Here is a 277,993-nt window from a genome sequence, read left to right as displayed (position 1 = left end):
GATAAAGTTGGCCTCATGTCCAAACCTCGATAATTCGTCGAGGTATCGAGATTCAAACTCCAGGAAATCTGACTCAAAACTGCACCCAAAACTGGGGCTTCTCTTTCTAGGTAGAACAGCGAAATGGAAAAGAACTTCAAAAATTAGACAAGATCTAGGATTGAACCCATGACCTTTAACACGTAAGGCCAACGCTCTACCATTCAGACAATTGACGCTTTATCACCGTTCTCTAGAACATGACTAAATTATTGTATTAAGTATAGTTTGAAGTCTTCCGGAACTTTTGATTTGATTCTAGTCGACTTTTCCATACACATTTTAAATTTATACACCAAGAACAGTGCTCATATGAAAAAGTACGCTAAAATATCAAGCAGCTGATGCTTCTATCTGAAATGACTTCGAAGCTTATCAGAACTTCAACTCAATGTATAGATTTGTTCTGAACATCATTTTTCAGCATTGAAAAATTAATCCTCTGCAAAAGTTACTTTAATCTTTAAATTATGCTACCATCCATTACATTTTATTTCCCATCACTCAGGAAAATTAAGAAAACATCAAACCAACCGGTTAGCAACCGCCGAAAATTCCCAAAACAAAAAAACTCACAATTATGCCATAAAAAATTGCTAAATAGTAAAAAGTTAAGTGTACCTACACTTAAGCTACCTATTCGCTACCTTTTACTCTATCTATCGCCTTCGGAAATGATTGGAATTCCTTCAAACAAAATACTAATTTATGCTCATGCCTTCATTTTTCATTCTTGTCTGTTTTTGGGCTCTGATGAGTTCTGAGAATTTTGATATTGATACTGATAAAGACATTACTTACACTTTTCAACAATTCTGACTGTAAAGAATTCCATTAATGCAATTTGTTAGTTTTTTTTCTCCATAATTGTGTACATAATCATTGGTATAGAATAGAAAAGAAGAAGCAGAGGAAAGATAGAAAAAAAAATTCTATGCAATAAATTTTGTTAGATATTCAAAAAAATAAATGTTGGAAGTACTAGTGGTTGATTGAGGGTGTTGAGCGCATTTATTGGGTAGAAATCAGGAATTGATCAACAAATGAATGGAAATCAATTAGGAAATTTAGAAGAATTTAGAAGAAATAATGCATTAAAAAATTAAATGAGGAATAACGGTCGGTGCGGACAGAGAATTTGTACAAACTAGTAGACAGAGTCAAAAACCTAACCTAGGCTCCAGTAAGTAAGTAACGGTAAATTTGATTTTAAAAAATAACGGTCGAAAAAATTTCGAATTTTCAGAGGGAAATTTCACGTGTTTTTTGTCAAATTTTTCATATTTAGGAAAAAAATCATTAAATTAAGCACTTTAACTTGATTATAAGTTACTGAATCAATTTTTAAGTCTGTAACTCGATGGCACAGAGCTAATCCTTTACATCTGAGCTCTCTCCGACATCTGATTGTTGAGATTTCAAGGCTCAGCCAGCAACCAAACTATGAAGTTAAAAAACTGTCATTTAAGCAATTTATCATGGTTTTAGGGTAATAAATCAGTTAAAGAGTGAGGAATTCAGTGGAACAGATCTAATGCTTCAAATCTGAGTTTTTTGCGATATCTGATTGCTCAGATCACACGATTTAGTCAGTCACCCAACCAGTCAGTAAAAGATCATTAATTAAAGTATTTTGTAAAGGTTTTAATACTAATAAGTCAGTAACTCGTAACAAAGAGCTCCTGCTTCAAACTCTAGCTTTCTACGACATCTTACTGACAAGATCTTGCGTCTTAGCCAGCTATTGATTGAAAATAATTGATTGAAGCACTTTTCCATGGTTTTAAAGTACAAGATCAATCAATAAGTCAATAACTAGATGGCACAAAGCTAATGCTTTGAATTTGAGCAATCTACGTTATTGGGTTACTGAGATTTCACACCTCAGTCAGTAATCCTGACAGGAACCGGTTTTCCAATATGCACCTATCCTTACACCTACACTTAGTGCATATCTTAGGGTATGTTTCAAAGACAAGAGTAAGTGTATAGTGTTAAAAGTAGATGAATACCGATATGTAGGAAGAGTGGTGTAGAAACCGGCTGATTACCCATCTGATCAAAATGAAATAACAAACGCATCTACTTTCAAAACTGCTGTTTAAAAAAAACTTAAAGCAACAAGATCGAGTGTTATCGATTGGGGGAGAATTAAAAAAAAATTTCCTCAATTTTTGGTAAATTTCAATCATCATTTTCTCTCCCAAAATTTACAAATCTACATTTTTTTTTCATTTCTTTCTTCTTTTTTTTCCATTCCTTCAAAGCCGCGACTAATAACAACAAGAATGAACGTAAATGCTCAGCCGTTTTTTTTTATTTCTTCTCTTTTTTTTTCATTTCTTTATTCCCAAACGGCTTCTTTTTCGGTGAACGCTCATGATGTGTACATGAACATGAAGTGACTATAAATAGGTTCAAGAAATGCAGACAGCTTTTTCGGTTCTTTCATTTCACTTCACATTGCGCGAGACTTTTTCACTTTTTTTTTTTACTACTATCTCTCTTTCCTACTACTTATTATTATGAGGTAATTTTTCACTTGCATTTTCCTGCATTGCAAAAAAAAAGAAAGAAAAATAAACGAAATGCTCAATTACTGTCTCGTATTCCTGGATGATGAAAATTGTATACAAATTTGTGTTTAATTATAGAAATCACTCTCGGTATCTGATTCATCGATATACATGATGATAAATCTTTAAATAATTCCACGATCAGTTTTTTATGCTGATATTGTCGTTTTCATCGCGCATCTCGCATACACAAAAAAATAATGAATAGTAGGAGGTAGGAACAAAAAAAAAATTTTCAGTGACGCGATATCAGCCGAGACTAAAACTCATCAACAATGTCTATTTTAAATAAGTCAAAAGACAGAAATATATACACAGAATTAACAATAATAATGTGGCGTTTATTTTGGTTTCATGTATGAAGTAAAATATAATAAAGAAGCAGAAATGTGTAATCATGAATTTTTTTTTTGACGATGCTGATGATAATATGAGTGCTGAGTGTGTAAAGTGTACTGAGCACATAGCGCACATGTTGGTATGATAATCGGATTAGGGGTGCTGAGGTGGTTCTTTTTGAAGTGCTGACATTGTTCTTTTCTCGGTATTGCGATGATGTTTGGTTGAAACAGTTTCTGATTTAGGAAGTACATAGTCAAGAACTAGTTACTTGTGTATACTATAGCAATTGCTCCTAGGACGTTGAAGGTATCCTCGGAAAAAGTAGTTCAGAGTCAAGAATCGGTTATTTGTGAAACTTTCATCTACTGTCTAGTTGAAAGGAAGTCTCGAGGAAGCAAAACTTGTGAATGGATTATAATGTCGGCCAATCGATCCAAACAATCCGACTTCGATCCGAGGAATGATCAAGTAGACTTTTTTGTGGTTATTTGCTGTTCAAGTCATGCAAATTCGGCTTATACGGCTTATGGTTTGCTAGTGCTACTTGGTCGGTTCGTAAAGAAGCAGCTCAGCGGGGCATACTACTTAATGTTCTTGCAGAGTAATTAAATAGTAATTGTGTTAGATTCAAAAGTTTCGAAAACGTCCCTAACTGCAAAAGGACATCATCATCGCAATTATTGTACAAGTTGAGTCATCTCGGAGATAAGTTGTAAAATTTTCCATTTCTATCCTGATCGTCAGATCTGAGAACAAGATATATCACGGTAAGGTATGCACTTGGCATTTGGTCAGCTTTAAAGTCAGATCACGGCTTTTCCAATCACCTATCATCGTATTACATTGGCATGTACACTGGGTAATGTAATTTTGCAGAATTGGGAATCCTTCGTGTGCAAAAATTAAGGTTTAAGCATCTCTTTGGTCATGAATAATTCCAATACTCCTGTGCTTACATATTTACTAATCAAAATTGAGTTTCAAGTCAAAACCCACCTGAAATCGAGACTTCCGACACATGACTATGTCGATCTTCAAGCCCAACTTAACGATCACATCAGATTATCACTAATCTCTAGAATCCCTAATTCAGACATTAAAATATTTTTATCATCTTTTCTTCTTACGTTCTTGTCATTCTTATTGTTGTTCCTTTTTTTTGTTTCATTTTTACAGTACATAAAAAATTTTTTTTTTCGGCATTTGATGACACATTTTGTGCATACAAAATTAGATGGAAATTCTCTTACGTTCTAAACAGCCCGAGTGCCTTCAACTCTTTTCTCTTTATACATGTTCACTTACATTGCTTATTTTATTCCATAGACATATATATCACGTTCCTTTCAACACACATTTAACAATTGTTGCGACGATAATGATGATCATGATGATGTGACGGCAACGATGGCAAAAGAGAATATAAAGGTTTTTAATGTGTAAAGTGTGTAATCGTCACATGCACATCACTTCTTTTCTTCTCATGTTACTCACTTTAACTCAGCTGTTGACTGTTTGAAAATTGATTGATTAGATCTTTTTAAGATGAGCAATCTGTCTCGTCTTTTTTTTGTAGAGCAATTTATCGTCGACTATTTTGTGAGGTGTTGAATATGCTTTTTGGAATTGCCTACTGTATGTGATCCAATATTTCAGCTCCAGTTTGACATTACAGTCCATCTGCGAATATTTTCATGATTTTTTTGTTTATATCAGAAGTGGAATATTCCGTACATTAAAGATGATTGTGTTGAATGATGGTGCTGCCATGCATACTGCCAAAAAAACACCATCGAGTGATAATTTTAAAATAAAATTTTGAAATTAAAACGACTGAAAATGTGGAATCAAAGAAATTTACATTAAAATTTGATATTTCAATTTTTCTGCAATTTCTCTTTTTTTTGTATTTTCAAAAATCAGCGGGGGATGTCATATGATAAATAATACTACGTAAATCATCTCTTTTTATTTGACTGACGATGAATTTCGGTCAATTTTGTTATTATTAAAGATTATTATGCAACCTATAAGTAATTGAAACTCTAGAGATCAAATGTAGTGCAAATAAAAAAAAAACGTACGTAATCTGTCCATCTGTTTGATTAAAACGCCAACGCGATTGATGATTTAGAGGTGTGACCGTGATAGTAATTTCTGGGATTTTATGAGATTATCGGACTGTAAATTGATGAATATTTACAATTATGATCATCTAATTTCATACTTATACATTGAAAGTCCTTAAATAGTTTGTCACAATTGAAGCCTCATCAGTTTTAGTTGCTTATTCAAAATAAGATTTGAACCTTTCAATTCTGTATTCCGGTCCTTCTTCCAATTCCAAGAGGCTATCAAATATTGCAATACTTATATTAACAGCAGTTAAATGACTTGGTGGTGGAATAGGTAAGGTAATTGTCTCAAATTTGACACGGTAACTGAAAGGTCATCGGTTCGAATCCCACCCATTTCTAAACTAGTACTTTTTCGGAATTTTAGATGCGTAGAGTGATTACTATGCGAGATCAAATCTAAAATGCAGCTCTGTCCAACATTGGATCAAGGAAATAGTTAGAATCTTGAAGTTTAGCGAGAGACAAATAGGCGAGACCTCCTTGATGAGATGGGCTGATTATAAATATAAACGCCCACAGGATTTCCCAGTATTTAAGTCGACAGTATCAGACCTTGTGGATGATATGAAATCTCGAGGAAGACCAAAGAATTCATGAATTGGATGTGTTGAAAAGGACGCTAAAGACCTTAACAATCCGAACTGGCAGAAGTTTTCAAATAAGAGAACCAATTTTAGATGTTCTTTGCCCTCTCCATCCTCTATGGCCTCCCTTAAGAGACGCTTGAAGTTAAGTCTTTCGTTGGCTATTACTTGATAATAACTGCTTGAGAAGCAATGGCCTTCCTTATAAAAACAGAGAATTCTTCATAAACTTGAACCTTTAAAATTGACAGTTGATAAAGTATAGCACTAATATTGGCATAAACTGTGAAAATTGCCATTAAGTAACATAAAAATCCTTCAAATCACAGCCACTTCCATTCTCAAACTTCAAAATATCAATACTGAAATACTGACGTAAATCACAGCCCAGAAAAATTCCAATCAAAGTTTCTTTTGCTTACACTAAAGTCATTACATTTTCTAAGAAGAATCCCATTCATTCATTAACAAAAATATACTATGAGCTTGCATAATTTTAGCATGACGAACTCTATCTTGTTTTACAAACTAAATTTCAAAAGTCATACGATGACACAAAAAAAATTCGATCATCTCATTAATGATTTTATTTTGTAGAAACTAAAATAAACCCAAAATTCTCGTTATCCACTTTACATGACATCATTTCGTCTTTACAAAACAAAAAAAAATACAAATTCCGTCATACAAACAAGTTGAAGCCCACGTCATTTGAAGCGAAATATATAGCACGATGCAGTCAGCAACTTTCTTCATAAAAAAAAGCAATCGTTTCTCATCTAAATGAATCAATCATACTGTAACTGATGATGCTAATGGCTGAGTGGTAGAAAGTTCTTTAGAAATGATTCTTGTTTTCATCGGAACTGAAATGCTTGAGCAGTTATGAATGAATGAGACGCATTATTACGTGTGAATTGACTGTCGAACATCCTCGCTGATGGATAGATTGGAATACTAATTAAAAATGCTAAATTGTTGGATTAGCAAACGGACGAACTGATAGATTAGCAAACATTCGAATTGGCAGACTGATGAAAGGACTGATCGACAGACTGGCTGAATTATGGATTAGCAAGCAAACGGATTGACTGAAGAATTAGCAAATTATCGGATTAGGAAGCAGATGGATTGACAGACTGATGGTCGGAATGACTCACTGAATGACTGATAGACTATCAGATTATCGGAATGATGAACTATCCGATTATCGGACTGACGGACTATCCGATTATCGAACTGATGGACTATCCGACTATCGGACTGGCGGACTATCCGAGTATTGGAGTGACGGACTATCCGATTATTGAATCAACGGACTATCCGATTGTCGGACTGGCGGACTATCCGGTTGTCGGACTGACGGACTATCCGATTATCAGACTGACGGACTGTCCGATTATCGGACTGACGGACTATCCAATTGTCGGACTGACGGACTATCCGATTATCGGACTGACGGACTATCCGATTATCGGACTGACGGACTATCCGATTATCGGACTGGCGGATTATCGGTTTATCAGACTGACAGACTATCTGATCATCGGACAGATCAATTATCGGACTGACCGATTATCCGATTATCAGACTGACGAACAGATAGACTGTCGGACATAAAACAAACAGTACCTTCATGACAACCCGGAAAAGTAGCTAAAAAAATGGAATGAAAAATCTCATCTTAAAAAAAAATTGAGATGAGAATGTAGAAAAATAAATAGATCACTTTGCGATGTAAACTATATATGTGCAACTCTACATGTATATCAGCTTTCTGTGGAAGTGTAAACAAAAAAAAAATGTGAGAAAATTCCTTCCAATTGATCATCATTAGACGCGCACAATTTTTCGTGAACAGTAAAAGTAAAGTAATCATCCATCACGCTCTTTGAGTTTCTCATTTCAAAAATTTTGCAAATAATAAAAAAAAATTTGTTACTACTCGGCCGTAACAGTATCAGCAGTAAAAAATTGTAATAGCAAAAAATATCCAAAAATATCCACTAATAAGATAGTGGCGCCTTTTATTGTTTATATAAAATAATTCGAAATGAGATGAGCAAAAAAAAAATAAGAAAGAAAGAAGTTTCAAGTTTTTCTTCTCCTTTTTATACTTCATGCGAAAAATTTCAAATCTTTTTTTTTTTTTGCTGCTTCTTTCTGCCGACACTAATATAAATTGTGCTATGCGATGATCAAAAAACGATAGATCGATTTTCCAGATAGTTAAACAAAATCCCATCCAACAGATTTCTTTCAATATTTTCATAAATATGGCAAATACAATGTTGTTGATCTGATTGTTGATTGATATTTTTCTGAAATATCTTCAACTTTTAGTTTTGCAATCAGGGTTGGTGGATGTGTATGTGACAGATGAATGATAAGATCAGCAGTTTTATTGGAATTTGTTTATAGAAATCAAGCATTGACTTGCAGTTGAAAGGACTATGATGTTTAGAGTGAACTATCAAGGATGGATAAACACTTGGAAGGCACTTCTGGTTATTCCACCATGTCAGTGTATGTTGTGCTAGGTCAGTGTATATTTTTCTTGATAATTAAATTCAGACATTTTTGATTACAAAAAAATAAACTTCATTAGGTACCTCAATAGAAGTGGATTTGTATCCTGATATAGAGCATGATTAGCAAAATCGTAATCAATTCTATTTATTTGTCGACTTGATATGGTTTCATGGCGGTGCACTAGTCAACGGTTTATGCTGTTCGATCAAATTCGTGCAGTAAGCTAACTAATAGACCTATTGGTGCAACAATTGATATTGGCAAAACGCGAAACCTTTCCAATTCCTTTTCTATGTGCAACATATTGTCACCTCTTGCTTGAGCATGTTTCTGATTTGTTTCCTCAAAACCTGTTCTTGTTGTCACCCTTCTTAATGTCTTGGCAATCATAGGCTGATCAAGTTATCGTAGAATTGTCAGTGCAAAATTGCTTTCCCAACGACGAAACGTGACGTTGTGCTGAATCGGGATTGTTGGGTCATAATGAATAACAGATCCTTTTCTCACTATTCCATTAAATCCATACTCTGCATCAGATCAAAGGTTCATAGATATTTGTCATTATTGTCAAGAATCACAAAAGTTCCTGACAATTTCTAACTACCAACCCACAAAATTTCCATACAAACCAATTCCAACTCTGTCCCACAAAACGAATGGAATGCATTAAAAGACGGATCTGATAAATGTAATTCGCAATTGTCATATAGATGTATGATATTTCCTGATCAATGGAATGTGAAAATTTATAGGAAACTGTGAAGGCAAATTTCATACATTTTTCTCCCTTTCCATCATCAATTCAGGACAATATATATGTATATGGATAGTTGATGTGAGAAAAATAATGGAAATATGCTGATGATGATTATTATTGAATTTGTTTGGATATTGCTTCTGAATGATATTTTTTTCATATTTCTCATGCTTATTCATGTCGAGAAGCTTTCAATAAAAAAAAATTGAAAAATAAATGCCAAAAAGTCTCAATTTATTCTTTTATTTCATTTCTTATATTCAAATGCGATGACACAAGAAGAATTCTTTCATTTCTCTATATATATACATTGTGTTATTTTTACTGTGCGTTCACATATTTTTTTCGAAAGAATCTCTTGGATCTCTTGGTCTCAACCAGTGTTGTTGTTACTGCTATGGTGTGTGAGAGAGTGTAAGCACATTCGTTGTGTATTGTGCAGTGCTACCTAATACGAAAAAGTTGTCGCTACCAAATAAAGTTTTTCTAATGTGCCATAGAAGGAAGGATTGCTGGACCATTGTGAGTTCAGCGAAAGAAGACTTTTTTTTCTTTTCTTTTCATTTATTTTTTTATTTCTTTCTCCTTCTCCGGTCTCACTCTTTTATTTTTCTAAATTTATATATGTTCTTTTGGAAACTCGCAGATTCTGGTTCATCGTGCGATATACATCGCTATAAAATACACAATATTTCATCCAATCTTTCTGGAATAATGGATAATTTTTCGTGATAGAATTTGAATTTTTGCGCTGATTTTATGGATGTTTGAGGAAAAATATGGAATTTCATTTGATTTGACTAGAGTTTGATGAGAATGATGCAATCAAAAAGAGTTTGATTGTTTCACTTAATTTTGAGTTGAAATTGTGTTGATTATGAGTATAATGAACATAAAACCTCAAATTGAGTATTAATATCTATTGTCAAACTACTTGAAGATATGTAAAACGAATTTGTTGTCCCAAATTGTCACAATGTGTGATTAAAATTGATTATGGTTTATTACCTTATTGCAAATTTACTTACCTAGTAAAATAAAGATAAATAATCAATTCGTTGTTGTTACTATCTTAAACTATCGACAGCTTCCTTCAATTTGTTAATTATTTTAGAAAAATAACCAAGAAAACTTACCAAAAAATGTAAACAAATAGAATTGCACAGAAAAATTACCAAAATTTGCTATAATAATTAAAACATAACTTAAGCCTTTTACTATAGCTGCAAATATCATTGAATCTGGTTTAACTATTACTAATGCTGTTAATTCATCTAATTCCAGCAATACATTCATGAAATTCTCATCAGTTATTCAAATTTTAATCTCAATCTACTACATCACAGACTTCGGATTGTCCAAAACTTCATTTAAAATTCAAAATTTTCATCCAACAGCAAAAAGTAATAAAAAACTATCAAAACAAGAAGAAAACTTTATAGCCACATTTTCCACACCCAAAAAAAGCTTCCAAAAAGATACAAAAAAACTTTATAGATAAGAATTATAATTTATAACTTAATATGCGATCAATCTGTTTCGATTATGACTTTATGCTTTCCCATAACCAAGTGTAAGAAAGCAAGGCAATATGCAATGAAAAATATGAAAAATTTATGATTATGTGATTTTCATGACGAAAAATTAATGACTCAAAAATTATGATCCATTTTCATTTCCGAGACTCAGCAAATGTGTCGAAGGATTGCAACATGAAAATGTAATGTAATTTTTATGAGATGTGCTCTTAAGAATTATGATTCTTTTGCTTCCTCTTGTCTCCTTCGTTTCTTTATTTTTTTTACTTTTTATTCAATTTATATGGGAGAAATAAGATGCAGACAGACTATGAGACGTCAAAATTGGCACGAAATAAAAATAAAAATAAAAAGAATAATCTTATCTGAGCTACGGAATGAGAAAAGCTATACAGGGATGACAATCGGCTGTCTTTGGCTAGTTTTTGTCTTCTGATAATTCGATCGAAAACCGATGACATCTACCATCGGGAGCCGATCGGAAACCGATGACATCGACCATCGGGAGCCGATCGGAAACCGATGACATCGGCCATCGGGAGCCGATCGGAAACCGATGACATCTACCATCGGGAGCCGATCGGAAGCCGATGACATCTACCATCGGGAGCCGATCGAAAGCCGAAGACATCTACCACCGGGAGCCAATCGGAAGCCGATGACATCTACCATCGGGAACCGATCAAAACTCGATGACATCTACCATCGAGAGCCGATCGGAAGCAGATGACATCTACCATGGGGAGCCGGTCGGAAGCCGATTCAGGAGCCGATCGGAAGCCGATGACATCTACCATCGGGAGCCAACCGGCCACCGTTGACTACCATTGTAATTGCCATCAGTCAATTACCAACTCTGAAACAATATAAGATTGGCATAGAATAGAAAATTTTTTTATGGACGTCAAGATCGTAATATATTCTAGTAATATATGTAAAATTCTTACACACACATTTCGGAAAGCACTTACAAGTTCTTGGATGATTTCTTGAGTTTTAATGCGAAAACATGCAATCAAAATTTATATTATCCGTCATTTGGTAATCTTCTTGTTGAAAAGCAATGTTTGGCTCGTGGAAAACTAATTTTCCCAGACGACAAATTGCTGATTGAGATTAGTTTGTGATTTAATTTGAGATATTTGAGTGGAATTGGATATTTGATTTGTTTTTGAAATGTTGGATTGATGAGTTTAGTTCTTCATGTTGATCATTTTGTCATTAAAAGATGATTTTCATTAGTAAACTACTAATAGTAAATGTTAATTTGAATCGAATGAACTAAAAAGTGATATGTCCATACATCACAGGTGTTTCATCTATTTTGGAAGCGGTATTGTCAACTTTAGTTATCTTTGAAATTATTGAGAATTTTGACCGCTTATGAGAATTGAATCCACATACTCAAAGAATAAAGGACTGGAGATTTCTATCCTATTGCCTAGCTACTTTAGTATAGATGGCCTGAACCTCACAGCGAGTTCGCTTTGGTACCACTACCATATTAACGGCAAGACACGACGTTTCCCTGACTACATCCTGAGGACTGTGCAGTTCGGAGACGTTTCTCAAATTCTGGAAGATCAATCTAGATATTGTTCATTCCTCCCGAATTATTGTCAGCAAATGACAATAAATTCAGCAAATGGTTGTTCTAAGGTGGCCAAAGCATACTATCAGCTAATCGATCGCTGTCAATTGGGTTAAAATCAGCTATCATGGTGTTATCAGATCAGCCTTACGGTTTCTTGGTGTGTTTACATTAATATTAGGATCTTCTCTAAAGGGTCGTTCACTTAAACGAGTCCTAAGCTATTATAGTAAGAATTCTTGATGGACTGGTCGGTTGCTTCCTATTTTATTGTATTTTCATAAAATATAAAATATTCCGCCTCATTCTTAAGGACAACAAACATAATTTCCACGTGCTTGTTATCCGATCAAACCAGTCTCATCGTCAAAACCAGTTTAAAGACAGTTGTCCTTTAAGAATTCCCATAAAAATATTTTTATTCCTTAATTTTTCTGCATTCTGCCTTCAAAATTTTGATATTAAGCAATTTATTAAGATGACTTTTATATTCGATTCCAATCCAACAAATTTTATGTATTCAGTCTCAAAAGTCAAAATATTTCTTATAATAAAAATTTATTCTTTTCAGACTATAGAATTATGTATAAAATGACATCAAAAAAAAACTTGACTATCTAGCATATGACGATGGTCGACATTGACGAGAAAAAAAAAAAACGGTAAATAGAAGGGAATTAGTGAAAAGGAGGATACGAAGAGGAATGAATGAAGACATTTGAACACAAGATAAAAGTGCCCACCGAATACACATATAGGAATATTTTCTGATGATAAATACAATATGTTGAAAATGTTCTTAATTCACTTTATTTTGTTATGTATATTAAAGGTGGTCCTTTTTTTCAATATTTTTGTTTCTTATTCTTGTTGCTTAAATTGCTATGCACTATATTAAATGAACATGATGAATGCGATGAATGTCAATTGGGGTAGGATAATGCGCTGTTTTGTCAACTTCATAATTAAGCATTGAAATCCATTAAATTTAGAATTTCGACAAATCATTAGTTTTGAAATTTTGAAAACCGTTACATTTTGAATTTTTGAAAAACGTTGAATTTTGAATTTTTAAAAACCGTTGAATTTTGAATTTTTGAGAGTTGTTGAATTTTGAATTATTGAAAATCTTTGAAATTTGAGTTCTAAAAACTGTACAATTTTGAATTTTTGAAAACAGATGAATTTTGAATTATTGCAATTTTGAAAACCATTAATTTTTGAATTTTTGAAAATCGTTAAGTTTTGAATTTTTGAAAACCATTAATTTTTGAATTTTTGAAAATCGTTAAATTTTGAATTTTTGAAAACCGAGAATTTTGAATTTTTCAAAACCGATGAATTCTGAATTTTTGAAAACCGTTGAACTATGAAATTTCGAAAACCATTAAATTTTGAATTTTTGATATCGTCGAATTTTGAATTTTTGAAAACCAATAAATTTTGAATTTTTGAAAATCGTTAAGTTTTGAATTTTGGAAAACTGTTGAATTTTGAATTTTAAATTTTGAAATTTCAAATTTTTTTGAATTTTTGAAATCTTTGAATTTTGAATTTTTGAAAACCGTTGAATTTTGAATTTTTGAAAACCGTTAAATTTTGAATTTTTGAAAACCGTTAATATTTAAATTTTTCTAAACATTCAATTTATCAATCAACCCAAAATGCACTAATTCCACCAACTCCTTAATATCCCACAATAAACAACAGAAGTAAAGTCTGAGACACACTCTTTAGACGAGACCAGAAGCAGGCCTGAATTTTATCTAATTGGAATATCTTTGAATAAAAAATAAATTTATAATATTCGAATAAATTTTAACCAAAAAAAAAAAAAAGACATGAAGAAAAGGCAGAAGAGTCACAGCAACGACATGAAGAAATGCAAATAAAGAATGATTAAAGTTTAAAAGAGCAGCAATAAGTTGCTTGTTTTTGATGCTACACAAGCTCATGTGAATTTCTTTTTACACCCGAAATACATAAAGCTGAAACCTACAGGGTAGAATTACATTCCACATTACACGTTCCAACGAGTGCATTCAAGGTCAACAGAATATAAAAAAAAAATTATCAATTTCTTCCTATCATTACAGATTTCCATTTAAAGAGTCGTCGTTGAGTTGAAGAGACAAGTTTATACACATATAATGTCGTGTTCGAGACGAGGCAACGTGTTCAATTTGATAATTCTTATTTTTTTTTCTCTTCAATTTTGCACCTGTCGATTGTGGTGCGTGTGTTCTAATAACCATGATGTTCATCTTTTCTCGTTCCTTATTCATTTGTTCACGATGAAGGCAAATGTTATGCTTAGAAAAATGCTACTATAAAGTTTGAAATGAAACATGCTTAAACCTTTTCTTACACTTGATGAGTTTACAATATGTTGCTTTATGAGTTATGGGTGGTTTTGATCAGTATTTTGAGTTGTATAGGCTTTGTCTTAATTGTGATTTGAATTGATAATGTCCATGTAGCTCTTCTTACTATGTGAGTTGAAGTGGCTCGGTGGCGGAATGGTTTAGCTTCGGTACATAATTATTGCCACCGATCCAGCGATCATGGGTTCGAGACTCGACAGGAGAAATTTTTCAATTGTCCTTTTTCGAATCATATGTATTGGAAACGCGGCTCCCAGCCTCACATTGAAGTTTACAGGCAGTAATATCAGCAATAGTTCGGATCCCACTTAAAACTTTGGAATTCTCGTAATGAGAATCAAACCATACAGATAGTAGCTAGTATATACACAGTAAACTAGCCCTAGATCACTAAGATACCACTTGCTGTCGGATACTCGCCTCTTACTTCCTTACTTCATTGGTAATACAGATCAATTATGATTCATGACCTCCCTTAGATGGCGACTAAACCTGGCTATAATGTTACTTTTCAAAGGCCAATCTGCAATTCCAAGTGCACTACTGTCTCTAACTACAGCTTAACTCCAAAGTTCTTTGATCGTCCACGTGATCTTTTGCAATTTACAAAGTCTAATTTCCCAATAATTTAACAATATTTAATACTCATACAACTGATCACAATGCAACTCTTACAATCCTATACTATCCTACCGCATTGTATGTCTCTTACCACATACACACTATACCTTTCAGGAAGAAAGGACATGAACACAGAAACGTGATGATTAATAATAAGTAAAGGCTTTTTTGAAAGCGGAATGAATGAATTCTTTTCGACTGATACCATCACGTCTTTAAATTCTTTGAAAAATTTCTCTTTTTTTTCTGTTGCTATACACTGCCCCAACTCAAGGCAAAGAACATTGACAGCTGAAGCAAATAAAGATTAAGAATGTCCAAGTTTCTTTTGTTGATAATTGAAATAAATATTCAATTAATTAGTTAATTAATTTGATATTTACATAGAAAGATGAGATAATTAATAGCCATAGATGGACACAAAAGATGGCCATAACTTAGCATTTAAGAAAAAGGATATAAAAATAGAAGAATGGATAGTCATTGTTTAATGACATTCGATACGAGATTATTAATGAATTTCGGATATAAAGTTCTTTATTTTTAGATTTGTGACGCATTTGCTGTAATCTTCTCATCATTATCGTTATTATTATTGCCATCATTTATCCATAAACTGTTCATTGGCCTTTTATTTCCAAGAATATTTTGTTTTATCGACTCCATTTTCGAGCCAAAAAATGAATAAGAAAAGAAATTTTTACATTAAGCCAAATATTTGTTGAACATCAATTTATTTATGGAATTGGGTATGCTGATGGTGTCTTGAGGATGAATATCTATGAGACTAAGTGATTTATAAGAGATTCGTATGAATTTTTGTAAATATCAAAAAATTAAAATATTTGAAATTTTAATTTTCATTTTCGAATTTTAAAAATCATGCACTTTATTAAATTTTTCGAAATTAATTTTGAATTTTTCGAAATTTTTCTTCAATTTTTGAATTTTCGCTTCTCAATGTTCAAAATTCGAAATATCGAAAAATTGGTATTCGTGCTCGTTAATGTTCGAATTTTTTTTTGAAATTTTCGAATGTATTCGAAATTTTTCGAAATGTTCGAATTTTGTATACAAGAGTTGTAAAAGATCAAAAAATAACCATTTTTTGAAATTTTCACTATGTTAGAAATTTTGAACAGATTTGTTTTTCTTAATGATCTAATTTTTCTGAAATTTATTCAAATGAATGAAGCTTAGTATAAATGATTTTCGATAATTTTCGAACTGTATTTCACTTTTTTTCGCAGGATGCTTGAACGTTCGAAATTGTTGCTCAAAATGTTCGAAATTTCCAAATAACTTTTTTGATCTTAATATTCGAATTTTTGGACAATTGATTGCTTGTTCTCGAAAAATTCGATAATTTTTCAATTTCCAATTTTTTTTTTGCTATTCAGTATTCGAAATGAATTCTCGTCAATTTTCGATTTTTTCGAAATCGTTGCTCAAAATTTTCGAACTCTCAAACAGTTATCTCTTTAAATTGCAGAAGAAATAAATTAAGTTTCACCAATTAATCAAAAGAAAGCACAAAAAAGGATCATCAAGCTGCACAATTCCTAAACAAAAAACCAATTTCTCCATATTCCAAATCTACCTCAACATCATCCTGTAAATCATCCATAAAATTTGTCAACCCACCCAAGGAGTCAATAATAATTCAGTAAATTTATAGCAATAAATCTCCATGCCCATCACGCATCTCTGTTCACAAATCATTTGAGATAAAAACAACACAAGAAAAAAATATCCTTTTTTTCATCACACAGTCTATCCACACAGTGGTGTACTTTTTTTGGGATCTCACTCATTTTCATGATCAAATATTTATTTAAACTGCATTGTAGGCGTAAATTAGCAACCATAAAATGTGACAAAACAAGCGTAGAAAATACGAAAAAAAGAAGTTAATTGCTTCATAAATAACAACTTCTTTTTTCTGCTTTATTTGCTTAATTCCTATTCAATGGACAATATCTTATATGTAGTTAATGTCTAAGTAATTCATCTGTGCTTACCTCTTCGAAAATATAAGAATCCTTGACGTTGTCTGTGTGCACACAACTCATCTTAGGTTACAGTATCACATTTCACACACATATAAAGTGATAAAACTTCCGTAAACTCCTTAACATCTGGCAAAAAAAAGAGACGAAGTTGAAAGAGCAAAAAAAAAATAAAAATTTGTCATAAGGTAAATTGCCATGTGTATGAACACGATCCATTCGTGGATGCAAGAGAAAACTATTATTCCATAATTTTCGGTCTTTTTTTTGCTAAATACCTTATTAATAAATTGAGAGAATATTGTATACATCAATAATAAAAGGTACACCATGTGGAACAGTAATTTTATGCCTCGTTTTCGGTGCGGCACTTGGTAATAAATGCCAACAATGGTGCCACACACAATAAACATCTCTCTCTTTATGATTTTTTTGTACTGTAAATATATATGAGACGAGTATTAAAAGAGGGATGGGGAATTCCCATTGGGGATATTGATGGAGTTATGGAGGCAATTAGGAGGGTAACTAAGAGAGGTATGTTATGCTTATAACCTTATAACTTATGACTTTCTATTTTACTTACTAAAATCTAATAGTCGAAGTGTTTCGATGCCTGTATTTAATTATTGAGCCATTATCATAGGTTCGAAACTCGATGGCTCGTTGCTAATGAATCTGATGGCTCATGATCCATGAAAAAAGATGGATTGAAAAATTTTTTGAACCCAAAATTTCTGTTTACCATCTAACGGAAGTAGGTTAATTCCAAATTATTGGTAACGTAAGATCTAATTGAGCATGGCTCATATGACAGCGGTCGGTTGTGCAACTAACGTCCGTTTACTTCCGATCGAGATACTTCTACCTCTGAGCAATCGGGGAATAAATTCGACTTCGAAAGGAACACTGGCAAAGTGCGTCTTATAAAGTCAACTTGCCAATGGATATTCACATGCTTGAAAGATTGCCACAGTTTTTACTATTCCATCTACAGTAGCGCTCAAAATTTCTGAATTTCTAACACCTTACGAGCATATGCTCAATTAGTAAATCTGTTTTTACATGAACTTTTAAAAAAAATAACTTTTGTATATAATTAAGTCAAATGAACCGTTAAGAAATTGAGAGTAGCGACCAGATAAGCATCCACATAGGTTTGGTATTGTAAGAGGCTTAATTGAGCATATATCGTGTTGTTAAATTCAAATGGCTCAGTGGTCTAGTGGATATTTTAGCACTCTAAGCTAGTGATATCACACATGAGATTGTTATCAAAAAAGTGGTAATTAGTACAAATTCTTGTAAAAATATTTTTTCTATGACGATTTTTTCTCTATATAAATGTTCTTTAATTTACATTTTGCAGCATGATTGGCAGTAAAAAACAAACGAGATTTCAAACTAAGATAAAATTTGCTCTTATGTAAAAAGTTCTATGCTTTAGTATTAATAAACTTAAACATTCTTTTAGAAACCAGAAAGCTAAAATTTTATTTTTTCTTTGATTAATAGAACTTTATGGTACGGATAAATTGTACAAAGTCAAAGATATCGAAAGGAACACGGAGTAGAAATGTAACAATCCAAAGAATCCTTCTATAAACATTTAGTAAAGACTGTAATTAAGTGCATCAGATATTTGTTAAAAAATGCTTGAATTTGGAGGATCACATGTTTTGGACCATTTCTACATATTTTATGCATGTAAAGTTGTGCTTCACTTTTGAGCGCTAGAAGAACGTTCAAGATACTTAATTATAGTACAAAAGTTCATGTAAAAACCACAGTTTTTACTACTATATTATCACTATCTAAATTAGACGAGTGTGGGATCTTCAAAAAGTCCTGATTACAAAATCATGTCCTCTATCTCTATCTTAGTAAATAAACAGATAAACCATAACAATCTATTCCAGCCAGACAGCAAACAAATCAATCTCGTCATCAAATTTACCATGTTATAAAGTCGTTCCCAAAGTTTTTATTTTTTCGGCACATCACATGCATGCATCCAATATATATATGTGGGATTTCTTCACCTTAATAAATATCCTTAACTTCCATCCGATCCGTTCTTCTTAGGTATTACTCATTATTGTTATTGTATTTGTTTAAAATCCCATGAGCATTAAATTTTCTTTATAATTTTTTCTTATTTCTTCTTTCTTTTCCTTCTTTTTTTTTACTCTCCTCTGTGCCTCTCACATTTCTTGATCTTTTATTCATACACATAATATTATTCGTGTGAAACTGTGAAGGATATAAAGGAAATTAAATAAAAATATAAATTCTTCGAACGGCACTTTTTTTGGGAGGCGATCATGAGAAAATACATAATATTTTGTATAAAATTATGATTTCATCATGATTATGATATATTTAACATACAGTCTATATCAAATACTGACTTTATTGCTTTATGACTTGTTAAATAATAATTAATTATGATGTGTGATCGTTAAGACACAATATCCTTATTAATTCTGAATTCGGATGATTAAAATTGTTTTTGGATCTTCCTTGTTAGAAATAGCACCCGTTTTACTACTGGATAGTTACTGATGAACACCAATTTAGTCAGGATTAAAAAGGATTTGAATAAAAATATTAAGAAATTTACATCTGCCGATCAGTCATCAATGGAATTAAAAAGGAAGTTAAGGAAGTTCCGACAAACATCAAATAAGAGTTAAATGAGGTCAATCACTTGTGCAATCAAGAACAAATCCTCATGCGCTTTCCTTTGATGAGCAGCGGATATTAAAATAAGATGAAAATAAGCTGTTCGATTCTCAAGGAATTAACTTTTTGTAATATTTGAGGTGTATAATTACCATTTTATGTTCCAGGATAAAAATGCTAAAGTAAGAGTTATGTAATGTCCGAGTAGAACAGAAAACAATTAGTCAACCATAAACCTCGAAGTCGACTTGAATTTTGGATGGAGTCGAGTCGCCTTTTCCTTGCAAAATCCGAGTCCGACTCGCTCAAATTGTAAAATTGTTAAAGCAAAACCTAGAGTACAGATCATTTGCTATCCTTGACCTAACTAAGATGTTTCCTAGACTTTACGCTATCGCAGGATTTCTGGCTGTTAATTGCCGATGCAAATATGATACGATCTTTATTGACAGTGTGAATTCTTGGATCTAAAGCATCCATCTCATCAAAACTGAGCTCCTTACTAAAAGATATCACCTTACTAAAAGGTATCTTACCAACTTTTTAAATTTAGTTTGACCGTTATAAAAATCAATGTAAAATTCCTTAAATTGTCACATCTTTGGCTATGACAGAAGATCACATTGACAGTCTTCCTGTTTGTCAAAACCAGTCCATATTCATAATGTTAATTGTCCAATTTTCACAAACTAATCAGTTGGCATGCACAGTTTTTCCATTAATTAACAGGTAAACATTTAAATCTCAAAGTTTTTATAAAAACAAAACAGTAAATCATCGAATTCACTGCAGTGTGTTAATACCTTTGAATCTTTGCCTTTGCACCATTTTAGCTCTAAAACTCTAAATTTTAGGATGAGTGCCAATGTTTATATATCGAAAGTTACGGCTTAATAATGGCTAAATTATCAAAATAACTTACTATTCATGACAGTATACTATGATCAATATAGAAGCAAAAACTGATTCACTGAAATATCACCTCTAATTTACCTTTAAATAATCACAATTTCTGCAAAATTGTGTAATTCACAAAGCACTCTATGAATCAACAAATTATTTTCTATCACATGATCTTATTCCAGAAAGTAGGTTAAACAAATCTTTTTAAAAGTATCCACAGATTTCTCAGAATTTCCACCTCATGCTTAATAATAAACTTTTCATCAAACACTTGCAATTTAAGAGCTCTCAACTGATTGCTGCGATCAGTGATGTTTTGGATTCTAATTCCAAGAAATTAATATTTTTGGTACACAATCCACAAGTTATTCATGTAGATTTTCCAGTTAAATGTTTTTCTCTCAAATCATCCCATAAATATTTATTTGAATCCTATAAATCCATATTTCTATAGAAATTTTTATAATTTCAGTGTCTCCAGTGCATCCAGCCATTATGTAAATTCCAACTAAATTTATCAACTCTATTGTGCAGCCGTGAAAAGGTTTGAAGGGAATTAAGTCCTCTTATTTATTATTATTGATCCTTCTAATTGGTTATCATGATAATTTATTACATCAAACATGTTAACTTCTATTGAAACAGGACCTCGATGCCACGCATATGAAAGTTAGTTCTTTTCAATAATTTATTAGCTTTTTCTGTCGATTTGAGGATCAAGGAAAGAAGAAATAATAATTCCAATTCCAATTTTATTCCTCCTTTTCGGTGATGCTTCAACACATTTTCTCTCTCTTTTTTGTTGTTATTTTATTTTATGTATTTTTGTTACCTATCGATTTCTCTCCATCTCCTGATGGCTGCCGCCGCCACAAAAAAAACAGTTTCAGGCCAAATTCAGTTGACACTGTTAACAAGCCAGAATGAAAATGAAATAAAGTGTGCAGTCAGACCACCCATTTTAATTTATTTAGATGATGATTAATTTGGTGAGAAATTCAGGTGACAATAAATGAAATTGGAATTGGTTTCGAGGATGAATGTGGCGCTTTTTGAAATTTTTGTTTTTAACGAACTTTTGAAATTTGAATTTTCTATTTGAACTGAAATGAAATGAACTGTTTTGAATTACTGAATGAACTTTTCAGTTTTTTGAAATATTTCACATTATTATCCTCAATTAAATTAATTAAACTACGTAATAGCCAGCAAAAATACACCACAATCATCAAGCAATAAGAATAAACACGATTTACGTCCTAGATAAACAAATTTAGCGTCAACAACTTCCAGTTAATTAATCACAATAAAACTAAATATCAACAAAACATCCAGTAAGTCATTGACACCAAAAGTGAGTATAATAACACATTAATTCAGCAGAAAAGGCTCTAAAAAGGCATTCACAGTGTTATAATGCTCACGACACGGACGTCAGAGAAATTCTTGGAAATGCTTCTTTATTTCTTTCAATTTTAATCATCCATCCATTTCGGTTCTATTTTCTCTCTTATTCCTTCTATATTTATATATTATATGTGCGTTCTTTTACGATTATTGAATTTATAAATTCATAAAAAAACTGTTGTGTGTAGTTTAAAAATTAGATCATCATATTTTATATTTCTATTACGGCTGTCGAAAGCCATGAAAAGTTGTTTGAGTAAAAGAAGAAGAGAATTCGAGTGAAGAAAAGAAGCAAAAGTCATATCATGCAAATGAAAGAGCGCTGTCCTGTGTGCTGAAAATGTTTATGCTGAAAAGTTTGTGGCAAACGAATAAAAAAAAAGAGAAGCAAAAAGAAAAATTCTTTGCACAACATCATCTCGCACATACATAGATTTTTCATGGAAATGTACGGAAAGAAAAAAATCGCTTGGCAACTTCCAGCAAAGGAGAAACAACCAGAGTGAGATGGATAGAAAGAGTGAAAAATTTTTGTATCGAGGAGGAGTAGAGGAAAAATATTTTTTTTTGTCGCCGTCTAGCCGTAACGAATTTGGCGCCTATCGTTCTGATTAGATTCTTTATTCTCTCATGTTCTGTTTCTCCTTTCGAGTTAACAGTATTTTGCTTTTTTTGCAACCATATCATATCATAAGGCACGGTGATGGCACTTTATAGCCTCTTTATCTTTGTGATCCCTTTTTATGCCATTTTTCTTACATTTCCGTCCATCAATTTGTGACATTGTCGACATGATTATCATAATAAAAATATACAATGTCTTTCGTCCTTACTCACTAGACTTATTTGATATATGTGCTTGTGATTTTTATTTGTTGCTAACTTTTAGTTCCATTTCCCCATACATCATTCAAATTTGATCATATATATTGTAAGTTATGCTTAATATGTACACTGTGTTGTGTATGCTCAAGGAAGAGAATATACAAAAGAATGAGGAAAATGAACATTCAGAAGTGTAGATAGGCTCACAAAATTTTATGTTGTGGAAGAGGAAACTGTTGAATCTTTGAATGTTAAATTCTTTTATTCTTTCGTTGGAATTATTAACATGCGATGAGCATAGTTTGTATGTAGACATAACGATGATGATATATATCTATGATGAATGGTGAACGCACATTCGAATAATATTTTTATTATTATCCCGGTCAGTGTATTGTGTCTTTGTTTTTGAGAATTTTGGTGACTATTGATACAGTTTTATGAATTCTGGACTTTTGACTCGCGAATGCTAGTTTGACCGCCATCCTTCCTAGCAACTAACCACCGTTTTTTAAGAAGACATAAGGCTTTGTGTATAGATCTTTATCTTCTTTAATCACTGTGCACAAGACGGATTGAGATCTAGGGTTAAAAGCAATAAAATAAACTTTAGCTATTCAGATCTGAAAGATCCTGAGCTTTGGGTTATAAGCGTCTCAAGGCTAATTACACTGTAACAAGTTGTAATTTGGCAATTTATTACACTCAATACTAAACCTACAATTCATAGAAGGATCCGAACCATTCAATTGACGACATTACTGCCTAAAGCCTACAAAGAGGCAGTGAGCCTCGCTTTCAGAGCAAACTATTCGAAAAAGGATACGTAAAAGTTTCCCATTTCAAGCCTCGAATCCATCGCTGAGTTGGTATGCAATGTTAAGTCTCGAAAAACACTATCGAGTCATTTTGACTCACGAAATCTAGGAACATCAAGTCATATATTGATGACACTACTAATGTGAAATAAGTTTTCCAAGAACTCATGACTAAGCAGCACCTTGGCAGCACCTTGAAAATCATCTGCACTCTTTTCTATTCCTGAGTGGACAAATTTCAATTTAACTAATTATTGTCTTGTTTTAAGGAAAACTAAATATCGTCTAGACTCTTGATGCGATTGTCATGCTCTAAAAAAGAGCTACAACTAGTCTAATAAGAACTGATAAGAACCAATCTGAATGATATGTATTTTCCACTAGCTTCATCAATTTGGATCTCATAAGTGATCGATGTCAAACCAGAGTGGACAAAAATACTTACGAATCTGAAATTGACTGCACTTTAGCTTACCATCAACTTGTTAAAACATATTACATTCAGGACACTGGGAAAGCCAATCCTGAATGAAAGACGTTAGAAACAGTCATCAATTGGACTGCACTTGCCATCGTATTTTTGTCCACTCCGGGAAGATTAGCAGTGAAAAATCCAAATCCAACAGAAGCCATCACATCCAAGACAGCACTGAGCTAAAGATTTTAAAAATATTCAAAAGTCTCACAATAGTAACAAGCACATTCAAAGAGATTCAAACATGTGCCAGCTGAGCAATTAAGCCTATTATCCACTAAACCCGTCTCTAAGTCAATCAAACAACCTTCAACACTCCATGTGCATATCGGGCCATGTTATTCACCCAAAAGGGTAATGAATGAATTACCTCATATAATAAAGAATTATTCAAATAAAATTTGAGGGAATACAAAAGAAAATGGGAAGTTTTTGGAAATAAAAAGAAAAATTAAATCATATAAAATTATATCTTTTATGTCCATTTTTAATGAAAATAGATAGAATTAATATATTTTAATTATTAATGTATGTAGCGAAAAACGCTTTAATGCATTTAAAATGGTCATGGTTTCTTTAGTTTAGTTTTTTTAATCCTTCCTTTAAAGAAATATAAAATAGACACTGAAGAAGTTACTTACTCTTTTGTAATGCCTAACAAAAACTAATTAATATTGCTTAATTTACATAAAATTTCAATAATTCAAAATGTATGTAATTAAGTCATAAAATATCTAAAAGGTTTTGCTTGAGAGGAACATATTAATTTGATGGCATGTATAAAGTTTCTCTCTAAGGTGGCGATAACCATCATCAAGTTCATTTATTTTTTTTTTTGATGAATTTTATGGCCACAGTGAGAGAAAAAAATAACTTTTTTTTGTAGTTTTGCACGCGCGCCTTGTAATTGTCATGAAAATAGCGAATGGCAGTGGTAGAATTAACCTTTTTTTTTGTGCTATTCTGTGCTGAATATTTTGGCGATTCATTTCGCAATAGTGATGAGAAACTTTATTTTTTATGGTACCAGAAATGGCTAGCAAATTTCGGTTGTTTCATGAATGGAGAATGAGAGGAAGTTATAAAAAATTGTACAATAATCAGCACAAAAATAAGAAGATGGTATTGTGTGTGAAAAAAGATTGCAATCTATATATTTCTCTTCCCTTGCTATAAATATTCCAACTCTCGTGAGTCTCATTAAAATTCATTGTAATTTATTTCATGCGAAATTCAACTTTTGCGTAACGGTTTTTAGAAATTTGAAGATATTTTTTGATGATTTTAGAGAGGTTTGAGTTTTAGATAAGTTGCAGTGTACGTAGATTATTCAAATTGATTCGAACAGATTTTGATGTTTTGAATAATATGAGTGATCTCCCTATGAAGAAAGGCAGTAAATGAGATAGATTTTTGTCATTGATTGGAAATGTCTACATAATAACATTTAGGTAAAAAATACATATATTTAACAATTTTCAGCAATTTTAAAGTAATTTTAAAGCTACTCCGAGAGACACGACAAAAGAATGCTCCATTAAAGCTCTTTTATCACCACTCAATGTAACGGCTTCAATTGATAACAATAAAAGAGCTTTGTGAGAAGCCTTTAGCAATTTATTCCTTATTTCTTCAAAAGCATTTCATGCCAGTTCGAGATCAATAATTCATGGCGGCCAAGTGGTGTTTGAGCAGAGTGGAATCTAGGGAATCGAGCCATATATAAGAAAATTTGCCAATGTGAGAGTAAGGTCTCTGTTGTCGAGTGGCTAGGCAACAGAACTGATATCTGTATCAATCTTTTGTGAGTACTTAGGTTCGAATGTCACCCGAGATCGATCTATCAATCGTTATACAAAGTGCTGTCAATATGACAAGGATTCGCACAATTCTCGCGATATTACTCAAAATGTCAATTTTAGGCATCCTTTAGACATTGCAACCCTTTAGCTAAATTACCACTTGAATGCGATGTGACCAACATTTGCTACTGTGTGCCACCAATGTGACCAGCTGTCATGGAAAATCGTGTTGTGTAGATCCAGGATGTTCTATGCACTCGTTAATCTAGTATTGTTTTATCAAGTGGTAGCAACATGGAAATCAGAATTTACCAATTGACTTAATTGTACAATCCCACATAGTCTAGGAATGTTTATATCAAACATTACTTTGATTTTCATGACAAAAATAAATGCATTTTTGAAACTTTTTGTAGATGCAAAGTTTCAAATATCAGATTTGCTAGAGTAAGCATTTTTGTTCCCAACATCACAAACTTTTAACAGCTCATCACATACACAACTTGAAAAAAGTTGTTTTCTACATCAAATACAAATTTCTTACATAAACATCCAACAACGTTCGAACCCTGCCAGCCAAAAAGTCAAATATTTGTTTTCATCAACAACAGTGCAAATTTTAAGTTTTAAAATTCTCAATTTATAAATTAATCTTCCATTCAACAGCACAAATTTAACATGATTAATGCAATTGTTGTTTTTAATAATTACGGAAAGCCAAGACTAACAAAATTTTATCAGTATTTCGTAAGTAAATCGTAATTTTTTTCGAAAGTAGAGCAAAGAAGAAACTTTAATCATCAAAAAAAAAATTAATTATTCCAGACGAATGAGGAACAGCAACAAATCATCAATGAGACCTTTCACCTTGTAGCCAAACGTGACGATCAAACATGTAATTTTCTAGAACTTCCATCGACATCTTTGCTGTGCACAAAAACGACTGAAAATTGCAAGCTCATATATAGACATTATGCCACATTATATTTTGTATTTTGCGTTGATGCTGCTGAAAGTGAATTAGGAATATTAGACTTAATACAAGTTTTTGTCGAATCATTAGATCGCTCATTTTCAAATGTCTGTGAATTAGACTTAATATTTAATAGTGATAGCATTCACTGGCTGTTAGATGAAATTGTTCAGAGTGGTATGGTCCTTGAGACAAACATCAATAATATTATAATGAAATTCGAGGAACAGAATAAGATTGCTAAAGTTGAGACATCGCCAGCAAGTGCGAAAGCCAATTCAGCCGTTTCGGCTATTAAGAACATCAATCTACCTCAGCTGAAGGAGAAAGTCAGAGATTTGCCTAATTCATTTAAAGACTTGAAATTTTGATTGTGTCAAATTTTATTAATATAATAATGATTGATGAGCTCTATATTATTCATGTTGCATGTTGCATTTATTGAATTTTTAATGTTAAAAATATTCTTATTTTCTAAAACAAATCAAACAATTGTCATGTGATTCATATTAAAAACGATTATTCGCTTCTACTCGCCTCATTGAATCTGAATTTTTAATGTGTTTTTCTTAAATTTATTAGTTTCTTAATAGTAAATGCCCGAGTTGATAACTTGGCATAATATCCTGTTAATAACTAGACTCTGGTCTGTTTAGTAATCCAGTCGACTATGATCGAGATAACTAGTTGTCCATTTGATAATTAGGTCGACCAATGACATTTTATTCGGTGTGTTCCATGAAGTTTGTCATTAGTTGACCTTAGGTCTGGTTATTAATTAGATATTATGTCAAGTTGTCCTTTCGGGAAGAGGTCAATGCCAAATTAAGTTCACCACAGTTCGCTAAGAGCCGATTAAAAGTTGTATGAAATGTTATACTTCACAAGCGTCTGCAGAAAGAAATTCTACGCAAATTTCAATCGGTTTTTAGCTAACTGGATCGAACTCAAGTCGACTTCGGCCTCTGAAGAAAAGTTCGTTTTCAGGTAATGAAGAATAAAAGAATGCTCCCGATCGGCACAAATTATTCATGGCAGCTAATTGGTTCAACTGAGACTTCCAAGTAGTAATTTTCATGTTAACTGTCATAAAAATTTCAACTTGGATTTGGCTGTAATGAACAATTTTGGTCGATCGAGCCACACGGTGATAAAACTTTAGTTTTTGGTATTTAGTAATTCTAGAAAATTGAAATAGACTATGATCTAGTAGCAATCCCGAGCGAAACAAATGAAGAAGGGTCCGGCATGGAGCTTTATAGAGCGTCTATATGACTGACAATACATGACTGGATTCTATTTGTTGTTAATTAGAAAGGTTAAGCGGAACCTTGTTGATTTGTGTCGCTCGCGAATCAAATTAATGCAGAGGAATTTTCATCATTAACTCTACACTTCGAAGTCGAATTGAATTTTGAATAATTCAACTTAATTTGAATTATTATAAATCCTTCCATCCAAACTCTACCTTAAATCTATATCAAGCTATGCTCAATTTAATTAAAAATAATATGTTTCAATAATTAATCGTCGAGATAAAACATAAAATCCATCAAAGTAGTCGCAAGATTAGCGTCTTAGTTTATTGACATATTGATCTACAGCTCTACTTAAAGCCGCATCCATCATTGCCATTTTATATCCAATCTTTGCAGTTACTTCTATGGAGTTCATTTCCCATCTCGACAATAAACATCAGTTCCAATTCATTTGTTCATCCCAAAAGATTTTATCTCCTGGAAGTTCAAATCGAACTACTGATGGATAGTCCTTAAATGTTATTGTCAATGGCTTGTTAGATACCAAAATTTCATCAAAAGCTCTCATGATTGACAAGAAGTTGTTATTAGAGACATCAATTGTCAGGTATTTAAGATTTTCACATTTACTTATGGTACTGACTGTCAATTGAGTTATATCGTCAGCATTTCCAATTGTTAATTTCTCTATGCTTTTTGAATGACGAGTAACAAAATTATGAAATCCAGGACTATTCTGAGAAAAAGTTTGAACAGAGAATTTCTTGAGCATTGGAAATAGAACATCCGTAGCTGCATTGTCAAAATTGAATATTTTTAATGATTGCAAGTTTCGCTTTAAAGTTGCATATTCAAGAATTCCAATAGATTTACATAGACATGATTTGATGCACAAATGCTTCATATTCGGAAACATGTCAACAATATGCTTATTATCATCTAAAGATTGAAAAATGTCACTAAAGCTAAATATTTCAATTGAATTTGAATGACTTGATGGAAGGATTTCAATTCGTCTTGAAGTGCGTCTAAAGACTGTGTCTATTTCCAATTCCTTCAAATTTGAAACATGTTTCTTGACATATTTCAAAATTTCTTTAATTTCTCTTATTGTTTGATTAAATCCATACATTTGAATCTTTAAACAATTCAGTGAATGCTTATTTGGTTCCAACAACTTAATGAATGCTTTATGAGAGCTAAAATGAGCATTTGTAAAGTATATAAAGCTTTTTAATTTGAATTCATATTTCAACTTATGAAAATATCTAAAAAAGTCAAATGAATCACATACGGTCAAAGACAGATCTTCCAGTTCCTTTTGCTTACTTAGAAATTCACAGACATTAATCTTACTTTTATCAGTAGAATCATATTTCCATATCATATTTAGAGCTTTTAATGTTGAGCACTCAAATATTGGAATTAGATCTGAATTGCAATGCAGTTCATTGAGACTTAATTGAACAGGCTTAAACTCCAATTTATCCGAAATGTTAATATCTTCTATAAACTCGATGTCACCAATATGCAAAAGCTTCAGATTTGGCGCAAAATGTAAGAGTTCCACAAAATCGGACAGATTTAAGTCAACTTCACATCGACTTAAGTCAATTTTAAGCGAATGAAGATTTGAAAAATGACAAAAAACTTCCGAAGACATTCGATGATCGTCCAAAATTACAACATGTTTAGGTTTTCTCCGCATTTTCGCGATACTGTTGCCTTCACAAGGTCTCATCACCACTTGATTGATTTCTAAGAATCTTTTGTTTGTGCTGATTAATTCATCCCATCTGAAATGATTTTGAAGATGAAATTTAGATGAAAATTCAATGAAAACTTGATCAATTTACCTTTTGCAGACTAATCTACAATTCTTCAGCATCCGAAGACCTAGAAATTCAAATACTTTAACCAAAATCTCGTCTAAGGTTAGGACGTTCATGCTCGGTTCTATCAAAGCTTGGCTTTCCATTTTCAAATATTGCACTTTTGAAGAAATTTCAGAATTTTCTCAAGATTTTCTTAAAGTTTAAATGATTAGATGCTCACTTTAGAGAGTTTATCCTTAAACTGAGGTGAAAACAGTTTATGAGTCCTATTGTATGTTACCTGAAAGCAATTAAAGTTTCTGAAACATTAAAATCCTACCTGTAACTTTATTTACATCTGTAAGAAAGATAGGAAAGTATTCTTGCTGAAATATGAATATTCTGGAAAATTGGAATTCCCCAAGGATTCCCCAAATTCATAGCTGAAAATCAAATCAAATGTTTTATTGAATCGAGTCAAATTCTATCAAATTTTTCGAATTTTCATGGAAATTCCGACTCGACTCCATATTGAATTTGAGTCGACTTTGACCTCTACCTAAGTTTAAACAATTTAAAGCTTCGCCATTTCTTTTTTTTCTACAACTTTATTTACAAATTTAAAATTAAACAATAAATCATAATTATCAATTTTCAAGATATTTGCTTGATTGATCCATTTTAAAGATCTGCACTAATTTTATCCACAACCTCAAATTTCCTCATTCAATTCAATTCAATCCATTTCTATTTGTTCATCCCAGAAAATCTTATCTTCCGGTAGCTTAAATATCACTGTTGATGGATAGCATTTAAATATAACTGTCAATGGCTTGTCATATAGCACAATCTCGTACATGGTTTGCATGATTAATGACAGATTGTTACCATAAACATCAACTGTAAGAGTTTTGAGGTTCTCACATTTATTAATTGCATTGACAGCGTGCAGACATATGTTAGTGGCATCTCCAATAGTTATTCTCTCAAGAGTTTTTGAATTACGAGAAATGAAGGAACAAAAAGCTTGAATGCTTTGGGAAAATGTGTGTACGGAAAATTCTTTGAGATTTGCAAATTTTACAGCCGAGACAACGCAGTCAAAATTAAAAACTTTAAGTGATTCCAACTTTGGATTAAATGCTGCATAATCAAGAAGTTCTACAAGTTTACAGATGCATGATTTGATAGACAAATGCTTCATATTTGGCAACATGTCAATAAGTTGCTTAGTATCATCCACAGCATAAAAAATGTCATTAAATCCAAATCTTTCGATAGATTTTCCAGCAAAAGTCGATAACTGCAGTGGAAGAACTTCGATTTTTCTTTTAATTCCTTTAAATACTGTGTCTATTTCAAATTCCTTTAGATTTGATAAATTTCTCATGACATATTTAAGAATTTCTTCAATTTGAGTTTTGGATTGCTCGAATGAAAAAATTTGAACCTTTAAAGACTCTAGTGAATGCTTATGTGGTTCCAAGAACTTATTGAATGCTATATGATCCTTAAAATTGACATTTGAAAAGAATGTAAAGCTTTTTAACTTTTGTTTAGTTTTCAATTTTTTAAAATGTTCAAAAAAGTCATTTGGTTGATTTAAAGTAAGATCTTCCAATTCATTTTGTTTACTTATGAATTTACAGACATTTTTCTTCTTCTGCTTGGACAAACTGTAATGCCATCTTACATTCAAAATTTTCAACGTTGTGCAATCGAAAATATCAACTAGTTCCGAATTACATTGCAGTTCAGTAAGATTTATCTTTACTTTCTGGAAGTTCTTAATGTTTTGAATCTCTTCATTAAAAATGATGTCACTAACATGCAAAATCTTCAAATGTGGAACAGAATGAATGATTTTTGCGAAATATGGTGGATCTAAGTATGCTTTGCATGGTCTTAAGTCGATTTTTAGTGAATGTATATCATGAAGATATTCGTAGATCTCCAGACGAAATCCTTGATCATCCAACATGACAACATCTTTAGGCATATTCCGGATTACTGAAAATTTATGAAAATCTTTTTTTGATCTAAAGACAATTTGATGATTTTTCCATAAGTTCTTGTTGTTGACAATTAGCTGGTCCCATCTGTAATGTAAATATGAATATTAATACAATGAAAATAGGAACTTTTAATAAATTTTTGAGTATGTTCAATCATATTGATTTGAGAAAGAAATGAGCATTTTTAGACTCGGATTCAAATCCTTCATATTCTCTACATTATGTGCCTTCCAAGCCAATATTTTAAGAATTCTAAGAATAATTTCCTTACCTTTTGCAGACCAATCTACTGCTCTTAAGCATTTGTGGACTCAGATGTCTAAATACTTCAATTAAAATCTCGTCGAAGAAATATTCCATATTTAATTGTGAAGAACCAAAGCTTTTCATGTTTGAATCCTTAATGATATCCTTGCTTTCTTTTTAAATTTAACCTTATGATGCTAACTCTGGAATAGCTGAATATTGAATATTGAGAATATTGTCTTTTGTACTAATTTTTGTATAAGAGTTGAATATTTGATATTGAGAATTTTGTCTTTCAAATAAGAAACTTTGGTGTCTTCCACTACCTTACAGGTAAGAGATCTTCACAAACTATTTATACTATTAATAACAAATAGAATCTTAAATTTTGTTGAACTCTTGCTTCTTTCCAGTCCGATTCTCTCATTAGATCTCTTAGCTTGAATTTAAGGGAGATGGCTTGCTTGGTCAACACACTCTGTATTAATCAGTACCTGGTTCAACTACCTGGTTCGACCGGAGTTTAGCTAAACAAAAAAACAATAAACTCCACTGTAAGAGAAACAATCGTTGATTCTAATTCGACTCAAATTTTATGTAAAATCATATCTTTTAAGGAAAGATTGAGTCGTTCTCAAATTCCAATGAAAAACAAATTGTTTATGTTCAAAAAAATGAAATTTTAATTGTTTAATTGCACGAAAACATATTTTTTGTTCTTAATTTTTAAAACAATATTACTTTAATTTATGCTACCCAGCCCACATAACATTTCTTTACAACTTAGAACAAATCCTAAATTACATAAATTCCAATTCATCTGAATCAGATGTTGATTTGACTCATAGTTTATAAGTATATTGTATGCAGATATAAATGGTTATTAAAGGATTAAGTGCACCATATCTACCAGCTGATATAGCTTAGAATAGAGCTCAGAGTCGAGTTGGATATTGTATGGACCCTAACAGGCAAAAAGCATGCTTTCTTGGTACTTTACCAAAAAGTGATCTCTTTGCCTGTTAGGAAGATAATGTCGATTCTAGTGTACCTCCATATCCAATTCGAGCTCCAATTTCGAGTAAACTTAAAGTAGCGGTGCGTTATGTCCAAATATAACAAAAATCTCCATATTTCAGTCCATCATTCATCCATTTATATCCTCAGTTCATATATTTAAAATATGTCAGAATATAAGCTATAAAGTCTTGTATTTATAGCTATCTTCCATGTCATATTCAGTATAATTGTTTATAATTAGAGTCCATTTTTCACATTTCACCCAGCGAAAAAAATATATAAAATGACAACATAAATTATTCAAATTAACTACGTTTTCCAACACCATGTGTCAATCTCCTCTGTTGCATCGATCGGAATACAATTGCAACTACAACAGGCCATAAAAGAGTAAATGCAAAAAATGACGGCGACACGTCCTTAAAAGGCCACCATGATGGATATTTTCGTCGTCGTTGTTGTTCTTTGTCAGCCAGGATCTAAAAGAATTTAAGGATTTTGGAAATGTTTTGATGTTTATTGTTGTTGCTTTTTTTAAATTGTAAATTTTATTTTTGTAAAAAGTGTAAAATATAAATTGAAACTGGTGCAGGAATGATTATTAATGGTATATAAAATTTAGATCTGGCTTCTTTCTGTTGAACACAATCAAGTGGATTAAAATGAGCTTTTAAAATGAGTATTAATGGTTAATTTTAATATTTTTTGAGAGGTTATGATTGATAAATTAAGGAAATGATTTGAATCACATTCGATTTTAAGTTTTTCTGAGTCATTTGATAAGAATTCATAGCCAAATTTGCCTCTATTTATTATCATTTCCTTCTATCAACCTCTAAAACAGCGGTGAGCAACCTTTCATTATTCGCAGCACACCTAGATGGATAGCCAACGGACGGCATACGGATCAAGGAATTTCCATAAAATTTTGGACGTCCACTAGTGTGTCGCGTCACCCAGTCTGCCCACCACTGCTTTCAAACCTCTTAATAACTAACTGAACACAAGATTTTCATCAAAAATTTAGCCAGAAAGGAGCCAGAGTAACTAACAAACAGGTATTTTGTTCATAACGTGCTATAAACACTTAAATATAATACATTCTCAATGATACAAGTAAATATGTGCAAATTGTGTGCAAAAAATATGTAAAAATGTCTTAAAAGTATAAAAAAATGACAATTGGAAATGAATTAAAGCTCAATGGACATGTGTAAAGGTTCGAAGAAAACAATACAAAAAAAATTATAATTTATTTATAGCCAGAAAGCATAACCACGGAAAAAGGATAATATCGAGCATGTTTTAAGAACGAATTTTCTGCGAATAGAGAAAAAAAAAGATAAAGAAAAAAATAAATAAATTAAGAAACAGAAATTATGTAAAATTATAAGGATCAAAAAGTGAGTTAAACTTTAAAAGTGTCAAAAATAATAAAAAGGATAGTTTTTAGACAGGAAGTGGATTATTAACTTTGAAGAAGTAAGGAATGAAAATTAATCAATTCTGTCAAAATTAAATTGATTGTTTGGGTGACAATTTAGTTAAATTAAGCGTTGTTGATTCCGTTTAATCGAGTTTTATCAACGCTTAAGGTTTATCAAGTTACCCACTTCCATTATTTTGTATTATTTTCCATTATTTATTCTAAAAATTGTTATTTTTTGCTTTCAAATCAGTAAAAGTATGAAAGTTTTCTTCATCCTGTCATTCCCGAGGCCGAAACCAAAACCTAAGGGTTTCCCAATGCCGAAACCGAGACCGAGATTTCGGGAAACCTTTTTCTATATCTCGGAAAGCACAAGACAAAGAAATGACAAAAAAACAAACCAAAGGCTGACTTGACTCTGATTTGAGACCGGATTTCCTTGAATCTGACTAAAGATCAGAGTCACACTGGTCTGGAATCGGGTTTTTGTCCGTTTCTAAGCCGTGTGCCTTCTGAATACATTTTTTCCTATTTCATTTCCCTAGTACAGATAATATTAAACACAATTCAAAGTCGATTCGAATTTTGTATGGAGTAAGATGACTCGACATCACACAAAATCCGAGTCGACTTCGAGCTTTCGTATTGAAAACTAGAGCTTTAAACTCAAATCAACCTACAAATCAATCAAATTTCCATAAAAACTCTCCTCAACATCCAAGAAGTAAAATAATCAGTCTATGAAAATCAGCTCACAATCAATAAGCTGTAAATTGACACAAATTTAACGCTAACTAACACAAAACATACAAGACACCGTAAACAGAAGTAGATGATACATATTAGACGTGATTAAAATGTTTGTGCAAAGAAAAACAAAGGAAAAAACAGAAGTGAATGAGAATAATGATTTTTTGCATGACATGAACACCTTATTTGTCAACATACGTGTGTTCATCACTAATTGTTACTTATTGTACTCTTCATTGAACAATTTAAAAAACAATTACATAATCATAATAATAAGCATAAACAAAACACCTGTTAGTTGTTTTTTTTTGGGAACTTTTAAGAATCTATAATTAAGTAAAAGTTTATTTACCTTTTGCTCAAGTACATTCAACCGTGTATTGACTTGTTGCAAATCTGCTTTCATATTATCCGTTATACTATGAACGAGGTGTGTCACTATCGATGGATCAATATTAAGCTTATTTGTCACTTCTGTCATTGGCTGAAAAATAAGGAAGTTTGTAACTATTTGATTCCTTGCCAATTTCTTGTCTTTAAATTACCTTTTTATGAGCTATTCCACCATTATGATGCGTATAGTTTAGTGCTGGGCGGGATTCTGCTATGACTATTTCATCCTGTTGAAGAAATTCAAATGACCTTTGTTAATTAGATGATCAACAAATCAATAGTTTATGCCATAAACAGCCTTCTCTATTGTGCATTGCTGTTGATTCAACTAAATGTAGTAACTTGGGCGGAAATCATATTAAAAATTCATATTGGAAGTTGTATGTTAACCCGAGCATCAAAAGAAAATGTAATTTCAACAAAACATAAGGCATTAACACATCTACATAGTAGCTGTTAATGGCTGAATATTTCAAAATGTGCATTTATGTTTTCATAAAACGATTTCAACATAAAATGTTGAATCATAAAGTTCATTTGGTCATCTTATAATGAAGGGAAGTTCGGAAATTACGTATCGTAGGCAGAGACAGCTTTTGGGTACCGTAGTGGTATGGCAATGTCTAGAAGGCATGCTCTTTGCCTGTTAGAGTAAGAGATTATGAGGGGGTGGGCGATGAAGTTGGAATCATGTTATGGAGTCTATACGAGATGGTATTTTAAGCTATTCGTAATTTACAAACGTTCCCTAATCCAATTTGTGGATTTCCTGTACACAACCTTACAACTGAATGTCAAATCAACAGCAACAAGGTAAATCAAACTCTATACAGCAACTACATTAAGTAATAACAAACCAAAATTACCTCAACTGTATCAATATATTCCTCATCATCGTCTGTCGATGTCTCCGACGGACTACTACTATATGTCCTAGCATTTTGTCGTCCATTGCTGGCTGCAGTATAAGTTTCATTTGGAATGTCATTAATATCACGTATTGTTTCAACTATACGTTCACGTAACGGTGAATTTGACTGTGATTTACTTCTCATAAATTCAGGTGCAACAAGTTCTAAATCCTCAACACTAATTTTATCTAACTCACTTAATGATTCGTAAAAATCAGCAACATTTGCTGTGAATGACATTGTTTCAACAATTTTCTTAAGTTCATCAACATATGATTCCATAGCTTTTTCTTTTGGCATATCGCCTAATCTCTTCCATGCATCATATTTTGCTTTACCGACAATATCCCAAAATGCCGGACGACGTGATTTACAAGGTCCTTCCGTTGCTTGTTTGAAATATGAGTAGAAACGTAACATCATGTCATAGCTGGGTTGGTAAGACCCTAAAAAAGCAAAATTTAAATAAAAAATGGAAATGACAAAAATGCATACGTGATGAATTTATTGCAACAGAAATGGTAGGGCAGCATAAAGTCGTCATTTGAAAATTTCAAAGGTATAAAATGTATTTCCACGTTTCTTATTAACCTACATAATTTTTGATCAGCAATACATCTTCTCATGCATTCACGTGTTATCTGTGTACAACCGTATTCATGGTCAAGAGAAACTCATTTATTATTGCATAATGCATGGCAAAATGTAATTTATTGTTGATTCAGTCTGTCAAGTGTTAAAAAATTTTCTTGCAATTAGCAGGTCATGAAAGATAGTCAACTCAATATTATGTGTCGTACGATTCATTCAGGTTTGCAGGAAATTTTATACAAACAAAAAAATATAAGCAATAAAATGGAATAAGGCATAATAAGGAACAGGTGATAATAATAAAATCAAACCAGACAATAACATGAAATCGAAAGTTTTGTCTTTGATACACATCATGTCATAGCTTTCTATCTCATCAAAATTATTCAAAAGTTTTATAATTCGAAAGTGACGTCAATTTTACTTATTAGCATATAGCATAAAAATGCAAATTCCCGGTGTGAATTTGAGTCCGGTTTTGTGTATAAATCAAGCGTCAGCATGCTAGGTTATTCACATCTGTTCCTTTCGAGATTACATTTTGGATCCTTCTATCCATCTCTGATTCTACCCTTCTACTCTATATTCCATCCCAAAGACATATTCAGTTCCATACCCTCTCCGTACCCAAACATTGAACATCACAACCCAACAACCACACACAATTATTCAATTAATGACGCAGCCTGACACAGCAGTTGATAAAAGTATTTCTTGCGAATCGTCATTAGTCCAGCTATCATAATCTCACGAGATTTATAGCCAAAAAGCTGCAGATAAATGTCAAAGTAAATTAAAAAGCGCTTGCAGGCAAAAAAAAAAAAATGTCAACTCAATTTTTGTTTTCATTCAATACCTTAAAAATCCATAACCAATTGCTTTGACCTTTACACACTTTTAAGTCCATACAGAAAATTCATTTGAAATGTTAATTACAGCGTTTTAATTTTATAGTCGATAGATTTTTCATTGCTTTTTTTCAAAAAGCTTGCAAAACTTCACAAATAATAGTTTTTTTTGTAGATTGTCGCTCACAGCAGTAATTGAGCAATAAGCAGGGTGGAAATATGAAACAGCAGCATAAAATGTCTTTAATCGATTAACATGCTTATGTGTGTCAAGACTAGTTGTTGATGATTGTTATTACAGAAACTTTATATTTTAGATGAAAAGGTTTGTTGAACTTTATGTTGATGGTAAGTTGAGAAGTATCTCAATTTCATGCTGATTCCGAGCAGCACAACGTGACTTCGATACATAGCAGTGTCATGTTGTTACGATACGGCTGATTTCGCTCTATTTTTCCCCAAACAGAACAGTGTGTTCGCTAGGACACCATACGACTATTGAAGGTAAGACGCTAAGTTGCTTTGAGTGCACCGTGAAGGCCTATATTCAAACCAATTTTAAGGCGAAAAATGTGATTCTCCGCATTCTGCTGCTCGAGTTTATCTTTTAAATTGTCACATTATGGAAATGGATGCATTTTTTGTCAAGTTTGTTTGGAAATATCAAGATGAATGTTTGGTATTTTCTGGGTATTTTTGTTTTTGTTGATGGTCAATGAAAGTGATGTCATTCTTGAAGACAAGGCATTCAACTTCAGTTCCTCAAATGAATGATTTTTTTTTGGGGTAATTCCCCGAAGTTTTCGCAAGATAAATTCATCTAATTAATACGTTAGACCAATTCTTCGTTTTCCTTGAGTTTTTTGAATGTATGGAACGGAATTACCACTAGCACGTACGTTTTACAGTCTACATAGCATTTGCTAATTTAATATGTAGTCTTAGTCTAGGAGGAAGATATAAACTTTATGATACTTAAAGTGACAACTTTAGTAAGTTGAATTCTCAACAGAAGATAATTTTAAGTTAAAGAATATAAAACTTCCGCGTAGGATCTTTAGACCTTTTAGATGCGTGGACAAGGAAGTCATCCCAAGATTCTAGCAAGGATAAAACAACACTAAATATGAAGGATAAACTAAAACGATCAAGAAGATTTCTCTAAAGATCACAAGATTCTCATCATCACGTCTTCATAGCAAAATACTCAAAATAGCTCTAAATTACAAATCATCCATTTAAACAGCCTAGTTACTCCGAAAGCATTAAATAATTAACACTCAAATCATAATTAGAATCCACACACACTGCACACGATATTGCTGACCGATTCAATAACATATGCCAATTACAGCTCAATTATGTTGTTTATTAAATTGAAAATTAATCATTAAGCTGCAGCACTTGACATAGAGTAAATTTTCGATCAAGAACAAATGTTATTAAAAGTTCAAGAACGGTTAAAATAGCAGCAACCACACCGCCACAATTCTACAAATATGCAATGTCATGAAAAGTTCAGGTTTTTATGCAGAACGTGTATACATGATTTCAATTTTAATTGCAAAGTATTTTTGTATGACATTTTAATAGAAGAATAGACCATAAATCAATTGAGACAAGTTTACATTTACAATACTAGATTTGTCTTCATTGTAATGTCCAATGCACTAAGTGCGAAACAACAAGCCACAAGAGATCTAATTAAATAATTACCGTTGTGATGAATTATGTGAACTAATCATAGTACCGACTAGATTTATGATACGTGTGGGGCATTAAATAGTTTATCTAGCTATGAACAATTTCTCGAGATCATAATTACTTGAGATTATAAGATCTGTAAATGGTACGTGGCTACTCGTTGAACAATTTTAAAATGCACTAAATTCAAAAACGCAATAATTATGCAAATGTTATGGTTATTTGATTGAGTAGGATAATTTTTATACTTTGTAAGTAATTAGGTCATCAAATAAGCAGCACTTAATGCACTTTTATTAACGCAAACTGTTTGCAATAATAATGCATGAAGCTTTCTAGAATCAATAAAAATGAAAACAAAGCATGGGAAAATTAACAATTCATCATTTGTTTTCAGTTGTCATGAAAAAGCTTTTTGATGTACATAGAGTTGTTGGAAATTGACTGTGTTCTGGAGAATGAATGAATGGTTAGATTGGATGCTTTGAAGAATAGTATTGGAAACTAGTCCGGACAGACAATGAGCATACTCTGCTAAATGAGATCTATATGATTCAATCACTAAACTTTAGTGTCTGTTCGGGTAAACTAGACTTGACACTAAATATGATCTCTTAAAAGTAATTTCCAAATATAATCCGAGATCTTGCAATGGTTATCATATGCAATTAGTCCAAAAGATCAAAGAAACCGAAAAAGTCAATCCGATAATTAACACAAAATCACCTCTGAATCTTGAACTTTAGAGTTAATCCCAAATTTATCTAAAATTACCTCCAAAAATGCTCTTTCATGACAATAAGCTGCTCGATTATGATCACAGTTGTAAACTCTATTATGCTTAAAGCAATTGTATGCTTAATTTATTTGTAAGACTAAGTAGACCCTACATACATCTTATTACATCTATTGACACGTGATATCTAATTTTACACCAAAAATTTTAAGGTCACTGCCGTCAAACTTCCTTGTTTGATTTAATCTTCAGGAAATTCTTTGTTGACATTTTAACCCAAACACATGTCCAGGAAAGAGATCTTAATTTAACTTCCATTCTCTTCAATTTAATGGACAGTTTTATATTCATCTCACATGTGACAAGTCGCACGATCAATCAATTTAAAGTAGTTTTTGCGAATGAATAGTTTGAGTAATTAGAATATTCGCGAAAACAAACATTCAAGGTCTTAAGTCATGCGTGGAGAATTCCGAGTTCTTTTTCACTACAATTCTCAGTTTCTCTTGTTGCTTTTTCAATGAATTTCATAATATTGATAAGAGAATAAAGAGATGTGGAACTGTTTGCAAATATTGAATGCATCTTTTCTCTTTGTTCATCACACGTCTGGTATGAGAATAATGAACAATCCAGTTCAATATTCTTCTCATGTGCTTGAAATAATAATGACTGTATGATTCGATACATGAAAATATTCAGTTCTTTTACAGTAATGGAAATTAACCATATCCTTCAACTTTAGTGTTGTAATTACAGAGTTGTTGTGTTGGAAGTGGGGAATTCTAGAAAACTTCGATGTCCGATTGCTTCTTGGAGACCCATTAATGCTAATTTATGAGAATACGTCACTAATTTGTCGGAACAATCCGTGAGCTCTAAGCTTACGTACCATCCCTGAATCTAATCAACCATAATTCGAATTGCTTCAATGAAAACATTTTCCTATTATTATTAGAAACTGGAGATTAAAGATCACAAGTACGAGTATACAGGTTTGTGCAATTCGAATAATAGTCGATGAATTATCTTAGATATTTGAAATGGTCATGTCTTAACAAACCATATGTAAGAGATTTACCCTTGAAAATAAGTAAAGTTATGAGAGATGATGATTTTTTTTTTTGTGGTACACGACGTAAGATTGTAGTGAAATGAAATGGTATGTATTTTGGAAAGTCGGAGTTTCGTAAACATTGTATATGCATTGCATGGATTATTTAATAATTGACCTTCATTTTTTTTCTCACTTGAGAAAAGAAAGAAAGAAAAAAGTATTTCGTGTACTCAAAAAAAAAGTTACAGATTAAAAAAATTTACGTTGACCGATATACAGTCTATCGTAAAATGTGTAAAGGGTCGTTAATTGTATTGGAGCTATGAATAGCAAATTTATGTCATAACTCGTTTGAAATTATAGGGAAAATAGATAGTTTTTTGAATATTACGTCGCTAAGCAACAAATTAATTTAAATGTAGGTAAGTGTTGGGCACCTTTCTCTTAATACGTATTTACAAATCGAAAAAAATGACATAACTTGATGCAGATTGCGGATGGTCATTTTATGAGATGAAATTTTAACATGAAAGAAATTTGAATATTTGATTACACCGAAAAAGATTTCCATCAATCTTTAATAACCTTATGCATTCATGCTGCATATCTTGATATTGCTTTATATAGACAGACACAAGATCGGATGACTAGCAAACGACATAATTAATTTTTGTCATGTAAATGTCAAGAGTCTGTTCATGTTGACCCGGTTTGTTCTTCTTTTCATTCTCGTCTGATTACTTTATGCTTGCCTTTACTAATCGATTGCCATTTCTTCTTTGTCTTCTTATCAATAATAGATTTTTAGGTACCTTTGGGTGGTAATCCTTTAATTACATTCACTGCTGCTTTAAATCTCTCCTCCATCGACATCTTTAGCACTTTTTTTTATTTACTAGTGACCTTTGATTGCACAAAAATATCTTACTAAGTATTCTTGATAAGCTTAATTTATTATTATCCCGAATCTTATCAGAAAAAAAATTCCTTTTGATTTCTTTCTTTTTTTCTTTTCGTTAAAATCTATTAAAATACACTATTTAAACTAGATACAGTGAAGGAGCTTTTTGAGTTGCGTTGTTATCCATTAAATGCTCAACACTAACTAACTATTTAAGCTTTATTCAATGGATAATTTTTGAAAAACTTGTTTTTACTCAAATATTATTTTTTCAGACTTTGGACATTGTGAAAAAAATCGTTGAAAATATTTTTGAATTTGTTCGGAAAATTTTGAATTATTTATGGTCGTTACAACGAGTTTGTCAATTTTATGATTTTTCAACTATTCTATTAATTAATCTTACAAGATATGCCTTTGCAATCTTTAATTGTTAAACAATTTATTTAGAAAAAGCAGTTCGGATAACTGTAGATGGTGTTTTCGAGATTATTCGAATAATCCACGTCCTTTATATCATTTTCCCATGTAACGGACAAGGAAACTTTTAAAAGATTTCAAAAATATTGTAAACAAAAACTGCTCAACCCTCGCAAAACATGTGAAAAAATTACACCAAGCTTTTTATTAAGAATTTTTAATATAAATAGTGTAATTAATTAAATTAAGGAAAAATGAGTTTCGGCAAGAAGATTTTAGAGAAATATGGATACAAAGAAGGCGAAGGTAAGCGATTAAACTTGACATTACTTTAGAAAATTAATAAAAATTAATGATATTTTAGGTCTCGGAAAGAATCAGAATGGAATAATTGAGCCGATCAAGGCAAACTTCAAATTTGATAACACAGGACTCGGCGACAAAGGTCCAGTAAAGGAGGATCACTGGTGGGAACGGATTTATCAAGAAGCAAGCACTAATATCAATGTTAATAAATCTGAAAAAGGCGAAATTGGCATCGACTTGACAGACAAAGAAGGAGTTGAAATCACAAATAAAAGCTATTCATTAAAGAAACTCAAAAATGCCAATTCCAAACTACATTACGGCAATTTCCTTAAATCAGCGACACTTCTTGCGAATAAAGGCGTAGAAAAGGAAATTGAAGGGCATTTAAAGACCGAGGATATAGAGATTAAGCCATTTGAAGTGATGTCAGACGAAGCTTTACTTAAAGCATGCGAGTTTCGAACAGCACACAAAGGTAAACAATCATTTTCAGTCACGATAATCGTGAAATTTAATTACGTTTATTTCAATATCTTTATAGGCGCACGTCATGGCTTAAAATTGAGTGGAAAACTGCAAAGAATAGCTGAACAGGAAAAAGCTCTTCTGGAAAAAATGAAAACCAATCGAAGTGAAGTATTTAAGCTACCATTAGAAAGCAACACAGGCACCAGGAAAGCAAAGAAAAGATCATTAGAATTGGATACCTCAAAAGACAGCAGTGATGATGATGAGAAGTTACCTATAAATTTAGATAACAACAATAGAGTCGTATCTAAAACAAAGAAAAAGAAGGAAAAAAAGCAAGTTAATGATTTAGCAGAACAAATATTGTCATTTGGATTAGACAAAAGTGAGTCACAAGAAAGCGTTCTGCCTAGCACACAACAAAATTCGATTGTCCATCAAGACACTCCAATTAAGAAAAAGAAGAAGGATAAATCCAGTAAACGAGAATCTGATGAATTAAACAAAATTGTTGAGGAAATAGAGCAGATAGATGAGGCACGACTTAAAAGGAAGAAGAAAAAGTCTAAAAAAGAGAAAACTAATATCCTTGATGATGATGAGACCATGTCTGATGCCGCAACAAAAAAACCAGAACCTGTCATCAAACCAAAACGTGTAAAAATTGATGATGACTCAGCCGCGGAAGCAAGCGTCAGTTCAGATGAGGATATTGATAAAATTAATGAAATACATCACATAAATTTGAGTAATAGTAAAGTCGCAGCCGGTGAATTGAGAGATAAAAATTACGAAAGCAGCAGCAGGAAGAAGAAAAAGAAGAAGGTCAAAACTAAGGCATCATTAATTAGTGACGATAGCTGGAAAATCACACATAAAAAGATGGATAAATATGAGGCCAAAAAACTGAAACTTAAAAGCAAGTTAGATAAGTTACCGAAGGAGGAACCTAAGCTATCCAAAAAGGCAAAAAAGAAGCAACGGAAGGAAGCCAAAAAGGAGTTTGCGATGCTGACCGACACTGTTATTTCAGAAATGAGCTCTGTTCTATGAACTAGATTTTAATAACTGGATTTTTATTGAATTTCATCTTTTGAACTTTTACATGAATAAAGAATTGGTTTATTTTGTTAATTCTGTGCCTTAAATTAATAATTGTACTGTTTCATTGTTACTAACTGTTTAACGGAAAAAATATATTCGAATTTTCCCGAATTTCTTTCGTTAAGTTTTGAATTGAAGAAAGTCGTTAAATTTCAAATTTTTAAAAACCGTTAAATTTCAAAGACGTCAAGTCTCTCATTTCATATTTCAGTCATTAATCTCGACAAAATTTGTGAATTTGATAAATGTAGCATGTAAATCTCTTGCGATGGAAATCTAGATGAATAAAAACTGTCAATATACTTCTGATTAGCCCTGAGTAAATTCTTCAAGTCCTTTTTATTCATTTTTGACATGTTTTCCACCTGATTCTTAGCATTATCCAGCACATGCTGTTGATAAATTTTCATACCGTTAAATAAAGGATATTGTTTCGTACATGCCGCACATTTGCAATCATATTCGTAGCATTTTTTGGCTGTAAGTTTCCGAATGTCATACGATGATTCCTCAAAATTGAAAATGTGATTATAATACAGCACATCACCTTTCTTTAATGGATATTTTGTGAAATAGTGAAGCTTTCCGTCAAGTAAGATTGAGAATATGTTGCTGGCACATGAATGATCCATTAGATTGTACATAAAATTTACACTCAATGCTGTTGGTACATCTAATTGACGATCATAATGAACAATAAAGTCGAGTGTGCTTTGCATGATTAGGAAGTCAATCAGGAACTCCATGTGACTCTCTGTTGCAAATAATTCAATAATCTTTGGGTAAATAGGTAAAACTTTCTTAATTGTCTGAGTTAATTCATCTAAGCAATCATTTGTAGAAAAATGTTTTAAGGAAATCATCACAGCCTGCTTTTCAATATTCGTTGGTTTCGATGCATCAATATCAAATATGGTTTTGGTCTGCTTCTTACAGTTTTGTACAAATTCAATCATATCCTCAACAGATCCATTAAAGTGACTTAAAATCTCAAAGCATGATCGCAGACCGACTTGTATGCCACCAAAGTTAAATGGTACTTTTGCAATTTGAGTAGCTTCACATTCGTACTCGTGATGAAATTTGGCACTATCGTGACAGTCTTTGGAACAGAACATGGCTAAAATAAATCAGATAAGATAAATATCTATGGAATTTTATGGAATATTCTATGTTTACCTAATTGACACTTGATACATGGAATCAAATTCATGTTGTTACTTTTTAAGCAGTTCTTACAACGTCTATACAAGGCATTTTCGGACACAACTCCACAAAATGGATCTTCTGATGCGATTAATGTTGCTGACTTGATTGGCTTTATTGTGACTAATTTATTATCATTAGATATCCCAAGTGAGTTCAATACGTTTGGAACTTGTGGATGTGAATTTTTCCTTAGCTTCTTTTTGATGTTTTCTGATGAATGCTTCCTTTTCAAAAGTGGTACAAGTTCCTGTGATTCCTGCATTATTTCTTGTATCCATTCCTCATTTTCACTGCATTGCCTAAAATATTTTAAGTCAGCATAGATCTTTACACGTTTTTTGAAGACATCCAGTATGATTGATTGTGATTTTGCATTGGAAAGTGCTGTATTGTAATAAACTAATTTTTGTTCAATAGAATCATCACTTTCTGCTTTCAGCATGTAGAATTTCGCTGTTAGATCACATTTTCTGTTAAACATCACTTCACTCACGGCACTAGTGACTACAATAGGCATCTTATTACCAATTATTACTTTTTAAGGGATTTTGCAAAAACAATGTGATATTCCAAACGGAAAAATGAAATTTGAATCTCGACTGAGCGTTATGCAAGTTGAAAATTTATTCATTAACAGCGCATTCATTATATATTGTATGAATACATTATGTAGGTCTTTATGGCTGAAAAATGAGCTAATTGTAATATCCAAGTGCTGTATCTTATCCACAGAAAGGACATTTTTAATGTTTTCCATGATTTTCTTTAGATTTGGACAATCAGACAAAAAATCAACGACGAACATTTTTCATAAAATTCAAGCTAACCACGTGTAGGTCAGAAGAACGTAAACAAAAAAGTAACAAAATTAAATTTTATCAATAATTTTCGCATTTAACACATTAATTTACTTTCAGAATGAAGCCAAAACTCAATAAATACAGGAAACAAAAGCCTAAGCAGAAGACACGCAAGGAATTAAGGAAGGAAAAGCGTCAACAGAAAAAGTTAAATCGTTTTAGTTATCACAACACGAAAAAGGGCAAAACAGGCAATGGCAAGAATGAACATCCATCCAAAAAGAAGAATAAGGATGAATATGATAGCGAGGAAGAGTTTATGAATAGTGACAATGAGAATTTTGATGAAATGGACGAAGAAATTCCATCCAGTGAAGACGAAGTTGAGCAACCGGCAAAGTCTAAGAATGACCCCAATCAAAATCAAATGCAAAAGTTCTTGGACCGTCAAAAGAAAGAGCACGATGAATATTTCAGTGAAATCAAGTCGTCTCGAATAGATCAGCTCAAACAAGCCAATGAAGATGAAGACAAAATCATTGGAAAATATGAAAAATTATTAAAACTCAACAAAAAGAAGCGCAAAGACGGTGGCATATCCAAATTCAATGATGGGCTAGATTACCTCCTAGAATTGTGCACAGATGACAGCATCCAGAAAATGTATAAAGCAGCAAAAGAAGCTGCCGATTTTGAAGATCCAGATGAGTCACTTCCTAAAAAGCCTCCAAAAAAGAAGAGAAAAAAGGATGTCCAAGAATCTGATGATGAACCAGACCCTGAAGAGACAAAGGAACTGACTAGAAAGGCTGAAAAACTCAAGAAATTCGAGGAAAAATATTTCGGCGACGACGAAGATTTCTTTAAGAATAATCCAGAAATAGACAGTTGCGATGGAAGTGATTCAGAGTTAGAAGGAGATGATGATATTGAAGATCAAGACAGCGATGATGCTGGTTCTGGAAGTGATGAAGAAGATGCTGATGATTTAGGAAGTGACGAAGAAGATGCTGATGATTTAGGAAGTGACGAAGAAGATGGTGCTGATTTTGGAAGCGATGGAGAAGATGCTGCTGATTTTGGAAACGATGGAGATGATGCTGCTGATTCTGGAAGCGAAATTGGCGGCAACGATGATTTTGGTAGCGAAAATGAGCAATCAGGAAGTGATGAGTCAGAAGAGGAAGTAAAAGAAGACATTTATGGACGAAAAATTGACAAAAAAGGCAATTTAATCCAAGAAGATAAATCAAAGTACGTCCCACCGCATTTAAGGAAGTCACTAAAGTCAGTAGATGCTGAAAGTGATCCAAAAAGACGAGAAAAACTGCAAAATCTCAAACGACAAATTAACGGATTTATCAATCGTCTTGCGGAAGCAAATCTTCATAGAATATCCATCGATATTGAGAATATGTACAGCTCAAATGCACGAAATGACATGAATACAGTCCTTACAGAAGTCATTCAAAATTCACTAGTTTCAAATGTTCTAGCTAGAGATCGAGCAGTTTTGGAAAATACTTTATTGATTGCTGTTCTTCATGCCAATATTGGAAGTGAAATTGGCGCCTTTTTCCTTCAAATTCTTGTTGAAAGATTTGATAAACTTTTTAAGAATATCGACGCGACAGATGTTGGAAATAAGGAACTTGACAATGTCATCTTCGTGATTTGCCATTTATACACTTACAAGCTATTCAAGCATAACATAATTTATGAGATATTGGAAAAGCTGTGCTCAAAACTGACAGAAAAGAGAATTGAATGCATCCTGTTGGTATTAAAGTCAATTGGCTTTATTTTGAGGAAAGACGATCCAGTTGCATTAAAGGAATTCATCCTGAAAGCTCAAAAAATGTTAAATTCAAAGGAAGTTGAAAGCAACACAAGAATCACATACATGCTGGATGTTTTAATGGCTATAAAGAATAATAATGTCACTAAAATTCCTCAATATGATGCATCAATTGTCGATCACTTCCGTAAGCTTCTCAAACAGTTTGTAAGACCTGGAAAGTATGTAACAACATTGGCACTGACTTTAGATGACTTACTGAATGCTGAAGAGAGAGGAAAATGGTGGCTTGTTGGATCTGCATGGGCTGGCAATGATCCACAAGATAGGAACAAGAAAAGTGATTTCCAGGAAGAAACAACGAATGATGAGCAAAGGAATAAAATCATGGCACTTGCTAAAAAGCAGCGAATGAATACTGACGCAAAACGTAATGTCTTTTATGTCCTTATGACAGCTGAGGATTATGTTGATGCATTCGAAAAGATTTTATCATCCACAAATGACGAACGGACAATTATATCCGTTATCCTTCATTGTTGTCTATCTGAAAAGGAATATAATGAATATTATAGCGTGTTGGCACAAAAGTTCTGTGAACATAATCGAAAATACTTGTTAGCTATTCAATTTGCCGTGTGGGATAAAATCAAGGAACTAGACAATTTAAATCCAAAGCAAATCAATAATTTATCAAGGTTTTTGATATTTTTAATAGAAAATGACAATTTGCCATTGTCGGTGCTGAAAGTTGTTGAATTTGCACAAATTGAAAAGTCATCATTAAGATTGGTACGTCAAGTCATGCTCGGACTTTTGCTGGCAAAGGAAGAAAATTTTGAACGAATTTTTGAGAGAATTTCGCCAAGCATGAAGCTTAATGCATTTAAGGATCAACTTCGATTGTTCTTGAAAGTCTTCCTGCTTAAGGACAACACGTTGAAAATTAATGAGGAACAGATGCAGAAATTGGAATCAAGAATTGAAATGGCTGAAAAGTTCCTGTCATTAAGTCACATGTAAAATTCTTTTGTGAATTATTCAAGATTTATTATTAATTATTTTAATCACATTCTGAATTATAAGAAAATAAATTTTATTATTAATTAGTTTAATTAATTACGAATAGATATCTACTTATTACATTTAAATTGTCGTCAGGTTTGGATCTCAGTTGCCGGATTAAATTGCTAAATCCATAGGATTAAATTTTAAATCCATCAGATTAATTTTGTGGTGAAAAAAAATTGAGCGTTATTTTTAAAAAGATACTGACCGTTATATTTCAAATTTGTTTTGACCGTTATTTTTCAAATACTTTTTGACTGTTATTAATGTGCGGAAAATACTATACTAACTTAATCTATTTGATTTAAATTTCAATCCGCTAGACTGATGTCTACAAAAATTTAAGTTCCAGACTAAATCTCAAGAATAAACCCCAAACCTGACAATTTTTCTTCATTTTTTGACATGGAAGATTCACGATTCAATATTTTGGATATTGTTCTTAACATTAAAGGAAACAGTTGGTACACTTTGATAAAGTTTCATTGGAATTATATACGATTGAATATCTCTCATACCACCCTCATCACCTTCCTTAAAGCTACCTACATCCATTAATGTATATAAAGCAGTTCCAGCTAAAATCAATCCCGTACCAACTTTTGTAGGTGACGACGAATCAAACGAGAATGGATATTTCATAATACCAATTATCATGACTGCTAAGCTTAATGCAATCATACGGAACATGGAATCAGCAACTTTAATTACAAACAATTCCATCATATTACATGCAACAATAAAAATGATAAAGAACCACGCAATAATATTAAAATTATCAAAAAATCCATCACGCATTTCCATTCCATTAATATAATAATTACCAAAACATATAAACAATGACATAGGCACTACAAATAAGTTCAATTGTATTCCACGTATCCATAATGAGACATCAGATGACTTTAAATTCTTTTCTAATATAGCATAACTTAATCCATAACAGCATATGGCAGCAACAATAGAAATATAAGCATATAGCTCTTGGTCTTTAAATAAATTTGGTAATAATGTTGACATGATTTGATTCTCATGTGGAAAATATGTAAGTCCCATAGAAATAAATAGTATGGCTAATATTTGTGTCAACATGAACTTCCTCTTAATCAATAATAAGCAAAAGATTGCAACGCCTACGATATAAAAAGAATTTGCTGACTTTGACTCATTTGGTAGCATTTCGTTAGCGATGCCAATAAATTCTGTTGATAAAATTAGAAATACAGGCGGTAGTGCCATTTTGAATGTACTTTTGTAATCACTAAGAATATGTTTTGTTAGGCTGCTAAATAAATTCGATAAACTGCCTTCTTCCATTAGTAGAAATATTAGGAACAAAATTATTTGTAGCAGTCCGGCAAAGATGTTGACTGTAATGGAAAATATGTAAATAAATAATTAGTATGAATAACGAGCTTGTCAATCTTGTAATGTCGTGAGCATTGAGTGTGAATCTTCTCTTTTAATATTGAACAGCACTATGTTATGTATTGGTCAGGGCATGACGTCATGACGTTGAGTTGATGGAAAAACACTAAAGAGACATTGGGGACACTGACAGCGTAGTCAAGGTTATCAAACGGGAGGTAGTGTGCTGGTTTGGCTTATCGTGTTGAACAGCACTAAGTGCTCTAGGGGGTCCTTGCTTTGAATTATTATTGACAGGGGGTCTTGAAAATTAATTGCTACATTATGGATTGTAGGAATTGGCTTCTTTGATTATGTTTCAGTCAAAGGTATGCTATTAAGGCAGAAATACATTAGAACGATAAATAGTCTGAAACCGGGATTTGCATCTAAGACATCCAGTCATATCTACATATAATGACCTCTTCATTCGTTAAAGTTAAGACCGGTTAACTGAATTAATCACCAAAAGGTTGAAGATACAAGTCACTAGATACAAGAGGCCATATTCAGATCATTGCATGTTTTTATCAATAATCTCTTGAAATAGAGTTCAAGGAGTCGCTAAGTTGAATAATTTATCTATACTGGTGAAATCTAGACCACAAAGTATTATTAGCTACAAATTGACATCACGATGTAATCTACATCTGTTTGATGTTTTGTCGTCAACACGACTTCGTAGCACTTCTCTGAAGAAAGTGTTGAACTCCTTAGGTGAAGCCTTCAGTTCGAAATAATGATTTTCTATGTGACTAGTGACGTAGGTTTGTGAATCAAGCTCATGATCTTAAACAATGAACCTTAACATCATTTGCATATAACTATGTTATTGTCCATTTCATAGCCAAATTTCTAAGAAGAATGACTCATGGCTATCTATCTGGGACCTAGGAACACTGAGGACTGTGCAACACTTCAGAGCTTTTTCATTACAGAATTTAAATTTGAAATTTCCGTTAAATTTCCTTTACAATTTTGAATCGTTGACCACCCTCTTAATATCGAATAGAAGCATGATATCTCAGTCTATAGTTTCACCATCCGACAACTATCTTGCACTATCAGATTCGCCTACACATTGCTCAATACTCAAGATTCCACTCTAAATGCACTACATCAATCAATATTAATACTCACTCTTTGGCAACAAAAATTGTGAACTTATGTCCACTGAAAAGGCTTGTACTTGTAAATACAGGAACGTAAGTATGACAAAGCTAAAATATCGCAAAAGTGTTCCATATTTTTGCAATTTTCCTTGAATCCGGAGGAACTCTAAAAAAATATAGAAAATATAATCAATAATTCATGTACATGCAGACCTAATCTATATTATAAATTACTTTCACGATCCATTATCGCTTCTTGAAATAAATTAATTTTTATAATACGTCAGGATTAGCGTTTATTTTTCTATGACGAAATTTAATTCTTGGAATCTGAAGAAAGAGACAAAAAAAAGACGGTGTTGCGTTTTATGCTAGAAAGTCCATTGATTTCAACTATACAGCACTACATTTACACTAATTGTAGCTATTTTACTTCCATTAATCTTATAAAAATTAATTAATTTATCATTTTCTATTGAAAATGAAGATTTCTTTTAAAAAACTAATGTTAGCTGTGTGCGAACTAAAGTGATTTTTATAAATATAAGAACTGCATAATAAGTTGGGCAAACACTGCCGTTTAGCAGATGTACTAGATTCTTATGCTGTCTATTTCCATGTTTCTTATGGATGAAATTTTTAAGTTTGCATAAAAATTTCGGTTTGTTGTTTTTCATTACTGAACCGTACAAATGTAATTGTTTATGCTCCAAAACCATACAATTGTTATTGGCATGGACATAAAACCTTACAAATGTTTTTAAATGTCTCTAAAACTCGTCAAATTCAAAATTTAAACCATATAAAAGATTATAATTTTGATCAAAACCATACAAATGTTTTAAAAATTTAAATTTCATTTGACCGTTAATTTTTTAAAATTATAAAATTCAAAATTCAACCGGTTGCACAAAATTTATTTTCATCATACTAAATTATCCGCTCGACTAGTCCATTCCCTCACATCCCAAGTCGCCTAGAATCGATTTTCAAACAAACATAAGAACATTTAACGAGAACATAGTTTTTAGAACACATTAAACTTTTTTGTTTCGCATATGTTACAAGCTACTTCGGAGTGATTTAAAAAAGAAAATAATTTTTATGCAATTATTTAAAGGAATTAAGTGAGATAGGATGATGAAATAGAGTATATAAGAGTGTAAAGCATAAGAATTTAACATAGTGATAAGCATAAAATAGTTAACAATGAGCCATTATTCTAGAAAATTGGAGCAGCAAGTAAAGAACTTTTTAAAATAAAAACTTTTTTTGTTATTTTTTTCCTCATACCTTTTTGTATGTTTTTTTTTTTTTTATTTGAGTAGAGTACATACTCAATATGATTTTTGAGGGACGAAATGAAACATTTTTTTTTTTTTTATTCGTGGTTTTTCCATAGTGAAACAGAACACACAAAACTATAATAATAAGGAGAAAATACATAAAATATATAAAAAAAAAAAATCGAAATTGAAAACGACCTTTTGTCGCGGCGGTGTTGCTGAATAATTTATTATTACTTCCAAAATAGAAACCCGATGTGTGATACGAGATTATGGAACCATGGAAGCAATTATTGACAAATGTTTCACTTAACAATTTTTGAATACAATATTGTTTCTTAGTTATTAACTTCTTGTTCTTTTTTTCACTTTTCTTTTTAATCAACTGGATCTGATTATGTCCAATAATATCAAACATGTAAAACAGAGGTCAATTTTGGAGCAACAAATTAAAACAAAAAGACTTCAAGCGCCTCATATAAGAGCATCAGATTTACAAATTATGCGTAGTGATGGAAATAAAGACGGAGTTCTGGCATATAATGGTAATGCTATTCAATTATTCATTGGTAACCCACTCGGTTTTTTCCTTTTGAGGATTATAGAGTGGTGGTGCTCATACTTATAATGTATATTATTGTGTATCATCGTCGTGTTTTATTCCTCATTTTTTTTATATTATTTTTTTGTGGAAATTTTTATACAAAAAAGTACATTTGTTTCATGACTTTGAGTTGTTTTTATTTTGTTTATAGACATGCATATACATAACTTTTATGTATGCATACAAATATAATATGATGATTTTCGATTGTTTTCCTTTGAGTTTTAGCGCATTTTTGCAAAAGACATGCTCACTTATGCACGGCTGACTAGAATGCTTGATCCTTGGATCAAAATTTAAATACCTTAATTTACTTTTTGCATTTGATTCTTGAGTATTTTGTAGATTTGGCTTTAATTTTCTTGTTATTCGATGTCTAACTATTATTAAATTGTCATTTTGATTCATAAATTGCTATAAATTACTGTAGTATCATGCAAGGATCATGCTTTGTTCTTAAAAGCCGTTATTTTTTTTGAAAAACTGTTAATTTCATGAATTTAAATTTTACAAAATCGTTGCATTTTGAATTTTAAAAAAACAATCCCTTTTGAATTTTACAAAACCGATTCATTTCAAATTTTACAAAACCGTTACATTTTGAATTTTACAAAACCGTTATATTTTGAATTTTACAAAACCGATTCATTTCGAATTTTACAAAACCGTTACATTTTGAATTTTACAAAACCGATTCCTTTTGAATTTTACAAAACCGTTATAATTTGAATGTTCAAAAACCGTTAAATATTACTTAGTCATAGTTAAAGATGTCTACAGAACAATCAAGCTAATCAGCAAAAATGCGCCATAATTCATCGACCTCCCCCTGAAGAGTTTTGTTTTTTTGAATTTTGTTTGTATATACAATATTTTTTGGACTTATTTCAGGACCTATGAATTTTTTTAATAGTGATCCCGACCATATAGAAGTATTGGAATCAAAAACCACATCGAATAGTACAACAGAGGTGTATTCATTTAATGGTAAAATTTTCATTATTATATTCATGTCAAGATTTTTGCATGACACGATCAATTAACAGTAATAGTCTACAATATATCATAATTCATAATTGTATTACACCATTGGCTGGCTTTTATAGTAAATGTTTACACTTAGAGGTTTATGATGACTGGTTTTCTATTCTGTATTAATGCATATCTATCCTATAATTATTCTAATTATAACAATATATTTTTTTATCTATTTTTCCCGTTTCCATTAAACATGCACACACAATAGATAATAACATTTCCTTAAATCATTCCGCACATACGCGACGTGATAGTGAAGACGAAGAAAGTTCACCCATCATACCAGAACATGGAGTTTTGCAAGCGGATTATGCGTCAATTGATAATCGCACGGAATCAACGAGCAGTACTAGTCGTAATAATTCAGCATTTAGTGGAACTGAAGTTGAAGGTGATATAACTGGAAATGTTGAGCATTGGGTTTTATCGCCTGGCAAGCAAGGTGTTCTCTATAAATGTCGCATTACGAGAGATCGTAAAGGAATGGATAAAGGCCTATTTCCCATCTATTATTTACATTTAGAACGTGATACTGGCAAAAAAGTGTTTCTACTCGCTGGTGAGTCTAAAGCGACTAATAAAGTCTTTTTATATCCTGTCCAAATTCCAAAACACGCATTTTCCAAATAACGGTTAAAAAATATTTGAAAAATAACGGTCAAAAAATATTTGAAAATTTTAACGAAGGATTTTTAAATCCTTAACGAAAATCCTTGAATGTCGTTTTGTTGACAACAAAGACTACTACGAAACATCTAATTTGTCATTCTGGCCTTCAATGCCTGTGGGAAAATGTGCTAGAAAGGAAAATTGGAAATAAGAAATTTTGTTTGCTTCATTATTTTTTTAAATCCGTTCCATATTATTGTTAATCACTGACTAATTCTTTTTTTTTTTCTTTTATTCATTTGTTCTACATTTCTTTAGGGCGAAAGAGGAAAAAGAGTAAAACCTCAAACTACGTCATCAGCTGCGATCCGACTGACTTGAGTCGACAAACGGATGGCTATGTTGGAAAATTACGCTCAAATGTCCTTGGGACAACTTTCTTTATGTACGATAATGGCTCAAAAAATAATAAGGGTGAAGCATCTCCTCGATTGGATCTTGGAATTGTTATTTATGTATGTAGTCACGTACTTACTTTCTATTGTTTCTTATTTATTTTTTGTGTGCTGAACTAGCGATGGTCTTCGTTAGTTATGGTCATGTTTGTGAGAATTGTTGGAACTGGATTTTGGAATTGTAGAATTAGATTTATTTTTAATCCGCCGGATTTATTTTAAATCCTCCATTTCTTTAATCCAACAATCACATCCAATAGACCATTAGCCAAGCAAACAACGTAAACTATAACAATATCCTTATTCTCCTCTCACAGGACACAAATATATTGGGATTCAAAGGTCCTCGCAGTATGACTGGTAAGTCGATTGACTTCATTTGAATAATTTATGGAAAAATATTCATGCCAACTCACGTTTCTGTTTGTAGTTTTGATACCTGGCCTGGATGACAGCGACGAACGTGTCAAGATTCTTTCATCGGACGATTCACAGCAAGGTATTTTGGATAGTTGGAAAACAAAGGTAAGTAGATTAACAAATTTAAAAAATTTGAAATTTCATTTTTCATCAACGGTTTTTCAGAATTTGAAAATTACTCACTAATTAATGATAACAACATTGAAAACGATAGATCTCAGAATGGCGTGCAAACAAAACAACCAAAAACTTCAAATTTTAAAACAAAAATTTTGAAAATTTTATCGTTATTTTGAAAGACACTTCAATTGAATTTTTAATCACTCTTTTTAGAACATGGACAGTCTTGTTGAGTTGAGAAATAAAACACCTGTATGGAGTAGCGATACTCAAAGTTACGTGCTCAACTTTCATGGACGTGTGACAAAGGCATCAGTTAAAAATTTTCAACTTATTCACGAAAGTGATCCCGAATACATCGTTATGCAATTTGGACGAACAGCTGATGACGTTTTTACAATGGATTTTAGATATCCGTTATGTGCACTGCAGGCATTTCAAATAGCTCTCAGCAGCTTCGACGGAAAACTTGCGTGTGAATAATTCAGATCAATTTAAAAGAAATTTCATTTAATTTTCTTCACATTGTCACTTTTTTCTCAGTATTTATTAAACATAATTAGTTCCATTCTCATATATCCATCATCACATCTTGAGCGAGAGAGATTTTATGTAAATGTATTTATTAATTTGTAGATCCAAAGTGAATTCTCATCATACGTATTAGTTTAGCTTTGATTATTATTAGATTAGTTATTTAAGTAGCAAACCGAAGTATTGAGATTCTATTACTATCATTTTTTTTATTATTTTCATTCGATTCTCATGTTAATTATGATACAACGATTTTACATTAATTTTCATCATTAGACTGTGTGAAAAAAAGACAAGAAACTTATTAATTACAATTTGATGATAATGATAATAACGAGAAAGCAATACAATAAAGATGATTGCATTGTGCACACATATAATTTAATTATGTTTTGGAGTTTTCCGTTAATTTTTTGTATTTCAGGTTTGAATTTGAATTTTGTCAGTTTCAGAACCTTACAACAGCAACATTTGATTGGATTTCGAAATTAATTTGCAACGTTCTGAAACACATTTGAATTTTACCAATTTAAAAACCTTACAACAGTAACATTTGATTGGTTTTCAAGAAAAGTAACACATTTGAATTTAAAATCACAGTTATATTTTTAAAAATTGCAAAAAAATTCAAAACATCAACAACAAGTAGGAGAGATTATGTTACAGAGCTGTTCGCCAACCCTGATGAAAATTCCCTGATTCACAATTGTAAACAAAATCATATGATTGTGATACATTCAGCATAAAATGATGTCACATGATAATATTATAGACTTAAAATTATATTTTTTTACACTTCAAAAATTTCTTCACTGTATTAGTTCCAACATGAAAACAATAGATAAGGGATGTTTGGGTAGCAAATAATGTATATGTTGTTGTTTTGAGTACAACTTGTGTGACGTTATTCACGAAAATTCCATGATTTTTAAAAAATCGATAATTTTTTTTGTGTGTGAAAAAATAGAATTTCATCAATATTTTGAGTATTTAAGCAGTTTAAAAGGACTTTGAATATTTGAAATAAATTAAAGAAGCTGTTAATCTTGTTAATTACTTGATGAAATGTAAGTTAATAAGCTAGTCACGACATTTATGATTTATCTGACGAAAAAAAAATTTATATTTTTAGAAGTTTATAGAAATTGCAAGGAAAAAATATGTTGGCTACAAATTTAGTTGTTCCTGTCGTATTATGGGGTCCGAATACGCCAACACACTGTGTTTCGAGTGTTTTCTTATCAAGAGATCAGCGAACATTAGCTACTGGATGTTATGATGGACAAATTTGTTTGTGGCAAATCGATTCAGACTCAAATAAAAGCTTTGATATGACGCCTCGGTGCTTATTGCGTAAGAAAAAATTAATATACGTCGTTAATGCATGTATTAATATTAAAATTAATAATTTCAGTTGGTCATACAGCTCCCGTTCTATGCTTATCGAGAGCCTCAATAATTCAAGACAATAATTTCCTCGTCAGTTCATCGGAGAATGGCGAGATGTGTACATGGGATTTGATAGACGGAAAATGTCGAGAAAGTGTTAAGCTACCACAAGTTCATACATATATTCAAGCTTATCACATGTCAAATTGTGATGATATCAGACTGTTCTGTATTGGCTATTATGCTGAAATTATGGTCATGGATCCATTCAGTTTAGAAGTATTATTTTGTTTATCATCAAAAGTCAATCCTGATTGGATATCGGCAATGCATGTTTTACGTCCAGCAAAGCGAAAAGATGATGTCGTCTTGGCAATTACAACAACTGGAACAGTTAAAGTCTGGACATTACTTGGCAACGAAAATAAGTATTCTGAACCGATTTATGAAAACGAGTCGAAGCAAATTCGATGCTTAAATGCAATCACAATGGCATGTTGTGCTCAAAACCAGCGTACTGTGCTTATTGTCTGCGCAAAATACTGGCAAATTTATGATGCTGGTGATTTTACCGTTCTTTGCTCAGTTATCTCTCCACGCGGTGAGCGCTGGCTTGGTGGCGATTTCTTACTTTCGAGTGATCGTGTCATTCTCTGGTCAGATGAAGGAAAAGGATATATGTATCGTCTGCCTGCTAAGTAAGTCACAGCTACATTCTAAAATTATTCAAAATTATTAATAAATTTACTTTTTTTTAGTTCCATTCCTGACAACAAAGAATTTCACGGTCCTTCAGTTGGTAAAGATTCGCCATTCCTATATTGCATATTGACTAATAAGGAAGAGAAGCCACTATCATGTCCACCATCAATGAAATTAGTCCAAACGACTCGTGGTGGCAAAACCCAAAAGTATTTATTGAGAGGTGATTCTGAAGGATTCATTACTATGTGGGCTGTGCCTGATTTCTCATTAGAAGAAATTAAGTTGCTCCAAACATCCAATGCAACTGCTAAAAGTGAGTACCTGTTTTTTAAATTTGAGTCCGTTCAGTAAAGCAAACTTTAGTTTCGTTCAGTTCAGTTTAAATTTGAAATGATCGCTAAAATTTTGAAATTTAAAAATCCGTTAAATTAATTTTCAATATTTTTTGTAGTCGTTCAGAATACAATATCGACAAGTCTTGAAGAAGCATGGAGTAAAATGGACCCTCCACCTGTTGGCATTTTGGATCAATTGAATCATCCAAATGAACAGATAATAAAATTGACAGCAAGCATATATTTGCCACTTCAGAGTCGTTTAGTCGTTGGTAGAGAAGATGGAACGATTATTATTGTTCCTGCAACGCAGACTGTCATGTTGCAACTGTTGCATGGAAAGCATCAACAATATAATGATTGGCCACCACATCAAATACTTAGTGGACATAATGGACGTGTAAATTGCTTGCTTTATCCATATTTAGTACATACAAGATATGACAAGTCTCATTTATTATCTGGTGGTGTCGATTTTGCTGTATGCTTATGGGACTTGTATAGTGGCACATTACTTCATCGTTTCTGTGTTCATGCCGGCGAAGTCACTCAATTATTAGTTCCACCCGAGAACTGTAGTCCTCGTATCCAAAAATGTATTTGTTCAGTTGCATCTGATCATTCTGTGACATTGTTAAGCTTACAAGAAAGGAAGTGTGTAACATTAGCAAGTCGTCACTTATTTCCTGTTGTGACAATCAAATGGCGTCCACTTGATGATTTTCTCATTGTTGGATGTTCCGATGGAACTGTTTATGTATGGCAAATGGAAACAGGACATTTGGATCGTGTTCTTCACGGCATGATTGCAGAAGAAGTGTTGAGTGCATGTGATGAGAATATTGGTGAGAATGGTGAAGTTAGTACATCATCAGAAATTGGAATGTCAAATCCAGCCGTTCATTTCTTCCGTGGTTTAAGACATCGAAATTTAAATGCTATTCGACACGCAACACAAAGAGGAATTCATCAATTACAGCAATTAAATGCCCATAATAACAATGATAATAACTTTTTGATGAAGAACCGGAACAGTCCTTTGGTCATCCAGAGTTTAAGGACAAATCCGAAAGGTAAGTGCCATGAAATTTAATTAAAATAATACATTCCATGAATTGTAAAGTATTACTTAAAAATGGTAAAAGTCGTAACGGTTTTTTAAAGATTTAAAAATTTGGTCGAATGTCGAACATAAAAAAAAGTTTATGAAATGCGACACGAGCGACCTCCAGTGTTTTTCGACAAGTCCGCGGCATAAATTTCTTTCTTTGCCAATTTTCGATTAATATTTTTGTAAAAAACTGTGATTTGTAGTGTTAAAACGAATTAAAAAAGTACGAATAAGGTCTTTTTGCGGCCTTTTTTATCACAATACACAAGTAGAAAGCGAGAAAAGCTTGAAAAATTGCTGAAAAAAGAAAAACTTTCTATTCGCGGGCAGACATTTATGAGAATCGAAGGAAAAATAAGGAGGGTCGTGAAATAAAGAAGTGGAAAAATCGCAGCCTGCAAGATCTTGCAGCAGCTTCCTCACACACGATAAAAGGTGTTAAAATTAAAAGCAATAAATAAGTACCGAGTGTTGTATTGTAGAATTGAAAGAAAAAGATGGAAACGACTGGAAATACTACACTGTATGTTGGCAATTTGGATCATTCTGTAACAGAGGAACTAATTTGCGCTTTGTTTTCTCAAATGGGTCCCGTTAAAAGTTGCAAAGTTATTCGCGATTCAGGTAGTGATCCCTACGCATTTGTCGAATATCATCATCATTCAGCCGCTGCGACAGCATTATCCGCTATGAATAAACGAGTCTTCTTAGAACGAGAAATGAAGGTTAATTGGGCGACAAGTAGTGCCGGAAATCAGCCAAAAACTGATACGAGTCAACATCATCACATATTTGTTGGAGATCTTAGTCCTGAAATTGAGACAGACACGTTAAGAGAAGCATTCGCACCGTTTGGTGAAATATCCAATTGTCGCATTGTTCGTGATCCTCAAACATTAAAATCGAAAGGATATGCTTTTGTGTCTTTTGTGAAGAAGTCCGATGCTGAAAGTGCCATTCAGGCTATGAACGGTCAATGGCTTGGGTCAAGGGCAATTCGTACAAATTGGTCGACACGAAAGCCACCAGCGCCAACTGGGAAAAACGTAAAAACAGCTGATTATGAAGAGATTTATAATAAGACAAGTCCAACTAATACGACTGTTTATTGTGGTGGATTCTCAGCTAATGTTCTCACTGATGATATTATCTATAAGCACTTTGGTCAATTTGGACAGATACATGACATACGAGTGTTTAAAGATAAGGGCTATGCTTTTATTAAGTTTACAACAAAGGAAGCAGCCGCTCGAGCTATTGAAGGTACAAACAATTCTGACGTTTACGGACATACGGTAAAATGTTTCTGGGGTAAGGAGAATGGTAATGGTGTTGATCAATCACAAGCAACTGCTATGATGCAAGGACAAAGTATAATTGCTGCTCCACCACCTAATAATCCATCTCAGCAACAACAACAGCAGATTTATTATCAACAAATGGGTTATTGGTACCCAACTGCTGCTACCGGATATCCTCAAATGACAGCACAAGCCGCACAATATATGCAGCAAGGATATGCTGCAGCTGCTGGTTATCCATTTGCATACGCCGCTAGTCCACAAAATCCTGCCGCAGCTGCAGGATATACGCGATTAATTCCACCAACAGCACTTCCAGCAAATGTTGCAGCCGCATGGGGAGTTCCACAATCGGCCGCAACATCAGGAATGGCAAATGGCAGTAGTAATAGCACTCCACAACCTCAACCGACTATGCTGTATACAATGCCACAATTCCAAACTCAATAAATTTGATTTGATCGTCGTCATGCAACAAAATCCAGATCATGAGCAACAACAACATTAAAAAAAACATAAGTAATATAAAAAAAATGAGAAGAAAAAAAAACAGTGTTAAAGATGCACTCGAGAGGAAAATAATTGACGATTTAGTTAGGATTTTTTAGAAATTTAAGGATGAACTGAACTTTTAAGAAGATGAAAAGATGAAGAGAAAAAAAAAATTAAAAAAATAATAATTTAAAATGCTAAAAAATTCTCAAAAAGCAACGCTATAAAGAGTGGTAAGTTATCAAATCAATATATTGGATTCCCGTATATTGTGTCTTTTTGGGATCGTTCACTAATGATGTCTAGAATTATGTTCAAAATTAAGTATTTTGCAGGCAATTTGAGGTTTCTTTTGATCTTACAATCCCCTGACATATTAGGGGATAGTCAACATATTTAAATTTTGAAATAGAATGACAAAAAAATTTGCATTAATTAATTCCTTACAAAGTATAAAAATAGTTGTAATCCATAGCTTAAAGCCGTATGTAGGAGCTTCTTGATTACGTAAATTGATTGTATGGGCAACTCTTTGGGATTGAAGAATTTTTATGAAAACTGAATTCTTTCTGGTCATGAATGAAAATGAAAGTTAAATTCAGCTAATGCTATTACTATAAATTCATAAATTGGTCCAGATTTGTTAAAACATGCTCTGGTTTTAACAGAATATGTTGCACTTTAGAATCTTTAAAGATCATATTCTATGTGTGCATATAGCTCTAACAATTCTAAATAGAACAATGGAGATTTTTGACAGTTTTAGTGAGATTATTCATGAGCTAAACATCCAGATTGGAGGATCCAAAGGGAAAACCGATAATTTTTTGAAGATGGGATTATGAAGTTTAGCAAAGGTTTGACATTTATGGAGTAAATATTGAAGAAGAATATTGAAAAATCTTTCATTAAGAGGCTAGGACAAGGTTATGTCTTACTATGCACCAATATCTAAATTAAATGAGCATTCAGATGATCCAGATATCACCCAAAACTTTTAAAATTCAAAAGTTTAATTTGGGTTTGATTTCAAATATCAAAGTATTTGACATTTGTAATACAATCTGCAAATTGAATTGAATCTCTTGAATTCTTAAAGATTGACATTTTAAATTAAAACAAAAACTCGAAAATTTAAAGTTATTGAATATTTAAAATCACGAAAAATTGAATTTAAAACTTTCAAGGCTTTGAAAATCTCAAGAAAAATTCAATATTGACATTTAAAAATCTTCGAAAAGTTCTGATCCAGATTTGATTCTGGACTAGAAGAGGAGCAAGCCAATTATATAGATTTAAATAGTATATTCTAAGCACACTCACTGTCTGCTAGGGCTGATTAGAACATAATTCAAGATTTCAAGAAAGGTTCGGGCTAATAGAGCTCTCTAGCTAACACTCTCTAGGAGGAGTACGTGGGATATAACATCAAAAAACTCTCTGGGATGAGTACAAGAGATATAACATCTCCAAAAACTAGACAAAAAAAGACATCAAATGTGAACGACCCCTTTACGTTTTGTATCCATTATCTTTTTTTCATTCATTTCCTCTTTCTTCTTCTTCTTGTGTCATTTTAGGAAAGAGAGAAATAAAAAATAATAATACAAAAAAAAAAGTTTAAAAAAATTTAATAATTATGAACCCACGATGAAAAAGAAAAAAAATGGAAAAGTCTCAATTACTTGCAAATGTGGATAATAAAAAATTTAAGGAACTACACAGAAAAGTTGATGAAAAAACGATGATTTTTAGATGATGAAGGAGGAGGAATACGATGAAAAATCAGTTTTAACTTTTTTTGACATTTATATAAAGTATATATTAACGAAACACAAAAAAATGATGAATGAAACTTATGCTCTTCCTTTTTTTTTGTCTGTTAAATTGACATATATAGACAACAACAAAAACAAATTTGTAAAACCATTTTCGAGCGATTGAGACTTAAATAAACATCAAATAAAAAAAAATAATAAAATAAAATATGAGAAAAAAAAGATAATATATTGACAACGAAAGGAGATCTTCTAAAAATGACAGTTAGAAACTTTTTTTTTTAATAGAGATTGATTTGATAAACCAGGGCTGATGACATGCGTCTGTTAGTGAGATATTTTGAAATTTCAATGACAGATCGCAAATAAAAAAAAAAAAGGTTTAGTTTTAGATGATAATGATAAATTATTATTATTATGTTAAACAATAAAAATGAAACAAAAGCGTGAGCGAAGCGAAATAAATTTTTTTCTTAAGATGTTTTACTTCTTTTTATTCCATATTTTCAATTGTACTATTTTTGCATGTGTTCTTTTAGGAATGTTCTAGATATTTACATACATTTTTTTAGGTTAATAACGAACTTTTTTGATTTGAAAAGATATCAGCCGATATTTGAAAACTTAACGGTTGAAGAATTTTTGAAAAATTGACGAATGTCAAAAAAAATTTGAAAAATTTGCCGACTGTCAAAAATTTTTTGAAAAAATAACGATTTAATTTTATATAAAGAAAGTAATCCCTAACAGGCAAAAATCATGCTTTCAAGGACTGAGAGTGAGCATGCTTGCGAGCCTCAAAACCTCTCTTGAAAGAATGCTCATTACCAGTTTAGTAAGAATACCAAAATTTATTTGACAAGTTAACGGTCGGAAAAAATTCAAACTTGAACGGTCAAAATTAATTTTGAAAAATTTACCAACACATTCAAAGAAAATCTTATTTTCTCAATTCTTCAAAATTCAATGTCTTTTAGCATTTTTCAATGAGTAATACTGATTACAATCTATCCTGTAATCTTGATTTTATCATTTCAATAACATCCAGGTCGAAAAATCCTTGAATTTACAACAAATAATTCCAAATCAAATGTTTACATTCAAACTACGTTAGCGATCTTATTGCCAAGTCCAAAGGCATACTGAATATTTCCATTTCTATGATAATCACTTTCACTATTCATGGAATGTTTTGATTAACTTTACAGCATACATAATCAACATAAAAAACCATCTTTTCTTCCCATACTAATTTTAGATGCGGAAAGTCATATTCTTTTCTTTGATATCGAGGGATTGATTGTTGAGTTGCATAGCGAGGAATATGCAGCAATGAGTCCAACAACTCTAGAGGTAATTTCTATACAAGCTAATTACTGCTTCATGCGATTTATGATGACTTATCACTTTTTTTTTTTATTCAATCGTAAATTGTATGCAGGCACAAGGTTTGCTTCAACCACAGCAACCTGCTAATCCCACAACAGATGCTGGCAAGAAAATTACAGGTACGTGATAATTAATCTACGACATAATAATAATTTACATCGAATACTCGTTATATATGGTTGACTTAAAGTCCAAATTTTACTTCAAATTCACGTGACTTACTTCTTTTCTTGAGAATTTTATCGAATACAGCACATTTTTTTTTTCTTATGTAAATGAATGGATTGATGGCATAACCCTTTTTATTGAAATACATAGAAACGGCTTTATTGTCCAAGGAACACACATTTTGGATATTAACGGAAATAAGGAGAAAAATGCCAAGACGCAATTTAATGCCTTGCAATTTAAATTTTAATTTTAAAACGGAATTATATTCTCCGCTCAGTTTTATCTATTCGTATGATTGCATTTTTTTTGCGCGACACGAGGCATCAAACTTGAATTTTATTTTTTGTTGCAAACCCTAACGACGCATGTATGTGCATTAATATCTACTTTAAAACTAGTTGGAGAAATTTTTGCAAATTTTTTGTTCTTTTTTACAAGAACTTCAGAGGTTGTTAACATATTTATGGTACAATAAATATTTGAAGCGATGACAGTGCAAATGTGTGGATTTAAATTGACAGGAAATACAAAAGAGTGAAACTTTTTGAGGTGGAATGGCTGGATAATTGATTGTTTGATTTTGTTTACATTTTAGAACTTACAACAGTTTTGGAAACATTTGTGAGGTTTTAGATAAAATTGAGGTCTAAAGCAGTACAATTTTGAATTTTCAAACATTTGCATGGTTTAAATTGATATTTACATACAACAAAACCATACAACAGTTTCAAATGTCAAGACTGTTGTAGTGTTTTAAAGAACAGATTGATTTTTACTTCATAAAACCTTTCAACAGCTGTAAAATGACAGTTGATTAAAATAGAACCATACAACAGCTATTCCTTGCGACAATTCGAAACATTTGTAAGGCTTTCAAATTCAAATTCATAAAAGTCAGTTACAATTCTTAATTCATAAAAGTCAGTTACATTACAAAAATAGTCACAAAAGCTTTTGCAGCTGACAAAACCATTTCTTCATTGACATTTAAATGCAATGAAATTTTTTTAAAAAAGGCACTGTACTAGATAATATCATTTCATTCATTCATACAAAAAAGAGCAAACCACGTGAATTTGAAGTTCGTATTTGGGTCACTAACATTTATTATAAAAAAACTTATCTTGTAAATATTGTACACAAAAATTATGTTCTTTTTGGATTACGGATAACGAAAATTATATATTTTTTTTTTTTTCTGTCAAAATTCTCTCTTTTTTATCTCTCTTTATCTGTATTGGATATAAAAAAAAAAAAAGATTTTCTCGGTAAGGTAAAAAATAAGGCAGGCGATGTAGAGAAAATTCTAAAGGAAAAAGATAAACATGGTGGGTTATGCTGCAGATTTTCATTATATTTTTTCTATGCTGCTTAACTTTGTAGCTCTTTTGTAGATTAGCACAGATCGTAGTTGTTTATGTCTCACTTAGGTCTTATAGATTATGCTGCATTTTTAATTATCTATGTCCAATTGCTAATATTCTTATTTCCATTCAAAATCATGCAGGCATCCTAGCCAAAGTAAAGGAAGGAGCCGAACAAGTCGGTACGAAAATTCAAGCAAAAGTCGAGACTGTCGTAAAGCAAATTAATGAGACAGGCAAAGAGTCATCTGATGGTATCAAAAGAATTGCGCCAAGGATGGAAGCAACACACGTAATGGAAGTCGCTCAACTTTTATTATCGTTAATTCATTCATGGGGATTAGATCCACATTTAGATAAAGTATGTGAATCACAATTAGGCTTGCTTCGTCCAATGGTGCCAATTTCTTTTGGTGTCCTATCAAAAGGCGGTTACATGTCACTTCTATTGCCCACATGGCAAAATACAATCAAACAGGAGACAGTACAGAAGTTGTTACAAGGAAGTGACGTGCAATTGACTAAATCACTTCCCGAGAAACTTTTGCGTCAAGAAGCACTAACAAAATTGTTCTCGGCACGTCTACATTGGGAATTGAGTACGACAATAACGTCTAATCATCTTTTGGGAATGGTTGCCATGTCTAATACCTTAATGTCTATGAAAATGGCAACATTTATTCCCGAATCGGAACGTAATCGTAAATTAATGAGGCAAGGAACAAAAACGAATGTTGCATGGGCAAGTGACGATGATCATGAGGAACAGCTTGTAACAGAACATCAAGCACAAATTAAACAGGGATGGAGTTTGCTGTCTACACATCATTGCTTCTTATTGCCGGATAAAATTGATGCATTGGAACCAAAGAACTTTAAGCGTCCACAAGTTGAGTTAATGGCACGTCGTTGGCAGCATCATTGTATGGAAATTCGAGAAGCAGCACAGCAAATGTTACTCGGTGAATTGGGTAGAATGGGCAAGAAAGGAAGGAAGCAGCTTGTTGAAAATTGGGCTCAATATCTTCCACAATATTCAGTCCAGACTGAACCAATTGTCCAACAGGCACCATCTAGTCCTACATCAACTAGTCCAACAGCAGCACAAGCTCCTCAACAGCCAGCTGAGCAAGAAGAAGAAGTTGAGGAGGAAGAAGAAGTCGTTCGACAAAAGCCATCAAGTTTAGCCGAATTAAAGAGGAAGCAGTCGACAGCTGTCATTATTTTGGGTGTTATTGGAGCTGAATTTGGACAAGATATTTCAATTGAAACAGGCGCAAATGCTAAAAAGACAACACCTGAACAGCAACAGAGACGCAAGAGTTCAATTGTTGATGGATTTGGAATTGGCAATAATAATTTAGCAAGATTGACGGCTATGGCATTGACACACTTATTGCTTGCACCACCGACACCAAAATTACCAGCATATACTCCATTGAGACGTGCTGCAATTGACTTAATTGGACGTGGTTTTACTGTCTGGGAACCGTACCTGGATGTCAGTAAAGTACTTTTGGGTCTTTTGGAAATTTCCTGTGACTCTTCACGTCTAATTCCAAGTTTGTCATATAAGTTGCCATTAACTCCACAAGCTGATGCCTGTAGAACAGCTAGACATGCTCTGCGTCTGGTAAGTCATGAGTAATACCTAAAAAATCACAGATTTATCAATTCCTTACTTTTCAGATTGCCACAGCTCGTCCAGCTGCATTCATCACCACAATGGCACGTGAAGTTGCCAGATATAATACATTACAGCAAAATTCACAGGCACTGAGCGTTCCATTGACACAGTCAGTTCTACATCGTGCTAAAAAGGAAATATTACAGTGTGTGGAAATGCTTATCGAAAAAATGCAGGCAGATATGTCAGCATTGTTAGTGGAAGTAACAGACATAACATTACATTGCTTAGATATGTCTGATTTGAAGAATCGTCCATTGAATGAAGTATGTCCATCGATTTGTAAATTCAATCAAGTTTCACATTGTGCATCGACGAGGAGAATCGCAGGTATTGTTCATGTTATCAATTGTGTAGGATTTTTGTAGTTAGGAATGTTTTTCGATAATTGAAATATCATGTTGCCAATTTCCATAGAAACTTGATATATCGACTCATCTATGATTCATAGAAAATAATGATGAATTGTAAAAAATTGCGTGATGCGCACTATTTTTGATTGTTTATGATTGATACTATTGATATTTGCCAATGAATAACAAAAGTCGTGTAGCGTAAACGGTTTTACGTTTTTCATTAGAAAGCATTCAACACATTTTTATTGTGGATTATGCAACAAATTGTTTAGTGACGAAGAGGAACTAATAAAATATTTTGATTTATCTTTCATGAAAAGTCGGTGCAAGTAATGGACATCTTGCAATCTATGAATTAAGGCAGAACAAGTGTCAAATGATACCAGCACATACACAATCAATAACAGCACTGGCATTTTCGCCTGATGGAAAGTATTTGGTCAGCTATGCATGCAAAGAAAATCGATTGTCATTTTGGCAGACAAGCACAGGTATGTCATAGTCCTTGAAATCAACACAAATTCTGATTTTAATCCTAGGATTTAATTTAAATCCTAAGATTTAATTCGAGGATTAAATTGCAATTCAGCAACAACTTTCTAATGACTCTTACTCTTGCAGGCATGTTTGGTCTAGGCCAAAGTCAGACACGATGCATCAAAGGATACTCCACAGCACCCATTCCTGATGTGGGACGATTGAATCCAATGCGATTGGCTAAACTGATATGGATTAATAATAGGACTGTTACTTTAATGCTGGCTGATGGCTCCGAGACAAGATTTAATGTCTAAACAATAATCTAATTCTATTCCTATTCAAAGCATGAAGCTATTCCATTTAATTATAATTATTTAAAAAACCTATAAAGTTAATTATCGTATGTTATTTATCTGCAAAGGAAGAAGAACTTAAAGGCATGACTAAAAATCTATGAATGTTAATCTAGCAATACTTTATTGAACATTATGAAAAAATAAATATTATGGCTCTGTTGCAGGCTGTAAATGCAGCAACATTAATGGTTGAATAGAGTTACTGAAATTGGACATAGCCTTTACAATCATTTTCTCAAAGTGTGTACGCTGCTCTTCTGGCTTTTCTTTCAGACGCTTCCGTAATTCACTATCGATAAAGAATAGTTTAAGGACATCCAATTTTGGAAACCAAGCCTCATTTGATACATCGGATGGATGGAACTGTGCTACTCTTAATTCTTCGAGATTCTTTGCATTCATTGCCAATATTTCCAGTAAATGTTGATTCATAAAATGAACACTAAAGCTCTTTAGACTAGCTGCTGGAAGCTCTTTTGTTCTCAAGTGCTCTAAGTAGACTTCCATTATATCGACATTATAGTGAAATCCCTTGATGAATAATTCAGTTAGGTTCGGCATACGAAATGCACTTTCTAGCTCGTCAATCTCCAGCAACGCGTCAGTCTCAAAGCGACGTAAATTCTTCGATTGTGATGTAAAGAAAGCATTAAAGTAGCTCAAATTTTCATCCTCTTTGGAGCTGCTTAAAATATCGTTAAATATAAATTCCTCTAATTGTGACGGGAACTTCATTGACATGTCTTTGTAGAAGTTGATGTCATAAAATTTACCCCACAGCGACAACTTTCTTAAATTCTTACTTTTCAGTATTAAGTGTTTTAAATGTACATCACAAGCATTTCCTAACAATATCGATTCTAATTTTGGAAAATTTGCTATAAAAGCATTAATCCAAGGACGACTTTCATTGTAATATTCTAGACAGAGATTTTTGAGTTTTGGGAAGTCATATTCAGCTGACATTGTGTCCTCTTCATTATTATCGTCAATATTTTGATACTCAATAAAATGTAGTTCCAATTTCTCAAGAGTTAATGACGTATTCAGTATAATTTGTTCCATTTGTCTCTTTTCACGAAATACAGTCCGAAACATGACGAGGGAATTGAATTCATGCAGTGGATTTGCTATGATTTCAACAATATCTTTAGCAATAGCTGTACCATTTACCACCTTAATGTGTCTATACTTTCTTTTGCTGTTTAATAAATAGATTAAATCTTCATGAACAGCTGTATTTATCACTATTTTCTTTAACACAGCTGATCTAATTAAATGTTGATTCCAACTTCTTGAAACTTGCATTAAGCTTAACGCCTCACGACCGCTTACATGTTGAAAAATTAAATCGACCACGTCAAATGGCCAAAAATTAATAAAATCCATTTTTATTTAACTATTTTTTCTAAATAAACACTGGAAATTTTTTTTATTTTTGCTTACAGAGTTGGAACTCCACTTTCACTTTTCAATATGATTTGTTATGTCTGCTAGCACTGTTCTGAATGCTTTAATGGTTTGATGAATCCAATCAATAAATAATATAATTTTTCTCCTTAATTTATTCAATCATAGAATGCAATGAAGCATCTTTTAATTTTCAACTCTGACTACGCTTGTAACGGTCGTTTAAAATTCAAATTGTGAAATTTATTATGAAAAATTTAAATTTTTGTCCGTTAAAATATTTTCTTCTTGTCTAAATCAGTCTGAATTAATTAAAGCTTTCACTTCATGAATATGATTTAAAATTAATAAACCTCACATGAAATAGAAATTGAATTATCATTACTTATAATCCGGCTTTGTTCTCTTCTTTATTATCTGCCTTATTATTGTATTTCCTCGTTATTAGATTGACTTCATGATTCATAATTGCTCATATTTAGATAATTATAATCAAACAATGACAAGAAGCTACGAATTTTCCCAAAAACATGCATAATAAGCCTATTAAAACAGCTTCATTGAATCATCAATAAAATTACAAAATTCAGATCTGAAGACGATCACTTAAGTGTTATGAAATCGGATGGGCATTTTTATAGGCGGAATGTAAATATTTTAGGGCTTTCCTTTTAGAAAGGTCTTTAAGTCTGACTTTGTGGATGGCAAAAGATCACGTCGGCGTCCGATAAACTCGTGGATGGAAGCTGTCGATAGAGACAGTATTGCACTTGGAATTGACAATTGGCAAGCAATAGAGCTAGATTTAGGTAACATCTATGTGCTCCCCATGGATCACAATTAATCTGTACGGCCAGGAAAATAAAATAAGCTAATTCTTTAATTTGCTATAAAAATCCAACGTATTTTAGAATTTTAAAACTTTCATTTTCGAAGTGTTTACAAAAATGCTTGAAAATGTGAAAATGAAAAATCACAAAAAAGTAAGTCAAAATCATCTTAATTAGAGCTTCAAACTTAATTAGCCCTAAGCTACTAAAATGTTTTCTCATTTCAAATTATCAATATCACGTTTTTGTTTGAATTGGAGATGAAATTAAAGAAAAACAATTTTTCAATGAAAATCCAGTTCGAAAAATTTTCGATAATAAATTTCAAATTTTTTATGACAGTTGAACACTCAAAATTACGCATTTTTAAGTCTGCGACTTTATTTACATCCTCATTATTTAAATTATCACGCGTGCTATCAACGTCGAAGATTATTCATTAATTACGTGTTGTTAAGCATGGATAAAAACAATTCAAACAAGAGACAAAAACATGCCTGTTCAATTAACGCAAATTGTCAACTGAAACTTGTGTATTGAGAGAATTTTTGAGTATTAATCCACTGAGAGCTTTAAGCCGGTTGTCATCTCAAAATAACACTTTTTGACTATAAAGTATCATGACACAATTTTTCTTGGATGCAAACTCACGATGATATCCATATTTAGCAGTGAAAAATGTTTGTTATGAAATGACAAACTTGTTGAGATTAAGCATGAAATTCAATAAAACTCTCAAAATCGAAGCAAACCGCGAGAGAGACACATGTATTGACGACGAAAAAAAAAAGTTAATATCTCGTGTGCCTGGTCGCTCTTCTGTTGTTATTTACTATTTTCGTTTATTGAGCAATCAACACTCTACGTTTAATATTTTATTTCCAACTTCAGTTTAAGTTAACCTTTCGACAAATATAGACGCGAAACTACGGAAGTCTGTAACGTGAAAAAATATATGTAGTAGCTGTAGATAAATTAGTGATTTGAACTTAAACTTGAAAAACAAAGTCAATTTTCTGATTTACCGTAATCGGATTAGAGCACTTAGTTAATATTATATTGATCGGGTCTAAAGTGACATATTATTCTACTTCTATTGGCACTAATAAAAAATGAAATAATATATTTCATAATTAATTTGTTTACAAAATATTAATTATTGCACATTGTGAAAAAAATCAATAAATCATCAAAAAAAAAAAAATGTCAAATTGGATTCTTGTCGGCCCCGTTGTGGGTATTGTGCTATTAGCATCTGGATTAATTTTAGGATACCTCGTTTTTCCACCGATTGTGACTAAAACAATCATTGAGGTAATTTTATAATTCATCTGAATAAATACAACTGACAATTTATAAAATGTAAAGTTTTTCGAAAATGAATTGTTTACATTCTCACTTCAAGACTTTGAATGTTAAATTTGACTCAATTCAATATCTATGACTTACTATAATGACTGGAAAGTAGTTAAAAAGAGTGAGCAAAGCGGATAATATGATCCTTTCTAAATAAATCAGCGTAGATAACTGCAAAACTGACAATTATAAATTTCAATAGCTTTAAAAATCTCAAATCAGCAAGAAAATTCAAAATCCCTAAAAATTACAATTGTTTCTACATTTGCAAATTATTGAATTACTGCTAATAAAATTTGTATCACTGATTAAGTCCATAACAAATGAACCAAAAGAAAGAAATAAGTTCGTCACGCTGTGAAGAAAAATATTTAGCTTTCTATTCCTCTCAATTGGCTGCGTATTATTATGTAACATATCGCAATTTCTTCATATGATCCAAGAGCATGAGATGACGCAGCTGAAAAAATGCAGGAAAGTGAAGTGATTGTATTACTTACTCTGCCTACATTCAATAAATGTTGCGCGACAAGTTTCAAGTGAAATAAAAAAGGAAGTTATTGTAAATGGACTTAGTTACTTGATTCATGAGCTGTCTATGCTGTTCAAAGCTAATCAAACTGTATTAATTAACAGTTTAAAGATGAATTATTGTTTAACATAATCGGAAATGATTCGCAGATTATCTAATCATAGATCTTCACAATATATTAATTCTCGGAAGTCTTAGGATGGCTTATTAAGCCATCATTGACGATTAAAGCAACACAATGAGTGCTTAAATAAAGTTTTTACAATTACAATTGTAATTATTGTAAGGTCCCAAATTAATATCTTATTGCCAAAATGAAGAGAATGTACAAAAAATCATCATATTTCAAGACTCGTTCCTAAATATCATGCATTGACGTCAAAGCATTTATTTTGAAGGCTCTTTTGCAATTATTGAACCAATCTATAAACGAAAAAATTCTGGTATTGGTGAATGAGCAGCTTATGGCAGTGGTGGGCAACCTTTTAATTCTCATGGCACACCTTGATGGGGAGTCTCGGACAAAACCGCACACGGCGTACGATTCATGACATTTTCAAAACATATAGTTCCGCGGCACACAGGTTACCGACCACTGGCTTATGGTAATACCCAAAACAGAGAGAAAATGACGAGAATGAGACAAGAAGAATCATAATTTCTTCTCTAGAACTTGAAAAATTGCTTACTCGACGTCATTAAATAAACAATTTTCAGCACTAAGATGTAATATTTGCTTGCTATTTATGAAAGTCATGGAGATAAACTGACCTTAATATTTTTTTATGCAATCATTTCTCTTGACTGAGGTTTATTCAGGGATTCATTAAAGTTGTCATTAGTGGACAATTTATGGGATACAGCTGATGAGACACCTGCGGAATCAAATCTTAAATTTGCATAAATTTAGTTAATTTTATTCTGAATATACTTAATTAGGTTTGAATGATAATGTCTTAGATTTGGCCATATATCTATGATAATCATGGCTTTGAAAATTTGGATTTTTGTAGGGATTCGAGCTTTGTTACGAAGAGTTCATTAAAACCAAGGTGATTGAACTTCCGAAAACTTGCGAATTTTCGCAGATTTGATTGAAAAACCTTGTGAAACTTCCGAATTTAGATGTTTATATTGAAAATTTCCTCATATTAGAGATGGCAAGCCGGTACCGGGGATTGGCTGTTGATAAACAATTGCCGGGGATTGAATATTGCAATAGATCGCCGATTCCCAACGCCAGCTCATATTACAAGGTCGAATCCTTTGATTAAACTAATAATTCTTAGTAGACGTCATTCATGATTACCCCCGCCAGATAATCTTCTTAAAATTTCAACAGAGTAACAAAGAAAAAACATGCAAAAATTAATTAATCTACTAAAAATAACATCTCTCATTATTCAGCAGCATCTTTCAGTTATCAAAACTACAAGTACCTGCATGCCTATGTTAATTTGTATTATGTCAGCTGTTTAACAACTAACTAAAGTTTTATAGTAGCAAATAAAGTATAAAAATTTAAAATGTTTATCTAAGTTTCATATTCATACCGGATCCGGAATCCAGATCAGTTTGCTTAAGTGAAAATCAAAAGATTTAAAGCAACAAAATTATTCGCAAGACTTTGACCTCCGAAATGGTCAATGATGTTGAATTGAAAGTTAATGAAATGGATTAAATATGAATATGTTCTTTTCATATCAGGTATTTTCTTTTTTTGCTGCTGTTTTATAATTTCAACAAGATCCAGCAACAACTATAAATCTCTTTGTACATTGTTAAGTATGAAGATAATTGGCCTTTTTGGTTCAGAATAATTTTGAGATTTTGAACTAAAATTAATATTGCTCAGATTGAATTGAAAGGATTTCGGCATACTTTGTGATTATATAGAAAAGCGGAAGGTTCAAAAAGTATCATTAATAACATTTTTCGTTCCGAAATTCTAAGAATGAAAGTCTTCTAAAGAACGAAAATTCATTAAGGTTATGAAATCTAAACCTGATCTAAACAAAGTAGGCGAAGAAATTCATTTAGAATTTGTTCATCCTAATGAAATCCGAACTTTATGTTGTTGCCAAATCTCCGAGCTATTCAAATGAAGACGGTTCTGCCCAGTTCTGTCAAGAAGCTTTAAGAATTCGCGAATTGCGCCAATTTGAATGTCTCATACCCGATTGATACAAATTATTCATTGCAACGAAGTGACTGCCAAATGACGTCCAAGTTGCAGTGCTTGTGCCAGTTAACAACATGCCCGCCATTTGACTGCCAAGCTTGTGGCGACTGGGATAGAAGAAACTTCCATTTAGTGTTAATAAAAGAGCTTTTGGTGTGCCTTTGGGATGGATTTTCGTTCGGAATACCATTCCACATGATTGCTCCTTCCAAAAACCGACATGCACTGCTTCACTTAAACCTGATTTAATTAAAGACAGAGGTTTATTTTGATTAGTAAATGACCGATCTCTTAGATCTCAAATTAACAGCTAAAATGGTCAGACTTTAAACTATCCACAACTGCTGACTCATGTGGCCTTATACAATCTCTTGGACAGTACAATTTCTTTCAAACAAAACAATCTTGAAGCTTGAATAGGAAAGAAAGAGAAAACAATTGAAATTGATTCAAGTCGGCATCAAAATTCAAGAATTCGTACTTGGCAGATTTGAAGAATCTTCCTATATGTTAATCATGGACATGACGTCATATGCAGTCTGACTTTTAGAAACGACCCCAAGCAGGTAGAGGCTTAAGAACAATAGGAATACATTACATTCTAGTTCAATTTGTAGCAATTAGACTTTAATTCAATCTTAATGCGCAGAACTTAGACGCATATCAATTTTAGTTCCGATATTAATCTAAAATCTCCCACATTAGAGCAAATAATAATTATCTAAAATTCTAAATGTGAAAAATCATTCTAAAAACCTTATTAACTTCATGATTCAGTGTACAAATTGTGCTTACTCATTATCCAGCAGTCATGTCTTTAATAATTAATCACTAACGAAGTTCTTTAGTTCCCTTAGAACTTAAAATATTTACCTAATCTAGTCAAACAATATTGATGGACATGAAAAAAAAGTGAAACATCAAAGAAGCATAAAATTAGTAAACTTTTCCGCATTTATTTGCTGTGAGCTAGCTGAAGGTCATGATCAAAAAACTTCATTGAGCGCTCAATATCTTATTTTTTTCTCGCTTTGGCAAGTGACGCATGAAAATACTTTTTTTTAAAAGGAAAATCTTGAATGAGCAGTTAGAATAAATTAACACAATTGGAAGTTAATTAGTGAATCTGTTTGCAATTGATGTCTATAGGTTGTCTTTAGAGTTCAGCATTTAAACAGAATTTCAGGGAATGGATCTTAAATCAATTGGCCTTAGACAGGAACTCAAGTTTTGGAACCTTACTGCTACTACTTAGATTCTAGAAAAAAATACTATCGCTCAACTATACCTCGAAGGATTCGAACCTTCACCTTCTTGGTTACATCTCAAGTGTTCTTACCTACTAAGCTTCTGAAAGTTATTGAACGTGACTTAACCTTACTTAAAAATTGTTATTTATACCAGTACATTCTTCTTTCACTGCGGTAGTTATCCACGACCAAAACTGCACGTGGTATGCGGTTCATAAAGTACTCATTTCAAAGCTCTTATCATTGTACTGTACCAAATTCAATATCAGTGGCTTGTATATCATGGTATGGTATATCATGGTATGTCATATCGCTGTATACCTTATCTGAAATGCTTTTCTTTTGAAATTGTATGCAGCATAGAGAAGAAGGTTTAAATGTACGTTTTGCCACACTTCCTAACAATCTCCGGCAGCTCAGATAAATAAAATCACTCGATTACATAATCGAGAGGGTATTGGTTCGATTCTCACTCGAGCTATTATTGTGTGCTTAGTTTGAAGTCGACTCGGATCCTGAATGGAAAAGTCTAATCAAGTAGACTCAACTCCATGTAAAATTCGAGTCGATTTCGAGCTCTGTGTACTTTCCTACTCTAAAACCTTAGCATTAGTAAGGTTCTGAACAACTCCTTCTCGTTAGACTTTGGCGTCATTTAAGATCAAACCCTTAAGTACTCAGAGAGAAGTTGACAATTGACAACGCAAAATGTGAATGTAAAAGGGCCTTAATTTCCCATAGACTCCACTTAATGCAATCATTTTAGAATGTCATTATAAAAAGTATCACGTCAAGTGGAACTATAGTGCAATTCCATTAACAGTAATTAATCTTTTGAACTTAGCAAATCAATTTAGGCAAATAAAATTGCAAAACATTTAATTGAGCATGAAGTATTAATAGCTTTTTTATTAATCTATGATTCATCAATTAACAACATTGTGATTTATGGGAATTAAACACCGGAAGAGTAATTGATCTTGTGGAAAGAGATTAACATTGTAAATAAACGTGTTGATGAAACGTTACTTAATTGCTAATTTTTTTTTTCTAGACTAGGTGACCTATACATACATTGCTATAAAAACGTGTAAATTGCATAATTATCAGCTTTACCTTATGTGATCAGAATGCAATGAAGCTTTTCGTATTCATGTAACGGCATGTTTTGATTAGTTTTAAAATTCCATTGGAAATTGTTGAGGGTTGTTGATCTTGAATTTGTGAGGCAGTTTGACTGTTTCTAAAGCAAATCTAGATAAATTCGTTTCATATTGATCTTTAGGTTTATATGACAAATATGACTTTTGGATCGTAAGTCGAATTGGCTCGGTGTCTTAGTGGTTTTGTTCTTTGATACTTAATTATTACACTTCCAAGAATCATAGGTTCGAATCCTCTTTAGAATCATATAAATTGGGTTTCACGACTCACAGCCTTTTATTGTAGATCAGTAGTGGACATACCTTAGTAGTAAACCTCGACCTAAACATCAAACACGATATATAATTCATGGCATTTCCAAAATTTCCGCGGCGCATAGCTTGTCCCTACAGAATTTCACTATGAACTGCTAAGTCTAGGTTTCAATATGGTTGCTTAGCTCCATCAACAACTCTGTAAAATCCATAAAAATCAAATAAACTACAAATATCTTTATTATATCCTCAATACTCTATTTAATTAGATTACTTTTAAATAGAAGATGCATTTATGCTAATTATTTATAAGAAGTTTGTGAGAAATGAATGCAAATTACCTAATTAATTGACGTGTGTGATTCTTGAACTTAACCTCTGACTGCACATTGTTAACAGTGATTTGATGATTCATTGAATCTTAGAATTTAGTGACGCAAAACTTAACAATAGAAAAATGGGATTTTTCAACATTTAATTTACATGTTGCTATGTAACTTGATAATTTATACTGGAAATATCTGAAATCTAATACCTAAGTCGTTAATATTTTGATGAATTTCATTCATATACAAATTGATCCACCTCCGTACTTTTCGAACCTCGATCTTTTTATAGAAAATCTTGAATTATTCGATTCCATTTCTGTGAATCAGGGGTGGGAAACCTTTTATTCCTTCCGGCACACCTTGAAGGTAAGCCTGGAACGAAACCGCACACGATATACGGTTCATGGCACGGGACACTAGAGTGCCGCGGCACACAGGTTGCCCACAACTATCTTAAATAATTCACGAATATTTCTTGCAATAATTTATGAATTGCTGCTAAGTAATTAGTGTGAATAATAAATGTTCAATAAAAAAGAAGCAAAATCAAGTTTTATAATTTCAATTCTTCTTAATTAGAATGTGCTTATTCTAGGAATTTCAAGTTCATATTTATCCCGGTTATTATTGCTATATTTAATTTCTGACGCAAGCTCAATTAATCCAGTTTTTGATATCAAATTGTTCAATTTTCAAGTAGTTAATCCTTCATTTCTTGATTAATGGAACTGCCAATTTGTCCTTTGAAACTTGCTTTAGCTTGACTGAGATAAGATTAAAAATTATATAATTAGAAACTTGTCAAAACTTTACTTTGGGGGTAATTGAGATTACATCAAGTAATCTTTGAAATTTATCTCGATGAAGATTAAAGTTTCTAAGTTCAAGTGTTTTTTATTGCGCAAATCTAGGGATTTAGTGATGGAAAAAGTCTCAAAAGTCAAGTTTATTTATACAGCAGATTCGTAAAGCATAGCTTTATTGTGAACTCGATTCATCTCAAATTAAAAATACGAAATTATGACTAAGCCTATAGAAGACAATGCATAGGACTGTATCAGCTGGGAAGTTGACTGGATGGCAGTTCACCACGATGTGTGATATAAAAAATAAAATAAACATTAGCTTTGCAGACCTTAAGGTCCATAGCTGCGCGTTTATATGCGTTTCATGGCTATTGGGAGTTTAACGAGGGAGGATTCGCCAGATCTCTCGCTCAAACCTAGACCTACAGTTTAGAGTGGAATCCGAACCACTTCTTTGATGACATTACTGCCTGTAGCCTTCAAAGGGAGGCTGTGAGCCGCGTTTCCACTACATATGATTCGAAAAAGGACATGTGAAAAATTTCCCATGCCGAGTCTCGAACCCATGATCGCTAGATCGGTGTTGCAATAATTATGTACCGAAGTACTAAACCATTCCGCCACCGAGCCACCTCGACTCACTGAGTGTGATATATTTTGAAGTAAAATCGGACCGAATTCTGATTAATTAATGATCCAGAGCTCGTAGTCAATTTAAATTCATATTTGTCCCAAAAAGCACATGACACGCAAATAACTATAAATCCGACCTCAGACTGACTTGACTCTGCCCTGAAACCGGATTGCATTTGGTTTGAAGTCAGAGTCAGGTCAGCCTGGCATGAATTTTCTGCCATTTCCACGCACGTCGTGTACCTTCCGGAAGTCGAATTCGAGTCAATTTTAACTTTGTCGACTTTGATCTCTGGATTTATGCCATTAAAAAACATTATTCCTCAGCTGCAAAAGTCTTTATCAATATTTATCAACGATCTTAATGCAATTGCTGGAAATAGCTAATAAAATACTGTTAAGTGGTGATTGATTGCCAATAAAGCATTACTGCACAAGCACAGATAACATTATCAAACCTAAGCAAAACGAAGAAAATTCGATAATTAATAATCTACGACAAGCTGTTATTGAGATTGAGCCATAAACTTCTTACATTGTATGATTGTTCTATTGTTTCTAACCTTAATTGTTCTTCATACCTTATAGTTCAAAAAAGGGAATCTATTTGTAATTGCTTTACATCAGAAATGATTATTTTTCAGGCATTAAGGGCACCTTTAATTATGAAGTACGTAGTATATTGGGTAGAAAACCAATGCGAATATATTCGCACCGTACCAAACTTTGCTTGATATAATTCTGAGGATTTCAAGGTTGACGGATAGGCTAAGCTTTGATTGGATAAGATCTGAAGGTTTAGAGCTTTGTTGGGCAACCTGTGTGCCGCCAAAAAATTTTAGAAATGCCATGAACTTTATGCCGTATGCGGTTTTGGTCGAGCCTTAGCATTAAGGTGTGATGCCCACCACTGATTTATAGGCTTCCGTTTCGGCTTTTCCTGACGTTGCTAAAATCTAATTATCATTTCTATAGAGCATCTCGTTCCGATTACAAATCAAAATAATGTCACGATTCAAGGTTATCATATTAATCATAATAATTATTCATATGTTACATACATAGTAAATTTCCCTAAATTGAGTCAAAAACTTATCACTAAATGATTTATCTTTTATATTTTAAATTGAAATATATTACAAATGTTTATGATGCATGGAGCTCAGAGCTTGTAAAATCATGTGAACATTATTGCGTATTGAATTCTCATTCTCACTATACTATACACTATACACATGCTGTCATCATTTCATGACTCCTTACATCTCACGGTCCCTATCCCCTATACCCTCCATCGACTATGTCAATGTATTTAATTTTCTTACTTACTTCGGTGGTCGTACAGTTCAATTGTGATCCATGGTCTTTCTCAGATGGCGACCAAAGCTGACTCTAATCCTGGCTTCTTTCTGCCAAGTTTCAAGACAACGTGCAAAGTATCTGAAGCTGTCAAAGTATCTAAACTTCCTTAAAAATCATTAACCTGATGGTGAGATTCGAACCCAGGAGTTCAAATTCAACACCAAATTTAGTGATCTGCACCTTGCTAATTGACCTATCAAGACACTTTTGCTTCTGTAATAGGAATAGAAATATTATATATTAAGTTAGCTTTGAGCAAATCGGCACTGCTATCTGTTGTTTCATCGTAAAGCCTCTAAAGAATCGTTCTGTATTAATAGCTTTTCTAAACTTAAATGACTTTTTAATTCAATTTTATTATTTCTAATTCCTTGCATGGATACATTCGACAAAGCATAAATATAATAACAATATGATATTATACAGTTTTAAACATGTTGTAAATAATCAATAAATATTATTGGATATTTAATAAAATATATAAATACTGATATATTAGGGTTCAAACCCCACGTCTGACTACTTCCCTGGCAAGAACTTCTTAAATTCATTATTTTATTACGTAAAAGTCAACTGGTTCTTCTGCAAATTTTTCGGTAATGTTTTGAGACTTCTTTTGTTTATTTGACTTCCACTTCCTTGCTCTGTACAGCACGAATGTGACAATGATTAAAGATGCTATTATTGTCCAATTTCCCACAAATCCAGAGCTAAAAATCCCTTGATCTAATGTTGCTACACTTTTTATTGGTTTGGACATGTCTCTTAGTAATGCCATACTTTCGATGTAAAATTTGTCAACATACGGTGCATTATACTTCTTAATATTTTCCTTAAGCTCGTCAACATTAAAGGATACTCGAACAATGTTTATCTTGTTGTTGTTAGTTGGTCCATATCTCATTGTAGTTATAAGTTTATATGTACTAGTAACAGCAATACACTCAGGATCTAGCTTTATAATTCCCGAAGTTTGTTCAACTAATATTTCGTCAGTAGATCCAGCTCCACACATAACAGTCAAGGTTTCATTATTTGGTGTATAGTAAAAGTATTCACCGTCGTTGAGTTTAATAAACATTAGACTTGTTGGCTGTACAGCAGAATATTTGCATAGGTTCATGTCAATAGTGTTATTTGATGATGTGGATAGAGCCTTATTTAAGCAGTCATCAGCATCTTTGCTTTTAATAGGACTTTGAGTTTTGCAGTAATACACGATTCCATTAGATTGAGATTTATAACAAACATCCAGTGTCATAAAGACAGCAGTTTCGTTGTCATTTTCAGCGATGTACTTCCATATTACGTCTGTCATGATTAATTTTCCATCATGTCGAGCCGGAATTTCAACAATTTTGAATAATTTTCTTGGAAGTTTTTCAACTATTGGAATATAAACTTCAAACTTAATGGAATCCTCATCGATCGTGTAGTTCAAACGTAAATTATAGTAGTAGTCGATTAATCTCTTGTAAGGCAGAGTTTCATCACTATTTAATGTAATATTTTTAATCGATTTATCAAGTTCGGTTATTGGAATAATTTCACTATTTAGACGTCTCTCAGTAAGCATTTTAGTTAGAGCATTAACAAATCTCTCAATTTCATCCCTTTGATCCGTTAGAATCATCATTGTTGACTTCCTTGTTATTTCCTCAATTGTATTATTTAAAAGTGTTGAAGAATTATGTGCAATTGATCTTAAACTGTTTGAAATTTCAACTACCTCATTTGTTTTATCTCGATGTCTTCCCAAATCCATATAAATTTCTTTTTTATCTTCAATGGTCAGAAAGTTCAAAATGTCTCGTTTCTGTATCGAGTGCGTCTCAGTCTTTACCAATCCATACAATGTGTCTTCAAACTCCATTTTCTTTAAGTCCAAAACCATCTTGATATTACTGAGCTTATTTTGAGTGGAACTATCATTTTCAAACTTATCTTTTACTGTAAAGAAGAATTCGTTCGCATCTTGGATTGATTTAGTTAAATTTCCAATATTTATTTCATAATTAAGTGCTCTATAACTTTTTATAAGTTTCAATTCGCCAATTTCTTCAAAAAGAAGCGCTTGCGTTTCATTAAGAGGGACAATTTTGTATCCATTAGTGATATTGGCTGTTAAGGCTATTAACAGCAATCTGTTTAGAAAAAAAAATTAATTAAATAAATCAAAACTAAAGGACTGAAATTAATAAACTTACATAAATGGATATAAACCCATTTTAAGTTTTTGATGCAACTTATGAATGCTTATGTTTATATTGTTTATGTATAGAACGAACTGCTTTAGAAAACTAAAATCGAATTATGCTTGATCACACTCTTTTATAAGTATTGTTGACTAAGCATTTATCTTAATCATCTTATTATACATCAATCATATCAGTTTTTATAATATAAATTATAATTAAATAAGGAATGACTAAATGGAAATTTGAGCTGCTTATTTTCATAAATTTTAGGACTTGCGTACTTTGAATGATGAAAATACTCTATGAAATTATCATAAACTAATAGTTTATTAGCTTAACATGTTCAGAGCTTTGCCTCGCGACTTTAATTAATAACAACGATGTTTATTCTTCAGAGATTATAAACCGACCAACTTTTTACTTGAAAAGGGCTTTCAACTATGTAAAATATTTGTAGATATTTAAATAATTTTTGAATTATAAATGAACGTTAATTGAAGGATTACAGTTTCGTTTAAAAAGTCATAATAATGATGATTCAAATCATTTTTTGAATTATGCAGTCGAGTCACAGTCATGTACGCCTGTTTATTCTACGAATTTCCCATAAATCGTCTTTGAAAATGAATTTTCGTCATTTTCTCATCAACGGCTCAACAGTTTTCAAATCTAATTTTTCACCATCGTATATAATTCCAGCATTAATCGAGTTTTCTCGGAAATTGCGACAAAATTGGTTTTCACAATCTAAAAAAAACCAAAATTCACTCGTTAATACGGTCTGAATATAATAATCGATAGTCATTCAATTCACAGAATTTCCACAACTACAAATTAGTTCAATTGTGTCTCAAAAATTATCATATGAATGAAAATTAATAATTGATTACTATTTAAGTTTCAACCTCAATTACACGCAATCGAACTAAAAGTGTTCGCTAGTCAAATTTGATTGCTTATCTTAATGACAACTCACATTAATTCATTCAATTTAATTTTGTTTACTTTTACACACATACAGTCGGTTCAAATAGTAAAGGATACAGAACAATATGATCGTTGGAGGGAGGTGCCACAACCCTTAGAATTCAAGGTTTACATTTTCAACGTCACTAATCCACTTGAGGTGCAACAAGGTGGAACTCCAAGAGTTGAGGAAATTGGGCCATATGTTTATTTGTAAGTAAATTAATGATTTTTTAAGGATGTTGTTTTTCCATTGGAAATTAAAATGCATGCATAGTCGTTCACTTATTACGAACATGAATAGTATGTAAATTATTCGGGTTATGGAGGTTTTACGTTAACACAAGACGATCTTAGACTAATGCTGTCACAATGCAATGAGAAACAATGATTCAGGATAAACTAAAATAAATATTTGGAAGCAAATAACCTGAGCTTGTTTTGCGACATACCAGTATGCCTCGACACATAAGCATGCCGCGACACATCACCATGCCGTAACAAACTAGTATGCCTTGACACATTAGTATGCCGCGACAAATCGTATGCCCGACTTATAAGTATACCGTGACACATCAGTATGCCGTGACACACCTGTATGCCGTGGCACACCGTTTGGACAGCACTGTGCTATTGTATCCATTCCACATAGTCCTAATTCCTTTTAGAGTCTTAGATACACATTCGACTAAATTGCCATGTATATCAATTTCAGCTTTGTTTACCAACTTCTGAACTTCATTTCTCAATTCCCAATACAGCACTTCCCCTCTCCTCAAAAAGCATAATTAGCTATTACACATGTAATTAGGTCACAGCACATTAATTTATGTTTTTTATGAATAATCATTTAGACAATATCGTCGGAAGTACAACATTAGATTCAGTCGAGATAATGAGCAGGTATCATATTATCAACAACAGACATTCAAATTTGATGCAGAGCGATCACATCCATATAGAGAAGATGACCCTATTGTTGTGCTTAACATGCATATGAATGTGAGTATTTTGGACATGATAATTAACCTATTTAACTATTTAATCAATTGATTATTGAATGTATATCTAAAGATTGACAAATTAGGAACGAAATAATTGGAAAAAATTATATTAATCGATTAACGCTTCTGTAAATATGAATTGGACAACATCAAAATTCTCTCGCATATCGAAGACTAACCATGACATGATAAATAGCTTAATTAAAGCATGTTAATCCAAAAAAACTTTTCTTTTCATTTATTATTATTTAGAGTATATTACAAATATTAGATATGAAATCAAGAAGAATGATCACAAATGTAACACGTGGAGTTGAAAGAACTTTAGATAGACTTCCAGTCATAAATATCGTTAAGAGAATGCTTGATCGTTATACTCCTCTTAAAGTAATGATTTGAGTTAAAAAAATTTTTGTTTTGAGGTTTATAGGCAAAAACAATCAAAGTTTTCCTTACTTCTATACCTAATACACATGATCAAAATTCAATTCCTTCAATCATCATCAACTTCTTCTCTCTTTTTATTGTTTCTGGTAATGGTATGCAATGAATTAAATCAATATTCTTCAACAAAGAGTAAAGATCCACAGCCTCTTACTTCAAATTTCCTAGCGTTGCATGCTATTTAAAGACTTTATTGTGTAATGGTTTACATAATTTTTATTACTTCTTTCATTAATTTATGGTCATTTTATGCAAGGAATGTTAATTTAAATGATGACAATTTTTGAAAATATTGAATGGATTTATACAGCTTTCTCATGCATCAAAAGATGTGCCTACTTAATTATGACGTCATATACATATATGAGATGATGTTGTATTGATGCGAGCAGCATTGTGTAGTCGTTGGTGCACGGCAACATCACTGCATCTGTGGTTTAACGTGGAAGTACTCATATGGGGTCGTCCAGGCTGTTTTGGTCAATCAAATCACCTTCTTAGTCATCAAAGCACCTTCAGGACACCCTAACGTCTTCCTGACAATTCACCGCAAACACAACAACATAAGAAGTGCCATATTGATTACATAGTTCCGCTTGACTTACCAAAGCTTACTGTTCAGATAACTAAATTCCCATAAAACATTCGGTAGCCAATATCAAAACACTATTAATCATGTAATTCACCAATGTCAATAAACATTGTAAATCCCGTGTTTTTATGTGATTACAACAATTTCAATTCGATCCACTCGAGAGATAAAGTAGTAGTATTGAGTTACAAAACGTGTGCTTTACTTTTTTGTATTTGGTGTTATCGCTGAATTGGTGAATTGTTTTGAAAAATTTTAGAAGAGATTAGAACCGTTACTTATTAAGTTATGATGATATTGACTTCTCTTTAATCTTAAACGTAATAACCTCAAAGAACAGCTTGCGATTACCAATCAGTTGTACCACGCTCAGTATATAGTTGACCGAATCACTTTCAATCTTTGACATTGCAATGACCGATGTACCCTCATGATTCTTGCTCTAAACTAGATTCGATGAAATCCGGACTCAGGCTACAATCAAGATGGTCAATGGCTGGAAAACAATGGAATTCTGTGAATTTCATCTCTCAAATTCGAGTGGCACAATGCGGCCTATTTCACCGGAAAAATGAATCGAAATCAGCAAATACAGAGCCAATAGAGAAATTTCGCGTCTTAACGTTGATTGAAGTACCGATACATTAGCAAATATGCTGTGCTGTTCGGGAAATTGAACTTGTCAAGAAGTAACTCCAGCTCTATCCATCAATATCTTCTGCCAATTTGGGATATTTCGCATACAAAAAGCATTATAATTCTTCATAAGAGCTTAGCTTCATAAACGACTGCAATGCCGACAATATTTTCAAAAATTCCATCGAAAGTTGACCATCCTTGCATTTTACTTCTCTTACATCATATTTCTTCTTAACATTCACTTCTTTTGAATTTAATTTCATATGTTTGACTATTTGATTCACTGATTTTTACAATTTAACTGCTCTCCTCAAATCATTTAAGTACACAAATAAATCATTTTTTCGGGTAAAGCATCATGAAAGATGTGAATTACTTGTGCAAAATAAAATTTTATGAATCATTTGCTCAAATTATAAATGGTAATTGCTGTTTATGTTAATTTACCACTTTTGCTCTCAGCAATGCAAATTGATTCTTAATGCAAATCCATAGATAATAAGTTAATCCATTACGGGCTTTTGGTTGAATTACTTAATACTATTAAATCACTTTCTACATCACAATATGCAATAGCTGTCGATAAAAATAGCAATAAATGGCGAGAAAGATAGATTCACACATGCTGAATAGCTGACAAAAATACCTAAAATATATATAACATGTCCAATAGACGTGACATTCAATTAATTGTTAATGCTTTCTCATGTCTCATTCATTCCATAAAATTAAATAATTAATCTCATCTTCCCTCATACACAGTCCATCATTCAGACAATAGAACACGACTCACCATTCATCTTATCAATGCTCAATGGTGAATTGAAAAATATTTTCGGACCAGACGCAACGACAATGTTTATGACTACAACCCCGAAAAAATTCTTATTCGATGGTGTTGAATTTTGTAAAGATGCTGTTGGTGTTGCACAACTTGTTTGTATGACTGTTGAAGATCGTAAATCGCAATCGATTACTAAATCAAATGACGGACGTGGATTGAAGTTTTCAATGTTCAGTCATGTAAGTTGACTTCTTTTTTCATATTTTCAGTGTTCAGTGTTGTCCAAACTGTGTTTTGTGGCACACTAGTCACTTGTGGTGGGCAACCTCTGTACTACGACACACTAGTGCAGTGGTGTGCGACATGTGTGCAGCTGTGAGCAGATCTTGTGCCTCGACACAAAGGTCACTAGTGGTGAACAACCTGTATGTCGCGATACACTAGCCACTTGTGGTGAACAACCCATGTGTCACGACACACTAGTCACTAGTGATGAGCAACATGTGTTTCGCGACACAGAAGTGTGCCATGAACTGCATGAAAATGTGCTGCTTCAGCCGTGGCTTACCACCCAGATGCCCCATGGCGCAAGACAGTTTGAACAACACAGCTACATTTAATCATCATCTAATTTAATGCCTATTAATTCCATACACAGAAAAATACAACCCACGACGGTCTCTATGAGATCAATACAGGAATTAGACGATTAGAAAAGCTGATGAAAATTGAGAGATGGAATGAACAAAAAACATTAAAAACATGGAAAACTGACAAATTTGGTGCGCCATCTGTATGTCAATATATTAATGGAACTGATGGAAGTGCTGTTGCACCATTCAGAGAGAAGAATGATAACTTTTATATCTACAGCAGTGACATTTGCAGGTATGTAATTTAAATTAGAGTCTATTCAGCACTAATCAATGTCAATTCCACAGATCCGTTCAGCTATTCTTCCAAAATGAGACAGAATACAAAGGAATTCCTGGATATAGATATGAAACACGCGAAAACTTTTTAACTGACATTGGACCTTGCTATGGCAATGATTGCTTCTGTATAGATAAAATTAGTGGTGCATTAAAAGAAGATAATGGATGTCTATACAGTGGAGCTATCGACCTCACAGAGTGCTTAGGTAAATTTACATAAAATCAAAAGATTTAAATGAATGGAACTGACTTTCTATGTCCATAGATGCTCCAATTGTTGCTACACTTCCTCATTTCTATGGAGGACATCCAACTTATGAGAAAATGATTGACGGAATTAATCCAGATCCAAGAAAACATCAAATTTTCCTCGAGGTAGAGCCAAGAACGGGAAGTCCATTGAGAGGTGGAAAGAAAGCACAATTTAACATGTTCCTTAAAAAGATTGATTATATTAGTAAGTTCATTGATAATTAAGATCCAGTTGAGACACAAAACTAAGCTTTTATCTATTTTAGCAATGACTAGTAACTTTAAGACACCAAGATTATTCCCAGTACTTTGGGTTGATGAAGGAATAGAACTGAATGATGAGATGGCAGGCTTGATCAAGAAAGATCTCATCAATACCTTACTTATCCTAGATATTGTTCAATGGACTTTAGGTAAGCTTTTGAAAGCAACATGAAAGCTTAAGTCAGTGATGGGCAACCTTTTGTTTTTCACGACACACATTGGTGTAGAGCCTTGATCGAATTCGTAATTGGCATTAGGTTCATAGCATTACCAAGTGTGCCGCGGCACAAAGGTTGTCCATTACTGAGCAGCCTGTTTTTGTTCACGGCACATATTGGTAGTAAGCCTTGATCGAAACCGCAAACGATATACGGTTCTAAGCATTCCAAAGTGTGCCGCGGCACAAAGTTTGCTCACCGCTCGGCCGTCCACTGTGCAACCTTTTATTGCTCATATCACAACTTGGTAGTTATCTTTGACCCAAACCGCACACATCATACGGTTAGTGGCATTCGTGAGTGTGCTACGACACAAAGTTTATCCACTATTGGACAATCTTTTATTTTTACGGCGCATCTTTTGGGCACAAATCCACACAGAGCATACGGTTCATGTTCTGGCGTTATCAGGAGTGCCGCGGCTTATACAGATTGCCCACTACTGCCTTAAATTAATAAATTTCTTTTTAGTTGGTGTCGGTGCCGCGCTTATTGTTGGCATGCTTATATGGTATGTCCTCGCAAGGAAGAAGATGTCAAAGACATCCTCAACAGAGATCATCACTGATCAATCAACATCAACGAGCGATGTCAAGTGATCCATAATTGTGCCAATTCTTGCATTTAGGTAATTAAATGGTTGAAGACTTTTGTAAAAAAAATATTAGGAATTGCAATTAAAATTGCTCAAAATTTAGGTAATTTTTTCTATATGATGAAAAGATGTGCAGTATTAAATTTAATTGTATGAATAGATTTTTATTAGACCATGTGATTTATGATTTTTGAAAGCCATACATACGATAATAAATCAAATTTTTAAAAAAATAGACTTGCTGTTGATACTTTACAAAGGCTTGATTGGAACTGGCTTCTCTTCTGTTGCAGCATATGGTGTGAATCCAGTTTCAACATCGCCATTTACTTCTGTTTCAGTTCCTGATGATGAAGCACGAATGTATCTCATGTATGTCTCGGATCCTGTTGCTTCCAACAATGATGGTGTATTGTAGGTATATGCTTTGGAACTAGCCTCAATTGAGTTCAAGTTGACACTTAATAAGTCAAGTTTGGAATCGAAGCTGCTTTGGTATTGTGATAGGGAACTAAGTCCTGATACTTTTGTCATCAATTCACCATTAAGGATGTATGAGTTTGATAATGCTGCTTGGAACTTTGCTAATTGTCCATTAGCTCTGGCAAGTTCGGCAGTCAATTGTGCAATCAATCCTTTAGCATTTTGGAGCTGTCCAGTCATTGACTCAATTTCGAATTTATAGTTATTCAAGCTTTGTTGAAGCAATGACAATTTCTTGACCAAGAATTCATTGTCGGCATTTGAGTTCTGCAACTTCTTCAAGATGCTCTCAATTTGAATCTTTTGGTGATCAATTGTGCTTTCGTATGATGTCAATTGTGACTTGAATGAGTCAGTATCGGCATTGACAGTTTCAATCAAAAGTTCAAGTTCGAAAATTCTTTGTTGTTGGCTCTTGACCTTCTCTTCGAATGTCTTCATTCTGGATCCACCGGAACCTGATGTTTGAGCATTTCTGAACTTTTCAGAGTATGTCTCCAATTGATATCTTTCGGATCTCAATGTCTCTTCCAAATTTGAGACTTTCTTCAACAACAATTCATTCTCATTGATGTAGTCTCTAAGCTTAGTTTCAAGGTCATTGATCTTTGAGCTTTCAAATGAAAGTCTTTCCTCAAATGTTGTTCGTTCTTGGATGATTGATGACTTTTCATATCTCAATCCTTGGACCTTCTCGCTCATCTCTTGAACTCTCTTTTGTTCGTATGCAATTCTAGCTTCATAATTTTTACGATCATTCTTATAGTTTGAAAGCTCAAGTTCCAATGATTGGATTTTATTTTGAAGTTCCAAAAATTTCTGTTGATTGTATGTATTCTCGCGATAATATCTCTCGCTGTACATCGATGAATCTGAACGAATATCATTGTAAAAGTTTTCATATCTCTCCTTCGATATTCTTACGGCTTGTTGGAAATGAGTCTTATCTGGAAGTAAAATGATAAAATTTAATACCTTACCATTAATTTACTTTTATGGTATCTCTCTAACTTACTTGTCTGTGGCTTAAAAACCAACACGTCATACTCGCTTAAATTTAAAATTTTGCCATAGTAAGATGCAACTAACTGCTTGGTCTTAAGGTCAACTTTGCCTACAACAGTTGTTCCATCAATTTCGGCACGTCCAATGTAGTTTTCTGACAAGAGAACTGCATCAGGTACGGCTCTTCCGTTTGATGATTTAAGCCATTCGTAGCCTTCGTTATGAAAGAGATATTCCATTCTTTCGGAACTCTTTTCCTCGCCACCTTGCTCGTAGAAGATTTTACTCTCTTCAGGAACAATCTTAGCAGGAATGAAGTTTCCTTCCTCATCTTGAACTTTACCGACATAAACACTGTTACCATCTGATTGGTATCCAGCAAAAAGTGCATGATTGACTGCATCTTTTGCGTTTGATGTTGGAGTCCATGAGATTGTTGTCACTGGAAGGGATAAATATGATTTGTGGACTTAGTATTTTTTTCTAGAATTTTCAGTGTCGCATATAAGGAAAGTTTAAGATAAAGATTTATTATCTCATGAAGCTCTAAAAAAGTTTTGTCCAAACATGTTTGTGCCAAGGCACACCTTGGTGGTAAGTCACGTATGAAATGACACACAACATGTCACACTAGTGTGTCACCGCACACAGTTTGAACAACATAATCTAAATTAAGGGACAACTGTCAATGCATATTCAATTGAATAAAGATTCGAACTAATGTCAATAAATAGAGCTCAACCAAGACAGGCAACACATGAGGATTCCCTGATTTCAACATGAAGACTATGTTCAATCAATCTTTATGACAAATGATGAAATTTGATGTGACATGCTATTCAGTAAAGAAACAAAACTATGATTGATCGACCTTTAATATCTATGCACAAATGTCAAGTTTAAACGATACTAGACGTCGGTCGACTAATCGTAGCCTGTTCCACTGAAAGAGTGATCTATAGCTATTCAGTCTTAGATCCCTATCAATTGGTCAACTAAGGTCACTTTAATGATATCCACTATGAACAAACATCCAGAAAATTCTAATTTTCCAGAAATGATCTAAAGCTTTCTAATCTTGGACTATGTATCTTCGACTTTAGAATTATTGAAAGATTTCAGGAACTAAATATTCAAATTAGAGCTTCATGATCAAATAAGTCCTTAAAAAATAATAATTTAGATCTTACAGGCAGCCATATTTCTGTATCACTAAAGTTTCAAATTAAAGGAACAACAATAAAAAAATTTCTGGAACAACTTCTTTCAATGCAACGAAAGCAACTAAATATTTTTTTAAAAGTGCACGCGCTTTAATGTAAGAAATGTTTTTATTTTTATTATCACTAGCTTCTTTATCAGTTATTAGTGAAAAAAAAAAATAATTATCAGCAGTACTTAAGTACTATGAAAGCTAAGTAATACAAGATTATATAATTCTGGAATTTGTGTGATGTCATTTTTATTTTGGTTCTTCCAATACATGATACCGGTGTTCAAAAAAGCAATAATCACTCCGATAAGGTTTATTGGTAAACTTATGCTACTTGTAAAATTTTTATTAGTTCATCAATAAATGGATTAGTTGCTTATCTAAATTAAATAGACAGGAACATTTTACGGCAGGTAGACTCTTCTTTACTTTCATGCAGTAAATATCAAGAAATTAGAAAATTTTCAATTTAAAGATAAGAGTTTAAGAGGTAATTAAACTTGATTGTCTTTCAATTGCTATTCAGTGTTTTAATTGCTAACTAATACAGTGGAAGTGCTTTGAGATAGCTTTATTTGATTTTGGACGTAGTTTCATAATTCAAGGACAATCAAAATAAGAAGAATATGTAGCATGTGATGTTATTGTTTATGATGAAAATGTGAATGACTCTTGAAGACATTATGTCTAGAAGTTAAACCGAAACACCTAATAACTTATTCTGGATAATCCACATAGATCTTGATCTGAAATTGAGAACTACTTAAACTTCTTGCACTGATCTTATTCGTTGTTTACTTTGTAATTTTCTTAAACAAGCTTTGTTTATGCTTCACAACTTTTAATTGTATCCTTCTCATCACTTTCACATTCAAAGACTTTCACATCCTCAGTAGAACACATTTTGAATAATTCCTTCAGAGCAAACAGCTTCCAACAATGCTTATGTACAGTAAGTATCCAATTTTGCACAATCTTAAATGAAATTTAGCTTAACACTCAAAATATCGCACTTGGATTGAAAATTACATGAATATTGAGTTAGTGAATTCAAGCTAAACATCTTCGTCATCAACTCTCTATTGAGGACATAATCACTAGATAAGGGTCCTTGATATTTCGAGAGTTGAGAGTAAACTCGTAAAAGCTTAGATGTTAGTGATGCAATCGTGCTCTTAGTATTTGCATGTCTGACTAACATCTGCTCAATCTGTAATGTGTATTTTTATAATATTTGAGATATCATCGAGACTTTCTGTTTTCAAAATTCATTGCCAGTATTAGCATTTTTGTAATTTCTTTAAGATTCTCTAAATTCTCTGCTGTTCAATGATACTCTTACCTGTGAGGCATTGACTCTTGCTTGTCTCATTTTACTCTTTGAATTTTCGGCAAAAAACTCAGGTTCAAAAATTCTTTCGAGTTGACTCTTGATGATCTCTTCAGATTATTTTATTCTTGCAAGATCAGTTTCCGATGACCATTTGTTACAAGTGTCATGATACGATTCTATTTTGATCTTTTGAAGTCTTGTCGATTCATTCTCTAAATTTCAATCTATTTCAACAGCATTTTATTCTTATTAATGAAGTTCTTCGACTTTATTTTCGAATTTTGACTCAGTAAACATATGGAAATTTCTCCTTCCCGATTGCCTTTATAAATAGCAAATAAATTGCTTCTTCATTGAAATTCCTTTTCGCTCAACAATATATTGACTTTAAAGGCATTGGTCAGTTTTATAACCGTATAATTGCAGTTTAATTTAATGACTAAATTACGGATTTTATTTCACAATGATGTTTATTCATCGAAATTCAAAAGCAGACTGACATTTTATAAGAAAGGGGTATTCAAGTATGTAAAAAAATTATGAAATTTGAATGTCAAATGAACGTTAAACAATCTGTTTTGTATTTCCATTACAAGTGGACATAAATACTGTCTATTAGTTTATTGCATTTCTTTTATTTGACAGTATGTTCGGTTTTGAACATTAACTTGTCATTGACTAGTTTTAACGTGTTGCAGTAAGATTTTTTAACGCGGAGAGTCTTAATTAAACTGTATCTAATCAAGTCAAAATCCTTTTAACAAAGTAGATGAATTTCTGTTCAGTCAATTCATTTTATTGCAAAAATTCAGACTAGTTGAAGTGATACTTGACTGTCTCCTTCTTGTTATTGTTTATTGCATTTCTTTTATTTGTTCAATTCCTTTGATGTTCGGTTTTGAATGCTATAAATTGATAATTAATCTAGTCTAATTTTATGTCTGATAAGTTCCTCTTCAAACTGAATATTGCAGTACAATCTCAAGTTTGTCATAAAAATCCACAATATATTTCACTTGTGTTGCAGTAAGATCCTTAATTTAACGCGGAGAGTCTTAATTAAACTGTATCATAATCAAGTCAAAATAATAATCCTTTTAACAAAGTAATTCAGCCGATAAAAAACAAGTTTTTGTGTCAAAAAATTAATGTATGCAAATTTTATTGAGAATATTTTTATGACTCAAATCAGTGGATCTCAATCAATGTTCCGAGGCACATCCAACCTTAAATTTAGAAAATTGGAAGCTTAACGTAGACTAAGAATGTATTTTTACAAATATTTAAAAAGCTTAGTCTCTTGTCTTTGCAGTCTTTCTATGGACCATTGAACAAAAAAGATTGAGAACCACTGACACAATCTATCATTTTATCAATCAATATTGCAAATTGGACGCTATGGATATAGACGATATGATAGACACACAGATAACATTCATGCCAAAACTGCGCACCGCTTTATTGTCCATTGGAGACGACCATAAAATTTAATAATTTAAATTTAAAAAAAATCATCAAGTTTTTAGTGATATTATCCGCATTAATGCAAATGGAATGTTGCCCGATCAGCACAAGTTATTTATGGTAGCAATTTGGGGTAGTGAATCATCTGGCAGAAACTATAGTTCAAATCGATATGATCCGGACTCATCATGTAGTTCCTAAATCAACTGCCATAAAAGTTGCTACTTGAATGACATGTAGCCACAATGTCCAAATTGGCAGGTGAATGCCAGCTTCAAGTGACTCCTGTGGGAGGTCATGGATCACAACTGATCTGTACGACCAGCGAAGTAAGTCAGTGACCATGTGGCCGCCATGAAACACATGTGTACGGGATTACTGAATGACTTCAGGAGTTCGCCAATACTAAGCTCCGGTTTCAAAAAATGTTTTCAAGGTTAAATGCACAAAACAAAACTGCACCAGTTTACAAAAACAGTCACAATTTGATAAATCGAAAGATATCAAGCGATGACATTTGCGAATACAAATTATTAACGATTCAAGGTTAATCTAAGCAAATTCAGTGACCAATATTGGATTTTTAATGAAATACAGCTAGGCGAAATTCCATATGAAGATGTTCAACAGCAGGTCATGTAGGCAAATAAAATTCCAAAAAATTATGTCATCGATCACATAATAAACGTACGAAAGTGAAACTCATTACACATGGATGATGATTGATGAATTGATTTACAAGGCACACTTCCAAATCTGAGAGAATTGAACTCTTTTTTTTCTCAAATTTGTGACGACATTAGTGGACATAAATGATTATTAACCGGCTTTTTAGTAAACAAAATTTACATTTTTTATCACAAAAACTTCTCACGACTCAGCATCTCTGTTGGAATAGCTCTCATCGTCTATTTTTTTCGGATTATTTTGTATCTCATCTTTTTCTCGTCAGTTTAGTTTTACCTCGCTTCGCGACATGTCCACAATAAAATCATTTCTGTCAATTTTATTCATCTCACAGACAATACATGCAAGAAGCTTTAATCCGTGTGAACTTGAGAATGAGCTTTCAAATAATTACAATATAACGGCTGATGAGTCAAGGGATCTCACATGTGTAGCACAAAAATATTCACAATTGACAACAAATATCATTAATAATGGAAGTAAGACAGTTTATTATGGGATATTTCAAATAGGACAGAAATGGTGTGGAACTGATGGACCAGGTGGAAAGTGTAATATAAAATGTGAGGATCTTGTGGATGATGATATCACGGACGATGTCAAGTGTGCACAAAAAATATTTCAAAAACTTGGCAAAAAGGCATGGAAATTAAATAAGAATCCTGGATGTAAAAAGGAATTTAATTATCTTGATGAGAATTGCCATAAAAATGCAAATATTGATGACACATTTCAAGTTCAACCAGATTATTGTGAATTTGCGAGAAAATTAATGAGTTTGTATGACATTTTGTCCAAAATAGATGCTACGATATGGTCGTGTATCTCAGAGTATAGTAAAACTGGATATTCAAATCTACAAATAGAAGAAGAAAATCGACATGATGATGAAGAATCTTGTGTCAAAGCACGTGACGTCGAATGTGCCATAAAGAACAATAAACAAATGGGCATTAGAAGCTTCACAAACTGGCCAGCATATGAGCAATATTGTAAAAATGTCACAGAATCAACTTGTTTTAAAGACACGAACTCTGTCAATAGAAGTGACATAATAGAGCAAATTAAGAATGTTCAATATGCGGAAACAAGCATGAAGCCGAAAATATTCACAACATCCACAGAAGTTTCAGTTTTTATTGAAGATGCTAATGGAAATTTGACTCAATATAACGACGTAATAACTGAAAATCCAAAAGAAAGTCAACAAACTACGGAATTTTTAAGCGATACACTAGAAAAGCCATCCTATGATGATAAGCCAACAATTGAAGGACATTCAAAAGTCCGTATTATGTCGGCCGACAAAGAAATTGTTGAAATACCAGAAAGGCTTGAAACTACGTCTAAAAGTCTCGATGAAATAATGCTAATTAATAGTTCATTAGCAAAATCAACAGCGGAATCGATAAGTGCTGAATTATCACATACCAAGCACACGACCGAGATGAATTATTACGAAACAATTGACAAGTGTGCTCTTGCCAAATCCATGTATGAATCAGGACGAATTCCACAAAATTTAATTTCAACATTCATTTGCATAGCTGAACATGAATCAGGACTTAATGTGTCATTTATTGACTCAGATGGTCAACAATCAAGATATGGACTTTTCCAGATTGACAATCAAATTTATTGCACATCCAATGGAAATGTTAATCAGTGTAATGTGCTCTGTACTCATTTAGTTGATGACCAATTTGACAATGATTTTGAATGTGTTCGTCATATCTTCAAGAAAGAAGGTCTTAATTACTGGCCTTCATATGAAAAGTCATGTAAAAATATCAATTCAAATTCTATGGATTATTGCTTTGAGCAATTTACAAGTCAACGACCATCAACAAGTCTAAATAGTGAAACTGAATATCATTCGACAGAAGGCACATCAGAAGCCACACTTAATGATTTAACTCGTATGGAGATGACGACATTGATTAATGGTAAGATGCTTATATGAAAAAAAGTTAAGAAGTTTATATTGTTTTTGATTAATTTTTCAGTCAAAGAATCAGCACCGAATGATGTCTCATTGGATTTTTGTGAATTTTCATACCAACTCAAAGTAAACTTGTCTATTGAAATTTGGGAAGATTTAGTCCATTACGTATGCATTGCTGATCAAATTTCACATTTAACACCAAGGCTATTAAATGATGATAGATTTGGAATATTCAGCTTAAGAGATAACACGTGTGGAAAATATGAAGCCGGTGGATCATGTGCTATTTTATGTTCTAGCTTATTAAATGATGATCTAATCGATGACGCGGAATGTATGATAAAAGTCTATAAAGAACACGGATTAGCAGAATGGAATATCAATAAAGATAGTTGTAAATCATATACGCCGAAGATATTGCGCTGTATTGATGAGGGCAAGTTTTCTATTCCTAGCGACGATGACAATGATGATGCTGTAGATCATTCTGTTAGAACTGATTCAAAAGATGGCGAAATTCAAAAGCATGTCGAAAATGATTTGGAAATGACCTTGTCAAGAGCCAATATTGGAGTTGAGACTCAAGAAAGTGTGGATGATATTAATAAACTAGATCAAACAACTTTGCCTACAGCTGAAGCTACTTCCTTCACAGAAGATACTACAATTGAGTCAGAAATCCTTACTGTAACTAAGGATAACATTCAAAAGGAGGAAGAGGCTATTTCTTTAACAGAAGTTTCTACAGCTAAGTCCGAAGTTCCTCCTGTAACTAAGGATCACATTCAAAAGGATGAAGAGACTACTGAGGTTGCTTCCTTCGCAGATAATACTACAGTTGAATCAGAAGTCCCTTCTGTAGCTAAGGATCACATCCAAAAGGAGGAAGAGACAACTGAGACTACTTCCATCTCTGAAGATACCACAATTGAGTCAGAAGTCTCTACTGTAACTAAGGATCACATCCAAAAGGAGGAAGAAGCTACTTCCTTAACAGAAGATACTACAACTGAGTCAGAGATTCCCACTGTGACAAAGGATAACATCCGTAAAGAAGAAGACTTAGAAATTGAAGATCAAAACACAACTGAACCACAAAAGTCATCTGAATCCACAGAGAGATATTTTAAAAACGAAGAACCGACAGCAGCTATGAAAAGTCTTTTAGACATCGACACATCTGAAGAATTAGAACCAGAAACTACAACTTTCGAACCAGAAAATTCATCTGAATCCACAGAGAGAAATTTTGAAGATGATGGACCGGTAGTAGCAATAATGAAAATTCTGTTAGGTATTGACACATCTAAAGAGTTAAAATCAGAATCTACAACTTTTGAACCTCAAAATGACGAGACAACAACAATGAAATTTGATGACCAAGATGAAAATGAAACAGATGCTATATTGGAATTTAATCTCTTGACCACCACAACTAAAAGTTTATTGGATGTAGAAATTATGGATAACGAGTTAGCATCACAGGTAGACACAACAGAAACAACTATTAAAGTTGATACATCATCACAGGAAAATAATTTAACATCACAAAAAGACACAACAGAATCAACTGTCAAAATTGATGAAGCAACTCAGGAAAATTTTAAGAATTTAGATAATGATGACGAAAGTGATGGAGTGACTCAGGAGAATCTAACGACTTTAGATAAGAATAGCAAAAGTAGTGAAATTGAAGGTGTTGATGATACAGAACAGACAACAATCTCAGCGACTGTATCAGAAGAAACCACATTTGAAAATGATCCAAGTGACCTTGAAAAGAATCAAACTGAAAAAGACAATTCTATTGAAAATGAGGTTGAATTACTTAAAAGTATTCAGAAAGTAGAAGATAATGAAGTAACTACAGAACCTGCAACAAATGAAGATGAGACAACAGAATCTCGAAAGAATCAAGAAACTGAGGATCTAATCAAAAGTAATAAGGAAGTAGAGGATCATAAAATTATTACAGAACCCGCGACACATGACGATGAGACAACACAATCTCTGAGACATCAAGAAGTTGAGGATCTAATCAAAAGGAGTCACGAAGTAGAAAGTCATGAAGTATCTACAGAACCTGCAACAAACGAAGATGAGACAACACAATCTCAAAAGAATTTAGAAGTAGAGGATCAAACTAATGTTCAAAATAATACATCACAATCTCAAAGGAATCAAGCAGCAGAGGATCAAATTAAAATTGAAAGTGATACAACAAAATCCGAAGAAGATCAAACAACAGAAAATTACAATAATATTGAAAATGAAACCAAAAAGCTTAAAAGCAGTCAATCAACAGAAATTTACGATGTTGTTGATGAGACCACAGTGCCTGTAGTATCAAAAACAAGAATTTTCTCAGAAAATGACGAAAAATTCATTAAAGAAGAAACAACTTCACATATTCCATTGAATTTTGATGATAAGACAGAAATCCTTGAACCTGAAATATTAAGTAGTGAGAATTTCTTGGAAAATACAGAAAAATCCCCTGAAGAAGAAGAAACTACAACAAATGTTTTGAATATTGAACCAATATCCATTGAATCTGCATTAAATCAAAGTGACAGCCTTAAAGAAAATACCGAAAGGTCAATTGAACAAGAATCCACAACGAAAATTGACAAGACTTCAGAAAACGAAGAGCAACTTTACTTGAAATCAACCACAATATCTTCTTTAACAAGCAGCATTTCAATTGTAACTGATCCATTTGAGGAATTCACAAAACAGCTTTCAGAAGACTCCACTGAACATACAACAGAATCCGACGAACAAGATGAAATAAAATTAGAAGAAAATACAGTCTCAACAGCCATATTAGACCTAGAATCAGATAGTACAGTAACTACTGAAGAGTCCATCCCAACACCTACAACTGAAGGTCTTTATTACACCAGTATCCGAGAGATTATAGAAGAGTATAAAAAGTCAAATATCAAAAATCCTGACAACGTCCAATCAAAACGGTATCAAAATTATTCTGATGAACATACGACACTTGATGCCATTCTCGATGATGATTATGAAAATGAATATGATGACTCTTCTGAGTATCAAGACAAGTCCATTGAGTCTCTAAACCAAAACACAACACTTCCAGTCACATCATCTCCAATACAATATCTACAATTTCAAAGAATGGAAAAATGCGAACTAGCTAGACACATGAACATGTCAGGCTTCGCAGAAAATTTAATTCCAACATTAATTTGTATTGCCGAACATGAATCAGAACTAAATCCACACGCATTTAGAATAAGTAGATCAAACATCAAGTATGGTCTATTTCAAATCGATGACGATATTTACTGCAATACAGAACAAAAGATTAACGAATGTGATATTCCATGTGCACTGTTGACTGATAACCAGTTTGATAACGATTTTGAATGTGTTCGTCATATTTATAAGAAGGAAGGATTTAATTATTGGCCTACATATGAACGGATGTGCAAAAATGTCAGTTCGGATGCATTGGATTATTGTTATGAGGAAGTTACGACAAGTCATAGACCAGAATCAGCTGGAAATGATGAATTAGACAAATCCCAACCATTGACCTCAGAAATACCCCAAATTGAGGATATTCCAGTCACAACTGACTCATCAAATTTTAATCTAGAACGTAAGTCTTTCCATTTCATTTTAAAAATCCCCAAAATTTATTAATTTCCTTAAATTTCCAACACACAGCACTTTCAACAGATAACGAATCTAAATCCATTATACGTACATTTGATGTCTGTGAGCTAGCACACGAACTACATTCGCTGAATATTAGTATTGATGATATTCCACAATATTTGTGCATAGCCGACCTAAAATCCCATTTAAAAATTAGCATACCAAATGAGAATGAACAGAATTATGGATTGTTCTTCATTAATGCTGAATTTTGTGGACAAAGGGCGTCTGATGGCCTCTGTTCCATGACATGCTCAGAATTGTGGGACAGTAAAATTTCCGATGACGTTAATTGTGTTTACAATATCATCCAGACAAACGGAACTGATAAATGGAATCTAAACTCTGAAGCCTGCCAAATCTACGTCAATAAAACTTGGGAATGTTTTGATAAAACTTTAGAATTTCAACCAAAAATAGATGTTGATGATGTACAAAGGAACGCGAGCGATTTGCGACATGATGTAATTGCTGAAATGACTGATATGAAAAGTGATATGACCGATAAAAATGATGAGGATTTAAACCTTCGATCTTCGAATTCTGATATTGAAAGTGATGAAATCACGACTGTAACTGAGAAAGCACTTCCAGTAGAGCTAACGACTTCCAAAATTATTCAAATTTTGACTAGCACAGCATCAACAGATTCAACAACAGATAATCTATCAAAGACAACTGATAAACAGACAAGAAGAGTTCCATTAGTGAGCATAAATCTCCCACGCGATGCCCTAACTGACCAGAACTTATCAAATCAAGTCAATACTTTAATTAAGAACTTCACTTTCTATGATGTTCTGCCGAAAAATGGATCGATAATTTTCAACATATTTAATTTTAACATCTATGGTGAGGATCACGATATCAAATTTAACGTGAATCGAGGAACGGAGGTTAATGACAGTGCTGATGACTACGCTTAACTTAGATTTTTAACATAAAATGCCTTATGCTTAAGATAATTAATCTACAATATGTAACCAAAAATATCCATAAGTATTTGACACTCTCTAAGTATTCAATTCCTTAGTAGCACAATCCCGAAAAGCACACGACGTAGAAATTGCTGAAAATCTGGGTTTAGTCTGGCTTGACTCTTACCTAGGACCGGATTCCCTAGCAGGAAATGAGCATACTCACCTAAATCAGGATAATCATGAGTATATTCGAAATTTGCGCAAATCTAACCAGGGTCAAGTGCCATGCTGGCTTGCTGTCAACTTTTCGCATATTTATACGTCATATGTCTTTCGGAAATGCAATCAGAAGTCCGCCGCTGCGTGATTTCGTTGATAGCAAGTCCTAGGGACGTATTCAGGAAAGGGGAGTGGTTTGACCATCAAAACCTATAGCTACTCCTCTTACTAACCCGAGGATGCCTTAATGACTTGCATTGTGCTGTTCTTGATTAATACTACTAAGGAGCATGCAAAGAACCTCAAATAACAATTCACACAGCCGATTAAGATTTTTCAATAGATTAAGCAGCTTTTGTCTATCTCCAGACATCCCTCCCAAAACCCAACTCTGACTACAGATGATTGAAAACTAATCAACAGATCTAATTTAATCACATAATGTATTTATTATTATTATTTTCTTGTGTCGATAGCTTATTATGTACATGATTTAAATAAAATAAAAAATTGATAAGAAACGAATTAAATGCACAAGTTATTATTTCCAATTCCAGTCGTTTCTAATCATTTGAACTGAAAAGATTATGAAATATCAATTAGTGATTTTATTGGCATCGATTTCGCTAATTCAGGCGAAAATTTATTCAATATGTGAATTATCATTAGAACTGTATTTAAGGCATAAGATTAGTAAAGTGGAAATACCATATCACATTTGCATAGCAGCAGAAAGGTCAGATTTAAATACGAGACATTCACATGGACAGGATTATTTAGGACTTTTTAAAATTGGATCGGATTACTGGTGCGGACGACGAAATGCTGGTGGATATTGTAAAGTAAAATGCGAATACTTAGAAAATGACGACATTAGTGACGATGTTAAATGCGCGTCGATGATTCTACACAATCGCGGAATCACAGAATTTGGATTGATAAACAACATATGTGATAAATATCATGAAGATGTGACTCAGTGTTTCGAAAAGAGCCTTCAAAGAAACAGTAAGAATCACGAAACACACGAAATTGTTGTGTGATAGGAACAAATTGTTGTTGATAAAGTATATCCTTTAAAAGAAATATTCAAGACTTGTATTATTCATAGAACTGTTTATGACTTATTTTTCAGCGAATTTTCATTCTTAATTTTTCAAATTCATCATGACTTCTTGTTTAGATTCTAGAATATTCGTAATATTTCCGGACTTAACGTATCATCTTTTCCGAATTTATAATTTCATTAGCCAGCATTAGCCAAAAAATCTGATTTCATTTTCTTGTTTTTACTGTGAAAAATTCTACGAAATTAAATGTCAACAGATGCTGTTCTTAATAGGTGTCAAAAGACCATTTTTGATTATAATGGAATTAAAATTCAAATCAACTATGTCCACAAACACGCAAACGATTGTCCAAGAGATTATTAAAGTCAAAAATATTTGATTTTTACAACCATTTAATTTGTACGTTACTCTCCGTTATGTTACACGCTTAAAGTTCTTTTCTATTCACCGCATGGGTTCACTTTCAGAGTTGAAGCACATATTCTTGGGTAAAGTGCCTATCATACAGCGACGATTTATTATGATTTTAAATCAATCATACAGCTCACAATCTTTATTCAGTGAATGGTATCCAAACGGTAAATAAAGTTAGTTATGTGCTGTGATCCGATACAACGATAAGAGCTGTGCAATGAGCTGGATAAATAAGAAAAGTTTAAGTGTGCTTTCTGCCAAGTTCCATAGAAATCACCGTTAGATCAGAACGTAGGTAAGAACACTAAGCATGTTAACGAAGAGGGAAGTGGGTTCGAATCTCATTTGAACACTAGAATTTGTTTGGTTCTAATTATAGACTTAGTGTCTCCTTAGTTTAAAAGACTGGGATTAGCCGATCGTATGTATGTCTAATTACACACTTGACATTTGTAAAACTTGCCATTTTTAGCCAAGCTCATATCTTGATGTACAATCGACGTACGGCCGCGGTTATTCCTCCTGAGTTCATTTTAGCTCTTATTCCAATTGATTAAGATAGGAATAAGATACCGTTCAGAGAAAACAGGAAATAGATTGCTCCTAACACCCACTATGGTACAATAATCAATACCATAACCTAAAATAAAGAACATAACCTAACTCTAACAGACAAAGAGCATGCTTTCATGTACTGAAAGACCACTACGGTACCTAAAAGCGGTCTCTTTGCTTGTTAGGGTAAGATCTTCTGTTAGAGCATATACTCAGAATTTAAATAATCTCACATGGTGTCCACATTTTGTTGATTTAGCGCCAAAATTGTTCAGAAACTGTGTTAGTCGCATTTGTTTGACTTCCATTAAGAAGCTATCCCGTAATGTGAAATTGAACACTAACTATTCCTAATGACCTTCTCGAAGCCAACCCAACTAACAACTCTGAACTCACATCAAACAAAATGGAAAAAGTGTTGTTAAGCATCACATTTGATGGGGAGTCAATAAACATTCATCATCTAATCTAATAACCTATTCAAGTTTGAGATTTGCATAGTAGATTTTTTTACGACTTCGTTGATATTTGCTAGACATACATTCGTTTCTGCAGAGTACGCATCAACATTGTCAACCGTTAAGGCATGCTTAGCAAATGAAACTGAAAGTTAATGTGTGTTTTAAGCATCTTCATACTAGATATTGGATGAGATTCATATTAGAATTAGATGAGTCATTAAAACTACGATAAAGCACCTGAAAAATTGATATTCAATTAAAATGAGCATCAAGAGACACAATAACTGTAAAAATGCTCTCAGACAACAAAACAGCATTAGGAGATGACTTGATGTCTTCTCAAATCGAGTCAAAATCCACTTCTCACAACTTTTTTTCATTTTCTGTTGTTGTTTGGATAACGAAATATAAAAAAAAAATTGGTATTAAGCAGCGGCTTGATACATGATGAGATTTATCAATGAATGTTAGAATGTATACAGTCATAGAGAGAGAACCAAGATGAGATGAGATTTTTCTTTATTTAAACACATTATTTCAGAACGGTCAGGTGTATTAATATTAATATTTTCATATTATAAAAAGTCAGTTTGAGTTGAGACGTTGAGCTAAGGAGTTGTCGAATATAAATATTTAGGAATCAATTTTTAATTAAGTAATAAACCCCACTGCGTATTTTAAAATGTTAATTATACAATTAAGTGCGGTCGTCGCACTTTTTATACATGCAACTAATGCGAAAGTATTCACAAAATGTGAATTGGCAAAAGAATTGAGAGAAAATCATGGAATTCCATCCTATCAAGTTGGCATTTATGTTTGTATTGCTGAACGACAATCGGGATTTAATACACAAGTCGTAGGTGAAGGACTTTATTATGGAATGTATCAAATGAGTAGTGAATTTTGGTGTGAAACATACGGTCGTGGTAAAGCTTGCAATTTAAATTGCAATGATTTATTAGATGATAATATAAGTGATGATATTCAGTGCATGAAAACAATTATTGAGGAACATCAACGAATATCTGGTTCGGGATTTAATGCTTGGCCATCCGGTCCTTCATGTCAATCATTAGGAAGCAGCTATTTAGAAGATTGTTCAACTCAATCCAATCAAATATCCACTTATAACAATAACAACAACAATTATAATACTCAAAAGGTTGCTACGACACAAAAGAAGAAAACAGGAAAAGGCAAAGTTTACGAAAAATGTGAATTAGCTAAGGAGTTAAGTGAGATTCATGGTATACCGTCACACGAAATCGGAACTTATGTTTGCATTGCTGAACGTCAATCAGGATTAAATACACAAGCTATTGGAGATGGACAATATTATGGAATGTATCAAATGAGCAGTGAATTTTGGTGTGACACGTACGGTTCAGGCAAAGCATGTAACATGAATTGTAATGACTTATTGGATGATGACTTAAGTGATGATTTACAATGTTTAAGAACAATTAAAGAAGAACATCAACGTTGGTCGGGTAATGGATGGAGTGCATGGCCAAGCGGTGCTTCATGTCAATCACAAGGAAATAGTTACATTGCAGACTGCTCAATAGAATCTAATCAAATAGATACTTCGCATTATAACAATTACAATATTAGAAATTCAATTTCAACACAAAAGAAAACATCAGGAAATGTCGGAACAGGCAAGGTTTATGAGCGATGTGAGCTAGCAAGAGAACTAAGATATAAGCATGATATTCCTATGGAACATATAGCTACGTGGGTTTGCATTGCAAAACATGAGTCAGGTTTTAATACATCAGCAATTGGTCGATTAAATTGGGATGGCAGTGAAGATCATGGATTATTTCAAATAAGCGATATATACTGGTGCGGTCAAAATGGCAAAGCATGTGGATTGACATGTGATGAACTGAAAGATAATGATATAACAAATGATGTTGATTGTATCAAAATAATTCATAAAGAACACACAAGATTATCTGGTGATGGATTCACAGCATGGGCTGTTTATCCAAGATGTAAAGGTCAATCGGATAGCTTCATTAATGGATGTTTCGATGAATCTGACAATGAAATTATACCATTTAAACCGCAGCCAGGAATAAAACAACCAACTACATCTAATTATCCTGTACAGCATCACGTAGCTAAATCGGCTGTCGGTAAAGGAAAGGTTTATGATCGATGTGAATTGGCTAGGGAATTGAGAGATAAACATAATATGCCATTGCATCAAATTGCTACATGGTAAGTCATTCAAGTTTGTTTTTGTTGCTAATGAAGTCATTTAAAATTTGCTTAATTAATCTAGGGTGTGCATTGCTAAACATGAGTCAAGCTTTAATACATCAGCAATTGGACGACTTAATTGGGATGGAAGTGAAGATCACGGTCTATTCCAAATTAGTGATATTTATTGGTGTGGCACTAACGGTAAAGCATGTAATGCACAATGTTCAGAATTCCAAGATAGCGACATATCGGATGATATTAAGTGTATTAAGAAGATTCATGAAGAACACACGCGATTGTCTGGTGATGGCTTTAATGCTTGGACAGTCTATAAACCAAAATGTAAAGGGAAATCGGAATCCTTTATAATAGGATGCTTTGATGACTCGTCGAATGAAGTTCTACCTATTAAGCCACAACCAGGAATTCATCAGCATAAACCATATTCTAAACCAACAGATCAAAGGAAGCACTTCGATAAAATTCCAGGTAAAGGAAAGGTCTACGAAAAGTGTGAATTAGCACAAGAATTACGGTACAGACATAAAATTCCAATGGAGCAAGTCGCCACATGGTAAGTTCACGAAACATTTAAGAATAATTATTGCTATTATTCTTTAAAATCATTTGTATAATTAGGGTCTGCATAGCAAAGCACGAATCAAACTTTAATACATCAGCAATCGGTCGTTTAAATTGGGATGGAAGTGAAGATCACGGATTATTTCAAATAAGCGATATATACTGGTGTAGTCCTCCGGGTCAAGGAAAAGGTTGCGGTTTGTCGTGTGCGGAATTGGAAGATAGCGATATAACAGATGATGTAGAATGCATGCTTAAAATTCATGAAGAGCATACATACTTGAGTGGTGATGGATTTACAGGTTATTATAAAGTTTTATTATGATTATTTTGATACTTATGCTTCTTCCTGATTATTCTTACAGCTTGGGCAGTTTACAGACCACATTGTCAGGGCAAATCAACTGGTTACATCAGTGAATGCTTCAATAAAGATGATGATAATTCTATTTCATATGTTCGTCCTGCAGTGACACAACCTGCTACTACTACGACATTTAGAACAACTAAGCAATCGACAACTTCAACAACAACTAGACAACCATCAACAACTAGGACTACTACAACAACTAGACAACCATCAACAACTAGGACTACTACAACAACTAGACAACCAACAACAACTAGAACAACTCCTAAGCAGCCATCGACAACTTCTACAACTAGAACAACTACTAAGCAACCATCGACAACTTCCACAACTAGAACAACTACTAAGCAACCATCGACAACTTCAACAACTAGAACATCTACAACAACTAAGCAACCATCAACCACTCGAACATCTACGGCAGCCAAACAACTATCGACAACTACAACAACCAAGAAACCATCAACAACTAAAGCATCTACAACATCCAGACCACAAACAACAAGTACAACGAGAAAACCATCAAGCACAAGCACGACAACTCAAAAATCTACATCCAAATCTACCCCGACAACAGTTAAACAATATCAAGTTACTAAAAGAACCGAACCGATTACAACAACTGAAAAAGTTTATGATACAACGCTCCTCGAAACAACAACAATTTCCGAGTGGCTTACAACCAATAAAATTTTTACGCAACCCAAAACCACGCATAGTTCCGAGAAGAAATCATCAACGCCTAAAAATGTCAAATCATCGTCAACTGTTAAGCCTTTTAATATATTTGATCTTTACTTCAATTCCTTCCAACACACGACAAAAAATAGCAATATAACGCCGCAACAAAAGAGCATTGTTAGTAAGCCATCGACTGGTAAGCCACAATCAACAAAAAGTTATGGTAGCACAACAAATAAATTGTACAATGACCAAACAACAACAAAATCATATCGAGTGCCCTCATCATCTACGGTGAAAAATGTTTATAGCACCAATTTACCGACTATTAATCTTAAAACATCAACCACTAAAAAGCCAATAATTCAAACGACAGCAGCAACAACAAGCAGCAATGCTCAAACAAAACAAACATCTGCATCGACAGTAAGGAACTCAATTAGTCAGACAAAGCAGCAGACAATTACAACAACAACAAGAAAATCAACTGATCAAACAAGTAATAAGCCTACTAGTTTAACATATTCTAAAACAGCAAAAGGAATCGCCGGACAGCCTTTTAATGTTTTTTCGTACTATTTAACAGATTATACATCAAAAGCAACGCCAATTGAGTACAAACCAATAGAATTTAGTGACAAATCGACTGTAATTTTTAAGAAGCCTGACAACTTCCTTTCACAATTTGACAAAGATTCTGATGTTTTGTCAGTGAAAGGAGATTTCAAGGCTTCAACAGAATCTCCTAAATCATACGCATCAACTAAATCGTCATTCTTAAACAACTTTCCTTCGTACTATTTCAACAGCGGCGCAGATCACAATCGAATAGGAAGACTAATAACGCCGCATAGTATTGACTATTTGTTGAGACTTACTACTCCAAGGACATTTTACGGATAAAAATATATTTACAAGTTTCTCTCCTTTCAATAATTCAATATATTCCCATCTATCATATTCTTTCCTATATAATCTGTTCATCTTATACACAAAAGTCGTGAAAGAATTAAAATGATTGTTCTTGTCATGCAAAAAAAGTACGAAAATAAAAGTAATGAATGATTATGCAAAGAAAAAAACATTGAAAACGCATTTAATTACAGTGTATGGATTGGTAGACTTAATGTCTTGTCTGTAGTTCAAAGAACCTGATTTTTAGGAGGATAAATAGTGTAACGGACATTTCTGGTTTGAAAATTTGACTCAAAAAGTGATGCAAAAGAAAATGACTCAAAAAATGAAGCGAAAGGATTTTTTGAATTTTTGCATCAATTTTGATAAATTATTCAAAATTTAAAAAGCCGTTAATGTCAGGTTTTTCCATTAAATTTAAAAAAAACACCGTTAAATTGATTTTTTTTTTTGAAATTTTGCCTCAGTTTCAACAAGTGTTTCAAAATTTAATAGACCGTTAATGCCATATTTTTCCATTGAATATTTAAAAACACTTCACAGGTTCAATGAAATAAGATGACATTTCAAATACAATTTGCAAGTGTTGTATGACGATTTCTCAAATTAATCACTACCAAAAATTTAGGAATCTGTGAATATTGTTTGTTTGTCACAAGATATTATTCAAACGGACATTCTATAAAGATTAGTTAAATTTATTTAAACATTTCAATTTCGCAGGCAGCAAAAAATAAAATAATAAATAAAGTAAATACACTTGATTGTGTATGATTAATAGTTTCTTAATAAAATTATGTTGTTAAACTTTAGGAATTTATCATGTTATAATTCTCATGAAATACAAAAGAATCTGTGTAAATATTTGTGGATATCGCGGTTCTTTTTTTTTCGGAAGAATGATTGATTAATAAGGTGCTTAAAGCGATGAATGGAGCTAATCATTTATTATAATTTTTATTTGCAGGTACTCACGTGTCTGACATAATTTCCTTTGTTATTTATCGCATGTTACTGGATATGCTTTGTGCGTAAAATCATCTTCTTGATTTTATTCTATTTACCTGCTCCATATGGTTGCCTAATCTTGTTTATATCAATAAACATTGGATCTAGTAGTCAAATAAACAGATAAATCACATTATACAAGCTGTTTTAGCATAATTTAATTAAAATTTTCAGACAGTTATGAAATTATTTAAAAGTCACGTTTTCTAGAATGTTCAAAAAAATAACGGTCAAAAAAAATTCAAATTTTTCCTACACCTGAAAGTTAGCGCGTTTCTTGAATAAACTTTAAAATGAGATTTTTCGATTGTTTCTAATGTTATTAAGTTAAATGTTTGTGAAAATTAAATAGTATTAACATCAAATGACCATTGCTTAATTATCTGTCTTCAATCATTGAGTAAATTCATTGCGATTTTATAAAATTTCGGAAAAGTCGATTTGTAATAATTCTCAACTTGTTTTGGGGAGTGAGATAGAAAATAGCAGATCTAGCGCTAAGAAGCTTGAAAATATTATTTATCGAAAAAGCGCAAGTAAACATTAATTTTACCGGTCACAAACGCGTAGATTCCTTAGTTAATCGCCTGAAATTCACTAAGAACATCGAGTGAAGTAACAGGAACAAGTTTTAAAGTGAAATTAAGTAAAACAAAATTTTTTTATAAATCAAGTGTTTTTTTCACATAAAAAAAAAATCAATCAAATAATGAGAAATATCATGTCCCTATCATATTAAGTGGATAATTTATGCTAATAAAAGTGTATAATATTTGATATATTAGCCAAGTATTGATATGACGATAAATTGCATTTAGTATTGATTAAGGCAGACACAAAAAAAGACTAAAAGAAGAAAGTTATTTGCTATAAAGTTACTGATACAGTGAGAAGAAAAGGTGATTTTCATAAAACAGTTAATAGCTAATTGACGCCATAAATTTGTGAGATTTGCGCTCTTTTCATTCAACATTAAGATGTAAATAACGAAGACATTTGGGCTTTCGGCTTCCAAATTTCAGTCCGTGCGATCCTCTTGACGTAATGAAAATGAATGAAGAAGTTGTGAAAAAGTATCAAAAATTTTTCTCGTTTTCTCGGGCTGTGTACGGCTGTTGTGTGATGCTCTAGTGAATTGTGTTTGTTAATTTAAGTTTCTTAGCTAATTCCGTGATTATTTTACAATATCTTATGGATATTTGTCTATAATTAAGGATTTACAATCAGATTCTGGATTATAATGTGTGATATTAAGGAAAAATGTCAATTAAAGTTTTTAGTGACGGAACATAAAGTATGCCATAACGCACATCATCACTCCATTTTATCACGACATCTGGCGGTTAATGAGTGAACATAAAAGCAATATTATCAAATGACTCTTGCTCTTTCCTTCTTATCTCACATTTCTCAGTATAATATTTCTTATCAGAATCTCTTTAACTAATTTAACGAGGTCCTTAATCATAAAATTTTATGTTAAGACATACAAAATTCATACGATTGCCATTGGCAGCAGAGCACTAACACGCCTGAATCATGATTATTTATTACTTTATTGTAATACTCATTCAATAATATTTTTTATTTTCGAGATACGTATTTTTTTTGTGTCGTTCCTATAAACTTATTCACATTACGAAGCTCTTGTTATGCTGTATGAAGTATTCTACACTATTAAATAAACATATGAATTATTTCAATAAGATAGCATAATTAACAAATTATAATGTCTTTTTATTAAGCTTTTTCATATTAATTCTTGATTATTTAATTAATGTGGAATTTCCACATGTTAATAATATAATTTTGAGAGTAAATTCCTATATATTGAGCATTTAGTTATTTCCGAGCATAGTGTAGAAGTTGATAACGTTTCCTATAATTTCTCTTCTTCGATCATGCGTCGTTTTAGTCTGTCACTGCACTTCATACGAAGAAAATGTCTGCCTTTTCCTTGGATGAGGCAATCAAAAATATTCGAGATGAAAGAGCTATTAATCAACTTGTTGGTTCATTAGAGAAATCTTTAGAGCGTCAATCGGGTACTGTGCAATATAGGAATGGCAAATGTGATTTAATTGAATCGTGTGATGACTTGACGACATCAGCAAATGATTCACAAAATAATGGTGCGCTAAAAAAATAAGAAATATTTCTTTTTTTTTATATCCATGCAAAAAATCAAGCATAAAATATTTATAAAGGAAGTTCGCTTAGTCAAAACATTTCATTGGGGGATGTGGACATGAGAGGAATCCATGCATTTATGTTATGTATATTAACTAACCCTTGACAAAAAAAAAAAGTATATCTAACCAAATCCATTCATCAGTTTTCATTAACTAAGTGTTTACTTTTATTATTTACTCATTGCTTTGTGTTGCATATATTATAAATAATAATAATAATAATAATAATAAGAGTTTTTATTGAATAATATGAGACGAAATGTATCAAATCAGGAGGAATGAAAAAGAGACTTTAATATAAAAAATAATAATAATACATAAGTTTGTTTCCCTCGTCAAATGTGCGAATATTGAGACAATTATTAATTTAATTCGCTCTTTGATTCATAGTGTCTTCGTTATCATCAATAACAAATAGCGCAAATCTCACAAAATCAGTTGATACAAATATAATTAATTGTAATGCTCAGTCGACTTTAAACAATAATCATATACAGCATCATAATAAGCAGCAAAGTCACCTATCTGGAGGAGTTATAAGTCATCAGCAAATTTTTACAAATTTTATTGCTGCTGGACATCAGCAAATTAATAATAATCGCAGTCAGGATCGTTTAACAAATATGCCAAAGAATGAACCTGTGAAATTAGCATATCCTACAACACAGGCATCGAATATAGTGACTATGAATAATAATCGTGTCACATTTACTACAAGTACTGCTCCCGTTCAAAATGGTACAATAACATTATCACCAATGACTGCAAATCAATTGACTCAACCAAATCAGCAACAGCAAGCTACCGTCATGCAACGTGCTGGTCAGCAAGCTCCAACATTAATATTTAAGAATGCAACTAGTTCGGCACAAGGGACGTTGATATCAACGCCGGTTACAGTAACAAAGGCAAATAGTCAGGTGAGAATGAGAATTACAGAAAGAAATACAAATGTGCAGTGTTGTGTTGTGTTTTTTTTTTTTTTGTTGCGTTAAAAAGGAGAGAAGAAGCGAAAAAACTATAATCTTGTGGCATTGACCTGAAAACAAAACATATATCTTTCTCGTTTTCATTATAATACACATGTACTTTTTTTAATTTGTGTATATGCATTCATTGATCAATTTTAAGCGCAATTCTCAATGATTTAACGGTGATCCATTTGTCTGTACTTCCTACTGAGTGCTCCTTAAGCTCACTAAGTGATATTTGCTTCCGCTGGATCATACCAGCAATTTTAGTGTTTTGTGAAAATCTCGAAAATCCGTTAAATTTTCAAAAATTGCTGAATTGCTGAATCGGTTATTCGCGTTCAACTTTAATTTGACCGTTGTATGTTTAAATAATTTTTGGCCGTTATTTTTTCAAACAAAATTTATCCAGACAATTTAAATTTTGTCTTGTAATCTCTAAAGATTGCGCTTTAATTCATCAACAGTGACACACTTTTGTACTACTTCTCTTCTCTTACACATGCTCCTCTTATTTTATTCTCAATTGACATTCTTTCTAATTTTAGGGTAATCAATCCAACATTGTTGCACTACCGAGTAATCTATTGGTAAATATTCGACCTCAAACAGCAACTGGTGCTCAGAATGCGCAGAAGACGACTGTGGGACAGCAACGTGTAGTGAATGTAATAAATCAACCAATGGTTAGGCCACAAAGTAATACGGTGAGTCCATCCATAAATTACACCATTTCATCAATGCGAGAGCAACTGATCACGAATGTTCTAGCTTGAAATGAATCTTTGCCTGTTCGAGTGAAAAGTGTTTGAATTTTTTTCGCGGATTTGAAGATAATTTTTTTTGGTATTAAACTTAACTGACATTATGAAATTTCCAATTTCTCTGCTATAGTTCATTGCGGGCTATCATAGAGACAACACAAACTATTATTCAGGCAACCAGGCAATACAAATACTTACTACCACACTAAAAAAAACCTAGAATTTTGCCAAGATGAGAAGTATAAAAAAAAATTTGTTTTTATTTATTTTAGATAACACTTTCGGGCCTTCCGCAAAATGTGCAAGGCAATACGATACTGCTGAAGCAAGATAATGGCTCTTATCAACTATTAAGAATTAGTACGCAGCCAGGAGCTCAAGTAACGCCAGGTTTAACGCCGACAGCTGGAAGTACTATACGTTTACAGACCGTACCCGCTTCTGTAAGTAGGTTTTCTGGACCAACACTCGCACTAAGAAAGACAATTCTTACGCAACAGGTGAAACAGAATAAGCAAAATGTAAATTCGCATCATCATCATCTAGTGTGTTTATGATCTCATTTTAGAGATCACTTTTTTGCTATATATCGATTATTTCTTTATTTTTTATGTTTTCTTCAATGTTACTCTCTTTTTTACCTACTATTACTCTCTCGTTTTGGCGCCAAAATAATGGCGATTTTATTTCATGCTTTTTTCAATTTTTCATTTTACGGCAGTGCTATGACTCGTTATACTATGATTACTTTCTTTTTCATTTTTAGTAAAGCATGAGAATTATTTTTAAATATGACATGAATTTTGATTTTTTGTGCATTTTTCTGGAGATTTTTGCGGCTTATTTGAGTATCTCAAACGGCTAAATCTCAAAATTATTCAAATTTCAAAATTTTGAACGTCATTTATTTCAAATTTTTGAAAGCCGTTCAGTTTCAAAATTTCTAAAACCGGTAAATTTCAAATTTTTGAAAACCGGTAATTTCAAAATTTCAAATTTTCAAATTTTTGAAAACCGTTAAATTTCAAATTTAAAATTTCCGTTAATCACAAAACGATATCTGTAAAGAAAAATGCGATTTTAATTTACTTTTATGATTTCCTTTGAATTATAAAAGTGTTTTTTGATTGAAATACATATTTTTTTGCGAATGCGATATAAAATTTCATTATGTATGATTTATTCCCATTCAAATCAATTAAGTTTCTCCTGTTGTCAATTTCTTAGCTTAAAAAAATTCAATGAATTGAGTTTAATAATGATTTTTAGTGCATGTGTTATAAGTTCGAGTGCATGTGGAAGGAAGCTTTTAATTGAAAATGGATTAATTTACTTCCGCTGCCTTGAAAATAATTGAATACTCATAAATATGTCTAATTAATATTTATTTTTCTTTTTAATTTATTCTCTATATTTAAAAAATCATAATTAACAAAAAAAAATTTTAGTCAATTGCACCAAGTAGTACGATCTTAGTAAGCACATCATCAGCTCCAAATCAACAGCAGCAACAACAGATTCTCACGACTCAATCGACACCTGTTGTTTCTGTTTCCCAAGTGCCCGCTCTCACAACGACACATACACATCAAGTACAAAGTCAACCAACTCCGACAGTTGTTGTACAGCAAACAGGAACAAATTCATCCAATAATACAGCACCAACAGGAGGTGTCGTTGTGACTCAATCACCCGCTCAACGTAATGATAATGCCAAAGAAAAGTGTCGTAAATTTTTGACAAATCTAATTGATTTATCGAAACGTGAACCAGCACAGGTGGAGATGAATGTAAAAACACTGATACAAGAATTAGTCGATGCAAATGTTGGGCCAGAAGACTTTTGCAAAAAATTAGAAAATTTACTCAATGCTGCACCTCAACCGTGTCTTGTTGGTTTCCTTAAAGTATGTCTACCTATTGCTATTGAGTTCTATTCAGCTGTTCTGACTGTTATTCATTTATGATTCTTACAGAGAAGTCTTCCTCTTTTGAGGCAATCGCTCGTGACGAAAGAGACAGTAATAGAAGGAATTAATCCGCCAAGTCCGAGTGTGGCGTTTTCAGGAGCGACGATAACAACAACTCAAATTCCCGTGAGTAGATCGACATTTAATCCTGAGGATTTAAATTAATCCGATGGATTAATCTGATACTAATCCTTTATTGACATTTTTAGGCCCAGATACGTCCCATAGGTCAAACAATGGTTTCAGGAATAGGCCAAACACAAATACGAATGGTGCAGCATGGACCAAGAATAGGACAAACAACAATTAGACCAACAACGCCGCAACAAATTGTGAGAACAGCCACTCCTGCTATGAGACCATTAACAACAATTAGAGGACAGACGACGATCGTGCAAACGCAAGCAAATAATCAACAAGTGCCGGCACTTCATCCTGTGAGTGGAACAACGATAATATCTAGTGGAACTGCTCAGGTATTTGTCTAAATTAATTTATTATGCCTTTTTTGCTCCTTTTTATAACTAAATTTTTTTTACCATAAGTTCAATTGCTTTTAATTTTTTTGAACTATTACTAGTAGATGTTCGTTGTGCTGCTTATTATTTTAAGTTTGACCATTTATTTATGATTAAACAAAGACAGTTTTTGCATGCAAAACTATTACTTGAACGAATAATATCTTAAAAACAATCCCGAGTGACATTCCACAACATGCAACTGTTGTGCAACATGACACAAAGACAAAAATGTTGTGTTGCATGTTTGTGACCATGTTGCTCGGGAAATACAAACTTAATTTTTGTTGTTATTATTTATTCTTGCCATAAGATGTAATGAGAGTCTTATGTACTGATTATTATTGTTGATTATTGATTTGACTTTAATTTCTTGAGAAAAAAAGGTCTTTTTGGAATGCAAAATTATCGTAGAACTTGATTTTTTTCGCTTTTTTTTTACTTATTTGGTTATTGAGACTTATTTTTAATAATTTATTGAGTTAATCCTTCTCTTCTATCTCCATTTAATAATGTATTAATGTCGAAAGGTTGCTGTCTCACTCACTTACTTTTTTTTCATCGCATAAACAATTTTTATTGGGCTGGAAATTCCGCAACTTACTAATTACTCAACTAAAATCCTCAATTAATTAATGATTATTTGCTTAATTTCACTTATTGCAAATTTCATTTGAATGTTGTTTTCTTTTCTTCTACCTACCTATGAAGTGAGATTTTTTTTTTGTTTTATTTTGGACATGATGGACATGACGTTTTGAGTGCATTTTTCGTATTGAATTAGGTGATTTCACAATTTTTTAGCTGTCTGTTTGACTGTGTGTGATTTTGCAGTCAGATACTCAATTTAGAGATGGTAGATTTTGGTCAATCTTGGTCGTTAATTTTCAATTTTTGACAGTAACAATAATAACGGAAATTTGAAATTTGAATATATTTTTGACCGTTAATTTTCAAAATATTTTTGACCGTTAAATTTTTAAATAATTTATGACCGTTATTTTTCAAGAAATTTTTTGACCGTTCCTTTTCAAAATTCAATCTACCGTTACTTTCAAAATTCAATCTATCGTTATTTTTCAAAATATTCATGACCGTTAAATTTTCAAATTTTTAAAGAAATTTCAAAACTTTAAAGTTAATTTATTATTGCTATCGCACGTGCGAAAAATGCACTGTCGTCGCTCACGAGTGAAAACGTCTATCCTTGAGTTTTTTTGGAGTGTTTTTATTACTAATAGAACTTTCGTTTGAACTAAATTTTTACCTCTTTTTCTTAAAATGATTGTGTTTGTTTTGTTGATGATTGAATAAGAATACAGTAATTGCGTGCTGAGAGATGCCTTGATTAGTAAGAATAAAGAAAATAAGAAAATATCGTGAGGATACCGCGAATCGTTAAGAAATTACAACATTCAAATTGTAGTTAAAAAAAATGCTTTTTTACTCTTCTCCGGACAGCCCAAGGTTTTGAGTAACTACCTTTCTCCTATAATAATTTTTTTTGTTTAAAGTGAAGGAAAAATTTTAAATTTTTTTACTTAATTAGATGTTTAATTTATTCTTTTTAAATATTTACTTTAATATTTTTTGAATGATTTGAAAGAAGTTAGAAAAAAAAATTTTTTTGTCTGTTGGACTATCAAGTCACAAAGTCTCTTTATCGCCCAACTCACTTATTCCCCGCAGATTCGTTCTCAAGCTTCGCCTAACATAACACGTCCACAAAATCAAACGTCGTCAGTTCAGATACGACCCACGAGCACGCAAGTTCGTGCACAAAAAGTCCCGTCACTCCCAAACTCTTCTTCCGTTCAAGTGACGAAATCGCAAGCATCTACCGGTGCGCAATTAAAACAAATTGTAACTAATAATAATGTAAATATCAATAATAACAATAATACAAAAAATAACAACAAGAATCAAGTTTCCATCGCTGTGGTTTCAACAATAAATAGCACACACGTGACGAATAGTAAACCGAGCACTACTAGTCCCAATAAATCACCAACTAAATCTAATGCTATTTCTAATTCCCATCCTTCCACACCAACATCCACGACTCCTACAAAATCACCAACATTCAATAATAATAAACCACATCATGAAAATAAAAAATCTCAGGGTTCAGCTCAAAAGGCAAAGGATAAGAAGACCTCATTAGCATCTGTTGTAGCAGCAACAGCATCAAGTGGGAGCGGTTCCAATTCAATATCAAATAATTTCTTTCCAACATTCGGCGATGATGATATTAATGATGTCGCTGCTATGGGTGGCGTTAATTTGGCTGAAGAGAGTCAAAAAATTCTCGGATCGACTGAGTTTGTCGGCACACAGATACGTTCATGTAAGGATGAAGTCCTTCTTAATTTATCCGTGTTGCAACAACGTATTAGACAACAAATGGCTCGTCATGGACTTGACGAACCATCGACTGACGTAGCAGTTCTCATATCTCACGCGACACAGGAGCATCTTAAAAATATAATTGAGAAACTTGCAGTGATAGCTGAACATAGGATAGATATTCTAAAGGTAACGGATTATTTTTGAATTTTGAAAACCTTACAAATGTCTCAAAACCATACAAATTCATAGAACATTTGTAAGGTTTTCAAACACAAAATTAATATTTACTAACCGTAATATCCTGTAATTGTAGATGGACCCAAGATATGAAATGACAACAGATGTCCGTGGACAAATTAAATTCTTAGAAGAACTTGACAAAGCCGAGCAGAAACGTCACGAGGAAGTGGAGCGTGAAATGCTCTTGCGTGCTGCAAAATCACGATCAAAAACAGAGGATCCTGAACAAGCGAAACTCAAAGCAAAAGTAAGGATCAGCTATTTCCAATAAACAGGACATAAATAATATTTATTGCTATAATTTTACAGGCGAAAGAGATGCAAAGAGCTGAATTGGAAGAGATGAGACATAGAGAGGCAAACAATACAGCCTTACAGGCCATCGGTACGAGAAAACGAAAGATTGATTCTGATTCAGCAACATCAATGGTAAGAAGCTTTATATTATTGAAAATAGCACTGATTATTAATCTTGATTGTGCTTGTCATCTAGACTGGAAATGGAACGAACCTTGGTTCAACGCCTATGATTAAAACAACAGCAGCAGCACGTCCTCGTATTAAAAGAGTTAACATGAGAGACATGATATTCTATATGGAACAAGAAAAGGATACATGTCGCAGCACAATGCTTTATAAAGCATATCTCAAGTGATTTTCAGCTGTTTGGTTTATGCTACGAGACGAAATTGTTATTAAATTTTTCTGTTGCTTGTTTAACATTTCATTAGAAATTTAATTTATGAATTTTTTTTTTTCCTTTCTGTTTATTAAAAAATAATTTTTTTTTCTAATATAATACAATTAACTAAATGCTGTAAATCTTACAAAAAAAAAAATAAACATTTAGGGACATGAATAAGAACCAAAAGTTACGCGTGGCGGATTGAGAGAAAAAAGAATAATTCATGATTTCTTTTACATTTTTTAGCGCATTTTCCAAGGTGTGATACGCTTTTGTCCGCAATCTGTACGTCTGTCTGTCGCATAATTACCGAAAAATAACGGATATTAAAAATTTGAATATTTTTTGATCGTTATTTTTTTAAATATTTTTGACCGTTATTTTTCAAAACCGAAAATTATTCACTAAATTTGAATTTTTTTCGACCGTTTACTTTTTGAATCTAATTCAATCAAATTCTTTGGGAGGAAAATGCGCTATCGTCAAACTAGTTTTCATAATTTTCCCATGCAATAGAAAATGATGAAAGTAAAACTGATAGTTGTTAGTGTTTAATTTAAAATAGTTAAGTAAGTCAGAGACATCAAAAAAAATTCTTTTTTTTCATCTTGATACAATTAAGACGATGCTCGAACGCCACTAGAAGTCAATTTTTTACAGCCTGTATCGGCACTGATAATAATTTGAAGGAAAAAAAATTAATTAAATGAAAAAAATAATAAAAAAAAAGTGGAATGAATATTAGAAATTTAGTTTAGCCTAAATTAATTACTGTATAATATAATTAATATAAAAAATGAGAAAAACAACAGAGAAGAATATTTAGTTTAAGGATGTCATTTTTGTTTATGAAGCTCTAACATGCAAAGGGGGTAGACATGGGGTTCATGGAAGTAGTCAATTTTATGGTCCGATTTGGTCAAAAATTTTGGGTTTGACTAGAAATATGGGATGTAAATATTAAGGGTTCACGAAATCGAGACTTAGAATTTCCAGTCTCGATCACGAGATTTGTAGTCTCGCTCTCGGATGTTAGTCTAAGCAGAACCTTTGAGAAACTAGTTAGTATCTCCGTAAATACGTCTCAGGAGCTAGATATGGTCTGATATTCAGATTATTATGTTTAGTATCCCAAATTGCAATTAGACATGTTCTTTCCGTGCTTGTCGAGAACTCACAGTATGTTTAAAGAATGTTCTCAAAAGTGCCGAGAGATAAGAAGCAAAGTTGCAAGTATAGATCATTAAAAATGCAAAATTTCGCAAAACTCTGCATCCGAAAAAGAAAAATTGAACTTTTTCTGCCTTCAGTCATTTTTGGGTACATCCACAGAGTGATGAAGAATTCACCAAATGCATAAATGTGGTGGGAATCAGAATGTATCCTTGTCAGCCATGAGTGATGTCTAAAATCTCATTCGTGTTTCGAGTTAAAACAGTGTTGTCCAAACTGTGTGCCACCGAAATTGTTGGAAAATGACATGAATCGTATGTCGTGTGCCACTAAAATGTGTCGTGACACAAAAAAGTTTGGACAGCACTGAGTTAAAGGGAAAAATAACGTTAACGGTACGCTGCGGCAAATTTGATTTTCTACTATTGAAATGAGCTAATGCCAGCCATCAGAGCACCTCCGTGTCTTGCCATCAACGCAACGACTACATTGTTCTGTTAAGGGGATTTTGGACGGAATGTTAGGGTTAAGGCAGTGCTTCTCAAACTATTTCAATTGCAACACACAAATCAATAATGTGAAGCATACATAGTTTGAGTAGCACTGCTTATAAAAATCAAAGTCGATCACCTTTGCATGTTAGGGATGAAAAATTTTCATGCTTTTTCATTCGTTCTGTTTCTGTTTCCTTCTTTTTTTTGTTTCGTGTATGAACGTAAAAAACTTTTAATTTGAATATAAAAACTTTTTTTATATTTTCAAAAAAAAAAAATAATTTAAAAAAAAATGGAAAAAAATTTTTGGGGATAAATAAAAAAATAAATTGTGTGCTGTGATACAATTTATGCAACAAAACTGAAGTAATAGTTTGATTTTTTGATATGAAATAGGCCCAGAAAATTTATGTAATTCACTGCCTCTAAATGAAAAGAACTTTACAAGTGACAAGCAAGAAAAAAACGAGAAATAATTTGTATAAAGCCACACAGTCATTTCTCAAATTACAAAGTGAAAAAATAACGGATTATCCCTCATAATGAAGTCAGAAAAAAAAGAAAATATGAAAAAAATTGATAAGAATTTTTACAAATCTGTACATTATTATAGTTTTTAATAGTTGATATAAAAAAAAGAAAATGAAACTGAAAAAAGAAATGAAATTTCACTATGTATGTAATTAATGCGAAAAAAAAATGAAAGTTGTAAGTTTTAACTCCTAAAAAAAATTGAGAAAATGAATAAAAAAAAATCTTGTTATATTCAAAAGCATATTGTGCATAATATTTATCAGAAAAAGGGAAGAATTAACAAAGAAAAACATACAAAAAAATAAATGAAATGGTAAATTAGTAAATTTCCTAAAAAAAATTAAATAAAACTATTGGTTTTATAAAAATAAATTGATGTATTTTGTCTTAATTTCTTACAGATCATCGAAAAGCTATTTTAATTAAATTTAAAATTTAACGGTGTTTCAAAATTCAAATTTACCTTCTTACAGATGACCAAAAATCACTTTTTCAAAATTTAAAAATTTAACGGCTTTTTGAAATTCAAATTTTGCCTGTTGAAAAAATCAGATTATCCTTTGTCAATGATGAATTTAATCTGTTCATGAATTTTCAGAAATAATTGCCTACAGCACTCATTATTACAGTCAACTCAGCTACAATTCATCCTAAAATCACATCTTACATCCCAAAACCATGATATCATCTCTGTCAATAACTCATCCAAAAAGGACATCTTATAACCGTCAATAATATTTCAAACTCATCAGCTGATAAATCATAACAAAAAATTTGCGCGCGAAAAAGAATAAAAATTGTTCTGAAATTTAAAATAAATTAAATTCACTAAGAATCTAACATAAAGTGATATAAGATGAGTGATATTCCATTAATTTATGAAAATAAGTGCTTGATTAAACGGAAAGTTTATCATAACAGTGAATTTTCGATCTTTTTTGTGACCAAAAAATTAGAATTTATTGAAATCGACAAAAATCAAGAAATTGTTAATTACATTAAATTACAAAATAATGGTGAGACGTTTGATATGTCTGATAAGATCCAGTTGAAATCATATGAACGATTAGATTTTACCTTAATACTGTTATTTCAATTAAGTGACAAAGTTTATGTGATTAGCCGGAAAAAATCTGGAATAAAGTTAATTAAAGTATGTCATGAAGTGGATAGTTTCAAAATTAAAGGACAAATAAAAAAGAGTGAAAATGTCGTTGTGCTCAAAAAGAAAGACGGAAGCACTGAGCAAACATCATTTAATGATGATGAATTTGACATAGAAACTCGCGAAAATAATGTTGAATTAATTAAATCGATAGATTTTAATTTAAAATACCAAAAAACATGCATGATAAAAACACTCAAAAATATTACATCCAACCAGCAATTAAAAATTTATTTAATGATCGGAAAGCAGAAATTCATCCCTAGATTTATGAGGCTACATGTAAGTTCATTAATTTTTATGTACTATGTTGTACAATTAATTAAAAAAGTTTCATGTTTCCATATAAATTCCACTTGTAATGTACAGGATCCAAATGATGTATCTCCATTGGTGAGATTCGGCAGTATTTTCAGTCGTGTATGTAACGATAAACTTGTCATCGGAATTCCGGTTTTTAATGCATCCTCGCTGGAAAGGTAAGTGACTGAACAGAACAATAATAATACAAAAAGCATACTTTATTACTGCAAAAATATTCGACATTTTATTCGTAAAATTTGGACAAACTTTAAAATCATTGGAGGGTTCTCAAATTTCCTCTTTAAAAAATCTATAATTAACGATTTTGTGGAAAACATAATCTATTAAATATCATCAACTATCTATGATTTTAAACAAGTTTATATTCCGTCATTAACTATGATTCTTTTTTTATATTACGTCAATCTATTGCTTTTTGGACTTTGATAAAAATCAAATTGCATTATCTAATGAATGAAGTTATTTTTAGGAAGAAAAAGGAATTTAAGTAGATTATTTATTTAGAAGCTAATCTAAGAAATAGTGGTTTTAAGAAGATCTTTTAATTAACTATCATCAATTTTTATTAATTTAATTAATATCACAATTTTTTATTAAGTGGATCGGCCAAAAGTTAAATGCCTCAAAAAAGTTTCAAGCTTTGGTCTCTCATTTCTATAATTTTTTTCATTTCTTTTCAAATTCCTACAAATTCTTGGTAATTCCAGTATACCCGAGTGGTATAATATGAAAATCTGGCTACAAATGACGATTTCTTGTGATGTCACTTGTGTAGCGTCACACTGATGTCACTGTGATACTACTCTGATGTCGTTTTGACGCTTCTCTGGTGTCACTGTCATGCTACTCTGATGTCACTGTAACGCTACTCTGATGTCACTGTAACGCTACTCTGGTGTCACTGTAACGCTACTCTGATGTCACTGTAACACTATTCTGATGTCACTGTAACGCTAGTCTGATGTCACGTGTTGAAAGTGAACTGAACCATAGACGTTGTCACAGCGTCATGCAACTTTAATGATGTCAAGTGGTTTCGTGACATAACCAAAAAAATCCCATTTGTTGGTCTTATCTTCATTAATCACGCTCGGGTCAAAAAATCAATCAAATCACATTCCTTCGTTCTGTAAAGCTGAATTTCTAAAATTCAATTATTATCGCTATCCTAAACTACGATTTAAATGTATTCCTATGAAAACGGTAGTAATTTACTACGATCAATATTTAATTCAATTCTCGGTTCACCATTTAAAGAATTTCCAGTATTTTCATCATCATCGCGTGCTATTTTTATAAATTCATCAGGACTATAGTCAAATAACTCAAAATCATGTCTAAACACGTTGTATAGTCCCTTCACTTGAGATTTTGTTAATTGTGCGTAGAAGCTCATTAAAATTTCATTGGTATTTTTACCCTTACCAGAATTTCTATGTTCAGGCTTGATTATTCCCGTTAGGCCTGCTTTTTCAATTAAATAACGTTGATCTTCATCAAGTGTCTCAAACTTTAATATCAAATCAAAATGAACTTGACATGGTGTACAAAAGTTGGTTATTGGCTGCCAATGCATATCTTGATGGAAATACAAAAGAATATAAAAAGATGTAAATATGACAAAGGGATACACGAAATAAATGTTTAACTTTACCTAGATCCGCATCATGTGCTGCTTCGAATAATAAAAATTCAACAAATTCAGAGAATGTAGGCCATCTTGTTCCAACTTTTTTGGCCTTTGCTTGCAGATATGAATGTGCATTATTCATTAATGGATGATGCGTATTATCGCCACGTTCATAACTCACCGGCTTACGAAATTTTCGTACAATCATGTTGCCCAATTTTTGATGGAATGTATGTGGTAAGGCATACTGTAATTTATCACGGTATGCACTCAATAAGCGTTCAAACGGATGTCGAGTGATTAGAAAACTTGTGGATATATTCAAAGCTTCGTTAAGCTGTGTGGATTTAAAATGGATATAGAATAGACATAATTTTTTGAAACTCAATGAATCATGTACTGACCTCCTTTACGCTCGGTCGAGGATATTTTTTTCGTGCTAAGCTTAATGGAACCATCTGGGATTTTTGTAAAAATTGCTCTGGATATCCTGCCATTAAATTGAAATTGTACATCCACGATGTTGATGCTGCTTTAAATACATTACACCATACTAAATGATACTTTTTGCTGATTAAAAATTCCCAAGAGTTTGGTTTGTGAAGACTGTCATTGCCTGCAATTTTAAAATTAATTATGTATGTACATTTTTGGTGCTTCAACATTCATTTACCTCTTTGGTCCAATCCAAAGAAAGCGCAACGTTCTATTAAATGCAAATTCCGCAACATCATACGTGACTCGATATTTTCACATTCATTTTGTGTCAAAGGCTTGCTTTGTGGATGGTCATTTGACTGAACTGTGGTGTCATTTCCAAACTAATGAATAGACAAAATAAAAAAGGTATTTTTTTAATGTAAATCCCAATTAGACCCAAAAAGTCATTATTCATAATTTGATATCAATGAGCGTAGTCAACTGTAAAGTGCCGCAAATTATCCGAACGGAAAATATTTATAAAGGACAAAAAAGAACAGGAAATTCTAAATGAGATTTTTTTAATACGGCACTAATTAAATAGTGTTAAATTTCATATCCAATACATTGTTTACCATTCATAAATTCATATAAGTGTAAAAAAAAGGAAGTAAAGTTATCGTCCATAAATAGTTTAGTTCCCATGAGAAGCCACATAATGTTTCAAAACAGCTTGATGAGCTTAATAAATTAAAAACTTTACATTTTCTCTGCTTTTTTCCGTCTCATGAATTCTGTAACATCTGGTTATTAATTATAATTGAAAGTAATTCAGTGGGTTAAAAAAGCTATTCCTTTTAAGGAGGGTCTGCTTAGCTGTTGGGTACGGTCCGTTATTGATTTACTGTTTCTTGCATCATACTCAATTGACTTGTATTCGGGAATTTCTCAATTCAATCTTATTTTCAACATCTACTGCTAAACTGACTTACTTTAGCTTTAACAGAACCGAGTATCATCGACTCACTGTATTCAGGCACGTCGACTCACTGTACGAGTCGTCACATCGTCTCACTGAACCGAGCCACATCGACTTGCTGTACTGAGCCACATCGTCTCACTGTACTGAGCCACATCGACTCACTGAACTTAGCCACATCGACTCACTGTACCGAGTCACATCAACTCACTGAACCGAACCACATAGACTCACTGTATCGAGCCACATCGGCACACTGCACCTAGTCACATGGACTCATCTAGTGCTAAGGTACCATAAATCGAAAAACATTCGACAGATCGTGCTAAATGGTAATTCCAACAAGCTGTGCTTGATGAAAAACTATAGAAAAACTTTTCATAAAGGATTGTATGATAATCAAAGTAGACGTTAATGTTAAAGTTCATAATCAAAACCAAAAGCATACAAAAGCATATACAGCTCATTATATTCCTATCATTTACCAATCACATAAAATATGAATGAACTATGATTGAATGGTGAGAAAGTTATTTTTAAGGTAGAATTTTACCAAATATTTAATGAAGTAATATTGTCATATATGTTCCTCGAATGCCTTTTTTTATCGCATTATTTCAATCAAATTGTCACATTAATCAGTAACGTAGTTTTTTTTATTGTGATCTTGCGTGAGTAAGAGCCACAAGATTTAAAAAAGGACGGGTATTGTGCTTCGTATGGCAAAAAATAAAATAGCGCAAAAATCCTTGTCCTTTTTTTAGAACCTTCCATTCCGTTATCGCTTAATGTCACTTTCATAATAATTTTTCATAGCGAGAAAAAGGAAATGAGAAAGTCACGCAAGTTTTTCACGATAATTTTTATTTTATAAGTTTTCAGCTATTGTTAAAATAACACACAATGAAAATTCATTTTTTCTCTCTTGATGGATAAATGACTTGTCCTTTCCAAAAGCTTGCGATAGTCTATTTTTGTGTGACTTTGAAAATGTGGAAAATGACTATTGTGATTATACTTGATTATGGTCGATTTAAGTAATTTTCACTGCTATTTATTTGTGGGCTTATAATTGATAGCAGTGGAAAATAAATCAATAAATGGTGGAAAACAGAATGGTCATTTTACGTAATTCATATTCAATTGTCAATTAACCAAATTATAATGCGAAAATTTTTAACCATATTTTTATCAATATTTTGTTTATTTGGTAGATTTTTTTATCGCATCTGATATGATTTTATTGACAGAGTTGGGATCAGAGAGCTTTTTAAGTTCGATGTCTTCTGCGCTTACTAATTTGACTTAAGTGCACGAGGGTTCATTGCCGCGTTAAAGAGAGCGTCTGTAGACAGCTCTATCTTATGATAACTTCTGTCAGTTCGGGATATTGAGAACTCTAGCGTCCTTATCAGCACATCCCATCCAGGAACTTTTTGGTCTTTCCCTCGATCTTTCGCCGTTCACAAGTTTGCAAATGTTACTCTTACTTACTTACTGGAACCATGCTCGGACTTGGAGCCTAGGTTGCTACTAAATGCTTTCCATCTGACTCTATTGCTGGCTGTATCACAAAGCTTGTACAAATTCTCAGTTTTGACATCTAACTGGCATTCTTTCATTACCGTCCTACGCCATGTTTCTCTTGGAGCACCTGGACGCCTTTTCCTTGTGAAAACGTTACTCTACATAATGATATAGTCAGGTATTTATCCTATAAATGACTAAAACCACAGTACAACTGATCGCAGTTCCTTTTTGTCATCGACGGACCTAAAGCTATATTCTATTCTATAGTCTAAAGCTATGATTATTGGAATGAATATACAAGCTTTTTCTACTGCCATTTGATAGAATCAGCAAGTAAGTCGGAGTCTTGAAGCTCCATGGCTCGGAAAAGTGATGATTAGCTGTCAGTTAAGTGCGCGGACAAAGTATCTGTACAAACCAGATAATCAATCAAGCAGCAGAAAGATGAAAAGCCTTTTATTGTAACCTATGTTCCGCTTAATACCATATTTGTAGTTGCTAAGTAATTGTCACTCTCTAAAGCACTACTAGACTCCAAATCTGTCAGTTCCACGAGTTTCACTTCTGACTTTATCACTAGCCAATCAAGTTTGTTGCCAATAACAGATACACACATTTAGAAAATGTATAATTTGTCATATTTTGTACTATAATTTAGTAATTGTATGTTTAAAAACCCATAAAATTAATGTTTATTACAATTGATCAATCTTGCTTTACTTGTATTGATCATTTAAAAACACATAAAGCTCAACCATATGTAAACCATAAAGTTTCATCAACAAATAAGTTGTAATTTATTACTATTTTTATACGGTGTCACACGCACTTTAAATCATAATCACAACATAACTCTAATAAATGATCAGCATGCAGTCAACTGAATGATGTAGGAGCGTAAATCGAATTAAAAATTGCAGCAATAGTTGCAGTTTAATTGCATTTTGTGCAAAGCTCTAGTTACATGAATCTAGCAGACAAGTTTAGGTTCAGGAAAATGAATAAATGAGCAAATGGACGTACGTGAGGAAGAAAAGCTACTTTTTATGCATATGTCAATTAGTTGTACATCTGTTGTGTCTAATTCAACATTGATGATGATGTTTTGCATCTGGTCAAGTTCGTCTTCACTTTTACGTGTACTATCCGTAAATTACATTGTCATTAGTTTATTGACGCGACATATCGAAAGTAATTTATGAAATCAGTTCATAGCATAAGTATTATGTTACCTATAATAACGCAACAGAAGCTGCAATGCTATTTACGGCTGTGCCCTCGAGAAAGTAATGCAGAAAAAATGCATAAAAAGAGAAAAAAAAATGTCTTCGTGCTTGAATTAAGCACATTTTGCACGCACCCAAAAACAATATTGCGTAGCGGTGAATATTTTGTTACTTTATGTCAAAGCATTACATTAATTTATTGATTGATCTGCAAAATTGACAAGCCAATCAACGCATAGTGGAATAAAGTCAACTACATGATTGCCAAATCTCAATTATTTATATGAGCAAAATGTGTGATCTAAGGGATGTTTTGGCATGCATGAGCTCCAGTTATGTTATTTCTTATAAAAGTGCGTTTATTCTCATAATTTAGATCAGTCTGTGTACGACATTTGATCTGAAAATATGAAATTAACATTTGCATTAGTCGGTTTAGTGTGCTGCGGATGCATTGCATTGGCAGATGAAGTTGTGGATAATAAACAAAAGAAACGTTCGATTGGAGATGATTTCTATGGATTATCATTTGGGGATACATCAATTTCATCACATACACATACTCATACAACAGCTGTTGTCGATAGACCCGTACCCGTTCCAGTTCCAATAACAACAACAAAAATTATTCAACCTGCCGTAACGAAAATTATAAGCCCAGCCATAACAACAACAAAATTCATTTCTCCATCAATTTATCCATCAACATATTCATCGGCATATACCTTAGGATCATCATATCCATCTTTATCATCATATCCATCGTTATCGTCATATCCATCGATATCATCATATTCATCGATTCCATCATATTCATCTTATGGTCTTGGATATGGAAAATCTTATGGTGGTTTTGGAAAGTACTATCCTTCATTCGCAAAATATCCAAGTTTTGGAAAATATTCATCAAGAGTCTATCCATCAATCTATTCAAAATCATACTATGCACCATCAATTTACAAGTGGTAAAGTTGAATTAGATTTTGTTTGCATAATGCTCAATCATGCATTCATCTATTTTGTTAATAATTTACATTTAAAATTAAAATATAAATTTCCTGTCTTAATAGGGGGATTGTTCGTTAGTGACGTCTACTGCTACCTTTGTGTTTATAGTCCTTTTCATCCTATCCTATCATTATTCCTTAAATCCATATCCTTTCCTTATTCCTTAAATCCAAATCCTTTCCTTATTCCTTAAATCGATATCCTTTCCTTTTTCCTTCCCCTAAATATTGAATGTAATCAGGTCTTTGAGATTCTATTAAGGTCTGAAGCAGAGACAGGCACCTGTCATAGGCAAAAACCGTACAATTTATTAATAATTTGTATGGTTTTGTAAGACATGAAATCTGTCTCAGACAAAAACCGTACAATATTTTTGATAATTTGTATGGTTTTGTAAGACACCTGTCACAGACAAAAACCGTACAATTTTGTAAGAAAAAATATACACATTATCAAGAATTTGTACGGTTTTAACCTGTGACATATGTCTGTTTTGCAACTCTGGCATGTTACATTCACTCCTTTTTAATTGACGTCACTTACGACCGATCCCTAAATAAATACCCCCATTTAGTACTTTGAATCAGTTTTATCCATCAAGTTATTACTTGATTTTGGCTTACAAATGTATTCAAATATATTCATAGTTCTTTTTTGATGTTTATCGTCGATGTGATTTCTACTTTTTTTTATATGATTATAAAATGTTTCTTGTTTATAGCAATAAAATAACTGTCATACAAATAAATATGAGAAAATAAAAAGATTTATATAACTGAATTTTCCTCATTCTATCCCCCAAGTCTTACAATGTCGCGCGGCATTGTCAAATTATCAAGAACAAACCTCCCCATTTTTATTATTGAATTATATTTATTTTCATTCGTGTCTCAATATAAAACGTAAAATTGATGTAGGACAAAATTTGATTAGCTGTTGGCACGCAAAAAAAAGAAAAGTTTCGTATTTCTTCTAGCCATTCTTATATTTTTGCTGTTCAACTCGACAAATATTTAAGCTCTTGTTTGTTTTCCTCGATGTTTGTAATAATCTTTAGGTGAAGTGGGAGAGCAAGAATTTCTTTTTTGGGTCGCTCGGCAATGATGTCTTTGGGAGTTTGAAGGCTTTAATATTCATCATAGATAGTAAAGTAGTCGGCAAGACGCTTGCCACAAATTTGATATGGTAACCAAATTTGAGTATTTCTAGAAGCTTAGATACTTCAACTGCTGAATGAGATAAGAGATCAAAACAGAATTGGAGCTTTGGGTAACGTTGGATAAAGGAACGGGTTAGGATCATAAAGTGGAAGAAGAATAGGAACGAGAGATTCAATGATACCTTACAAATGGAACCCGACTGGAATAGGCTGAGATTAGTCGATCTTATACTACTGAAATCCTTGTGCATCATCGATGTGAAAGCCCAGGTTACTTCAAAAGACTTTCCATCTGACTCTATTGCTGACCTTATCATAGTCCATAGTTGGCCTTATGTCTAGTTCAAAAATTAACATTTGTGGAACTTGTCACTCGACTAATCATAGCCTGTTCCATTCGGGGAATATTGTTAGAACGGACCAAAAAAGTATCACGTTATGCCAATTGAAGATCGAAATGAGAGCCTAAATTTATTCGAAATCTAGTTATGAAAGTTGTATTCGCGATCCAATAACAAAGTTATAGCATTCGCATCTCCATTTGTCAGAGCTCGAAGCTTGAGATATGGAGTCGAGTCTACTTGAGTCTACTTGTCCACACAAAATGTGAGTCGACTTCGAGTTCTGTCATTTGTTCACATTTCAATTCTTCCCAAAGTTTCAAAAGAGCTTCACACAGCGAAATCAAATACTAGACATTCCAACTGAACAGCCCCAATTTCAAGGATAATTGAAAACCTTTAGAGAATTCGTTTAAACTAATTTCTCATTACCCCATTTATATCCAATCTCCTTCTCGATTCTATATTTGGGATACTGATGCTGGTTGTAATTGATTCTTCTTCATCTTCTTTCATTCTGTTCCTTTTCATTAATAGTCCTTCCTTTCGATTACATTCCGAGAAAATTAAATGGAAACTTTTTTTCTTTTTTTTCGTAGACCGAATTTAATTTTCATTATGAAAGAAAACGATATCCTTAACAACATTTAAGGTTGTTATTAGAATTGAATGAGAAAGTTTACAAAAATTGGAGAAAAAAATCTCATCATAATGATAATAGAAAGAGGGATTCAAAGTTTCTTTTTGAATGGATAGAAATAAAAAATGATAATAAAGGATGTGTTCAGACAGTAAATCTTTTTTTACTTCGACAAATTGCAAAATTGATGAATGTTGGAAGTTCAGATATGATTTTTAATGGGTTCACAAATAGTTTATGAGAATTTTTTTTCTGGCAGTAACGTTGATCTTTTAGTAGTGAGCTAAGGGTTGACTCAATGGCGCATATGGAATGAGTTAAGGGATTGCGTCCTTAAAGAACAAGTTCCTCCTCTTACTTGTACGTTCTTGTCTTAATGCGTAAATCTATGTTTACATACAAGGCTCATATGCAAGAACTTACTGATTAATATTAAGATTAAAACCACATATAGTTTAATTATAGCTTTATGCCTTTTTGAAACCAACGCGATCACGACAAAGGCATCATTCATTATAATACGGAGCAGAGTTGTCACCTTCAAATTCCTACCAAAAGGCAAACATTTTCTATTTAAATCAATGCTGCCCAAACTTTGTGTGGCAACATTTTTTTGGAAACACCATGAACCGGATGTCATGCTCGATGTCATGTGTAGTTTCGGTCGTGAATTAATATCAAGATTTGCCGTGGCACTAAAAAGATTGAACAGCACTGCTTTTGATAAGCAACTGATTTTGGTAATGTCTAGCATGACTTGACCTTTCATGATACAACTAGGCAGCTATCTGATAACTGTGATAATGACTTTTAAGCATGATAGACTTTAGACCAATGTTATCCAAACTATTTTGTGCCACGGCACACCTTGATGGTAAGCTACGACCAAAAGTGAACAAAGAATGAGATTCGTGGAATTTCCAAATAAATAACGAATGTTATTCTATGTTATTCTATGACTACAGTCATTAATTTATCTTCATCCCTAACAGGCAATGATCATGATCACTAGTTTGTGATTGCGACATCACTCCAAAAATATCTGTGTGCTCACTCTGAACATGCGCTCTGATTGAAGTCATCTGAGTCTCTGAGCGTAGATCTTGAGTGTGATCATTAACACTTATCAAAAAAATGAGTGTGATATTTGATCATGATCACTGATTGTAATTAGTGAGCGTAATCACATCAGTGTGTCACGGCACACATTTTCTGCCTTAATTTTAAAACCTTATAAAATGTATGACTTGAACAAGCACTCTAAACCGTAGATCCAAGCATTTTAAATTCTTCTGTGACTCTTGACTCACATAATTATTTTCAATTAAAAGAAATTGAATTTTAGGTTTCATTTGACGGATAAAATTGTTCTAATTACACTAGTTTACGACTGTTAGAACATTTACGAATGATTGTACAACTTAGTTTCATTACGAATGTTATTCCATGACTACAGTCATTAATTTATCTTCATATTGTTCTCGTAAACTTATCGTATTTCAACAAGACTTGAAATTGACAAAGTCATGTCATGAGTCATGTAAATCTGATGATGATTTTGTTCAAATCATCATAAAAGGCGCCAGTGTTAATGAAAATAACATAAAAAATATGAAATGAGGAAAGAATTCTTGCAATATGTGAAATATTTTTATCTAATTTAATTTAGATATTGGCACGTCAATGACGGTCTTTATCATCAAAAAATGAGTTCAAATCAATACATCGGTTGTAAATCAAGCTTCAAATTCCAATCCCTATGTATGGTTAGATTGCGAAGAAAGAGATATTTTCAGTTGAAAAAGTCTTTTTTTACCATATTTAATTGCTTCAATTACGATGAAAATGATCAAGAGATAAATTTTAATGTGCTTGAAATCAAAAAAATAGTTTAATTAATTTCCTTATCGCTTACAACTTTGTGTAGCTTCGAGGCATTTGAACTTTTTTATTTCAAATGCTTAATTAATCGTTAACACTGACAGCTTTAATGACACATCGATTAAATTACAATTGACTGATAATAATTAGCCTGATGACCCAATGCTATGTCGTGTGTTGGTTGATGTATGATATGCAGGAACAACTTTCGCTACCCGACAGTTAGTCTGATATGAAAATTAAAATTATTTACATTTTTTACATCGCATGTCGAGTTAAAGAACAGCTGTACATGCGAAATATACAGATGAAAGTGCGTTATGTTATGATTATAGTTATAAAAAGTCATGAGCTTTTGGAATTAATTAAAATTGCATTAAAATTGTTAGTTTTGATGCGATAACCTGATGACTTTTTTTGTTGATGCTGTCTTTGTCCTGCTCATGGCAAAAAATATGAGAAATCATAAATTTATCAAATACTGCATACATTAAATAGTTAACAATCAGTGATGTAACTTCTATATGCGTAAAACAGCAATTCAACATGTTTATCTAGTCTAGATTCCAATTGAACCATAAAGAGTTAAGCTAGTTAGTGCTCCCATCATTAAATTGGCCTTCAAAGGTATGCAGAGACATAAATGAAATAGAAAAAAATGTGAACGAATTGAGCGAGTCATGTAGACAGTCGATGATGGATAGAAGTTTGTCATAAATATTACATGATTTGATGCAAGGCATCAAATTACATCTCTCACATGCAGTTGACAATTTTTTTTTCTTTCTTTGCTATGCATTATTTGAAATTCCATTACATTGCATAACAACAGTCAGTCTCTCTTTTTTTGCCATGTTTTGCTCTTATTTTTGCACTTTCAATTGTAATTGACTGCTGTGAAGCTTTGAGGGATCATTGAATTATGATGTCATGTTTTAGAGGTTAGAATGCTATTTTTTGATGTACAGGCACAGCCATTAGGAGTAACTGGATGAAAAAAGGATCAAAAATCTCAACCATTTAGTTGACATTACTTGTAATCGACCCCCAAACGGAAATATTTTTTTGCTGTCTGCATTGGTGCTGTATGTGCAGCTTTTGATGTCAAAAAGAGTCATTTTTCCGACTTTCCCTACTACTCTTAACAAAACCTTATGCATTTTTAATCCAAATACATATTTATGACCTAATGCAATGTCTTTTACTTATGTTGTCGACCATATGATATATGCTGCAAATACATTTATATGTACGCACAATTTCACATAATAGCCAATGCCTACTCTTTTTCATTTCTCTCTTGCTTTACCGGGGGATGAATATTCTATTGATGAATTGGTATAGATGACTTGGAGAAATTGCCTTTTTCATCTACTCGACTTTCGATATAAAAATGAAATCAATTGCTTGGAAAATTATCATTCAACATCTGCATTTCGAAGAAAGAAGTTCAATCAATTCATCTTAAATCAATTTTGTGTGTGCATATTCATTGCCTGCTCTAAGTGTCTTTATCTTGTGTGAAAAATAATCAAATTAATAATCATGAAAGCAATTTTTGGATTAGTATTTGTGCTCTACTGTGTCGCAGCTGATCAATCGCTGTCGAAAAAGGTAGAACATTCAAAACAAGAAAAGAGATCCTTATCTCATGGAGCTTTGGATATTGGATTGCCCGCAACATCGTTTGGGTCAGCACCATCATTTTCATCATACGGACCATCAGTATCATATGGATCAGCACCATCATTTGGTGGATCTTTTGGATCATCAGCATCATTTGGACCATCAGCATCATTTGGACCATCAGCATCATTCGGACCATCAGGTTCATTCGGTTCCGGTCCAGCTGTTGTCTCAAGCGGAATTCCTTCGAGTGCAGCTTTGCCAGGTGCTGGAGATGCAGCAGTTTTATCAGGTGCTGGAGCTGGTGTCGGAGTATCAACAAATACAAATACACTTACAACGATTAATCAACAAGTTCCAGTGCCTGTTCCAGTTTATAGAACTGTTCCAGTCGACAGACCTGTGCCATACCCAGTTATCAAGAACATCCCAGTACAAGTTCCAGTGTAAATACTTGTTAAATTCTATTTCATGGTTGTTTGTGTATTGAAAAATCGTTTTTTCAATTTTTCTAGTCCACAACCATACCCAGTAGAAGTTCTTAAGCATGTTCCAGTCGACAGACCAGTCCCAGTTCCAACACCAGTGTAAATATTCTGATTTAAGGATTATTTTGTCAAAAAATATCCTTCAGTTTCGAGTGATGTGAATTTCGTAAAGCATTTTCGGCACTAAGTGGCAGTTATCCTTAGATAAACATGTCTAATGCCAATCTGAGTATAAACAAGTGGATTCAATTAAATAGTTTCTATTTCAATTCCACGTGCTCGGATGTATAACTGCTTTAGTAATTTTATATCACTCAAACATATCTCGAGCATTAAAATTCATAATTTCACTTTCTCAAAAATTAAATTAGACATGTTCCTGTCGAGGTTGTTAAGCATGTTCCATTTGAAGTCGTCAAGCACGTTGATCGTCCTGTGTAAGACACAATATATCTGAATATGTTCTAAGAACAATTTGTTGATAATACTTTTTCACACTTTATAGCCCATACCCAGTTGAAGTACTTAAACACGTTCCAGTTGATCGTCCAGTGTAAGTTTTAATTAAAACTAATTAAAAATTTTGTCGAAAAATTAGTCTAATGGCTTTCTCATTTAACTTTTATAGGCCTGTTCCAACACCAGTGTAATTATAAAATATTTATTTTCATTTGAAATTTTCTGTTTAAAGAAACTTTCTTAACAAGAATCAATTCAATTGAAAAATTGTTTTCTTTCCCTTCCAATTTGGCAGTCATGTTCCATACGAAGTCGTCAGACACGTTCCTGTCGATCGCCCAGTGTAAGTCCATTAGTAATATTAATGCTCATTATAGTCTCAAACGTACTTTTTTTTGCTTTCTTTTTCGAATCTACAGTCCATATCCAGTTGCTACACCAGTGTAAATATCATTGACATAAAAATAGACATAGCTATGAGCATTTTTCGAGCATTTTCTTTTGACTTGAAACATTTGAAAATTTCATTAAAATGAAAAAAGCTTTAAAAATGCTTTTAAGCTCTCGTTATTTTTGTTTCCTACCTAAATGTGTTCTTTTCAATTATTTTTTCAAACGATGCAGTCAAGTCCCAGTTGATAGACCAGTTCCATAGTAAGAGATTCTTTCATTATCCTTAATGGACATTTACTCTTAAATTTTGCAAATATTCACATTCATTTTTATGTTTATAGCCCAGTACCAAGTTACGGAGGAGCATCAATTTCACCATCATACTCCCTCTTGAAGACCGTTCATTACTCATCACCAATTCACTCATTGAAGGCAAAATTATTGGGATGGTAAAAGTGGGAAGATACAGTCAATGTGCCATAACTTCAAATAGTATATATAATATTTTTTTACTCAGTTAAAAACCGTATAAGCTCAAAATGATATTATTTTTTCCTTTTATACGTTAATCTCCGTTGTGATTTTATTCTCATAGTGCTGTAATACCATTTTTTAAAATATAATAAAGCGATAAAAAGGTACCAAAATAATAAGATTTGAATTATTACTTTTAGTTAAGTCGTTTGTATCACAATGTATTTAATTTTCCATCCTCACTCAAGATTTATATTCACAATGCTTGTGTACAATTGCCTTAAAGTCTCCTTCCTTCTTTAAAGGTTCTCTCTTTTTGTTGTTTATTCCAAGTTTATGCCTCTCTTAAATTGTTGTTACATCTTCAAATGTTTACTTATTTTTTTGAAAAAATCTTCTCGACTTTTCTTGCAATAAAACAAAAAAAAGAATCTTTCATCTCACGAAAGTACACTTGAAAAGGATAGAAAATCTTCTTAAAGTTTGGGTGACTAGTCGGATAGATTTCACATCGATTTTCTAGTTCTACTGATTTTCACTTGCCAAACTTTCAACCATTTTACTGATAAAATATCAATTTCAAAACTTATAGTCATCACGCTTATAAATCTTTCCAATTGCCAATAGGGATTTTTCCGAACTTCTAGTCGTAGAAGAAGTTTAGACTTTAACAAACATTTAAGGTTAAAGAAGAAAAAAGTCTTAATTAAAATCGTTCCTAGTTCATGATTTTCCGACCTTCTGGGAACTTTATTTTCATACTTCTTGGAAATAAGCGTCATATTCTGTGCTGTAGTAGATGAATATGTCCGCATTTTAGATATAAAATGTAGCAAAAATTTCTGCTTTAGTCCGCAAATATTTTTACTCTAATGGGAAATTTATTGGTGCTGAAATTAATTGGCTATATTTGTACAGAAAAGACATTTTTTTACTGCTGTGGATCGTGTGCTATGAACAGTTTATCAAAATTAGATTTGTAATAATTTGTCTCTTAATGACATTACACTTTATACACCGAGAATGCTAAAATTTATTCATGATTAATTAGCAATGGATTTTATGACACTTAATTTGCAATTTTGATAGTCATATTCAGGGGCGTAGCCAAATTTGAAAAACAGGCCAAAAAATTGAATTTAGAAGGATTCACTAGTTCTTGAAGAGGGACCCGTGCCCTTATAGAGTCTTCTCTCAGCAGTTAAGTGCCTTGCTGGTCAAATAGGTAAGGCGCTTGGCTTAAATTTGGTATGGCAACTCGAAGGTCGTGGGTTCGAATCCTAGACAAATTTCCAAATTTGTTCTTTTTCGGATGTTTAGATGCTTTGACTGCTTAATGTCTGAGATCAAGCCTAATTTGTCAACGTTGGATTAAGGAACGGGTCATAAACTTGAAGTGTAGCGAGAGACAAGAAGGACGAGAGCTACTAGATTACCTAATGATTGGAATGTGAAAAGAACGAACCTGAAAAGTATCACGTAATATGCTAAATAGCCGCCGAAACTAGAGCCTAAATTTATTCGAAACCTTGACTTGAAAAATTGTTAACTTGATCCTACATATCAATGTGTCTTAAAATACTGTGGACCAAAAATTCTACTGTATCATTTTCTTTTGTAAATCTTTATGGCAACCTTATTAAATTAACGATTCTCGGAGAAGCACCCGTGCCTGACTACACCCCTGTCCACATCACATATATGTGTCGAATCAATAAACTGTAATTTGTAATGTGACAGCTTATTGAATTTCAACAGAATTGCTTGACATCTCTTCAAGTGTTTTTTCTTACACTTGGGTATTTACATTGCGAAATAAAGGTAATTTTCGTTGATAGCATGAAATTCACATATCAGAGGCTGTCTTGTGTACAATTTTGATGAAGCAGTTGATAAAATATTAAGTATTTAATTTAATAATCTGTTTTAGTTGTTGACAAAGCAATTTTAAGCTGTTTCTACTTTGGAATGGCTAATAGAAACAGGTATTTAATAAATTGATGAATGTTCCAAAAAAGAGACACATCATCAACTTGATCACGTAGACGTGTGCTTTAAAATGCGTTCTTAATTACTTCTCTGCAGCACAAAACATTTATCACTGACTTGAATTCAGCAGTGCAAAAATGCCAAATATGTAATAATCATTAGACATCATCTGCAACTACAGAATGCATGCAGCCTTAGATTTAATATGGTATGTTAACCTTAGAAAAAAACTACGATGATGAATCGTATAAATACAAATATGCTGTACAGAATATCCATCATTTAGTTTGTGGTCAGTAAAGTGTTCAGTAAAAATCAACAAAAAATAAAAATGATGAAAGTTATTGTAAGCATTAAATTCAGTTTGAAATGACGTCTCATAAAAATCAAACTTTTTTCTCGCTTAGGTTTTAGTGATCATGATAGCCGTCGGAACATATGCAGCTGGCGATAAAAAAGATGGCGTTAAAACGAAACGTGGAGTATCCTTAGATTATGCTTATCATCCCATATCATACGATCACGACTTTATTGCTCACGCTCCAGCTGTTGTTCATCACGAACCTGTCATAACACATGCAGCCATAGCACAACCCGTTATACCAGCTATAGCACAACCCGTCATACCAGCCGCAATTCATGCTCCAGTCATTGCAAAAGCATCTATCGTTAGTACAAGCGTCGCACATGTCCAACCAGCACGATATATTGCTGCACATCCTGTTCCAGTTGTCTCATCAGCTTATGTAGCACATCCACCAGCTTTTGTACATACATCACCGCTCCTTACGCAATTTCATAAACGTTAATTGAAATATTAGGAAATGGATTGTGGTCTCGCACATGAACGAATCATGATAAGGAACTTATGTGAATCATAGTATTTGTGTAATTATAAATCATCATTAATCATATCGTAAATAAAATGAAGGAAGTGGAAGCTTCTTGATACAGTTAAAGGCATACTCATTGATATCATATTTCAATATTTAATCATAAATTCTAGTAAGGAGTCGTTCGTGAATTACGTAACGCAGAGGCATTAAAGCAGAAATGCAAAACAGGCACCTGTGACAGACTAAAACCGTACAATTTCTTGATAATTTATATGGTTTTGTAAGAAAAACGATAAGCGTTATTAAGAAATTGTACGGTTTTTGCCTGTAATAGACACCTGTTTTGCAACTCTACATTAAAGGCAGAACTTTGGAAGTTTCTAGTTATGCCTTTAACTAGTTCCATTATGTAATTTCCAAACGACCCCAAAAAAAAAAAGCATATTATTCATACTCACGTCGTAATTTTTAATCCTATTGATTTGGTCGGTACTAATTAGGTAAATAAGTGCAAATGGAAGAAGAGAAACGGCACTAAACACCATTAAACATTTCACTAGACAACGCTTCATTACGCGACATTGTGTTCGGTTTCCTCTCATGAATTGTTAGTTTTTTTCGTTCTTGTCGATTACTGGTTGACTATTGCTTATTGTTTATCTTCCTATTGTTATAAATATGCACTGAATGATGACCGTGCGCTTTATTTTGTAAATGCTTTGCTTTTTTTATTGGAACAAATGGCATGTGATTTTGTGTATTTAAATGAGACTTGTAAACAGATTCAATTTTTTTGTGGATTTAAATTTGATTTTTTTGGTTAATTTTTTCTCATCATATAGAGATTCTGATTATGCATTTATGGTAATTGACACAACTTCATACACATCTCAATTTCGTATTTGTCTCTCTTTTGTTTTTGTTTTGATTAAATTGAAAATCGCTTTTTTATCGTTTCCAATTCACTGCACCTATGAAATCTGGCAGCTAGGCCTGCGAAAAAATCGATGATTTGAAAAAAAAAGTATGTTTAATGTGTTTGATATAGAACAAATGTGCTTTATGTGCTCATTCTAATTGACTGGCTTCCGTATTTTTGATTTTATTGTCGAAATTTATCAAGAATTTATTTCTCGTCGCACTCAAAATTTTAAGGCAGTGGTGCGCAACATTTTGTATTTCGCGACACATCTTGGTAGTGAACCGGGACTGAAACCGTACACGACATACGGTTCATAGCATTTCCGATGCACAAGTTGCGCAACACAATTCTAAGGAAGTGGTGCTCAACATTTCGTATTTCGCGGCACAACTTGGTGGTAAACCTGAACTAAAACCGTACACGACATACCAGGGGCACACTAATGTGTCACGACACACATGTTGCGCACCACAATTCTAAGGTATCATTATTTAAAGCAAAAAAATGCGTCGCATGACTACATTTTTGGCAACATATTCACAAGAATAAACTTTAGCATATTATTGAAAAAATAAATAGAATGTATGAAAAATTTGTTTTTCCTCTTGTTCCTCCCGACAGCAATTCAGAATTACAATTGAATTTTGAACGAAAGGATATGACGCACGGGGAATGAAAAGAATGGAATGAAGGCATACAAAAAAAAAATCGATATAAGATGAGATTTATTTTCTTTAACAATATTATAAGAGACACAAAATCGTTTCAAACGTACAAAAAATGAATCAAATTGAGATTTTCTGTAATTTTCCTTCCGTTGAATGCATAAGTGGAAAATAATGTAGATCAATTACGATTGAACAATTTAATTTTTCATTCCTTGATCCATATTGACGAATGAAATAAATAGAAAGGTTGCATGTGTCATGCACTTCCAAATGGTTTTTTTGTTATCATGTAGCAATATAAGTTATAGCTTACGGTCATTTGAGGGCTTTTTGGAATACAAATATTGTATTTTTGCTACTCGTACCGTACAATGAAGGATAGTCATATCAACATTTTTTGTGAATAAATATGTTCAAGTAGAATTTATGGATCCTCTCCCTTTCTTGATTAAATATTTTTGCTACTCTGCATATGTTCCCCCATTTTCTGGTTCCCTTGCACGTAATTTAGAGCATGATTGTTGAGCAACAAAAGTGTTGAATAGCTTTGGAAGCAGATTAACTATATAAATTTCGATTTAAAGAGCTTAAGCTCTTAAATCTTCAATTTCCTTCTTCATTGAGTTGCTCAAAGCTAATCTGATGGATAGTTACTTGCTATATTCAAGGTGTTTTGTATAACTTATCCAGGAGGGTGGGTATCTTGGGGGAGAAGCTTTTGGGAACTTCAGCAACCTAACTCAGTGTTGTCTAATCTATTTTGTGTCATGGCACACTTTAATGATAAGCCATAATCAAAACCACACAGTTCATAGCATTTCAAGAAGATTTCAGCGACATCCTAATGTGTCGCGGCATCTTAGTGTTTCGCAACATCCTAGTGTATCGCGACAGCCTAGTGTGTCGCGGTATCCTAGTGTGTCGCGGCATCTTAATGTGTCACGACATCCTGGTGTGTCGCAACATCCTAGAGTGTCGCAACATCCTAGTGTGTCGCAACATCCTAGTGTATCGCGACATACAGTTTGAACAACACTGCTCTTACTAAACATCAAATTCAACCTTTTATACTGCACTAAGTCTCTCCTACTTTTGTGTCATACCTCTAAAAATTGATGACATTTTCGTACAACCTTTCCTAAAGGGACATTGTCCGCTTAACTGAAATTTATATTATGCTTATGGATTTTATGTTCAGTGCTACCCGGCAATGTCTGTTTATCTACATAATTTATTTTTATGAACATTTGTTGCTATTCTCACATCCACTTAAGGTCACATTTGTGTGAAAGCATCGAAAATAAAAATTGTCATTGATTGATTTTTACTAAACATCTCACCACATCATAAGGAAGTGAACAGTAACATGACATAACATTTGTGTTTTGGGACAAATGAAAGAGAACGGAATCACCACATCAAATGCGATGTGTTGTTGACGAGGAAGAAAAAGAGCGTAAATTTGTAAATATTTTTATAAATTAAGTTTTTAGAAAAGATAAAAATAAACAAAATTTGTTTTCACTTTTGACGTAACAATTAAAAATAGCGCGAATGACTTTAATAAATTTTTCTTTTTTTAATTTTTCTGTTCCTACGTATCCAATTTTGAAATATACAATGAGAAAAAAGAAGATTTTTAAATTATTTAAAAGTAGAAAAATTTTCTCACTCTACATAAAATCTTCAAATAAAGCGGTGAACTTGTTTCGATAATTTATGATCAGCCTTAACGAGATTTCATCGCTGTTCATATGACACACAAAGTTTATACATCAAAAAATTTGTTAATACTCTATAATAAAGTTAGAATTAACATCTCAAAACATATTTTTTCCAATCAAAGCTTGCGTCATTTTAAAACCAATTAATTTTGTTGCTTCATAAACAAAATTTTTTTAAATTATTTGATACAAATTAGCAGCAGAATATCAGTTTACGAAACGTGATCTGGATTAATTATATGGACAAACTTTTTTTTTTGGGAAAATGTGTTGTGGAACCTGTCAGTCAGATGAGATTGCATGCATAAATCGTGAAATGATATGCTGTTGTGGAGCTTATCATGATTGGGATTGTTTATTAATGACGTTTGTTATTGTAAAGCTTGGATTTTTTAGGATTTTTGGGAAGTTATCCAATTTTAATGGTTAAAAACAGCAATTATGAGAATAGGTTCTAGTTTCGAGATGTAATCTCACATGATGCCATGATCCAGAGACATAGCAATCTTGATCATCGATAAAATCTAATTTCTCAGAATGGGGACACCCACCTAGCCTGTCTACATCTCTGTTCTAGTCAATGTTGTCCAAAATCTTTGCTTCATGACACATCTTTGTGGAAAACCTTAATTAAAGCCGCACACGGCATACAGTTTCTGGCCAGAAAATTTCGGCATCACACAATTTGACAATAACATCGGATCAGAACCACTCATTTGATGACATCTAAGCCTATTGTCTGTTAAGACTATAAAGGAAGGCTGTGGATTCGCTTTTGAACTACATAAGATTCCAATAAAGACATATGAAAAATCTTCCCCTGCCGAGTCTCGAACCCATGATCACAGGATCGATATTGCAAGAATTAGATATCGAAGTTCTAAACCATTCCGCCACCGAGCCACTTCGACTCACTGGTCGTAATCCTTACTAAATGCAAGATCATACAAGACCATAAAATGACTCCCCGCAATAATTTATTTAATTATGAAATCTACGCATTTAAAGCCATGAAGTACTTAAAATATTTGATCATGATAAAATCTGATCATGACAAATTTGTTTATCACTCCGAAAAACTCAAACAGACTCAGTTCCATAAAATATCTTAGGAAATAAATTTCTGACATTAAGAGCACACAGAACATTTTAATTTCCACTGTAGGTTGGAAGACATCAAGTGAATTCTAAATTTATATCAGACTTATTGAAAAGATTTATTTGAAATTTTCATCAAAATTAATTAAGTAAAAAATTTTTTTTATCTAACAAAAATTCTTCAAGAGTTTTTTAGCTGGAAAATGAAGTCACATAAAGTCGACTTTCATTATGTGCTGAAAAATTCCTTCGCAAAAAAAAGAAGAAATTTCTTTGCTTCTACACATATTTTATGTCTAAGTGAATTTATATGTATATCAGTCTTATCAAAAAAAATTCTTATGTATGCTCACTAAGTCGAGAACATTAAAGCCAACCAACTTTATTTTCCCATCAATTTCTCATCTTGTATGAGTTAAAAAGATAACAACAAAAGTCATTATTTCGACATTGAAATGACGGTAGCATAACTGAATGATGATGAGTAACTTATCGCGATGATGCAAGGCTAAAAATTTTCTCGTAAAAAATTATGAAGAGAAAAAGATTCTATTGAGACTAAAGGCTTATTTATATCTGAGTGTTTTTGATGCTCTGTCATCTTCTGAATAGATAATTGTGAGAATTTTTTTATCATTATTTGCGATTGCTGCGATATTCCGTAAGACATTATCGCATAATTTAATATTTTGCACATTTACCGAACGAGATTGTCTTGTTGATTTAAGGCTTGATGAGATTAGGGTTTGTGGAAATCGAATGAAATGAGAAGCAAAGTTAGTGGCTCAATTTCTGCGTTTAACTGCCTAATTTGATAAATTATAGAAATTGTCTGAAGCAGTGTTGTTAAAACTGTGTGTCGCAACACAGTGTTGTGCAAAATATGTGTTGCTGCACAGTGTAATGCAAACTATGTCGCAGCCAGTGTTGTACAAACTATGTGTCGCAACATAGTGTTGTACAAACTGTGTGCCTCAGCACAGTGGTATGCAAACTATGTGTCGCAGCACAGTGTAATGCAAACTATGTGTCGCAACACAGTGATATGCAAACTATGTGTCGCAGCACAATGCTATGCAAACTGTGTGTCGCAGCACAGTGATATGCAAATTGTGTGTCACAGCACAGTGTTATAGAAACTATGTGTCGCAACACAGTGTTGTGCAAACTGTGTATCGCAGCACAGTGTTGTACAGGATATTTGTCGCAGCACAGTGTTATACAAACTATGTGTCGCAGCACAGTGCCATAAAACGACTCAAAATTTATAATGACCATTGGACATTGTCAAAAGTTTCAATTTCTACCATCAACTTGCAACAAATCAATGAAGTCAGTTATTAAAAAGTTATTCTCGATTTTCTTTCTAAAAATAATCAACCTCAATTTGCTGACTTCTGTATTGTGTGACTGAACAATGTACAACTGTTATTGAGTTTTCATCGCTAGAAAAACTTTATATGGGTGGAATTACATTGGGAATAAATGAAAAAGTGTCACTTTCCTTTCATAAACATTTGTCGTGATTTCACATTAGTATACTAATCAATTTTTATTGTTCGTATTGAATATATTTCCCACCGTCAACAGACAGCATACACGAAATGACAACAAAATTTCTAATCAGTTAATTACGATTTAATGTAAATATTTATTGTTATGTAATTTTCACGATATTATGAAAAAAAAAGTTCTATTGCTGGTTAATTGATATTCAAATATTTAAACTTCATGTGTATAAAATTGTAAATTTTAATGTATAAACAATGTAATTAAACTGATATAGAATAGCTATGTACTGCGGTATGTACACAATATCTAGTTGAAGCAATAAGTTCATCGGGCAGAGTGCCAAAAAAATAAAAATTGAACATTTATGCATGAAAGATTCCAATAAAAAAAATTTGAAGAATCTATTGTTATTGATTTTAGGCATGTTTTAATGTAGTAATGTTGGCTGCTTCAACATTGATTGACAGCATTTGAATTTCTGTTTTTTGCTCTTGCTGGTTTTAGTTAAGCTTTCTTAGCACATACATTGAATTTGTCAATTATTTATAGCAATATTCGATTCTCATATCTCTCCAGCAAAACCGAAGATTAATATTTTATGTATTATGCAGTCAGATGTGCTCTGTGAAATAACAAGTCTGTGTGTAAATGACCGTGAGCGATTGCCGAAAGACGCTTTTATTGATCAAAAATAGATAGAATTTGAGGCTTTATGAGAGGTGAAAAAACTAGTTTTTGGCAACAAAATGTTATCTAGTATCAGCCAGTATTGAGTGAGCTTTAATTTGTGGATCATTTCTTGATTTGATTTGCAAGATTAGTCGAATTTAATTAGTGTCTTTAAAATATTTTGTCTTAAAAAATGAAGGCTGAATTTCATTTTTTGTAAAAAAATTAGACTCAGGGTACTCTTGGAATTATTTTAAAGGCATGTTAAGGCAGGACTGTTCAATCTTTTTGTGCGATACACCTTGGTGGCTAGCCTCATTACCGAAACCTCACACGGCATACGGTTTCCTTCTCGAATTTCCAAAAATTCTTCTCGACACCATTCTGATCGACACACAGTTGACTACTCATTTAAGATACCATACCCTAACATCACATTAATGCTCTAAGCATGTTCAGAGTATGCTCTTTGTCTGTTAGGGTAGTGGTCTTTCTGTGCCATGAAAGAATGCTTTTTGCCAGATAGGGGATGCTCAATGTCTGTCATGGTATTTTCATTTTGAGGGAAATTCTCCATAAGAGAAACAAGCCATAAGAACTAAAGCCTTAGGGATGAAGAGAATCCTCAATTTAAAAAATGTTTCAAATCGAAATGCTTTTTTTTAATGTTCAAGTTTTCATGTTATTGATTTTAAAAAAAACCGATTTAGAACAACATATCAAGAAGGAGCACTCGACTTCCGAGTGAACACATATAATATTTTAATGTGAAATGTTGAAAAATTATGATTTAAAATTGCAGACAAAAACCATTAAAAAAACTAAACTTTTTGAACTAGTAAAACTGTGCCACAGATAGAATAAGTTTGACAGATACTAATCTAACCAGTTTGATACCAAACGCTACATGCAAATTTCCTTTATAAATTTGCATGCGGTACAACAAGATCCAAACGTCATTCGCCAAAAAAAAAATCATCTGAACATCTTTAATTTATGCCATAAAATTCTCGTTTTTTGTAGCTTAATAAAAACAAGAGTTGCACGTGAAGTCAATAAAAAAAATGCAGAAATACCTGCGGATATACTTTTCAACTTTTAATCATAGAAATGCGCTAAAGCTTAATGCATATTCAAGTGCGAGAAAAAGAATAACAAGCAAAAAATTATAGATTTTTTTTTTTCATTTTCTTTTCCACTACTGAATGTTTCATTCGCTGCTTATAAAAGAAAATTGTTCCTCCTTTTTCCATTCTTTTCTTTTCATCTTTTGCAACAAAAAAAAAATTGGACCTAAATTGTAAGACGATGAGAAACTTTTACCGCAAACAAGAAATTATAATGTCAATGCACAAGAATTTTTTTACTTCCAGCGGACTTGCTGTCGGAATTATTTGCATTTACACGCCAAACACAAAAAAACAAAGTTGGAAGCAAATGTTTACAAAATAAATTTCACTGCACTGCTGTCAAAACCTTACTTTTCTTTTCTGTTTCAAATTTTTCATTGAAAAAGAGAGGAAAAAATCTTTTTTTCTTTCCCTTCTTCACAAGTTCCGTCAACAGAGAGGACTTTTTGATTTTCACGTCTTTATACTCAAACGGCCCAATGAAAACTGAATAGAGAGATTCTACACATAAAAAATATTGAAAATTGAGCGACAAAAAAAAAGTTTTTTTTTCTCCATCCATTCGGGTTCTATGTTTCGGAAAAATGTGCTCATCGAGAACGTGAATTGATGAGTTTTGTTGCGGTATTTTGGAATGGTTTATAATTTTACTTAATATCCCCTATAATTTGATACTGTCAAGTGGTAATGAGAATATTAAATTACTACCTTTTATTGTCTATTTCCGATTTTTTAGAATCTACAACTCATTTACCAATGTTAAATAAATATAATTAAAAGTCAGTGAGTTTTTGTGTCCGTAGAGATATTTATCATATGCTGATAAGTGAATTTGGGGAGAGACGAAAAAAAAAAATACAAAAATTGAGTAAAAGAGAATAATTGTAAAAATTGCGCATGCCTTGATATAATAACAGTAACACATTGCACGGCGTGTATGAAAGAATAGGAATGAACAGAACAGAAAAGAAGGAAGAAGAAACTCTTACGATATAATACGTACTTGAGCGGAATAAAAATGTAGGGTAAAAAAAAAAGCTTTTAATTCATAAAAATTTAAGCTTGACTCAGCATTTGTGGATGTATTTGTTCATAGTTTGAGCTTTTTATTCCTCACACCTCTTTAGCTGTTCATTCAAAGACGAGAATAAGAGTAATGTTCTTGAATGAATGAAGTTATTCATCCATAATACTTTCTTTTTTTTCCCCCTTTTTTTTCCTTTTAACTGATTGATGGCGGAATGAATGATTGATTGATTATATCACTTTTTATATCTAGCTATAGACAAACTGATGGGGTCATAAAAATGACTTTGATTTCTTTTTGATACTTATGCTCTATTATACATGAGTTGTCATTTTCATAACTTAAGTTGTTCATTCTTTTTTGGATACTTATAGATATGTAGGATAGTAAAACTTTAGTTTTTTTCCCGTAAAATTAACTAATTTTATCAAAGTTTACTCAGTTGTGTTTTTGTTTATTTTGCACACATGTCATTGAAACATCCAGTAAACACAAAACAGAATTGAATATTGGAATAACTGACTTAAAACATTTCCTATAGTTGTTATCTGGTATTATATAATTTTGCGACGTTAATGATGATTTGAGCAGGTGATTCAGTATGTCTATTTAAATTTATCGACTACTTTAACTAGAATAATTCTGGTTTCAATGTTATACTGGTCTGGTTTATGAATAGAAACAGATAAAATAGAATGTCGCAGGAAGGTCGATGAGCAAAACTATTGTTATACTCATATGCGAAATGTCTATAACTGTGGTAAGCAACCATCTATTTTTCGCGGGATACCTTGGTGAAAAGCCTCGATCCATGACCTCCCACAGGAGTCGCCTGAAGCTGGCTCTATCGCTGGCTTCGACTTGCCAATTTCTGATACCAAGTGCAATACTTTCTCTGTCGACAGCTTCCTTCCAAGAGTTCTTTGGACGTCCACGAGCTCTTTTACCTTCCAGAAAGTCAGAGGAGTTTCCACAGGCCGTCTAATAACATGTCCAGCCCATCGCAACCTGTTCACGGCATTTATCCCAAAAAAAAATCGGCTTAAACAGATTGCCGCGGCACATAGGTTACCCATTACTGATTTAAAAGATGAATGAGCTTTGTTAACTCGATAACACACCTGTTTGGTACCTAAAAATACTTGCAATATCATCCATTAATAAACTTATCTTCGAGACTTGAGATTAAAAAATCTTCGCATTTTATTTTTTCGAGCCATATGTGTATATCAGGGGTGTAGTCTAGGAGGAAAGCATTGTGAATAATAGTAATTAAGGTTCAGCTTATCCAAATAGTACAAGTAGGGTAATCGATCCAAAATCCGTCACCAGGTTAATATGACTCTGGTATGGTGCCGGATTTAAACCTATGGTGGAACCTAAGTTAGAGTCATGTTGAGCTGATGCCTAGTTGGCGTGACTCTGCCATGATTCCGGATTTAGATCCATGCAGGAACCAAGTTAAAATCACGACGACCTAGTGCCGGATTTTTCATCGATTAACTGAGATGTGCTGTTCGGTTTACTCTTGTAGACTTGTAACAGAATTGCCTCGAATCGCATAAATGTCAAAATCAATGGTGGGCAGCCTATGTGCTAAGTCACACTAGTGCGTCGCCAAAAAATGCTAGAAATGCCATGTGCCTAGTGCGGTTTCGGTCGTTGCCCACCACTTGCCTATTGATTTTTTTGGAAACATACAGATTTAACAGTTTACCTCTAATTTTCCAATAATCTATATACCAATGTTCTACTCAGACTTATGAAGGCCTTCCAAATAAACCTTGAAAAAATCCCATTTCATCCATACCATCCATAAATCACCAAGAATCATTCATTTGAAATTGTGTTATCTTAGTGCCAAATCAGACTGAAGGTTATCAAAAATTACGAATAATCCCCAACAAAGTAATGGACATTTGTTTATTAAATCCGTTCATTCACTGATAAGTGCTATCTAAATAAAGCTATCAACAGGAGAAGAATGAAAAGAAAATATTTATGAAAATATATCGATAATGTCGTCATAAAAAAGCCTGAATATTATTTCTTCTGTATCTTTATATAAAAATAGAAGCCTTATCGTCGTATCGGTAACGATTGATTTGATTTTTGTGTAAAAACCTGGAAACGATAAAATAATAAATTCTTACACGTCAATATTTAATTTGTGGGGAAAATTTTTTGTTCATCTCAACTATATAATTTGCAAATATAATTGAATGTCATTTTTTGATTTATTGGTGCTTCCTGCTTCTACTATCTTTGCCTCTTTCCGGTATCATATTTTCATACTTTTACGGAAGAATTTAATTAAATCTAAATTGATTCATATTTCAATTTTCTATAGTATGGACCATATTTCATTCTTTTTTTCGATAGCATACAGGGGTGCAGACTGGGTTGCTCCCATCGATAATTTGAAAACCATTTATTTTGTAACGGTTTTTTTATTTTTGAATTTTTTGATTGAATTTTTAAAAAATTTAAAAATAACGGTCGGGTCAGAATTGCAAAACAGCAACCATTGACAGGCAGAAATCGTACAAATTCATGATAATTTGTATGGTTTTTCTTACAAATCCATACAAAATATCAAGAATTTGTACGGTTTTTGCCTGTTTTTCTTACAAATCCATACAAATTTTCAAGAATTTGTACGGTTTTTGCCTGTCACAGCTGCCTGCTCTGCATTTTTGTATCGGGCCCCCTTAGGAAAATTTTCTGGCTACGCCCCTGACAGCATATCATGAATATTTATTAAAGCTGTTCTCAAATTTTTTACTTCCAGACGACTGCTTTTGGAAAACTTAAAGCTGATAATATTCTGTCCAACATTGTCGAATGGAGCATTTAGATATGATTTATTTAAAATGAAAACTGATTGTCCGAGTTTTGAAGAGTTTGAAAAACTTTTCAATGAACATTTTGAGACTGAAGAGGGTGATGTTGCTGTACCAGAGAAGCCTGAACATAAAGTTGAATGGAGTCGATGTTCTGAAGTAAGTTTCTATTGTTATCTTTTCATTATTATTATTAAAAATATATATATTTTTTTAACAACAATGTTTAGAAATCCTTATTGTATGCATGCGAAGCTGGAGTTTTTGTTGTTGTTGCTGATATCATTCAATTTGTAAACGACATGAATCATACAATAACATTCAATGTTTCTTATGAAATTGAAGGGAAATTAATGAACTCGAAACTTATTGTAAATATGGGACAATTTTCGATCGATTCAAAGCTAATTTATAGCACACAACTTGATGTAAATCAATATAGTCTTGAGAAGTATCGGAATCTTTTGGCAATAACATCCACATCGGAAATGATTGCTGCTCTTGATATCACATTTGAGGAGAATGAGAGGATTGAGAATTTTTTTGTTAAAATATTGAATTTTGAAATCATCAAGTCACATGAAGATATTGGAGTTGAACAACCTAGTGTGAGTATGACTGTTTTTTCATGATAAATGATGATGACATTGTCACCCGTTCCTACCCACTATTTAGTCATATTTTGAAAATGTCAACACAAAAACAGTTAGTTTACGCCTTCGGCAGGATTATTTCTTATACGCATCTGATGGATATTTTAAAGGCACACTCATTCGCATAAGGCTTGAGAGTGACGAATTGATGAAAGCTAAGATTTACGCTAGGTATGATAAGATATTGGAATTTATATTAGATAAAAAAATTAATTAAAAATTTTTTCTGATTCATTTAGGGCTGCTCATCAAGTTATCATCCTGTTACAGTCGATTTACAAACAATATCCACGACATTGTAAGATTAAGTTGACTAAAGTTATTTAAAATTTGCATGAAATTATTTTATTGTCCTAAAATACACACAAATTTTGGTTTTTATGTCTTGACTGCTTTTAAACAAAATCTTTTTATTGTAAAAGTTTTATAAAATTCTGGAATAAATCATTGTCATTTGATAAATATCGTAACGGTAGCTTATTGACGTCTAAGAAATGCTTCTAGTCTTTCTTTTAATAATTTGCGCATCTCTACATCCTGAATTGCTGGCATGATTTCTTCAGTAACTGGCTCGATCTCTTCTACTGGCATGTGTTCTGGTGCATTTGGATCCTCAAATGGAATGAACTCTTCGGTGGCTGGCATGATCTCTTCTGTGAATGGGATGAATTCCTCTGTTACTGGCACGATTTCTCCTTCAACTGGAATCCATGGCTGAACAAATCTTCTGACTGCTTCGAATCTTGGCATATGCTCTTCTGCATTTGGATCTTCAAAAGGGATGAATTCCTCAGTGGCTGGCATGATTTCTTCTGTGAATGGGATGAATTCCTCAGTTACAGGCACGATTTCTTCTTCAACTGGTGCAAATACTGGAGCATTTGGATCTCCGAAAGGAATGAATTCTTCGGTGGCTGGCATGATCTCTTCTGTGAATGGGATGAATTCTTCAGTAACTGCTTGAATTTCTTCAACTGGAATCAAAGGTTGGACAAATCTTCTGAATGATTGGAGTCTTGGCATATGTTCTGGTGCATTTGGATCTTCGAATGGAATGAATTCCTCAAAGGTTGAATTTCTTCTTCAACTGGTGCAAATTCTGGTGCATTTGGGTCTTCGAATGGAATGAATGATTCCTCAACTGGAATCCATGGTTGAACAAATTGTCTGACTGATTCAAATCGTGACATATGTTCTGGTGCGTTTGGATCTTCAAAAGGGATGAATTCCTCAGTTGCAGGCATGATTTCTTCTGTTGCTGGCATGATCTCTTCAGTAGCTGGTGCAATTTCTTCAACTGGCATGTGTTCTTCTGCATATGGACTTTCAAAAATGTAAGGTGTCATTTCAATCGCTCCAATAAGTGCTTGGATTCTTTGGAATCTTGGCATATGCTCAGGTGCATTTGGATCTTCGAATGGAATGAACTCTTCTGTTGCTGGCATAATTTCTTCGGTCACTGGAACAATTTCTTCCTCAATTGGAGCAAATACTGGTGCATTTGGATCTCCGAAAGGAATGAATTCCTCAGTAGCTGGCATGATTTCTTCGGTAAATGGAATGAATTCCTCAGTAACTGGTTGAATTTCTTCATTGACCTTTGATTCAATTTGACCAATAAGAGCAAATCCAGCTTTCAAGATGTCCTCTCTGTTGAATGGTAAGGAAAGACCTCCAAATAGTGGTGTGGCATTAGCCGTAGCCACTAAAAGGGCTGCAAGAAATAAAATTTTCATCACTTCGAATTCGTTTTTTTCTGTTTAAACCGCACAAATTCAAACTACCAACTGACGAAAATATAAATGAACAATTGCTTTTGTTAAATGAATTCTTGCAATTCCTTTCGATAAGATTAACATTAGTGATAAGACAATCAACTTATCGTTAACTTTTTCTTTATCATAAAATTTAAGCACGGATTTACTTTCGTCATTAAAATTTTAAATTTTTAAAGTGTTTATGACTGATATGGCAGTTTTTGGATTTTTTGCAACTTTAAATGACTTAAGGCTATTGATAAACGACAACTTCACTATCACGTGGGTATAACTTTAATTTCAGCTTCTATTTTCATGACCAAAAAGCTTTCATTTACATCAATCTTTAAGAAAATACTTATTCCAGCTTTTTGCAAGCATAAAATTATGAAAAAAGCTTTAAAAGCTCTAAAAATCATAACAACCATTTCATAACGGCTTTTTAAAATTCAAAAGCATAAAATCTCATGACACAACAACGATTAGGTTTGCTTGTTTGTGTTTGTGCAAACATAAGTTTCATTAGATAGAAATAAAAAAGAATTAATTTCTTATAAAGCATGTATAACAAAACATTCTGAGACTGTATAAATCAATTATATTGGAATATTAGTTAGTCAATGATCGTTTGTTGTTGAAGAAGCACAAAATTATTTATTGTGTATAATTATTTTATACGAATTTATTTTATGGTTTTTGGATGATAAGAAACTAAAGTTTAAAAAGACAATATATTATCAACGAAGATGACATTTGATACGGCTGATCAAGAGAGGCTTGATTTATTAAAATCTAAAATTGGAGAATACCCAAATTTTCCACGTGATGGAATTCTTTTCAAGTAAGCTTTAAACCAAAATAAAATTAGAATCAACAATGATTTAATTTCAATTTTCTTCTTATTTTAGAGACATTTTTACGGCGTTTCGTGATGGGAAGGTCTGTGTCGCAACTAAACACTTAATGCTTAACTATATACGTAAAAATCATCCGTCAATTGATGCTGTTGTTGGACTAGACGCTCGTGGATTCTTGTTCAGTTTTATGATTGCATCTGAATTAGAAATTGGATGTGTTCCAGTGAGGAAGAAGGGAAAGCTACCAGGTGAAACAACCAAAGTTGAATATGTTCTCGAATACGGAACAGATGTCTTTGAAATTCAAACTGACTCAATTAAAGCCGGTCAAAAAGTGATAATCGTTGATGATTTACTAGCAACTGGCGGCTCTCTTAAAGCGGCAATCGAACTTGTTAGAAAAGCAGGAGGAGTTGTTCAGGAGTGTATTGTCGTATTGGAATTGGAAGGTCTGAAAGGACGTAAGAATCTTGACGTCCCAGTTTTCTCATTTCTTCAATATGATGAAGTATAAACTAAAAATTTGTTAAGAATGCTTATTTTGCACTATGCAAACAAAGTTCGCACCATTCCAAGTGTTGTTTTTAAATTTTTAAACTATATTGTTACAACTACTACTACTTCCTTCTCGATTTCTTCAATTGTGTTTGTAGCTTTTTTTGTGTAAATAGTCGACGAGACCGACTGAGTAATAAAAAAATATGTAGCGAAAAAAAAAAACTCGTTTTTCTTTCTTTTTCTTCTTTTTCCATCGTCCAACTCTTTTTTCCCATGACTTCTTTCATCTCCAAGAAAATTCTCTTCAGTTGCTTTTGCTTGTGTACCGTGAGCGGTTGTCTGTTGGATACGGAACATAATAATTTTTAACGCAAATATGAAATAATGACGAAATGAGAAAAGAATTTTTTATTTCCTATTGTGATCCATAAAAAGCTTGTAGAATTTTGTGTTTTATCCAAAAAAAAAAAGGAGTGAATTTTTTGAATTGGAAGTAAGGATATAAACTGATCTAAATATAAATGCCTGAATGGAGTTAAATGAAAATGAAAATAAGAAAAGTAAATGTTAAGAATTCACGATCTCATGCCAAAAAAAAAAATCGCCAATAATACAAAGTACAAACATATTTAGAAATCGATCAAGTATCAAGCTGTGATGTGTGATATTCTCAACAATATATTGAGCTGCTAAGTTAATTGTTGTAGGATAACGGTGTTCTGTAATCAATTCAGATAATGATCCATCGCTAATAATTGCTTTTTTTATTTACCACAACAATAGACAAATTCTCATGGATGGAAAGATTAAGTGACTAGAAGATTTTGTTGTGTACGCTTGATTCTCACATCTTCTAAGTGACCAAAATGAAATTTGTTAAGTGAAAAGTCATAAAATTATTAATTTTTTTCAAACAATGAAGAGTTTTTGATGCCAAACTTAATATTTTGATGTAAAACGCCTCTCATCACCTTCTTTTGATATTTTACACACAGCATCAATGAATGAATTATAGTTTCGCAATATGGGTGCTAAAGTGTGATGCTCTTTCTCGAGTGAAATTTGAGTGATTGCCATTTATTTTGAATTTCACTTGAAACCCCAGAGCTATATTTTATATATTTTCTTGTGCTTAAATATGCAATTAAGTTCGATGAAATGAGACTCTTTGTTCAGTTATTCCGGTTGACTGAGTGGACTTTGCAAATTTATTTAGTTACAGCCTACTAAAAATTCTTTTTGGGATTCTGGTGATCGATTGATGTGTCTTTAAAATGAGTTGAGTCATGTAGATGTGAGCTTTCTTTATTGGTCAAACCAGAGTTGCAAAACAGGCACCCGTGACAGACAGAAACCGTACAAATTCTTGATAATTTGTATGGTTTTTCTCAGAGTGTGGCCGTCTCAAATTCGAATCTTTCGACATTTGATTGTCGAAGAAATTGAACATTTCGAACTCTACTTAGTTTAAAATAAAAATTTACGTTATTAAGAAAAGTAAAAGTAACGGTCAAAAAAATTTGAATTTTAACGACAAAATTTTTTTTGAAAAAATTAACGGTCGTTTTTGAGGTCAAACATCATTAAAGTTAATGAATATCAGTAAGGAGTCATTCAGATATGATGTTGAAGATTCTTAAGCCTTGTGACATTTGTTTTCATCAAATAAAGTCAAAAGCCATCAATTTCTGGACGTCACTTAAACTCATCTCCCAAATAAGACTTACAAACTAAGTAGAAATCTCTTGATTAATTCTCAGAAGACCATTAAATACTTTATGTATTTATTCAGATTGGAATTTAAATTCTCTCATCTCGCCTGTTCTTTAATACTCTTCAGTTTCTCGACCTTTTCGACATTTGAATGCTCTTTAGTCCCTCAAGTTTTCACATAAATAATGACTTCACAAACTGCCGTAAAATTTGCATGCAGCACAAATGAAAAAAATAATAAAGGAAATGAAAATTGATCAATAGAAATTTTTATCGTAACAAATCAGACTTAAGTGAAAAGAAGTCATCAAATAGATTTTCTCAAGGTGCAATTTACTTTCCGAAGTAGGAAACTTTCCCGTTCTCGATATTGATAACCAGTCATACTGGCTTGCGAAATGCAGTTTTACTGCATCTCTTGTGCGAAGATCAAGATCAAAATGGGAATATGGGGTACATTCTTTTTCACTTCTTTGTATCTTATTTTTTTATTATACCTTTTTTTATTCTCTTCTTGTTTACTGCTTGCTATTCATCATAAGACAATTGAAATGTACTACATAGGAGCTAAAAGAGAGAATTGTGTTTTCTAAGGGGATTGTGAGGTTATGATGTTCAATTTTTTATGGGATTTAAATTTTTAAGCCATAACGTTTTTGAATTGAATTTGTTGTGCGTAACGTTTATTTAAGATTTGAATATAATGTTAATTTAGCGTTGCTTTGATTGAAGGGATTAGATTTTGCAAATTGTAACGTTCATTTGAAATTTGTATAGTATTTAATGAACATAGTTGAAAGTCCCTTTTTCATACAAAAGACAAACGAATTAGATTTTTCATATCATAACGTTTATTTGAGATTTGAATAATATTTATTGTACATAGTTGAAGGCCCCTTTTTCATACAAAAGACCAAATTCAGTCTAAATTTGAATTTCGATGAATAAACAATTATTAATAACTTATAATCCGTAAGGAGTTCTTAATTACAATTACACTATAGTCATTGTGACTGTCACTCAACAAGCTAAGTACAAAATGTCATTCAGGAAACCTTTTTAGAGAGTAAATTGCCCAGAAGATCTAAAATTCCACTTCCGTCAAAGACATCACTTCCAAACAATTCCAATGCCGAAATAAGAGAAAGAGTCAGGTTTATGATTATTATCATACACTTAAGATTCTGTATTTTTGTGTACATACTCATGGTGTAAACATTTTAAGAAATGAATGATGATGAAGTAAATAAACAGATTTTGATTATTGCCGTACTTAGCGGAACATTACGTATTCATAAAATAAAAATTTGAATAATGTGAAAATATGCTACAAGACGGAAAAATATTTAATTGTGGCAAATAGAACAGAAGTTCAATTGTTGTGTTACATTTATTTTGTGTATTTCTGATCCGGAAAACGTGAGTTAAACGGAAATTTTTTTGCAATTCTCAGCAAATAGGCAATCGATTTCGCAAGAGACTTTATGCTTTCATTTTTTTTGCTTTACATAAATGAAAATTTTTGTGAATTAAAGCATCGAAAAGCTTAATTTATCAGTTTTGCGCTTCAACGCCATTGATTATCTACGGAAGGTGTTATAATAATGCTTATGAGATAATCTTGGTTAATAATTTGAACTCATTAGCCCAACCAGCAGACAGAATAGCTGTTTCCATTAAAATATATTTCGTTTGGAATCAAAAATCATGTAATTATACTAATTTGGCCTTAAAGAAATTGAAGATATTGATCAGTAAAGTCAGAACTGTTATGAACAACATCAATAGACACAAAGTGCTGCTTATTTAAGCTCACACAGAAGCGTGGTAACCTTTTGAATCATATTTCAACAATTGAGACGGCAAGATGACATTTTACTACTAATTGTATTGTTGCTACAGTTTCTATCCATGTCGTGTGTATGTAAAGTGCTTTTTAACACGTCTATTGTGCCTCTTATTCAGTTTAGCTTAGAAGTTCACAATGTTTCATTGAATTTTTGTATCAGCTTTTATGAAATAATGCTCAACAATTAAGTTTTGTTGCCAGCATGACAAAAAAAACTAAGTAGTGTCCAAAAAAAGTGCAAATTAAGACATTAAAAAAGATTTACAAAACATATTGGCTCAAGGTGTTTAATCAAGCTTATTCATTTAACGTCCATCAGACAAGTGTGTTGATTTTTGCATATATGTAAATAGTTCTGTATTCTTCTTGCTTATTTCACAGTAGGATACGTCAAGTTTGTACAAAATAAAGTCAATAAAATATCACCGATATGGGTGCAAAAGTGATTGAATATGTCGAGGCATCACAAATTTATGCCACAAACTACATCAGAAATTCAAAAGCTATCGCTGTGCTGTGGGCAATATTTACAATATGTTATTCGATTATAGTTATTGTTAGTTTTGTCACACCCGGTAAGTTAAAGTCAAGTGGATATCTATCGATATGTGAGTTCGCGCCAGAGTTGCAAAACAGGCACCTGTGAGAGGAATAAACCGTACAATTTGTATGTTTTTTCTTACAAAACCGTACAAATTATTAAGAATTTGTATGTTTTTTGCCAGTTACAGATGCCTGTTTTGCAACTCTGATTTGCGCGACTAACCTTAACCCAGAGTTGCAAAACAGGCACCTGTGAGAGACAAAAGCCGTACAAATTCTTGGTGACTCGCATGTTTTTTCTTACAGAACTATACAAATTATCAAGAATTTGTACGGTTTTTGTGTGTCACAGGTGCGATGCAACAAACAAAAACCTTACAAATTCTTAATAATTTGTATGGTTTTGAAAGAAAAATCATACAAATCACAAATAATTTGTACGGTTTTTGCTTGTTACATGTGCCTTTTTTTTGCAACTCTGCCTTAAACACATTTGCATAATCTTTTTCACCTTTTCTTCTTATCTCTCTCTATTTCTTTTTTCATGTCCATTTCATTTGTTGATTAAATTTTTTACTAACGAGTTAATTAATTTGTGCACAAATATACTTATGCTTTCATGATCATCATAACCATTAGCTTTATTTATTGCCTAATTTATATCTAATTTACTCCCCATTATTCGGGTTTTGTTTATTTCTCTCTTTTCATTTATAGACTGGATTGGGGATTTAGAGTCTGAGACTGGAGGCAGAATAGGCCTATGGAAAATCTGTGAACGTAATGAGATGAGTGATGTGTGTATAGGAAAATTAGAAGATATTTTGGAGATGCCATCTATGTCATTTCAAGTAAGAAGCTTTTGTGGATTTTTTTTTTTTGTTTGGCTGATTGTTGAGAATGCTTGGGAATTGTTGAGTACGTCTTATAATAATGACGAAAGCTTTGAGGTCTATACTTGACTGACACATATTGTATTACTGTCACTATGGTGTCGAAGTTGAAGTATGCTTAGCTTTTGATGCTAAAGAATTGACAAAATGGAGATAAATGAGTGCTGATTGAGGTGGTAGGGTCATCTACTTCATGTAGGTAGATCAGAGACTGCATTCAACTGCTTCTACAGTAGCAGCAAAATGGCGTAGTGGTTTGAGTGTCGGCCTAGGCCATTGTATACCCTGGCCCATGCAACTGTGCAGAGTTTGAAAAAGCAAAATGTCATTTATGACAAATCACTCGACTGCTTCAGTAGAATCCGTCCCATTCCTATGATGACATTGCTATCTACAGTAGAGTTACAAAACAGGCACCAATGATAATAAAAAAACCGTATAAATTCTTGATAGTTTGAATGGTTTTGCAAGAAAAGCCTTGCAAATTATCAATAATTTGAACGGTTTTTGCATGTCACAGGTGTTGCATGTCACAGGAGTTGCCCGTTTTGCAACTCTGATCTCCAGCTTCCAAATGCAACATGTTAAGTTCATTTACCAATTATAAATAATTCTTCCAAAAGCTGCGATAGACCTTAATCATAGCACTCGCAGCAAATCAGCTTATGATCCATAATTTCCCATCATACCCTCAATGAGCCGTACAATGAATAAACTGTATGCTGAAAACAGAGCAGTACACTACACTACTGCACTCATTATTGTAATTTATTCACCTTGAGTTCTTAATTAACATTTTTTTTTTATTTCTCTGTTCCGCAGATTGCAACAATATTCGCAGGAATAGCTGTAGCAACATCATTATTAACAATATTATGTTTAGTTCTTATGATATTTCTTAAGTCAACAACAGTATTTCATCTATGTGGATGGATGCAAATATTATCAGGTGAGAGAGCTGCTCGCAATTGTAGATTAGTTTTCTGCAAACTTTCGCTCTGTATCTAAATGGATATAAAAACTTGTTGCATGCACAACATTATATTTAGGTTACATAGATGAAAATAATGTGAAAGAATTAACAATTATTTGTGATTCATCAGTTTCACTTTATAGTGATTTAATCTAATAGAAATCGAATGCTGCAATTAAGTTCCATGTGAGAGTTTGTAGAACTGCCATTAACTTCCTCTGATCGGCCCATTTTTTTACCACGATGCTAAAGAGTCAATTGTCTTTTTTTTTATGCTTACACACTTAATGTTGACTTTATGTTTATGCTTCTTTCATCCAGCGCATTAATTGAAGATTTCTTTCCAAGCGACTCTTTCTGGGTCAACATTCTGAATAAGCTTTTTTTATAGTATGTACATCCAATATACACAATGCATCCGATGAAGAAGAATAAGTGATAATAATGGCAATGTAGTATGAATTGAGGAAATGATGTCGCATCGTCATTTCCAAAAAATAAAGAGTCGCACACACAAATTAAGAAGACAATGGCTATTACATGACCATAAGATATACACATGTACAGCAGTATTAATCTCATATAGGTATTGTGAAATTGTTGAGTTAATTAGCGATGATATTTATATTTTATATTAAAAAAATGAAAAGCTTTTCTTTTGTTAATTCAATTAATCATTTTACCTTGTTATACATCTTAGCAGTCGATACAGACGGTGATACATTAAAAGTTAAAATTCGCACTATCCGGTTCCTTGTCTTTAGTTCAGTGTGATTAATCTGTTTTTGCAATTTTTCGGCGGATTTTTATCAGATTTTAATAAACTTTCGGTACAGTGAAAGTATTTTGAGACTTATGAATAAGAGGGAATGTGCTTATGTGGTTGCTGATCAAGTTAGCATAGTATCATGTCAGGATTCTGATTTGATATGTTCTAGCTGATTCTATGTAGTCTTATTCTAAGACACATCTTTACTTTTCAATTTGCAGTCATTTTTGATCAATATCCTGTAAGACTTTAGGTAGCAATTCTCATTTTAGAAGACCAAGTGTCAATCTGATAGCAGTTTCTCAAGGTATCCAGTTAAGTGAGAAGCCCGAAAAGCATAAACAGGTTATTCGATCAAAAACCCGACCCTGGGTCAGCCTGATTCAGCCTCGGTGTCGGATTCAGTTCAAACCCGACACAATGTCAGAGTCATGCAATCCTCCTGATCGGCACAAATTGAAATGTTGCCACCTGACTTCGGATGGTCGTATACTCAGTTGGCAAACCCAAGACACTTGGCTTTAAGTATACGAACTCGTCTGGCAACATGATGCTCGATTTTTAGAATCGACTAACTGACAAGTGCTTTTCGATTGCATGCTTAAAAAATTGAACATCAAGCTTTGTTATCACAGCTAAAAGAATCCATCATTATGACCATCGTTGGTCACCTATTGAGAATCTACATTCTCATTCCTTTCACTCCAGCCTATACAGATCTATCACGCAACTCTATCAAGCCTCTGTTTCCCATTTTATTGCGTTTTATTGAAAAAGCAATTTCTCACAATCAATTTTCTTCTTGAAATGCCACTAAAAAAAGCACATAAATGAAAGGTCCAATTGTGTCTCATAAGAAAAGAATGGAGCCAAACTGTGAATTTACATGTCTGAAAGTACCACGGATGCGTGTATCATGATTAATAATACATTGTATACGATCGTAGCACTGCAATTATATCAGAAAGAATTCACCGGAAAAAAGATATTTTATAAGTACAAAAGCAGAGTGCCGATCGAGAAATGTGGAAGCCAAAAATTTTGCCCAATGCCTTCAATAATCATACCAATTGGTGTTTGTTTATTATGTAATATCTTCATTCGAATAATAATTATGTTTCTTTTCTTCTTTGCGAACAATTGAAGCATTGCAATTACATGATTTTTTAATCATCTAATATTGTTTTAAGCAGTTGTTGTTTGGTGCTCGCACTAATTTAATGAATGCTGTTTTCAGTTTCGTTTTCTTAAAGCGAAAAGAAATAGAACATAATAGGCATGGAATTGATTTCAATTTTCATCAAAATATTATTTTTTGACGGCATTAAATGCTTGCTTTCGATTTCAAAATATTCAGACCGTTTAGTTAGATGGGGAAGTGGATGGAAAAGATCTCAATGACTGAATATTACGCATTTTGATAAACACAATTACTCGCTCATTTAGAGTTGCATAAATTTTGTGGCTTACTTGATCTGTGACGAGATATCTTTTTGTGCTTCATGGAATGGATAATGCTTGGTGCTTTTAATTATTATGTTGACTGAAATAGATACAAATTGTTGCAATAATGGGAAGTTCAGACAGCAATTACGTTCTGGTTGTGATTCTGGACATTAAATTTGTTAGTGCTGAACCAATAATCCACGGATCGATTAATTAGATTACAAACTTGTTCACAATTATTCAGATGCACTTATTGAGATGTCTAGCACTGCCAAATGATGATTTTATTCCCAAATGCTTTCTGTGATTTCTTGCCTTTGAATTTGTCTTACAAAGGAAAGTAACTACGAATTCGCTTTAAATCAAATTCAAAAATTTCATAACCGTTGCAAAACACCAATTTAAATGTATGTCAATAATTGACCTGATATAACTCTGCAAATCTCATTATCATATTGGATTTAACACCCTTGCTATAAGTAGTATTAAGCACTCGAATAGCTTACCATTTAAGCTTCTTTTGTTCATAAAATCAAAACATAAAGTTGATAACCTTTCAAGTAGGAAGCCACTTCAATCAAGACACATAATACCCAATTCCCTTTCCATTTATGTCTTGTAATCCACAATTAAATGTTAATTCCAACAAATTTTGAGGGTCGATGATCACGTTTGTCATTATTAATATCCATTATGGCTATTCAATACATCTTTTGTACACAATAAAACCCTTTCTTTCTTTGTAAGGCTTTTAAAATTATGATTGATGGATATTTGATCACGCACAATGGTCCATTGCAATTGAAACTCACGATTTGATCGGTTTCAATTTGTGTTACTTGATCCCCAAAAAAATAATTTCATTATTCTGCATAAATTTTGATTTTAGCGGCTTCAATCTGCATTTTTATGGACATAGACTTAACAATGGCACTGCGAACAAAAAGCATTTTGATATTAATTAGTGCCGGGTTGTGGCTTGCAATTTTAATAATGTTCTTTACTTTTTAGCAATCTCAATGATCGTGGCTTGTGTCAGTTTTCCATTTGGATGGAACTCGGATGAGTTTAGGAAAATTTGCAGTCCCGAAGCCAATCGCTTTGAAGTGGGATTATGCAGTATCAGATGGGCTTATGCGTTAGCAATTATAGGTAAGACAAATATCAAGTGCCAATTAGTTCCGTTTATAGTAATTAACCAATTTGTTTCTCTCATTTTCCAGCCTGCATTGATGGATGTATACTTGCCACACTAGCGTTCATATTAGCAACAAGACACATTAGATTACAGCCTGACCCAACCTATTCAAGAAACATTGGAACTGTGAATAATGCATATATAACGGATGTACACTCAATTGCTGGGTCACGCAAATCTTTAAATTTAAAACCCGTTCTACTTGTAACACCGCCACATATACAGACAGCTGATGATTCAATTTCACAATTCTCAAGTCGAAATGGCACAAATCATCGATTCCATAATCCAATGCATCATCATCATCATCATCATCAACAATTTCAGCTATAGTTCATTAATTCCATTTTGTAAATAACTTTTTTTGATTCATTATTATTTCAATCAAATTCAGCTAGACTGTTAAAATCATTTGCAATAATTATGTCCATATGCTAAGTCGAAGACAAATCTGAGTACTTTATGGACTGAACTTGTATGGAAGTGAAAGTTATTTTTAGATATCCACTATATTTTTACTATGTAGCACTAGTTTAATGTGAGAAAATTAGCAACTTTATATGTAAAGGATATGCGGAGGAAAATCTAGGTCATAAGCAGATTTCCTCAATCTAGTGCCTCTAATGTACATAACCGCTTTGAGCACAAAACTTTTACGTATTTTAAATCCCAAAAAATTAGACGATGATTGCGTTGAAATCCTACATACTCATTTGTGATTAAATCATTGATCCTATCTGTATATTAAGCATAAATACATAATAAATATAGAAACATATTTTCATGAACTTGTTAGAATGTTAATAAAATTATGCTTTTTATTACTTATTAAGAAATATTTTTTTTTCATTCCTAGCAGATTCTTACATTTTACGTTTATGGATGTCCAAACGTGCAGTCTGGAAGTTGTTTGGCAGTTGCACATCAGTTTTACCTAATGTACCAATTCCAACACGTCCATTTACACTGTCTGGTGACTGGAAGATGGATTGTTGTTTTACAATTTGCTTCTTGCTTGCCTTATTGTTAAACATAAGCCATTTGTTCTTCTCTTTTTCCCTTTCTTCTTCAAGCTCTGCCAATCGTGCCTGTTTCTTGAGTTTTTTCTTTTTGAGATATTCTTTGTGATTCGGTCGGGCTGCTTTTGGACGCTTATTACTTGTAGATGAAAATACTTCTATGCGTTGTTTAAATTCCTTCAAATCTTTGACATTAGATTGACCTCGATTCTGATATGCATCGAAAATGACTTGAGCATCACCATCATCAGATATTGACTCGATCGTTGCTTCATAATATTGTCCATTTGTGGTATCACGGGCCATACATTTATCACCGACTTTCCATATTTTCAGTGTTTGATTTTTTGCTTTCTGTTCCTTATAATATTGACCGCTGTTTGATGCTCTGTCTGCATTTGATGGTTCAACATATTTTCTTGATTCACTTTCTTGTGTCTTTATAAGTTCCTGTTGTAATTCAACGAGTTGTTCTGAAAAAATTGCGGTAATCGTCAATAATCGTTACTTTTTGCACCTATATTTATATCTTTACCTATGTCTTCCTTTAATTTTAATAATTCAGCATTATCCGGGTCTGTTAATAAAGCTACTTCAACTTGTTGCAATTGGAGCTTATAGTTACTTAGTTCGTCTGCCATTTAAATGTGGATATGATGACTGTAAATGACTTAAATCTCAATAAATTTAATAATTTTATATTTTTTTCGTTGAAAACAAACGCGGAACGAAACTATGCGGAAAAGTTTCTCTTGAGAATTTTGAAATTTTAAAAACCGTTAAACTTAGAGTTGTTTATTTTTAAGATTTGTGTAATTTAGGATTGTATTTTGTGATGAGACGTAATAAGATGCTATATTTTTGATGTAAATAGTGAGGAGTAGGTAAACAATCGTAAATTTCATTCATAAATTTGAAATACAAATTGTGAAACATTTTTACGTACGTAAAAATTACGTAGCGTAGAATTTTAGCATGAAATTTGAAAATTTTCCGTTACTTTTATGCTGACTTGGAAACAAAAGGAACAATAAAGTATAAAAACAAAGGAATTATGATTGTGCATTTTTCTATAAAATATGTACTTTTTACGTTTATTTGTCTGAGACACATTTTACACTTGTTCAATATTTAAAGAATAATATGGATCTATCTTAACTAATATTCTCATGATCATGTCGATAAGTTTCAGTTGAAGCATGTAATTTCCTATATCATTTTGTTTGTTTCTGTATTCAGAGTCATGTAAAAAAACTTTTATAAAACTGGATTAAAATTACTCCTACCAAAAAAAAATCTCTGTATTTTATGAGACTTGAGTTAGTTGCAATGGCTGTATCCTTAAAAAACTGTAATATATGCAATAACTAGGCAAATCTCATTGTTTTGTTCAAACATATTCTAACAAGGAATCTTAACCAGCTCCATAAATGATGAAATAAAATTTTAATTATGCTAAAGCAATTGTAAAATGATGAAATTCTTAATAACTTAATAATGAGACTCTGGACCCGCCTGAAGATCGAAGCTAGCGAGTCACGTAAAATTCAATGACAATGTTCCGTAACGTCCACGACAATTGATTTCTTCCAGCCAAATAGTAAATATCCCACCATAGCACCGAATACAACAGAGAGACATAGCCATGTATTATATGTCATGAATATCAACATAAGCATTAAGGATATTGTCACTTGGATCAAATGTAGGAACGACTGCAGAAGATGATCGAGTGAGAACATTGTAGGTCTGAAATATAAAAAAATATCAATTTTAATGAATCAGCTTTAATTAACAATTTTTATGAATGGCATGCAGAACAACATCAAGTATGTGCAATAATAATTAACGAGAAATCGTGCAGTTATTAGTTAGTACGCAAATTAAGAAATCAATGTTAGTCATTGAAACATAAATGTGAAACACAGCTTGATCGACTTACGGAGTACGATGCATAACTTCTCCAACCATGCTATTTTTTGTGTAGAAGGAACAAATACAAATGAAGAACAGAAATGTTTAAAATTTGAGATATTTCAATGACATTTCACAAATTTGATACTTACTGCACTACACGACTATCACCAGCTTCACCATTTGTGCCATTTTTATTTTCAGTCACCGCTCTATACTGTAAGTTATTATACACTTTCCAGAACAAACGTTCACGATAGAATTTGAGACCTTCATAGAATATAGCAAGTGCGAATATCGCCACCATGGAAAAGAATAATCCCGAGGTACTGCTTATCGTCCATTGTGTGAACAAAATTGTTTCATTACATCCACCGTGAAACTGAAAAGATACAGTAAACAAAAATTATTTTCGAGATCCAGTAAAAGATTATACCAAAATTTACTTACAGCCATTGACATCATATGTGACATCATGGCATGTCCTGAATGCATTGAATTATCCACTGGATCCATCATATTGTGATCGGAATGCATACTATGATCGTGATCATGTGGTATTTCTGTGGTTGCACTGTCCATTGAGGAATGATGATTATGATGCATGTGATGTGAATGATCGTCCATTATTTATGCTAGAAACAAGAACAATAATTGCTGTATTTAGATTTGATTGATTTCAATGAGCAGTTATGTAGCTCTACTAGTAGTACAGCAATGATAATTAATTTGTATATTGAGTGGCTGTCGTCTTCAATGAATAGTTTTTATAGTGAAATCTTGAACACAAAGGCGCAATTGGCAAAGTCGTAATTTAATATACTTTAAGACAATTTCTATCAACAAAAAATAAACTCAAGTACCAACAAATAGTTTATATCGACTGACTTGACTGATAAAGCACAAAATTGTCTCAATGCAGCAGAAAACAATTTCATGGCTTTAATTGTGTGCGTAAGTCATAATTACAAAAGCAGACGATCAGTTAGTTCTCTGTGATTTTCTCAAACTCTCAGAAGACCTTGAAAAACTTTAAAGTATGGATAGACACGACATAATGCAATTTTATTAAAATTCCAGCCATAAAATCCCAAAATTTAAATTTAAATATTTGACAAATGTCTCGACATTATTATTTACACGATAATCGCACATTTGGAAGTGTTTTTATTGATAACTGATTCTTATTTTCCCCAACCACACATGAAATAATGCTGGTGTATGGCTATTGAATAATAGGATAATAAAGTTGTTGTGGTTTAGATAACGAAAAAAGTAATTTCCAAACCAATATTAATTTAATTGCAGCTATGAGAGCTTATAATATGTAAAAAGTCGTGTGAACAGAGTTGAGGAAGTGCATAACAAATCTGATGAATGCATGAAATACTTTAATTAAATGTGAATTTGTTATATTGGAATTGATTGATGGATTTAAATTTGTGTGAATTTGGATCAATTAGTGGTTTGAGTCATTTGAATTTGAAGGATTTTGAGTGGCAACTCAAAATAATTTGTATGGTTTTGAAGCAAATTCAATTATATTAAGAACCATATGAATGTTTTTATGAGAATTTGTAAGGTTTTAAAAAATTGCATTGTTTCATAACATTTGGAACTTAAAAATTGTCCAATTTAAAACCCTACAATTGTTTTGAATTCGCTCCAAAACCCTACAAATGCAATTAAAATTCAAACTTGAACTTGACCGTTAAACTCAAACAAATATTCAATTAAGTATAAAAATCACTATCTGAAGTAGAAGCATTAAAATGCATTTTGCTAAGCATACAACATCTTATCAATGGGAATAAAATTATCAATAATCCAGAACATGCTGATAACGGACTTTCCCAACTCTGAATTTACAAATTACTTGAGAATAATAATAATATAAATTAACAATATATAGCTGGTAGGAACTCGTTTTTACATTCAATTGTAGATATAACATTTGCCTATATTACACACGTATAGATTTTAAATTCATCACAATTAAATCACGTTTCTGTCACACAAATCTATTTTCAATCTTCAAACTTCATTTGCTGTCCCATTTAAGAATTTCATGTTGAATATTTTTGCGATGGAACAATGCAGTTAATGTGAAAGTATCATTATCTTATGCTTCATGCTCTCAATTCTTTGAGGCTTTCTCTGTTTTTCGAGGCCCAATTTCAATTCTTTCCATTTTATACTTTGTAAATTACTATTAAAAATAGTTATTGCATAATTCTTTTTCTCTCTCTCTACCTCATTGCTGCCTGCCCGCTGATCGTAATAGTTTCTTTTGCACAAAAATACTTGAACTTAATATATTTTTCGGTGGAGGGAGAAACTGGATTTAATTTAACAAATTTCTTAATTGAATGGAATTTTTCATATTTCGAGCATCGATTCGAGTCTATGAACTTTAGTTCTATTTACCTTATATTTATTCCTTATCAGTATTGACGATGGAACTAAAATTTGACGATAAATGACTGTAGGTGGAAGAAGAATGAAGCAGATTGTTCCTTTATTACGTCACTAAATATTGAAGGATAATTGCCAATTATCTCTTTGTTCTCACTTATCAGCAACTGATATCAACTTTTATGATGTCAATTATTATGTGCTATTATTAAATTATTATCTAATAAATTCAACTTCTTATAAGAACTAAATTAAACTAACTGAAATGTCTTTTACTATAAATTATAATAAATCACTTAAAAAAAGCACTTTTTGTCTTATGAACGTAGAGAAAAAATTATTCTGTACACATGAGAAACAGAAATAATAATACAATATATTTTTTTAAGTCTTTCTTGTTGAACCTTCTCTTATTTTTTGACTGAAACGAGTTTCCTTAGCACATCTCATGCTAAAATCGTTATGTTATAGTGCTGTAAACGCGTTCATTTACGAAAAATCAGTTAAGAGTGTATTGATTGATTTACAGCCTATGGAAAGTGCTATACCAGACGATACTTGACTTGTGTGCATTTAGTATAAAAATTAGTATGAAAACCTTACAACAGTTTTACCATCTAGAATATAATTTGTATGGTTTTCAAATTTGAATTTTAGAAAACCGTTATTTTTTATATCAACTATTCTAGCAACTGTTATTTGCTGAAATTTGACATTAAACTCACAAAGACTGCAAGCTTTAGATTGTGTTAAATTAGGCTAATGCTAAAAACTTATTTATTATTATTTGTAAATATGCAGTAAAGATGTGTGTATAAATTAGTGTAAAGAATAGCTTAAATATTATAATTAGTAGCACTGTTAAATTTCATTTTCTAGACTTAATGGATGCAGTTGGTGAGAGATCAAAAGAAGGTCCAAAATATGGTGCAAATTTTGCCCTTTTAAATGGTTGCCTTTTGGATTCATCAAAACTATCCAAATTTACACGTGATTGACTTTCATTATTGCACAATGGAGTTTGTGTTGAATTTGAGTACGGAGCTTTAATCTCCTCTGGAATCGATTTTTCAGTTATTTCGATCAATGACGTGTTTAATATTATTGTTTCAATTTGCATCATTGTGATTTTATCGGACGTTAATGACTCTGTAATCGATAAATTTTTAATTAGCTAATGCCGTAGTCAGCATAACAAATGTTTACTTACCATTATTGCTTCGTGGCATGATTAAGTTCATTTTGATTATTTGACTGAAATTTTTTGGATAATCAATTGCCGGAAGTAACAAATGATCTGATTTGAATGAGAATAAGTAGAATGTATCTTCTTTTCTGTTAATTTCCTCAAAAAATTCGTGCAACTTGAAGAAACTTGTGTCGTAAAATTGGATATTGTCCAGATTCCTATTTCTTTCTTGCGAAACTTTCTTCTTAATTGCCGGTTTCTTCTTGATTCGTGAATGTTTAAGCATTTGGTCATGCGATTTTTCGTGCATTTTTGCCAATTTATCTTGAAACGGATCGGCCAAAAACTGATCATTATTAACAGTCACGTTGAATAAATCAGGTTGTGGAATCCATGATCGGATATTCTCAATGTTTGCCTTGCGAATTAAATTAGTTTGATTAAAATATAATGGAATCTTGTCATCACCCTCGACTTTATCACTTGAATTTGTAGTCGCCGTATAATTAGCATACAGTAAATGCCTTGCACTAAAGACAGTCGGCTGTGCCACAGTTTTCTTAATACTATTTGTTGATAAGAATATATTTCCGAAAAGTGGAAATACATTAAATCCAATCATGAATATTAATGCCAACAGTAGACTCGCATTCTTATTTGGTAATTTACTTGTAATCGTGCTTGCACAACGGCATGTAAAATTGCTGTAGCCCTTTAATCGCGCTTTTAGCAGTGAATTTTCTTCTTTTAGCATGTCATTCTCTTTGCGCAAGCTGTTTACCTCAATTTCTAAATTTTGTAAATAATCTTTCTTCTTCTTTCTTGATATTAAAGCACTTTCACGGTTTCTGATTAATCGTGCCTGTTTTATCAGCGCTTTGTCAATCGGCGAGTTTGTCTTACTGCTTATCAAGGAATTTTGATTTGTTTCTGAGTCAGAGGACGATGCATTCGAAGGTTTTGGTATTATCGGCATTATTTTCCGTTCTTGTCGTGCTATAGGCTGAATATTATACTTATTTTGCTGTAGTGATTGTATTGGTATGATTTGAATCTTCTGATATACATTATTATCTATTACAATCGGTTGTGGACTTATTGGAGGCGTTAATTGTGGATTTGAGATATTTTCAAAGCTGCAACTGCTTTCAGACGATATTGATTTTCTTGTATCTTCTGTTTCCGTCTGTAAAAATGTCACTATGTCATTTGTATAACTAGTTTTATTGTTTATGCTACACACCTTTAATTCATTCAGGAAACTCTCATTCAAAAAGTCATCGGGATTAATTGTATCGAATTCGCATACATCCATCTCAATATCTTCCGATTTGAAGATATCATACAGATCATTACTTATTGTCGAATTTGCTGTAATTAGAGAGTAAATAAATCGATTTTTTATGAATACTTTTGTTATTAATAGAAAATGACTTATTTACCTCGAAAACCTAAGAACTCCATGATTATTGCTTCACATTTAGCTTTAACTTCCTGCGCAAATAATTATTGCATGATTATTACTTTGATTTACGGCTATTATCATTAAAAATTTTATGCGAAAATTTATTTTTCTGATATGAATTCAATTAAAAAACATTAACTGAGTAAACATTTGATTAAAGCGCATTTGATAAAATCAACAAAAACATGTGACAGTCTGACAAATTGTGAAACGTTAGAACATTTTTTCAAAATATTCGCTAATAAAGGGAAGTAACTATTCGGTTGAAAAAAGTTCAATTCATTTCAGTTCATTTTATTAAAAAATCAAAGGCAAATTTTCGTAAAATAATTAATTTAACAAGTAAAAAGGAGATATAACTCGCCGAAAATTATTAAAACGATTAATATAATGGCAGAATTGATACGTAAGCAAGTTTAAAACGTGGAAAAATATAAATTAAGGTGTGAAAATTATAAATGAAAAATTTATTGAACGATTAGAGAGGGAGAGTGAGATAGAAGATAAAACAGCGCGTTCATATTTTTTTTCAAGCATAAAAAAAACATCAAAAATGTCACATTCAAATTTTAAACTAATTAACAATGATGAACCGATAAATAGTAATTTGGTCATTATTGTTAATAAAAATGGGGATGTTAAAACTGATACATTGGCGCTACAGAACTTATTAAGTAAGTGTTGCCATTTTGCCGCCGATTTATTTATATGTGTGTATGTGACTTGTAAAACAATTTTTTTCTTTTCTTTAATTTTTAGCTAGTCGCGAAACTCCCGAAACTGGAGTTACTGTAATCCGCGAAACATCACCAACTCCAAGCATTTCTGATGAAATTGAGGAAGATCGTGCTGATCAAATTGATTTTTTTCGACAACAATACATAGCTGAGCATCCAAATGCAAGCGAAGATGAAGTTGAACAACAAATCAAGAAGATTGGTGGAATCAATAATATTCCTCATGTTTCATTGAATCTGGAAACCTTTTATGCTCCAGATCAAGCGAAAAAATTCGCTACTGATGTGCTTCATTTAGGTGGAATTGAAAATCCATCAACATTAATGCCAATTGATTACAATTTCCGAAGACAAATCGTTCAAAATGATCATTGCTATACACCATTAACATTATCACCAAAAGAATCCACATCTAAGGAACCGAAAAAGTTAAAAACAAAAGCAGCAACAAAAGAACCGTCACAAACAACAAAAGGCAAAAAGGAAGCAAAACAATCAAAAACTCGTCAATCAACGTCAGTAAAAGATGAAGAGGATTCGAGTAATTCTGGTGACGAGGAAGACGAAGAAGTAGCTGATGAAGAGGAGCAATCCGAAGAAAGTTTCTCTGAAACGGATGACGATAATGATATGGACTTTAGTGTAAATGATCGTTTCGGAAAGAAAGGCAAGAAAAAGCGTAAATATCGACGACAGAAGCAAAAGAGCATGACATTTAAGGATTTTCTCGAAGGAGGCGGTGATATGAGTTCTATGGATGACGAACCTAAAAAGAAGTACGGTAAATCGTCCAAGAAAGGTCAAAATCCACGCGTATCAGGTAAAAGTATGGGCCCATCAACCTCGAAAAATACTCAACAATCAACAGTAAGAAAAATATCAAATCCAACACATCAAAATAAGAATGCCACATTGAGAAAAGAGATACAATCACCTCCTCTCTCATCGACTCCAAAATCGAATAATTCAACAGCCTCTACTGCTTCTTCCGTTATAGGACAAATATCAATACAATCAGCAGCTCCAGCAAAAAGTTCACAAGAGATCGAGTTTGTAGAATCTATCGTTAAAGATCTGGAAAAGTCATTTCCAGAAACAGACAACAAGAAGGCACAAATAGTAGTACCGACAACGACAACAACCGTAACAACAAACAGCATTCCAAATATCATGCAAATGATGGAAACAAATACACCGACAGAAGTAATTGATCAAAGTTTATCGACATTAGAACATATTGCAGATGGACATGTAGGAATTGAGGAAATTGGTGATGCATTAATAGCTGCTTTAGGAAATGAAGCTATCGATGAGCTTCTTAATCAAGGAGATTTAATGAATTTTGATGCAACAACTAATGTTAAACCAACTCAAAATATTGTATCATCATCGTCAGGTATTTTGTCACATAATGTCTCACAAACAATACTCTCAGACATGAATACATCACCATTGTCAGCTTCCACATCGTCTTCATTACCAAAGATTCTAAATAAACAAGCACCAGGAAAAGATCCTATAAAAGTTGTTAGAAATGGACGAGTTATAACTTTACCACCAATTGAAGCACCAGCAACAAGAGGTGCAAAACGACGTGCTCAAGGTGATTCGACTTCGCCAGTTGGAAAAGTCATTAAAACTGAAAATAAAACACCGTCAACAAAAGATCCAGATTCGAGAAATTCAAGTCGTCGATCATCACTTAATAAGAGTGAAAGTGGACGTAATAGTCGACGACAAAGTACAGCACAAGCAAATCCAGACGACGAGGATGAAATGAATTCAGATGCATCATGGAACTCGGAAGATGATCCAGATCGTTTATGGTGTATATGTAAGCAGCCACATAATAATCGATTTATGATATGTTGCGATAAATGTGAAGACTGGTTTCACGGTACATGCGTGAATGTAACAAAAGCAATGGGAAAGGATATGGAAAAGAAGAAAATTAAATGGCACTGTCCAAATTGTAAAAGTAATGCTGGTGCTGTTCTTAAAAAAGATCCAAATAAAAAGACATTAAATCAACAGAAGCTTACGAAGTTTTTCAGTAAACATTCGAAAGAGTTAACCGATGAAGACATACCGAAAGACAATGATTCACTTATGTGTGCTGTATGTCATAAACAGCCAGCACGAACAGATTCAATTTATTGCAGCGAGGACTGCATTAGAAATCATGCAACAAAACATTTGGATGATAATACACAGCCTAAAACGCCCACAACACCGACATCAACTAAACCAAATGCTGGTGATGGAAAACGAGGAAATGTCCTTAAAGATCAAAGTGGAAATGTAAGATCAAGACAATAGCTTTATAAAAATATATTTATTAATTTATTTATGAACTTTTTTGGTTATGTTAATATAAATTTTATGTTGTTGTTGGATATAATATACATGATTGACATGGATAAACATGTCAAAAACGTTCAGTAATCCTGCATTTCATTTCATTCCAGTTTATTCAAATTACTAAAATTCGTTATTTTTTCTGTTTACTTTTTTTAGGTCATTGTTTACGATCGAGTCAGTGGAAAATTATTGTCATCAAAGTTATGGCCGCATTTCACAAATCTAGGACAATGGCTTAGTCAGAATCCTAATTGTGAACCTGTTAAGCCTGGATCACATCAAGCAAATCAATTATTGTCAAAAGTATCAAAAAATGCACAACAACCGACAACTCCGACTGTTTCATCTCCAAAAGAAGCAATTACATCAACTTCCTCTCATCCACCAACTACTCCGCATGCAGCAACAAAACACCATCATCATCATCCACCGCCTGTTATTCCAGCAGATGAATTATTTTCAAATCCAGTTAAAATTAATACAGGCGCTAAGGAAGTCGTTCCACCTCCAGTTGTAAAGAAATCTATGTCTGTTCAAAGTCCTGCAATAAATCGTTCAAACTCAAATAATAATGCAAATAAAACTACACCAGCACGTCCACCGCTAACAAAACAATCAAGTGTTTCATCGTCAACATCCAGCAAAAGTGTTTCATCACCAAAAGTACAACCGGAAACGAAGAAAATTAAACGACAAATATCGGATGAGAAGCCACAAGCTCAAAGTACGCCGTCAAACAGTAAATTAAAGATTGAGTATGAGAGACAAAATGTCAGAACAAATTTAAAATCGACATTAATACAAAGAATGAAGGATATTGAAGACTCGTCAGTTCCTAAGATGAAAGATGAGGAAATTGAGAAATTTGCAACATCAATTGAGCATGAAATGTTTCGTTTCTTCAATAAAGATACTCGTGACAAGTATAAAGTTAAATTCCGTTCTCTTAAATTCAATTTGAGTGATACAAAGAACAAGACATTGATTGAAAGAATATGCATGAAAAAATTGACACCAAAACAACTTGTTGAACTTCCGTCATCGGAATTGGCAAGTAAAGAATTGTCAAAATGGCGTGAGGAAGAGAATAAGCATCAATTGGAGATTATTACAAAAGCTGAACTTGATGCATTGGCACAGACAAAAATGGTCATTAAGACACATAAAGGAGAAGAGATTTTAGAGACGAAAAATGCATCTGCTGATATTTCACTTCCGGAAGAAGACATTGAGTCAGCAATTGATAAAACTGTATTAAGTATTGAAGATCCACATCATAAATATGATTTAAGTCGATCAATTTCATTAAATGTCAGTGGAAATCATTCAGTAAGTTCTCCATTGTCATCACCATCAATCTCGTCATCAACTGGACGTAAATCAGAATCACATCATAATGATTCACATTCAAGAAGTCGCAGCAAGTCCCGAGGACGTGATCATCATCATCATCACCATAAATCATCATCAAAACATAAGAAAAATGAGCATAGACATCGAAGTAGATCTCCAAAACATCATCATAGCAGTCATCATCATAGTAGGGACAAATCGCATGAACATGAACATCATTCACGTGACAAGAGTCGAGAAAAGTCACTTGAAAGAGATCACAACAAAAAACGATCCGAGGATCATCATCATCATCATCACAGAGACAAAAGCAGGAGCAATGAGAAGGAGAAGGAACGTGAAAAAACAAATTCAAAGTCAAAGGATCGTGAGACACAAAAAGATTCCAAAAAGCATCATCATACTCATAATAAGGATACAAAGGAAGCTGTTGTTGTCAAAAAGGAAAAGGAAGAGCCTAAAGAGAATATAAAATTAATTCCTGAAATTAAGCCAGAACAAAAGGATGTGGATATTGTTGGTAAAATTCTTGATTCAATGGGCGTTCATCTTGATACAAAGCTTAAAACTGAGGATGATAAGACGGCAATTACAGATGAAATAAAATCGGAAGTGACGTCATCATCCTTAAATAATGACATACTGCCAGTTTCATTGGAACCAGTAAATGAGCATCAACTTGAGATTGAAATATACAGTGGAAATATGTATATGGCAGATGTTGCAAAATTCGATGTCACTGCCAGTGTCGTGTCAGGAAATGTTGATGATATAATTAAGCTATTTGCTCCACAAATGGAAATTGTTGGGAGGATTGAACCTAAGACTGTATGGGATTATTTGGGAAAAGTAAAGAAACTTCCAGGAAAGGAACTGGCTGTAATTAGATTCTCATCAACAGACGAAGCTGCATACTTTTCATTATTCAGTTATTTGCATTCAAGGCAACGATATGGAGTAATTAAGTCACCTGCACCGAATATTAAGGATTTCTATTTGATTACTGTCGAAGCTATTCGTCCATTACCGCCTGTATTATTGCCCATTGTTGGGCCTGGATTCATTGAGGGAGATGAACATAAACCGGATCTTTTACTTGGGGTCATACTTAAATTAACTCCAGAAGCTAGGGTAAGTTAACGGTTATTTATGATTTGAATTTTAACGGTTATTTTTGCTATAAAAATTTGAATTTTTGAAAACCGTTATTTTTCAAATTTTAAAAATACGTTAAATAAATTTTCTCTATTCTCTTATTTCCAGAATGTACAGAAGAAAGTACCTACAGTAAAGAAGTCTGCAAAAACACCCAAACCAGTAGAACACAATGTTCCAATTAAAATTCTTCCTACAAAACACAAGCAGCATTCACATTGCAGCAGTAGTAAATTAACAATGGGACTTCCAGAAGTTGAATCCGGTCACATGAAGTCATCTCCTAAAACATGTAAGATATTGGAATTTATTTATATTTAATTAAATTAACTTATGTCTTCTTTAAAGCAGCTCATTCTTCACGAGATGACGACGAGCCGTACGAACCACTTGATGAGGATTCCTTAACTCCACCACAAGTATATTCTCAACATAAGCCAGCAGCAAAACATCATGGACATCATTCAGGATCAGGAGGGAAATTAAATACAAGTGATGACTTAGAGTCACAAATGGAGCAATTAAATCGAGAAATTGAAAGACGACAAATGGAAATTCAGACATTAGCACAACAAAAAGCACTGGAACTGAATGAAGAGCAGGCAACAAAGATTTTCGAGAAAATTAGAGTGCCGCATAATTTATCAGAAATTTTATCAACAATTAAGGCAAGTGAGCCAAAACCTATGGAAATTGATGAGGATGACGAAGACGAGGAGTATGTGCCGATATCAGGAGCAGCAAAAGGTGGAATGCATGAATATCGTCCATCATCAAGCTATCCAAATGTTATGCAGCAACAAGCACCGATAGTGAATTCAATGATGGATATTGACGAACGTATTAACTTATTTAGACAGGAAATGCCAATGAATAATATGACTGCAGTTCCTGAACAGCCAAGCAGACTTGCATCTATGTCGGATGCAGATTTATTGGCTTTAGTTCCTGAAGATGCACTTCAAGCTCCTCCACCGCCAATCATATCCTCTAATAGTATTAGCGAACCTGCAATACCTGGACTTGAATATGAGATGGAACAATGAATTAATTATTTGTAAACTGAGTGAAAAATTCTGAGTAAATGACCAATTTGGGATCTAACAAACAATATTGGAAGTATTAAATAACTATCCAACGACAATAATTTTCAACAAAAAATCTGAATTTCCAAATTTTATTTGCATTTACAATTCTAATTAGCTTTTATGCCTGAATTTAAGTTAAATTCAATGGCTAATCCTAGATTTATTTTTAATCTTCGGATTTAAATTTTAATCCCAACTTAAAGTGTCTCAAATTGCTTGTTTACTGTAAGAATACTCACTGGACAGGCAGATTCTAAGTAAATCTATAAGAACTTAATCTATAAGCATCACCAATCTCATTGTACAATTTTAATTTTTAATATTTTTATGAAAACTTTTTTACAATATTATACTAAAAAAGGCCTAGCAGGCAATAAGCATGAAGACATGGCATTTATGTTTTTGTGCATTTATTGCCTGTTGGGGAATATTTCCTTAGTAAATACAATAATAGTGATTAATAATTGATTGTAACTTTGACATTTGATTATATGCATTAAGAATGTACGTTTACATACTAAAGTAATTGAATTAAGTAAAAAAAAAAGATTAAAGAAAGAAAAAATGATAAAAAACACGATCTTTTAATAAAATCCTTAAAATCTAATAACGCTTAAAAAACTGTAGACATAAAAGTTGATTGATTTTTTTTTTTGTCCTTCCGTATATCTTGAGAAGTCTCTGTAAGAACATAATGGAATGTGAAACAGAAGAGGATATTTGAAAATGTAAATCCGATAAATGCTGCACCATTTATATTTAATGAATAAGCATTTAGCGATTCAATAACCTTTTAAATATATGCTAAAATTATGTTTAAGCCATGAATCAAGCAGTTATAATCTAATTCTATTAAAAAATAGAAATGTAATAAATAAAAGATAATTTAATGTGTATTTATTTTGTAGTTTTTGTTTCTATTTTCATATTATTGTTGGATGACGTTTGTTATCTTGGCGAGTATTTTACAGAATGAAGTGAATTTGGAGACGTTCTGGATGGCTTGATGTCTTTGGACAGGATAATTGAATTGAAATTCTAATAACCGTTAAATGCAAATTTTAAAATTTTAAAACCATACAAATTCAAACAATTAAAGGACATTTGTGAAGTTTCTTAATAAATAACGATTATTTAAAATTGAAACCATACAAATTCGAATGATTAAAAAACATTTGTAAGGTTTTGAAACTGAAATGAACAAAAATTGATATTTTAAATTGGAAAACCATACAAATTTCAATCAAAACATTTGTAAGGTTTTCAAACTCAAATTAAATCCTTTTTGATTATAAATTACTCTCAGCCTTTCCCCACGCTATCTAGACCTTCACAGAACCATAAACCATGAATCACCCCATGCAATTAATTAAGCTATCATTGCATTATGTCTAATAATTCCTCCCATATGCGCCTTAATCACCCACTCACAATACCAACCATAAACTAATTTCACAACGCGTGTGTGTGTAAGTGTAAATGTGACTGCAACTGCCTCCTCTATTTTCATCCAAATACTTATCGATGATAATCCAAAGAAACTTACCGAAAACAGAAATGGTTAATTAATGAAATGATGAAAAATTAATCGTTAAAAGTGTCCAAAAGCTGGAAGAGATCTACGTGATTAAAAGAAAAGTTTATAACAAGACTTGAAATTCGTTTCATTTTTCATACTCATTACGCAGCATCTGCTTGACTTACAACAATGTCAACGTTTATATTTTTTTCTATATAAAAATCGGTGTTTGAGACTCAACAGGCATCATAGTCGATTGTTCTATCGAACAGTAAAGAGTGAATTTTAAGGATACGACGAGTCTTGTGGTTCTGTGCCCATTATTGGGACTGTAACAAATTTTTAGTGTATAATATTTTCTTAAACGTGCATCAAAGGATTCATAAATTCATTAGACACTTCCTACCTCATTTTTTTGGGATTTTGGTGCTTGATACTGCATTGTGAACTTTAATTTTTGTGTGCTTGCCGATGAGATGGACAACAATACCATTGGAATTATTTTTCTACTCATTACAAGTGAGTATCATGTCCTTTAAAAACTTTTCTTTTTGACATACACAAATGCCAACATGTGATCCATCAAATTATAGGAAGCTATTTTGGGTTAGGGTTCGGTTCTTCATTTATGATTGATAAAATAATGTGAACTAACTTTGAAAGTTTAAGTTTTGAGGAAGCAAGAGTCTCTAAGAATCTAAGAAGGATAATCAATCTTAATTTCCATATTTATAAAGTTAACTATCAGTAGATATTCTTGGTGCTTAAAGTTGCATAAAATAAAACATGTATCATGATTTTTTAAAGTTGATGAGAATTTGAGGCGTGTTTAAGATGTTTCTGATGCTATTTAACTATATTTTAAGGATTTATACTGCTAATATAAATTCTGATGTCGAATTCCTAAAGATCGATTCAATTCATGTCCAAATTTGATTTGATGAGGTAGAAATCCTTTGTGGTTTTTATGCAATCCACTGCTTCACTATTTCTGCTGATAATTCACGACTTTTCTGTATCTTTTGCTTAATTTTCCTAAAATTTAACAATTTTCTTCCAAGATTTATTAGAAACGCCATTTTTTGAGTTTACTCCATCTTGTTCTTGATCTATGGTAGTTCATTTATAGATTGTAAATTGATTTGCTAGTCTATAACAGTTTGAAATACAAATTTGAAAATTTCCACATTATTTGCGTCTGTTTGCTTTTAAAGCTTTTAAATTCCAAGTTAGATTGAAATACCCACTTGTTTTTAATTCAACATATCCAATAAATGCAACAGTAAAAAGCTTAGCCAGTAAAATAGCTAACAGATGAGAGAAATTTCAAGAAATCCAGCCATCTGGATGTTGGCCAAATTTTTATGATCAAAATATCAAACTGTTCTGTAAACTTCTTAGGCAACGCTTACGTCAATGGAAGTTATAGTCATTTTCAGTAAATCAGTCGCCTGAAAATCTGTTCAACATGACCATTAAGGCTATTTACTGATCATATTAACAAATTTCCAGCAAATTTCCTTTGTTTTCTGTTTTAAATCCAAAAACTTTTAAATTAAATTAATTAACTTGGCTATACAATCGATAAATGCACAAGAATCAATCCATGGATATATAAAAAAACAGTCAACATTGTTACTACGAGCCATGAATCACATACGACATTTTAAGCATCGAGAAGTAATTAAATTAATTTTTTTGTTTTTGGATATAGAACATCATACACATGGCATGGCATGGCATTGCGTAAAAAAGAGAATGAAAGCATTAAAAATTTACCACAACTTAAAATCTTTCCTTATTTATCTTTTAACAGCATCATTTGCGATGTCAAAGTCAATCGACGATTATGATAGCAATGATGTCAACGGAAATATAATTAATGATGGAATACAATCACATGATTATTATGGAGATTACATAGATGATATAAAAAGCAGTGAAATGACGAAGCGAACTCCGGAAATTTATTACAATGATAAAAGAAATATTCTTAGTGCATTGAGGTCGAAGATGAGACGATCAAATAATAAGCCTATTGAAGATGCTGAAGATAAATACAAATTTGCACCAGTTCTATCAGTTGGTGAGTGATTAATGGAACATACGTGAATAGATGTATCACCGCGAATAAGGGTTTAATTAAAAATGCCAATCGTTTGACTTTCCACGATGCGCTGATTTGATTGAAAATTTATTAGTTTTTTTCTATTACATCATGATTGATTTTATGCGATGACTATCAATAATTTTTTTTTTATCATTGAACAACATTTATTACTTTTATATAATTCATATTGAATCCACTCAGCATTCATTGACATTTTAATCATCCTTTAAATAGATGCACTGAATAATCTAAATGGATTCTTTGATAATTTGGCATCAAATATTCACACGATGGAATCAAGAAACTTGTTACCGAATCAAATGAGATTACTTGGTGAATCGGAATATCGTCCACGTACTGATCCTTACTCATCATCTGCTGCTTTTATCAATTCTGTAAGTTTCTATTTTTTTGACTTTTTAACGGATTTATGATGTTTAAAATTTCAGTTCTTTTTCTAATTTGCTATAATATTTTTATTTTTAAACGGATTTTTGAAAATTTAAATTTTTCAGTTTTGTCAAGTTCGTTAAAAGTTGCTATAATATTTTTCAAGTTTTAACGAACTTTTGAAATTCAAATTCATAGTTTTGATCACTTTCAAATTCTGAAGCTCGTTAAAAGTTGCTATAATTTTTCTTAGTTTTTAACGAAAGTTTTGAATTAATATTCTTAATCTGTTTAAATTCAAATTCCGTTACAAAATAAAATTTACAATTCTCAATCTCCCACACAGGTTCGTTCATATGCTCCATCAAAAAGCATAAGGAAGCTGCTTTCCTATCAACCAGGTGCGAATCTCCATAGCCATCCATTAATTACGAATCTTGTCCATAGGAAAGATAGATCTTAAACATGCATATCACACAAAACTATCACAAAATACTTCTTCTTATGTGTCTTCATATCAAAAATATATATAATTATGAACGTAATTTATGGGTGGTCAAAAAAAAAATATTTGATGTATGAAAAAGAATATGTAAGTGCTTACAATTCTAAATGTTATAAAATATTTACAGAATCCCATCGCAATTCAAATTTTTATGATCCAGTTTACAGCCGTCTCGGTTTAGGCAGACGCTAATGAAGCAGGAAGAACTTAAAATGAACTTTCTGAGTGCTGTCTGTTGATGCTTGTCCATCATCATAATGGAAAACTTTAAAGTTTCACTCAATTAAATGTCCAACGAATAAAAAACATTTTTTCTCCAGTATTATTCTCAAACACACACACATTCATATTTACCTAAATTAATATTATAAGAGATAAAACTATGATAAATTGACGATTAAGTTTTATGGGAAAAAAAACTAAGGAAAATTATGATAGCAGTCAACAATTAAATTAAATTATTAATCTTAAATGTAATTTAAAGCATATTTTAAAGTCATATTTATGTAAAACATGCATAATTGTAAAGATTTCTCAAGATGTGCTATTAAAATGTGAGATATTAGACAAAAACTAGCCAAATTTGTTTCATTCTTGCGATTAAAACGTGAATTCTCATAAATGACCGTTATGCTATAAAAATTTGAAACTTTTTATAGGAAGGATGAGATATTTGAATTTGAAAAAATGGTTGAAGACTGAATAAAACATGTGGAAATTTTGAATTTTCATGAAAGATACACAGTTTAAGCATTGATAATCATACTAACAAAGTCACAAGCCGTCACAATCCAACTCATTTCTGTAACGGAAAATTTGAACCAAAAAACCTCGAAAATTTCAAAAAAATTTATGTTGTTAAGCATAAAACGTGGTTTTCTATGAAAAAGAAAATTGTTACGCAAAAATCAGCTAACCTACATTGTGTTGGAAAATATTATTTATTTTAAATTCAGTCTCTCCGCAGTTAGCTTTTGTAAAAGTTGTGCAAAAAAGGACAGAATAGAAAAAAGTTATAATTTTGAATAGTTTTTTTGTTGTGTGATACTTAGCGCAAAAGTAGTAATAGAAAGCATAAAGATAAGTGCAAAACTAACTAGATTAATTATGTAAAATTATGAAAAATAATGCATAAAGTTAAAAAATGATAATTTTCATTCAATTTAAAAAGTGAAAAAGAGCCGAGAAAAATATTTTTAATTTCTATTAAGCATAAAAAGTGAAAGAAAGTAGTTAGGAAATTTAATCAATTTTTTAGTGTTCCAAAAAAGTTAAAAAAAATTAAATAAAAATTCCCCACTAGCAAAAAACGCCACAAAAGGATATAAAAAATTTTAAAATCGAGGATTTTCACCAATTTAATTGAGAACTAGGATAAATTAAGGAATACAGAGGAAAAAATGACATCAACTACAACAACAAATAATGACAATTTCATCCTATTTAAGCAGCCTGATTGTAGTTATGTTTCATGTTATTGGTAAGTTTAACATCTGATATTTCGAGAAAAATGTAAAAGCTCTCATTCCTTCCGTTCCGTGGATAAAATATGTCATCAAAAATTTACGACAAAACATAAGAAAAAAAATGAATTTTTTTGAAGATTTCGCCTCCTTCGTTTTACTTTTCCTTCATACACCAAAAACTGTAAATTATTAATGAATGTAACATCCAGAGCTTTCGAAATTAAAAAATATATACATAAAGAAATGAGCATGAACCAACAATATCTGGAGTAAAAATAAGAATGTGAGCCAAGTGTCTTTAAAAAAATTGTAATTTCATATCTTATGCTTATTTTGTTGTTTAAATGAGACTATTTAGTGCGATGAAAACATGGCAAATGAGTTGGGGATTAAATTAAAGACAACATAGTGACGAAAAAACAAGAGATACAAATGGATATCTCAGCTAGATACAGCAACGGAATGTATCTTGGATATTTTTTGGAGCAAAACATCTCATTCCACCCCTTTTTTTTCGTATAATATCATCATCTTCCTAATTTACACCCTCAACAATAAACCCACAGAATTTTATTTACTTTTTCTCTCCTCTCCGTTCCATCCGCTTGTTTTCCTATTACTTACTTACTTGCTTTTGCTCTTTCTACGGTGAATCTCATAAACTTTTTTTTTGTGCCATATTCTTCTTATTCTCATCTATACTACATGTATTATGATTGAGTGGGGTGGCTATTTGAGGGATTTTCAGGTGAGATTGATTAGGATTGACTTAAATTGTATGGGAAATTGACTTGGATCGAGTGGAAAATGGAACAGACTAAGCCAGATTTAATGAATTTGAAATTGGAAGTTGAGGGTAATATTTACTTGATTTTCAATAAGGCACACTTACTGTAAAAATTTTAAATTTTTGGACGCTACGCCTACATTTACTACAATCTTTCTTTTGTCATCTTCGAAATAATTTTAGTGATTCACTAAAGTGCACGCGGCACACAGTTGTCCATTAATACATTCATTGAACATTCATGATGTAGTTAGATTAAGAGGTTGAAGTGGGTAGTGGCATATTCAAGAAGCGATGGGTAGCCGACTATTGAAATGTTAAGCATGTCTCGAAAGCAGGATTCTGTTTAGGATAATTACTTACTTAATCTAACCGTGTTGTTGTGTGAAGCTTAGGATACAACAAACGGCTTTCCATCTGGCTCTGTTGCTGAATCTGTTACCTAGTCTGTACATATTGTCTGTCTGAATGTTGAGTTGACATTCTTTCAGGGTAGTCAGTTTTAAATCCTAAAATTTCCGTCTTAAAACTCTATGTCCATTAAGAAATTTGACTCTCGATTCTTCCTAAAATGTCAAACCCAACCTTATGAACATCAGCATCCAAACTTCATCCTCAAAAAATATCGATAGCCACCCCAAATCAAAGGAAGGAATAGAAAGAAGTCGATTATTTTTTCCATACTTCCTCCCCTCACCGACGAAAAAAAAAGAAAAAAGCTTTTCTCATTCTTTCCTTTCTGTTCTATTACACACACTTTGCCACAACTATAGGAACCTGTTGATTGAAATTATTATTATTGGAATTACAATTTTTATTTTCTTTTTTTCCTTCCATATCACGGATTTACTATGAAAATGAATTAATCCATTTACAAGTTTTTCCTGTTACTAATAATATGTTTTTGTATTCTATTGTGTGTTGTAAGGAAATTTTAATGTTGAAAATGAAATGCCATAAATTAAGCAGCAGGGGAAGAGAAAATTTCCATAAAACGGAATTAATTAAGGTATGAGCAGTCGAATGACAAAAAAAAATTGAAAAAAGTGCAAAAAAGAAATTGATAGTGGTGGGATTCGAACCCACGCCTCAAAAGAGACTGGTGCCTAAAACCAGCGCCTTAGACCTCTCGGCCACACTACCAGACATTGATGAGACAAAGCTTTGGCAAAAAACATACTTGAATCTGAACTGAAACGAATGTGAAAAAAAATCTCTTCTTTTTCCTTCCTTTCTTTTCGTGCACATATTTCTGACTCGATGTGTAGAGCTTTGCATTTCTTGTTGATTTCATAGCAAGCAGTGGAATAAAAAAAAAGCTTTATTTCTTTTACAACAATGGAAAATTCTGATATAAAACAATAAAAGCCAATTATAATAGAAAAGTCCCTTCTTGCTTTCCTTCATTAATGCATATCTACGTATATGAGTATAAAGCATTTAACATATTAAATATTTAACCTAGCATGTCATTTCCTCATAACATTAACTATATTAGTATTACAGTCTGTTGAATGATATGAGTAAAAGGATAGACAGAAAAAATGTATTAGAAAGAAAAATAAATTAGATAGAATAACGTGACGTCGCGTTTAGTTAGCATTGTCATCAAAGCGCACTTTTGGCAGTGATTCAATAATTAAAACAATAAATCAATTTGAAATGCAAATTCACAAAGAAAGTTTGATCAAAAAAATGTTGCTTTTGCTGAGATTCGAACTATTACCTTCAAAAGTGAATTTTGGGAGGATTTTTTTGTGTGATCGATATACTTCACTAGAGAAAGTTTCTGGATATTTCAAGAATTTTTAACGTTTTCTTAGAAACCAGAATTTCAAAACAGGAACCTGTCCCAGGCAAAAAACATACAATTTCTTGATCATTTGTATGGTTTTGTATGAATTTGTAAATATTTTGGCTTTGAATAAATCAAATTTGACCTTTTTTCAACAAACTGAAACACAATTTAGGTTAGATTTATCCTTATTTTACCTTAAATCTGCTATAAAGTACGAGTAGTAAGAGTAATTAACGCTCAAAGAAAATCTTTTACATTAGATTAAATTAGAACTGTATTAATTCAACTTCAATGTATATCTCCTTGACCCTCCCTTACATGACTTCAGTTCAATGTTTCCTTTGCTTCTGCTCACTTTTTCTTCGTACCTTGTTTTTGTTCTAAAAAAGCATAACAAAAAGTACAGTACAGATACATTCACTTCTGTGTATATATATTTTGATGATATATACATTGTATTCGTGTATAGAATTTTTATAAAGTTACATGCTGCTTTATATTCATACTTCTTATTGTATGTAGGTCACAATAAATGTAAGGAAAAAAAGCATTAAAATGAGGGGAAAATAAGCATTCAAAAGACGTTAAGTAAAATGTTCTGGAGGAAAGAAAAAAAAGGAACTTTTTACAATGAGGAGTGACTGCTCTGTCTATGCTTCATTCCATCCCACAAAAAAAATTAGATTTCATGTAAACAAAATTAATTTTTATAAAAATAAGGAAGAAAAAAAAGCGAATTATGGAAATATGATTTATGATGAATCCTTAATGAAAAATCATGTCAGCAGTTTTGCAATTCCTTTATTTTCCATTTAAACATTGTTGATTCTTTCATTTTATCATCATTTTTAGAACAAAGAAGCCTTCAAAAATGATTTTTAAAATTTTATTTTTCACCCAGATTAATTGAAATTTTTTAATGGATGTTTATGATGGTAAACATCCTCGTCTGTGATTGGTAAATATTTTATAAATAAACACTGTTTTGAAAATTCGATATGGAAATATATTTAGGCGAAAGACGAAGAATTTTACAACAAAATTTGATGCGGAATGGATGAATAATGTTTAAATTAAAGGTTGGTGTGGGTTTTAAGTCATGAAAAGTTGTAAAACTCTTTAAAAATTTGTAAAATTTTCAAAATATTGAGATTTTAAAGCTTTTTGAAGCATTGAAAAATTCAAAATTTTCGAAACCGTTAATTTTTTAAATTACAAATAACCGTTAAAAACATAAATTCCTCATTTCAAAACCACCCATCTCAAAACTTCATGTTCATCATCCATAAATTCTCCGAGAAAATGTTTCATAAACAACGATATCAAGAAAGCTTTGTCAAGGTCATCAATCCTAAGAAGTTGTTGCCTTTAAGGTGTTTTCCGAAAAAAAAACGTAATTAGATGTTTTATCTTGCTTTTTTTTCATAAAAGACTTTTCAACATATTGCTTCTCGTTTGATGGAAAAATTTCATGTACAGAGTGGAAAAAGGTTGTAAAATTTTATGCACGTTGTGATGATGATGAAGCATAAAGGATTATTATTATTAAAGGTATTTGAATTCTATTAAATTATATGAGATTCTTTTTCTATTTCCAATAAAATTAAGTTATAGAGTTGCTCATAAATGAGGGTTTTAAATAAGATAAAACTAACGGAAATTTAAGATTCAAAAAGTAACGGAAGTTCAAAATTCAAATTAAAGTTCAAATTTTGAACTTCTGAAGATTGACGCATTTTAGGAAAGAAATTCATTTTGCTTTGAATTTTCAAACAATTTGACATTTAGAATTCTCTGAAAGACGTCATTTATGTAAGCATCCCCATCCTGCATTTGAATATTCATAAAAAACTCAAAACGCAATATGAAAATAAAAAAGTGAATTAAAAACAGAATGAGTAATTTAAGATAAACATGTGCAAAATGCTCTAAGGGTTATAAAAAGGAACTTTTTTAATCACTAATATCATAAATCTTATTACCTAGCAATAATGCCATATGTGCAGCACATATACACTTTATGTTCTCTTCAAGTATTCCATGCATATGCCACAAAATAATGGCAATATGCATGTAGAAATAATGAATAAAAGAAAAACGATATTATGGTATAAAAAAGTGCATATAATTTATGTTGATTACACACTTGAAAAACCGCACTCAAAAGCGTTTCACCCTTGATTCATTTTTTATCCAATTTTTTGTGTGTGCAAATTGTGCTTGCCATGAATTGTTCTATATGACTCAACAAATATAAATGAGTGACATAAATTATGACTAGCAAATTATATCACTTTTGTTTGTTATTTAAGGTGCAATAATGATACTTAGCTAGAAATTTGCCAGGTAATGATGGTGAAGTTGAATGGAAGTAGGTGTCAGGAGAAATCTGTTGGTAATGGACGATTGTCAATTAAATGGGGTGAAGGTCAAATGGTGAATGGTCGTTAGTAGGACGATGACTATCGTGGACTTGCTTATTTACATACTTTGTGGGGCTGCCAACCTTCAGACGAGGTGCTTTGGATAGGCTTTTAATCTATCCTTTAACGTTCTAATCCTAACATATAGCTCGGTCGTTAGTGGTGTATCTGGCAATATCAAGGGATACCATGAGAAGCCATAGACTTGGCATTTGATCAGCTTTGTCTTCTCTAATCCAACTTTAGGATATTTACTTTGCTGATCATTCAGATCAATTGTGAACCTTAATTTCAATTCCAAAAACCAAATGCAATCCTGTCTATATCAGCAGCTACATTCCATTAGATTAGTAAAGAATATTCGGAAGCTCCTGGATGTTGATTAAAAATTCCTAGTAATTTTGAGGTTAAATAAAAGTTTCTGGATCTTTTGAGGTTAATTAAAAGTTTCCGGATCTTTTGAGATTAATTAAAAATTCATTAATTCTAATTAAAATATGCGCTTATATCCTCATTGATCCTGTTCCTTAATAGCTTAGTCAACTCTATTAAATGAAAATTGCTTCGTTCAGCTTATTCGCATAAAACAAAAAATATAAAGATTTAAGTATGTTGAATAAGTTTCTTTCTCTTTCGCCATGCGAGTGTGCCATAAATTTATGTTATAACATAGCATTTATATGCTTATGCTATTAAAAACATAGAGATAAAGCTGTTTTCCATTTTAATGCAAAGTAGTAAATCTATTAGAGATTTGAATGAGAATTATTGAGCCAATGAAATGACTAGCTCAAATAAGCCGCAAAGATTTTTTTTTTTGCAATCTAATTTCTGTTTTATGTTAATTGATGCTTATAAACAACTAGACGCCATTGGACTTTATATCAAAACATCATGATATGAAAAGGGGGAAGAAAAAATTTAAACTTAATTTAATTCATTTTTAGCATGCTAAATCGTATAATCAGGCACTTTTACACGTTTACACATACACAATAATTCTGTATATATGCATAGACGCTGTAAATGGATTCTATTTAACTTCTGCTTGAATATTAAATGAATTGAAAAAAGCTCGACAGCAGCATGTTTACCCGAACAGTATAAGGTCTTTTGCTAGGCCACCTGGCACTAGGTCGCTAGATTTGCTAGGTTGTCGTAACAGTAAGACGCTAAGTTGCCTTGACGGCATCGTTAGTGCTGAATTTGACCCTTTTAACAGCGAGCAATGCGTTTTTCCTCACAATGCTATAAGGGTTCCTTACTTACTTACTTCCGTGGTTGGGACGCACGTGGGTCCATTGTCGCGTTGAGAGAACGTCTAAAGCCGGCTCTATCCTTCGAGAACTCGCTCTTACCGAACTCGACTCGCTCTTACCGAACTCGACTCGCTCTTACCGAACTCTGTCCTCTCTCGCGGCTCGGGTTTAACTATAACATTATATAAATGTAAGCTTTCCAAGCACTAAAATAAAAGTTCTCATTTTTGGTTCCATCAAGATACTGCGAAATATATATTTAAATTAGATATTCCAAAAAGAAAACAGACTCAGCCTCAAAAATGAAAAAGGATTAAGCTTTTTGTTCCAATATTCTCAGTCGTTGTCATCATGTGTCTCATGCGTTAAATGCGCTCCGAAGAGTCGGAAGAGAGACGAGGATAACGAGTAGACACATACGAATAGCATGCTAGGGGAAAATAAAGTCGCATGCAGCTTGAATTTTCATGCTTGTTTTATTTTATTGCTCACATATTCCATATCGTATGGAAACGACAACAATGTATCGTAAAAAAAAATTGTATCAGCATGAAAGGAACCAAGAAAAAATTTTTCTTTCTTTCCTTCATTTTTCGCAGTTTTTTTCATTTCTTTTCAATCTATCTTACTGCTTATTCGACCTCACTTCAACAAATGTGCTTTCAAAGCAATGAAGATTGGGGGAGAATAAGATGAGGCAAGGAAAAAAAGTTGTGTCTTTTTTTTGAGGGGAGCTATGGGAAATAAGAAGACATAACAACTGATGAGAGAATGAAAGCAGTTAACAATGATAAAAGTGTGTCAACCCTGTGTTGTGTGCTTCACGATGACCAATTCGCTTTATATTTATGACAACAATAAAATGGATTTTAGGGATAGTTATGTGAGGATAAAGGGTATGTGACGCATTCTGGTTGTTAATGATAGAATTTGGGGAAATTGTTCTTTTGGGGATTAGATGAGAATTCATAGCTAAATTCTAGCTTAATTTGGGTACAGATCATGTCTTAGTTACCTAATGAGTTTATCCAAACAGCACAATGCTGCTAATATTTCGTCATTCAAATGGACCGAAATCACTAATCATGTGGCGTTAGGGCTCCCTTACTTCTTGCCGTCGATCAACTGAACGATTACATTGTACTGTACGCGTTTAACTCTGTATTTAAACCTTGGACTGGTCTAGTTAATAACTATACTTATGACTAATGACTTTATATCAAGTTGTCCCCTCGGGAACAGTTCATAGTCCATCTTGTAACATATTTTGAGAATCACTGGTCAATGTAGTGCCGTTCTGACGCCTCTAGCAGTTTAGGCAATTTAACGGGTCTCTAAATGTGTTGTGATATTGGCCCTGTGACGACAACATTTGGCATATGTGTCGATCGATCTAGCTTACTATATAATGCACAAAATCTTTCAGTCTCCTACTTATCGTTGAGTTGCACAATATTTCGCGACTCGAAGGTACATATTTCAACTGGAAACTAGAGCATTTTTAAGTACTTATTTTATGCCTTTATCCTCTATAAAAATATATTTTGGGTCATGTCGATAATTTATTTTTCTCATATCGATCTTAAGTATTACTTAAAAGTAGCATGAATGCTCCAAAAAAGGATATATATCCAGCAGACAAAAAGGGATGAGGACAAACAGAAGTTCAATTCCATTCACAAGAAGGGATGATAAGAAATGAGCAATAATATAAAATGTGTCATTTATGTCATTTCTATGATGAGAAAATTTTTATAAAGGGATAGAAAACAGAGTCGTTTGGTTGATATCAACAAGAAATGGGGAGAAACTTTTTATGCTTCTTTTATTTGGATTATTTGATGGACCAACTTGCAATTTTTGAGATGAAACAGCAAGACCAAGAAGATAGGCAAAGATCCTCGGATTATAATAAATGAAATAAATTCTTTTCCAAAGGGATGAACAATGATGTTGATGCTATTACTTTACTGCTGTTAGCATCTTCAATGCTTCATCTTTACTATTCGACTCTTCTTTGCGTGACGACCAGAAAGAGAGCAGGAAATATATTTTTCGTTCGATTCAATTTTGTTTATTTTATTTCCTTACAATTCTCTCACTTACTCCTTCCTTTCCAATTTTATGTGTGTACAGACATAAAAAAATTTATTTGTTTTCTTGTACAGATTATGGTGAGAAATAGGGGATGTTTGTAAGTGATGTCTTTGAGATTGTTGGTTCTTCTAGTTTGGTATTAATGGCTTTGTATTTCCTAGAGTTTAGGGTTTACTTTGAGTAACTTACGACGTAACGACATCGACTTTGAATTGCCTTTTCGTACATACAGTGCAGGGATGACCCAAATAGCACAAGTCAGTTAATCAATCCGAAGTCCGGAATCAGGCTGGTGTGATTATGACTTGATTCCGGATTCGGTTTGAATCCAGCACCATGTCAGAATTACGGCGACCTAACTTGAACCAAATTCAACTTTAAACGTGAGTTTTGCTGCCCTGGATCAGAATTTTTGATTGATTAACCGATTTGTGCTATTCTGGCAACCAATTAATTGAGAATCGACATTTTGTACCTCATTGTTACACAAATTTTCATATTATTCATTCTGGAATCAAATTTAGGTGTCATAACTAGGCGATATCCCCCAAAAAAAGCGAAAGAAATATTTATTTGCTGATAAAATATTTATAACCGCGCTTTTGCAATTGTATGTATTTATTGATAAGCTTTAATTATACGCTATTTGAAGCTTTAATTCTTTGTTCTTTCTTTAATATGTCGCAAAAGAAGAAAGAGACTAATAAAAAAAAATGTTTGATACCAATTTTTTGAGTCGTGAAAGCAATGAAAATAATGCGTGAAAATTTCATAACTCGTGATATGGAAAGGAAGAGAAGAGAAAAAGCACGCTTGATGGATACGCACATAAATACAATAAACCCACACGTGAAAGGATACAGCCAATAGCAATAAGCCCTATTACTACTCTGCAGTCCCATATAGGCATTGTTATGGCGAAATTATTTCATGCCCCATTCATTGTTGTCATTCTCTTTCTCTCCTTTTTTTACAGCAATTTACCCACTCTCTCACACATTTTTCACCATCGTGCAAGTGATATAAAATATTTATGTTTGTAATATAGACGATGATGTATGGGAAACGCATACACACACACATTTTTTATATGGGAATTTTATATTCATATTTTTTCATTTTTCCGTTCGGTCCATTTTGAGACTTTTTATCTCATTATTATTTTAGTTTCTTCCTGCTGCTCTTAAATTACATCATTATATGCTAAAGACATTTTCAATATTAAGCACATAATTTGAAAATGCGCTTTTATTACCCCAAGGAATGTGCCATAAATTTTTGCCCCTTTTTCTCATCATGAAATCATGAATTTTCATTATTTTAATTTAACATAAAATCTCGCATTTTTACGAGAATGTATCAGACATTCATATTTAACAAGCATTTTGCTCTGGAGTTGAGTATGTGGTTGGTTCTGAGAATTGCGTTTAAAGGTTATTAAGGATGTGATTTTTTTTTTGTTGGAACAAAAGTACATTCAATTGAAATTTTTGCTTTTGAGTAATTTTTAGTGGGTATGTAACGAATTCTCTTTTGCCCCGAGGCAAGTTATCAAAAGAGCCCCTCCCTCCCCTTCCTTTACTTTATAATTTTGAATTGTGTACTTAATGCCAACATTTTACTATCCAAGTCATGGTGCCTCGGGAAAATGCTTCACTTTACTCATCTTATGCAACATTGTCAGGTGCAAGCTTTAATTTCTCGAAAAGGATTTTATACAATTTGGACTTCATGCTCGAAGTTACTTGAATAATGCAAAATGGGAAAACGTTCCAAAATAAGAGACAAGGTCGGCTTGACTCTGGCATAGTGCCAGATTTCGGAGTTTAAAAGGAGTTCAATTTTTTACCCCATGCCAATGTCAGTCCTGATTTGGTATAAATTGAATAGAATAAATTTTTAATCTGTTAATAACGAAAAGCCACTGCAATATTATTCGCAAAACACTGATTCCTCCAATATTTCTACCCTCTTAAATAACTTTAACTACCCCAAACAGCACAATGCGACAAAAATCACTCTTCGCCGTAGAAACAGGTCAAAAACAAGTCCAAAACAGCAATTACGTTGTCATCAGGATACGCTCATGTCTTGCCATCAACTCGACTTTCTAGTGACTATCCAAATGCTCAATAAAAGTCAAAATCTACTTCAAGTTGATCTCAATTGGAACTCCTTCTGAAACTTTGATACATTTTCGAATAAATCACAAACAAACACATGATTCAATCCTCTCATTCACTTAAGAGCTGTAGAAATCACCAGAAAAAAATCCTGTCAGCAAACATTACTTTCGCATATGCTCTCATGAAATTGACAGTTAAGCCTGTCCACTCAAAATGAGTTAGTTCTGTAAAATACTTCAATTTTTGTGACAGTCGACTTTTTTCAAAGATTTCATGTCATGTGATGAATTGACAAAACAATGCGTTGTAATGCCTCATGTACGACCATTTTGACACTATTTTTTCCTTTCCATTTGTAGCATTACTACACACATTTTTTTTGTGTTGTATGTGTACATATTTGCAAAAAAGATGTGATGAGAACTTAAAGAGATTACTCAAGGATTATTTCAATACTTTCCCCTTAACACATTGCTACTGTAATAAAAGCTCTTAATTTAATACGTTCATCCATTTATTTCTCATACTCATTTTCATGTTTCAACCATAGGACTCTTTTTTTATGTATTTTCATTTCCTTTCTGCTTTTATGAAATGAATGAATGGTTTTTCTGTGTAGACACTCGTTTAAATACACATACATTTATGTCTTTTTCTACAGTTACACAATGAGTCATTCATAATATCTATGCATCATAATAACAGAAAAATTATGATTATTATTATGTGAATTGTTAATTAAGATATATATCTGGTGATACATGTATAGTTTATGACTGAGTGCACTTCATAAAATCGTGTGAACAGGGATACATGTATAGTTAAGTAGTTTTAGACATGGATCACAGATGATCTGTACGGTCAGCAAACTGAGTAAGTAGTGCACCATGTACTCTTGAGCAACACTGCGTCGCAGGAATAACGGTGAGACGTGAAGTTGCTCTGACGACACCGTGACGACACATTTCTGCCTATTTTCATGGGACGTTGCATTGTTCCACTAGGGAATAGCAATAGATGTCAAAAAATCTTCGAAAATTCTATCTAGACAGCCTTTAACCCCCAAACCCCTCATACACATGCTGCACACAATCAACACACAACATCTCGTTAATGTAAGCCTTGTATCTAATGGATATATAAAACCATCAGCATCATAACTTTTAGTCAAGTGGCAAAAGATTTGACAGCCAATTAACACATTCACAATTAAAGAAGGCAAAGTATGGGGAAAGGAAGGATGTTAAGGATGAAGACAAAAAAGGGATTAGACGAAGAAAAAATCTGAGAAAATGATTATTATCGAAGAAGATTCTAAATGCTCTACGTCTGTATTCGTGTAATGTGATTTTAGTAACAACAGCGCAAAAGAAATTATGATAATGATGATTATGTTGAGGGAAAGAAGCTGGAAAAAATCTCAAAAAAAAAAGAATTATAAATACCCTAAGGCATGATGAGGAAGACTAAAAAAGCAATTAGAAAAATCCTCTTCTGACTAATTCACTTTCCTTCTTGATACGTTAAAAGCATTGCCTCTTCACAGAACACAAAAAGATTACTTCTTATACACACTTTTGCCGCATTTAGAGTATATCTGATGAAATAATATTTTATACACATTGTACACATTAGTACAAGGGATGGGCAACCTGTGTGCCACGGAAAAGTCGTGAGCAACATGTGTTTCGCGACACAATTGTGGGCAACCTGTGTGTCATGACAATAAACGTGAGCAACCTGTGTGTCACGACATAGTGGTGAGCAACCTGTGTGTCACGGCATAGTGTTGAGCAACCTGTGTGTCACGGCATAGTGTTGAACAACCTGTGTGTCACGGCATAGTGTTGAACAACCTGAGTGTCACGGCTTAGTGGTGATCAAATTGTGCGCCACGACACAGTGTGGGCAACCAATCTGTCGATACACATTAGTATCATCTGCATCTTGAAATTCTTTGAACCGTTTGTCGTTTGCGGTTTCGGTCGAAGATTACCACCTAGGTGTGCCACCAAAAATATGACGTCGCCCACCACTAGCAAGATAAGCTTATAAAGAATTTAATACTAAGAATTGTCGTCTATTCTCATACTTTAATAAATACAAAATATGATTGCAACTTCCTAGGTATGTAGCATATACAAAAAACTTTCATATTTATAAACTCAATTCTCTTGTTTTCCTCTTCTTCCTTCCTTCCCCACAGTGTCTCTAAAGAATGTTTTGTTTAGCTTAAAACCGACCATAGAGAAATATAAAAGTCACTTTTTTAAATAAATAGGAATGTGACTCGAATATCTCATCGTATGGTTGTATATTTTCATTATCACTCTAACTTTTTATTTACATTCTTGGTTGTGCAGCATAGAATCCATCTACAGTTGAAATCGTTACTTGCGTAAAAGTTTTTGTTACCCATGGGGATTTCTCATGTGGTTGTGTCACGTTAGAACAATTTGAGCTAAGTTGCTTCGGGGAGGTTTTTTTTGAAGATAACAGGGAATTTGCACGACATTGAGGATAGCATGACAGTAGATCGTCATGAAGATTTGTATATTCGTTTTTATTTTGACATTCTTTTGAACTAGAATTAAGTGTTCATGGGAAGTTTTACCTCCTTTAATCCTTTTCTCAGTTCATTTTTGATCCTTATGGCTTCCGTGCTTAGATGTAGATAAAACGGAAGGGCTTTAATATTAAAACCCGTATGGAGTTAATGCTGTATTAAAGTGATGTGAATAGCTTTAAAAATTACAGATGTTGACAGAGTTGGGTTTTTGGGTTTTAATGTATATTCTTGTTGTTGATCAAATCTTTTGTGTCACGACACATCTTGGTGATAAGACATGATTGAATTCGGTGGATTTTATGGTGGACCTGATTGGTGGACAGAACATGCGGTTCATTATCCATTTGTTCAATTCCCGTTTAATGTTTCGGTCTTAATCGGTGTTAAGACCATCCCTACTCTGATTCTGGGGCTACTTCCGTTCAGACGAAGTGATTTGGATATAGTTTTGCTCTATCATTTAACCTCCTAATCTCGACATATAGCTCAGAAACCATTGTTTTATTTAGCGGTATTAGAACTTACCACAAGAAGGTATATACTTGATATTTGGTTAGCTTTGGGGACACAATTCTGCTTCCCCAATCCTCCTTACATGAATATGCTTCAAGGATAGTGACAACCCACGAATTAAAGGCTCCCCAGGCAATCTACACATAGATATCATACCAAGATCTAAAGCTTATATAGAGGTGCAAACCCACATCCATGTTTCTTGTGCCAACATGGAGTAATGAATTACCAAACTCCACCGCCACCTAGTCACTTAAGCTCAACATTATTCTGCAATCTACACTCAAATAAAAATGTTTATACCTGACAATTTGAATAATCTACTCTGCATAACACAGAAATAAGGATTAACGACTCTGAGTATATTCATTCTCTCATATTTAAATACATCAAAGTATTTTTTCGTTGAATTTATCATCTATATATCCATACATCCATGAAATCGAGTGGTTTACAGTAAATTAAAGCCCTCTTATGCAAAACTCTTAAGCTTTTTTTCTTTACAACACATCATACGCTTGAAGCTTACTTACAAAGAAAATTTTATGCTATAGCTACGAAGCGTAAGCGTGAAAAAAAGTTTTCCAGACAAAAAATTTTAAGTCTTCCTTTCAAAAAAGGTGTTAAATTATGCAAAATGATTCGGTTTCTTTTTTCAATGAAAAAAAAAAAAAACTCGTAAGCTCTACGAAACGACAGTAAAAGAAGGAATAGAGAATAACAGAATGTATATTTCAGTACATCGTGTGTGCTTACCATTCGTATTTATTTTCTCATAATGTCTTTTATATTTTTTCAGTGAGGAAAATGTGTGGAAGTTGTGTGAACAAGTGAAGAAACTATATCCTAATGAATTATCAAAATGTTATGCGGTATATGTGTCAAATGAACGAAGAACAGTGCCGTTATGGAGACAAAAAGCTGGTAGAGGTGAAGACAAATTAGTAGTTTGGGTAAGTTTTGTGTATTTTCTTTAACTGACATAATTATGATGTTAATGAGAGCATGTCAAATTGTGTGTTGGAGTCGTTCATAAATGGTGTCCATCATTTACTCGATCGACATAAATTCTTGATGCCAAGTGGCTGCCATTTGACGTCCAAGTGACTGTCATGTGATGTCCAAGTGACTGTTATGTTGCGTCCAAGTGGCTGTCATGTAAAGTGTGTCATGTTGAAGTGACTGTCATGTGGTGTCCAAGTAACTTTCATGTGGTGTCCAAGTGACTGTCATGTGGCGTCCTAGTGGCTGTCATGTGGCGTCCAAGTGGACTGTCATGTGGCATTCAAGTGGTTGCTGTCATATTGTCCAAGTGTCTGTCAGTGTGTTTCTGCTAAGGATCCTTCATTTACAAGTTCCAAAAGCAATGTCAACAACATCACTATCGAACAATCCCTCATAATTTTAGCATAAATTTTAAAATCTAATATTTGTTGATTGAATCACATAATCTCATTAATTTTCGTTGAGGAACTGAAATTCATATTCATAGCGTACGTGAAATATTTTCAAAATTAATAGAAAAAAGCTTCCTTTTGACATGAAAAATGCTTCAAGTATATAAATCCAGGATATAAAGAGAATAATTCAAGCAAAAAGAAAGAATGAAAATTTATTCAAGCACAACCTAATTTCCATCTTTCATGCATTTATATACTTTTTTATTATAGCTGAGTCGTGTACTTGATTTGCAACATTTTTACGTCTCATTCTAATTTCACGTCAACAAATATGTACGCATGATATATAATCGCAAATATTGTGTGTATACTTCCCTTAATCAATCCTCATATCCTTAGGAATTGTTTTTATTACGCACTCGAAATTGAATGAATGACAGCAGAGATACTTTAGTTCAAAACATACAAGATGAGCCAAAACATTTTTTTTGCTATTTTGTGCCATTATGCCGAAAAAGAGCACAAATTACCATGTGAACGAAGAAGATACATGATGATTTGTCATGTATTACATAAAAAAATATATAGACTTAGACTTACAACTGCTGTTGTTGTTGTTATTTTTCTTTTTATTAATAAAAAAAGGCATAGACTTACACATTCGCATGACTTCTTCGTGTAGGATTCTTGGAATAATTTCATTCAATTTATACACGCGTTACACATCAACAAAGGATGTAATTTCACCTTAACTGGCTAACTTGTGATGTTCGATGTTGATGCAACTTGATTCTTGGAAATGACATTAGGTTTATGATTTGAACAGGGATTTGAATAAGAATCTTGATTTCTATCTAGAATCCATAAATGTCATGAAGCATATTTCAGCTTAGACTTTATCCTGCTTTGTATTTCAAGGAAATTTCTTTAGCTTTAGGCTTTTAGTGTCATCTACTTCTGTAAATGTCATCTTATGGCCATTTGGAGAGTATTTAGGATGATTGTCACTTATTCTTACCATTTTAGTCATGTCACACAACTTTAGAACAACGTATCCAAGCTACACAAATGAAGAAGACTCCACTAAGCCTCTTTTATTAACACTAAATGGAAGCTATATCAGTTTGGCGTCCATATGGCTGTCAACAATAGCCAACTTCCATTTGGTTTTAATAGGAAGGATTAAAAGAAGCGTTAAAAGATCCGTGGCAGAGCCTTCTTCATTTGTGTCGTATACGTACACTATGTAGGTACACTTTTGACCTGTTGGTACAGCCAACTAAGCTCTTAAGTAGGGTTCGCCAAAAGGCCTGCAGTTTCTATTGTTCTAGCGCATCCAGATCCCAACTGCATTTGGTATGGAAATTTTTTTCAAATAGGAAAGGTTTAGTGAAGCCTTAAAAGATCCGTGACAGAGCCTTCTTCATGTGTGTGGCTTGGAGTACACTAGTTTTGACCTGTTGGTACATCCTCCTAAGCTCTTAAGTATCCCAAAACTAGATTCTGACGAAATTTCCCACAAAGACTCCAAAAAGAAACACGAAAGAAGAAAATTGCTCTGAGTAAATTAGCATTTTCGAGCCACAATGTCTATTGCGGTTCTTGTTTTTGTTTGAACTAAAATAAAGAAATGTTGGATGTACTGTAGACTAAAATATAATAATACAGAAAAGCATTTTCTTCCACAAAAATTATAATTTTCTCATTTCTATTTATTTCTTTATAGGACTATCATGTATTTTTCATGCATAATCCATCACCAAATCGTTGCTTGGTTTTCGACTTAGATACCACTTTGCCATTTCCAACATATTTTCACAAATATGTAACGGAGACGTTTCGTTCAGACTATGCAGTGTCAGAGGATCATCATAGGTGGGTATTGATACAATATGTACATAAAGCAACACAGTCAGTCGAGTGGAGTGAGGAAGTGAAATTGTTTCTTTTTTGCACACATTCTGTGTACTTTATGCTCCTTTAGACAAATTCAATAACAGCAAATCGATTGGTTAGTACAGGGGGTATGAGGGGGATTTGTGAGTAAAGTCCTTGGGATGGAATTGCAGTCCTGTAAGGGCTAATCAACGATATATCTTTAGGAGTGCATTAGTAAGGAGTAATTTCTTACTTACGTCTTGGATGGGGCGCATTGTTGCGTTTAGGAACATGGCTCTATCTTTCAATAACTTGTGCTTGTCCGGGACATTTAGAGGCGTCCTTTTCAACACACCCAATTCAGGAACTTTTCGGTCTAGTAAGATGGATACCGAAAATGCATAATTCATATATGGCACATTGCCATATAGTCTAGTAGCCCTTAAATAGCTCAGTGGTAGTAATATGCAACTGGATATAGTAAGACGGGGGTTCGAATCCCCCTCGGGATCCATTATTCGGGATTATCCCAATTCTGTTAGATCAACCACTTCGAACCTTGAGTTGAAACTCAATCTACAATTGGGTCTGTGAGAAAACAGACTGCAGTTAGCTTTCAGAACGTAAACAGGAAGTTTTGGTTGCTGTGCAGAGCTTCCTAACCACCCCATCCCCCTCAAAAAGATTCAATCACTCGTTATACTTACCCAATAATATACCATTGTAGATGTGTCCAATAGTCTATTGAATATTGTCCCTCATCCTCCATCATCTTTACCCAAACACAAAGCTGTTATTGATATTGATGTACTTAATATTCTGAAAGTGTCAAGACTCACTCTGTCTCTCTCACTGACTGTATGATATATAAGAATGTCTTATTAAATTAGTTATTTACTCCACGACATTATTTATTGCTTAAAAACTCACTGCCATACATTTTTTGGTTCTATCAAATTCCAAATAACATTTCCACACTCATTATTATTGGATATGATACATGAATTCATATGATTAACAGGTTGAAATTGTGGCAATTTATCATATTTCTGACTTCTTTTTATTTCCATTTTTCGGTTGTATTCTTCATCGTACATCAATTTTTGAAATGTGTACAAAAAAATGCCAAAACATCTTTAATGACGGGTGTGCTTTTCACACATACATTAAAATGCATGGCTGGCAGGTTTTTTAGAGTAATTCCGGCAGAAATTTACCTTAATTCGTTTTCATCCGATCGTCGACACATGCGAAGGTAAGCTTGCTATCCACGAATGGTGCTAATCGGTTAATCCATCGAGAATCTGGCCCTAGGGCGGCTTGACTCTGAGTTGGTGATGTGATATAGGCAGTTGTCTAATGCGTATGCAAATAGAGTGATCAAGCTCATGTTCCGTTACAGGAACTGCATAGTGTCATGTGCATCAGCATAGTTACACTTTGCTAGAGTCGTGCCTGCCTGAACCGGATTTTGGATCAATTAACCGACTTGTGCCATTCAGGAACATTAAATGAATTATTTTTAACATTTTAACTCAATTTTTTTCTAATTTTTCACATATGTAGACCAGATGGTACGTGGATCAAGCCACCACCCTCATATCCTGAAATTGGCAACAACTTATGTGAGTATTATTGACTAAAATACATGAACAAAATATACTGACAAAAGATATGCGCTTGAAGAAACTTCATCGTCGTGTTTACTCCAAAATTCCATCCAAAGAAGTTGTTTTATTTTACTTTTCCCAGGGTTGCATTTGATTTTCATTCAGCCAACAACGTCTGAGCTTATTTAAAATTGAAATCCCTGTAAGACATCTTATACTTTTATTATTTTTACAATTTTCTTCCTTTCCACTGTTATTCCATTAAAGCCCAAGTAGCAGCCTCTGCACTTTTCTCCATCTCTCTCACTCTCTCATGATCCGTTGTGCTTTTTTTTTGGGGGGAAGGCATACATACACTCTCACATTCGTTCCATTACATATTACAATATGATATATACAGCCATAAAGTAAAGGGAGGTTTTGAGACATAAGAAGCAATGAATGGATGGATGAAAAAACGACCTTGACTTTATATTACAATAACAACATTTTATTTTTAAAACAGAACTGAAAAAAAGTTGACTAAAAATTTTTGCAAGGAAGCTCTTGTTCCTTATGTCAACATTTTCCTGGTCTTTTGTGTATTTTAGCCAAAAATTTGTGTTTTAAAAAAAATTAATTTTATGGAAACATGAAAAAATTTGTTCTTATGGGGGTGTGGAAATGAGAAAAAGGGCAGCAAATAGTCATGAGGTCAAATTATGATGATGAAAAAAAGTCATTGTTATGAAGCCCAGAACAGAAAAAAAATTATATCCCTAAACTTTTTCATAAAAATTAATGTTGAATGATCTTGGAATATCGAGTGACTTGAGCGCATTTTCGGACAGGTATCAACATTCGATTGACAAATCAGTAGAATAATCACTTCTTTAATTCTATAATTAAAGTTACTATAATATCCAATGTGTAATTTAACGGTTTTTTGAAATTTAAACTTCTAACGGTTTTGTAAAATTCAAACATTTGTTGAAGGGGAATTTTGGAAGGTTTTTGTAAATAAATTGAAAAATTTCAAGAAAAATCAATAATTAAAGCATTTAGAGATAGTTTTAAGCTTCCAGACCAAGTGATAAGTCATTAAATCAATGAGATAAAGCTAATGCTTTAAATCCAAGCTCTCTAGAATGTCTGGTTGCTGAGAAATCACGCCTCATCCAGTTACCCACACAGTCAGCCGATTAAAGTGAACTTAAAATCGTCAATTTTTGTCCAAAAAATGTCCTAAAAAGTTCTGTTTTTGTTACTAAATATCTTGCATCCATGTATGTGGAAGGGCTGCTTTTAATATTATTATTTCGAAACAAAAAGACATTATAATGTGTGTATATATGTAAATTATATACACATAACTTGTCTTGCATGTTGGAGTGGCTTTACATAAAACACGATGAAAAATGTCATATGAGAATGGTTTTAATGACTGACGAGAATAACATAAAAATTCATGCTGTGCCACTTTTCACTTTGTTCCTGATGTCTCGAGGCACGTAAATGTGAAACGTTTTTGAAACTGGCATCACTGGAACGTGTGAATGGATGTGCAAAACAGGGAGAATCTGTTTTAGAAAAAAAAGGAAATTAATTAAATAGCAATTTTGTAGATTCATTCTTATTCAATTATTTAAACATTCATGGTTTGCAGTTATTACAAATTATTTTACTAATGACTTGCTTCTTGCTTTTATCTACATAAGCTTATGGATTTGTATGGCTTTATATGTTAATTTTCTAACATTAAATTTAATTAAATTTTTAAAGCTTCTAAAACCATTCTCGTTGGCTGAATTTGGGTAATAATTGAGATTCTAGAGTATCGAAAATTTATTCACGGCTCGTCTGTGTAAATTTAATTTAATTTAATTAATTAGAGAGATTGATGAACTTGACGCAACAGATGAGTGGTCTGTGTAATCTCAGTATCTGATATAATGTGTTTTGGACAGGATGTGTCTAATTTTCATGTAAAATGTGATTGCTCAAGTTAAAAATGTCAATGACGATCAGACGTCTAAGTATGAGCATGCTGCCTCGTCAGTCTAGTCTAAAATCTTTTATTGATATTTTCCAGATCGGCAAACATTACTAAAATACAGAATCAATCAATTTTTCATCGATACATCCTGAATTCTACTCGAACATAACAAACATGCTGCATCTTTTGTGATATTTTTTATCATCAGAGATGAATAGGACATTTTAGCTTTTTAGGTCATTATTTTGGTTACCGACTTTAAGGCAGATTGTCTTCATTTTAAAGGGATCTTCGAAAATTTGCTTCCAAAAAGTAGAATCACCAAATGACTAAAAATAGGCGAGGAACTGCATATATAAATTATAAAGAATTCTAATCCCTCGACTGTCGCTCCACCTCCGACTGTCGTTCGACCCCTGATTGTAGCTCGACTTCCGACCTGTCGCTCGACTTCGCTCGACCCTCAATTGTCGCTCGACCCTCGATATATTCTAACCCTTTGATCAGCTTATCCTTAGTTAGTGCCTCTTAGTGTTATCACTTTATATCATCACAACAACTTCCATAGTACACAAATGCTCTACAAATGATCCATAATGCAATAAGCTTTGCATGTGATACATCTCTACCAACATGTTTCGGTTAGAACCTCTCCAGTCCATCCATTTACTCATCACAATAATTTTCATGTGCACGTAAATTCATTTCAGTTAGGATGGTTAATGATGTGGCTTTTATGTATTGCAATTTCGTTGGTTTTTGTGGGGACTTAAAAAAATATAATTTTGTATCCATTTATACTTCCATTAAAATTATGTTTCAAGCCTTCGTACTGACTGATTGCCACATGTGACATGATGTGATGAATAAATAAATTCATATTATACATGTGTATGTGTGTGTGCCTTTACATTACCATACAGCAAAAAAAATGTCACCGACATAATAAAAAGGAAAGAAGAAAAGAAGAGTAAGAGACTAATTACGACTACCACAATGATAAATTGCGTGATTTTGAATTAAATGGGTGAAAGTTATGTTTCATTTGTTTGTTAAGTATTGTTTAGAGCAGAGGGTGGGCAACCTGTGTGCTGCGACACAGTTGTGGGCAAAATATGCATATTAGTACAGTGGGTAGACAACCTGAAAGCCATGATACAGTGGTGGACAATCTGTGTGTCGCGACACAGTAGTGAGCAACATGTGTGTCACGACATAGTGGTAGGCAACATGTATGTCGCGACACAGTGATGGACAACATGTGTTCCGCGACACATTGGTGGGTAACATGTGTGCTACGACTCAATGGTGGGCAACACGTGTGCCACAACACAATGTTGAGCAACTTGTGTGCCGTGACACAAAAAAAGTTGCGCATCACTGATTTAGATTCACACAGAACAGAGTGTGAATTATTTGGGTTTTTACTATTTGTACTAATACCCAAATACCCAAATATTAAACCCCAAATATTTGTACAAATATTGTTAAAAGAAATTTTGGTCTAAAAAGTAGGCTTAAGGACAATTTCCCGAATAATTCTTTTAAATATTGTCTCAAATAACAGCTGAGCTTTTTTTACATCATTGCGTATGCACCGATTAGTTTAATTAAAATGAGTAAAAAAAGTTAATCTAGTTAATATTTTAAATCTTGTACCTACTGAAGATGTATCCACTTTGGACCAAAGTTGCACCCACAAGAGCTAAGACAATAACAGCAGATTAAATACATTTTTTTATTTTTAAATATTAATTCTCCAATAAAATACCTTTTCGCAGATTTATAGTTTCATTTGTGTCTTCAATTTTTCCACAAACTTGCAGGATTTTGGTTTTGATAATGCTGAATTTATGGCTTTACTATGATTTCTTAAGTACATTATGCAGCCAACATAACTGGATAGTTCAAATAAATGTCTTAAAAATTGATAGATTGATTTAATTTAAGCTTATTAGTGTTTATATTTCAAAATATGAGATTAAATTCAAATTGGCAAAAAATTGACACTATAAATTTCAATGAAAATCTGAAATTTTATGGAAAATTTCCTTAAAAGTGATGATTTTAAGTGGACCCAAATTTATTTGGGTTTTAACCCAAATATTTGGGAACCCCAAATAGTTGGAAAAAAAATTTTGGGTATTTGGGTATTTGTAGACATCTCTACACAGAACAGAGTGTGAGAGAAAAAGTTCTTTTTTGGGTGCTTAATTAATTAAATTTATTCAAACCAAGAGCTTAACTTTGTTTTTGCCATTGCCTTTTCATCTCTTTGTGTAATCTCGTCTGTATGCAATGTGGAAAAAAATTGTGTAGAAAAAGCTTCGTTCAAGTTTTTTACCTCTGGTAGCAAACCACAAAGAGTTAAAGTTTCTTAAATGCCATGACACTATCATTATCATCATCATTATTTCAGTATATATTATTGTAATAAACTTTGCATACCCGCATAATTGTTTTTTTGTGGCATTACACAAATAAATATTAATTATTTTTTTTTGGCTTTTTTCTTGTTGTACTTCTGCAGAACAAAGTGGAAGCAAAAAACGATTTAAATTATTTCTTTTTTTGTGTGTTAAAAACATGAAAAAGATGTGAAAATGAGAGAGCATGGGAGATAAAATAAATTCATTCGTCTAAATATCACAGAGGGAATTAAAATTTAGAAAGGAGCAAAAGTTATTCGGATGAGGGTGAACAAATGATGAATTTTATTTTTGGTGGTAATTATTACGGAATGTTGATTGCTATGAACCGGGCGTGTAGCTTGGGTACGGAATTTCAGATCTTAAATTCTTCATTCTAAGACAATATTCCAGAGCTGGATGTTAACTCATGGAGTCAAATCGAATTTTACATACAAAATTAGACACTTCCACACATTAGATTCGATGTTTAGAGCTCAAATCACTCGTTCACAGATTAATTCGTCCTTTTTTTTTTCAAAAAAGTCTTACGAATGACCTCAAAACCATCATCTCTAGTCACCCCCATAAAGCTCATAAAAACGAAAGCCAAAACGATTCAAACGGAAAAAAGTTCAGTTTTAATTACATCGCTGCGAGATTTTTTCAGCTAAAACAAAATATGAAGAAGAGAATTACAAAAAGTAAAATGGAAAAAAGGAGTTAATGAACGAATGATATCCCAGGAGTAAATAAAGATTACAGAGCAACTCATACATTCACCATCATGTCATTTTCGGACAATCGTCCTTGGTTAAATTGCATTCCTTAAGCTAACACCATAGCTACTGAGATGGAAAAAAAGGCATATTGTAATGAATACAGAAATGATGATGACGAGAGGGAGCATAATAATGTTTAACATACCCCCACGTTAAGTAATTCAGCATGTTTTTTGGGGAGGATTGAGTTAGTATCGGCGGTTTGGGTGGATTGAAGAAATTGTGGATGTTATCTTGCCTTTTTTGGTTGGGACGCATTGAAATTAGGTCGGCTGCCAAGTGAACAGTAAGGGATGCTCTGGCATCGCCTTTCTAGTGGATCCAGTGACTCTCTAGTAGATCCAGTGGCTCTAGTGGATCCAGTGGCTCTAGTTGGTTATTCTGAGGGTCTGGCTGTAAAAACCCATTTGATATCCATTTTCATGCCTGTTCTGTGAATGCAATCTCAAGAAGTCACAAATAATTTGATAAATCAATTGATATTGCTTAAATTGATTCTGCAGACCACTGCAAACAAATCTTCAAAAACGAATCAAGCCACAAATAACAAGAAATGCGTTTCAAGCTGCTTTCAAACCACAAAAACTGAGAAAAATTCCAAAAATTCTTTCTTATTTTCCTTCATTTCGTTACGGATCATTCACGCGATACTCATCAACATTTGACGGCTCATTCTAAATTGTGTGGTAAGGCGTAAGACCTCTTTCCTCCTTGGTCACAATCAAATTTATGGTTTTTTATGAATCTCGAGCTTTTCTTCATTAATCCAATTATCCCTGTATATTCAGCACTGCGATTAATTACGTTTATGAATTTTAGTCAGTAAAAAGGCATTAAAAAAATCCCTTAAAATTCTCTCTGTTACATTCATACTTTATACTATTTGGATAGACTCTGCATGAAACGTCGCAATATTGCTTTAGGTCAAGGACATAAATGAGTAGAATTTTCGTTCATGCATAAAGTAGATTTCTTTACTTACAAAAGTCTAATCTACACGATATTGCTACTATTTCAATATTTATTAAACTTGAAGGATGAAAGAAGCGAGAAAAAGGAAGCAAATTGAATGGAAAGAACTTGCGTTGGATAGAAGATGCCCCGAAGTAATTCCTGATAATGATCTTTTAAACTATTCAATCCTTATTTATATATTCATGTGTTCATTCTAATGGTAATACACACACTGAATGTGCGCTTTGTTAGCTATTTAATGGGTTGTAGCTAGATGATGTTGTTTATTATTTATTCCACACAACAAGGCAGTTAAATAAACATTGATGATTATGGTGTTGTACTCAAAGTTGAATTCAAGTCTGTTTTGGTCAGGGGTGTAGTCAGGAATGTTTTAAGGGGGCGAAGTGGGGTGGGGATTGCGGGAATTGAATTCTGAAAGCAGCCTAATATCTGAACTTAATACACCGCTGGCGACCGACCTATGTGCGTAAGATATGTAAAAAGCCTAGTCAAACCGCCTCGTCCGAACGGTAACAACCTCACAATCAGTCTAGGGATGGTAAGGCTTTCAATCTTAAAACTTTATCATAGCAGCTTTTGCCCTTATTCGTGGCACGTTATAGGCAAAACCAACTTAGCTATTACTAATGCTTAGGCATCGCCTAGGGCAGGAGGGCAACCTGTGTGCCGTCAAATTTTTTTGAAAATACCATTAACCGTATGCCGTGTGCGATTTCGGTCAAGACTTACCACTAAAGTGTGCCGCGAAAAACAAAAGGTTGTCCCACCACTGGCCTAGGGAAGAAGGAGGCGGTTAGGATTATTCTCACGAAAAACCCTAGCAAATTGAAGAATTTCTGGGTGGGTAAATGGGGTTTGACCCCCTCAACCCTCCTAAATACACCTCTGATTCCTTCAAGAGTGAAGCTTTTATGATGCAAATATCTATAAATCACAAAAGACAGTACACTTTTTTTGAGTCATTTGATGTGACACAAAACTAAAATTTATGTGAAAACAATAAAGGAACAAGATCTCTCAAGAGAATAAAAGTCAAGAAGCTTTTACAATGCTACTGTAGATAATAAATAAAATACCTGAATAAATAAATAATTTTTTGATCCTCTTTAAAGTCGAAGTGGAACGGAACGGAAAAGAGCAAAAAGTGTATTTTATCCACCAATTACCAAAAAAAAAGCGGTAAAGACTTCAAACAGAGCAAGCAAAATATATAAAATTTAAAAGGAATTAATTTTTTTTTGAGATAGGTAAAAAGCACCTCTTGCTCATTTCTCTTCATCTTCTTTCCTTTCATGGTGGAAAACATAAAATGAAGCAAGTATCGAATATCGTTAGTAAATAAAGTAAAATAACGACTTTTTGTTTTCTTGGAATGTTTGGATAGCTTTAACATTGTTGCTTGTTGCTACATTGATATCAAATGAGTGGAAATCGATTCTGTTAAAAAATTTGAGAATTTTCAAAGAATTTTTGTTATTATTGCGATGTTTTTAAAACTTTTAAGCCCCCAATTCAGATCAATCTTGCTTTGAAGTTATATCCAAATAACACAAGTCGATTAATCGATTCAAAATCTGTTGGATTTGTTTTGTGATTCAATAAAACGATCAGTGCTGTGTAAAAATCACTGGATATGAAAAAAAGTGCTTTAAATATATTTAAATAAGAACGCGGCACTTCTTTAACAACTCCTGGTAGCTCAGTAGTACGAGCATGCGTACTGGTAATCTAGACAAGACGTTGGTTCGAGTCCCGATCTGGCAATGTTGTTGGGAAATGTACCTTTTTCTCTATAACCTTAAAAGCAGTAAGGTTTGGAACAAAATCTGGTACTAGGCCAGCGTAACTTAGACTTAGTGCTAGCTCTGGTTTAAATCCAGTACCTGATCATCGTGACTCACACTTTGTACAGGCTTCGGTTTAACTCCAGTATCCGACCAGCTTGACTTAGACTTGGTGTCAGCTTTAGTTTAAATCCGGTACTAAAATTTGGAATTAGGCTTACTTGACGCTGGCATAGTGCCGGATTGAAACTAATTCTGGTAGCCAACTTCTAATAGATTAGTGCGAATAGCATGGGTTTGATTCCAACACGGTCAAGTCCTTTGCTTCCTTATATTAGAATACCAAATCAATCACATAAATCTCCTGTAAATAGGCAACATGTAACAAATTTATTATTTTCTACAACAATCCTTCCTATACTGATTTCCAAAATGTAAAGAACCTCCCTATACTTAAGCCCAAAATGACAAGTCCCTCCCTGTTCTCTCAAAACATCAAGATACATGAAAGGATGAAAAATTGTGATAAGGTGAGGAATTGAATTTTAAAAGCCTTAGATTGCTATTTCATGCTGTAACATCGTCAACAATGATGATAAACTTAAAACGGTTTTTCTTACAAAATAAACAAAAAATTAGATTTGGTTGCCGTTTTCACGTTCAATTTGCGACCTTCTCACTTTTTTTCCCGTCTTGCTTGTTTATTCACACTGTAATGTAAAATTTTCGTTTTGCCTGTCTCGAGTATCGTAATCTCCATATTATTATTCTTTTGATAAATCTATGAATATTGCTGTACACTTCAGACGGTTCTTTAATGTCATACTTTGGGACACACAAAAAAATGTACATAAATGCTGTTTATCTTACACTTTCCATCCCCCATATCAACTTGGGCTCTAACGCCATCTTTCTCACTTATTACATGCTTTATATTTTTTGAGGATTTTAACACTCATTGTGCTGCTTTTTTGTGCTTTTGGGAATAGTCAGTAAGTTGTGGAAAGCTCAATGGAGGTGGAATTGAATTATTGAAGCTTCTGTCCTAATGGACTTGCTTATGTTCTTGCTAAATTGATTTAAACCCGTATTTTCCATGTACGGCATTTGTAAACACACCCTTAAGTGCTTCAAATAAAAAATCTGCGCCTCCACAATGCTTTTGGATAGAAGATGATGATGAGACATGGCGTAAAATTGTATTGTATCAAGAATGAAGGCAAGGAGGGATGAGATGAGCCATTAATCGTACAAATTCCCAAACGGCACATCCCCCTCCTTTGCATTATTGCTACTTTATGATTTGTTTTATTTTAAAACACTGTTGAGCATTGAAGCTATCAAAAAAACTTTCATTTTCTTTATCTGTTTTATGTGCTATCAACATCATTCATTTTTTTAATACATTGCACATCAAATTAGAATGAAAAATGTAAGAGAATCATGAAAATTGACTTATGTCTTGGACGATTTCGTTTGATTTGAAGATATAGAGTTCTGTCATCAGCACACTGTGCCTCTGAGGGAGAGATTAAGGAAGTTTTTAATGAGTTTTTCAAGTATTGCTCGAGTTGTTTGTGAAATTTTTTTTAAGGTTGATTCCTTTGTGATTGATTTTTTTTATAAGCTGTGCTGGATTTGATAGATTGGCTTTGAGTTGTTAGGCTTTTGTAGATCTTGAAAATTTTCATCGTGTGCTTGTGATTTTTACTTGATTGGAAGTGATTTGAGGTTGTTTTGTTATTTTTACCTGGAAATAATTTTGTATGCACTGGATTTTGATTTTTTGGAGTTTTTGGCTGTCTTCAAAGACAAAATTGGAGATTAAACATGAATAAGATGTTGACATCGATCAATTAAGTAGCAATGATGCTATTTTAATGATTTTAAACACTTACTTTCACAATATTTCATTTTTTTTTCACATTTTGCAACTGAGATGACAAAATTTGCTACCGAGAGGATGAAATTGGGCAGAACTTTTTAGTACAAAAGTGGTAGATCAAAATTCAAAAATCTGAAAGCGGTTAAATTTTTAAAGGAACAATTTCAAAGTTTTTCATTGAAATCAAAGGAAATTCGGTTTGTTGGACTTTAAATCGATTGTTTATTGTTTGTTCTTGTTGATATCCTCTAAGTTGAATGAAATAAAAGCTTCAAATTCACAAAAAATCAACCCTGTCGCCAAACAATCAATCTAAAAGAGTAGTGCTATTAGGATAAAAAAAGACAGATAGAAATAGATGCTCATTATGCATTAATGTTGATGATATGATAAGGATGGGCATTTATATTTTTTGTCAGGCATATTCTTTTTTTGTTTATCGTCATTTTATTTTTATGATAACAATTTGACCCGATAAAAATAAAACAACAACAAATTTTTTTGGTGTCACACACAAAATCCAACCCATTATTTATTATATTTATTTGTATTTATCCTCTCTTGTTTGTCATTTTAGCGAATCCACATCGTTTAGATGATTTCATATGCATGAAGCCTGGCAAGAATCCCGATCTTGGTAAAGTTTATGATTTGCTGCATTTCGTTCAGGCATTCTTTCGAACAAATATCGACAACAACAATACGAAAACACAAAATTAAAAGCTCCAACTGGATGATTCGGAGTGGAGTGGAATAGAAGAAGTAAAAAGCACTTAGAAGAACATCAAAAATACTAACAACAACAACAACAGCAAAATAACAATAATAAAGAATTTTTCCATCATCATTCAATTCATCCTCCTGTGTTACGTTCTACTTCCTCCTTATTATTTATTACAAATCTATAAAATATCTACTTTTTTTCTACAATTTTTCTCAATCAAACTCTTTTTTTTTTGCTGAAAATAAGTTCAATTTTATTTATTATTTCCCTTCCTCTTTTCCTTCCTTCATTTTCATCTCAACGATATCCAATACCGGATATTATTGATGATAATGAAATAACAATATTTTGTGTTTGGATATAGAAACCAGAAACAAGAACCAAATGATATAAAATATACAAGGAAAGATTATTAAAAAAATAATATATTTTTTGAAACATAAAGTGAATCAGTTCAGTACACCACAGGATAGTTTGTCAATGGGTGACTACTGCATATGACTTAGAAGATTAGCTGCAGATTTTTCTTGATTCAATTTTGTGTTGGTTTGGGTTACATTTGGAGATGTTGATGTTTTCAATCAGAGAATGTGTAGAGTTGGTGGACTTCATGTCAAATTCAAATCGACTTCGAGTTCTAATATTTTTAAAAGCTCAAGTATTTAAGTACTAGATTCATCATTGATATAATTGGAAAGAGATACTTTTGAGAAAGACTTTAGTAATTTGAGCATTATAAAGGTAGTTTAGAGCAAGTTTATAGCAAGCTGTAAGCTTTCAAGTTACGTTATGATATCCGTGAGACACAACAGAATTGCTAAAGCATTGTTGCGTCACTATATTGAAGATGCAACTTTAAAGTGACATGACCGCTCACTGATGGCACATCCGAACCGCACTACGTATTTGCAAGGGCACAGTCTCGTCGGTAGAGCTCGAAAAAGTGTCTCGTCATATTAACGTTACAGCGCGAAGTTACCCTGTCGATAACGCGACTGCCGATTTAGTGAAAAATGTGATTCGCCGTATTGTTCCACTCGGGACAGTATCCTGAGCAGCAAAAATAGTTACTATGACACGGTTACATCGTCATATGATTGCTCGAGTAAGACTTTGGCGAAGTGATTCAACTTAGATCTTTTAATCATAAATTGAGAGAATTTTAGTTCGAATCCTCCCAAAAACTGTCTATTAAATCAGTTTAAATACACAATGAATAGACATCAATTGTGTTCCGTGATCTAGTTAAAATGGCACTTATAGCAGTCTGAATTTCATATTTTTATCTGCTAGCCAATTTCCAATTATAAGTGCTTTTAGTGTCTGTATTTACCTTCATTTATACATTGATCAATCATAACAGGCTTACATGAACAAGCGTACAACGAGTTAGAAATCATAATTCAAGTATGACTGAATAACTTCATATTCTCTTTTATTGGAAACACAACTCTCTATCCCAAAACCTTAAAACTGAATCAAGAAGATCTCAAGATAAACTTAAAGCTGAAATAACTAGGTCAACCATTAAGATATTCTCATCCCAAATAAGAAAAACAAACAAAAATTATAGTAAGTGGGTATAGTAGCATGTGGTTTTGATCCAAGTTGATATAGATTCAAAAAAGATGAAGAACAACCAAAAAAAACAAGTTTAAGAATTAAGAAAGTAAAAAAAAAGTGATAAACCAATTCCTTTAAAATAAATAAATATGAAAGCACAAAAAAAGAGGAAAAAAAAATCTTTTTTTTAAAAAAAAATTATTATTAAGCTCTCATGAAAATGCTTTTTTGCGATGCTGCTGTGGCAAGTGTATGTGTTGAAAAAGTGAGCATAAAAATGCTAAACAAAAAATTATTCTTTTTATCATCATGGCATGCAGAAAAATTGAGAGAAGAGAGTAAAGCCATTAATTCTGCCATCGCGTTCTTTAAAATATTCCCTGCTATAGCCATTTGTCTGCTCAACCTCATATCATAAAAGCAGCATTTTATAACAGTCAAATGAAATTAAGGCAGTGTTGTCCAAACTTTTTTGAGGTACGATACAACTTGGTTGTTAAGCTCGACCCAGGTCTTGATAGAATCCGCACACGGCATACGGTCGAAGGCACAGTGTAGTGTGACGCACTTGCTTACTTACATACTTAGCTGGCCCAACAGATCAGCTATGATCCATGGCGTCTTTCAGTTGGCACCTAATACTGGCTACCCTTTACCAATAGCCAATACCAAGTGCTACACAGTCTCTATCAACAACCTACTTCCAGGCAGAGTTGCAAAACAGACACGAGTCGCAGGCAAAAACCGTAACAATTTCTTGATAATTTGTATGTTTTTTTTTTTGTCACAGATGCCTGTTTTGCAACTCTGCTTCCTCGAACTGCGTCACACAGTTTGGACAACACTGCTCTATTGAAAAAGGGATAGAGAGACAGAACATTAATTGTGATAATGATTTATTGCTAGTTTATTGATCCTAATGTCTCGTCTTTTACTTCAGATGAAATTTATTATTGACAAACAACGCTAAGCTTACCGCTATAGGTTCCAATGTATCGTAATTTTCATTATTTTGACATGACGAGATTACATTACATATTGATGAATGAACGAAGAAATGCAGGTTGTTCAACACACAGATGACAAATTCTTGAAAGATAAAAATTATCATTTGGATTGATTAACGGTATACAAGTTGTACTTTTCTGTGATGAGGATGTGGCTCTGTCACTTTAATCGAAGTTCTGAGCTTTCAGACATTTGTGAAAGTTGTGGTTCATCTGGTTGAAGAATTAGACACTATGGCAAGTAAGCAAGTGACCCGACTCTTAAATACAGTCTATCAGTTCCTTTTCGAGCTTGATAACAGAATTATAAAGTAATTTTGTCGTCTGACAGGTTTTGGTACTAAAACTAGTGCCTTGAGTCACTAGTGTATGAGACGCAGAATCTAAATGTCTGGATATCTAGGTTGAGTATGGACATTTAAATTAGCGACGCTTCAGTTATTAGAACTTCATGCACCTTAAAATCGAGCATAATAAGTGAACAACCTTTTAGTTGTCTTAGCAAAGCATGTCTATTGTCATAAAACTAGTTGTGGATATCATGTGTGTTGAAAAGAAAGTTCAAGTGTACCACAAACTATTTTCAAGGGTCAAAGTGTGCCGCAGTACGAAAAAGGTTAGCCACAACTGTCATAGACTGTTCTAAGTTAGACTTCATAATAACCAGATGAACAATAAGACAAAAATCATGAAAAGAGCAAAGGTTTTCATTGAAATTCTGTCTTGTATTTCTGCTGTCTTGGTATGCTGGACAAAAAATTGTTTGCTTCCCAATGTAATTCAAGAACTTTCTAAACCAACAAGGTTCACAAACAAATTCTAAAGAACAGTCTAGATTCCACTCATAATATTTAGACAGCGGATCCCTATCCCATCATTATCTAAGGTGGAATGACTAGATAAAAGCCCTTAAAAAGTCAAAGCGATCACAGTTTGTTAGATTAGAACGTTCTAGTTGATCAATAGAATGTTTGTAATAGCAAAGCACTCATAAAGCTATGGTTGGGAGCACATAAGCATCACAGCATCGTTAGTACAATAAATATGTTAGTGCTTCTTGAAAATTATACAACATTGGAACCTCTACGTAAAGATGGCAAGTTCTGGAATATTTTTTGTTAGACCTTACAGCAACACATAAAGATTAATTATAAGCTATTGGCGCAATATATCAATTTTTGAGCTATTTTATGAGAGCGATACGTATTTAATATTTAAAATTGAATGAAAAATACACGCAAATTTAAAGTTGTATACCTTAAAATAAATAAAAAAAAAATGTTTTTCAAAAAAGATAGCATAACTAAATAAATTAAAGAGCACCAGGAGATGATTAAATAAAATTACACAGTATAATAAGAATTATAATTAAATTTATAAAATATATCAACATCAGAAGCAAAAAAAAAAGACATCATTGTAGATTTTTTACATAAATTAAATTGTATTAAACAAAAAAAAAATGATGAAGTATATATTATTACTACATGAATGAATGATGATGATCATGATGATAATTTTATTAATTATAATATAATAGTTTTCTTTCTCCTTCCTATAGGATTTTTTGTCTTATGTGCATGTATAAATAGATGATGATATTAAACACAATTTAATTAAGCGTGATTTCTCTTCCATAATCATCTTTTAAGGCTGACTTCTTTTTCTTCCTTTTTATCTTACTCAAATCTCCCTGTTGTTAGACAATTATATTCTATGACGCTTTTATTGTGAAAATTAAGACTCGTCGTCATGTTATTAACACTTATATCTTCTAAAGTCTTTATTGCGTCAATTTGTTGTTCATTCTTTGTTTCAATTTTTATCCTAGATGCTCTCGATGAATGCATTTGAGTTGAATTTAGGTATTGATTGATTTAATGATCGAGATTTGAATATATTTACTTTGATAGTTGAAACCCTTTTATTTATTTTCATAGTTGAAACCCTTTTTTCATTCAAAAGTTTAGTTTACATTTAAACTTCGAAGAATAAACATTACTAGAGTATTTATGCTCGATTAAGAAAGTTTTATTGTTGTTATACAATAATTTCAAGAACACTTTAACTATTGACTAATCTACATAAGTAAATCATATTTTAAACGCACAAAAGTAACTAAAATTTGAATTTTTGTTAATTTTATTGTCATTGGATCTTAAAATTACTAAAATTTAGCTATTTTTGGATGAAATTATCAATATTATGACAGCAATTAACTTAAAAGTTTTAGTTTTAGTTCCAAAAGTAACTAAAATTTGAATAATTTTTGAATTCGATCAAAAAATTACTAAAAATTACGAATTCAAGCATAAAATCTGCTCTGGATCTTAGAATTACTAAAATTTAGGCATTTTAGCACTAAATGATCTATAATATAACAACAATAAACCAAATATTGATCCATAAATTCAAGATAAACAAAATTTTCAAATTAAATTGTTTGTAAACAAATATTTTTTTTAAATTTCAAATACTTTTCAACAATCAACTTTAAATTCCCAATTCCTCGCAATTTCAACGTTACAAGCTTCATCGAGAGCATCAAAAATTCCATCCTCAAAACTCTTTGTGTGAATTAAATTGAATATCACAAAAAAAGCTACCTTCTTGCGAACTCGTAAAATATTAAATAAGGAGAAAAAAAAATTGGATATGAAAAAAAAGTTTCTTTGTTAATGAAAATGCGTGCTTTTTTATATAAACGATATTCACATACCTAACATACATATTATTGATATAAGACAAATTAAACATTTTGAATTATTAACGAGAATTTCTCATTCATGTTTAAAAACATTTTTTTTTTTTATTTTTCAAATGATCACTGAGATGATAAATTATAAAAGAAAAATTTAATAAGTGAAATTTTTATCGATATTGTATTTTATTTGTTCAATTTTTGATGTTATACATTTCAATATGCTATTTATCCATTGTTAAGTGACTAAAACCAATAAACTGAATTACTCTATTTCTAAATAATGCATGATACAAAAATTTATGCCATCAATAAATTTTCATCTATGAATGATAATAAGTCTTTTACGAATTATTAATATCAGTGCATTTTCGAGAGTGGTTTTTTTGTTAGTAAATTACTAATGGAATTTTTGATCACAAATTTGAAGTTATTGTTCATGAGAGGTCATGAATATGATTTGATGATGACTTGACCTATTGGGCATTGATTTTTATTTTGTGGTATGAAAGTTAAATTTCTGATCAATTGTTGAGAACTTTCTCCGAGGAGCACGTTAGACTTTCTAGCCTTATGGTACTGTGCTGATTAGGGGCGTACCTAGTTAGGAAGGAGGGGTTAGAGTTAGATTTTGATTTTTATGTATGGATCGTACAAGTTTAGGTGAATTTGGGATTTTTCTACGAAAAACCCGAAAATTGAAGAGTTTTTTTTTCGAAAAAGGGGAAACCACCCTAACCCCTTGATCATGACTCTAGTACATACAATATTGAAATGAAAACCATGCAGCTGAACCTTACTAGACGTTCTCTAGAATAAAGTTGATAGGACTCTGAGAGGATGGATTCCAATAGTCCAAAAAGGATCCTTTATTCGAGTCCAAACTTAAGATTAGAGTCCAATCAACTCTACTCTAGAGTTGACCTCTAGTTTAATGTCTTACATTATTTTAGTATTAAATAATTATTCGCTAACTGACCCAAACTGCACAATGGGACCCGTTAAGGCACCGCTTCATTGCCGTATTAATGGCAAGACACAAAGTTATGTCGATCCATTTTGCAGCGAAAATCAGGTCTGCTGCATTCTCGATCGACACACGTTTTTCATAGCTGCTAAATGGCAATCACAGGGCATCCAAGGGGCAATCGTTATGGCAGTTAACAGATGAGCATGCTAGTGAGCGTTGGCCTGCTAGGGCAACTAATCATGCCATAAATAATTTTGATTTTGTCACTCGGGTTAAGTCTTTTCCTACAAAAAAACTCATTTAGAATAAGCAGATTGAATGTTACTTAGCTAAATTAAAGACAAAGAATTGAGAAAATAGACAAATGCAATGTTAAGAACGCAAAGCTCCACTTCTCAGAAAATGCACTTTGTATAATATTCTTGTGGTAATAACGAAATCCTTTCCTGATTAAAAACAATTAAATTAAAGACAAAATGTTAACAAACAACGCTTTTTTAATAAAAATGTCTGAAAGAATATAACGAAAAAACTACTAAGTTGATAATGTTTACTCAAACTAATTTTCTTAATGCTATTTATTACGAAAAAAAAAAACTTGTAAATTTTTAAGAAAAAATGTAATTTTTTACTGTAGATTTTTCATTACTTAAAGTACTTTAAATGGAAAAACTTTTTAACGATAGCAAAAAAAAAAAATATTATTAATTTTACAATGCAGAAGCAAGCAAAGCCTATAAAAAAATATTTCTTACAGATGAGAATAGACGAAAAAATTAAAATCTAAAATGCTCGTAAATGACATAACAATTATGACTGACTTTTTATTCTATTTCAAATGAATGACACGATAATGACAAGATTATGTTTAAGAATGTGTAATTAAAATAAAATTTAAATTTTTTTGTTTTTACTACGAAAATTTATACAGCTTTTAAATTTTTAAAACAATTGAGCACCTTCATTACCCTCTTAATCCCGCTTTAATCTAAATGGAATTTTTACAAAAACAAGAAAAAAATATTCAAATAAAAAACATGGGACGCAAGCTAATTAATTAAATAACACCTTTATAAATTGAAACTCTTTCAAATCTTCTAAATTTAATCATAAATTTTTTAATAACACATTCATATCTTTTAAAACAACAAAAAAATACAGCAAATTGTATTAATTAAATTTTAAAAATAACAAACAAAATCCTACTAAGCAATTTTATTCAATCAACATTCAAAGTTCAATCTACATATTAAACAATCAAATCAAAAAATGCATTTTTAATAAAAATAAGCAGTGATCTATAAGGTGTGAGCATTGCAGCTGAATGTTTGTTGAAGGATTTAAAAGAATATTCTTAACGGTTTATTTGAATTTAAAGAATTGGTTAAATTTGCCTCATTCAAAAAGATGCGAAGACAAATTCAAAAGATAAGAAAATATTTTTTGAATTTAAATTGATCGTTAAGACATTTAATTGAAAAATCTAATTCAAAAAGAAGCGAATTCAAAAGATGAAAAATATTTTTCTGAAAAACAAATATTCGTTAAGATATCTAACTGAAAAATCTAGAAACGAATTCAAAAAGACGCAAAGACGAATTCAAAAGATTTTAAATTTCAAGTGACCGTTAAGATATTTAACTAGAACATTGAGCAAATTCAAAAGATAATTTAGAAAGACGCTAAGGCAAATTCAAAAGATGCGACAGTATTTTTAGAATTCTAAATGACCGTTAACTTAAAAAACATTTAACTGCAAAATCCCCTCCAAAATAAATACTAAAACAACTTTTCTTCCTATTTGATTGTTCATCTCTTGTTATTCGGTGACATACTTTATTGATATAAAAAAAGAAATCTTTAACAATGAATAAAACAAAATATATATATTTTGTCACTATTTTTTCTGTTGCTATATTGGTTGTTAAATAAAATATAAAAAAATATATATTAAATGCATCAACTATTTGATGACTTTTTCACACGTGTGAGTAAATAATTAAAAATGATAAAAAAATTTGCATCATCAAAGTTCTTAAATGAAATAAATAAAAAAAACATATTTATTATTGTAAGATTATGAATTTAATTGATGAAAAAAATGAGAATGAAAATGTTAAAGCATCATTTTGCTTGATGATAATAAAAAAGTGGTGAAAAAATCTCAAAATTTTGTTTTATTTCAATTAAACGCTATCAATTGTGCAAATTCTTCACATTTTGTGTAACGGACTTTTTATAGGGGGTGAAAATATGCGAAAAATCCGTTGCAACGGTCAAAATATTTTCAAATTCCAAAGTTTGAGTAAATTGTAGGTGAGAGAACGTAAACAAAGGTTTGATGGAAGTGATTTAATGTGAAAATTAGGTTTATCAACGGTATTTCTGCATTATTACAAGGTTTTAATTCATTTAAGATCCAGAAATCCTTAAATTAAACGATTTGAAAGCAGTTTTGAGCTGTTTAACGCGTTTCACTTTCCAATATTTCCAATGTCTGAGAGAGACGCAAGTTGGTGAGTTATATGGTAACTTAGATTGTTATAAGCGCTTTCCAGACTTCCAGTCATCAACTTGATATTAAGTAATTTATCAAAAAATCAAGTAATCTTTGAAAAGTCATTAGAATAATTTGTAAACAAATAAACGTGAAAAGTGGTCAAAATTGAAGAAATTAAAGCTAATTAATTCAGACAAGCAGCCACAATAAGGACAACAGCAGATCACTTTCCAGTGTAAAAAATCAGCTAACCTTTATTTAAAAAGAATTGTTTGGGAAGAATAACTTCCAGTTTAAGAGAAAGAGTCATATTGTCCATACATAAAACTCGAGTCCCACAATAAATATTTAAAAATTATTAAAGTTTTTTTGATTTCTTGATATTATATTATTCAAGACATTTGTTAGTTAGTATTGTTTATAAATTGTCATTGCACAGACCAGTTGTAAAACAGCTCGATGAATTAAGTGATGAGATATTAAAGAAAAATCCAGAAGATAATTGCCTTTTCTTGTAGGAAATAAATAAAATTAAAAGTGAAAAAAAAGTGAACAATTTTTCAAATTAAAGTGAAAATAAAGAAAATAGAAGCGGTGAAAATCTGAAGAAAATTATAAAAAACTAATAATAGAAGTCAAGCAAAGCTATAATAAATTGAAATAGAATCCAAAGTGAAATTAAAAGTTTTTATTAACAAATTTTCAAATAGTAAAACACAAATAAAATACTAGAAAGCCAAAATGACAAATATTGAGAACAGCCGGTAAGTTTTAATCAATTAAGTGAATTATATCCAAACATCCAGAAATCAAATTGTTGCAAGTCATATAAGATCCAGACATAAAAATTGTCAAGTGTTAATTGAATTATGTCTACAACTAGAAGTATCCATAATCATTGATTGAAAAAAAAAAGTTTCTTCTTATCGGCCCCGACTGACTGTAGAAAGGCACCCTCTATAATACAGTATATATCGTATGACTTTGGAATTTAAGCCAATCAGAACACGAGAATTGCACGCGACTGGAACACAAATTTTAATGCTGTTTGGAAAACTTCAAGTGTATGAAAAAATATTGGATTTTTTTAAGGCGTTGGACGTCATGCGAAGAATGGAAAAACTTGAACATTCTATGGGAAAATTGTAAGGAAAGGCAGAAAAAAAATTCAAAATGAACGATAGACTGCACAAAAAAATTTATTATTTTGAAAATCAATTCGCGCGTCTACTTAATTTATGAATGACCTCTCTCCGATTCGTATATAAAAATTACAGTTTCTTATGCAACTTGACATATATTGAACATGTAGAAAAAAAATAGACGAAAAATGTATTATTTCTTCTTTTTTTGTATATTATATTATTTTTTTTTCGTGTATATACGTCTGTTTGAAAGAAATCATGTGAAGGCCATTCCAACAAATCCAAAACCAACAACAACAGACAAACAGCAATATACAGTTTTTTTTTATGGTGTGTGCATCTATATACCAACCAAAATATTAAATTATGTTACTTTTGTGAATAATAGATTAACAACTGGATGATTTCTCAGCTCTAAATGATAAAAAAAAGTAGTAAAACATATTTCATGACCTGTGCTGCTTTTGTATTAATCATGCAGTGTGTTTTTGATTCTGACGTCATATAACATCCGATGCTACTGACTACTGACTTTAACAGAGTTGCAAAATTAGGACCTGTCATAGATAAAAACCGTAGAATTCTTTGATAATTTGTATGGTTTTTCTTACAAAATATCAAGAACCATACAAATTATCAAGAATTTGTAAGGTTTTTGCCTGTGTCAGGCAGTTGTTTCGCAACTCTGATATTAAAAATACTAAATAAACGAAGAAGACAACAACGAATAAAACTTGGCACGTAGATTATTTAGATGCAATAACCAATTTTTTAATTCCGACATCGTCCAAGTGTCATTAACTTAATTATGTAGTGTGTCTTATCACTAAACAATCTGAACATATTGGCGAATCCATTAACTAGTTTTTCTGGGTCATTTCTTTCACTTTATTATTCTCATTAATTTTATGCGCAATTGTATTTTGGAATTACAACAAAAGCCTAGCCTGACTTACCATAAATAATATGCAATCAAAGCTTGTGTGTGTATGCATCCAGCCAAAATCCATTTTCGACCTTTCCTTTTTCTCAACATTAGTTTTGCCGCATAATCCAGCTCCATAACTACATATCACGTGCTGTATTAAGACTTTCTCGACTGCTCGTCTCACAGCTTTTTTATTGTTTCATGTACCAAAAAACAGCTAATGCCGACACATTACATACTTAATAATGTTAGCTTTCATGTTTATTTTGGTTGCTTTTACGTAAGATGAGACACAGTTTAACTTTATAATTTTTAAGAGATATTGACTGTGTATTTGTTCTGTATTGCTTACATATTTGCAATTGAAATACAATTTTTTTTATGAATGACAGTGAATAACTTTCGTTGACTAATGAATCATATGATGACGACTCACATACTTAGTAATGAGTATTTTTTACGAAATATACAGCTATAGTATTGAAGATAAGAAGAGGAACAAAAAAAAAGCTTCTAATCGAGTGTGTTTTGTTTATTTTTAGAAATGGATTGCAGTTTTATGGTGATATGCGGCATATTTCGGCATCGAAATTCAATTTTAACGACTTTGTTATGCTATCTTGTGTGAGGAATTAATGCCATTTCCTTGAGCTTGTTGTCAAACTTGATCGACTCGATTGCTTTTCCTTCATAATTAAAGAGTTTAAAAATGGATTTTTATGTAAATAAATAATGCAACATGACCTGATGTGTCGGAAAGGCTTCGTCTTCCTTAAAATTTGACTTGTAAATTAGTTTGTTATTGATAGAAAAATCAAAAAGTTTCGTTAATTTCAAACTGCATTTTTCGGTTAAATTTTCAAATATTTTTCATCAGTTAAATTTTTATTTGAGAATTTTCGTTAAAACTTTCGTCAAAATTTCAAAATTCTTTCATCCGATAAAATTTCAAATATTCTTCATCCGTTAAATTTTTATTCAAAATTCTTCGTTTAAACTTTCGTCAAAAATTTCAAATTATTTCTTTCCGTTAAATTTTCAAATAGTTTTTTTGCCAGTTAAAGGCTAAAATTCAAGTTCCTAGCAAAGTCATGCAAACTGATGCAAACAAACAAGTCGGTAAATAACATATTGATGCATAAATGAATATCGATATAGGTGAAATAGGCTAAACTTCCTGAAAAAAATTAACAATTCAATTCTATAAATAAACATAAATAGTAACACAGTGACTTTACACCTTACTCGATCGAGTCCATTTCCTTAATTTCACATGTAAATTTTCCTCATTTCTCATGCAACTAATTAAATCACGAATCATATATTAAATTAAAGACAAAGAAATAAATAAAATAGAACTGACCAGGTCGACTAAAAATTGCCGTAACTTGATCTTTTTTGTCGACTTGTGTGTCCTCCGCGAGACGATCACAGGCGATTAAGTTCAGCAAAGAATGCAAAAAAAAAAAGTAATTAAATGTAAATTTTCCCTTTCGCTCTAAAGTTGATTGAACATATTGAAGGTCTCTTTTCACTCTCGATTCGAGTGCGATAATAAAGAAATATGTGCTAAATCATCATTATCGTGTTGTTGCTTAGCTTGATAGTTGTGGTAGCACAGCAGTGAAATGTATGTATGTAATCTGCTGTACCTCTCAACATTCATGTTATTGTTGCTCATTCCATCACATTCCAAAACACTGTCTTAACAAATATGTATCGAGCATACATACAGACATACAGTTCATGATTGCAGCGTACGAGGAGAAACAACTTTCGCTGCTCTAGTGGTCAATTTCGCAAAACAAAAACAAAACAAAAAAAATTAATGAAAATTTCATGAATCGGTAACGAATTTATTGCATGCTAAAGAGCTTTAATGACTTGCTGTTATGTCCAGCAGTGCTTCAGTCTTGATATCAACTAAGCCCGACCCTGATTATCTAAATTCTACGGAATTAAATATCGCTCTGAATTTTCATTATTTCTCAGCTCATTTTTCTTGCCTTGATAGTAAAGCAACTTGCTGTGCTGTATATTTTTTCGTGAATTGGCAATGACTTTCCTGCGATTGTGTGCGTTTTAAGCAGTTTGCTTAGGTAAAGTTGAATATTATTTTTTTTAATACGCACGTGTATAGCTATGGCTATGTTTACACACAGTCTTATATACTTAAACATCTTATGTGCTGATCTACATAATGTAAATGTGCATTTCATTATTATTATTACTGTTTATTATCACGATACGATGTTGCTGATGAGGCCATAAAAATTAGCTTTATCATGATAAAGATATTGTTTGTTGATTGACAAAATGTCTGTCTGTCATAGTGAAATTTGAATTTTATTTGACGGTTAAATTTTGAATTCTTTTTGACCGTTAAAGTTTAAATTTATTTCTACCGTTATTCAATTTTCTTCATAATTCTCTAAAGAAGCTTGACAGGCTTCTTACTCAATCTAGCATATACTTAATACATAGTTCCAACACCGATGAAGAGACGAAGTATATAACAACCTAAACACACCAGAATACGTGCATTTATGTTATCGATAATAAATAAAAAAACGATTTGGCCTTGGAAATTGATGCGTTTCCATTTTCATTCACATTTCTCGGTTGGCTCGAATGAACAACAATGGATGGCAGAAGAAATAAGCATTTTATGTACCTGCCAATATAACTTTGATATCAGATTGATCAGGCAGGGGGAAATTGTGTTATGATGTCTAAAATGATGATTCTTGGGAGGTTTTGAGGTTATGCTACCCAAAAATCCAATTTTCGGTTCCCCTAACTTTCAAATGACCCCAACAAAAAATCGCAAGTAATGAAAAATGATGAGACTTTTTTTGCACACAAACACAGCTTGACTGCTTATTAATTCAGCAAATTAGTACAGTCCAGTGAATTATTGCGCAAAATTTGTCAGTATTGAGGTACTCGCGATATAATTGCTTACTTGATGCCATAAATGAAATTGTATATAAGAAGAAGCTGACAAAACTGTAACAAGGAGATGTGCAGCCTGCAATTGATGCACGGCAACTCATTTAAAATTCCAATCGATGTATTATTATGTCATCTCCGAGATTCCTTACGATGTAGACATACAGGAATGATTAATCAAATCAATGTGAATGCCATTAAATATAGATGATTATCATACATAGTAAATTGATGTCTGAGTAATGCGAAATCCATCCCTGATAACCTGTATGCTTGTTCCTATCAATTTTGATAACGATATGGATAATATGGCAATGAAAACAGTCATTAGTGCAATAAACTTGACGTGTTGTTGTAACTGTAAAGTATTAAGTACCGGAAAGTGCACATGACCTGCTGTACATGTTATTTAAATGCCATTCCTTCAAAATTCTTGCAAATAAGGTTCATTACACTTCAAACTCGTGTTTCCATCAAGACTTTAAGCCAGTCTAGATTCTTATCAGTAGCTTATAGCCATGCTTATAGCAAATTCCTCGTCGGACTACTTTCTTGTGCCACGTGAAGCTTTTTGTTCAGTTCTGAAGATTATGTAAAAACATTTTTTTTGGTGGTCAACTAACGGTCAGCTTTAATGCCGACACACCCCAGACGCTGGCTTACTTTATAATTATCTAATTCCTATTCACACGCGTATTGATTTTTTTGTTAATGAAAAAGTCAGCATGGAGTAATTTTGGAGTTATAGTCCATGATAATGAGGGTCAATGTGGGTATCTGGATCTTGGGATCTTGGATTCAGTCCAGATGGTTAGTCCAGAATTGAAGAAAGTCTACAGATTGTTTAATGATCAACCAGGAACAGTCTAGAAACTCAAATCCCAAATTCCAATACATTTGGTCAAATTAGACATGATTTACAGCCAAAGACTCTTCTAGATTCAAAATGGTGTCATCTATGCTGATCTTGAACGTGAAAATAACGTGTGTGCTGCAAAATGGTGCCAATTGAACCTTTCATGTGAAAGTAGTTTGTCGACATCAGACAGTATGGCACCAATAGCACTTTTTGAGCAGATTTGAGCAAATAAAGCTTACGTGAGACTTAAGAACTTGAAGATTAAAGAATAGTAAACAATCAGGATGTAACTTAAGTGTTCTAAATGCCCTATCCATCAAGAAGATCTTGGAATGTTCTCGAAAAACAACAATTTTGATTGAGTTAAGACGGACGTGTCGAGAACAAAGTTATAAATTATGTAAAGTACAGTACGAGACTAAGGTGGTAGAATTTTAATTGATTGGTAAATATTGATTGGCAATAGAATTGCGTGAATATCTAGCACGCCGGAATTCATTAAAGCTTTTATATTTTGTTGAATCAACAGTGGGAATCATTCATAAGGAAAGAAGCATTAAAAACTTTACATTGATGTTGCTATTGATCTATGCTAATCAGATAGATAAAGGAATTGAGTAACCTATAAAAAACAAGAAGAATTTTTAAAAATTCACAGGTGTCTTTCTAGTCTTCTCGGTTCATTTAGAAGATCTTCTCATTTTTTTTTTGCGTTCGTGTCTTTTGATGCTTTGACTAAAAAATCGGGTGAAACACGTTTCCAAAATAATCATTTTGAGTTTAACTGCTGTATACTTAAGATTTTTTTCTTGTGTCTGTAAAGCTCATATGGATTGTGAAATTTTGGCCACAAAAAGATTTAAGATACATAAGACGACACACAGCAATGCAGCAATACATGGCTATCATTGAATATATAAGAATTAAGTCTTTTTTCGATATCCGTATCATTGGAATGTAAAGTTACACGTTTAGAAGTTTTATGATTAATTAAGTCAAATATTAGATAAGATTTACATTTTTATAGCACGTAGAGTTTATGAATGAATCGCTGACTATAAAATAAATATTCGATATATGTATCTTCTCAGTACTTGAGTGCTCAATTCTCTGTTGGTGGTATTAGTGCGATTACATCAACTTATAAATAACCTTACGAATTGTATAAATTGTGAATTTTTCTTCTTCTTCTTCTTTTGCTGACTACTGCTGTTGTGCTTTACGCGAGATTGAAACGCTTTGTTAAATTTAATTTACATTTAATTATTTAATTTAATAAGACTTACCTTAACTCTGGAATTTAAATCAATTAAGCTTAAATACGATTATTTAACAAAGGAATCAAATGTGTTTATGTTCTAATAAGGGGTCTACAACTATGAAAATACTAGAATTTGTATGGTTTTGAAATTTGAATTTCAAAAATACGTTGGTTACAATAACGAGTTTTTGACATTTGTCTGATAACAATTCTTGTTGATTTTGGTATGAAGCATATCTTGAATAGATAAGGTTTATCAAAGAGCACTAAATCTCTAGTTGCACAACGCAGTTGCTATGCCTCATCGCTTTGTTAATTGCAAAATGTCACAAATAAGCTGACTCAAGCAAATGGACGCATAGAAATTAGATCTACTGCTGCATGTCTACCGAGAATTAAACTATGAATAAACAGAAGTCTGACTAATGCCTTACTAGTCGAACAACTCCAATCGATTGCCATTTTGACTATCTAAACATCAATTACAATCAAAGACTCATCCAGTCAGTATTACGCCTAATTCATCCATTCATATGAACATCATTCAATGCCCTTGAACTCTAATTCTCAAAAAAATCCGACTCTGAATCTTAATATGACATTGCTTCAACTTGAAAACTTGGTTTTGATCAGATGATTGCTGTTTTTATTTATTACTTCCCAAGAATTAATTCTGCATGGCACTGCTAATGTCAAACGATGAGCATGTCATTAATATTTTTGTTGATCAAAACAAGTTTAATTTGCAATCAAATGAAACCTGGTCTTTAAAAAAAGTGGAACCTAATAATCATCACCAGGTTTAATTTCCACTTTTGTTTAATGACCATTGACCAAAATAACATCCTCTGAAGCAATTAAACATAACAACTAACCGTGAATTTATTCTTCTTTATCTTACAGGAACTGTTTACGTCGTATTATTCACGACGATAAAGAAATTTCAAACCAAAGTATCATCAATGTCATTGAGAGATTTGTAAAAACTGTCAACTTGATGGATCAAATGATTTTGGTACCATCACGGCTAATGGATAGTAAGGTAAGAACATTAACCATATTTCCACATTAAAAATAGACACAGAAAAATCACTCAAGTTTAAAATTAAATCAGATGATCCATAAAGTCTCTGAGAGTGAGCAAAAAATAACAAAAAAAATCATACGATGTGTTCTATTTTTAAAATGCCGGCTGATTTTAAGCCACACACAGTCTGTTTTTCTTTCCTTATCATAACTCAGCTACAATAAAGCCTCTCTCTTTATCTTTTATAGTTATGAATCACATTGAATGTCAAGACTAATAGATTATTTTGATTAATTTTTTACAGGTTGGTGACTCAAATGACACTGTCAAGCCAGCAGTTGAAAAGACATATCATCATCATCATCATCATCATCAAAATAAAAAGAAGTCATCAAACAATATTCATGATTGTTTGGAAAATACAGATCTACATGAATTATATCTTATGTTAAATTCAGTTAAAGTTGATTTATTGTGGGGCCGTAATGGACAAGAAGAGGAAACGACTGAGACAAACAACAAGAAGAATAATCAAATTTGTGAAAATAATACAAGAACAGATGTTGTAAGTGTAACTGAGACAAATAATAATCTGTCGGCTCCACAACAGACAACAACAACAACAACAACAAATACAGCAACAACAACAGAATCACGAAAAAGTGGTCACGTTCGTCAACCAAGCACAGTGTCTTTATCATCCTCAAATTCAAGCACGATAAGTGATAGTGAGAGTGAAGTATCATCAAATGAAAATGATTCAGGAATTGAGTCTGAGAATCAACAAAATAAGGGACGAAGTAATGAGGTATCAAAACAATTTCGTACACATCTGCTAGGTTTATATAAAAGTCTCGAGGAGATGACCGAGGCAGCCAGATATTTAACAGCGCGTTATCAAAGTGATATGGGAGTGGGTGGTTGTTAAAGGAATTAATCACATCCATTAAATATTTTTTTTCTTTTTTTTTATTATTATGATTATATATTATATATACTTTAATTTCTGTATTGCATGAAAGTAGTAGGATGCTCTCTCTATCTACATTATCGTCTGTTCTCGTACTTCTTATTTTCTGTGCTCATTTAAAGTCACTCTTTACTCTCTTTTCTCGTTTTTTTCTTCATATCATAATTCTTTTTGTTTATCATAAACAAGTTATTGAGCTTAAGAACTAGACATTTTCATCGATGCATTGACTATAAAATGTGCAAAAATTAGATTAGAACCATACAAATGTTTCTAAAACTATACAATTTTTTATATACATTTCCTACGCTTTTATTAAGCTTTTATAATGTTCTAGAAGAAGAAAAAAATTGTAAGGTTTTAGAATACAAATATTGTAGAATTTGTAAGGTTTTGAAGTTATTTTATCCCATTTTTAATTTTCAATTGCTTATTTTTTTCCAAATATATACTGCATTTTTAGTTCCTTCATTTTCCACACAGTTGGAAAACTGATGGAAAAAATCCTCATAAAAAAAATATAGATATAAAATATGCTTAATTATACTGCATTGATTTTATCATAAAAAAGATGAAAATAACTATTAAAGTAAATAAATTTTAAAATGATTAATAATTATATTGAAATTAAGCAATTGGTTCTGGTCAAATGAGGCCTTTTTTTATTATTTTCTTCAAAAAAGTATATAAACATTTATGATTTGGATATCCAATTTTTTAATTATTATTTTGGTGCATTCTTGTGAAGCAAATGCGTATATTATATTCACTTTTGTCAGTTGTTCCTTAACAGTTTGGGACTTGAGGTTATGTGTGGATAGTATTGTGTGATCATAGACTGAGTAGTCTGAGATCAAGCACATAAATCAGTAAGAGATATAGAAGGAAATTTGTAGAATTTTTGTGGCTGAGACAGTGTTGCGCAACATGTGTGTCGTTGTCACACTAATGTAGACAACCAGTCAAAAATTAAAACAATTGTGCCGTGTTGTCTAAACTATTTTGTGTCACGACACACTTTGTGAGATTGCAACGCCACACTTTGTTGTGACGACTAGAGTGTCGCGCAACACAATTTGGATTACACTGAATTAAAGTATTATAAATCAGCTCCTTCTCAAAATTATAAGCTTTATGAATATATAATTCTTTGTGCAGCTAGTATGGCCAGTCCATACAAGTGTTTGACATGAAGTTCCTTATAATGCTTGAAGCAAATTCTAGCTACATACTCAATTACTGATCAGTATGACAAAAATGCGCAGTTAGTCTTCATCTAATGAAGATTATTAATTTTTGAAGTATATTTAAATAAGCTCACTACTTGAAACACTATTATGATTATTAATAAATAATAATTACTATAGAATATTGAAAAAGCTTTATGTTAAATTTAAAAAATATGCCCGGGAAAGTTAAGAAAGTAAAAAAAAAAAACATTAACTGATAGACATAAAAAACAATTATGATAATTAAAACATATAAACAGATATGAGAGAGTAAAACAATACTTTAATTTAATTTATTATTTAAGTCATCCACAACAAAAAATGATGAATGAGCTATAAAAAAATGAGAAAAAAATCTAAAAAAAAAGTTAAAAAAAAATTGGTGGCCATTTCTAATTCGATCATATCTCAAAGCTTCGTTTGAGCTTTGCTTATAATTATTTTTGTAAATTTTTACTAAATACGGTTTTTCCTTCAAAAAAAATAAATAAAAATATTGCTTGGTATTTCCAATATTGTCAATTTGAATGATTATTAATCCAAATAATTATGCAATAATGGCATAACCACCACTTGAAATAAATATTTGATTGTGATTCTTGTGGTTGAATTGGTCATAAAGTGAATTGTCTGGAAATATTTTTTAATCCAGGATTTATCTCAGGATCATTTGTAAAAAACTAATCGACGATCTTCAATTTTGGATGGTTTAGGAAGCTAACAGGCAAAGATACCGCTTTTAGGTACTGAAATAGTCTGTCTATACCATAAAAGTATGCTCTTTGCCTGTTAGGGAGGATGGTTTAGTTTTGAGATTTTAAGGTTAAATCTGAAACTAATCCAAGAATTAATCCGATGGATTAAAAAATTGAATTATGCAATTTGAAAAATGATTTGTTGGATTTGATATTGATTTTTAAGGATTAAAATGAATCCAAAAATTCAAAAATTAATTCAAAAGATTCAAAATTTAACCCAAAAATTCAAAAATTAATTCAAAAGATTCAAAAACTTAATTTAATAGATTAAAAAATGTTACATTCAATACGAAGTTTAATCCAGCGGATTAAAAATTTAACCTTCAAGATCAAAAATTTAATCCAGCAAATTTTAAAACCAATCCAAATTTGAAGATAAACAGAACTAAAACTGGATGACAATTCACTTTATCATAATCAACCGTTAATTATTCATCTAAAAATCTTATTCTGTTAACTAGTTCCCTCTTATATTCATAAGAATATGCATTCAAAAAAACATTGAGAAATTCATACGTAAACAAAAAAAATTTGTAGGAAATTTTGACACTTTTTTTTGTTGAATCATTCTGCTGAAAAATGCTTTTCGCAACATTGTTGCCTTTATAGATATGTGTATTTGATTTTTTCTAAAAAAAAAGAAGTTTCGAGACTTTAAAAAAAAATTAAAATTGAAAATTTGTTAACTTTTCTTGCAAATGAAGTATATTGCCTCAATTTTTGCATGCTTATAAGAGAAACTATTAAATAATTTACAAAATTGAGTAAAAAAAAATGAATAAAATTATGCAAAAAAATTGAAAAATCTTTCGGAAAAATATAAAAAATCCATAAAATGTGTTGAGATTGGATGGGACAAAAATGGTGGTGACGTTAGGGGTTTATTCAGTTAATTTTAACTTATTTATATCATTCGAATGTAAAAAGAAGAACATAATTGCTATAAAAACATATTTTGATAGGTGAAAAAAAATAAAAAAATATAAAAAAAAATTGGAACTATCAAGTTAGGGATGTACTCTATGAAACTACTATATTCCATTACTTTTACTGTATGAGTTTAGAAATAACAAAGAAGTTTTTTTCATTTTTTTGTGTTTTTTTTTTGTATCTTGTCATATATGAAACGCATGCAAACGCGATTCAAACACATACACTTAATATTATTATAGTTTAATTAAACATATTTATTTTACAAAACAAAGAAATGTTCAAAATTCAAGGTGAAATTGAGTTGCTCGACGCATTATTAAGATCTGAAAAAGGGATTAACTCTTTTTTATTTTGACCGTAAATCGAGTCCAGTCGAGCATATCAATGTCGTCTTAACAACAAAATTTGAGAATATGCAAAAATAATTGGCATTTTTGATGGAAATTAGAGGTTGTTTGAAAGTTATTAAAACTTATTATTATCGTTGGAATGAACTTGAAATGAAAGTTTCTTGAACTTGACTTCTTTGAATTGTTGAATTTAAATGTTTTCGTAACGGAAAAAATTTGAATTTGAGTTCAAAAAATGTTCAAAATAGAAAAATTTTGAGTTCAAAAATTTGAAGTTTTTCGAATTTGAGTTCAAATTTGAGAGTTTTAAATTTGAATTTTAGGTTCAAAAAAGAGTTTAACGGAAAAAATTTGTATTTTTAGTTCAAATTTGAGAGTTTTAAATTTGAATTTTAAGTTCAAAAAAGAGTTTAACGGAAAAAATTTAAATTTTGAGTTCAAATTTGAGAGTTTTAAATTTGAATTTTAAGTTCAACGGAAAAAATTTGAACTTTAAGTTGAAAGATTTAAGTTGAAAAATTTTCATAACGGAAAAAATTCAAATTTTAAGTTCAATTTTAACGAAAAATTCCAATAATTTTCACCTCAAAAATTCAAAAGATTTCAAAATTCCATAAAATTTCTTTCATCAAACTTTCAATCACCTTCAATTTCTCGCACCAATGCATCCAAATTGAGCAACAATTACTGCGAAACATATCCAAAATTGAAGAAAAAAGATGAAGATCTTTAAATGACTGTTTCTTATACTTTTTATGGGTTTAATTATAAAAAAATTTTCATTTTTGTTTCTTTCTATTGGATTATATAATTCCTTTATTCGTCTGTGTGTGCACACGTGTGAGAGATAAAACGAGAGACATATGTAAAACTATATGGAAATCATCATTAAATGATTGCGAATCAGATAACATGCTTAAGAAATTTCCAAAAACTTAAAATCTTTTGAAAAAACCTACATTTTTTTGATGTTATCTTCGCAATAAAGAGCTTCAAAACTTTACTATACTGGATATGAAGCAATTCACAATGAAATGAAAGGAATGCATTTGTCAAAAAATATATTAAAAATATGTATGAAATTGGTAGTTATTTTCTTACAAGATAGTAAACACACAAATATGAAAATTTATGCACTTGAATGACTTTATGATTTATCCAAAAAGATTTATGTTGTAAATTACATAAATTGATGTGCAGAGCTTGAAGTTGAGTTAAGCTATAAATGGATTAATCAGAGTGTGGCCGTCTCAAATTCGAGTTTTTCGACATTAAAAATTCGAACAATTCGAACTCAACTTATTTTAAAATACAAATTTCCGTTACGAAGAAAAATAAAAGTAACGGTCAAAAAAAATTTGAATATTAACGACAAAAAATATTTTTTTGAAAAAAATTAACGGTCGTTTTTGAGAAAGCCACAATCTGGGATTAATGTAGACTTCAATCGACTAAAGCTTCATATGGAGTAGAGTCGACCAGATTCGACTTTTCCATCCAAAATCCATAAACTCAACTTCCAGCTCTGACAATACGAATCGTGTGAATTGGACAGGTTTCTATCTATATAACTATTTAAAAACTATATAAAAAGCTTATGTGACAAAGAAGAATAAATTCGTGGCTGACCATTTGCCTGATGATCAGCTTTAAAAATCACACACGCATTCAAAATATTATAAAGAAAAGTCGAAACTCAAAAAGATGACAACGAGTGAGAAAATGTAAAAAGATTCACGTGCATACATTTAAATTACCTGAGAATTAATAAAAATTAAAAATACGTCTGGATATTAAAAAAAAATAGTAAAAATAAAAAGCAAAAATTGTTTAAATTGAAATATGAAAAAAAAAGTTAATTTTACTATATTGAGACTTTTTAAGTTCTTGTAAAACAAAAAAAAGAGATAAAAATCAAATAAACATTAAAAAATAAAAAAAGAGAAAATAAGAATCAACCAAGGAAGGAAATGATTGTAAAAGTAATTAATTTGTAGACAAAAAATAATTAAATAAAAATTTAATTTAAACTTAATCTTTTTTGATCTTTATTCAATTTTTATTAAGGATGCATGTTAAATATTTCAGCAATAAACTCTTTCAGATGCTGTAGATCAGCCTTTGGTCAATTTCCATGCGTCTTTTACTGACTTACTTACTTCGATGGTCGTACAGATCCACTGTGATTCAAAGTCTCTCTCAGATGTCGCCTAAAGTTGGTTCTATCGCCGGCTTCTGCCTGCCAAAAGCCAATACCAAATGCAATGCGCCTTTTGGCATTCTTAATTTTACGTCGTTGCTCACCATAGCCCCGAACTAGAGCTTGACGCCGAATCAAATTTTATATGAAGTCTTTTTCCATGCAAAATTTGATTAGACTTTAAGCTCAGCCCGGTACAGATATGGATGCTTATTTACTTACTTTAGTTCACTGACCATACAGATCAATTGCGATCCATGACCTGCCATAAGTATCGCCTGAAGCTGGTTTTATTGCTAGCTTCCACTCAATTTCTAATACCAAGTGCAACACTATCTCTATCGACAATATCGAGTGCTCAATATCTCGAATTGTCAGAAGTTATCGAAAGATAGAGCTGTCTACAGACTTTTCTTAAATGCGGCAATGGGCCCGTGTGCGCCCCAGTTACGTAAGTAAGTAAGATTTCTTAAAAATGCTCAATTATATTGATTAAGAATTCTCATAAACACGGCCATCAAAATTGGCAACACTCCAATGAGGAGGCGCTTCCACTGGAGTTCGGTCTCCAAAAGTCCGGACTTTTTGGACTCCAGACTCCAAAGTCCTGCCAACTCTGACGGCTATTTATCCGAGTATGCTCATTGTCTTTTTGGTAGCTCCAGAAAATATTTCGCGACATACTTAAAATTCTACACGGAATAACAGATGTCTAAAAGTTGTTGGTGTAGGTCAGTGTTGTTCAAACTGTGTGTCGCCGAAAATTTGTTTAAAATGCCATTCAATCGTCAGCAATATGCGGTTTCCGAAACAAGTTTGAACAACACTAGAGTACATTAATGCATCAATAGGTCATCAAGCAAGCAAATAACCAGGAAGAAATAAAAATTTCCGTCTTAGTGGGTAGAATTAGTGATTTTATCTTTATTCAATCTTGATTCTTGGATAATTATCCTTGAAACATGAAATATGGACATTCAACCACATGCACCTTATACAGTTCTATTGGTTATTCTGTTGCTTAATGGGAATTGATACTTTTTGGAGCAGGGGACTGTAGCTGCCAAGGAGGGTTTGTCCAAGAACTGCAGGTCAGGATTTCCTGCGATTTAGATAGGTAGGCTTGAAGTTTTTGGCTATATCTTATAGTTCAAGGCTGCAGACACTTGAATTTTGTGTATGTAGGCATTGACAATGAACTTACATTTAACTAACTGCAAATTGGTCTGAATCTTGTGTACTTACTTACTTCGTTGGCCCTACAGATTAACATTGATACATGACCTCTCTCAGATGTCGCCTATAACTGGTTCTATCGCCGGCTTCTGCCTGCCAATTGCCAATACACTGAATTTTGTGTATGCAGACCTGTAGTTATGGACGAGCCTTAAAGCTAAGCCATCGCGTTGACGGCAAGACGTGAATGTACTCTAACGGCTGTTTTGGATCCAATTAAGTGTCGAAAATAAAATTTGCCGCATCATGGTTGTTGCTTTCTAATTTCTCAGAATCTACAAAATTCTGCATACATTTCAAGCTAATTTGCAATTTAAAGAAAGGCTTCCAATTTTATTTGCTCTTTCTAGCCAAACTGTCGAGGTCATTAACTTATGACATTTGACCATATCTATCAAATCTGTCATGCACTTCACCTAGCACGTCAGTCAAGAGAACAACAGCAAAAAATCCTAAACATCCTAAAAGCTCAATCTAGTTAAAGCAGAGCATTTAAACGAACTTGATATCAAACCATCAAAATTTCTGCGTGGGTTCACACGACTATCGCATTTCCTGCCTCCTTTATCAATAATGAACTGAATAATCAAGCAGAGATAGCAGCTGTATCATCAAAATATCTAACTGCAAATTGAATGCTGTTTACATGCTTTTGATGTGTTTTGAATGCTAAATTCACAATTGTCGGCATGTACTTCCCCCCAAAAAAATATCTCACATCCACATCTTTCACCCCTGTCTACAAATATTTTACGTTTTTTGTTAAATGCCATTCCTTATATGCTTATAAATAATTTAAGGTCATTCCGACTCTAAAATATGAAAAAAAAATCTCAATTTATTAAAAAAGATTTGCGTTTGTATGTGACTAAAGTCCATTGAGAGTATTCGCATTTTAATTGACCATGACGTAACATTCAGCATGTCTCTAACAGTTTTTTGTTTCTAGACTCAATTACGAAGAAAATTCGAGAAATAATTTTTACATCACGAAAAAAGATATTGGCCATAAAAAAATGTTGATATAGAGTGAATCCATGTATTTATTAAATATGTAGCTTAAGAGGCAATGGACAGACGAAGAAAGAAGATCTCTTTTGTGTATGTGTTTGCTATCATTTACACATGAACAGAGCTTAAATATCGATTTGATGAATAAATTAACAATGTGATAACAAAAAAATTAGACATACACAGATATAGATTTTTGTAGCTTGAAAAAAGGCACGCCAACTACGAGTGAGACTTAATTTGCATATCAATTTGGCTGTAAAATGAATTTGGGTTAAGAAAAGTTTTTTGGAGATGACAAAAAAAAAATCCGCTAAATTTTAAAAATCTTGATTTATCGATGACTACTGGATCATAGACGAACTGACAAAGAACATGCTGACAAGCACCTTCAGTTGGGAGAGTATGCTCATTGCCGGTTAAGGTATAATATGAACTATACGATGCTTCCAATATACCCGGAAGTTACTCGAAAGGCGTGTTACCATCAAAAAATTCACGACTACAAAACTACTTTAGACCGGGTTAGACCTAGGCATCAACTGGCAACTGGACATTAACTAGTTACAACGTATTTTTGTCCACTCGAGTAATTGTCAGTGTCTTCCGCTTTTCAAATCAGATTTGGCAGGACCTTGACATTCGAACCTTCAAAAATCCAAAAAAGGCGTTCACTGTAGTCCGCAGTACACAAAAAATGTTCCCATGATCATAAGTAAATGAGTCCAGATTCAAGTAAATTCGTCTTCACAACAGAATCCGGAGTCAAGTGGATGTAATATCCATAATGGAGTCCAAACTCAAGTGAGTGCGTCTCCAGAATTTAGTCTGCCTAACTATGATTCAGTTCATTAAGATCCAGAGAGATTTTAGGACATTACCCTCACAAGCAAAGATACCGCTTTTAGATATGGTAGTGGACACTTCTTTACCATGAAAGTATACTCTTTGCATGTGACGACTGCTGTTTGAAGCCTATCATAGGTACATTATGTTAGGCTTGTGTGCTATCATGGGTAGGACTTGTGTGACGCGTCTTCACCTTATATGTTTTAAAATGGACAAATGAAAAATTTCTCCTGACGAGTTTCGAACCCATGCTCGCAGGGCTGTTACAATAATATTGTACCAAACTACTAAACCATTCCGCCACCGAGCCACTTTGACTTACAACGCATTCTTTACTATTTAATCAATAAAAAGCTATATAAAATTCCCTAAACACTACATGCTCTATCACCTGACTGATATAAGTGCTCCAAACTCATAACACATACCCACATAGCGTGTCTACCAATAAAAATATCTCACAAATTTGGCAATTCCTCATAATTGGTCATAAATTAGTAACTTTTTGTTGTTGCTCGAATTAAGCTACCTTTTATGTTTGAAAAGTTCAATGAAACTAAGCAGTTCTCGATGTTTCTCTAAATACTTCCCTCAATAATATTTAATTAATTCATTCTACAAAATGACATTAAGTCTATTTTATTTGTAAAATATGAAAAAAATCTTGCTTTTCTAGTTTACATCTATGCAAAAAAATAAATATGAAAATATTGATCAGTCGCTATCACTGTAAAAGCGACTAAAGTCCAACGAAACTTGGTACAAACACTTTTTCTTCTCACAGCGGTGTTTAAGTTTTGATTTAAGATGTATGATTGTGGATATTGCGAATTTATTAGACAGCAATTTATGTATTTGATGTTGTGGTCACGTTTGGATGATATCGTTATGATAAGGAACAGTTTGTTGACTTGACAACTATAAAGAACAAGATATGAAATCTGATCGTTCTTACTTTTTAGAATTTTCTAAGTTTTAAGACTACCCGAACAGCACAATGTGTTCCATAGGGCATCTCTTATTCGCCGTATTAACGATAAGACGGGAAGTTGCTCCAAGGACACCTTGACGACCTGTTTTTTGCTTTGAATCACACAAACCGAGTCGGAGTCACTCTAACAGCGAAAAAGCACACGAATTCAACTAGGCTGTCCCTGGAATCGAACCCGGGACCTTTGAGTCGACTGCTCGACTGGCTAACCACCTAGACCATTGCCAAACACGACTGATTTCGATCCAATTTTAACCTGATCGGCACCGAATGGCGATCTTAAAGCCGAAGTGTGCTACTCGGGTTAACCGGAGCGTGGTGGCAACAATGTTGCGATCGGCATTTCAATAATCAAAAGTATCCAAAATCAGCCGGGTTAATGTCATGTAGGGCAACTAAGTTTCAATCTTACATTTAATACAAAGACATACCGGCACCCTACAAAGCACATTGTCCTCTTCGGATTAATTTATTCTTATAATGAATTTTGATAAGCTGTGCCGTTTTTCAAGCCTTAATATTTAATAATATACTCGAGATGGTCGAAATAAGAATGAATATTCTAGATACTAGAAGATTTATTGAGTTAAAATATCGTAGTACATACCGGCAAAGCCTTTGTGTTGACTTTGTGCAATTATATAAGCAATAAATTGAATAAATTAATTTTTATTGTTTTGAATTATTTAGCAATAAAATCTACAGTCTAGTCAGAATCTAGATACTACTATAATTTGATTAAGCTTGTCATAGTTGTGTAAATAAGATTGACATTATTTAGCCTATTATGTAACTTAGATATGCGAGATTAATAGCTCAATGACTTTGAGAATATTCAAGAAGTAACAGGTATTTAAAACTGATTTAGCAGGTTGACTTACTGGAAGATTTGTCGGGTGGTTGTCTAAGAAAGGATGATTTGCTAAAAGTAACTAAACTTCTTCATGGAGACGACATAAGAACTTATGGAAGTAGGATGTCGATAGAGGTAGTTTTGCACTTGATTTCGGACGATAAAACCAGCTTCAGATAACATCTATTGTCAGCCAAGAACCACAATTGTTCAGTACGTATTGGAATTCCCATGTATAGTTTCCATCTGTCATTGGCATTGTCTATCAGAGCTGAATCAAAGTTTAAATTGAAATTCTGTCAAGTACTTCAAAATGATTCCAATAGCTTCGTGGTAAGAGCACATGACTGATAATCTTAGGACGCGGGTTCGATTCTCGTTCGGAACAAGTTGATAGTTTAAATTGTTCTGTTTTCAAAATGATTCCAATAGCTTATTGTTAAGAGCACACGACTGGAAATTAAGTCGCGGGTTCGATCAACAGTATAAGGTGTTCTTTTTCTGCAAAGTAAGTCAAGAAAAGAACCAAAATTAAGTTATAACAGTACCGGCTAAAGTAACACATATGCGCTTCCAAGTTAGTGACTTATTTGGAGAATCGGAGAGACATAATGCTGCAAACTTCATTTTTCGTTGTAAAATGGGTTGAAATCCATCATCACAGTACCCCCAGGGTCACTTTGCGTATTACCATTCATATAGTGTCTCAACGGTACCCCTAGCAATGACGGTGTGCTATTCGGACAAGGATCTAGGCAAGCTGTCTAAACAACATCTTCTAAAATAGACGACATTAAGCCATGAAATCAAAACATCACGATTGCCATATTCTCGATAAAGAACTAAATTTATAATCCGGAAACTAATTGGCGCATCATCAGTAAAAAATAGCAAAGATGCATCATATAAAATAACCCGAATAATAATCACATGCGTCAATACTTAATGAACAAAAAAAAAAAGTGATAAATCCAACAAAAAAATAGACACTAAAAACCAAAATAAATCTTCAAGGAAATACCATCAAGTTATAATCAATTCTTCATGTCCAATTTCATCACTTGAGAAAGATGAACGGACACACGCATTATAGATTATGTAAATAAATTAGTACTGTGTGAATTCTGTTGAACTAATCAGTTTAGCTAACATTCTAGAACTGAAGATTCTTAGCGTTTAGACATGACATGAAATCAATACAGCACACATGTTAATGAAGAGAATGTGACCAAAAAAAGACAAAAGAAGAAAATTATAATCGCTAATATATGCTTGCGGACATCATTACAACAAACCAGACTTTTGTTCGCCATAACTTAAAACGTTTTGTCTGACAACTAGTTTTATTGTTAGAAGGGACGAGAAAATCCGCAAAGCATCTATTGCGTATTTGATATTTTTAAATGCCGAGCTTCAAATGACTGATTTATTGGCAGTTGTCTGGCAAAATAAGTCCTGATTTTAGATGTCCAACACATGAGTATGACATTTATAAGCATGAATGCAAGCTTGAGAATCAGTCAATCTAAATGCTTAGTCACTAACTTATGGGTCGTAATTTATGGAAGCAGAATAGTTGCTCTATAAAGCCATCTGAGCAGCTTACATAATTTAAAATATCTAGACAGGTTTAACCCGTTTTAACTTGTCTAGTTGCATGTCCAGTTCTAATGTCATGCCTAGGCGACATTAACCGGCCTTAAAACTTGACCTTCAACTAATTAAATGAAATCCTGTTCATTCGAAGTAAGTCTAATGTCGTGAGCATTGTGCGTATCTGTGTCATATCGACAATACTTTGTATAATAATTGAGAGATTGGTCTCTGATGGGAATCGAACCCACGTACTCATAAAGGAGTGGTAGAGCGGACTGTTGCCTAACCATTCGGACACAAAAGCCTTACTCTCGTACTGGAAGATTCGACTTTAAATGGCTTGATAGATCTAACTTTGCTCAGACTCCACAAATAGTATTACAATTGCAATTCAATAGCCAGCTTCAGACATCTATATCAAGATATATAGATTCTCATATTAATCCACTCTACCTCGGTTTTATCTAAGGAAATACACAATTGATCTATAAGTCCAGGAGGATCGATTTCTTCAGGGGTGGTTGTACGTACGGTTCAGGATACACAACTTGATACGGTTTGGTACAATGGTAACATTGTACTGTACCAGTGGTGTATCTGTCAGTACAGGATTTCATACCGGGACCAAATCATAGCATTCCCGGATTACAAGACTTTATCCTACCGAACTGTATCGTGCCACCAAGTTCGGAAAAATCGTAACAAGCATAAGTAAGTAAGCAACCAACCAACTCCCATCCCCAACATATCCATCTCGGTCTCATTTAGTTTATTACCCTCGAATTGTCAATTTACTAAAAAATATTTGTGAAGATTCTTCATTGAAAAAAATTATGAATGATGGTTAAAGTTATTATGATCACTCAATATGAATGAATATTGCGCAAAGCAATGAGCAGACGATAGAATCAAACAGATAGGCAATTAAATAGCAAAAAAAATATATTTTTAACTGCTGTGCAATTTCAATGTCATTTTAATCTCACAAAAACACGTCGATAAATGTGTGTGTGTGTACATATATGCATACACAGCAAGTCTCAGACTCCATAGCTGTCGATAATTAAATTTTTATTAGACATTTTATTATTATTATTGCATTGGATGCACGGGAACTTAAATCACTGATTACAGAATCTATTGTTGATGTGACTATACCCCCCGTACCCTTTTATTTACGTAAATCTCGTGTTTAGATGCTTATGCGGAAGCAAAACATTTATAGCTGTACTATTTTGATGCGAACGCGATTTACTTGATTAGTCGTTGATCAATTTTCATGTTTTTCATGAAATTTTTTGAATGTCATCAAGTTTTTTTTTTACTTCTTTGTGTTTCTGTCTCAGCTTGTCGAGACTTACCCATTCTTATGGATATCAGCTTAGGCAGCAGCAGAAAAAAAAGCGAGTTGGACAGGAAAAACAATGTTTGACTTACTCAGAAAAATAAGAAATCTTTCTAAAGCAGATAAAGTGATGTTTTTGGTATTTGAGTGGGTATTGCATGTGACGTCGCAGACTGACAAAGGAATCAGGAGGGGATTACAGCTGTGTAAAATTCAAGATTCTAGATCAGTGGTGGGCAACCTGTGTGACGCACGGCACATAGTATATCGTATGTCGTGTACATGATATACCGTGTATACCAGAGTTGCAAAACAGGCACCTGTCACAGGCAAAAACCGTACAATTTCTTACAAAACCATACAAATTATCAACAATTTCTTATAAAACCATACAAATTATCAAGAAATTGTACGGTTTTTGCGTGGAACAAGTGCATGTTTTGCAAATCTGCCGTATACATGAACCGTATATCATGTACGGTTTCGGTCGAAGCCTGCCACCAAGGTTGACCACCACTGTTCTAGACACAAAGATACAGCATGAAAATCGATAATTTTACAATATTTATGAATATATGCAGAAGTTGATTTACATATTTTGAATATTTTTTGACCGTTATTTTTCAAAATAATTCTTGCTTTAATTTACATGATCCGGAAGACCTTATCATGCCTTACAACTCATCTACTCTGTCTGAAAATGACCAGAGTGGACGCTACAATACCAAAATTCTTAACTCATTCATTGACATATTGTGTGAGCGCGCGGAAAACAACTCGAAACTTAAGTCTCATACGATTTGTTAATTGAGGCCATTTTCAATGACTTTTTTTTCTTATAATCATATCCATGTTGAAGTTTCTTGTTGTTTTCTGTTGTTGTTTTTCATCAAGTTTCATTTTTATTTTTTATGTTCAGCATAAATGTTGAAGAGTGTGAATCTACTATTATTAATTTTGTATCTCCTACCATTGCCTATGATTTTTGTACATATACACAATGAAGAAGTAAAGAAATCTGAATGAAAAATTTTGTGGGCTAACATTGCGCATTCATGCATATTTTGTATGCAAAGTTTATGAGTCATGTGTTGACTGAGCAGTTTTGGAAGTGTTTTTGGCGTCACAACACTATTTAAAATATGCCTAAAATATTTACTTAGTTTATGGCTTCTTTTGATTAAATGCATCTATGTCCAGGGATTTTTTATAGCTTCAAAACAAGGATTAATATTTGAAAACAATGTGGTAACTGAATCCATGACTTCAGAGTAAGAAGGTTTGTTGATATCTGATATTCTCCAGATCAGCATGATACAGCAAATTTGGTTTTTCCCCGAAAACAGTCTTCATGTTGTCATCAAGGCGTTTTCCTATCTACACTTTAATGCTGTGACATTACGGTGCCCTAGTGACTACATTTAGCTGCTCAAATTTTCTTCCCCAAATTCCCAAATTTAATCATAAATATGGAATAAACTTGGATTTTTCAGATTGATGGCAAAGGAAGGAGGCGTAGCTGGACCTTGATATTAACTTTCTTTGCTTAGACATCAACTTGACTATGACATGCCTCAGTAGCGACAAAAATGCCCAAGTCATAGAAACTGATAAGCAAAATTCCTCATTTATCTACGTATTCCTAGCCGATAGTTTATATAGATAGCCAAGAGTCACCCTACTCAAGAGTTTGTATCCTCACATTTTTGGTGAGTCCAGTCTCCAGGTGGAGACGTCTTCACATGGGAGAGTTGCTAACTATCCCTTACCAGAGTCTAGAAACACCCTTGCCCTAATCTATCCAAAAAATTCAATTTTTCTAAACTTTTTACCAATTTTACAAAAGATTTAAGCAATTCCGGATATATTATACATTTCTAGTCAACCAAATCATCATCATTCCAATGAATCTCATTATTAGCACACTGTATCACAATATTTTTCCAAAACTATCAATAATCATCAAAATATGTGCGAAAACAACAAGATTATGAATCTCATTAAACAAGTCAGACAAAATGACAAACAACAGACAATACGTCATATTATGTCCAGGAAATGTGTGAAAAAGTGCGATGACAACATGTACAGAAGCTTCTCCTTCATCTCTGTTAATGACATCAAAATAGTATGGTAATCTTCAAATGTGATTATTATACATTACTGACTATAAATTACAGATATACGATAAATGCAGTAAGACCTGCGCCTGTAAAGAATGTCTTGAATAACCACAATATTATTACTTTTAAATAGACACACTTCGTGGCAAAATCTAATGCATTTATTCTTAATTCGCAATTCTCTTTTTTATATAAAATTGTTATGCATTAAGTTTGACAAACATTCATGGCTGTGAGGGGCAATGAAACATGTTTAACATTTATGACATGTGATAAATTAATTTTTTTTCATTTTCATACACACTAATTCGAGCTAATTAAAACATTAAATATGCTCTGGTATTCGTAAACAAAGCCGATACTAGACTTGCTATATTGTAAGGTTATTACTGAATTGAAATTAAGGAAATGAAGGAATTTAAGTAAGTTAATTTGACTTATTAACTCTTATTAACATATTTATTGAATTTATTATAATATTAGGGGTGACATTAATTTAAAGGATGAACACACTTCTTAATGAATTATTGATGTTTAGACCGAGCAGCACAACGAAGCGTGTTTCCTTGAGGGCACCGGTACATTGCAGTACTCCAATGTGTTCATAATCTTACTTTTTCTAAGGTTACAGAGAGAAAAAACTTCACTTCTTCACAACATAACCTGAATGGGATTCGAATCCACATCCTATGATTTACGGTCGCATACTCCTACCACTGAGCTACCAAGGGTTGTTAAAGAGCGTGACAGAAAGCACGTTTAAACCTTCTTTCTCTATCCAGTGCTCATTATACAGTTCTTATTGCTGGTTTGGACCACATCACAAAGTCTACATGCCGTACAAACGGTAAGACGTGAAATTGCCCTGACAGTACCGTGTCGGTTGATTTCGATTATCGTATTACGCTCAGAAGTGTATTCAAAGAGAAGGGGAGGTGGATGGGTGGTTGAAAGGGTAACTACAGGAGCGTAGCCAGGAGTGGCGATTGGAGGCACGGACCTCCTTTCCGAGAATTGGAAAATTGTTTATTTTGTAACGCTTTTTTTAATTTTAAATTTTTGTTTTGCTTTTTTAAAATGTTTTAAGAAAAACGGCCGGGCCCCCCTAGCAAAATTTTCTGGCAACGCCCCTGTTTAGCCCTCGGTTTTGATTGTGGATGGTAAAAGAGCCCGTGGACGCCCAAAGAACTCTTGAAAGGAAGCTGTCGATAGAGATAGTATTGCACTTGGTATCGGAAATTGGCAAGTGGAAGCCAGCGATAGAGCCAGCTTCAGGCGACTCCTGTGGGAGGTCATGGATAGCAATTGATCTATACGACCAGCGAATTAAGTAAGTAAGTATGATTGTGCTCCACGGGTAAGTTCCCAGAATTACAAACAACAACAGATTAGTTAAATTGATTGCATCAAAACACCTAATTTTTCTTTTGAACAAACTTAAAATGTCATCCGCCTGGGGAAGTTAGAACTTAAATGCCATTTCTCTTTAAAAATTAGGAACCACAGGAAATAATAAAAATAAAATGTTAAAATTAATTTGTTTCATTATTTTTTATTACTTAAATGATCATGAACTTTAAGCCGAAATGACTTTTTCTAAATAAATAATATCTGTTGGATATACACCAAAAAATACATTTCAAGTGAACTCTGTTAACTGAATCGCGGCCAAGAAAAATAATTAAAGAATCACTAGAAGCAGGATAATCAGAATACAATGATTTTAAAGCATTAAATTGGAAGTAGTTTAATTTATTGTATATTTATGACATGACTTCTTGTGGATTAATACTTAAATTATTCATTATTCTTTTAATCTCGAAGTGTATTGAAAGCTCTAGACACAATACTTTTAATTAAAGAATAATAGACAGCAAACAATTGTGAGGATTTTCTTGGAAGTCATTCAATTAAGCTTGATAATGAACTAGGGACGTATCCCAAAGAAGCGTGAATTTTTGAGAGAGTCAGAGAGTCCAGAGAGGGCACAGAAAAGTTTTGAGAGAGTCAGAGAGTCCAGAGAGGGCACAGAAAAGTTTTGAGAGAGTCAGAGAGTCCAGAGAGGACACAGAAAAGTTTTGAGAGAGTCAGAGAGTCCAGAGAGGACACAGAAAAGTTTTGAGAGAGTCAGAGAGTCCAGAGAGGACACAGAAAAGTTTTGAGAGAGTCAGAGAGTCCAGAGAGGGCACAGAAAAGTTTTTAGAGAGTCAGAGAGTCCAGAGAGGTCTCAGAAAAGTTTTGAGAGAGTCAGAGAGTCCAGAGAGGGCACAGAAAAGTTTTGAGAGAGTCAGAGAGTCCAGAGAGGACACAGAAAAGTTTTGAGAGAGTCAGAGAGTCCAGAGAGGACACAGAAAAGTTTTGAGAGAGTCAGAGAGTCCAGAGAGGACACAGAAAAGTTTTGAGAGAGTCAGAGAGTCCAGAGAGGACACAGAAAAGTTTTGAGAGAGTCAGAGAGTCCAGAGAGGGCACAGAAAAGTTTTGAGAGAGTCAGAGAGTCCAGAGAGGGCACAGAAAAGTTTTGAGAGAGTCAGAGAGTCCAGAGAGGACACAGAAAAGTTTTGAGAGAGTCAGAGAGTCCAGAGAGGACACAGAAAAGTTTTGAGAGAGTCCAGAGAGGGCACAGAAAAGTTTTGAGAGAGTCAGAGAGTCCAGAGAGGACACAGAAAAGTTTTGAGAGAGTCAGAGAGTCCAGAGAGGGCACAGAAAAGTTTTTAGAGAGTCAGAGAGTCAAGAGAGGGCACAGAAAAGTTTTGAGATAGTCAGAGAGTCCAGAGAGGACACAGAAAAGTTTTGAGAGAGTCAGAGTCCAGAGAGGACACAGAAAAGTTTTTAGAGAGTCAGAGAGTCCAGAGAGGACACAGAAAAGTTTTGAGAGAGTCAGAGAGTCCAGAGAGGACACAGAAAAGTTTTGAGAGAGTCAGAGAGTCCAGAGAGGCCACAGAAAAGTTTTTAGAGAGTCAGAGAGTCCAGACAGGACACAGAAAAGTTTTGAGATAGTCAGAGAGTCCAGAGAGGCCACAGAAAAGTTTTGAGAGAATCAGAGAGTCCAGAGAGGCCACAGAAAAGTTTTGAGAGAGTCAGAGAGTCCAGAGAGGCCACAGAAAAGTTTTGAGAGAGTCAGAGAGTCCAGAGAGGACACAGAAAAGTTTTTAGAGAGTCAGAGAGTCCAGAGAGGACACAGAAAAGTTTTGAGAGAGTCAGAGAGTCCAGAGAGGACACAGAAAAGTTTTGAGAGAGTCAGAGAGTCAGAGAGTCCAGAGAGGGCACAGAAAAGTTTTGAGAGAGTCAGAGAGTCCAGAGGAGAGTCATAAAGTCACAGAAAAGTTTTTAGAGAGTCAGAGAGTCAGAGAGTCCCAGAGAAGGAAAAGTTTTGAGAGAGTCACAGAAGGAACAGTTTTGAGAGAGTCAGAGAGTCCAGAGAGGGCACAGAAAAGTTTTGAGATAGTCAGAGAGTCCAGAGAAGGCACAGAAAAGTTTTGAGAGAGTCAGGGAGTCCAGAGAGGACACAGAAAAGTTTTGAGAGAGTCATAAAGTCCAGAGAGGGCACAGAAAAGTTTTGAGAGAGTCAGGGAGTCCAGAGAGGACACAGAAAAGTTTTGAGAGAGTCAGAGAGTCAGAGAGGGCAAGAAAAGTTTTGAGAGAGTCAGAGAGTCCAGAGAGGGCACAGAAAAGTTTTGAGAGAGTCAGAGAGTCACAGAAAAGAGGAGTCCACACAGAAAAGTCAGAGAGTCCAGAGAGGACACAGAAAAGTTTTGAGAGAGTCAGAGAGTCCAGAGAGGACACAGAAAAGTTTTGAGAGAGTCAGGGAGTCCAGAGGGCACAGAAAAATTTTGAGAGAGTCATAAGAAGAAGTTTTGAGAGAGTCAGAGAGTCCAGAGAGGACAAGAAAAGTTTTGAGGAGTCAGAGGGTCCAGAGAGGACACAGAAAAGTTTTGAGGGAGTCAGAGAGTCCAGAGAGGACACAGAAAAGTTTTGAGGGAGTCAGAGAGTCCAGAGAGGACACAGAAAAGTTTTTAGAGAGAGTCAGAGAGAGAGGGCACAGAAAAGTTTTAAGAGAGTCAGAGATTCCAGAGAGGAGAGGACACAGAAAAGTTTTTAGAGAGTCAGAGAGTCCAGAGAGGACACAGAAAAGTTTTGAGAGAGTCAGAGAGTCCAGACAGGACACAGAAAAGTTTTAAGATAGTCAGAGAGTCCAGAGAGGCCACAGAAAAGTTTTGAGAGAATCAGAGAGTCCAGAGAGGCCACAGAAAAGTTTTGAGGAGTCAGAGAGTCCAGAAACACAGAAAAGTTTTGAGAGAGTCAGAGAGTCCAGAGAGGACACAGAAAAGTTTTGAGGGAGTCAGAGAGTCCAGAGAGGACACAGAAAAGTTTTTAGAGAGTCAGAGAGTCCAGAGAGGACACAGAAAAGTTTTGAGAGAGTCAGGGAGTCCAGAGAGGACACAGAAAAGTTTTGAGAGAGTCATAAAGTCCAGAGAGGGCACAGAAAAGTTTTGAGAGAGTCAGGGAGTCCAGAGAGGACACAGAAAAGTTTTGAGAGAGTCAAAGAGTCCAGAGAGGGCTCAGAAAAGTTTTGAGAGACTCAGGGAGTCCAGAGAGGACACAGAAAAGTTTTTAGAGAGTCAGAGAGTCCAGAGAGAGAACAGAAAAGTTTTGAGAGAGTCAGGGACCACACAGAAAAGTTGAGAGAGTCATAAAGTCCAGAGAGGGCACAGAGATTTTGAGAGAGTCATAAAGTCCAGAGAGGGCACAGAAAAGTTTTGAGAGAGTCAGGGAGTCCAGAGAGGACACAGAAAAGTTTTGAGAGAGTCAAAGAGTCCAGAGAGGGCTCAGAAAAGTTTTGAGAGACTCAGGGAGTCCAGAGAGGACACAGAAAAGTTTTTAGAGAGTCAGAGAGTCCAGAGAGAGAACAGAAAAGTTTTGAGAGAGTCAGAGAGTCCAGAGAGAGCACAGAAAAGTTTTGAGAGAGTCAGAGAGTCCAGAGAGGGCACAGAAAAGTTTTGAGAGAGTCAGAGAGTCAAGAGAGGGCACAGAAAAGTTTTGAGATAGTCAGAGAGTCCAGAGAGGACACAGAAAAGTTTTGAGAGAGTCCAGAGAGGGCACAGAAAAGTTTTGAGAGAGTCAGAGAGTCCAGAGAAGGCACAGAAAAGTTTTGAGAGAGTCAGAGAGTCCAGAGAGGACACAGAAAAGTTTTAAGAGAGTTAGAGAGTCCAGAGAGGGCACAGAATAGTTTTTAGAGAGTCAGAGAGTCCAGAGAGGACACAGAAAAGTTTTGAGAGAGTCAGAGAGTCCAGAGAGAGCACAGCAAAGTTTTGGGAGAGTCAGAGAGTCCAGAGAGGGCACAGAAAAGTTTTTAGAGAGTCAGAGAGTCCAGAGAGGACACAGAAAAGTTTTAGAGAGTTAGAGAGTCCAGAGAGGGCACAGAAAAGTTTTTAGAGAGTCAGAGAGTCCAGAGAGGACACAGAAAAGTTTTGAGAGAGTCAGAGAGTCCAGAGAAGGCACAGATACCTAAATGACTTCTAAATGATCTCTAAACCAACAAATGTCCAATATTAATCAAAACAGACTTAAAGTGACAAACCTTAAAAGCAAATCTTTAAAGTCTCAAGTTCTGTTGGATTTTCCAGCAAGCAACGCCTAAACATCGGAAATATCAGAATATCACATGAGCTTCAGAAAACCCAAAAAATAAATAAAAGAAGCAACAATTTAGGCATAAATTGTTTTCCTATAAATTAGTAATAAAATATTCAATTGACTAGAATGTAATTAGCCTTAAAGGAGGTCATGCTTAATTAAAGTATATAAATAAATTTATAAATAAATCCACAATTCACTTAGGGAGCTTCATATTGTAATTAACATTTAGACACTCGTCTGGTGTCAACTTGTGTGTCACTTTCGAAAAAGGATGAACACGGATATCATGTACGGCATAGAAAGGAATTCTTGTCATTTGACTACAATCATGTCATGTATTTATGAAGAAGAAGTGACTAACAAGTACAATGTGAAAGATATTTTGTCGATTGACGTCAATTGAGGTTCAAAAGTAGGAACTGTTCATCATGAAGAATTGCTTTATTTATGGATGAAAGAAAGCTATCCAGAGGGAAAGCCATTAAGCTTATTTTATTGCGCACTACATGATGCAGGGGCGTAGCCTAGGGGGCGCAACTGTTATTTTTTGAATTTTTTTCAAAAGCCCAAACAAAAAAATTTAAAATTAAAAAATACGTTATGAAATAAAAATATTTTCTAATTCTCAGAGGGGGCCCGTACTTTCCCTGGATATGCCACTGTCAGCATGACTTGCGAATTTTTTTTAGCAATCAACATTTTCTTGCCTCTCACCTCCTTTCCATTCCAAAAAATTATATCTTATAATTTTGAATTTAAAATTTAATGAATAGAAATTAAATTACGGGTTCACAATTTGCGTCACTGACGAGCCTTTTCCGTACGTACTCAATCATGCTGTGTCTAATCTTTTTTTTGCCGGATTCCATGCTACTTGCGTATAATCGGCTGAAAATAGAATAAACAACAATATATTAAAAATCCATTGAACTCGCGTCTCTTGACCAAAAAATCTTACGTACGGCTTGAAAAAAGATCTTGAGCAATAACATTTAACTGCGCTGCGGAATCAATAGAATAGAACAATTTAATATACTGTGGATTAAGAAGAACATTATTCGACACATGGATGACGTAAATCGGTTAATTCAATCTTTGTTTACCATCTTTGCGTACTTTGAGATATCGGACATAGTCATGATGATGTGAATAATAACAATAAAACACATAGCATGTGAAGAATAGTAGGTAGAACTTAGAAAAAATTCTAGAATAGGATTGGCTGAGTGAAAAGAAGATTTTCTCATTTTACTTAAATTAAAAAATTCGTTGATTGTAATAAAAGAAGATTGTTTAATGGCATGAACAACACCAAACCTCAAAAGATGTTTTTACACGCTTTGTTTTTTACTGTCCAAGTTGTTTGTTGGATGTTTAAGAACTCTTGTGAAATGTGTAATTCACAACTAAGTTCAAATGATATGAGAAATTCAAGTGAGACACAAAATTGACGCAGAAAGTTCAACTACAGATTAAAAATGAAGCTCCAATGCTTCAAATTGATGCAAAAATTCTCGTTCAAAATAAAGTGCAAATAAAATGGATGCGAAAAGTTCAGCCTCAAAATTGAGTTCGAGTAAAATTGATGCGAAAATATTCAGATGCAAATTTAAGTTCAAACAAAATTGACGCGAAAAGTCTACTTCAAAACTGAGTTCAAATGAAGTTGATGCGAAAAATTAAGTTCAAATAAAATTGATGCAAAACTTTCATCTTCACAGTTAAATTCAAATAAAAAGATAACAAAAAATGCTATTTATAAAAAAAAAACAGAGCCTCCAGTTAGTAAATCAATGGAATTTATTGCTCTATAAATAAATGGATTATTGCTTAGAATGTTTATTTTTTAGAAATATAAAACATTCAGTTTTCAGGTGATTAGTTTTATAAATGCACAAAAATCTCGAGCAAGCACAATGTATTCTCTAGAGCAGTCTTGGGCAACCTTGTGTGTCGATGCACATTACTAGCCATTGGCATTGACACTCAAAATTACTTCATCCGATACAAAGTAAAATCTACATCCAGAACAATAGGATCCAATCTTTCATCCTAATAAAAGAAATTTCATCCTGATGGAATTCAGTGCCATTGCCTTGTATGCCGCCAATATTTATTGGAATTGCTATGAACAAAATTCCGTGAGGAAAGACTTGTGCTACAATGAATAAAAGATTGCCCACGACTGCTCTAGAATTTCTTCCTCAATTAACTGGAACCATGCTCCGACTTAAAGATGTAAGCCTAGGCTACTCCAAAAGGCTTTCCATATCTGAATTTATTGCTGGCAAAATCACAAAGCTTGTACAAATTCTCAATTTTGACATCGTTTCGTTGTCAAATTGCCGGAAATATTTAGAAGTGTCCAAAGGGTACGAAACTTTTAAACCACAGGCAAAAAGACCACTTTTGGTACCGAAGTGGTCTTTCTTTAACATGAGAGGAACTGTTAGGTATCCTTTTAGAGGAACCAGAGCTTGATCCTACTTGGAGATACACTGATGACACCAAGACGGCTGTTTATGTCAATTTTCAAAGCAAAAAAGGAATTTTGCCGCATCGTGTGACACGAATCGTGTCCATTCTTGTCTTTTAGTAAACAATATGCTAACGACACATGCTGTTTGTTGACAGCGGCTTGTGCAGATTATTTTATTTTGTTTTGGTCATTTCGACGATATTTTCTTCAACCTTATTGAATAATATTGTTGCTATTTTTGGGACTAAATTCTGAATCATAAGAAAACAAACTTTTTTTTATTATCGTCATGCGCCATTGTAAACAACATCTAATCCATTCTGGAGGAGAAGCCATGTCAACAATACACTTGAACTGTATTTGTACACAAAGATGAAATTGAATATCATTTAAGATGAATGAAATGAACTTGAAGTACAATACAATAATGTACGAAAAAAAATCTTTAATTATCCTTGAATCTTTGATTAATTGCTTGCTTTTTTTGTGAAATTATATGAGGAACTGAGTGTGTGTAAAGATCGTAAGGGCAAATGAATTGAATTCCGACATTGAGACATGACATCAACAACACTTTATCCTCGAATCCATTCACAAATATTTGATGTCTTAATGACAGACTTCTTTTGTGGAAATAGGAATGGAACTTTCTTTCATCTTGTGAATCTCAACTTTCACCAAAAAAGTGAATCTTTACCTTCAATTTTCAACCTTAATTACACTTTATGACTTGTTGAGTACTCATACATAAAGTATTGACCCTGAAAGATCTTTTTACGAAAATATAAAATTCATGACATAGTTTAGCCATTAAATATTATTAACGGACGTGATTAATTAATTATTTTTACATATCACGAAGATTTTTTATTGCAAAATTTACAACAATTGATTTGATTTTTGGGCAAATGTCATCAAATGACTTTCCTTTAAAGCAGTATTGTCCAAACTTTCTTGTGCCACCTTGAACACCTTGATGATAAGTCATGACCAAAACTGAACAATGCATGCGGTTCATTGGCATTTTCAAACAAAATTGACGTCATATTAGTGTGTCGCGGAACACAATTTGGTCAACACTTATTTTAGTAAGTAATATCTGATAAATCTGAAGACAGTCCAGCATGAAGATTTTGCTGGATTTTATGGAACTAAAGTCAATGATCTTGTTCTTTCAAAGCTTCCAAAGCTTCATTTACTTACTTACTTCACTGACTGCACATAGCAATTGTGATCCATCTATCGATGGCTACCGTTTGCCAAATCCCGAGAAGGAGCCATTTTAATTTGTCAGACATATGGCTGCTCCATAGAGCCGGCTTATACTCAAGTTTGTTATACCGCCCTAGGATGATATCCACAAGGAAAAAGTCGTCCTGGAGCTCCAAAAGCAACATGGCGTAGGTGGTTCTAAGATAATGTCAGTTAGATGCAAAATCGGATAATTTGTACAAAAATTATGATAAGACCAGTAATAGAGTCAGATAGAAAGCCTTTTGTCTTAGAAGGCATCTTCCAATCAATTTTAATAAAAGCTTTAGCGAAGGCTTAACAATTTCATGACTTTGTGCCTGACTCAAGAATCCGTGTCTTCTTCATTTGTATCTCTCGGATAAGAATCCTTTCATTGACCTCTTAAAGATGTACCAAAAACTTGTCCAACAAAAGTTAATGCCCGATCTTGAGCGCCAAAAAAACTTCTTATCCAAAATTGTATGCCTCAATGCAAGATTGCCGATATAAAGAAAATCAGTTGATTTATTGGCCAAATTTTTAACATTAGCATGCGAATAAAGATATTTCTGCTACTTTCACCAATAGCTGCAGGAATGGCTTGAACAAGAAAAATTGAAAATAAATTAGCCTTAGCTGGATATCCAATTCATTAGCGAATTAATGATAAATATTGCTTATTTGGTTCGATTTGATTTGAGTTTTAGACCTTGCATACCTCAACCTGCAAAATATTGATAAAACTGCTTGTTATTAACATATTTGCCCATTTTTTGCCATTTAAAATTCCCCGAAATAAATGATTCAAGGATGTTCTTAGCATTTGTGTTCAATTGGCGCCAAAAAGGCTTAATCTAGAATGTATACTAATTTTTAATTATCTTTACTTCTTGTTGAGATTGTTTTGGATTTATCTGAGTCAATATATTGATCAGGATTATGATATGCAGCTTAAAATACTGTACAAATGTAAAGTTAATGTTTTTTTTCTGTTTCCAGAACCTTGTCCTTGTACTGCATATGACAAGAATTATACAAATTTCCTTCATATGACTCGATACCCTAGAACCCAATCTACTATAGCATTACAGCTTTCATCAGTGAAACGACATCAATGGCCTAAACGGTGCGGTAGAGCGTTTGACCTTGCGTGTCAAAAGTCAAGGGTTCAATCCCAGGTCATGTCTACTTTTCAAAGTTCTTTCTTCATTTCGCCATTCTAATTACGAAACTAAGGTCATGTGTTGAGTGCTGTTTGGAGGTCTTTGACACATAATTAGTCTAAAAGGCTATGCAAAGTATACAAGGATATACTATGTTAATGAATTTCTTTGCCAAATCTTGCGCACACGAACTGTATCAGAATTCATTCCTGTGGACATCAGATCTTATGATGTCGTCGTGTCTTTACATTGCGCAGAGCTTATGAGTAGTTCCAATCCTACTAAAACTTGTAAGTCTAAAGGGTGTGGTACATTAGATTATTAATCGCAGTCCCTCCAGTTCATAAGGGTCCATGGGTCATTCATTCTTACTTACTTCACTGGCCGTACAGATCACCTGTGATCCATGGCCTCTCTCAGTTGACGTCTAATATGTATACCTTCTAAGTCATTAAAGTCAATAACAAGCTTTTAATTAAGGATGTAGAACGCAAAACCAGGAAAAAGTAGTAATCAGGAACAAAAAAACAGAGTTCAAGTTACTAACCAAACAAAGCTGTGTTCCAGTTTAACTTGCAATAGTATGACACAATCCAAAGTTCTGCACTTAAACTCCAACTTGACTTATAATCAAGAAATTAAAATATACAACAAAGTTAATATAAATATTTACAAATAATTAGTGCTGATGGTTTGCATTAAACAGGCAAATAGTTGATTCTGTTCTGCAAATTAATTGGGTTAAATATAAAAAAAAGCTTGTAATCAAATAATAGAAGTTCTTTAATGGCATGCAAACATTGTTCCTAAATATAGATCCAAAAGTATGTCTTATTTATCGGATGGGAAACAGTGAGGCTCTTTATAAGCATTAAAAATGCTTCAATAGTCCGGAATTTGGCAATTTTTTATTTGCAAACCCAGAAGTAATTACCAAATTCTTGAACAGACGTAAGATCTTGCGTTTTTTTTTCATGTCTCACTCATTGACGTTAAGGTAGAATAACAACAAAACTGGTTAATTGGTATGAAAATAAAAAAATAAAAACAGAACAACAAAGACTGATGTATGGACAGAAAAGCTGCACAGTAATGGTGTGTGACGTCGACTGTGTATCTTTGATTCTAATATGTAATGATGATTAAGCAGTTTTTATAAATTTTTGTGTACCTGCTTGCGAAAAAACTTCTTCTTCACTTGCGAATTAATAAAAAAAAAGAGTAAGAAGACCATTCTCATGAGATATTTTAAGACTTGAATATTAATGGATAGAGTCCAAAGTCTCTTTCACTTCTTTCCATTTTGGACATTAGCATATGGAATTGGGAGAAAATATCTCATGTGATTATTCCGAACTTTAAGTTAATATTAACAAATTGTAAATTTTGAGGTAATTGAGAACTTGCATGCAAAGAAGATTACTAAGAGTGGAAGTAGGCGCCAAAGATTATCAAAGTACTCGTTTTTATTGAATGAATTTAGCGCATTTTTGTTCAAGCAATCAGAAATCGATTAATAAGTCATTCCCCGACATTAACAACAAGATCCAGTAAGGATCAACTCACTTCACGACTCTCAAATCAAGATCCAGTAAGATTCAAATCACCAAACAACAAATTTGACATTTAACGGATTTTTATAATTCGAACATTTTAACGGTTAATACAAATTCAAACATTGTTCAAGAAACACTGTAAAAACATTGAATAACAATGAAAAACATTGGAAAAACGTTGTTTTTGATCTGAAAAGTTTAAATTTCCATTCGCAGCCCACTTCAGGTATGTTAACAAATTAAATTAAAATCATTGATTATCGAATTTAGGAATGATTATAAGATTTAAGACTATGTGATGCACCAATAGTTCATCAAATCTTATTTGGCCTCTCTGCAACATCTGGTTATCGAGTTTTAAAAATCAGCCGATCGACCAACTGCACAAAGTGTTTCATTTAAGCTGCCTTTTATCAAAAATGCACAAAAAAATCATTCATCAGAGCTTTATTACTGTTTTGACATTATATGCGCGTTCTTAAAGCACCGTTAAGCATGAGTTAAGCTTCATTTTTTCCTTTGGCTTATTTCTGCATGTGTGACATTATTTATTGATTGTAATTTATGGTTTAAATTTGTATAAATACATGATAATTATAAACTACGTAAATTAATTATATGTAGAGCAATGATTTACACTAGCTTCACTTTTTCAAGGTCTATTAAGTAACAATAGGTAAGGACTTACGTGTTGTGGAATTTATTCTGTAATGCATTATTACTGAAGGTAATTAGAGCAAGGATCCGTAAGGTATAATTAAAAAGGCAAAGGATATTCTGTGGAAAATCAAGGCACAAATGGAAAATTAGGAACGAACAGTAAATACAAGTAATAAAAACATCCTGGAGCTAATATTGGGAACTGTGCCTGCTTTTCATGAATTGAATTAAGATTAAATATTTACTGTGTATACAACTGTTCAAATTTCTCAGGAATAGCAATAACATATAATACAAACATCTGTTTTAAGGTTCTGTTTTGGAACCAATTTTCATGATAAAGCAATCATTGGATACTCATGAAAATTACCGGGGACTAACACCCATGAAATAAGCAAACCAATTGTAGTTGCATAATTTGAAAACAAAATAACCGTTGACGTATTCTCAACATGATCTTCATTTCTATAGTCGCTATTACAAGTTGAAGTTCAGACATACATAATTAAAAATAATCTATTAATTGTGTAAGGTCAGTTACATATTTGACTTGATTTTCAATGACAATATTGAGCATAAAGTTACTTTTTTTGAGTAGGAATATGTGAAGAACTGGATTTTTCTCCGATAAAGTCAGTTCTCATGGAGCCGTCAGGGCAGTTGTCATGGTGGGCACAAGGTAGCTGTCATGATGCCGTCAAGACAGCTGTTATGATGCCGTCAAGATAGCTGTCATGGTGCAATCAGGGCTGATGTCATGGTGATGTCAAGGCAGCTGTCATGATGTTGTTAATGCAGCTGTCATGTTGACGTCAGGGTGCTGCCAAGATACCGTCAGGGGAGCTTCGCGTCTCACTATTAATACGACGTTGTAGTGATGACCTAGCGATCACGTTGTTCTGTTTGGGTTTTCCAATGTTCAATCACCTCTCATGTCTTCTGTCACTGATTACTGATAACTTTAAAATTAATACCAACAATTCCTGATTTCAAGAATCAAGTCTGATTCTGAAAACTACTTACGAATAAATAATCTGTTTATATTGCAATTATTTTATTAAGAATTACGATTCCATGAAAATTGAAATTAATTCGATTCTAGAGCATTGAACTTCTTAATTGCACAAATTATTTGGTAATTAAAACTGTAATTACTGCATAACTTGTAAATCCGACAATTTGCATTTAATTTGTTTAATAATCCTTATTAATAATTAATATCATGTAATATCAGATTTAATAATCAGATGTAAACTATAAGTCACACAGATGATCAAGACATTATGAATATTTTGATGAATTTAAGACTTTTACAGGAATGGAAATTTCCTTAATGAGCTTTTTAGTCAAAAATTAATGACTTTTGGTCATGAGATCTACGATAATTGAGACAATAAAGGTATTAATGCCAAAAAGTGTCGTGTCATAAAATTGGTCGAATGAGAAGCGATATTTGCGGATTTAATGAAAGTCGAATTTACGATCTAGAACTTCCACCAATGAGGATGAACACTTATAAACCGGAACGTCCGGGTAAATCCCAGAATTACTTTTTTTTGCGTTCTGGAATATTAACATATATCTGTAAAATTCCTTTTACAAAAGGCAGGCAAATACATGACTTGGATACTTTACGTCGTCTTAAAAGAAATTCAGCCTTTGGACAGAATGTTTTATTTAAATAAAATGTTCGTGACCAGAGAATTGACTTTATCACTCTGCAACAAACAAAAAAAAGTTAAGTCATTTGATGATCTAACTTGCATCAGATGATATCATGATGTGCTAATGAATATCGACCAAAAAATACATGATATCAAGTTCGGAAATGATATTTTAAAAATGAGTCTTCTTCCTTATCGTTCTTTAAAAGAAGTTTTAGAAGGTCTTTTACTTTTGGTGCATAAAATTAAGAATGGGGAGGTTCTGAAGCTGTGTGACACTGAATCTCGAACAGACAAGAGACATGCTCATAAGTTTGTTCTCAAAATTGAGCATACTTGCTTACTTCCTTCACTGCAAGTACAGATCAAATGTGATCCAGAGCCTCCCTCAGTTGGCGCCTGAAGCTGACTCTTATGCTGGATATCGCTTGCCAATTACCAATTCCCAATCTTTATCAATTCCCAATCTCTATCGACAGCTTCATTCCATGAGTTCTTTGGCCATACATTAGCATACTCAAGTATATTGATTAAGTCACATCCTGATCACGGTCATTCAGGTGATTATGCAGATTGTCTGCTAGGAAATGAAGTTCTTTGGATGTCATTTTAGAATGAAGTCAAACCGGTGCTTCCAAAAGTCTATATTTTGACAAATTTTCCAAACTGAGACGGGAAATCCTCAGTTTGGATTTCCTGAATCCTCAGTTTGGATTTCCCGTACAAGGGGATTTACCGAAGACAGGGAAGTCTTAGTCTAATGGCATCGAGAACCCAGAAATCGATTAGCTCGATTAATTACCTAAATTAAGATGCAGCGGAAGATCTATACATAAAATTATATAAAGCCTTGATTTTTTTGGTCACTCATAATGTTTATAACTGTGATATAAATATACTGTCATTAAGTCATTAAATTTAATTTTTTCCCGAGAAACATAGCTTGAGCACCGATCCGTCACTATTTTAAGATAGAAAGTTTACCTGACAGCACCTGCAGCAACAGCTGATTTTGATCTCTTTATTCTCAATTTTGGCAAATAATGCGATTCTTAGCATTTTACCACTCAAGTTTGTAGAGAGTAGCGAATGAAGCTTAGAGAATTCAGCGAAGCTTTAAGGGCTGCAGATATATTGACTTCATTCTCTAAAGGTTCCCTTCATTCTAAAGCATCTTAAACTCTACAGCAGAGGTGCACAACCTTTCATATTTCGTCGGTTACCTTGGTGGTAAGCCTCGATTGAAGCCGTCCAAGGGGAATGGTTCATGACGTTTTTAAAAAAATTTGGCTGCATACAGCTTCGCCAACTTTGCTTTAAAGGTTTCCTTTTTGAAAGCTCAATAAATCGATGCTCTTCTTGAGAAAATTGAACAATTTGATGCATTTGATGTACATCACTTCCAAATGACTTCAAAGTCATTCAGGTGAACCAGATCACCGACATTGTAGATTTTTGATCTCTTATCCAAGAACAACTTTTTACATTAATATCCTGTTTTGCATTCCTTAATCTGTATCTCAAAATGAACAAACACAAAAACTTGAATTTCATCCAGAATTATAGCATTAATAGCCACAAAAGCAATTCCTTATTATTTATATAATCGGCTTACGGATAGAATGAACTTTGGATTTTTATTAACTATTTTATTTTTAAATTGATTTAATGTCTTTGGACGATGGTCTAAACATCATGACTTATTGTCTCATTTAATAAATAATCTCTTCATTTTTTTGTTTCTTAGAATATCCAACTGTGCAAAAAATGGTATAGGTTATGGTTGGAATGGCATTTTGTTGTTTTGTAGAAATGGCAAATTCTTCAATAAACTTAAAAGATGTTTGACATGAAGCATGCTTAATTATAGGATTTGGCCGCAATTTACGTCAAAGATTAAGCCGCCTTGAAGAATAGCAAACTCAATCACATAAATATCAATTCCTTCCTGCTAATTATATCTTTTAAAATTTAGCCTCAATTCTTAATTACAGTGTTGTACGAACTTATTTACGTCATTGCACACCTTAGTAAGCCACGACTGAAAAAGCACATGGCATCCGATTCATGTGTCGTGGGAAACGATTTATGTGATGTGGCATACGATCCATGAGATGCGGCACACGATTCATGTGTCGTACCACACGATTCATGTGTCGCGGTTCGCGATTCATGTATCGCGGTACACGATGAATGTGTCACGGTACACGATTCATTTGTAGCGGTCCATAATGCATGTGTCGCGGTTCACGATTCATGTTTCACAGCAAAATATTTGTGTGCGGTGGTACACGATTCATGTAAAGCGGCACACGATACACGATTCATGTATCACGATGCACGATTCATGTGTCACGATACACGATTCATGTATCACGATGAACGATTCATGTGTCACGATACACGATTAATGTGTCGAGGCACACGATGAATCGTGATTCATGTGTCACGATACACGATTAATGTGTCGAGGCACACGATTCATGTGTTGCAGAACACGAATCACGTGCCACATTAGTGTAGCATGACACACAGTTTGGACAACACTGCTTTATTATATATGTACTTGAATCAACTTGAGGTTATTGACTGCTGAATATTTTTTTAGGATTTTCGATACAAAAAAGTTAATGTATCAAATAAAATATTCTGTCCATGACCAAGCCTACCAATAAAAATCAGACGACAAATAAAGAAAAATTGACCATTCTGTTATGCAACTGTCTGTTCAAGAAAAGGATAATATCCACCTTTAAATAACAAAAACATTCGAAATATTCTGTTGATCTTTAAGAAGAATTTTAATTGATTAATTATAAATATGGCAATGATTTCATTAAAGATGTAGACATAGTGAAAACTTAATTAGATGCGTAAATGAATAACAAAGTAGCCATTATAGGAATCAGTCAATGAAATTTCCTGCTTTCAAAATTTTTATTACATTTTATAGAATTTCCAATGCTGTTCATAAGCATCATTCAGGTATTTTTATTGATTTTTTTAAATGATACTTTAAAAATATATTTATTAACATTGTTTTAAGTGGTGTTGGGGGAAAAGAGACGAGAAGTAAACATCCTTAAAGGTCAACTGCACATTGTGAAGAAGAACTGCAGCATTTTTAAAGGCAATTTCTTTCCACAAACAAGCTTTTTGTGACTTATGTGAAGTTAGCTTTGAATTTTAAGCAGAGTTGACAAAAACACGTGGTTGTGACAGATGCTAATCGACATATGTGAGTCGAAATAGGCTTGGTGACGGAATGGTTTAGTACTTCCGTGTCTAATTATTGCATTATCGACCCTTCGACCATGGGTTCGAGACTCGGCAGAAGAAACTTCTCTACTAAGGGTTCTCGATGCTGAGAATGACACCGAGACTTCCCGGGTAGGCTACAGGCAGTAATGTCATCAAAGGAGTTGTTCTGAATTTCTCTTCAAACTGTAGGTCAACTGAGTGCAGAGGTCTGTCGCATCCTCAGTTGTTAAACAATTACTTGTCACAGATCGTCTTAGTGCAGCTCTGGATCTCAATGATCTGAACAGCTAAAGGATTTTTTGTGACAGACGAGGTGGCAGCTCGATCCTAATGTTTGTCAGCGATAGGCCTGTCTTTTGACAGGCAACTCACAGATTGCAGCCTTGATTTTAAGGTCCTTGATGACAGGGGCATATTCAGAAAAGGGATGAGGGATCGAGACTTTAGGGAGTCAAGACTCTTCTTTTAAATCCTCCCCCTACACCTTCTACCTTCAAAAATTATGAGTTCATGGAAGTTTCGAGACCAAAAATTCTAATTTTCATGCTAACTTCCACACAAGCCTATTCAAGATTTTTTTTATCGTTTTCTCGAACAATCTGGTTCCAAAAATAGAGAATCTTCGTTTATTTATGAAGCCACTGACATCTCATCTTCGCCATCATTATTATTATATCTGTTTTGTTACGAACTTTATAAATAAATCTTGTTTAAAGCTTTTATTACAGATGCTAACAATAAGCTTTCTTTTGGGTCGACTCATTCAATAATGATGGATGCGTAGAAAGCAGTCAATTTGAATAAATTTGACCTGAAAATTGATTTTATTTGAAAGAATAAGAAACTTTGTAATGTCATGACATCCTTTAATCAAATTAAGTGACTCAAAATGCTTCTTTAATTACAAATGTCCATCATCGCGACTTTTTCCTCATTTCTGCGCCGCAATACGTATAAGAAGTAAGAAAGATCGATACTCTCGGCAGCGAAAGTCCTTGAGTTTTATTTGAACAGATTCTTATTTTTTTCGAATCAATTTTGCAAATTTACATTCATGATTTCTTTTATTCCGCAGCATTGAAAGGCTTAATTTACTTAAATATGTTGGATTTTATTTTTATCAAATGATTCTATTCATTACAAATGTTGTTGGTGGATTTTTTATAGATCTTTTTATATCAATGCATAAATTTACTCTGTGAATATACACACCTGCGTTGGGCGACAGTCTGTCCAAAATAAAAAATTGTTTGCATATTTCGAACATTTGTTTTTAAAAGTATTATCATCAAATTCCTTATTAACTAGAACTTGTATGGAATGTCTGAGGAAATGGTTGCTAGACGAAGGCGCATTTTTTGTGTATTTGGATTCATAGACATATTCAAGGAATTAATATTGCCATTTATGTTGAGAATATGTCAACTGACGTTTAATATTCAAATTATATTGACAACTAAAATTAGTTGATTTCCCCTTTTTATAGTTGTTGACCCCTAAAATATGAATATTTTAGTTTTATTTAGAATTTCAAAGAATAAACATCTTATTTATCAAATTTTAAGGAAGCTCGTGTTATTATACTTATCAATAAATCAAAATTATTCATTTACACTCCATCGGTCCATAAAAAAAACTTAGTTTTCTTGGAAAATTAAACTTTTCCGCGTTCTTTATAATGTAAATGTTTACTCTTAAATTCAGTTACTTTAATTAAATTATGTTAAAAATTCGCGTGTTTGTTTATCAATTTATTCTAATCTTTAAAAAAATTAAGTAAGCAGATCTAATTAATGTGTTTATTTATTGCTAATTGGCTGATTTATATCTTTTTACTTTTCAAAATCAAGTAAACATCCGGAAAACTTCAAATCAAACGATAATTAAGGAAATTCAATTGAAACTAAAAATGTAAACAAATCATTTTTGGACATAACTTTTCCTTGTGTGATCTCAACTGACATCTGAGGGAGGCCATGGATCACAGTTGATCTGTACGGCCATCGAAGTAAGTAAGTAAGTAAGAGACCTCAACTGTCTTAATCTTGACATTATTATAATTAAGTCTAACAAGTTACGCGACCACTCAATGTTGCAAACAGACAAAATAGCAGTAACTGCTCCTTTTTAATAAAGCTCAGGAAGTTGCGATAAAAATATTTTCAGAACTTTCTGGTATAGATTGTAATCTTTATAAGCACACAGCTGACATCTCTATTTATAGGTTGAACACTTGCTTCCTTCTAGAAGCTCTATAGGAAGTAATGAAATTAGAGAAGCAGGAATTAAGTTAAGCAATAGTAACAATTATTATGTTAATTACTTTGTTTTGTGCTGGATGTTTTACACAATTATATCGTTAATGAAACAAAAATAAATCTTCAAATGGCCGCCAACACCACCAGTTAATAAGCTTTACTCTACATAAGTTACTCAATGTGCGATAATTCTCCAACCGATAAAATTTGATCCGAAAAAAGAAACACGCACTTAATACATAATGTGACCATGAGATTTAACCATCGTATCGATAATAAGTATGCCAGTTCAAGTTTACTGTAAAGTGCATGCCATGCATTTTGTGCTGTAACCCTCCCACAAAAAAATAATAAAAAATAAATGTTTATGTAAAATATTTTCATACCTATATGCATATACACGCAATAAAAAGTATCTCATTCTCTCTTTTATTACTTACTTCTTCTTTGTGCTTTAACATTGGTCAAACTTGAAAATGCAACAAACAACAAGTTTGTTGGAAAGGACGTTCCTCTTGATTGCATAAATGCACGAAAAGCTTCTTTTCTTTCTTCACCTTTTGTTGATATTCTGTTGCTTAAATGCACTTGAGTTAATTTGTACTTATTATGACATGCTTTGCTGATATTATAATTTTCATTCCGGACTGCTGAGATTCCGAAAAATCAATAAAAATGTTGCAATTTCTTCATAAATAATTGAGTGTCTGTGGTCTTATTTTTGTCGGCTGTAATATCTAACAGACAAAGATCAAAGCTTGAAGACGACTAACATTTTGTACGAAAAATTATGACTCGACCCAAAAAAATCAATATCTTACACGCAAAACGGGGAAGTTAAAATGATAAGAAACATTGCGTCGGAAGTACTTCCCTATAAATTCTTATCTCTGTCTGACACTAAATGATGCTATACTACAGTGTTGTCCAAACTGAGTGCTGCGGCACACTGATGAAATCTTGCGTGACTCAAGAAGTTCAAGTTCAAAAGAAACGATTTTACTCAAAATAACGGTCAAAATTTTTTTGAAAAATAACGACAAATTAAAATTCAAATTTTTGACGAGGGGAAGTTTTTGAGGAATTTTGTAAACAAATTGAAATTTTCGCATAAAAATCACAAATTAAAGCATTTAGAGATGTTCTTCCTTAGAAACAGAATGTATCTAATGCTTATCTGCATGATAATAGTGCCATCTCTCAAAATAGTTCGAATAACACTGTTATCTTGAAAAGAGGTAAATGGACAAACATCGTCAAATTGATTTTGATAACAATTGCAATTACATATTCCGGGTTTTAGATGAGTAATGGAATCGTCATTTATTGTATAAAAGAATGGTACTTCAATGACATTTTATTATTGTGAAATAAATCGTGGAACTGAATAAACAAGGAATCAATAAAGAATAACAAGGAACAATGAAAAGTAAGAATCTCAAATTTTAACTAATTAAAGTCACTAAATTAAGTCTCATTATCAGGCACAATAATATTATTAAGCATTGTTGCTTTAACTTTCGGAAAAACCATCCCATCATCACAAGAAGATGACACAATTGATATTGAAGCAGCACAAAATTACAACAATTATTACCAAAATTTAATGAATTTATCGCCAAGTGAACGTGAAATGTTGGGCTTAACAATGAACAGAGACTTTGGAGGATATCCAAATGACCCAATGATGTCAATGGGACAATATTCTCCATTTGACCAAATGATGATGCAAGGACAATACTCTCCAGAACAAATGATGATGCAAGGACAATATCCATCAATGGATTATATGAATTATCCAGGAATGAATATGGGAATGTATCCAGGCATGAGTGGAATGAATATGGGAATGAACTATCCAAACATGATGATGCCAAGTTTCAATTCATATCCAGGATATCCAGGTCAATATCAAGGAGTTGCTAAGACTAACGCTTGTGGATGTACAAGCACTTGTGGAATGCCTTGTTTATGGTGGTAAGTAATCATATGCATACTTCAGAGGAATACTCTAATTCAAGATATAATTTTACTATAACAGGAGCTGCACACCTTGCGTTCCATGTCCAATTTGCCCAGAAGAAACAACAACAACAACAACTGTAGCACCAACAACAACCACAACAACATTGGCTACTTTACCTACAATCCCTCAAGAATTAGAGACAACAACTCTCCCACCTTCAAGTTCCTGCCCATGTGTTAGAATTTGCCAACCATGCCTTCCATGGTAAGTGATTTATAACCTCAAAATTTGACACGTAAAAGTAATGATTGCTTCTTTTATAGGTTCCCATGCAATCCATGCTCTTGCCCATGCCAGACAAATCCTCCAGATAATAACACACCTGCAACAACTACAACAACAACAACAACAGTTGCACCAACCACGACTACAACACTTTTAACGACTGTAACTCAGGAAATCACTCAGTAAGTACTTACAAATTGTGTCCCAAATTAACGGTTTTTCAAAATTTGAAATTTATTTGATAATTTAGAACCCCTCCAAACAACTGCATCCCATGCCAACCTTGCTCACCATGCGGACCAATCTGGTGGATGCCATGCTCACCATGCAATTGCAATAATGGATGTCAAACATCAGCACCAGTAACTACTACGACTACAGTAGCTCCAGTAAGGAATAGTCCACCAAGGTACAATCCACCAAGAAATAACGTAAATACTAACAATAATGGAAGCAACAATAACAATTGTCAATGTATTTGTGCACCATGTCCACCATGGCAAGATTGTCCACCATGTCCAAAAACATGTCCGTGCTATTAGGAGATAATTGGAACATCAAGAAATACCCACCGTATGTGCTTAATTTACTTAATTTAAGACAATAAAGAAAACTATTCAGTGACAAGATAACATTTGTTCCTATTTTGGGGGTTGTTCCTTAATGATGTCTATTAAAGATATTTAAGGAAGTTGCTTCTTTGTTTTAACACAGTTTAGAATGTTGGACATAATTAGTACATGATCCCTTATCAGGTCACTTGTCAGATGCCTAGAAAAACTAAAATGTATCAAGTTCTGATAAGACCGCATGTCACATTTCGTGTAATTTTAGTGATAGTTTTTATCAACATGACTTTTGGGTATAAAAGGAAGGTCTGTTTATGAAACTATGTAAGTTTTAAGAGGAATCAGACCAAAATGAAGCAATGTAAGTAATAACTTATTAAAATCAAATAAATAGTGCTAATAATGAACTTTATTTCCAGTTCTTCTAGCCGCTTTACTCATCAGTGCCGTCTTCGCTGCACCAGCTGTTGAAAATGGAGAAACGGATGTCCAGTCAGCTCAATTTATGAATCCAATGATGATGAACCCGATGATGATGAATCCAATGATGATGGACCCAATGATGATGAACCCAATGATGATGGGAAATCCAATGATGATGGGAAATCCGATGATGATGAACCCTATGATGATGGGAAATCCAATGATGATGGGTATGGGTATGGGTATGGGCTGTAACAGTTGCTCTTGTATGCCAACATGTCCAGTTGTATGGATGTGCCCTCCAGTTTGTAATCCATGCTGGTGAGTTTGAATGTTATTTATTATAGAATGCTTGGATATCCAATATTGATGATTATTTACAGCTGTGATAATACTTGTGATGAGGTACCAAAACCAGCAGATGATGAATATGAACCAGACATGGACGGACCAGAATCAATGATGCCAATCTTCCCTAATTATCCACTTTTGGATGAAATTGCTCAACGTCTTTTAGAAAGGCCAGTAGGAGAATATCCAGCAGACATAATTGTCAGCTTACCAAGACATTAAAATTAACATCCAGAAAACATCCAGTATGCTTTAATCTAGTTATTGAAAATTCGTATCTGGAATGTTAGTTTCTGTATCAAACGCTTGTTTAGATCACGTCACTTGTTAAGAACTCTACGTCATATGTTATATATTCATTGTTATTAGAAATATATTTTTTTAAAGGAAATAAAATTTTTATTTTGACAAAATTGTTAATAACCTCAAAAAATTGTGCTTGTTAAAATTTATGATTATTTAAGGAATTACAGATTGTGTCCATTTAGTCAATTTTGCCATGTTTACTTAAATTTTCCAATGTATGAGTTTTTAATGTCATTTTAATCACAAAAATATGTTGATAGTTTTGCACAATTCAATGATGAATACTGCATTGATGTATCTATTATGTTTGCAATTGTCAAAATGTAGTTTAATCAAAACGACTTCCTTACAGATTGTATAAAAATTTTCATATTGATGTTTATTCTTCGAAGTTCAAATCCAGACTGAGCTTTTGAATGAAAAAGGGGTTTCAACTATGTACAATAAATATTATTCAAATCTCAAATGAACGTTAAATCAACGATACAATCCAACATTATCATAAATCACCAAGAAGTTGACGCCTCAACTGCTGTATCAGCACAAAAGAGAATGATGTAGAACACGATTAACGTACAAAGCCATGAACACGCCTGCACTGCGAAAGAATAAGTGAATTTTGATTTGGTCCACACATTTTGACCTATAAATCACGTTTTTTGAGGTTTTGGATTCAAAAATAATTGGAAGTAGTTGTACATTCAATTCATTTGAAATGATTGAGAATTAGTGCTTTATAGCGTACAAGAATACGTTACATCTGACCAAAAACGCCATTGACGTGTAAGCTATTACTGCGCAATAAAAAATGCATTTTTGCATAAAAGAAGCTCAACTCAACTCAAAAAAATAATCAGCAAGAAATGCAAAATAAATTTACCAGCGCGTGTAAGCAATTTTATCTTATGCCATACTTGACGTAACCCAAATTGGTCAAGCCATAAAACAAACAAATCCAAAAAATCATCTGTATCAAAACTAAATTTCAACGCAATAATGCGTTCAAGACACACCTCCAAGTCAGACACATAAAATTGTTACTCATTTCATATCAACAACAATTCAGTATATAGGTTTATTGCTTCTTATTGACAATTTCATAATCAACACATTGCATTTAATGTTGGCCGTTTGTTGGTCACTTTTTTGTTTTTAACCGCTACTATGGAATTTCAATGCCAAAAAAGCTCTTCTGTTGTTGTTACTTGACTTTATTATTGTTTCTTTTTTCTCTGTGTGTATCATGTATTAAAACATTTACTTTTAAGCATGGCGGGAAGGCAAGACACAAAAAAAAAGAAAGTTTGCTCTTCTCATCATAACAATCATAGCTCATAAGCTAGTTTATATTGTACATTTATGTATGCAATCATATGATGATGATAAAATGTTAAGTTTGCAAAATCATTTCGAGAGTAGGTAAGTCAGGCAAAAGGTGGGTCAAATAGTGACGTAAAAAAATTCAGAGATGCAGCCAGACGATTTGGTTTTATTGTTAAAAATTTGAATACTTTTATAAATTTGGTGATTGTTAGGAAGTCATGGTCAAAAAAGAGCTTGCTTTGTATGTATTTGGGTGAAGATATGTGGGACTTGTCAATAAATCATTGTGCAGTCTTGTAGTCTTGTGACTGTCCCTTGATTCTAAGTATACCTCGTCGTCGTGGTGACATTTCAATATGTACCGATCGGGAATGATGCAGTAAACGAGTACAGCTAGCTCAGTCACCAAATGTGTGTAAATTCTATGTGTCCACGCCAAGCTGACATGAACTTCTAGAAGCCAAAGTCTGATGTCAAAGCTGACCAAATGTCAATTGTATACCCTCTTGTGGTATCCTTTGTTATGATTAAAAACATCGTTGTGGACACAATTCTGTTTTGGGGTTTGAACAAAATTGAAAATATTGATTGAAAGCCTAAAGAAAGCAACCCTGCCTGAAGAGTGGCAGCTCCACAATCAGATTAAGAATGGTAAACCGAATAGAACTAGTAAGTTCGGCTTAAGGCCGATGTAACTTTGGCATCTCTTTTAGTCAGGAACCAAGTCCGAGTCATGCCGGTCTGGAACCGGATTTTTGACCGCTTAACCGATTTGAGCTATTCTGGTAAGGTCATCAACAATCTTTGAAACCAAAATATACAGATAAAGCAACGAAATGCATAAAGGATTGAATGTCTAGCTGACATTTCTTACTAAAATACTTCCAGGTTCAAGAGTTATCTAGTTCAGTGGTGGGCAACCTTTCTTTTTTGCGGCATACCTTGGTGGTTAGCCTCGACTAAAACCTCACACAGCACATGATTCATCGCATTTCCGAAAAATGTTGTTGACACACTTGTAGTGTATCGCTCAATACAGATTGTTCACCCCTGATCTAGATTCAAGCTTGACTATGTATTTTATATCAACAAAAGTTATGCTTTAAAAGGCACAACGACTCTGTATAAGATATACATAAATATATATGCATAAATAAATAAAATTCGTATTTATTATGTAACAAACCGAAAATATAAAAAATCAACATCAACGACAGTGCATTGATGAATGGAATAAAGAGGAGAGATGAAGAAAAATTATAAAAAATTTCAAAATCGACCATTTGGCAATAATTATCAGCTCAATGGAAATCGTTTAAAATTCAACAAAAATAATTCAGATGTGAAGGTCAATAGTGAAGCATTTACGTCTTTTTTTTCGTTTTTGTTGCAGATTTCTTTAATTATTGTTGCACAATATGCTTCATACTTGCATACTCGAGGTGCTTAAAGCTGTTTTTCAACCTGTGCATAAGTTCAATATTTATTATTATGTTAATTATTCAGCTTTTTTCGACAACAACTTAATGGATTTAATGCAGTAACTAGAAACAGTAATAATTAAAAATTCTCATGGAGCATTAAGCATTTCTTCATCTTTATGCTCACTTAATTCTCTGCCTTATTTTTTGCAATGGAAACTTTGAAGCATTTTAGAGGCGTGTCACTTTTTGAGCTAATTTTCGCATGTTGATGTTAAATTTTGGTGACCTTGTAAATTTTCGAAGTATTTGACAAGTTTTTAAGGAATAGATCTGAGCAGCTGGAGCCGGTTTCTCGGGTATATCGTTGGGTTTCCAGAATTTTCGATAGCCATACTGGAACCGAAGCGCAGATTACTAGGGAATTATTTAAAGTCTCGACACATATTGAGACTAAGACTGAGAACTCTTGGTTTCCGTCTCATGAGCCCTTAATATCAAGTAGCAACTAGCAACCATATGGATGCTACACGGAAGCGGCTTCCAGCAGAAGATATGAAGCTCTTTGGACATATGAGATGAGATTTGTCGGTGCCTTAAAAGCTCTTTGTAGCCAA

General features: G+C 32.7%; 30 protein-coding genes and 1 non-coding gene across 51 annotated transcripts; 20 read left to right on the top strand and 11 right to left on the bottom strand.

Annotated features, from left to right (window-relative positions):
• The first annotated feature begins 26,592 nt into the window (after nt 1-26,592).
• Nucleotides 26,593-27,551, top strand: LOC139092728 (AP-3 complex subunit sigma-2-like). The gene is made up of 2 exons (XM_070643252.1): nt 26,593-26,773; nt 26,852-27,551. The coding sequence occupies exons 1-2, from the start codon at nt 26,705-26,707 to the stop codon at nt 27,368-27,370; spliced, it is 588 nt and encodes a 195-aa protein (XP_070499353.1). The 5' UTR covers nt 26,593-26,704; the 3' UTR covers nt 27,371-27,551.
• Nucleotides 27,552-30,707: 3,156 nt separating this feature from the next.
• Nucleotides 30,708-32,969, bottom strand: LOC139092740 (uncharacterized). The gene is made up of 2 exons (XM_070643269.1): nt 32,359-32,969; nt 30,708-32,171 (listed from the first exon to the last, which is right to left on the bottom strand). The coding sequence occupies exons 1-2, from the start codon at nt 32,475-32,477 to the stop codon at nt 30,809-30,811; spliced, it is 1,482 nt and encodes a 493-aa protein (XP_070499370.1). The 5' UTR covers nt 32,478-32,969; the 3' UTR covers nt 30,708-30,808.
• Nucleotides 32,970-32,989: 20 nt separating this feature from the next.
• Nucleotides 32,990-42,944, bottom strand: LOC139092738 (acyl-CoA-binding domain-containing protein 5A). 2 transcript variants are annotated; one of them, XM_070643267.1, is made up of 5 exons: nt 42,585-42,942; nt 36,792-37,282; nt 36,078-36,152; nt 35,885-36,016; nt 32,990-33,832 (listed from the first exon to the last, which is right to left on the bottom strand). In XM_070643267.1, exons 1-5 carry the CDS (start codon nt 42,643-42,645, stop codon nt 33,659-33,661), a joined length of 933 nt encoding a protein of 310 aa, XP_070499368.1. In that variant the 5' UTR covers nt 42,646-42,942; the 3' UTR covers nt 32,990-33,658. The 2 variants fall into 2 exon arrangements, with proteins under 2 accessions (XP_070499368.1, XP_070499369.1); XM_070643268.1 differs by lacking the exon at nt 32,990-33,832 and adding an exon at nt 33,842-34,673 and having other exon boundaries at nt 42,585-42,944.
• Nucleotides 42,945-43,191: 247 nt separating this feature from the next.
• LOC139092657 (G patch domain-containing protein 4-like) lies at nt 43,192-45,004 on the top strand. Its single transcript, XM_070643162.1, has 3 exons — nt 43,192-43,399; nt 43,458-43,877; nt 43,944-45,004. The coding sequence occupies exons 1-3, from the start codon at nt 43,348-43,350 to the stop codon at nt 44,921-44,923; spliced, it is 1,452 nt and encodes a 483-aa protein (XP_070499263.1). The 5' UTR covers nt 43,192-43,347; the 3' UTR covers nt 44,924-45,004.
• A 158-nt stretch (nt 45,005-45,162) lies between these two features.
• On the bottom strand, nt 45,163-46,683 carry LOC139092658 (uncharacterized). Its single transcript, XM_070643163.1, has 2 exons — nt 46,154-46,683; nt 45,163-46,094 (listed from the first exon to the last, which is right to left on the bottom strand). Exons 1-2 carry the CDS (start codon nt 46,662-46,664, stop codon nt 45,175-45,177), a joined length of 1,431 nt encoding a protein of 476 aa, XP_070499264.1. The 5' UTR covers nt 46,665-46,683; the 3' UTR covers nt 45,163-45,174.
• Nucleotides 46,684-47,009: 326 nt separating this feature from the next.
• On the top strand, nt 47,010-49,871 carry LOC139092794 (nucleolar MIF4G domain-containing protein 1 homolog). The gene is made up of 2 exons (XM_070643326.1): nt 47,010-47,042; nt 47,101-49,871. The coding sequence occupies exon 2, from the start codon at nt 47,102-47,104 to the stop codon at nt 49,802-49,804; it is 2,703 nt and encodes a 900-aa protein (XP_070499427.1). The 5' UTR covers nt 47,010-47,042; nt 47,101; the 3' UTR covers nt 49,805-49,871.
• Nucleotides 49,809-52,896, bottom strand: LOC139092795 (UDP-N-acetylglucosamine transporter-like). Its single transcript, XM_070643327.1, has 3 exons — nt 52,603-52,896; nt 52,397-52,534; nt 49,809-51,219 (listed from the first exon to the last, which is right to left on the bottom strand). The coding sequence occupies exons 1-3, from the start codon at nt 52,613-52,615 to the stop codon at nt 50,264-50,266; spliced, it is 1,107 nt and encodes a 368-aa protein (XP_070499428.1). The 5' UTR covers nt 52,616-52,896; the 3' UTR covers nt 49,809-50,263.
• Nucleotides 52,897-53,341: 445 nt separating this feature from the next.
• On the top strand, nt 53,342-57,814 carry ktub (Tub domain-containing protein ktub). 2 transcript variants are annotated; one of them, XM_070643414.1, is made up of 8 exons: nt 53,342-53,610; nt 54,082-54,199; nt 55,150-55,245; nt 55,505-55,855; nt 56,224-56,420; nt 56,678-56,720; nt 56,791-56,885; nt 57,114-57,814. In XM_070643414.1, the coding sequence occupies exons 1-8, from the start codon at nt 53,578-53,580 to the stop codon at nt 57,381-57,383; spliced, it is 1,203 nt and encodes a 400-aa protein (XP_070499515.1). In that variant the 5' UTR covers nt 53,342-53,577; the 3' UTR covers nt 57,384-57,814. The 2 variants fall into 2 exon arrangements, with proteins under 2 accessions (XP_070499515.1, XP_070499516.1); XM_070643415.1 differs by lacking the exon at nt 55,150-55,245.
• A 549-nt stretch (nt 57,815-58,363) lies between these two features.
• Rbcn-3B (WD repeat-containing protein Rbcn-3B) lies at nt 58,364-70,556 on the top strand. The gene is made up of 12 exons (XM_070643424.1): nt 58,364-58,501; nt 58,567-58,787; nt 58,849-59,521; nt 59,582-59,841; nt 59,980-60,936; nt 65,804-65,898; nt 65,987-66,053; nt 67,365-67,433; nt 67,613-69,102; nt 69,159-69,486; nt 69,833-70,003; nt 70,134-70,556. The coding sequence occupies exons 2-12, from the start codon at nt 58,595-58,597 to the stop codon at nt 70,304-70,306; spliced, it is 4,476 nt and encodes a 1,491-aa protein (XP_070499525.1). The 5' UTR covers nt 58,364-58,501; nt 58,567-58,594; the 3' UTR covers nt 70,307-70,556.
• On the top strand, nt 61,090-65,024 carry Rox8 (TIA1 cytotoxic granule associated RNA binding protein Rox8). Its single transcript, XM_070643425.1, has 2 exons — nt 61,090-63,000; nt 64,348-65,024. Exon 1 carries the CDS (start codon nt 61,472-61,474, stop codon nt 62,723-62,725), a length of 1,254 nt encoding a protein of 417 aa, XP_070499526.1. The 5' UTR covers nt 61,090-61,471; the 3' UTR covers nt 62,726-63,000; nt 64,348-65,024.
• Nucleotides 70,557-73,472: 2,916 nt separating the features above from the next.
• On the top strand, nt 73,473-91,582 carry Snmp2 (Sensory neuron membrane protein 2). 2 transcript variants are annotated; one of them, XM_070643004.1, is made up of 10 exons: nt 73,473-73,902; nt 85,676-85,833; nt 86,475-86,622; nt 86,877-87,011; nt 89,062-89,322; nt 89,742-89,971; nt 90,025-90,224; nt 90,284-90,475; nt 90,537-90,683; nt 91,224-91,582. In XM_070643004.1, the coding sequence occupies exons 1-10, from the start codon at nt 73,792-73,794 to the stop codon at nt 91,349-91,351; spliced, it is 1,710 nt and encodes a 569-aa protein (XP_070499105.1). In that variant the 5' UTR covers nt 73,473-73,791; the 3' UTR covers nt 91,352-91,582. The 2 variants fall into 2 exon arrangements, with proteins under 2 accessions (XP_070499105.1, XP_070499103.1); XM_070643002.1 differs by lacking the exon at nt 86,877-87,011 and having other exon boundaries at nt 73,474-73,902.
• On the bottom strand, nt 82,793-84,739 carry LOC139092751 (uncharacterized). Its single transcript, XM_070643285.1, has 2 exons — nt 84,664-84,739; nt 82,793-84,600 (listed from the first exon to the last, which is right to left on the bottom strand). Exons 1-2 carry the CDS (start codon nt 84,681-84,683, stop codon nt 83,007-83,009), a joined length of 1,614 nt encoding a protein of 537 aa, XP_070499386.1. The 5' UTR covers nt 84,684-84,739; the 3' UTR covers nt 82,793-83,006.
• Nucleotides 91,486-94,154, bottom strand: LOC139092559 (uncharacterized protein MCAP_0864-like). The gene is made up of 3 exons (XM_070643001.1): nt 94,026-94,154; nt 92,846-93,277; nt 91,486-92,777 (listed from the first exon to the last, which is right to left on the bottom strand). Exons 1-3 carry the CDS (start codon nt 94,033-94,035, stop codon nt 91,600-91,602), a joined length of 1,620 nt encoding a protein of 539 aa, XP_070499102.1. The 5' UTR covers nt 94,036-94,154; the 3' UTR covers nt 91,486-91,599.
• A 3,659-nt stretch (nt 94,155-97,813) lies between these two features.
• On the top strand, nt 97,814-104,839 carry LOC139092620 (uncharacterized). Its single transcript, XM_070643096.1, has 3 exons — nt 97,814-99,478; nt 99,539-103,111; nt 103,180-104,839. Exons 1-3 carry the CDS (start codon nt 97,822-97,824, stop codon nt 104,094-104,096), a joined length of 6,147 nt encoding a protein of 2,048 aa, XP_070499197.1. The 5' UTR covers nt 97,814-97,821; the 3' UTR covers nt 104,097-104,839.
• A 2,560-nt stretch (nt 104,840-107,399) lies between these two features.
• On the top strand, nt 107,400-111,741 carry LOC139092771 (uncharacterized). The gene is made up of 5 exons (XM_070643305.1): nt 107,400-109,041; nt 109,106-109,600; nt 109,666-109,910; nt 109,974-111,158; nt 111,246-111,741. Exons 1-5 carry the CDS (start codon nt 107,492-107,494, stop codon nt 111,560-111,562), a joined length of 3,792 nt encoding a protein of 1,263 aa, XP_070499406.1. The 5' UTR covers nt 107,400-107,491; the 3' UTR covers nt 111,563-111,741.
• A 1,331-nt stretch (nt 111,742-113,072) lies between these two features.
• Taf4 (TBP-associated factor 4) lies at nt 113,073-124,844 on the top strand. 9 transcript variants are annotated; one of them, XM_070643048.1, is made up of 12 exons: nt 113,073-113,481; nt 115,272-115,694; nt 116,294-116,452; nt 116,640-116,690; nt 116,782-117,030; nt 117,958-118,416; nt 118,486-118,605; nt 118,689-118,955; nt 120,687-121,532; nt 121,660-121,833; nt 121,896-122,015; nt 122,080-124,844. In XM_070643048.1, the coding sequence occupies exons 2-12, from the start codon at nt 115,398-115,400 to the stop codon at nt 122,239-122,241; spliced, it is 2,904 nt and encodes a 967-aa protein (XP_070499149.1). In that variant the 5' UTR covers nt 113,073-113,481; nt 115,272-115,397; the 3' UTR covers nt 122,242-124,844. The 9 variants fall into 9 exon arrangements, with proteins under 9 accessions (XP_070499149.1, XP_070499148.1, XP_070499150.1 ...); XM_070643047.1 differs by having other exon boundaries at nt 115,245-115,694; XM_070643049.1 differs by having other exon boundaries at nt 115,165-115,694.
• A 762-nt stretch (nt 124,845-125,606) lies between these two features.
• Nucleotides 125,607-155,714, top strand: LOC139092635 (uncharacterized). Of its 2 annotated transcripts, none has more exons than XM_070643118.1 (6): nt 125,607-125,919; nt 126,007-126,116; nt 154,582-154,792; nt 154,864-155,241; nt 155,309-155,457; nt 155,526-155,714. In XM_070643118.1, exons 1-6 carry the CDS (start codon nt 125,821-125,823, stop codon nt 155,611-155,613), a joined length of 1,035 nt encoding a protein of 344 aa, XP_070499219.1. In that variant the 5' UTR covers nt 125,607-125,820; the 3' UTR covers nt 155,614-155,714. The 2 variants fall into 2 exon arrangements, with proteins under 2 accessions (XP_070499219.1, XP_070499220.1); XM_070643119.1 differs by having other exon boundaries at nt 154,557-154,792; nt 155,526-155,710.
• Nucleotides 126,885-151,240, bottom strand: LOC139092634 (carbohydrate sulfotransferase 11). Of its 2 annotated transcripts, none has more exons than XM_070643116.1 (6): nt 151,115-151,240; nt 143,499-144,033; nt 128,265-128,412; nt 127,996-128,207; nt 127,616-127,928; nt 126,885-127,539 (listed from the first exon to the last, which is right to left on the bottom strand). In XM_070643116.1, the coding sequence occupies exons 2-6, from the start codon at nt 143,640-143,642 to the stop codon at nt 127,154-127,156; spliced, it is 1,203 nt and encodes a 400-aa protein (XP_070499217.1). In that variant the 5' UTR covers nt 143,643-144,033; nt 151,115-151,240; the 3' UTR covers nt 126,885-127,153. The 2 variants fall into 2 exon arrangements, with proteins under 2 accessions (XP_070499217.1, XP_070499218.1); XM_070643117.1 differs by having other exon boundaries at nt 143,499-143,704; nt 151,115-151,231.
• On the top strand, nt 138,321-140,202 carry LOC139092564 (valine-rich protein-like). The gene is made up of 9 exons (XM_070643008.1): nt 138,321-138,847; nt 138,917-138,988; nt 139,261-139,326; nt 139,395-139,442; nt 139,518-139,535; nt 139,644-139,691; nt 139,768-139,791; nt 139,973-140,002; nt 140,083-140,202. The coding sequence occupies exons 1-9, from the start codon at nt 138,321-138,323 to the stop codon at nt 140,192-140,194; spliced, it is 945 nt and encodes a 314-aa protein (XP_070499109.1). The 3' UTR covers nt 140,195-140,202.
• Nucleotides 142,507-143,040, top strand: LOC139092637 (larval/pupal cuticle protein H1C-like). Its single transcript, XM_070643120.1, has 2 exons — nt 142,507-142,550; nt 142,612-143,040. Exons 1-2 carry the CDS (start codon nt 142,536-142,538, stop codon nt 143,011-143,013), a joined length of 417 nt encoding a protein of 138 aa, XP_070499221.1. The 5' UTR covers nt 142,507-142,535; the 3' UTR covers nt 143,014-143,040.
• Nucleotides 155,715-157,605: 1,891 nt separating the features above from the next.
• Nucleotides 157,606-158,613, top strand: Aprt (adenine phosphoribosyltransferase). The gene is made up of 2 exons (XM_070643210.1): nt 157,606-157,884; nt 157,952-158,613. Exons 1-2 carry the CDS (start codon nt 157,790-157,792, stop codon nt 158,412-158,414), a joined length of 558 nt encoding a protein of 185 aa, XP_070499311.1. The 5' UTR covers nt 157,606-157,789; the 3' UTR covers nt 158,415-158,613.
• Nucleotides 158,614-158,723: 110 nt separating this feature from the next.
• On the top strand, nt 158,724-168,572 carry Tmhs (Tetraspan membrane protein in hair cell stereocilia). The gene is made up of 6 exons (XM_070643231.1): nt 158,724-158,891; nt 162,342-162,535; nt 163,221-163,354; nt 164,219-164,345; nt 167,596-167,736; nt 167,808-168,572. The coding sequence occupies exons 2-6, from the start codon at nt 162,391-162,393 to the stop codon at nt 168,113-168,115; spliced, it is 855 nt and encodes a 284-aa protein (XP_070499332.1). The 5' UTR covers nt 158,724-158,891; nt 162,342-162,390; the 3' UTR covers nt 168,116-168,572.
• On the bottom strand, nt 168,572-169,545 carry Spf30 (Splicing factor 30). Its single transcript, XM_070643232.1, has 2 exons — nt 169,337-169,545; nt 168,572-169,274 (listed from the first exon to the last, which is right to left on the bottom strand). The coding sequence occupies exons 1-2, from the start codon at nt 169,440-169,442 to the stop codon at nt 168,646-168,648; spliced, it is 735 nt and encodes a 244-aa protein (XP_070499333.1). The 5' UTR covers nt 169,443-169,545; the 3' UTR covers nt 168,572-168,645.
• A 321-nt stretch (nt 169,546-169,866) lies between these two features.
• Nucleotides 169,867-173,689, bottom strand: Ctr1A (Copper transporter 1A). Of its 6 annotated transcripts, none has more exons than XM_070643202.1 (5): nt 173,143-173,689; nt 171,166-171,350; nt 170,868-171,097; nt 170,744-170,773; nt 169,867-170,550 (listed from the first exon to the last, which is right to left on the bottom strand). In XM_070643202.1, exons 2-5 carry the CDS (start codon nt 171,340-171,342, stop codon nt 170,349-170,351), a joined length of 639 nt encoding a protein of 212 aa, XP_070499303.1. In that variant the 5' UTR covers nt 171,343-171,350; nt 173,143-173,689; the 3' UTR covers nt 169,867-170,348. The 6 variants fall into 6 exon arrangements, with proteins under 6 accessions (XP_070499303.1, XP_070499305.1, XP_070499306.1 ...); XM_070643204.1 differs by lacking the exon at nt 173,143-173,689 and adding an exon at nt 171,579-171,870; XM_070643205.1 differs by lacking the exon at nt 173,143-173,689 and adding an exon at nt 171,685-171,870.
• Nucleotides 173,690-173,868: 179 nt separating this feature from the next.
• Atf6 (bZIP_ATF6 domain-containing protein ATf6) lies at nt 173,869-175,921 on the bottom strand. Its single transcript, XM_070643201.1, has 4 exons — nt 175,762-175,921; nt 175,563-175,690; nt 174,341-175,505; nt 173,869-174,279 (listed from the first exon to the last, which is right to left on the bottom strand). Exons 1-4 carry the CDS (start codon nt 175,781-175,783, stop codon nt 173,999-174,001), a joined length of 1,596 nt encoding a protein of 531 aa, XP_070499302.1. The 5' UTR covers nt 175,784-175,921; the 3' UTR covers nt 173,869-173,998.
• Nucleotides 175,922-176,089: 168 nt separating this feature from the next.
• On the top strand, nt 176,090-183,374 carry pps (protein partner of snf). 2 transcript variants are annotated; one of them, XM_070643094.1, is made up of 5 exons: nt 176,090-176,458; nt 176,544-178,822; nt 179,039-181,366; nt 181,499-181,682; nt 181,742-183,374. In XM_070643094.1, exons 1-5 carry the CDS (start codon nt 176,338-176,340, stop codon nt 182,434-182,436), a joined length of 5,607 nt encoding a protein of 1,868 aa, XP_070499195.1. In that variant the 5' UTR covers nt 176,090-176,337; the 3' UTR covers nt 182,437-183,374. The 2 variants fall into 2 exon arrangements, with proteins under 2 accessions (XP_070499195.1, XP_070499194.1); XM_070643093.1 differs by having other exon boundaries at nt 181,739-183,374.
• An 895-nt stretch (nt 183,375-184,269) lies between these two features.
• Nucleotides 184,270-187,480, top strand: LOC139092834 (uncharacterized). Of its 2 annotated transcripts, none has more exons than XR_011544631.1 (5): nt 184,270-184,516; nt 185,814-186,083; nt 186,342-186,502; nt 186,844-187,089; nt 187,163-187,480. XR_011544631.1 is itself a non-coding variant. In XM_070643380.1 (5 exons), exons 1-5 carry the CDS (start codon nt 184,474-184,476, stop codon nt 187,192-187,194), a joined length of 594 nt encoding a protein of 197 aa, XP_070499481.1. In that variant the 5' UTR covers nt 184,270-184,473; the 3' UTR covers nt 187,195-187,480. The 2 variants fall into 2 exon arrangements, 1 of the variants encoding a protein (XP_070499481.1); XM_070643380.1 differs by having other exon boundaries at nt 186,844-186,898; nt 187,130-187,480.
• A 458-nt stretch (nt 187,481-187,938) lies between these two features.
• tun (N-terminal glutamine amidase tungus) lies at nt 187,939-220,184 on the top strand. The gene is made up of 6 exons (XM_070643197.1): nt 187,939-188,482; nt 202,840-202,993; nt 205,167-205,315; nt 206,505-206,573; nt 206,885-206,943; nt 217,318-220,184. Exons 1-6 carry the CDS (start codon nt 188,403-188,405, stop codon nt 217,458-217,460), a joined length of 654 nt encoding a protein of 217 aa, XP_070499298.1. The 5' UTR covers nt 187,939-188,402; the 3' UTR covers nt 217,461-220,184.
• On the bottom strand, nt 190,317-190,398 carry TRNAL-UAG (transfer RNA leucine (anticodon UAG)). The gene has a single exon. It is a non-coding gene; the product is annotated as a tRNA-Leu (tRNA).
• A 6,326-nt stretch (nt 220,185-226,510) lies between the features above and the next one.
• On the top strand, nt 226,511-235,671 carry LOC139092702 (mid1-interacting protein 1-B). Its single transcript, XM_070643220.1, has 3 exons — nt 226,511-226,969; nt 234,254-234,392; nt 234,682-235,671. The coding sequence occupies exons 1-3, from the start codon at nt 226,947-226,949 to the stop codon at nt 235,303-235,305; spliced, it is 786 nt and encodes a 261-aa protein (XP_070499321.1). The 5' UTR covers nt 226,511-226,946; the 3' UTR covers nt 235,306-235,671.
• A 36,269-nt stretch (nt 235,672-271,940) lies between these two features.
• LOC139092734 (uncharacterized) lies at nt 271,941-273,615 on the top strand. Its single transcript, XM_070643262.1, has 5 exons — nt 271,941-271,970; nt 272,036-272,161; nt 272,217-272,709; nt 272,774-272,962; nt 273,022-273,615. Exons 2-5 carry the CDS (start codon nt 272,155-272,157, stop codon nt 273,167-273,169), a joined length of 837 nt encoding a protein of 278 aa, XP_070499363.1. The 5' UTR covers nt 271,941-271,970; nt 272,036-272,154; the 3' UTR covers nt 273,170-273,615.
• The last annotated feature ends 4,378 nt before the right edge of the window (nt 273,616-277,993 follow it).

This window comes from Chironomus tepperi, unplaced genomic scaffold, assembly GCF_022539635.2.
Source record: "Chironomus tepperi strain 1889 unplaced genomic scaffold, CSIRO-AGI_Ctep_v1 contig_309, whole genome shotgun sequence".
Taxonomy (NCBI): domain Eukaryota; kingdom Metazoa; phylum Arthropoda; class Insecta; order Diptera; family Chironomidae; genus Chironomus; species Chironomus tepperi.
This window is presented reverse-complemented; position numbering and strand designations above follow the sequence as displayed.

Excerpts from the sequence above, each read along its gene's own strand:
- LOC139092728 (XM_070643252.1), top strand. The coding sequence starts at position 26,705 with ATGATTAATGCAATTGTTGTTTTTAATAATTACGGAAAGCCAAGACTA. Across the intron at positions 26,774-26,851 it reads CAAAATTTTATCAGTATTTC|ACGAATGAGGAACAGCAACA; the intron begins GTAAGTAAATCG and ends TAATTATTCCAG.
- LOC139092740 (XM_070643269.1), bottom strand. The coding sequence starts at position 32,477 with ATGAAAAGCTTTGGTTCTTCACAATTAAATATGGAATATTTCTTCGAC. Across the intron at positions 32,172-32,358 it reads AGTAGATTGGTCTGCAAAAG|ATGGGACCAGCTAATTGTCA; the intron begins GTAAGGAAATTA and ends TTTACATTACAG.
- LOC139092738 (XM_070643267.1), bottom strand. The coding sequence starts at position 42,645 with ATGTCGATGGAGGAGAGATTTAAAGCAGCAGTGAATGTAATTAAAGGA. Across the intron at positions 36,153-36,791 it reads AATATATTGATACAGTTGAG|GATGAAATAGTCATAGCAGA; the intron begins GTAATTTTGGTT and ends TTTCTTCAACAG. Across the intron at positions 36,017-36,077 it reads GTGGAATAGCTCATAAAAAG|CCAATGACAGAAGTGACAAA; the intron begins GTAATTTAAAGA and ends CTTATTTTTCAG.
- LOC139092657 (XM_070643162.1), top strand. The coding sequence starts at position 43,348 with ATGAGTTTCGGCAAGAAGATTTTAGAGAAATATGGATACAAAGAAGGC. Across the intron at positions 43,400-43,457 it reads TGGATACAAAGAAGGCGAAG|GTCTCGGAAAGAATCAGAAT; the intron begins GTAAGCGATTAA and ends ATGATATTTTAG. Across the intron at positions 43,878-43,943 it reads GTTTCGAACAGCACACAAAG|GCGCACGTCATGGCTTAAAA; the intron begins GTAAACAATCAT and ends ATATCTTTATAG.
- LOC139092658 (XM_070643163.1), bottom strand. The coding sequence starts at position 46,664 with ATGTTTAACAGAAAATGTGATCTAACAGCGAAATTCTACATGCTGAAA. Across the intron at positions 46,095-46,153 it reads ATGTATCAAGTGTCAATTAG|CCATGTTCTGTTCCAAAGAC; the intron begins GTAAACATAGAA and ends GATTTATTTTAG.
- LOC139092794 (XM_070643326.1), top strand. The coding sequence starts at position 47,102 with ATGAAGCCAAAACTCAATAAATACAGGAAACAAAAGCCTAAGCAGAAG.
- LOC139092795 (XM_070643327.1), bottom strand. Across the intron at positions 51,220-52,396 it reads ACAATTTTTGTTGCCAAAGA|TCAACATCTTTGCCGGACTG; the intron begins GTGAGTATTAAT and ends TTTCCATTACAG.
- ktub (XM_070643414.1), top strand. The coding sequence starts at position 53,578 with ATGAGCCATTATTCTAGAAAATTGGAGCAGCAA. Across the intron at positions 55,246-55,504 it reads AGAGGTGTATTCATTTAATG|ATAATAACATTTCCTTAAAT; the intron begins GTAAAATTTTCA and ends CACACACAATAG. Across the intron at positions 55,856-56,223 it reads AAAAGTGTTTCTACTCGCTG|GGCGAAAGAGGAAAAAGAGT; the intron begins GTGAGTCTAAAG and ends ACATTTCTTTAG.
- Rbcn-3B (XM_070643424.1), top strand. The coding sequence starts at position 58,595 with ATGTTGGCTACAAATTTAGTTGTTCCTGTCGTATTATGGGGTCCGAAT. Across the intron at positions 60,937-65,803 it reads TTTAAGGACAAATCCGAAAG|ATGCGGAAAGTCATATTCTT; the intron begins GTAAGTGCCATG and ends TACTAATTTTAG. Across the intron at positions 66,054-67,364 it reads TGCTGGCAAGAAAATTACAG|ATTTTCTCGGTAAGGTAAAA; the intron begins GTACGTGATAAT and ends AAAAAAAAAAAG.
- Rox8 (XM_070643425.1), top strand. The coding sequence starts at position 61,472 with ATGGAAACGACTGGAAATACTACACTGTATGTTGGCAATTTGGATCAT.
- Snmp2 (XM_070643004.1), top strand. The coding sequence starts at position 73,792 with ATGTCAAATTGGATTCTTGTCGGCCCCGTTGTGGGTATTGTGCTATTA. Across the intron at positions 86,623-86,876 it reads TGCTTAACATGCATATGAAT|AGTATATTACAAATATTAGA; the intron begins GTGAGTATTTTG and ends ATTATTATTTAG. Across the intron at positions 87,012-89,061 it reads ATCGTTATACTCCTCTTAAA|TCCATCATTCAGACAATAGA; the intron begins GTAATGATTTGA and ends CCTCATACACAG.
- LOC139092751 (XM_070643285.1), bottom strand. The coding sequence starts at position 84,683 with ATGGGTTTATATCCATTTAT. Across the intron at positions 84,601-84,663 it reads ATGGGTTTATATCCATTTAT|ATTGCTGTTAATAGCCTTAA; the intron begins GTAAGTTTATTA and ends TTTTCTAAACAG.
- LOC139092559 (XM_070643001.1), bottom strand. Across the intron at positions 92,778-92,845 it reads GGTTTTTAAGCCACAGACAA|ATAAGACTCATTTCCAACAA; the intron begins GTAAGTTAGAGA and ends TTTTACTTCCAG.
- LOC139092620 (XM_070643096.1), top strand. The coding sequence starts at position 97,822 with ATGTCCACAATAAAATCATTTCTGTCAATTTTATTCATCTCACAGACA. Across the intron at positions 99,479-99,538 it reads GATGACGACATTGATTAATG|TCAAAGAATCAGCACCGAAT; the intron begins GTAAGATGCTTA and ends TTAATTTTTCAG. Across the intron at positions 103,112-103,179 it reads ATCAAATTTTAATCTAGAAC|CACTTTCAACAGATAACGAA; the intron begins GTAAGTCTTTCC and ends TCCAACACACAG.
- LOC139092771 (XM_070643305.1), top strand. The coding sequence starts at position 107,492 with ATGTTAATTATACAATTAAGTGCGGTCGTCGCACTTTTTATACATGCA. Across the intron at positions 109,042-109,105 it reads TTGCATCAAATTGCTACATG|GGTGTGCATTGCTAAACATG; the intron begins GTAAGTCATTCA and ends TAATTAATCTAG. Across the intron at positions 111,159-111,245 it reads AAAATCAACTGATCAAACAA|ATTATACATCAAAAGCAACG; the intron begins GTAATAAGCCTA and ends ACTATTTAACAG.
- Taf4 (XM_070643043.1), top strand. The coding sequence starts at position 114,525 with ATGTCTGCCTTTTCCTTGGATGAGGCAATCAAAAATATTCGAGATGAA. Across the intron at positions 118,606-118,688 it reads TAACAACAACTCAAATTCCC|GCCCAGATACGTCCCATAGG; the intron begins GTGAGTAGATCG and ends TGACATTTTTAG. Across the intron at positions 122,016-122,079 it reads CTGATTCAGCAACATCAATG|ACTGGAAATGGAACGAACCT; the intron begins GTAAGAAGCTTT and ends CTTGTCATCTAG.
- LOC139092635 (XM_070643118.1), top strand. The coding sequence starts at position 125,821 with ATGATAAAAACACTCAAAAATATTACATCCAACCAGCAATTAAAAATT. Across the intron at positions 154,793-154,863 it reads AATGGAGTCGATGTTCTGAA|AAATCCTTATTGTATGCATG; the intron begins GTAAGTTTCTAT and ends AACAATGTTTAG. Across the intron at positions 155,458-155,525 it reads AAAGCTAAGATTTACGCTAG|GGCTGCTCATCAAGTTATCA; the intron begins GTATGATAAGAT and ends TGATTCATTTAG.
- LOC139092564 (XM_070643008.1), top strand. The coding sequence starts at position 138,321 with ATGAAAGCAATTTTTGGATTAGTATTTGTGCTCTACTGTGTCGCAGCT. Across the intron at positions 139,692-139,767 it reads GTTCCTGTCGATCGCCCAGT|TCCATATCCAGTTGCTACAC; the intron begins GTAAGTCCATTA and ends TCGAATCTACAG. Across the intron at positions 140,003-140,082 it reads GTTGATAGACCAGTTCCATA|CCCAGTACCAAGTTACGGAG; the intron begins GTAAGAGATTCT and ends TTATGTTTATAG.
- LOC139092634 (XM_070643116.1), bottom strand. The coding sequence starts at position 143,642 with ATGAGAGGAAACCGAACACAATGTCGCGTAATGAAGCGTTGTCTAGTG. Across the intron at positions 128,413-143,498 it reads ATAGGATTAAAAATTACGAC|TTTGGAAATGACACCACAGT; the intron begins GTGAGTATGAAT and ends TCTATTCATTAG. Across the intron at positions 127,929-127,995 it reads CTCGACCGAGCGTAAAGGAG|CTTAACGAAGCTTTGAATAT; the intron begins GTCAGTACATGA and ends AAATCCACACAG.
- Aprt (XM_070643210.1), top strand. The coding sequence starts at position 157,790 with ATGACATTTGATACGGCTGATCAAGAGAGGCTTGATTTATTAAAATCT. Across the intron at positions 157,885-157,951 it reads CGTGATGGAATTCTTTTCAA|AGACATTTTTACGGCGTTTC; the intron begins GTAAGCTTTAAA and ends TTCTTATTTTAG.
- Tmhs (XM_070643231.1), top strand. The coding sequence starts at position 162,391 with ATGGGTGCAAAAGTGATTGAATATGTCGAGGCATCACAAATTTATGCC. Across the intron at positions 163,355-164,218 it reads TGCCATCTATGTCATTTCAA|ATTGCAACAATATTCGCAGG; the intron begins GTAAGAAGCTTT and ends TCTGTTCCGCAG. Across the intron at positions 164,346-167,595 it reads ATGGATGCAAATATTATCAG|CAATCTCAATGATCGTGGCT; the intron begins GTGAGAGAGCTG and ends TTTACTTTTTAG.
- Spf30 (XM_070643232.1), bottom strand. The coding sequence starts at position 169,442 with ATGGCAGACGAACTAAGTAACTATAAGCTCCAATTGCAACAAGTTGAA. Across the intron at positions 169,275-169,336 it reads AAAATTAAAGGAAGACATAG|AACAACTCGTTGAATTACAA; the intron begins GTAAAGATATAA and ends CAATTTTTTCAG.
- Ctr1A (XM_070643202.1), bottom strand. The coding sequence starts at position 171,342 with ATGGACGATCATTCACATCACATGCATCATAATCATCATTCCTCAATG. Across the intron at positions 171,098-171,165 it reads CACATATGATGTCAATGGCT|TTTCACGGTGGATGTAATGA; the intron begins GTAAGTAAATTT and ends GTATCTTTTCAG. Across the intron at positions 170,551-170,743 it reads GAAGTTATGCATCGTACTCC|ACCTACAATGTTCTCACTCG; the intron begins GTAAGTCGATCA and ends TTTATATTTCAG.
- Atf6 (XM_070643201.1), bottom strand. The coding sequence starts at position 175,783 with ATGGAGTTCTTAGGTTTTCGAG. Across the intron at positions 175,506-175,562 it reads GTTTCCTGAATGAATTAAAG|ACGGAAACAGAAGATACAAG; the intron begins GTGTGTAGCATA and ends ACATTTTTACAG. Across the intron at positions 174,280-174,340 it reads CATGCCACGAAGCAATAATG|AGTCATTAACGTCCGATAAA; the intron begins GTAAGTAAACAT and ends TATCGATTACAG.
- pps (XM_070643093.1), top strand. The coding sequence starts at position 176,338 with ATGTCACATTCAAATTTTAAACTAATTAACAATGATGAACCGATAAAT. Across the intron at positions 178,823-179,038 it reads TTAAAGATCAAAGTGGAAAT|GTCATTGTTTACGATCGAGT; the intron begins GTAAGATCAAGA and ends TACTTTTTTTAG. Across the intron at positions 181,683-181,738 it reads GAAGTCATCTCCTAAAACAT|CAGCTCATTCTTCACGAGAT; the intron begins GTAAGATATTGG and ends TCTTCTTTAAAG.
- LOC139092834 (XM_070643380.1), top strand. The coding sequence starts at position 184,474 with ATGGACAACAATACCATTGGAATTATTTTTCTACTCATTACAA. Across the intron at positions 184,517-185,813 it reads TATTTTTCTACTCATTACAA|CATCATTTGCGATGTCAAAG; the intron begins GTGAGTATCATG and ends ATCTTTTAACAG. Across the intron at positions 186,503-186,843 it reads CTGCTGCTTTTATCAATTCT|GTTCGTTCATATGCTCCATC; the intron begins GTAAGTTTCTAT and ends TCTCCCACACAG.
- tun (XM_070643197.1), top strand. The coding sequence starts at position 188,403 with ATGACATCAACTACAACAACAAATAATGACAATTTCATCCTATTTAAG. Across the intron at positions 188,483-202,839 it reads AGTTATGTTTCATGTTATTG|TGAGGAAAATGTGTGGAAGT; the intron begins GTAAGTTTAACA and ends ATATTTTTTCAG. Across the intron at positions 205,316-206,504 it reads GTGTCAGAGGATCATCATAG|GTTTTTTAGAGTAATTCCGG; the intron begins GTGGGTATTGAT and ends CATGGCTGGCAG.
- LOC139092702 (XM_070643220.1), top strand. The coding sequence starts at position 226,947 with ATGACAAATATTGAGAACAGCCG. Across the intron at positions 226,970-234,253 it reads ACAAATATTGAGAACAGCCG|GAACTGTTTACGTCGTATTA; the intron begins GTAAGTTTTAAT and ends TTTATCTTACAG. Across the intron at positions 234,393-234,681 it reads CACGGCTAATGGATAGTAAG|GTTGGTGACTCAAATGACAC; the intron begins GTAAGAACATTA and ends AATTTTTTACAG.
- LOC139092734 (XM_070643262.1), top strand. Across the intron at positions 272,710-272,773 it reads GGAATGCCTTGTTTATGGTG|GAGCTGCACACCTTGCGTTC; the intron begins GTAAGTAATCAT and ends TTACTATAACAG. Across the intron at positions 272,963-273,021 it reads TGCCAACCATGCCTTCCATG|GTTCCCATGCAATCCATGCT; the intron begins GTAAGTGATTTA and ends CTTCTTTTATAG.